General features: G+C 39.6%; 5 protein-coding genes across 7 annotated transcripts; 1 reads left to right on the top strand and 4 right to left on the bottom strand.

Annotated features, from left to right (window-relative positions):
* Window positions 1–1,773: 1,773 nt before the first annotated feature.
* LOC131254094 (ABC transporter I family member 6, chloroplastic) lies at window positions 1,774–47,688 on the bottom strand. 3 transcript variants are annotated; one of them, XR_009175499.1, is made up of 8 exons: window positions 47,304–47,687; window positions 33,988–34,038; window positions 31,842–32,063; window positions 22,645–22,767; window positions 22,338–22,514; window positions 9,473–9,574; window positions 8,410–8,510; window positions 1,774–2,045 (listed from the first exon to the last, which is right to left on the bottom strand). XR_009175499.1 is itself a non-coding variant. In XM_058255113.1 (7 exons), the coding sequence occupies exons 1-6, from the start codon at window positions 47,619–47,621 to the stop codon at window positions 9,488–9,490; spliced, it is 978 nt and encodes a 325-aa protein (XP_058111096.1). In that variant the 5' UTR covers window positions 47,622–47,686; the 3' UTR covers window positions 1,774–2,045; window positions 9,473–9,487. The 3 variants fall into 3 exon arrangements, 2 of the variants coding, with proteins under 2 accessions (XP_058111096.1, XP_058111102.1); XM_058255113.1 differs by lacking the exon at window positions 8,410–8,510 and having other exon boundaries at window positions 47,304–47,686; XM_058255119.1 differs by lacking the exons at window positions 8,410–8,510; window positions 31,842–32,063 and having other exon boundaries at window positions 47,304–47,688.
* A 14,359-nt stretch (window positions 47,689–62,047) lies between these two features.
* Window positions 62,048–77,567, top strand: LOC131254116 (uncharacterized). Its single transcript, XM_058255127.1, has 3 exons — window positions 62,048–62,447; window positions 71,540–71,661; window positions 77,254–77,567. Exons 1-3 carry the CDS (start codon window positions 62,150–62,152, stop codon window positions 77,419–77,421), a joined length of 588 nt encoding a protein of 195 aa, XP_058111110.1. The 5' UTR covers window positions 62,048–62,149; the 3' UTR covers window positions 77,422–77,567.
* An 8,123-nt stretch (window positions 77,568–85,690) lies between these two features.
* LOC131254124 (ARF guanine-nucleotide exchange factor GNL2) lies at window positions 85,691–91,017 on the bottom strand. The gene is made up of 2 exons (XM_058255133.1): window positions 89,431–91,017; window positions 85,691–89,153 (listed from the first exon to the last, which is right to left on the bottom strand). The coding sequence occupies exons 1-2, from the start codon at window positions 90,495–90,497 to the stop codon at window positions 86,045–86,047; spliced, it is 4,176 nt and encodes a 1,391-aa protein (XP_058111116.1). The 5' UTR covers window positions 90,498–91,017; the 3' UTR covers window positions 85,691–86,044.
* Window positions 91,018–94,941: 3,924 nt separating this feature from the next.
* Window positions 94,942–190,203, bottom strand: LOC131254134 (DNA mismatch repair protein MSH7). The gene is made up of 17 exons (XM_058255141.1): window positions 189,818–190,203; window positions 164,809–165,352; window positions 159,028–159,123; window positions 149,449–149,504; window positions 148,744–148,810; window positions 138,470–138,565; window positions 123,742–123,873; window positions 123,632–123,665; window positions 123,464–123,511; window positions 115,476–115,672; window positions 115,270–115,396; window positions 114,896–115,173; window positions 112,336–112,521; window positions 97,822–98,238; window positions 97,611–97,707; window positions 97,022–97,149; window positions 94,942–95,571 (listed from the first exon to the last, which is right to left on the bottom strand). Exons 1-17 carry the CDS (start codon window positions 190,156–190,158, stop codon window positions 95,089–95,091), a joined length of 3,327 nt encoding a protein of 1,108 aa, XP_058111124.1. The 5' UTR covers window positions 190,159–190,203; the 3' UTR covers window positions 94,942–95,088.
* A 32,395-nt stretch (window positions 190,204–222,598) lies between these two features.
* On the bottom strand, window positions 222,599–239,125 carry LOC131254141 (heat shock 70 kDa protein 14-like). Its single transcript, XM_058255147.1, has 10 exons — window positions 238,968–239,125; window positions 237,535–238,756; window positions 235,404–235,631; window positions 235,181–235,276; window positions 234,855–235,085; window positions 224,626–224,820; window positions 224,390–224,536; window positions 224,156–224,305; window positions 223,886–224,016; window positions 222,599–223,150 (listed from the first exon to the last, which is right to left on the bottom strand). Exons 2-10 carry the CDS (start codon window positions 238,702–238,704, stop codon window positions 222,934–222,936), a joined length of 2,565 nt encoding a protein of 854 aa, XP_058111130.1. The 5' UTR covers window positions 238,705–238,756; window positions 238,968–239,125; the 3' UTR covers window positions 222,599–222,933.
* Window positions 239,126–288,358: the final 49,233 nt, after the last annotated feature.

The raw sequence follows: 288,358 nt of genomic DNA on the forward strand, positions 1-288,358 counted from the left end.
CTTTTTTTAGGGCCTCAAGCGTCATTCGGCAAGGAGATCCACTCTCCTCGTTCCTCTTGTGGCAATGGCAGAGGCGTTGAGTAAAATGTTGGTAAGAGGGCAAGAGGTCGGCCTTGTTCGGGGGTTTAGGATGGAAAACACTGATTTCCAAATATCTCATCTTCAATTCGCTAACAACACCATTCTCTTTTACGATGCAAAAGTTAACATGGTGGATAACTTGAGGAAGATTATCAAGTGCTTTGAAATGGTCACTGGTTTGAAAGTCAACATTACGAAAAGTGAGCTTTTGGGTATTCGCATGTCCAATGATGAGGTGGGGAGATAGGTGGAGGTCTTCGAGTGCAGGGCGGCATCCTTTCCCTTGACCTATCTCTGTTTACCATTGTGTATTGGAAAACCGGCAAAGCATCTTTGGGAGAAGTAGTGGAAAGGTTTGAAAGAAAGTTGTTGGGGTTGAATGATCAATATTTATCATTGGGAGGCCAACCCAAGCTAATTAAAGTCGCATGTCAAAATTGTTGTTGTACTACACATCCCTCTCTAAATATCCTCTTTTTTTCTTTTTCTTTTTTCCTTTTTTTTGATAGATTGGAGTGGTTGAAGCCGGATTTCCTATGGCGTGGCTTGAAAGCAAAGAAAAAAGTCCATCTTTTAAAATAGGCGTGCAAGCCCTATGAAGGGAGGGCAGGTATTCAGGATTTGGGAATGATTAATTTAGTGCTTCTTGGCAAGTGGTTGTGGAAATTCGGGACAAGAGAAGGGAAGTTGTGGAGAGAGGTTATTGCAAGCATGGATGTCAGGAAGGGGGATAGGAAGTCTTCCTTATACGGGGCGTCAAGCCTGTGGAAGGATATGTCTAGACTAGAGTCCACTTTTAGAGAAGGCTTTTCTATTTGCAATGGGAAAAGAGTTCGTTTTCGGAAGGATGTGTGGCTGGGGAAAACTCCACTTCATAACAAGTTTCCAATGTTATCTTGCCTTTCTCTGGAGACATTATTGTTTGGACTCCCCTTGTCTAATGAGGAAGTCAAAAAGTTCGTAAGGCTTCAAGGAAGGCTTTAAGGTTGTGCTCCATCACTGAGGGAAAGGGATGCAATGGTCCACTTTTCTATCCGATCATTCTATAAGTTACTCTGGTCACCCACGAAAGGAGGGTAGAATTTGCACATCCAAGATTTGGTCCTAGAGTGCTCCTAGGGTTGCAGCTTTTGCATAGCTACTTGGGAAGAAAAAGGTACTTACACTTGATAATCTTCAAAAAAGGTCAATAGTGCTTCCTAATATGTGTGTTGTGTATGAATGATGCTAAGTTGATAAATAATCTTTTCATCCATTGATTATCAACACGTAAGTTTTGGGGATAGTTTCTCAAGATCCTCAACGCCTCGTGGGTGATGCTGGGTACTATTGATGACCCGTTTTTGGCTTGGCATGGAGGGGGAATGGGAAAGAACAAAGGGTGGTGTGGTGGTTGGTCTTGATGGCAATCTTGTGGGCAATTTGGGGGGAGAACTGACAGTGTTTACAAAATAAATGTGGCTTGGAGCAAGGAGTTTTTTTTTTTTTTTTTTTTTTGGGGGGGGGGGGGGGTGTGGTCTCTTGTTCTAATGCCTTTGAAGGTTCCAATTATTCTCCTTTGATCGAGTTGTCATTTTGTGTGCATGTTTTCTTGGCCTTAAAAAAAAAAAAAAAAAAAAAAAAAACATTATGAGTTGGTTACGAGACACCATAATAATTCAAAATAATAAAATGATGTAAAAATTCATAATCTTTGAACAAAGAAAAATAAATTTACTACCTCAAATAAAGTTAAACATCATATCCCAAAAACAAATAAAAAAAATGCAAAAATGTTGCGTACAACTCTTTTTTTCTTTTTTGAAAAAGAAGAGGGAATCTTTACCTCTTCTTTCCTCACCTGATTGATCAAATTCTTTTAACATTTTTATATTTACCAATGAAAAATGGGTATACGCCATACACAAAATAATTCGATAGTGGGCTCCTCAACCACCATGCTCTCCCATATTCGACACCATTATCTGCAAAAGGAAGAAGTAAACGAGATGATTATTTCCCTAAAACTTGTCTTTCGATCAAAAGGAAATGTCATGGAATATCTAGATTTCTTTCTTTCTTCCCTTGTTTTTGGCCATACAACGAAAGAATTATCATTTCCTATATAAAGGAATGTGACGTGGAAATCTGAAAGACATTTCGTTTAGGTGCATATACCCATCAAATGGTATCAGGCTCATCTTGTTTAGAGAGAACCACCATTCATGCGGTTCAAATGATTTTACCCTGGTCCAGGTGGTTCAATATTCCTTTACTATTTGAACAGTTCCACTTGAATAGACCAAGAAAGGGTAGTGCTTCTAGTCAAACCATCAGGCTAGCCACGTAGTCCAACATTACGATATTGGTTGAGTCTAAAAAATAAAATATTACACCTATTATAGTCCCCAAAATTAAGGTCCAAGCTCAACTTAATCTAAGTGTATGTTTGGGTGACAAGAAAAACCCATCCGAACTCATTTTTCACCACCAGTCGTGACTATAGCTGTTAGCGCTTGTTGGGGAAATGATTGAACGGTTCTAATTCACGATGCAACTATGACCAGCATAAAAAACGGACGGCTGATTTTGGGGGCATGGTAGTTTTATGCAATGTTTGAAGTATCGGTATCGTTACAAGTTTTGCTGGCCAAAGATATGGAAACAATATCGATATCGCTGATAACTGGAAATGCGGGGAAACATGGGGAAAACGGTGGAATTTCTAGCGAAACTTTAGGAGATGTTAAAATGTACATACTTACATATTTAGAGATTTAAATTTTTAAAAAAAAAAATTGCAAAAAAAAAAAAAATGCAAAAAAAAATGCATACATAACAAGTTTCCATTTAATGGGGCCTTAAAAGCATGTGTTGTTGTAAGAAATCAGTCCAACCATCCCATCCGACTTATTTAACCATCCAACATTTCATCCAAACATCCATCAATATTGCAAAATATCAACAACACATGATATTTCACCAAGAAATCATCAACAATTGGAAAGGAAACGGAAGATTGTGGTCTCAATATCACGCATATTGCAATATTGATAATATCAAGATATTATTAATATTATCAATGAAAAATTGAACACTACATACGACCATGGGCCCATGAAAAAAAAAATCGAAATAAATTTTTTTCTAATAAATAAAATTTTGATGACATCAATTCATTGCCGATATTATTAAAATATTGTCAATACACTTATGATACAAGCATTACCTAGAATTTACATAGTAAAAAATATTTGCGATACATTGGCGATATTGATGCATTGGTAATACAAGTGACACCTAAAATTTACATCATTGAAAATATTAGCGATTACATTAGCAATATTGATACGTTGGTGATCCTTAGCGATACATTGCTAATACTTGGAATTTATGATACTAACAATGTTATCAGTATCGCTACTAGTGCTATCGGTATTGCTGAGCTGGAGATAAAGATAATATTGGAGATATTTCGATAATATCGGAGATAATTCGAACACTAGTTTTATGTGACGGCGCACACTGTGGATGGTTTGGATCCTGGCAGGAACATCACAGTTTCACGTGACTACGCACAGTGTGGACTTTTTGGATGCTGGCTAGAGCATCGTAGTTTCATATGACGGCACGCATCATGAAAAGTTTGGGTCTTGGTAGGCAGTGAATTGCCATCTCTCAAATTCATTTCCATGAAAAATAGCACGGACCTCTTTTTAGACTGAGGATGACATAGGCATATTATTTATAATAAAAAAAAATTTTGATGATGTTGTCACCGCATTCTACAATTATTAGCTACCAAAGCATGTTCTATGTGCAATGAGAAGGGAAAAAATTGTGTGCATTCATGTGCACTGAGAGTTGTTGTGCACACTCAATGAGCACTAGGAGTTGTTTACACGTATCTAGCACCATACAACAATCGTAGGTGAGAATCTTAACACACATTTGGAATGGACATTTGTATTTTCAAATTTTGAAATGCCTATAGATTCCTGATCTAATGGAGAGACATGTAAATTGCCAATTTACGATAGCCTTACACCACTGAGCCCACATCCGTTTGCATTACACCAGGGGTCAACACTGAGCCCATATCCGTTTGCATTGGTTATGAAAAAGTTAATGAAACATTCACAGATAGAAGTCCCGTGGCATTTGTTATTTGTAGATGACATTGTTTTGATTGACGAGACAAGGGAGGAGGTAAACACAAAGCTAGAACTATGGAAGGACACTTTAGAATCTAATGGATTTAAAATTAGTCAGACTAAAACAAGTATATGGGAATGCAATTTTAGTAACAATAAAAGTGGAAAGACAGATTAGTTAATATTGTTGACCAAGAAGTACCTCAAAATGACCATTTTTTTAAATATCTTGAGCCAATAATTAGGAGTGTTGAGATTGAGAGAGATGTTACTCATAGAATTAAAGCTAGGTGGATGAAGTGGATATGCGACTCTGAAGTTTTATGTGATCACTGATCACCACATACCAATAAATTGGTGGGGAAATTTTATAGAATAGCTATAAGACCAGCATGCTTTATGGGACAATGTTGGGCAGTCAAGGAACAATATGTTCACATGATGAGTGTAGTAAAAATGATGATGTTGAGATGGATGAGTAGCAAAATAAGGATCGAATTAGAAACTAATGCTTTTGAGGGAACTTAGGAGTAGCACCAATATAAAATAAGATGAGCTATAGACTTGGATGATTTGGCCATGTGCAACAAAGACCTAGAATTGCACCAATTAGGAGTTAGTTCAAGTTGAAGGCTCTAAAAGAGCAAGGGGAAGGCCCAAAAGGACTTGGGTGGAGGTAGTAAGAAAATGACTTAAGGTTTAACTGAGGATGGTCCTTGATATAGTGGCATGGCAGAATAGGATGTGTAGCTACCCCTAGTTACTTGGGCATTGGGATAAGGAATAGATGATGATGATGATGATCATAACTATGGATTCCTTCTAGTTGTCCATAGACAATGGGAAATAATGTCTGCAATGACTCTCATGTTCAGTGGGCACATCGAAGTCTTGCTCTATGAACAGACTTGCCAATAAGAAAGGACAAAATGAGAAAGAATAAAAAAGAACAAAGAAAAAAAAAATCTTAGAAAGTAATAACATTGCGAAGAAGATAAAATAAAAAGGAAAATAGTTGCAGCTAAATAAACTATAAGTGGGAATAAACTTTTAACAAATAAACTACTTAGACCAAATATGGAGGATGATTGTTTTGGGGATGAAATATTTTATCTACTAAGATAAAGATGCAAGAGTTAAAACCATACAAGGATATATACATGAATGATAAATTCTCCAGTGATGTCGGAGCACTGTAAGTTGTAGTTCTTGTAGTTGCATTGGTTCACCAAACACCCCTAAAGAGAGACTAATGAGAAAAAAAATATGCCTCAATTTTTTTTAGTTTTCTTGGTAGTAGGCCATCAGGGCCACTCCTCAACGAATACCCATGGTAGGACTCAATCATGGGCTATGGTGTGTCAGGAGAGTAATGCACTACCAACTCAGATACCAAGCCGGGTATCTCACTTCTACTCTTCATCCTAGAACAACCCCAATATTTAAGCAACTTCACCTAAATTCCCTAGAATCTGTTAGTTTATAAAGTCATTTTCCCAATTATGCACTTCTCTTAGAAATCAAAATACCACCATGTACTTCCTTTCAACCCGCAATTGGGGTTTTGGCTACCGATGAGCTCGGAATAATAGGAAGATTAGGTGACAAAAGAGGATTATAATGATGAGGGTACTTTGGAAATAAATAGTACCAGCAGACTTCAGTTAGGTGAAGGGGATTCAGAATAGATTCCAACTATGTCCATGAGAAAGGATACTTTCAGATCGTCTTCACTGGCCACACACACAATGGGAGCATGTTCTGCATATCGGTATCAAGGGGCATATCAGCCCGGCAGAAATACAATACAACACGGCCAACACGTATTTGTATCAGACCATATCAGTCGAATTTTTGAAGCGAAAGAACTAAAGAAAATATCAGAAAAAAGAGAGAGATTTTTTTCTTTTCTTTTTTTGCATTTTGGACATTTATATAATGATGTATTACTTGTGGGCTTGATCTATTGAAAGTCAACCAAATGGATCATAACTGAACCCAAATCAAGCATGATTTGGTCAATTAGGGCCCATCACATTGAAATGCAATAAAAAGAAGATGAAAACATGAAAAGAAAAGAAAAAAAAAAAAAGGTGATGGTTTACGTTGTTTCTTATTTCCATTTTGTTTCTATTGGTAAGTCTCACTTGAATCTTTTATTTTTATCCTCAAAATAGGCTGAGATAGACTCTAGAATGACCTTATGGTTGAAATGAAAAAAGAGGAGGAAATGAGAGAGAAAAACTAAAAATTCAAATTACGGCTTTTATGAACCCTACTTCCCATGCATGGAAAGTTTTGATCATGAACCCCATATGGCATAGAGTCCACAGCATGGAAGATTCCAATCATGAACCCTTTTTCCAATGAAAGCCATGATTTTACATGTATATAATTTATATTAGTCATAACTCACATGTATGTGTAATGCATATAAGGTCAGGTTCAGGAAGCCCAACCCCACATGGGGTTGGGTTGAGGATTTTCGGCCCAAGCCCAACCCAACCTAAGTTCGGATTGGGCCAATCGGGTTCACACGTGAACATAGCCTACCTTCTCTTCTCAAAAAAGAAACAGAAAAAAATAGGTTATTGGGAGGGAACTTTCCAACTTAGAGAGAGAGAGAGAGAGACATCAATATAATGTGTGTAGAGAGAGAGACTATGCACACTCTATAACATACAAACAGCTCACCTTCTCTTTCAGCAAAGATAGACAGAACACACACAACCTACCTTCTCTTTCTCCAAAAAAATATATATATATATGAAAGAAAAGTAGGTTATTGGGTAGGGAATTTTTCAACTTAGCAAGCTTTGGGAACAAAGTTCATATTATCATTTTTTTAGCATAGAATGTAAAGTATAAAAAGCATAAATCCTCTACTAAAAAAACCTTCAGTATTCCCAAAGAAGGCATATATCCATGTAAGGAAAAAATAACATGCAATACATGTCAAGAAGGGGGTATATGTGAAAATTTTGAAGGGAACATTTAATACACAAAGTAGAATAGGAGATGTATGTAAACAATGTTTTCTGTATTGTTATTGTGTAATGTATCGCACCCTTGGGATACAGAAATATATCGGTTATCGCATGGAATATATTGGTTGTATAGCGTAATGTATCACTGTTGTTGAGAAACATGGGGAAACATTGGGAAATTGGTTGAATTTTTCAATGGAACTTTAGGGATTGTTTTTAAAAAAAAAAAGACATTAATACACACTTACGAAACAAAACATCACAAAAAACAAGTGCACGCAGTAGGTTTCCTTTGTATGAGGTCCTAATCTATGCATTGTCGGACTGAACTAATGCAAGTATATTCAAAGTCTATTCATATAATTTAGAAATGTAAGAAGACATATGAAAACACAAGCAACACATCCAAAAGCAAAAGAAGTAAAAAACTAAAAATATACATGTCAATGTTGTATGCGGTTGTGGCTCAAACCCACATAGAGTTATGCAATGGCTCAAAATCATCATCTCCATCTCAACGGGGCTAGGCATAGTACTACTACTCCAACAAACCAATAATACTATGCCCAGGTCATAGTAGAATAATAGCAATGAAGATACTCTCTAACATAACATTGGTACTCCTCTCCGATTTAAGAAATTTTGTGAAATTTTCAAATTTTCCACAAATCGGCCCATCTTCCTCAAATCCCAAAATTAGAGTGTATGTGATGATGATTTCATCAAACATTTCTGAATACTCTAAAATAAGGGCCAATTGACCGTTGATCGAAGTGGAAGTTCAAAATAATATATATTTCAACATTTTTAATTAAAAATTATTTTTTTCCAAAAAATCCTAAATTACCAAGAATCACTAAATTAGGTTACATACATGTTTGATGTTTGATTTTCTGTTTGGACACAAATTGTAGCCGATTTGTGAGAAATCAGAAATTTTTTATTTTTCTCAATTTTCCGCAACTTGGCCCATCTCTCCCAAGTCTCGAAATCGAAGGCTCCAAATCCATGATTTTCATGCAAAACATGACAAATCATGAATTTGTAATCATTTGACACTGATTTAACATGAAGAATCACGAGTTTGTAATCATTTGACGCTGATTTAACATGAAGAACTATGAATTTCTAATAATATGACACTAATTTAACATAATTTATAGCAAACAAAAAAAAAAAAAAAAGGATCAAAAATCGAAAATGCTCACCGAACTGAACAGGTGGGATGCATCGCACTACCTGTGCATTTCGCATCACACAAGCAGGATACAAAATATATTGTGGGATATACTGGCCGATATCGTCAATACTGAAAACAGTGGATGTAACATGACATGTAGGGTGAATGAGAGGAGGTGGAAATATGCAAATGCAAGAGCAAGTTGAGCAACACAACATGCATGAGCAAGACAGAGAAATGAGGAAAGAAGCATTGGATCTCGATAGCCTGCCGTTCTCAAAATGAAAGGGAAAAATAGGTTATTGGTTGGGAAATGACTCTAGCTTTGGAAACTAAACTAATCACAAGCTATTCATAATATCATGATGGAAAATTTTGAAGGCAAAGGTTTCAAAAATAATCTCCCCACACTGTCATCTTTAGTAGCATAGAATACACAACTATAAAAAGTATAAATCCCCCACTAAAAGGGAAAAAAAAAAAAAAAAAGAACTTTCATCAACTTTTTTTTCTCTTTTCAAAGGTTACTGATTTTATTCGAAGCAAGAGAAAAGAAACAACAAACAAGGGGGAGGATGAAAATGTTTTCAAAATGTCAACATACAAATGATACTAAGATTTATTTTTTTAAAAATGTAAATTCTTAGTTTTCATGCTTCTGCAGATCATTTCAACATTATGGTCAAATCACTGGTTATAACCTTACTGTCATCTGCCAATCCACCAATTAGAGAACCTTTGAATTTTTATTGACCCTATTATTACTACTGCCGTATGGGTTTCACTAACATTTTATTTCATAATTAAAAGAAGTACAAAAGTAAAAACATTGTATATTTATACATGAAAGTAATAGGAGTACACAAATGCACCCAAGAGGCCCAACTGCATCCCAGTGTTGACGGCTGACAACAATGGGCCAAGGCAGCTTGTAGACAAATAGTCAGGCACAAACCCAACCTGACATTAGGTAAGCCATAAACTTCATCTACCCAATCCAGTATTGACAAACTCTAGCACAACAGGATAAGGTACCATTTTCTACTCATGAAAGCAATGAAGAAAAACAGAGAGAAGCTAAGCGAGCTTACACATAGTCTTCATAACTATGGAGCAGAAATTGCCTTGTAGCCCTCTTTTTCAAGCTGTTTTGCTAGTGAGATATCACCTGTCTTCACAATTCTCCCATCCTCCTGAAACAAAGAAAAGGGGGGGAAATAAAAAGCCAAAAAAATAAGAATAAGTTGCAATCAAGGAATAAAAAATGACACAATGCTTTACCAGCATTGCAGGTAGAACAAAAACCAACAAGTCCCTGCCAATAATGACTAAACTCCCTTCTTCTTCTTTTCTTTTTCTTTTTTTTTTTTTTTTCTTTGAGAATTAAAACTCCCCTTAAATTTCAATGAAAAAGATACGTCTAAGATGATATTAATATAGAGAATGCTAGTGTATTGTATTGTGTATTGTGTGTGGTTAGTGGGCTCTTTTAGTGTAACTGCATGTGCACACTTCCCTATTCTCCTGCAGTGTACCTTATGCTTTATCATAATAAAATATTATGTGTTAGGGCAAGCAAGCCTAACACATCATCTCTCCCAAACTCTCCTCCTTCTTCTTTTCTCTCAATATTCTCATCTCTTCTTCACTTTATCCTCATCAAATCATTCTCTACTTGGTATCAGAGCAAAGATCCAGACATTCCGCATCCAACAGGTTGAGAGGTGACACGTATGGCTGACGTCAGCGTTGTACAGACGTATGGACTCCGTTTAAGCTAAAAGTTTAGGAGTTTGATAGATCTTGATTTTAGAAGATTTGTAATGATTTTTTCAGAATTTATTGGGCCTCATTTCATGGTATTTTGGGCGAAATAGAGAAATTCGAAAATCGGTCCCAGATTTCGTTTTTCTTCGATCTACCTCAAATCGGTAAGCTTTTCCTTAGTTTCTTTGCTCAAGATGGACCGAAATCTTCCTCCCAAGCTATCCATAGTGGATTTTTTTTTTACTTGAGATCAATGTTTGAGAGGTTTTTAACCTCAAACGGGCATGTAGCTGGGCCGTTTTTCACTCGTCAGGCCCTTTTTTTACTGCGTTTCATGGTTTTTTGTATGATTGATATTTGTTTGAGGTTTATATCTTGTTATCTTGAAGGATTGAGTTAGATAGAGTTGTTTGAATCGGTCTTTCTTGGCATAGGGGGTCTCTTGGCATAGGTTTATTTCTCTTGGACTCTACTATGGCTGACAAAGGGCCCTCATCTCTTGGCATAGGGTCTCTTGAATCCAACCCCTTGCAAATTACCTCCATTAGGTTGAATGGTGACAACTATCTTCAATGGGCACCATCTGTAAAAGTATTTTTAGGAGCCCGTGACAAGTTGTCGTATATTTTGGATGATCCCCCAAGCTCTACAGATGTTACCTACAAGTCTTGGATAAAGGAGAATTATCAAGTTATTGCATGGTTGTTGAATAGCATGAATTCCTCGATTAGCCACTCAGTGATGTTTTTATCCTTGGCTAAAGGCATTTGGGATACGCTTCATGATATGTTCTCGGAATCTCAGAATTTTTCACGGGTATTCCAGCTTATTTAAGAAATTGGTCGGTTTCAACAAAACTTCAGATCCTTAAAAGACTACTATTCGACGCTTCGGGGTATGTGGGATGAGTTGGATATGTATCAGCCTCTTCCTTCCAAATGTAAAGAGGATCATGAACATGCTCATAAGCAACAAGATGATCCACGTATCATGCAGTTCCTCGCTGGGTTGAGTTCTAATTATCTTCACGTTCGCGATCAGGTTGTTATGCAGGATCCTCTTCCCCCATTGACGACAGTCTATGTCATGTGTCAGCGTGCTATGGCCTCTACTCTTCCTTCTCAGTCATTTGTGCCACCCGAGTGTTCGGCACATCTTGCTAGCGATCAGTCCTCCCTTAGTCTTCGGGTTCCATCCTTGAGCTCAGGGCGCATTTCTTGTTTTGTTGGTCGTGGTAGAGGCCACGAGGGAGATCGCAGTCGTGGCAGCCGTAGTCTTCGTGGTCGTGGTGGACGTGGACGAGGACGTGATGGTTCCCGCATTTGTTGATATTGCGGTAGAACTAATCACACTGTTGATTATTGTTGGCAGCTTCATAGTCATCCTACGTATGCCGCTACTTCTGTTGCTTCAACCGTTGCTTCTGGGACACTGTCTTCCACCCCGACAGCTGAGCAGACTACTTCAGGGGAGTCTCTTATCATTTCTCGAGCGGTATATGATGCCCTTATGCAGCTTTACATTCGGGATATTCCTGAGCCTTCTTACGCAGCTTCAGCCCAGTCAGGTACTGCCCTTCTTACGTCATCCTCTCCTACCTCCTGGGTCATCGACTCTAGAGCTTCCTCCCATATGACTGGTAAGTTGCAATTCTTTTCTTCTTATTCTGCTTCTTCTCCCACTCAGTATGTCACAATCGCAGATGGAACCCAATCTCCCATCTCTAGGATTGGTTCCATCCTTCTCTCTTCTTCTTTGTCTTTGTCCTCCGTATTGCATGTGCCTCATTTTCCATTAAACTTATTGTCTGTTAGCTCTCTTACTAAATCACTCAATTATTCCATCACCTTCTTTCCCTCTTATTGTTTGTTTCAGGACCTACAGACGAAGAGAGTGATCGGTGGGGGGCATGAGCGAGGAGACATTTATCTTCTCGATGATACACCTATTGCTGCTTCTAGTACCCTTTCTCTAGATCGACAGTCCATGACTCGGTGGCATTGCCACTTAGGCCACCCATCCATTGCTAGATTGATACTTTTGTTTCCATCCTTATCTGTCACTAAACCATTATGCTATGATATTTGTGAATTGTCTAAACATCATCGTACTACGTTTCCTCCTAGCTCTTCTGGGAGGAAATCTCAACCTTTTCATTTGGTTCACTCGGATGTCTGGGGACCAGCTCCGGTTACCTCGACTTTTAGATTTAGATATTTTGTTACCTTTATTGATGATTATTCCCGCATGACTTGGATTTATCTTTTGAAATCTAAAAGTGAAGTGTTTGCTGCGTTTAAAGTGTTTTATTATGAAGTGTGCACTCAATTTCATTGTTCCATCAAATCCCTCCATTCTGATAATGGGGGAGAATACATGTCTACTGCCTTTCTGTCCTTCTTGCAGGAACGTGGTATTTTGTCTAAGACGTCATGTGCTCGCACTCCTCAACAAAATGGTATTGCATAACGAAAGAATCGCCATCTTCTTGACGTTGCTCGCACCCTTCTGCTTGGTATGCATCTACCCAAACATTTTTGGGGTGATGCTCTTTTAACTGCTACTTTTCTTATTAATCGTATACCATCACGTATTCTGTCTTACAAATCTTCATTTACTATATTGTATCCTCATGATAATCCATTTCCTCTACCACCTAAAGTTTTTGGTTGTACATGCTTTGTTCAAATTTTGGATGGGAGTAATGATAAACTTAGCCCTAGGGCGATTAAATGTGTCTTTATCGGGTATACTCGGAGTCAGAAAGGGTATAAATGCTTTGACCCATTGACTCGCAAGAAATATGTCTCTGCCGATGTCACCTTCTTTGAAGATCTTTCTTTTTTCTCCTCTCCAGGCCGTTCCCTTTGTGATCCTCTTGCGAGTCAGGGGGAGTATGACTCTTATCCTCTTTTCACTAGTGATCATGGGAAAACTCCTCTCCCCTCTATTCAGCATCCTGTTGGTGATATGGGTGAGCCTAAGCCTCTGCGGGTGTATCATCGTCGAGATAAATCTTCACAAGCTCAGCCATCCACCCTTCCGCTCACTTTGGATGTTGGTTCAGGTGACTCTCCTAACTCGAGTTTAGATCTTCCCATTGCCTTGCGCAAAGGGTCACGATCTTGTACTCAACACCCTATTAGTAATTTCGTTTCATATGATCATCTTTCACCGTCTTTTCAGTCGTTTGCAGCTTCCCTTTCATCACAGACTATTCCTAGATCTCTCTCACATGCTCTTCAGAGTCCTGCGTGGACAAATGCGATGATGGAAGAAATGTCTACTCTTGAGAAGAATCATACTTGGGATCTTGGGTCACTTCCTGCAGGCCATAAACCTGTTGGCTGTCGATGGGTTTATACAATCGAGTTTCTTCCAGATGGCTCAATTGATCGCTATAAAGCCCGTCTTGTTGCTAAAGGTTACACACAGACTCATGGTGTGGATTACTTCGAGACATTCTCTCCGGTGGCTAAGCTTAATTCCATTCGCGTTGTGCTCTCCTTGGCCGTTAATTTATCATGGCCCTTGTTTCAGCTTAATGTTAAGAATGCATTTCCCCATGGGGATCTTGCAGAGGAAGTTTACATGCATCAACCTCCTGGCTTTATTGCTTCTCACAACCCTGTACTGTATGTCGGTTGAAGAAGGCTCTTTGTGGTCTCAAACAATCTCCACGTGCATGGTTCGAAAAATTTAGTCAGGCTCTCTTGGAGTTTGGCTTTTTTCGTAGTCATGCCGATCATTCTCTTTATATGTCGTCGATCGACGGGCATCATGTTTCTCATTGTCTATGTGGATGATATTGTTTTGTCTGGTAGTGATGCTGCTGGAATGAGAGAGGTCAAAGATTTTTTGAAGACCAAGTTTGAGATCAAGGATCTTGGTCCTCTTCGCTACTTCCTCGGAATTGAAGTTGCTCGCTCATCATCCAAATTGGTCTTGTCACAATGAAAATATGCGCTTGATCTTCTCATGGAGACCGGCATGTTAGGGTGCAAGCCTGCTACCACTCTCATGGATACTTCACAGAAGCTTCGATCAGATGATGGTGCTCTCCTTACTGATCCCGAGATGTATCGACGACTTGAAGGCCGGCTTATTTACCTGACTATTACTCGCCCAGATCTCTCATTTGCGGTGGGGGTTGTTAGTCAATTCATGCAAGCTCCCCGTACTTCTCATCTCACGGCTGTCTACCGCATACTTCGGTATTTAAAATCAGCCCCGGGTCTTGGCCTCCGCTTTCAGTTGCATGTTCATCTTCATCTTTCTGGCTATTCCGATGCTGATTGTGCAACCGCTCTACATTCGGCTTTTGTACCTTCCTAGGTGGCAATCTTATAACCTGGAAGAGCAAAAAGCAGCCAGTTGTTGCTCGGTCCTCGGCTGAAGCAGAATATCGTGCTATGACTCATGCGACGTGTGAACTCGTGTGGCTTCGCAATCTTCTTGAAGAACTTGGCTATCCTCCTTCGGATCCTATTCCTCTTCACTGTGACAATCAAGCGGCCATCCATATTGCTCGTAACCCAGTTTTCCACAAGCGAACCAAGCATATTGAGGTCGACTGTCACTTTATTGAGGAGAAAGTCGCTTCTAAGGAAATCGTCACTCCTTTTGTTCGATCCGGGGATCAACTTGCTGATGTTCTTACAAAGTCCTTGAGTCGAGATGCTCTTCATCGTGTTCGTGACAAGTTGGGCATGATCAACATCTATGCTCCAACTCGAGGGAGAGCATAGAGAATGCTAGTGTATTGTATTGTGTATTGTGTGTGGTTAGTGAGCTCTTTTAGTGTAAGTGCATGTGCACACTTCCCTATTCTCCTGCAGTGTACCTTATGCTTTATCATAATAAAATATTATGTGTTAGGGCAAGCAAGCCTAACACATCATCTCTCCCAAACTCTCCTCCTTCTTCTTCTCTCTCAATATTCTCATCTCTTCTTCACTTTATCCTCATCAAATCATTCTCTACTTTTAAGTGCCCTTGAAGAACAGCACATAAAACAAATGGCAGAAGAGGAATGCAAATTGCACACCAACGGAGGCAAACATATGAAAGATCTGAAGCGCTCATATGCCAACCCCAACATATACGTATCATGGCCCAAACTATGGCCACTCAATTTGGTGGAAAAAAAAATGACTAACATCCATTCTGGGGCTTTTCTGTTCAAGTGATAAGAATCATCTGACTGGACTAATTTTTGGGCCATGCCCAATGTATGGTGAAGCCCGGATGAGCGGTTGGACCTTGTAATTCCTCGCCATGTGCTACCAAGGGAATTCATGTGGTAAAGCGTGCAGAAACCATTCCTCATGGTAGAAGCCTACCACCATTGTTTAGAAATTACCAAGTGCCTAAAAAACTGGTGAAGATGACTCGAGTGCACGTTGATCCCAGTCATCCCTAGAGGAGCCAATGATATAGCTGATAGCTTGGCCCAAGATGGACTATCTAAATCCTTTCCTGTGATTGATAGCTATTATCCCCTGTATTTGTGGATTTTAAGCATAAAGAATTTTGTTTCTTTTTTCTAATAAAGTCAGTATTTTATCAAAATATAAAAAAGATGATAGAAAGGGGGAGACACATTCTATGGTTCTTTTTGTTTCTGTTTTTGAGTTTGATCAGATAATGTCAATGTCTTCTACACCTGTCAAACTTGAAAGTACATGAATGAAGAAATGTTTGTAAAGCCATTATTTCTAAGGACAACATGAAGCATGCTCCTTCAACCGCAAGTACTAATAGTGTTCCTACTTGACTGCCTATTTATGATGATCCTTATTTAGAACTTGCCTCATATTTACCTCTTGCTATTTTATTTTATTTTTTAAAGAAAAAAAAAAGGAAAAAAGAAAATGTACCTCTCATCCTATTCGGAGGTTTGTTTCCTATCATTCCATATCTTCTCAGCATTAGTCCTTTGTTTCAGTTGTAGAGTGTTATTCATCCACCGTTTCTAAAAATATTAAGGAGTCTCTTATTTCTCCTCTATGGCACCAAGCTATGGAGGAAAAGATAATAACTCTTGAAAAGAATTATACCTGGGAGATAATTGAATTACCAGCAAGAAAAAATCCTAAAGGTTGTCATTGAGTGTATGCTCTCAAGTACAATCCCAATAAAAGTATAGCTCACCATAAAGCCCGCCTTGTAGCTAAACGTTTTATACAAACCTTGGCGATGATTATTCTAAAATCTTTGCTCATATTGTTAAATGAACTCTGTACTAGTGATTATTTCCTTTATTGCCAATTTGAATTGACCCTGGCATTAGTTGAATGTTAAGAATGCTTTTTTTTTAAATAGAGATTTGACCGTGAAGATCTATATGCTTCTCATCCTGGGTTTGTTCGAAAAGGGAAGGAGAGCAAGGTATGTCATCTGAAGAAGGCGATATATAGGTTGAAGCAAGCTCCTCGCACTTAGCTTGAAAAGTTTAGTGGGGCCTTGATTCGTATTGGTTTCACTCATGTCCAATATGATCATTCTGTGTTTGTCAAGGGGTGAAGGAGACCATTATTGTGAGTGTGTGTAGATGACATTCTTGTTATAGGTGATAATGTTAATGCATATCAGAGCTGAAATTATATCCGAGCAAGGTATTTAATATCAAAGGTTTGGAACCATTAAAATACTTTCTTGGAATTAAAGTCTCACAGTCTAAGAAAAAGCATAATTCTGTCTCAACAGAAATATGCTCTTGATTTGTTGACTTCAATTGGGAATCTCTGTGTTAAACCTATCGATTCTCCATGGGAAGTTAATAAGAAGATTAGGGTAGATGTGGAACTTAATGTTCCACGTATGTATCAACGCTTATATTTGATGATTACTCGACCAGATTTGTCTCATGTAGTGAATTTGGTTAGTCAATTCATGCATGCTCCCTATTCTAGTCATCTTAAAGTCGTTCGTTGCATATTACGCAACATCAAATCGTCCCTGGTAAGTATTATCTTCTTTGATCATCATCATAATCTTGCTATTGATGAATGTTCTAATGTTGATAGGGCAGGTTCTCTAGATGATCATCACTCTACGTCGAATACCATACATTTTTCAATGGCAATTTAGTCACCTGAAAGACTATAAAGCAAACCGTTATAGGATAGTTCAGTGCTGAGGCAGAGTATCGTGCTATGGCAAATACAATATGTGAACTTATGTGGTTGAAAAGCTTTGTTTCTGAGTTGGGATTTCCTATGAAGACTCTTGTGTCGATGTACTGTGACAATCAAGCTTCTATTCACATTACCTCTAATCTTGCTTTTCATGAGCGCACAAAAGATACTAAAGCTGATTGTAGCTTTATTCGTGAGAAGGTTGTTGCGGGTGTTGTTTCCACTCCATTTGTTTCGTCTTCCGAGCAATTGGCAGATATCTTCACAAAAGCTCTTACAATGGAAGTTGGACGACATATTCTTAATAAGCTGGGCATGATTGATATAAGTCCCTCAATATACATTGATATGCCATCCTCTAATGGCTCAAGCTTTTAGAGCAACTGGTTGTTTGACATGGCATCAAAGTGGAAGGTCATGTGTTCAAATCCCGAGAGCAATAAATATGCCTCCCTAATATTTTCTCTCATGGGGGTTTGTTTATGGTATGAGTTGTGAGTGTCCCTCCACCCTTGCCAAGTATGTTCCCGTACAAAGTTCCACCCCGCATGTGCAAGAGAGTGTTAAAGTCCCTTGATATACATTGATGCATCATCTTCTAATGGCCCAAGCTTTTAGAGCAAGTGCTTATTTGACATGGTATTAGAGCGGAAGGTCATGTGTTCGAATCCCGAGAGCAGCAAATATGCCTCCGTAATATATTCTCCCACATGAGGCCATTGCTTATGGTGTGAGTGAGTGTCCCTCCACCCTTGCCCAATATGTTCCCGTGCGGAGTTCCACCCCGCACATGCGGGGGAGTGTTAAAGTCCATCAATATACATTGATATGCCACCCTCTAATGGCTCGAACTTTTAAAGAAAGTGGTTGTTTGACATGGTATTAGAGCGGAAGGTCTTGTGTTAAAGTCCCTTGATATACATTGATACGCCATCTTCTAATGGCTCGAGCTTTTAGAGCAAGTGATTATTTGACAATATACATGCCTCCGCTTACGAAGGAGTATAGGTGTATCTGCGTGTGGGCATATGATCGGGCCCACAGGTATATAAACCAGACATGTAGTTCAGTTTTCGAAATAACTTTCTTTAAAGCCAACATCAATTATTTTCCTTTATTTTGGTGCGTCTCCAAGACTTGAGAAAATGTACAACATATTCTTCAAATCCAGGTAAGGTGTCTCCTTACCCTTTACACTGGTTGTGTGAACCAATGCGTAGTTGTCCCATTTCCTTATCTCTTTCTCTATCTTTATTTTCCTTTTGGTTCACATGCATACAACCTCATACAATCATTGTTCCAATTCTCATAGTTTTATGACCCCTACTTTCTAATCCTCGGCCAAAATCTGTTTATTCTTTTAATTAGTCTGCAACCCTAACTTGTGCTTCAAGTTACTCCTATGAGGGGGGCATTTTCACACTGAGCTCGAGGGGGGTGGCCTGTGGGATGCAGGGGAACACTCAGGGTGGGCGGCCCACGGAACTCATGTGATTTGGGGCCCGTGTGAGGCAGGTGGCTCGTGTGAGGCGGAACCCATGGATTTGGGGCCCACGAGAAGGGTTCGGGCGAGGACCTAACCCATGGATGTGGGGCCTGGGTTATAAGATAAACGGTTTAATTCGTCATGCTTTATCAGTTCGAGCTTCTAAAGTAAGTGGTTAATTGTCCCGCATCACACTTTCTCTCCAACCTTGACACGTGTATAAAAGAGATTAGTGCGCAACCAATCATCTTTTTCTTCTTCTTTAGGAGCTGCAAGTGTCTGTGAAATACAAAGTGATCCTTGCTCGCACACATACTCCTCCTTAATAATTTCATCACCATGCAGTGATTCTATTGGGTCATCATCTTAATCACCATTTTCTGCATAGTACTGCAATCTTTTGTTGGGGCATTCTACTGCATAATGACCCCTTTCTCCACACTTAAAAGCACTCAACATCCTTAAAGTCCCTGCAGTGCAGATAGAACTAGTTGTAGTGGACTTTCCCTTCACATCAGTTGATTGGGTAGGCTCGAAATCATTGGTTTTTTGTGGGAGATTTGTATTGGTTGCTGATTTCATGAATCGGTTTGCCTCATAAGTCCTTTGGTTCATCTCCCCAAACTGAGATCCATATCTTCTATTAGACTGCCACTTCAATTTCTGCTCCATCTTCAAGGCCATTGGAAACACTCTTCAAGTCCATCTAAACAAAAAGAGCTCATCTCATCACGGATTTCAGCCCTTTGGCCATTCTTGAACCTTGAGAGAATTTGACATCTGTCTTCGGTCACATGGCAGAAAATAGTGACCTCATTAAATTTCTACATGTATTCTTCCACCGTCATACTGCCTTGCTTCAAGGTCACCATCTGATCATAGAGCATGTCAAGATAATCAACAGCTAAGTACTTCTCTTTCATCTTTAGTTTTCTTCTCTTCCCACTACACAATAAGGAATTGTCCCGCTATACGAATTCGTTCTTCAACATGTCTCCACCACACTCTTGCATGATTTTTCAATTTCATGTTAGCAAAGCAGATTCTTCTTTCATCAACCATAATCATACCTTTCAAAGTAATCTTCTATAGCAGTCAACCAATTGAGGAAAGTACTAAGGTTAAGGTTACCTTCAAAATCAGGAACAATGACTTTACCCTCTTGGTAATATCTTTTTTTTAAATTATGAAGACACGGTGTCCCCACCCCCTTTTTAAGGCGAGACTACGCAATCACCCGTAAAGCACGTGCATCGGGTAATCCCGGGGAGGGGAATCAATCTCGTGTCTGTGGGGAGCAAACCCACGACGCTAGCCATTCGCCCAAACCCCGTACGGGTACCCTCTTGGTAATATCATCCACAGGCTCCTGGTATTCAGTTCTAGTATGAATGAAAATTCTTTGGACTTCATCCTCCATAGTATCTCCAGGTGTACGTTGGAGACTTCCACAATTTCTAGGAGGCTGGCCTTTCAGGTTCACGACCTTCCACTCAATTTTCATCATTGTGGTGACGACGTGGGACCTTATCATCTTGTTCATGAGGATTAGGACCTAAATTCCCAGGAAGTCTCACCTCGACATCAGATAAACTTTGATTGATATCCCCCATCTGTTGTCTGATTTCAGCTAACTACTGGGTTAATCTCCATAAGTACGTCTTCTAGTTGTTGATTATCCATCTGCCTTTGCTTGTAGGATCGGCCACTTCTAGGAGACAAAGTGGCAACCAAGGCTCTGATACCAAATTGATGCCGGTAGGGTAATCAAAGCTAAAATTTCAATTTTGGGTCTCAAACTTCTAAGTCTAGAGGAAGAGTTTCAATTTTCAAGGTTTACGCAATGGTTTAGAGGTTATAAGGGAATGATGAATAGGAATGACTTGAAGCACAAGTTATGGCAGAAGACAATAGATGTCGGTTTAAAGGAATGGATAGGTTTTGCCTAGGAACTAAAATTAGGGTATATAAAACTAAGAGAATTGGAACAGTTGTTGGATGAGGTTGTATCCATGTGAACCAAAAGAAGGATAAAGATAGAAAAAGAAATAAGGAAGGAAATAACTATAGGTTGATACACAATCAATGTAAAGAGCAAGGAGACACCTTACCTGGATTTAACAAAGATGTCGCACCTTTTTTCAAGTCTTTGAGACACTAAAACAAAGGAAAATAACTGACATTTACTTTTCTTTTCTTTTTTTTAATTATTTCTGAAACTAACCTACATGGCTGGCATTTAAAGGCATGAATAGCTTGCAATGCAAGTTGTAGAAAACTAAACTTCTAAGATAAGTCTATGACAGCTGTTTAATAGAAACTAACTTTCCTTTCATAAACTACTGACTAATTACTAATAACTTTGACTAGTCGAACACTAACATTGACTGGACTGTTTGACTAGACTTGATCGCATCTCAACAGCACTTCCTGACTGGTCTACAGTGTCAAAATAGTACACTGATATTGAAAACTGTAACTGTAGGATCAGCAATCAGTCATTCTTCAGGTTCTTTTTACATGTATACACTTTCCATGAAGTGTTTGGATTTGCATCACTTTATGTATCCAAACTTTTTCGGCCAAGCTTTTCAAGTAAAACCATATTATACCAGAGTGTACCTACCTCCCATTTTTTAACATTTCCAATTTTTATGGTTGAATTTTGAACCATATTTTTCATTGCATACATCAAATGATAATCTTATGTCACACTGTATGTTTGCCATATGCTGAATTGATAACAGTGGGGAGTAAAAATCATACCAAATTTCATCTCTCAAAAAAACAAAAAAAAAAAATATCATACCACATTTCTTGACAAATATACCCAAGGAAATTTATGGAAGTACCTTGAAAACTTTTTTCTTTTAAATGACCACCCTCTGCAACTCTACCCTCAAGGTGAAACAGACCAAAACTAACCCAAACTATAGATAAACAGGAGCTCAGTTTGAGCACACTGAACATATAGCAAAGGAACTTCAGAACATAGAAAGAGAAATTATGCAATCATCAGTCCAAGGATATCTACAGTATATTGCATGCTTAAGCCCTTTCCTCCTGCATGTGGGACCCATGCATAGGTGATGCAGACGGTTGCTATAATGGGCCGTACCATGTATGAACCATTCTCCAAAAATCTCCCAAATTGGAAGATCCAAAGCATCCAACCTTCAGCCTCTTTCCTGTTCAATGTCGACAATTGCTGCATTTGTTTTTTTTTTTTCCTTAATTGTCTATTTGCAAGCATCAATCAAAGGGTTGGGATAACCCCATCAAGAAGACATGGAGCATGGCAAATCCATGATGAGCCTGATCAAATCACCAGTGAGGACCTTCAAACCATGGAACCCACTTGTAGGAACTCAGAGATCGAGGACATTCATATTCTTGTGCAGAGTGTCATATAATTTCTCCACAAAAAGATCCCCATTTAAAAAGCACATATGACCGATAAAGTGTTCCTAGTTATTCAAGTGGAAAATTAGTCAGTATGTTACTACTCCGGGGAGGTTTCATCATTTGTTACAAAGAAGTTCAATGATTTTACTGATTACCTACCATTATATGGACGTATGTGGGGTTGATAAAATCCAAAAGGCGTTGATAATGAGTGATCATGAGTACAGAATTTTTGGGAGTCAAAAGACTATTGACTGCTTTCGCCACATCTTGAAGTGCATCGACATCTAACCCAGAATCAATTTCATCTAAAATGGCCAAATCTGCTTCGAGGACCTGAAAATACAGGATGAAAAGGTCAAATGTGAGAATGCATGAATGTATGTGCATGCGTGCGTGCATGTGTATGTGGCACTACAAAGGTACAACATTCCATGAAATTTGTCATGAAGTCCCATATTCATACCGCTAGTTGCAGAATTTCATTGCGCTTCTTTTCACCGCCACTAAATCCTTCGTTAACATTTCGGTCCAAAAAGTTTGGATTCATATTGACAGCAGCAAGCTTGGGTGATAGAAAGCCATAAAACTGCAAGAATGGGGAAAAAAAAAAAAATTTAAAAGTTATGATTCTGCAAACAATATTAGAATTTTTCTTTTTTCTTTTTTTCAAAGAGGTAACAAATTTTATTAGAAGCATACAAAATGCATAAAAGAAAACAACCCGACACCACACCACAAAAAAAAAAAAAAAAGGAGGATATATGATGCAGGACAGTTAACCACTTGCTCTAAAAGCTCGAACTAATAGAGCATGGTGAATCAATTTCTTTATCTCATAGCCCAAGCCCCACATTGCATGGGTTAGGACCTCAGCTGAACCCCCCTCGTGGGCCCCGCTTCACATGGGTTTCGCTTCACACAAGCCACCTGCCTCACATGGGTAGGGCCCGCCTCACACAGGCCGCCCACCCTGAATCACCCTCGGTGAGGAGTCTCGAACACAAGACCTCTAGCTCTGATACCACTTTGATGCAGGACAATTAACCACTTGCTCTAAAAGCTCGAATTGATAAAGCATGGTGAATCAATCCCTTTATCTCATAGCCCAGGCCTCACATCACATGGGTTAGGAACTCAGCCGAACCCCCCTCCTAGGCCCCAATTCACATGGGTTTCGCTTCACATGAGCCACTCGCCTCACGCAGGCCGCCCACGCCGAGTGTGCCCTTGCATCCCACAAGCCACCCCACTTGAAAATGCCCCTGCATTAATATATTAGCATATTTTACGACCTCAACATAAGAAGCCCAACCCAAGATGCCACATTTAATTTCCCTAATGACCGCTTGAAGAAAATAGCTATTATGGAAACACCGTCTATTAAGATCCCCCCCCCCCCCCCCCCTAATATGAACCAAAACATACGCCGGAATAAGCAATCTACACAACTTTCCCTACTTTCCACAACCCTCCTCCATACTAGGCCCACAAGAGATCCGCAACCGACTTCGGCATCACCCAAGCAATATGAAAAGCATCCACGAAGTGATCCCATACCTTTCGAGCAAACGTGCAGTGAATGAAGAGGTGATTAATTGACGCCACATCTCCCATACACATCAAACAGATGTTGGGAAGGACAAGGGATCTTCTTTTTAAATTATATCAGATTACAAATATAGATTACACATCAAACAATATTTGGTTACTAGCCGATTAGCCCAAAATCAGTCACGGCAAGTTCATAGTAAGAAGAAGAGACCACCACATGTACCCTAGAAAGGCGAGGATTTTCTATTATTAGTAAATAATATATTGAGAAAAAGAATTATGTTAAAAATTTAGTCTCCCAAATACAATAATGCAAATGGTCGACACCAGATTTAGAAAAAAGCATCGTTCATTGGGTCTGCTTCCCTAAAGATGTGAGATGTGTTAGCTCAAAACTTGGACTTGCACTAAAGATACATCACAGAACTGTAGAGGGATGTATAACCGCTACAAGCCTGAAGATGATGAGTGTTGCATGTTTAGCAATGCACTGAAATAAACAAAAAACGCTCCTAGCATCTGCAATTTAACATTAGTGTAGAAAAATACGCAGATAAAACCAGTGTTTTAAGTATCGATACTATCGGCCGATATTATCGTTATTGGCCCCCAGCGAGACGAAACCCGTCCGATAACCCCCGGAAGATACAAAAAAACCAAAAATACAGATCTCGCACGATATATCGTCGATATCGCACGATATACACAAAATATCGTGAGATAACGCCGATATATTGCACGATAATGCCTAATATGGCAGATTTTTGCGTAGGACTGTATCCGCGCGACATACCACGACATTTTATCCGCATCCCATCCAGAAATTCCAAAATATATAGAAAAAAATCTATTACCTGTTCAATATGCCTAAGAGCGGAGCTTTCTACTAAATTTGGTGGGCCGTGGTCGACATTTCCGGGTCATAGGAGAGAAATCTGTCAATGTCCGAAGAAATCCAAGCGAAATCCTCTCTGAAATCTCAAGAAATCATTGTGAGATCTGAAATTTTCTGGATTTGGGCGAGATTTTAGGGTTCTGAAAGGCCGGAACCCTCTCTGCGTCGAAAAAAAGGGCGTCCAAGCCCTCTTTAAGTGATTTTGAGTTGGGTGGTGTACCGCACACCACCGAACTTATGTGTTGATGTCATCAAGTTCTGTGGATCCCATCATAAGGTATGCATTATATCCAAACTGTTCGTCCATTTGGCGAGCTCATCATAAGGCTTGAGCCGAAAAATAAGAGAGATCCATAGATCAAGTGGACCACACTGCAAACAACAGACAACAGTGGGAGATTGAACGTCTACCATTGAAACCCTTTTGAGGTCAGAAGTTTTGGATAAATATGATATTTATTTTTCCTCTTCATCCAGGTCTGTGTGACCTCATGAACAGATTGGATGGAAAATAAAAGTTATGGTGGGCCCTACGAATGTTTTAATAGTGAGAATCACTATCCCACTGCTAATTGTGGTGTGGTCCACTTGAGCTTTGGATATTACTTATTTTTGGGCTCATGATCTAAAATGATCTCTCCAAACGGTTGAACGATGTGGATATAATAAATATATTATTGTGGGCCCATATAACTTTGAATCTTGTCTGAGAGGAAGCGGATTGGCTGGTGTACCACACATCAGCTATGCAGCTAGCGGACGCGGATTGCGTACCACCCCCGCCCTTCCCTAGCTCCGAACGGGCAGGTCTGTGGGCGGGCCCACCGTGATGTATCTGTACATCCAAACCGTCAATCCCTTTTCTCATATTATTTTAAGGCATGAACACGAAAATGAGGCATATCCAATGCTCAAGTGGACCACACCAAATAATAAGCTTGGTTGCATTAAAATGCACTAAACATTAAATGTCAGTTGGATTAAATGCAAGAGTCATCTGTGGTGTGGTCCATTTGATCGTTGGATCTGCCTCATTTTTGTTTTGATGCCTTAAAATAATCTGCGAAAAGGAATAGACGGTTTGGATGTAGAGATACATCACGATGGGCCCGCCTGCCCACAGACCTGCCCATTCGGAGCTAGGGATGGGCAGGGGTAGTACGCAATCCGCGTCCGTAGTTGGAGTAGGTACGTTTCGTGCGAAGACAAGCGCTAACGCTCCTCTAGCTCCAAGTTATACAAACCGTTCAAAGGAGATCAAAGGTACATGGCCCCACAATTATGTATTTATTATATCCACACTGTTTATCCATTTTTAGAGACCATTTTAGAGTACTAACCAAAAAATGAATCATATCCAAAGATCAACTGGACCACACCACTAATAGTAGTGGAGATAAAGATTTTCACCTTTAAAAATTTTGTAGGACCCACCATAACGTTTATTTTCCATCCAATCTATTCATAAGGTCATAAAGACCTGGATGAAGAGGAAAAACAAATTTTATATTGATCCAAAACTTCCATGAACCTCTAAAGGGTTTCAATGGCAAACGTTCAATCCCCCCAATACTTTTTTCATTGTGGTCCACTTGATCGTTAGATCTATCTTATTTTTCGTCTCAAGTGGACTATACTCAAGGAAACTATGGTGGTTGAACACGGTACCATTAAAAACTTTTTAGGGTGCACCTTGATTTTCCCTATATTTTATTAGACACTTAATTTATTGATAACTTCACATAAGTTTGAATGAAGAGAAAAAACAATTATCAGCTTGATCTAACCTTTTGTGGCCCACTAATGGTCAATCATCATTGTTTCCTATGGTATGGTCCACCTGATTATTGGATCTGCTTCATTTTTTTTTTGGATAATGTCCTAAAATGATATGAAAAAACAGATAGATGGGGTGGATACTGAATATAGTTGTCTTAGTTCAATCGCACAGCGCATATCTTAGTACAATATACAAAGGTAACCTATTATGTCCATTTCTTTTTTGAGATTTTATGATTTATAGGTGTGTATGAGGGTCTTTTTAAATATTCCCTGAAGTTTCATTGAAAAATTCAACAATTTTCCCAATGTTTCCCCATGTTTCCCAAAAGTGCGATAAATTATGCGATACAAACGATATATCCCATGCGATAACCGATACGTATCTGTATCCCAAGGGTGCGATACATTGGGCGATACCGATATTTTGAACATTGGATAAAACAACATTATAGAAAAAAGCATCATGTTAAGGGCTTGGAGGCTAATCTAGGGGCTTGGCCATTTTTTGTTCTACTTGGACATATAGAGAAGCTTGTACATGGTAGAAGAGTGTAAAGACTTCTAGAATAGGCAAGAGAGTTGCAGAGAATTGTAGAGAGACTTGTAGTGAATTGTAGAAATGGTTAGATCGTGGTAGAGATGTGTAGAGAACTCTGGAAGTTCTAGGGGTCTCTAGTGAGATTTGGTAGCTAGGAGATGTGCGGAAGAGTCTAGAAAGATTCTGGAGTATTCCTATCCATTGGATAAATCCCACGTGCATAATTCCAACATTGGTGTTGTTAATAGACTGTGGTAGACGGTTACAATTATATGCGACCCACCTTGTATGTAGATGATGGCTATGAATGGTCTAATATGTCTTTCCCCTCTTACTTTTGAGTATGTGTTATAACTAAGTTTAGTCCTCATGTAATAACTTAAGCAGAGATGGTAGTTTTGTAATTTCACACATATTAGGAAAGTCCCAACAAAGTACGAGAGTAAGTGCATATGTCCAAATGTCCGCACCTATTGAGCTCTCTCTTTTGTCTCCACTTCTCGTCATCTTTTCTCTCTCTACATCTCCATCAACATGGTCTGAAAGCGGTAAGGTGAAACCCAAAATCATTTGAGGATTGATTTATGCAAATCCCTTCCATTCGTTATTCAACCACCAAATGGTGGGTTGTGTATTTGTTCCTCGTGAATGTGTGCGCTTCTTTTAAACCAATCGAGATGGTTCAAAGTGAGCCATCATGTACATCTACGGCCAGATTTGAAGATCAAGTGTTTCATGTAGAGATCGAAAATGTATGTGAAGGATTAGTCATATCCAAAACTGATTGGTAGATACCAGAGCACATGTGCTGAAGATCAACAAACTGCCTCTCTTTAAAGCATTTGTCTAGAATTGCATTCTCTTTTATTGCCTCTTGCTTCCATGCTCTTCTCGTCTTTTAAATGGGCACGAAGAGGAATGCAAAAGGTAGTTTCTTGATTTCATCGAAGTCAATGAACTCCCAAATAACAACAACCAAGCTAAATGGTGCAAACTATTTACAATGACTACATTGGTAGAAGTTTTTCTCATGGGAAAAGAAATTGAAGTATTTGAAGTAGCCAAAACCTGATGAAAAGTCTGAATAAGTGGTAGAGATTCCTCAAATTAGATCTTTGATATAGAATAGTATGAAACCGACCATTAGTGCTAATGTTATGTTCTTTAAAACAACAAAAGATATTTGGGAAACCTTAACAGATATGTAATCGGGCGGGAAAACATTTAACTCGGATACATGAATTATATCATAAGATCTTTGTGCTTCAACAAGGTGATAAGAGTGATGGAGAGTACTATTCAACCTTGTGAGGTTTTTTGAGACACTAGTGAGAGGAATTGTGTAGTTAAATTTCTCTCGTCTTCAATGTGCATCCATTATAGAATTTTGCAAGCCCAGATTCTTCAAGATAGTGAAGTTCTATCCATTATGGAATCATTTGCACGTATTCAATGTGCATCCAATGTAAACGCCACAAGGTAAGTTACCTTTGATCAATCTACACTTGTTTCTTCCTCTGGGGGAGGAGATGCAGTCGTCGTGGATGTAGTCATAGTGGATGATTTAGTGGTAAAGATTCAAGGGAGGTCATTTTGGTAGACAACTAATGCCTTAAACTTTGCTCAATCACTCTTCTAACATTTCATAGTGTGAATCACAAGTTTAATCCCACGATAGTTAGTGCAGCTTTCTTCCTTTATTCTTGTAACTATGTACCATGGTACTTTTCCTCCATTTTTTTGGCATTTTCTTCAATCTTACCATCTTGTTGAACAACTTTGTCAACCAAAATAAACCAATATCTTCCTTGCACTCCCAAGCTTCTATTAGTATATCTAGTCCTGGCAAGGTGTTCCATAACGGTAACGGTGGCAGTAACGGCCACCACTGTTACTTTTACGATACAGGGCATAACAGTCGGCCGTTACGGTTTCTCTTTTTATTTTTATTTTTATTTATTGAAACCCCCCCCCCCCCCCCCCGGCGAAAAACCTGTATCTGCCACGTAATGTTGATTAAAAAGTATGAAAAACTTGTATATGTCCCGTAATAAACCATTACGGGGCTATTATGTCCTTTAAAGGGAATGTAACGTGCCCTTAACGGCAATTACAGGTCATTTTTTTCCATAACAGCTGTTACGGCCATTACAACCCCGTAACATGTAACGGTTGCCACCGTTACCTCTATGTAACGGCCTTTACGGCCTCGTAACGACCTTTACGACACACCATAAGTCTTGGGGCCTTTCTAGTCATCATCTTTTTCAAAATTTCTTTCGCTTCAGATGTCCTAACCCTATGAAAGTATCTACGGCCTCTAGCCTCATTTGAGTTCATGATTCATTTTATTCCCTAGCTCTCGAAGTAATGCAGGGGCATTTTCACATCGGGCTCGAGTGGGGTGGCCTGTGGGATGAGGGGGCACACTCGGGGTGGGCGGCCCGCGGAACTCATGTGATTTGGGGCCCGTGTGAGGCGGAACCCATGGATTTGGGGCCCACGAGGAGGGTTCGGGCGAGGACCTAACCCATGGATGTGGAGCCTGGGCTATGAGATAAAGGGATTAATTCGCTATGCTCTATCAGTTCGAGTTTTTAGAACAAGTGGTTAATTGTCTTGTATCAAATTGGTATCGGAGCAGGAGGTCTCGTATTCGAGACTCTTCATCGGGGGTGATTAATGCAGGGGCATGTTCACACCGTGCTCGAGTGGGGTAGCTTGTGGGATGCAGGGGCACACTCAGGGTGGGCGGCCCACGGAACCCATGTGATTTGGGGCCCGTGTGAGGCGGGTGGCTTGTGTGAGGCGGAACCCATGGATTTGGGGCCCACGATGAGGGTTCGACCGAGAACCTAACCCATGAATGTGGGGCTTGGGCTATGAGATAAAAGGATTAATTCACCATGCTCTATCAATTCAAGCTTTTAGAGCAAGTGGTTAATTGTCCTACATCACAGAGTGACCGTCATTTAACGAGTTATGGAAAGAGCATCACCCTTAATCCTGTCATCCTTTCCCAATATCCTTTGGTCATCGCTTAAGCATCTAACATGATGTAGGCAGTGTTTTAAATATCGACGATAACAGGTGATATATCCCACGATATACTTGTATCCCACCTATGCGATGCGAAACGCACAGGTAATGCTGATATATCCCACCTATTCAACTAGTGAGCATTTTCGGTTTTCGATCCATGTTTTTGTTGTAAATCACGTTAAACCAATGTCAAATGATTACAAATTTATGATTCTTCATGTTTTCCATGAAAAATTATGGATTTAGAACTTCGATTTTGAGATTTGGGGGAGATGGGTCAAGTTGCAAAAATTTGATAAAAATTGAAATTTCTCAATTTCTCGCAAATCAGTTGCAATCATTGTATCCAAACACAAAATTAAACATGTATGTAGCCTGATCTAGTGATTCTTCTTTTGCTTTTGAATGTATTGCTTATGTTTTCATACATGTCTTCTTATGTTTATAAATTATATGAATAGACTTTGAATAGACTTACATCAGTTCAATTGAAAAGCACATATATTAAGACCCCATACAAAGGAAACCCCTATTATGTGCAGTTTTTTGAAATGTTTTGATTTCTAAGTGTGTATATCAATGTCTTTTTCAACAATCTCTGAAGTTTCATTGAAAAAATTGACCAATTTCCCAATGTTCCCATGTTTCCCAACAACAGCAATATATTACGTGATACAACTGATATATCCCATGCGATAACTGATATGTATCCGTATCCCAGGGTTGCAATACATTATGCGATAAGGATATTTAAAACATTGGATGTAGGTCCTTACCCTTTCTCTCATTTTTGCAAGTTCGAAGACATTTCTTACATTCTCTTGTACCCAATCTATTATATAGATCACCATGTGCTTTAAGTTTAGCCTCATTACTTTCTTAGGGTTCTTTTTGGCATTTATATGTTCTTCTAAGTTTTACTTGTTTCTCATCCTTTATCTGGCCTTGAAACATGATCCTCATTAATAGCCTTTTGGACCTCATCATTCTACCACCAAGTTTCCTTATGAGCATCTTTTCCCTTTAGATACTTTGAAAACTTCTTTTGTCACTTTCTTAATGCACTTTGCCATCTCATTCCACATAACATCAACTTCTTCCTCAACATCCAACTTTCCTCTTCCCATTAATTTATTACAAAATAACATTGTTTTCTCTCATTTTAACTCCACCACCTTGCTTTTAGACAACTATTAATTTCACTCACTCTCTTCCATCTCTTAAAACATGTTGATCAAACTCTCCTAGTATAACTTTACAATATTTACATATCGATCGTTCTATCTTCCCAAGTAGAAAGAATTCTACTTGACTTGTATATGATTCACTTTTAAAGGTTATTATAACTTCTCTCGTTTCAGAATATGTGTTTTGTACGCCATAAAAAAAATCAAGGATAATGTCCCTCCTCTCATTTTTTTTTTCCCAAAATCATATCCTCCATGCACCATTTCATATCCACCACTAGCTTTTCCTACATGACCATTTAAGTCTTCTCGTGTGTGTGTGTGTGTGTGTGTGTGTGTGTGGTAGCATGGATGCTTCCAAAGCAGGTAAGGTTACAAGTTAAGACAACAAGGTTCATATAAATATGCTCTCTCCATTTGGAATTCCTTGAATTAATCTGTCCATGTCCTCCAAAAACTGTTTACTTATCCTATCCTCTAACCCTACCTACAGAAAATTCACCCCTTAAATCTTGTGTCTACCACTATCACCGTCCGATTTTTATTTTCTTTCCTATATACTAAAAGAACTAGTTTTCATGAATGTAATGAAATAACAATATTCTCCATGAAAACTAATAAACATAAGAGAGACCTTATGGGAAAGGCTGTGAAAGAATCTAAACCTCGATAGGACCGAGCTCTGGTAGGCCACGGTTTGTTCTTCGAGAATTGTATGCCATGCGCAGAAAGTCCATATTGCTTACACCTGGGATCTCAACAGGGGACTGGAAGCTCATAAAAATCCCTGCATGGGACCTTTCTTCTGGGTCCATGTCAAGCAAGTTTTCACCTTTAAAAACAACACTACCCCCTGTGACTTCATAATCTGGATGGCCGACAAGAACCTGTAATGAAGAAGGTTTCATTTAGAACAATGGCATGAAAGTGGGGACTAGTCTAAATTTGTAAGACAAGTTATGCAAATGAGGAGACCCATATTCAAATTATTTTCAAATTAAAGAGAATCTAATAGAATATGAAGCTAGAACAGCACAAGAGTTTCACAAGGTTAAGAGCAGAACTTCATTCCTAATAATAATTGTGAAACATCACATAATTAGTAACCTATTTAACAGACCAAAGCTCAAGCATTCTAACAACCCTAGACACAAAATTGAACCTAACAGAATATTCACATCCTCCAAAAAGTTAGCATAGAAATGACACCAGTTGTAAAATCATCGCCAAGTACAGGCACCTCCTGTTTGGATTGGTTGAAAGGAAAGGTCATTGCCTAAGTATCCTTGTTTGTGAAACTTCTTTTTTTGTAGGAAAGGCATTTTCCCATGGCAGGAATTTTTCTAGGAAATGATTCAGTTATTTTCTCACCTCCACCCCTACCAAACGACATTTCCCACATCCATCCCCAAATGTGAGATGCTTGAAGTCTGAAGATGAACGGTACCACACTGGTACATTGGTAAATGCAGGATGCTCAAAGTCTGAAGATGGACGGTACCACCTTCCATCTTTGCTTGCCAGCACATGCAATGTCTACCAATGTGACACATGTTCCACCATCCATCCTTAAGAGCCTCATGTGTCACTGACTCACTGTACATCTTCAAGTGCCCCTCACATGCATGTGCCAACATTCCAATCCTCCGTCTTCATGCACCCAATTGTTCCACATGTGCCACATGCCAATGTCCCACATGTGCTAGATGTACCACCATCCATCTTCAAGCGTTCCATATGTGCGTTGTGCCACATGAAACATATAGGGCTGTCAACGGGCTGGGGTTGGGAGGTTGGCTTTGTATCGGATTTTGAATTGTTCGGGCTGGGCAAATTTAAAATTTTGATTTTGTCAAGCCCAATGACAGCCCTAGGCACATAGCACCAACTACCAAGTATATGTGCCATGGAAAGTATTGTTTTGCCAAACAATATACTTCAAAATGGGCCCCAATTTTTATAGATTTTTTTTTAATTATTTTTTAAATCGAGTAGCAGAAATTTCTTTTCTTTTCCATCAGTTCCTCCCTTTACTTTCCCTTGGAAACAAGATTTCCTTTCTTTTCTTTTTCATCAATTCCTTTTCCTTTATTTTCCCTTGGAAATATTTCCTTTACTGACCTTGAATCCAAACAGCCCTAATTGAATGCAAAGAGAAAGAGAGAGAGAGAGAGAGAGAGAGAGAGAGAGAGAGAGAGAGAGAGAGGATAAATCGTGATTGTTTTGATTTTTATTTTTATTTTTAAAGGTAATATTAGTTGCAAAATTTTGACGATTTAGAAATATATATATATCGCAATAATGAAGGGTGCCAATGTAATGTTGCAAAGCATTCACATTATAGAAATACTGAAGGTGACCTCGAAATCTATTACACAACTAGAAAGCATGCTACAGGTGGGTGATATTGATGTCATTGTGTTGAAAAACACAGTATTTTAGAAACCTGTAGAGAGCATGTTTTCAACAGTGAGCAATATTGACTGAGATCCTTTCTAATCATAGTCCCAACACCATGGGGATAACATGTTCACAACAACAGAAAGTACACAATGCTCAAGCACAATATAATGCCTTTTACAATAATCATTAAGGAAAAAGAAAATCATGATGCCTCTTACAACTGATGGATTGAATAGGAACATCATCAAAGTGAAACACACCATGCAAAACCAGAAAGGAACCACATCCAAAAGAATCAAGTCAACTGGAAATCTGCTTCACCACAAATTGCTGCCAATAAAAACATGGACATCCTTTTGATTGTAACACTACAAAACTAAAATATTCAAGTAATTATAAATCACTTGCCTTTGAAAATGTGCTCTTCCCAGAACCATTCTTCCCCATGATAGCATGGACCTACTAAATATGAAAGAAAAAATAATAAATTAAATAATAAAACAAATGGGAAAGAAGAAAATATACATGGAAGTAGAACTATACCATTACAAAACCACACATACATAAACAAGTGATAAACGGAGAATAAATGAGACCAATGAGGCCAATTTATGAGCAATACAGATTGCTCATTATTAGCCACGCCGACACTCATTTCAAATTCTGGAAAAATTAAAAATTAAAAGAGAGAGAGAGAGAGAGAGAGAGAGAGAGAGAGAGAGAAGAAAAAGGAAAAAGCAAGTCACAAACACCTCACAATTGTAGTTCGTTGGTCCTCCGCTGCACATGGAGCCCCTTCCCAGTGATTTGGACTATTAATCGTTTAGGCCTCACCCTAGATGACTCACATTGCAAAATATCCAACCAATTGAGCTACCTGGTGGGCCCCACAAAGTCCTCCCCAAAACAATCAATCGTTTGCATGTAACAAGCAAAAATCCATAATTTGGATGGATATATTGTCCGGTCAGTCCAAATTTGCACGTCCATGATTGGCCTCATGCATCTTAATACCTATGATCACACCATATTAATATAACCAAAAGTAGAACATAAACCTATTTGTAAAAATGATCCTAACCATTAAAAAAAATGGACTTGAATGGAATCCTTTTACTAACCTCTGAAATTATCTGTCCATAGATCTAAGGGCTAGGATTTCCTGCGCCAACTCATTCCTTGACCATGGCCTACTCATGACGGTAAGGATCATCCATATGCATGTCCTAACTAGCAGCCTATGATTTCACTTCAGCCCGCAGACAACAAGATTAGGCCCAAAAGTAGAAAGGATGGGTGTATTTATTGATCAGAGTGGGTGCCAACGACAATTCATTTCCCTTCATCAAATCAATCAAGAATTAAATGTTACTTCAACAACAAGACGAATTCCACTCACTTACAGATGGATTAGTACTTATTGGGGCTGTTCAGATCCGAGGATAACTGGTTCAGCTAAAATTTAACTGGCTTGCTATTAATTAACCATATTTGGTAAACTAATGGGAAATGGAAAAGTTTTTTCCTTGGTTAAAATTTTACCCCCAAAAGGCTCACTTCTCTGTTAAAATATTTCTCCACAAAAGTGGTTTTTCTTTTTCGCTGGTTAAAGTTTTTATCTTCTTTCTTTCCTCAATGTTAATTTCACAACACCACCACCATTCATCAACCCCTAGCAATCAACATTGTGCCTCAACATCTGGCTGGCAACCAGAGTCCGGTATCCCTCCCCATCCAGCCAGTGATTGGGATGATGATAATGATGAGGATGAAAGTGGTGATGGTGGGGATGATGATGATGATGATGATGACGACGACGACATTAATCGTGGTGGTGGTGTGGTGGTGGTGATGAACAACCCAACCCATTTAGGGTTTCAAGGGCATTTTTGTAATAGATCATGAATGGAGTACACTTATTGAACAGCATGGATCTTGCACCAAAGTATGTAGCCAGGCCCTGGCCTGTCATCCTGCCCAGGCGAGGCCCGAGCTAGGTTTGGTTTGCACATCAAGCTTGGACATATTCTAATCCCAGCCTGGCCAATTGACAGCCTAATGCTGATAGGAATGATGATGACAAAAAGAGGATGATGGTGATGATATTTGCCAAACTATTATTATGATGTTGATGATATTCACACAAATTGATTGTTCACTCGCATTCACAAGTGGCAAAGATGTAAGCTCAAAATTAAATCATCAAAATGGTAGACCCCACTTTAGATGATGATGTAGGCACCATGTAGACCAAATTGATCTCCGTTGTTGATTGTTAGGCAACATGTGATCTTGTCACACAAAACCCACATTACCAAACCAACGAAGAACTAAGCCTTTGCTCCCGGTGGACTATTCATTCCCTCAATTGCAAGCCCCGTGGGCCCTACTTCTTAGCATGTCCTTCTGAGGGCATCCTCAGGTGGGCCACAAACACCCTACACATGCAATTGGAACATTGCACCTACACGCATAAGAGTCACATGGGTTAATAGTATGGAACGTGTTGAAACTACCCCAACATCCAATGTTACAAGAGTATCCCACACTCCCCTACATGATGGGTGTTATCTTTCCAGCCTTCAGCTGTTGTTATCTCCTATTGTTAGGCATTTCAAGTTGTTCTCTAACGTCCAAATAAAGTGCACTCGATATTCATCAAGAAGGTAGTTGTTGTTTACGTTTCAAGAGTCTTATGTGTTGTGGAGTAGAGACGTGGAGACGTTTCCTACTGGGAAACATTGTCTCTCACTAACATCTTATGTTTTGTGTTGGTGAATCCTAGTTCCTCTAGGATTTTGCCACCTACTCTCTTTCCTCTTGTGTTTTCTAAATATGGGAAACGTGTGTAGAGAGAGGTATTCCATTAATTCATCTTCTGAGGTATTCCTTGGTGTGAGATTCATTGTATGGGTGGGGGAGAGGTAAGCCTTATATTTTTGTTTCTCGTGTTTCTAATGAAGAAGAAAGCTCTGTGTTGTTATCCCATGGAGTACGCATAATATTAAACCATGTAAATTCATGTGCCTCTTGTCTCTTGTTTTGGTTTGGCCCTTTTATTGTGTGTTTTGGCCTTGCCTATATTGTTCACATGTGGGCGTTTTTTCCACAACAATTGGTATCAGAGACAAAGGCTGAGAAGCCTTTTAGTACGAGATCAGTGTTGGCATTTGTTTTACAATTGTGTTTCAGATGGTTGGATCGAGTTCTACTAAATTCAAGGTGCTGAAGTTCGACAGATCCAATTATGCGTTATGAGTGAAAGATACCTCGTTTCAACACTAAGGTCTTGGTATCTATTCCCTTGTGGGGGTGGCTAACAGTGAAGTGTGAACTGACAGTGTTGTGTACTAACAAGCTAACCCATATATGCGTTATGGAAAGTGAAGATGAACGCGATGTTGGAGAAGGAAGGATGTGTAATTGCAATTAAAACAAAAAAAAAAACAAAAAACAAAAAAAGGCCTATAGAGATGAAAGATGAAGTATTTGAGGAGAAAAAACAATTAGCCATGGCAGACCTTCTTGCATTGGATGATTAAGTTTTATTCAACATGCCCGATCAAATTGATGCAAAAGGTTTGTGGGACAAATTGTGAAACCTATATGAAGGGAAATCAATGTCAAACAAGATATTTCTCCGACGGCAACTATACAACTTGAAGATGAAGGAAGAGTCCTCTTTGCAAGAACACCTTAATGGATTTAATACCTTGATTAGCAAATTGACGGCGATCAATGTGAAGATTGACAATGAAGAAAAGGTTGCACTTCTACTTTGTTCAATACCAGATTCGTGGGGTGGTTTGATTATGAATCTCAACAACGGTCCATATCTCACTGTGTCCACATTGCTTACTGAAGAATCTCAAAAAAAAAAAAAAAGCATGGAGAATCTTCTAGTGATGCTATGATGGTCAGAGGAAGATTTACCAAAAAGGTTACTGGTGGGAGAGATCAGACAAGATCCAAGTCAAAAGGTCACAAGACAGGTAAGTGTTGGAATGGCAGAACGAAGGGTTTTGAGAGTTAGGGATTGGGATTTTTTGGGAATTAGGGATGTAGGGATTCGGTAGGGTTTGGATGGGAATCAATGAGGAAAGGTACCAAAAGGGGGCCCACACGTGGCAGCCCATACGGATGCACGCAGGCACGTGTCCACGTATGGTTGGGTAGGGGAAAAGAGAAAGGAGGATTAGGTTGGGTTTTGATGGGTTTAGAAGACATGTAAGGGAAAGGGAAGAAGAAAAGTGAAGAAATGGTGTACCTTGTTGAAGAAGAGAAAGTGGAAGAAATACACCTTGGAGGAATCCACCACCAAGCAAGGTTCTACCCTTCCACAATTCGATTGGAAGGAAGGGTTTCCACCAGACACCTTGAAGAGAACTGTAACTTAGTTCCCATCATGTGCCATAGAGTTTTCCAAAAATAACTCATAAACCGCACATCTTGATCTAACACAATGGTTTTCGGCAAACCATGCAGACGAACTACCTCCCCAAAGAATATCTTAGCCACGTTAGTGGCATCAGACATTTTAGAACATGGGAGGAAGTGAGCCATTTTCGAAAAATGAAATCATTTTTTTAATCGTCTTAAGGAGCCCAAGCATGAAACTGATGTTAATATCAACCCATGGGGCGTGGGGGACTGGTAAATGTGTATATAAACCGGTGTTCTGCTTCCCCTGCTTTGCAAGCTGACAAGTCCTACATCCCTATAAAGTTAGCAATATCTCGCTTGAGACTTGGCCAATAAAAATGCCCCTATACAAGGGCAATAATCTCGTCACACCCAAAATGACCAGCTATCCTTCCAGCATGAAGCCCCCAGACAAGAAAGTCACGGAGGGACATATAGGGTATATACTAATACAATCTATCAACTCTAAACAAAAACTCACTGACAAGGACAAACTCACTACTACCCCTAGACTAACCATCTAAAAACGATGTGTACACCTCCCTAAAATCTAGGCAACTGGGATAATCTTCCTTTAATCATTCAAACCCGATGACTTCGATGTTCATGGATTGGAGTAACGCAACCCTACAACTCAATGCATCAGTAGGTTTATTCTCAACCACAGCCTTGTGCTTCAACACAAAAGTGTACTCTTGAAGAAATTGGACCCACTTGGTATACCTCGGATTCAACTTCTTTTGCGAGTTGAGATAGTGCAAAGCCTCATGGTCAAATAATAAAACAAACTCTTGCGGCAATAAATAATGTCGACAATGGCGCAAAGACTGCACTACCACATAAAAGCTCTTATCATAGGTAGAATATTTTTGTTTCGATTCATTCAACTTCTCGCTAAAGAAAGTAACATGGTGCCCTTCTTGACTAAGCACTCCACCTATACGGCTATACCCACACTAGACACATCACAAGCAACCTCAAAAGCCTTAGAAAAATCCGAAAGTCAAATGGCAGGAGCTTGACTTTGATCTCCTTGAATGCCCTAGAGGCTGCTTTAGTCCATTGGAACTCCCTCTTTTTTATGCAATCGGTAATGAGAGCCATGATGGAACTAAACCCTCTAATGAACTGCCCATAAAAGGTGGCTAAGCCGTGAAAGCTACGCACCTCATGAATATTACGCAGCTCAGGCCAACTGACTATGGCTTTGACTTTCTCGAGATCCACAAGCATGCCCTCAGATAACACGATAAAACCAAACAATATGACACTAATAGACAAAAAAACGAATACTTCTTGAGGTTGGCATACAACTTCTCTGCCCTAAGGATCCACACATTTGCCTCAAATAGTGGAAGTGTTGTTACTTAGTCATGCTATAAGTAAGGATGTCATCATAGTACACGACTAGGAACTACCCCATGAAGGGTCTCAACACCTGAGCCATCAACCGCATAAATGTACTTGGGGCATTGGTCAACCCAAAAGGCATGACTAGCCACTCATATAACCCATCCTTCGTCTTGAAGGCAATTTTCCATTCATCACCTGGGCGAATACGGATCTGGTGATACCTACTCTTGAGGTCTATTTTGGAGAAAATTGTGGCATTGGCTATCATGTCCAATATCGTCAAGACGATGTATAGGAAACTGGTACATAACGGTAATCATGTTGATGGTTCTGTTATCCACACACATACGCCACGTGCTATCCTTCTTGGGCGTTAGAAGGGCAAGCACGACACATGGACTCATGCTCTCCTGAATAAACCCTTTCTTAAGAAGCTCATCAACTTGCTTCTTGAGTTTTGCATGCTCCGTGGGGTTCATTCTGTAACGAGTAGAGCTGGGCATCAGACCGAGCTGGATCGGATTCGGTCCAACTCGACCCAGTCTGAAATGTAACTGACCTGATCCGAACCCGATTCGATCCGGGACCGGGTCCGGGACACAGGACTCAAACCAATCCGACACATGGTTGGCCTGACCCGAACCGAGTCCGACTCGGTCAGGGAAACCGAGTCGGATCGGATTGGATACGATTCGGATTGGCTTTTTTTAATGGTGAAAATTATTATCCTCGCTACTATTTTTAGTGTGGTCCATTTGAGCTTTAGATATGATTCGGTTTTTTTCCAAATGCTCTAAAATGATCACGAAAAATGATAGACGGTATGGATATAATAAATACTTCATTGTGAGGCCCATATGATGATAATCTCATTTGAGCGGAAACCCGATTGGCAACTCCCCTGCCACACCAGCCCCGTGGCTGGTGGTCGGTGCTCTGTGGGACCCACCATGATGTGTGGTTTTAATCCATTCCATTCATCCATTTTTAAATATCATTTTAGCACTTGACCCAAAATATGAGAGGGATATAAATCTCAGGTGGACCACACCACAGGAAAACAATAGTGATTGGATCTCCACAATTAAAATCCTCCTAATGCCCAATGTACTATTTCTTTGAAATCCAATCTGTTGATTAGGTCATAAAGGTCCAGATGAATGGAAAAAATAAAAAATAGATTGATCCAAAACTTTTATGGCACCCAAAAGTTTTTTAATGGTCAACGCTCATTCAACACTGTTTCCTGTAATGTGTTCCACTTGAGATTTGGATAAACCTCATTTTTTGTCTCACACCATAAAATGACCTAGAAAAATAGATGGAAAGCATGGATGAAACACATACATCATTTTGTGGCCCAAAGACCACCAACCACTCCATTCCCAATTGAGCCGTTCGTACAACTCGGAGCTCGAGGCGCTACAGGCTTTACGTGTACAGCACGGCGTGCAGCATACCATGCACAAAAGTGCCAACATTGCTGCCTTTATGTTAGCAAGTTATGTGGATCTGATCATGGAACATTTGTTATATCCAAACCGTCCATCCATTTGGCGAGCTAGTTTTAGGGCTTGAAACAAAATATAAGGTAGATCTAACCATTAGGTGGACCACACTGAAAAAAGCAGTGGGGATTGAACATCTACCATTGAAAGCCTTTTTGGGGTCACAAGCCTCGCAAAAGTTTTGGATCAATTTGAAATTTGTTGTGCCTCTTAATTTAGGTCTTTGTGACCTTATGAACAGATTGGATGGAAAATAAACGTTATGGTGGGCCCTACAAATTGTTTATTGGTGAAAATCATTATCTCCGCTGCTATTTGTGGTGTGGTCCACGTGATCTTTGGATATGATCCAGTTTTTTGGATAATGTTCTAAAATAATCTGTAAAAATAAATGAACGGTGTAGATATGATAAATACATCACTATGGGGCCCATTTAACTTTGATCTCCTTTGAACCGTTGGTACAACTTGGAGCTCTAGGGAACGTCAGTGCTCGTCTTCGCACAACCACGCATCTCCAGCTATAAGCTATAACCTATAGCCTAGATAGCTATCTTATCCTGCAACAGCTATACAGCAGTGTATATGGTACACCAGCAAACCTCTTCTTAGTATACTAACTAGACTCTGTTGGGGCCCACTGTGAATGCATGTGGTTTATCCACGCCGTCCATTCGTTTTTCCAGATCATTTCAGTGGTTGAACCCAAAATTGATGCATATCCAAAGCTCTAATTGGACCATACCATTGGAAAAGCAGTAGAATTACTGATAAGAACCACTCCGAAACGGGTCGGATCGGGACGGTCCGGATCCATTCGGATCGGTCCGGATTGACCGTAACCCAATCTCGATCCAAAAACTGTCGGATCTGAATGGCCCTACCCGATCCGCACCGATCCAGGCCGTCGGTTCGGTTCGAAATGGGTTGGATTGGGTCTAATCAACCAGATCGGATCAGATCTGCCCAGCTCTAGTAACGAGGAAGGTTTGTGAGATTCGACTCGGGGACAAGATCAATAGCATGATGGATGTCCCTCATAGGTGGAAGTTCATCCGGGAGGTTGTCAAGAAAGACATCATTGAACTCCTCCATCACCGAAATCACCTCACTAGGCAACTCTACACCAACCTAGCAGGTAGCCTCTCTAGTCACGAGGGCATACACCTTCGAATCCTCCCTGGTCTCTCTTTCAAATTCTTTTGCATTAATGATGTGAAGAAAATTTAGTCTTGGACTTCCTCCAAGTTCAAAGATCACCCTTCTTGGTGGTCTCCTTCTTTTCCGATATGCTCTTGGGTGGAAGAGGACTCAATCTAATTTTCCTGCACTGAAACATGAATGTACAAATATTTAAGTAACCAAATATTGTAATGTCCAAGCCAAATAATCAGGGCCTACCCAAGATGATGTGGCCAACATCCATGGGAACCACATCACACCACAGTGAATCCTTATACGACCCAAACTGGATGGGGATACAACATCGCTATGAGACCAGAATGGAGGACTCATCAACCCACGGCACTCTATAGGGTTGAGGGTGAGACTCGGCTTTCAAGCTCAGTCGACTCACAGTGTTAGTAGAAACCATGTTGGCACAGCTGCCACTGTCCACGATCACTTTACAATTCTTTTCTCCACACTTGGTATAAGTGTAAAAGATCGTGTTCCTACGCTAATCATCATTTTCTTTAGCTTGGGCAAAGGCGCATCTGACCACTGTGAGAGTGTGGGTCTCCTGCTCACCAAACCCTTCATCACTGGCACCAATATCAAGCTCATGTTCCTCTACATTCTAATTGCCCTCGGCATCCTCATCTGCCTCATCTATCATAAGAGCTTTACCTCTTTCTTTGTTTGGGTATTACTTTGCGAGGTGACCATAACCATTGCAACGGAAACATTGCATATCCTCACTTCCCTTCGAACTAGTACTAACAAGACCCTTACATTTAACATCTCTATTATAGGTGAGAGCACCAGTTGGGGCTTTAGTCTGGCTCCCAGGGTTAATTTTGGCTCCTTGAGGAGCAACCCTGCCACTGGAATCACGAGACCGAAACCGCTTCATGGTCGGTTGCACTAAGTATCGTTCAAGCTCCTCTACTCTATGGTAAGCCTCCTCTAGTTTACCAACATCATGAAAGATGAGCTCACGCCTAATCTCAGGGCGCAGGCCCATCCTAAAATGAGATAAGGTCATAGCAGGGGACTCATCGACACCACATCGCATCATGTACTTCTCGAATCTCTCGATGTAATCCGATACAGGCATTGACCCTTACCTTAAGGACTACCACTAATCCAAAAGGGGATCACGGTAGGAGAGCAGAACGTATTTTTCTCTAAGAAGTTCTTTCATCTCAACCCATGATGTAATGGGTTCATCTCCACGTTGCTCTGCCTTTTACTCTGTATTGGTCCAGAATAGCTTGGCTTGACCCATTAACTTCATCTTAGTAAACCTCGCTCGACGTCCTCAGGGTTGCAACGATCCCGCAACTCTCTACAAAGCGCGTGAGCGCGCAGTGCTACATGACCTACTCCCTAAACAAAGTTCATATTACGACCCCTAATGGGTTCTACTAGGACTGGACCATGTTCAACTGGGTCCTCATCCATTGGCTCTCCTGCCTAATATTGGTGGTCTTCCCCGGTGACAGGGGTATGGTGAAATATAGCCTTTAGCCACATGATATGCTAGTTGTTGGCAATCAATTGTGCAGCAGTGGTCCTATTGTGCATCTCAATGGCCATCAGACGCCGGTTAATCTTTTCGAGAGCCTCGGAAATTGGATTCGGGTTCATGGTAGGGAACAGACCAAACTCCAACCCACCCACCCCCCTGCTTTTATATTAAAACTTTTTTAAAATTACAAATATGCCACTCATTTAAGTGACGTGGCCCATCATCTAAAAAAGCAAACTAAAACACTTACCATCAATCTTAACCATCAAATAAATCTTAAAAATAACAAAATAAAAAAACATAAATAAAACAATATCAGAGTCTAAGGGAACCAGATTTAAAAGATCTAGTGGCCCGATGGCCTAATCGACAAGATCCAACGGTCAAATCGACACGGAATAAAAACTCTATGACTAAATTCTCTCCTAAACAGCCCACATGTATCGTCCCTAAGTGGGGTCTTCCTGATGCACGTCTAATGCATGTGGGATCTTCAAAGTAGCCCGAAGGGCCCCATCTGGAGCTCGTCTCCCATCCACAAAGAGAGCTACTCTGATGTGAGTGGTCACCTCTATCTCTGGTACACCCAAGTAGGTCATCTGATGTCCCCATCAAAACTAGTCTTCAAATGGGAGAATGTTGTGGTGGTGGAGTGGAGACGTCTCCTACTAGGAAATAGTCTCTCTCTATCATCTTATGTTTCGTGTTGGTGAATCCTAGTTCCTCAATTTTGCCACATGCTCTCTTTCCTCTTGTGTTTTCTAAATAAGGGAAATCTGTGGAGAGGGAGGTACTCCATTAGTTTATCTTATGGGGTATTTCTTAGTGTGGGATTCCTTGTAAAGGTAGGAAAGAGGTAAGCCTTGTATTTTTGTTTTTCTTGTTTATAGTAAAGAAGAAAGCTCAGTGTTGCTACCTCATGAAGTAGGCATATTGTCAAACCACGTAAATCTTTATGCCTCGTCTCTCATTTTGGCTTTGCACTTCTATTTTGTGTTTTGGCCTCGCCTACATTGATCACGTGTGAGCATTTTTCCGCAACACTATGTTCATGTGATTTGCTATTTAATTTAATAAGTTGTCTTTATTTGCTGATTTATATTGGTTGATAGAACTAGGAGTATAATTTTCATTGGCTGGTTACGTAGAAGATAGTATTTGATTGGTTAATTGAGATTTAGGATAGATTAATTGGGTGAGGTGACTTGGTGCCCAAGTTGGCATTGCAAATAGGATCATAGAAGTGATTAATAAAAGCACCTTTCGTGAATGAGGAAAATAGTTTTTTTTTTTTTGGGGGGGATGATTTATTTCAATTCTTTTTTCTTTTCTTTGTTTCAATTCATGTTGAAAAGAAGGGACATTCATGCCCTCTTTCAATTATTAATTGGGTACAAAAACTTATTCACTGAGATACGAACATAGTTTACATTTTTGTTTCGTGATATTTCATTTGCATATATATATATATATATATATATATATATATATATATATATATATATATATATATATATATATATATATATATATATATATATATCGTTTGCATGCATTTGTGTCTATTCTCATGTTGTGTCATTGGATGGTTGATTGTTTGACATCATTTGAGATCGCATTACATGGATCATAAACCAAGAAATAAAGTAAAATTATTCTTAAATGATAGATTCATGGACATGTGACCGACGATGTTTTCGATATTTAATTTCAATTATAAATACCGCATTTTTTTCCAGACATAGTTCAAAAATTGTTCTAGATTAGCAAAATTTTCAACAAACTAAGATAAAGTTTGTAAGGAAATAGAAGTTTTTTACTATACTTTTTAGCTCTAGCCTTATTTTTAACCAGATTCAAAATGGCTCATGTATTCAAGCAGCCCCATAGTCACAAATATAGATTAGTGTTCATAACCTCATGAAACATGAAACATGAAACTCAAAAGAAAAGAAATAAATGATATTTTTTTTTCTGAATTCCCAGCAATTATTAGACCAACACAACATGAGAACAAATGCGCATGCATGCAAATGATGTGTGTGTGTGTGTGTGTGTGTGTGGGAAATGGTACTATGAGGTCGACCTCATGGGAACTTCCCATGAGGTCGAGCTATGTGGGCCCCACCGTGATGTGTGTCAAACATCTACCCCATCAGCCAGATGCACCATTTCATGTTTGGTTACAAACTTAAAAATCAAGTCAATCCATGACTTGGGTGGGCCACACCACATACATACAACAGTTGACAGGGGTTACCCTCCCATTAAAACATTCATAATTATTTATCGGGCGCATGGAGATGTGGTTCATAAATCCAGCCCATTCATTGTGTGTATCCCACTTGGATGAGGGGTCAGACCAAGTTTCAGCCACATCCAAAACTCATGTGGGCCCCACCAAGTGCTTTTATATGTTTTAGGAATGTCTTCACATGGTTTTAGATGGTATGGCCCACCTGAGTTCCGTATACGGCTGATTTTTGGGATATCCCATAAACTGAAGGGGACCCATCAAATGCACAGTGGTGATGTTTGACAAACATCACGGTGGGGCCCATAGGCCCCACACCCTCCCATTATATATGTGTGTGTGCGCGCTTTTCAAGAGATGCACATGAAATATCGCGAAGAAGAAATGTAAACTATGTCAGTATCCCAGTGAATAAGTCTGTGTACCCAATAAATAATTGAAACAGGGCATGAATGTCCCTTCTTTTTCCACATGAATTGAAAAAAAAAAAAAAGAATAGAAATAAATAATCCCAAAAAAGACTGTTTTCCTCATTCTTGGAAAGGTGCTTTTATTTTTTTTATTTTTTTTTTTAAAAAAAAAGACAATTTTTTTTTATTTCCTGACGATTATTAGACCAATAAAAATGGTGTTTAGGTTATTGAAAGGGAGAAACTTTGATACTCTGCCAAGGTGTGATGGTTGGTATGCAAACACTGAGAGATTGCATAAAGATAACCTAAAGGGGAGTTATTTGATACTCCAGCTGCGTATGAAACTTGATACACAGGCACTTTAGAAATTATACATGTGACATAACTCGAGTTAAACCAGCTAAAATTTGGAATTCCCTGTGCCTAAGTCAAAGTCCCAAAATGAGTTTCGTTAAACAATGCTATCTCCAATTCCTGAAAACTGGTTTGTTGAAACAGGACCATTAGATTTTATTTTATTTTTCATCGTTAACCGTCTACTAATTGTCCACCAATCCAATAGTCAATAATCAAACAAGTGTAATTTTTGGGTCATAATACATCTAAATTGGGGCCCATATTTTGGACAGTTTCATTTGAATTACATGGATCTCAAGCATGTAATTTCTAAGTGATTGTGTATCATCCATCACACTGCCAGAATATCAAAGATTTCCTCTAACTTAGATTAAACCATTCAAATAGTGTCCCAGTTTAGATGGCCCGCAAACCAAAAATTACCTTTCATTTCCAAACTGACCAATTGGTGGACACTTAATGAATGGTAAAAATGAAAAAAAAAAAAAAAAAATCTAGGGTCCTAATTCGACAAACAAATGCCCATTAATCAGAGGTTAGAATTGTTCAATCAATTTGAATTTTTGGATGATGACCTATCTACACTAGCTCTTGCACTTTGGACCATTTGATTTGAGCTATATCAACCATCATACTCTGCCAGATTATCAAATAACGCACGTTATTAAAATTCACACACGGTGCATTTTAGACGACATCAAGGAAAACGAAACCCTAATCCGTACCTCCCCTTCGAAGATGGAGAGATTTATGCCACGTAGGATCTGCTGCTTCGATTCTGCAATCACGGCCGTCAGATCTTTCACTTCCAGTAGTAGTTTTGGAGAATCTCCGCGAGGGTCGGTACAGGAATTCGTGGCTAGAGAATCAACGGCGACGCTTGCGTTTGGAGTTAGAGGCCGATGGCGGTGGCGGAGAGAGCGACGGAAAGTTGGGAGAGGGAAGGAGTTGGTTGCAGGGGTTATAAATATGGGCGAATTGGGTGTCCGATTTCTGGAAGACGAAGAAGAGAAGGAGAGGGGGAAATGGAGGAAGAGAGCCATCGGAGCGAAACGGCGGCGATGAGCTTTGCGGGTTTTTCAGTTTTTCGTTTTTTTTAAAAGAGGCGAGGGAGGCGTTTGTGGATGGGGGAGCAGATTGGTGAGACCCTCACCTCAGCCGAGGCGGTGCGGCCCTTATCGTGGGGCCCACCTTGATGTATCTATCATATATCCACGCCGTCCATCCTTTTTTCCATATCATTTAATTACATTATACTAAAAATAAATAATATCCAATTATCAGGTGGACCATACCTTAGGAAACAGTGGTGACTGAATACTCTACCATTAAAAAATTCTTAGGACGCCCCTTAATGTTTCTTAATGTTTCCGTAGCTTTTATTTGCCATCTAATCCGTATATAAAGTCACATAAGCCTGAATGAAAGGATAAAAAACAAATATCATATTGATACAAAACGTTTTTGGTCCATTAATAGTCATTTACCACTGTTTCCTATGCTACGGTTTACCTAATAATTGGATCTTTTCTTTTTTAGGGTCATATGCTTAAATGATATGGAAAAAAAGGATGGACGGAGTAGATATAGAGTAGATACATCAAAGTGGGACCCACGGTAAGGGCCGCACCGTCTTTGGTAATGGCAGGGTCTCACATAATCCGCTCCAGTGTGATGAGAACGACAGGAATCTTGTGCAGCACATGTTTTGCCCAGCGCGTAAAACGCACGATCTCTATGGGGTCCACTAATTGTATATGTAAAATCCACTCCGTCCATCAGGTTATAGCATCAATCCTAGATTTCTGGAAAAAAAAATTAGCCAGATCCCCAACTTTAGATGAGACAAACCGCAGGTAACAATGGGAATGGGATGCTAACCATAGGTTTGTGTGTGAGACCACCATGGTATGCCTACTTCATCAAACCCGTTAATCAGGTGTAAGTCACCAGGATCAATTGAATATACAAAAAGTAGGCAATTGAAAACTCAATCGGACCACATCCGTTAAACTCCGAGGTTTTAGTAGCAATTTTACATTTTCCCATTGGTGGGGCCATATGAGTTTGTATCAGGCGAATCATTTATATGTATAACTGAAATAGCGGATTAGATTACCATACTGTATAGTCCGATCCATGCTGTGTAGTTTATATGTAGACTTAGGAGAAGAGTTTCCACTCAATGGACATACACATAGAGTAATGCTCACACACAGCTAGTCAGCCATTACATTTTCGTCCAACTAGCTATGCATTTATTGAGAACTTTTTTCTTAATTAATGTAAGTAAATGCTTTTACTCCATACTCATTTCATTTTAGCATGGAATAGTGGCCACGGCTTAGGTGGGTCCCATGATGGTGTTAATGTAAAATCAACCCCAACCATTGCGTATGTCACGTTAGATCAAGGTCTCAAATTTTATCCTCACATGTGGTTCAAGAGGACCACACGATTGGAATTAGTGTACATGGAAAGGTTCACCCTCCAAACATATTCCCTTGGCATATGAATCATGTATGAACTTGATTTTTGGAATAGATTTCACAGTTTCATCATGGTGGACCCTATAAAAATCAAGGGTGAATGTCTCTCTCCTAATTATTCTCATTGGTGTGGCTCATCACAGGTTAGCTTGATTTATTGGTTGTAGGTGATTTATTGGTTGTAGGCTTATTGCTTGATTACACATCTAATAGTTAAAGTTAGAGCTAAGCAGAATCTGACCCGAACCGACAGATCCAACTTGATCCGATCCGACCCGAAGGCCTACTCAAATCTGACCGTACATCGAGTCGGGTTCGGATCAGTGGCCAATCCAAACCGATTCGATCTGATCCGCACAATATTCATTCAACATTGTTTCCTGTAATGTTGCCCACTTGAGATTAGGATATACCTCATTTTTAGTTTAATACCATAAAATGATCTAGGAAAAATAGATGGACGGCATGGATGAAATAATAACATCATGGTGGGGTCCACAACACTAACCACCAGCCATTGGATGATGGCATGGGAGTAGCCATTCTGTCCTCTTAGCTCATGGGTCAAGATGCATCGAGCCCCGAGCTCTAACACGAGATAAGAAAGAAGAAAATGGCTATATGTGGTCCAGCTCATGGAACTTCCCATGCGATCGAGATGTGTGGGCCCCACCGTGATGCGTGTCAAACATTAACATCGTGCATTTGATGGGTCCCCTTTAAATTATGGAATATCCCAAAAATCAGGCGTATACGGAACTCAGGTGGGTCATACCATCTAAAATCACATGAAGACATTCTTAAAACATATAAAAGCACTTGGTGGGGCCCACCTAAAATTTGGATGCATCTGAAACTTGGTCTGACCCCTCATCCAAGTGGGACACACATAATGGATGGTCTGGATTTGTGAACCACACCTCGATGGGCCCAAAAAATGATTATGAATGTTTTAATGGAAGGGTAACCCGTAGTACCACCCACCAGGCCAACAGGTGTATTGACGTCAGCAAGTTCTATGGATCCCACCATGAGGTATGTGTTATATCCAAACCGTCCATCCATTTTGCGGGCTCATCTTAAGGTTTAAGTCGAAAAATAAGACAGATCTAAAGATCAAGTGGACCACACTGCAAAAAGTAGTGGGGGGTTGAACGTCTACCATTGAAACTCTTTTAGGGTCACAAAAGCTTCAGATCAATGTGAAATTTGTTTTTCCTCTTCATCCATGTAGTTGTGAACTTATTAACAGATTGGATGGAAAATAAACGTTATGGTGGGCCCTACACATTTTTTAACGTGAAAATCGTATATATTTTTTTTTATTTTTAAATTATTTTTTAAAATAAAATCGATCTGAAGGGTACCTAACCCGATCCGACTCAGTTTCCCTGACCAAGGCGAACTCGGTTCGGGTCAGGCCAGCAGTATAACGGATCGGATCGAGTTCGGCTTAGTGCATTAAAAGTTTTGGACCGAGTCAAGTTGGACCCAATCTGGTCCGACTCGACTCGACTTGATGCCCGCCTCTAATCAAAGTGAATCTTAAACACATATCAAAGAAGGCCAAAAAAAAAAAAAACGATTAGGAGTGGGAGTCTATGTGATACTTGTTTCCAAAACACTTGTATCAGGCATAATTTAATGTGGTACTTAAGGGCGTGTTTGGCCAGGCGCTAGATATGGTTTTAAGACATAATAGGAGGGTTAGTGCGAGCAATCCCATCTCGTCTGTTGTTTGGGATGGCGGGTGTACTTCATCCACTGCACCCTCGTAAACACCGCCCGCCGAAGAGACGGATTTAGCAAATCCCACCAAGATTTCCCCCATCCCTCGAAATACCATGGGATTCGGGATGGGATGGAAAATCTGGTTTCAGATGGCGTGGGTAGGACAGCGGATGGGTGATGAAAGAGATGACACGATCAATCCGGTCTGCGTGCGTCTCCATATAATGTCCATGCCCTAGCAGGGTAGGGCGACGATGCTGCTTGGTGGGGATCGGTAGAAAATCAGGTTTTTAGTTGTTCATCTTCCTCACCGACGTTGATCAGGGTGGAATCTCACCATTTGAAGGTAAGTACGAAAATTGAGGATTTTCATCCTATGTTGAGTCTGTTAAGGATGTTTTGATGAAGATGTTTTAACATGGGGATTTTCGTGGGTTAACTGGTGGATGGGGATTTGCGGGTTGGATCCTTGGTAGTATGAATGTTTTCATGAAGTTGAAATTGGAATGGGGCTTTCCGTGGGTTTGGTTTCTTGACCCGCCATACGCATCGATGGGGAGTGTGACTTGTAGGGCAGAGGATCGGTGAAATTGAAATGGGAATTTTTATCGGAATGGCTTCTTGACATCCGAATCCATAAGCATCGTTTGGGTGTGTGATTTGTAGGGGAGAGGATAGGTCTTTGACTGGTGGATCCTCAATGCATACCCAAATGCCCCCATTTCGACTCAGGACTTGCTGTCAAATTCACTCTATTTGGTAAATCCGTCACCAAATAGAGCCCAAAGCCATAACCATTGATCTCATTCCAAATAAAATTTGTATGCATTACTGTGATCTCAAAATGTATCGCTATCACCTATCTCCTTATGCTTGCCTATCAAAGAATCTTTGTTTCAATCCTAAACAATGTTGCATGTGTATTTTGTGTACTCCTAATCTCTACTCATGTATGTGTACTTCTTTTATACAAGGCACACCTGGAGGTAAGCACTCGAGTGGTCTAAAAAAATTAAACCTGTACAATTATTAGGTGGGCCATGTTATATAAAACAAATGAAAACCATTCAAAAACTTTTAAATTCAAGAGGCCTGGAAGATGGATGCTCTCCGGACTTTTCTATTTTTCTTCTTATGTATCCTCTTCATAGGTTATAAATTTCCACCTTAGTGACGGGCCTATGTATTTGAGTGATGAGAGGGTCACCTTCAAGTTGGGCCTACTCCCTAATATACTACTTTGCAATGTTTTGATGGGGCAATTACAAATTTCACTTTTCAAAAGAACAAAATATTAATCATGTGGGTTCTTTATACTATGTCCATGTTGCTAAAAGAATTTATTCATGCTACATTTTTTTTTTGAATAAAAAGAGGAACCCTTTATTTGACATGCTCACCCATAAATCCTTGTTTTAACTTTGAACTCGTTTCTATGAATCGTTATAACTTACAAACCATTACTCCTAATACTGAACTTTTACCTCTCTCTTTAAAGTGTTAAAACATAGGAATTGCTACTGCAAACTCTGCATAATCTTCTTCTCGACTAGAAATGACACCTGATTAACAAAAGCAAAGTTGAACTCATAGCACAGAAAGAAAAACAATGAGAGCTTAGATAGAACAGTCACAAACTACCTCTACGACTCATGGTTAAGAAACAACAAACAAAATGGACAAAGTTCTGATTCATAGGTTTTTTCTTAATAGCCTGATTCATTGGATTAAACTCACTACATTAACTCTTCAATACCATCATCATTTCTATCCATGCACCGTATTGTCCTTGCTCAATAAATGATCAAGGTTTGTTTTTTTTTTTTTTTTAATCCACATTGCTTGCTCACGACAAAGAATACGGAATTTGAAACATCATGTGTATGGCACATACACTTAAAATGAAATGTTAGCCAAAGGTTCAATGCCCACAGATCAGAGTCTGGGTAATATAGACCTCAGCAGAACCCTGAGTACGTTAAACAGGCCAGATAGGAGACACCCTCTGAGATCCAAACAAATCTAAATTGGGCTGCATATTTCCAAGTATAATTTTACCCGAAGGTCTCTTCGTATATACTGTTATCCTTGTCCATCTATTCACAACTATTCTACCCTCTAAAATTCCATGAAATGCATATAGGATTGTGTCGGTGCAATTGACAGGACACATTCCTGCTCATGCACTAGCAGCCGACCATGCGAGCTTTTGCAACAGGAAAGGGGTACTATCTCAAAATGTACTTGCGGCCTGTTCATTTGATATAAAGATGTTGTATGTGCTGTCTGGTTAGAAAGGTTCAGCTTCTGATGTAAGGGTGTTACACAACGCGTTGACCCGAACTGATGATCCTTTAACTATCCCAAATGGTAGTTCTTGTTCATCCTAATTGTTTCCCTATAAATATCTTTACTAATGAATGTTTCGAATGAAACTTTTAACATAACATTCATTTAAATGTGTAAGAAAATACTCTGTTGTCGACGCTGATATGCTTATTCGTTAGGATTTATGGCTCCATATCGCGGTGTTCAATACCACTTGCAAGAGTATTGGACTAGGAGAGCACCCACGAACATGAAGGAGTTGTTTAATTATTGTCACGCCCAATTGCGCAATGCTATCGAACATTGTTTTAGTTTAGTAAATGGTAGATTTTCGATATTGAAGACGGCGATGCAGTATTCAATCAAAACATAGGTGAAAATTGTCATTGCTTGCTTTGTCTTATATAATTTCATACGATTGGATATTGAGTATCGTAAAGATATACAGGATGTTGGTATATCAGTAGCCAACGTGGAAAGTAACCCTACACCGCATGAGATCTCCATAAATGGCGAACAACAGTGGTTATTTCGATCTAATCAACGGAAGAAAGAAGCATGGGTTGGAGCACAATGTAATAGTAGGACTAGATAACATAGTAGATAGTCGCAACATTCTAATTTCTTCTTCGCAAGTGTTGTCATGAAGTAATGAACTATTTTTTATTTCCGTTAAATGATGCATGCATTAATGGAGGACTATTTCTATCAACTGATGAACTGTTGAATTAGAGACGTACTTCTAATTTGACCATGCATTGAAATATGGTGTTACGACCATTTGTTAAACGGCTCCATAACTGCGTGTTTTATGTGTAGGTGCAATGTCGGACTCCTGGACAAATGATACATCCACACCGATACAGTCGCCGGTTAGGTCTCCTGTGTTACCTACTAAATGTTCACCACAAGAGAAGACGGTGAAATCCCTCGTAAAGCCGCTCTCCCGGGCATCAAAGATCAAATGGAGTAAACTAATGGATCAAGTTCTATTCAACATGTTGCTTAAACAGATCGCATTGGGACAAAAAACTGACAATGGTTTCAAGAGAAGCGTATCAAGCGGTTGTTGAGAAAGTGACGAAACAAACACAGGTTTCTGTCAACTGGTAGAACGTACAGAACCGATTGCGATATCACAAGAGGGAGTATAATGACGTCAGGGACATGCTTGATGCTAGTGGATTTGAATGGGATAATGAGCGAATGGTAGTCATGGCACCTGACGAAGTATGGGAAGAGTATCTCAAGGTAAGAAAACCTAACCATTTTTTGTTTGTACAATTTAGTACACTATCATGTGCTAATGATGATTATATAACTGTGAATATTTGGAATTACTTATACCGATTCATTTACTGTAGTCACACTCACGTGCTGAGAGATTACGTGATAAAAAAATCGAGATAATGGATGACCTAGTGGTTATTGTCGGATTCGATTAGGCAATTGGACATTACGTGCAAGGAAGTAGGAGCATGGTTGCTTCCTTCTCTCAGGTTCAACGAGATCTTAACGAGGCTTGAACGGAGCTCGATTACAATTTTAACGATACTATTGACCTCTCAGAGGATACTTTAGGGGACTCGACATGGAACAATCAATTTTTCTCGGAGACACCAACCATGGAAAATCGATTCTTTCGCGGCACTCTCAATCGCACGTCGGATTCTAACCAGAATCGCAGTGGGAGTAGCACCAAGAAGCAAATGCAGCCTCCTCGTCCCTGTGATGTACTTGGTAATCTCTTAAGTCTGTTGCGGAGGCCATGCGTGATTTTAGCCTAGGAAAAGAGGTTAACCAAACTAGCAAAGTTCTGGATGTCCTCGAAGAGGTGCAAGGGCTAACCAACTCTGAGTTCAATGAAGTTGGTCACCTCTTAAGCAGGGACGAGAAGCTCGCTCATTCCTTATCAGTCTATGACCTGAGCGCCGTGTCGATTGGTTAAAGAAAACCCTCCGTGATAAGTTTGGTGATGGTGGTAGTGGTTCCATATGATGAGGATTGTCATATGTTTGATACAATTTGGTGTTTTTGGACCTGTAATAACTTTTCTTATTTTGTTTGGATTTTTTTATTTCGGTTTATATCTTAGATACAACGTACGATACTTTCATATTTGGGATGACATTAATCTCGGTATTTATAGATTAGTATGATCATTTGATATAATTAGATCATGTAGACATTCCTGATATTACCGTAGGAGAAAATCTTATGTTGCACTTGATTATGCTCTACTATAGTCAGACATATCGAAGGATACGCATTCATATTCATTTCAATACATTAGAATAGTCACAATACCCATCCTAGTAAATATATTTTATGTGAGATATATTAGTTTAATAATTAATAGTCATTTGTAGCTTTTCTATCCGATTCACTGATTTTTATTTTTTATTTTTAACTTGATTCGTATGCTCTCATTTTCATTCATTGATTGACATGTTAATGCAGATGGGGAAAGAGAAATATTATGTCGTGCTGGTTGGTCGCCGACCGGAAATCTATCTTTCTTGGGAAGAGGCCAGATTGAAAGTAGAAAACTATAGCGGGAGTGCACACCGAGCCTTCAAAAACTGGAAAGAAGCGTCTGCTTATTGGGACAGTCACTACAGTACTACAATTGCTCAGCCAACTATAGGACGAGCCAGATTTGAGAGATGTGTATCCACTTCTTGTGATGAGCTTGCCTCACGGAGGACTTTATGGTCGTTGACCCAAGAGACGACCTGAACCATGGTTTCTCGGGCTACTTCGACGGATGATGCCATCGTCTTTATTGGCGAGAGAGTAGCTACAATTGTAACGGGTCTCGTGGTTATGTTTTTCATTATGTATATCGTAATTAAACTTTAGTTTTATACTGGAAAAACATATTACTGTTTTGATTAAGCATACCATGATACTCTTTTTCATGGTATGCATTCTACATGCATTAGGTTCCTTGCTAGTTGATTGCTTATGTTTAATGAGGTATGGAGGATAAAAGTGAGTGTATGCACTTATGTGTATGCCAACACAACAGTGATCAGCCCACACCGACACCCTGTTGTATTGATGTACAGTGGGCTCCACAGTGGTGTGGTTACCCAGTAGGCAATCGGATTTCATGTTAATATCGGTAGCATGGTTTTACCGTGAACGAATTGGCTACTCCCCTTGACACCAGCCAATCAGTGCTCTGTCCACCTTGGCATGGATGTATGTGTTTCATCCATGCCGTCTATCTATATTTCCAGATCATTTTATGGTATGAGACCAGAGATGAGGTATATCCCAATCTCAAGTGGACTTTCCATATCATTTTATGGTATGAGACCAGAGATGAGGTATATCCCAATCTCAAGTGGACCACATTACATGAAAGGTGTTGAATGAACGTAGACCATTAAAAACTTATTGGCGGCCCTTAATGATCAGAGCTGTTGATAGTTACGGATCTTGTCGTGGACAATGTGGGATGCGAGTTTCCTATGCTATGTGGGGGCCCACCGAGATATCAATGAGATATCCACTCCCTCCATCATTTTCACCAGCCTACATTCAGCCCTGAACCTATTTTGAGGCAGATATAAAACGCTGAGTGGGGCACACCACAAGAAGCAGTGGAGATGCAAACGTTCACCGTATGACCTAATCAACAGATTGGATTTCTAATAATTAGTACAGTGGGCCTAAAATGGAGGATTTAGCTAGGAGGATATCTAATCACTATTGTTTTCCTGTGGTGTCGTCCACCTGTGATTTATATCACTTTCATTTTTGTATCAATATCTAATATGAACAGTAAAAATGGATGAACGGAATGGATGAAACAAATAAACCATGGTGGGGCCCACAGAGCACCTATCGCCAACCGCGTGGATGGTGTTAGGGGGAGTAGGCAATCCGTTCCCGATTTTCCACGGTTGGACAGAGTTCTGGCCAAATATGTCAAGTGTAGGAAGTGTATCAGGCAATCACATCCCAGCCAAACATGCCAACAGGTGTTGACGGTCACCGTAGCCAATCCCAGTGACCGTCCAAACATGATGCTGTATATCCCATGGGATCAACGGACAAACACTGACAGTCCATCTGATACCTTAAACCATATTCCATTCCATCTAATTAAGTGTAAGTCACCCGGCCAAACACGCCCTAATGCTAATAATACTTAGAGGTGGGCATGTTGGACCTGATCCGACCTGACTCGGTACCGTTCTGAACAGAACCGACGGCCTAGATCGGCCCTGGTCGAGTTTGTTAATGCATATCCGATTGTTTTTTGGGTCGGGTTCGGATAGAGGTGTATCCGGACAAATCTGATCCGAAAACCTGGACCGAAAGGGTCCGAACCGACCCTACCTGACCCGATCTGGGATGCATATATCTATCTAAATAAAAGTAATTGATGCTTACTTCTCCTTGAAAGATCTCCAGGAGTTGAAAGTTCAACTCCGGGAAGTAGGGAATGTTTTGGATGCAAACGACTTCGAATTCTTTTAAGAAAAAGAGGGGGTCTCCGATTCCAAATGGGCAGTTGATTTCGACGTTACCACATTTGTTGGGGCACCCAGCGATCACTGTGGAATCTATGGCTCTTCCTTCGGTAACTTTGAAGTAAGCTAATTGCATGAAGATGGAGAAGTAGAAGAGTGCAGCCATGAATGGCGTGGTTTGATTCCTTCGTCTTAGTAGCTGTAAGTTTTAGGCAGTGACATCTATACACATTGGAAAACCACCCACTTGATGGTGAAGAGGATTACTTTTAGGCAGCGACAGCCATACAGTGGGCCCGGTGTGATGGATGGATCGGATGTTCCTCACATGTGCCACGTCTGTAATGGGGACACAAGGAACTGAGTTATACACGTGTGGGATGAGCAAAACCTGAAACAATAAATATCAACTTGATCAAGAACTTTTATAGCCTCCAGAACGGTTTTAATGGTCAACGTTCATTTAACACTGTTTCCTATAATGTGGTCACTTGAGATTTCAATATACCTCATTTTTTTTCCTCATAGATAAAATAATATATAAAAATAAATGGAGGGCATGGATGAAACACATATATCATGGTGGGGCCCACAGAGCACCGACCATCAGCCAGTGGTTGGTGGCAAGGGGAGTAGCCAGTCCGTTTCCAGTACAGTACTGGAGTCCGGCGCTCCTTGAGCTTCGAGTTGTACGAACAGTTCAAAGGAGATGAAAGTTATATGGCCCCACAGTGATGTATTTATTATATCTACACCATTCATATAATTTTAGAGATAATTTTAGAGAAATATCCAAAAAATAAACAATATCCAAAGATCATTTAGACCACACCAGAAATAACAATAGAGAATGATTTTCACCATTAAACAATTTGTGTGGTCCATTTAATAATTAGATTTGTCTTGTTTTTCGTCTCAAGCCATAAGACGAGTTCACCAAATGGATGGACGGTTTGGATATAACACATACCCTGTGATTAGACCCACAAAACTCGCAAACGTAGATTAAAAAAGTCATTATGCGGACGGTTTGCTTGCGTGAAAGGCAAGCCACTGCCATTTTGTGCAGTGAACCGTGCACGCCAAAAGTCCTCCTAGTCCAGTGAAAACATATATATGGTAGATTGGAAGTCTTTCAGAGCCATGTCGGGCCCACCTTGATGTATGTATTTTATCTAAGTCGTTTATCCATTTTGACATATTATTTTAAACCATGGGTACAAAAATTTAGTATATTAAAGGCTGAATTGGACCATGCCACATGAAACAGTTGGAATAAAGTTCATACGATCCGAATCGTACCCAACCCGATCCGACTCGGTTTCTCTGACCGAGTCGGACTCGGTTCGGGTCAGGCTAACTCTGCGTCGAATCGGTCCGAGTCTGGTGACCCGGATTCGGCATCGGATCGAATCGGGTTTGGGTCAAGGCATTAGGATTTCGGATCGGCTCGGGTTGGGCGTAATCCAGTCCGACCGGACCGATGCCCAGCTCTAAATTAATACTGATGACAGTGGGTTAGCTATTGAACCAGACAGTAACTCGCTAATGAAGTGATATCACCATGTTCTATGGGTCCCACTATGATGTATGTGTTGTATCCACACCGTTCGTCCATTTGGAGAGATCATTTAGAGCATGAGCCATAGGATGAGGTAGATTCAAAGCTCAAGTGAACCCCACCATAGAAAATTGTGGGGACAATGATGCCCACCGTTGAAACCTTCATGGCGGCCACCATGATGTCTATTTGAAATCCAACCTGTTTATAAGTTAACAAAAACATGGAATAAGGGAAAACACAAATATCAGCTTGATCAAAAACTTATGTGGCCTCATGATGTTTTTAAGGGTCGACGTTCAATCCCCACTTGGGAATGTCCGACGTTTTCGGGAACCAACCGCCAAGAGGTCCACCGTTTATGTTTGCACAGGAACTATCGTGATGCGTACCAGGGCATCTACTCCGATCATTGGATGTGTAATCCTGTGCAGGGTCCAGAGCCAACAAAAATGGGGCTGATGCGTGATTCAAGTGGGCCCTGTGCAGGGTCCAGAGCCAACAAAAATGGGGCTGATGCGTGGTTCAAGTGGGCCATACTAATAGAAACAGTTAGGAGAGACATCCACCTTTGATTGTTACCAGGCTTGCCTTGATGAGCATGTGAAATCCATTCCAACCACTGGATTCCACACCAGATTCTAGGCCTGATGGCCAAAATAAAGGCTCATGAATTATTCCAGTGGGGCCATACCAAGGGAAACAGTCTCCGGTGTAAGCATTCCTTGTAGATTATTTTTAATCGTGTGGCCTATCTGAACCATTATGAGGCTGATTTAAGGGCATTGGGTGTAACATTGGGTAACTTAGCTAATGTTACACTGGGTAACTTAGCTAATGGTTGAGGTGGATTTGAATATCATGGTGGGGCCATCCCAAGCCAGTAGCTCCTTTTACTCTTCAAAGTATCTTTTGCATGGGCATCATTCATTAACATTAACATTAACTAGTTGTGTGCGAGCATTACTCATATATAGACTGTATTAAAGAATCTTATGCATTGGCATCATTCATTAACATTAACATTAACTAGTTGCATGTGAGCATTACTCATTATATATATATATATGGTAACATGAGGTTGAGCTCATGGGAACTTCCCGTGAGGTCTACCTGTGTGGGCCTTATCGAGATGTGTGTCAAACATGGACACTGTGCGTCCCTTCTAAATTATGGGATATCCAAAAAATCACCCATATATGAAACTCAGGTGGGCCATGCCATCTAAAACAATGTGAAGATACGCTTATAACTTATAAAAGCACTTGGTGGGGCCCACCTGAGTTTTATATATGGCTGAAACTTGGTCTGAACCCTCATCCAGGTGGAACACACACCATGGATAGCCCTACCGTGATGTGTGTCGAACATCAACACCGTGCATTTGATGGGTCCCTTTTAAATTATGGGATATCCTGAAAATCAGCCATATATGAAACTCAGGTGGGCCATACCATAAAAAAAAATGTGAAGATATGCCTATAACTTATAAAAGCAGTTGGTGGGGCCCACCTGAGTTTTATATGTGGCTGAAACTTGGTCTAAACCCTCATCCAGGTGGGACACACACAATGGATGACCCTATCGTGATGTGTGTTGAACATCAACACTGTGCATTTGATGGGTCCCTTTTAAATTATGGGATATCCCAAAAATCAGCCATATACGAAACTTAGGTGGGCCATACCATCCAAAACAATGTGAAGATATGCCTATAACTTATAAAAATACTTAGTGGGGCCCACCTGAGTTTTATATATGGCTGAAACTTAGTCTGAACCCTCATCTAGGTGGGACACACACAATGGATGGGCTGGATTTGTGAACCACATTTCAATGGGCCCAATAAATGATTATGAAGGCTTTAATGGGAGTGTAACCCTTTCAACTATTGTATGTGGCGTGGCCCACCCAAGTTATGGATTAACTTGATTTTTAAGGTCATGGACCATCATAGAATTTTTCATCTGAATGATGGGGTAGATATTCGATACACATCATGTTGGGGTCTACGCTGACACTGCTCAACTTCAGTTACCATGAGGTCGGCCTGTGTGTGTAGTGGGTGTTTTACAGACCGCATGAAATAAGCGTTGGTGACTATTCCGGTTGGCATGAGGGTTAAGGAAAAAAATTTCATACTCTAAGCAGAATGTGATACCAATAAATTACTTTGAAATTACGTACTTGGAACACAGATCATTTGGCTTAAACTGTCCAGTTTATGGGTTGCAATTTAGAAAACTCTTAACCAAAATTACACATTTGATTATCCGAAAGAAAATATCCAATCTGATGTTAGGATTACACACCAATTTGACTCTGGGACTAGAACTCATGGACACTAAGGGCCCATTTGGCCAACTGCATTAGGTGGGATTAAGGTGGATTGAATTATAAAAGTAACAATAAATGTATGTGCAAGGTATTGTCCTTGGATTGGGTGTATCCCATATTTGAAATGTATGCAATTAAAAATAAATCCTAGGATTTCCTTTCAAATTACACTTGGGTAATGGAAAAATTCATCATTGATTTGAAAATCCTATCTCACACTTTCCAACACTTGCTCATTTTCCAAAGCCTATAAAATTACTTTTAATCCCATCCTACACTCCTTCCAAACATGTCCTTTTCAATTTTGAGGTGGGATTAGCAATGAAATCTCATTTAATACAACTTAAAACCACGGACCAAACAGGCCCTAAGGTTCCTGGAACAGCGGTTACGGTGAGTTCGTGAAACCCAAAGCTATAATGAGATGTAGTGACTCCCAAGTCCCAAAACAATTATCAGCAGGCCTGGGGTTTGTTCGGGCCCGAATTTTGAACTAATCGGCTCGGGCCTATTTTAAAGGTTGGTTTCCCACGTCTCAGGCCCGGCCCACTGCAAGCCCTACGGGCTTCTTCCTCTTTTTACTTCCTCTCTCCTACCGCAGAAGAAGAGAAAACATTGAAAAAGAAAAAGGGAGAGAAATGGGTTTTGGAGCGCTGCGGATCATCCTACGCCCTTTATCTCAAAAGGCCCACCTTACTCGCGCGGTGCTTTCCCATTTTCCATCCGTCGGGACATCCCCTCTACCGTCCGATGCGTCATTCCGGTCTGTGCTCGGATCCCTCCAGAACAACTCAATCACGCCTCTTCCATGGACGGTGATGATGATGCGATGGAACGGTCCCAGCATGGGAATCCACAGCTTAACGGAGACCCGATTCCCCAAGCGTCGGCCAGGTGCCAAACCCAGAAGGAAAAGGGCCAGCCTCAAACCACCAGGTTCGTTTTCCTGATTTTAAATACAACCGATTGTACGATACAACCCATAACTTCAGATTAGATTTTATTTCCCGATTTTGCCCTTGAAAGTATCTTATATTTTCAAGGGCAAAATGCTTGTAGAAAAGGGTTGTTAGTTTAGTTAGCTTGCATCGGAATCTATTGTTGAAAATGATCTTGATTTGTTGCCTCAGTGTAGGGTGGTTGTACGGTTCATGAAGTACGAGGCCCACTGTAAAAAAGGAAAAAAGATACTATCGCAGTTGTCTGTTTTGTAACTCGCAAATGGACATTAGGTTAAGAAAAGGTTTGGAAAGATAACTGATGAAGGAAAATGGTTTGAAAGATATGCGTTTGAAGGTGGGAATTCTATTAATTGTATGGCCAGGATTCTCATTTGCACTTTTTTTTTTTTCATGTGTCGTCTATGGTTAGTTCATCTGTTCAATGGCCAGAATCCACACCAGCCGTACAACCATGCGTGTGTCGGTGGGGCAGTGAATCAAGACCAGTTTCTTCCACGATGAACCTGAAAAATCCTTAGTTTGCTGATAAAAGCACAGAAAAGAAGAAGTTGCGGTTGTGCTCCCGAACTAGCTGAAAAGGGAAGAGGCTTAAGATCGAAATGAAACAAACCCTAGTTTTCTTACTGAAAATAGTGTAGTAAACTTTAAGATCGAAATGAAACAAACCCTAGTTTTCTTACTGAAAATATTGTAGTAAACTTTCCACAGTCTAAGATCGAAATGAAACAAACTCTAGTTTTCTTACTGAAAATAGTGTAGTAAACTTTAAGATCGAAATGAAACAAACCCTAGTTTTCTTACTGAACATAGTGTAGTAAACTTTCCACAGTCTGCCTCTATACTGTGTGTGTGTGTGTGTGTGTGTGTGCGCGCGCGCGTGCAAAGTCTGCCTCTATACTGTCTGTGTGTGTGTGTGTGTAGTTTTCTTACTGAAAATAGTGTAGTAAACTTTCCACAGTTCTGCGATGTGAATTATGGGTCATTGGTGATCTGCATCGCTATTTTTACTGATATGGAATTGTGGGTCCATACTCCTAGTGTAGATTACCTTGTAATGCCAATCTATATTCGAACATAGAGATTAATATTTTGATTTTGCAGCAGCATTTATTTATGTAATGTTATGCATGCAAGACCTATAATAATAATATTTCAATTTTTTATATATAAGTCACAATACCAATTTGTATATAAAACTGTATAGTATATACTGATGTATAGACTGGAATGACCCACATGATCCTACACCTAGGTACCATACACTAGAGGTAGTAACATATGGTGTACCTCTTCCCACACCATGTACTAGAGTGAAATGTGATCCAGGTAAACCTTGTTCCAGATCATTGATATGATGCGGGCCACCATGGATGGACCATGCTTTAAAAACCTCTCATGATAGAAGATCCTGCGCTACAATCAGTGTCTTGCTAATAGATGGTTCATCATCATCATCGAAGCCTATCCTAACAAAATTGGGGTTGGCTACGCGAATTTTGTTTCACCCATTCCATTCTATCAAGGACTATATCCTCAGTTAAGCACTAGCCATCAACTCTTACTACATCAAGTCCATGTCTTTTTGTGCCTTTGCCTTGCCCTTTTAGAGCCTTCAACTTGAATGACTCCTAACTAGAGGTGTAACTTGGACAGGTCCGGCTAGGCTCAGATTAAACCAACTCTACCTGGCCTTAGGAGGACCCAACCTACAACCCAATCCAACCCGAATTACAACCTGAGGTGCCCAACCTGAACTGAAACCAAAGACATCTATGTTAGACCCAACCTGACCTAATTACATGTGATTATTCTCAACCCAACCTAACCCAGCTTGAATTTGCCCAACTCGAACCCAACATCAATTCAAATTGGATTTAGGGTTTTTCAACTTGAACCCAACCTGAGGACATTGACAACTTGACCCAACTAGACCTACCAGGCTGCTGCACCCTGAAATTTGAGAATCGAAAATGTTACTTTCCGACTCCAAAATCCGGCACCAATAGAGATATTATTATTATTATTGACAACTTGACACATCATCATCATCATCGTCGTCGCCATCGTCGTCATCGTCATCATTGTCATCATCATCATTATCATCATTGTCATCGTCGTCGTCGTCGTCGTCATCATCATCATCGCCCACCCCGAGTGTGTCCCCACATCCCACGGGCTATCCCACTCGAGCCCAGTGTGAAATGCTCCTGCATTAATCACCCCCGGTGAGGAGTCTTGAACACGAGACCTCCCCCGTGGGCCCCAAATCACATGGGTCACCCTCCCCGAGTGTGTCCTTGCATCCCACGGGCTACCCCACTCGAGCCCGGTATGGAAATGCCCCTGCATTAATTACCCCCGGTGAGGAGTCTCGAACACGAGACCTCCCGCTCTGATACCAATTTGATGCAGGACAATTAACCAGTTGCTCTAAAAGCTCGAACTGTTGGAGTATGACGAATTAATCCCTTTATCTCATAGTCTAGGCCCCACATTTCATTGGTTAGGACCTTGGCCGAACCCCCTCGTGGGCCCCAAATCACATGGGCACCGCCTCATACGGGTCACCTACCCCGAGTGTATGCCCGCATCCCACAGGCTACCCCACTCGAGCCCGATGTGAAATGCGCATTAATCACACCCGATGAGGAGTCTCGAACACGAGACCTCCCCCGTGGGCCCCGCCCACCCCGAGTGTGCCCTTGCATCCCACAGACACCTCGACTTGAGCCCGGTGTGAAATGCGCATTAATCACCCCCGGTGAGGAGTCTCGAACACGATCGAAAGTAGTTCAATTATTGAGCACTTCAAGTAGGTCTAGTAATACCTTCTTGAAAAGGGAAAAAAAGTGACTTGAGCTCAACGCGCTCAGTGGGCATACCATGTAGATAATTTATTTTTTAAAAGCAACGAAGGAATTCATTAAAAGAGGGAAAATTATATTTTGTCAAGAATGGGATTCGAACCCATGCCCTTTCGGACCAGTACCTGAAATTGGCGCCTTAGACCAACTCGACCATACCATATAGAAATTAGGGGTACAAACTAATAACAACTAAGCATGTTATAGTAAGTAAACAATAAATCCATCACATGGTGTGGTCGGGATGGTAGTGCGTGGTTTCACAAGCTATGGGGTTTAGCACAAGGAACTTCTATCCAAGCCAATCCCATATCTGATTTGGATAGCGAGTCTCAATGTGGTAAACTTCTAATCTCAGGTTCGATATCTATTCTCTTTACTTCTGATTCTATTTCTGAAAGTCGGTTTGTATTGTTCACTAAAATTTGAATAGATTGGCTAAAACCTATTGGAATCTGTACGTCGATTCTCTTTATCTGCTCTTCTATTTCTATAAGATGCTTTGCTATCTTTGTCTATGCCGCTAATATCCACTGGATATTGTCACTCAAGGTGTTCCCTAATGATGCTAAGCGATAGAGGTTTTCTTGATTTGTAGGGATATGATCTATATGGTTAGCTAATGCTTCTGAATCTCAACAATCGCTATCTTTGTTAGCTAGCGGAGGGAGAATCTAATAATCTTGTTTGGATCCAAATAAATAATTTTTTATTCTATAAATAGGTCTGCTCATAAATGCTTCAAGGATTTTCTTGAGATAGTCTAATCAGATATATTATCCCTTCTTGGATAGCTCTTTTACAAATAGGATAAAAGGCATCTCTACTTGCCACTGCTTCTAAATAGTTCTGAGTTGGTGTCTTACCGCATACTCTGTAGAAAGCTACGTAATGGTAAGTCAAATCGCATATGCGATTGCATGCGATCAGCATATGCCGTTCGCATATGCGATCGCACAATCGCATATGCCATGTCATATTTTTTTTTCAAAAAAAATAAAATAAAAAAATAAAAAATCTAAAAATTCTATAAAAAAAAGAGGGAAAAACTCGTCTAATTAGTACACATGATTGGATTGGGTTATTTTACTTATTTCATTATAGTTTGTGTGTTTCCTTAAGTGATATATTTAATTACTTATATTATATAAATTTTAACAAAACAATCAACAAGCTACATTAAAAGATAACTAATTATTATAAACTTCGAAGAAAGAAATTTTAATGATAAATGGATAACTTGAGAGAACTTACAAGTTATAACTTACAACTCAATTTACAAAAAGTAAGCACAACTTATAAAATACAAAAAATAAACATAATTGAAATAATTGTAGAGAGATTAGAGTAAGAAAGAAAGAGGTGTAAGAGGGAAAGAGTAAGAGATTTTAGAGCTTTGGAGTGAAGAATAGTGAAAATGGAGGGGATATGAGTGCCTAATTATAGGCAAAAGTTCTCCAATTTGAAAAAATAAAAAATAAAAATAAAAATCTTCCACTCTTGCCTTTTGGCAAATATGCGATCGCATATGCAGTATGCGATCGCATACTCGCATATACGATCGCATATTTATCGCATATAAAAGTATGCCATGGCATACTTGCCAGGATCGATTTGATCAAAAGTATGTGCATATGCGATCTCATTTGATAACAATAGTAATATCCGATGATATTTCTTCTATTGATATCTGCTAGGTGAACTTCCAAACAGAGTTGTCGATATTGCTTATATATTTGAAATAGCTCTGAATTTCTACGTACAAACAATAGCTCGAAATTGGTTAGATCATTCATTTAACAAAATTATCTTATTATTATTATTATATATGGCTCTATTAGATCGTAATGGCTTTGATACCATTCTTGCTTAGGCTCCTTAATAGTTGAGTAAACTAAAGGAGTGGTTCTACAACAGCTGCACGTCAGTCCCCATGAGTGCTGACAGCAGGTGGGCCTCCATGTGGACCCTGCCTTGTATATGCAAAAATCCACTTCATCTATCAGACGGGGCACCTCAACTTGGGACATGAGACCAAAAATCAGGCCTTTCCAAGATCAGGTGGGCCACACAAAATGGAAACAATGGTGATTTGAATAACCACTATTCAAAGGGGTCACTAGAAGACAAAATAAGGGGCTGAAAAAAATAGGAAAAAATAATAATAATAAAGGAAGCATCCATCAGTGGATGTTGTTTGCAACGACGTGCCTATGCACCTGAATGCAAACAGCGTGCATTCTGCACGTCAGCCCACTAACATGTGGGGCCACCCAGATCTCAGGTGGAATGCACCACATGTAACAGTTGTGAATTGGTGACCACCCTTGCAATGTTGGGCCCACCATAATGTTTAATTGCCATTGAATCTAGAAGTGTGGGGCCCACTGGGGTGTCCCACCATGATGTATGTGCTATGCCCAATAGAGCCCACCATTTTGGCCACTGAAAAGGCCAATGGGCCTTGGTGGGCCAGTGCAAAACTAGCTATGCCTAGTTCTGCCTTAACAGGGCAGCCCCTAGTGGGCCCCACAACACTTTGATTTCAGGCCTTTCTGGGGGTTGTGGGACTCACCATGGACTGCCGCCATGATGTGTATATGACCAAATGATCCATTTGATTCAGCCACAAGAATGGACTACGAGCATTAGTGGGCCGTTTGTAAATGTAGTGTATCCAGATTTTTGGTGGAACAACGTGCTGGACAGCTTGCTATCCAGCATATTTGTCCATGCTGTGGGCACGCTATGAGGGTCCCGCCATGATTAAATTGTTTTATCGTTGTTGTCCATACTTGTGATGGCTCAATTGGGGCCATGGGGACTGGTGTAGGTGGACCATGCCAATGGAAACAATGGTGATTGGATGCCAATCATCCAAACCTCCATTAGGCCCATCTGATTATTGTGTGTTGCCAATACTTGGGGCCCTTCTCTATGTGTGCATTGTGTTATTATCTTACGTGTGGATGCGATTTCGTGGTGATATATGCGATGTAATTTTTATGTTTAGTATTCGGCCCATTTGGCAATGCAATTGTAATATATTATTCCTTTGACGGTCCAAGGGGCCCGTCACTTGTGTTTTTGGATGACCATGGGTCCACACCTCGTGGAGCTCAATCCTTGATGCATATGAATGCTTTTAACTCACGATCTTGGACCGCACTGACTGTGTGGACCGTTTGGATGAAGTTTTGGTATGTTGTTGATGACATTGTAACATGGTATGATAGTTGGATAAATTAAGGCATGCTTCATGGATCAAAATTCACACACCTTGGGCACTTGGAGTGGGCCCTAAATTGGGCTTGGGCTTTAGGCGAGCCACTAGTGGCAAAAAGGGTAGGCAAGACAAGATGCAAACCCACCTTTGTCGAAAGCCCAGGTAGGCCCATGAATCTTGGATTTGGACACTAGAAAATTGAAAAGTTGTGTGTCATGCTTGGATACATGGACCTTGGTTTGCATTTTATTCCTTAATAAGGGCTAGTAAGGTAAGCCTAGACCCATGAGCATAATTTCATTCCTTTTCATGTGAATGGTGATATGTTAGCATAATTTTGTGATTTGGCTACATGAGCATTCATGAATGAGAATGGTAATATTTGGTGGAATGGTTTGTATGGTAGCTATGTGATGACAAGGTTCATGTTGAGGCCTTTGGATGGCCAAACTTGGATAGCATTGTAAGAAGAATGAGAAGGGTGCACCGTTGTCACCCCGGGCTTAGATCCCGTAATTGGAGACACCCATCCTCCAAGGAACCCATTTAGATTGGTACCAATCAGTGTTCTCGTTGTTGACACAATATTGATGTTATCGCCGATAATATTGGTGTCACTAGTTTAGCGACACCGGAACCCCAATTTTTCATTTCTCTTCGGATTATCGGCGAAATATTGGAGATATCATCGATAATTTTGGAATATCGCTGACTATATCGACTATAGCCACTAACCACGTTACCTATCATAGGAGAACTGTTGCCAACAACCTTTATTTTCAATAAACAGGTAAAAATTTGAAAAAATATCAGAATATCACTTTAATATCGCTATTTTTGTAAATACGTGAGGGTGATCTTGTACCCGGGTGATTGGAACTCAGAACTCGGAAGAACACCTCGCTATTTTTCCACTCCTATTGTTTGCTAAGAAAATTGTATTCCATGTACTGCGTTTTTGTCCGGCTGATTTTAAAACTTTTAGATTCTATAGCATCCTCCATAGTTCTAGCTTTGCTTCCCCCCCTCCCCCCAACCTGCAAATAGATGGTTAAGGCAAAAAAGAAAACGAAAAATCAGAAACAATCCACATTCAGTGGAAAGGGGCCAAGTATTGGATGTTGAGGATTTTCTGGTGCAGTAGATTTTTTTAGCCATCCATGGTGGGACCATCAGATTGTCCTATAGGACTACGGTGCTGCACGAACGTTGCTAACCTATGACTTAAAAATTATTTTTGAAGAAAAATTATTGTTCAACCATAAGAAAGGATATATGGGATCCATCACGGCAACTGGTAATGCAATTAATGCATAAACATGGGCAATTAACCCCTCCTTTTGCAACTGAATCAGCCAATATGTTTGTTTCTCTCGTAATGAGGTTGCATGAAGCTCCTTCTGCTGATTCTACAGATCTAGTCTTATTGATGATTGAATTGAATCTCAATGGTTCCTTCTTCCTTCAACGATAATGGGATTGCAATAAGTTTCTTTAAATTGAATTTCTTTCCAAAATAACTCACAAATTCTTTTACTCAACCACCTGTGTTTGTTATCTTCTCTAACCATTTTTCAGTTCCTTGTTACCTTTTGTAACCATTTTTTAGATCCTTGTTACCTTCTCTTTGTTGATGTAGAAGCTTTTTATTAAAATAGCAAAAAAGGAAAAGAAATGACCGACTCACATAGAAAGGCGTTGAAACACAAAGGAACAAAATAACCAAGCAATGAAACCAAGAAGAAGAAGGAAAAAAAAACAAACAGAAGGGCCTAATGACTAATCTGGACCCTTCTGTCCTCTATACAAAGACTAGATGATGAGGATATCACATCACGTACACTCGTACGTACGTATCAGAGGAGGCGGGTCGCACCGATTTCCCTGTGGTTAGGGGAGTACCCGTGATCGTGCTGAAGACCCCATGTGCATGTGCGAGCATCTGGAAGACCCCACATTGGGAAGATGCACATGGGTTGCTTTATGGAGTGATCTAGATCGTTGGATCGGAGGGACGCGACGATCGGGCCATTGGATCACATGGATCACATGATAGGCCATTGATCGTTGATTGTCCACATCAGTTTTAGACTTTATCGTATTTTAGGATTTAGTTTTTTATTATTTTATATTTGGACACATTATGAGTGTTTTAGTTGATTTTATTTAGACTAGGGCTGTTTTTGTTAGAATTCACAAGACGGGCATGCGATTTGAAAGGAAGATTTGTGCGAGGCTAATCTTCATCAACGAAGGTGCGAGGTCTCCATCCATCCCCACACCATCTTCTCTTTTCTTCCCCAACCAGGTATTTTTTCAAGTTCTTCATTCTCTCCATCACAGATCTTCGCCTTCTCCCAAACCTTACTTTCCCATACCCATAGCCATACCCATCCACAATCTAAACCCTAACTGACCTAAACCCATCCTCCCAAATCCCACCTGCCCCTTTTGGTTTCCCACCATCATTATATCAAAACTCCCTTCTTCTATTCCCGAAACTCTAACCACAAACCTAAAATTCCTAATTTTCCTACTTTCCCAAATTACCCAAATCCTAATTTTCACCCTAGGTTGTATTCGGTTTCCTATTTTGAAATAGACTATACCCTATGCTAATTGGATGTCCCTACATCCATTAGATCGTAGTTTCTTTTTATTTAATGATCTTGTGTTACGATGTTGGTAGCTTAGGTTAGGATTACGCATGATTTTCTTTTGATTTTCATGATATTTGTGATGAATACAGCGATGTTTGTGTTTTTTTTTTTTTTTTGTTAAATATCTTAATTCGGTTATTTAATCTCACATGTTGCTTAGTTCATGCATCACTAGACCTCATTGCACCATCCTTAGTCAGTGGTTAGCCACCTTATTTGCCTCTTGAAGAACTTGCACAAAGAAGATCAACTTTTCATCGCATAGCTCCCTGCTCTCTTACTGTGGTAGTAATTGTAGTGTGTTGAACGAATGCAGGCCCTTATGCTTGGGTGCAGTATGTACCTGGGGAGCCGATCCCCAGAAGTCGACCTAATGAAGGAAGTGTTCAAGGACGGAATCGGATAAAGCGGATTAAACAACATAAGGCATTTATAAAGGTTTGTATGATTCTTTCACCCTTTCTGGCTTCTTCTTTTGAGAGTGATGAAAGTTTGTGTGATTCTTTCACCTTTTATGGCATCTTCTTTTGAGAGTGATGCTTGGAGACATGTTGGGAATATTTCTTTGAGATCTATCACCCTCCAATACCATATTAATGTCAGTTTGGTTTTGTTTTTCCCTGAAATTGATGGACATTACGATTCTCAAGGTTCATAGAATTCCTTACTTTATAAGGTTGATTGCTTTCTGTTTGAATTGTTGTTGGTTTGCTTAGTTTTTCCAGAATTATTTTCTGCTGATTTTTTGATGAAATTGAAGCCATAGTTGCTTAGGTAGTGTTTATATATTTTTCTATATATATATGTGTGTGTGTGTGTGTGTGTGTGTGTGTGTATGTATATATTTGATTTTAGTTGATTTCTTTCTCACTCTTTGCAGTCAAGCCTTTTATTTCTGATATTATAAATGCCCGGGTTGATTTTCATCACCCAATGTAATAGGCTAATTCATATCACTTGTTGAATTTTTGTGTTCTTATTGCTAGTCCCAAGCTGGATAAAGGAGGGTTGCATTAGGTTGGTAGCTGGCGTGAAACTTTTGCTGTAGCTTACATCATGAATCCTAACAATGAGACATTCCAAACTCATGCTAGGGTGTTCCTTGTAAGCGACACGCTGCATTGGAGCCCAAGTGTAGGGGACTCCTTGATGTCCATGTGAAATCCACCTTGACCATTCGGTGCACCATCCCAAATTAATCATATGGCACAAAAATCATGTTGGTCCTTGATTAAGAGAGCCATACAAACAGGAAACAGTTGGGATTGAGATGCCAACCCTTGATTTTTACGTAGCTCAACATGATGATTATACAAAATCTAATCCAATCATGAGTTGGTCCACTAAAATTTATGCCTAGGGACAAAATTAGGCCCAACTGTGATTTAGGTGGGCCACATGAATGGAAACCCTTTTGAGGGTGAGCATTGCCCTATGCTCTTTTTAATCACATGGTGCACTAGAATCAGGGACGGGTAGGAAATTTGGGCCATGGGCCTAACATGGTGTGACGCATGTGGTGGTTCGAGTGGATTTCACATACACATCATGGTGGGCCACCTCATTTTTAGTGTCATGGCCCAGGACGTGGATTGCAATGGACGGGGATATCCCGCGAAAGCCTTTCGCAGGAAGTTCCTGCGCTGGGATGCTAAGTGGGGTCCACCGTGATGTTTGTGATAAATCCATCCTGTCCATTTGTTTTCCAAGATCATTTTAGGACATTCGACCGAAAATGACGTGAATTCAAAACTCAATTGGGCCGCACGAGAGGAAACAATTGTGATTTAGTCACCACCGTTGAAACATTTTTAAGGCCACAAAAGTTTCTTATCATGCTAATTTTTTCGTGTTTTCACTTCATCCCAGTGGGAATGACCTTATAAACCGTTTGGATGGCATATAAAAATCAACGTGGAGCCCAGAAAGGTTTCAACGGTAGAAAACTATTTCCCCAGTTTTCCCTCTCATATGGTCCACTTGTGTTTTGAATCCACATCATTTTTGGTCGAATGTCCTAAAATGATCTCGGAAAACGGATGGACGGGACGGATTTATCACAAACATCACGTTGGACCCCACTTAGCATCCCAGCGCAGGAACTTCCTGCGAAAGGCTTTCGCAGGAAATCCGCGTCCGATTGCAATCCTGACTGGACTAGGGTCCATCAACAAGGGACTCAGGTTGCATATGACAGTGCTATGTGGGCCCCCACCATGATGTATATGTTTTATCCACACCGTCCATCCATCTTGCTAGCTTATTTTAGGGCACGAGCCCAAAAATGAGGTAGATCCAAATCTCAGGCAGACCACACCACATGAAACATTGGTGATTGAACGCCTGCCATTAAAAGAAATCCAAAAGCCCACTGTAATGCTTATTTGCCATCCAACTTGTTGATTAGGTCGGACGGACCTAGATAAAGGGAATACACAAATATCAGCTTGATCCAAAACTTTTGTGGGCCCCAAGAAATCTGTGAACATATTAAAGGAGAAGGTTTGGGAAAGTGGGGGGTTTTCATTAGGGAATGGAAAGAAGATTCGATTCTGGGAGGACATATGGGCTGGTGATAAACAATTGAGTCTGGTATTTCCTCACCTGGCTCGTATTGCTACAGATCCAAACATCTCGGTTGAGAGGTGTTATTCCATTCATGGTGAGGAAGTTGTTTGTTGTCCTCCTTGTAGAAGAAAGTCAACCGAGTTAGAGTAGGAGTTATTAAGGTTGCCGCATTTCTTCTCGAATCGCCTCCTGTCAGTTTCAGAGGTAGATGAAATGGCGTGGATCAGTGAACAATCTGGTAACTTTTCAGTTCAAGTCATTTTACATGAAATTAGATGGGGGCTACTCTGAGCAAGTTGCATGTCATACAACGCAAGTTTGGAAATATGGTGCTCCTTCCAAGGCGGCAGCATTCGCATGGCTGGTGGGTAGAAGAAAGGTTCTTACAATTGATAACTTTTTTAGGCGTGGTATGGTAATCCCTAATGTGTGTCTCTTATGTTATAGCGAGGATTCAGTAGATCATCTTTTCATTCATTGCTTTTTTTGCATCAAAGATGTGGGTTGGCATTTTGAAACTATTCAGAGTCTCATGGATTATTCCAGGATTGATCAATCATTTTTTTCCTGGCTTGGCATGGAGGGGGCAAGAGTAAGATTGGGAATCGAATATGGCAATTATGTTTATTAGCAGGTCTTTGGAGTATTTGCATGGAAAGAAATAGTTGCTGTTTCAGAAATCAATGGAAGAGCTTTATTGAAGCTTTTAATAGGGCGAAAATATATGTTGTTGAGTGGGCTTATGCAGCTAATGTGTTCCCAGTTGCCCAATTTCCAGTTAGCTGGTTAGATTTGTAGATAGTAGCTCTTCTTGTGTCTGTTTTTTTCTTTCTTTCTTTCTGTTGTATTCTTTGGCCTTTTGCCTTTCTGAATAAAATTTTATTATCACCGTTTCGAAAAAAAGAAAAAGAAAAGAAGAAGAAGCAATAACACGAGGCAGGTCCAAATACCTCCAGATATGCCAAATTGGTTCGAGCTACCTCTACTGGTTTCCAATAGAGAGAATATCAGAAAGTGATTTAACTGAGAAATGACCTGCCCTCTCAGGATTCCAGATCCATCTGTCGATCTTCCAACTCCAAAAGACCAACAATTTCTCAATCTGATCATTGCTGAGGCTTCTTAAAAATTGGGACTCCATGCTGTTGAATCCCCCATCTGTGAGAAACATTGGGAGACTAAGACATTGTTGCAGTCATCCATGTATGCTGTATTTTGAAAAGATACAAAACTCAAAAAATGCCCCCAAGTTTTTAATCAAGTGCCAGAGATGTTGTCTAGGCTTAAAAGGTCCCAAATAACTTCCAAAAGAAAAAAAAAGGAACACAAATATCAATTTGATAGGACATGATTTAGCCCAAAACTGTGATCCTTGCTTTTTGATCGAGTTTTAAGAATTAAATCAAATCATTAGATTCAAATAATGAATGTTAAGGTTTACCAATAAATTGTAAGATTCAATTAGGTTTTTTGGAGGATGGGATTTAAACACAAGATTCAAATTGTTGCCTGTAAGATTTAAATTGAATCATAAGATTCAAATTGTAAGATTTTAACAAGAATGCATGTGGAATTTATGCAACAGCCAGGAGTCCTTTTGAAAACATTTAGACTAATCTACACTAGTCTAGATACAAGAATCTCCTAGGGAACTCTGGAACATTCTAGTGTTCTTTACACAATTAATACAGGACTCTATCCTATAAATGTCTCTACAAAATACGTACAAGCACTCCTGTGTAAAATGTGAGCCAAAAATGTCTTAGTCCAAGGATGAGCTTCCAAGCCAGTGAGATACCACTAGATTTCTCATACAAAAACCTGATCATATTAAATTCTCCTGCTGCATACCAAGGAGCACCCCATCTGTTGCTGATACCATCAAGCTCAAGTTCAAGTCTTTGATCTGGATCATTTTGGACCATGAAGAGCTGGAAATACCCACCGCATGCCGCTAATTGTATACTTGAAGAGTACCGAGACTGAAAATTAAGCAGCTCGCCAGTCTCATGGATCAGTAAGTCTTTCTAGATTACTTTTTCTCAATAAATTGAAACAAAGAAACAAAATCAGTGAAATGAAGACACAAGCTGAACTTCAAACTACTGGGCTAAATCCCAAACCTGCAAAAAGTAGTGTCAAAAGATATAAAACAAGCTCCAGCAGGGAAGCCCCTGCTAATGCAACTAGAGGGAAGTGTCAAATTTCTCAGTAGGCTGATAAAAAATCTCAGCAAGACATCTTAAGTCACAAACCTATGCTCCATCAGGCTGTTTCTCATAATTCATAGCTCATTGACAACGCAAAATATGCCACCTCTTGAGTCTTCTCCTTCTAGTTTCCAGTCTACACTCAATATTACTAGGCCACTTCTCTAAGATGTTCCCATGTTCAAAGCCAACTTGCTGATGCTGTCTACTCATGGCCCTTATATCAGCATCAGTCAGCCATGCATATTGGAAAGGCAGGATAGGGGAAGACGAATGGGCACGGTGCAAACTCTGGATGTGTATCATGATCATCTCTGTTTATATATATATATATATATATATATATATATATATATATATATATATATAAAATTTTAAAATTTAAATGTGAGTAGAGCTTTGATAAGACCACATGCATGCGCAACAAAGCTCATGTGCCAACAAAGCTTATTTTTTACCAATGCTATTTCTACTGGTCAGATATGACATTAGTATAGTCAAAAATAATCAAGGCAAAGCGAGGATCTCATGTGATGAAAGTGCTAAGCTTTGCTCATTTATGCTGTTATAAAATAAACTCCTGTCAGTGTGATGTGTGTTTTCCATTTGATGACATGTCAATGATTTACCATATACTGCTTGTTGCGTATTGCCTTGCATTATATCGTTTTTACATATTTCTATTTAAAAGTTATTTTGGGGAAGTGCATATATGTCTTATAGTGCTATGTGGGAATACCTTCGCCACATGGCACTTTACAGCAAGGAAAGGGTCAAGCCATGGTGCAACACTATTTTCGTTGCCTGTGGATTGCGCCATCACACAGCTGGGAGTTGCCTGATGAAGAGTTTTGATTTTGTATAGCTTCTTGAAGTTACAATTGGATGTGAGTTCTAGAGGTTTTAGGGTTTGTTTGGCATTGTGGATATTAAATCCTGTGGAATTGAGTGTTTGGGGCAGGAGTGCACAAAGGGCTCTTTTGGGGGATTTCGATTCATCTGCCAAACCAAAGCAAATCCCCACAAATCCCTCCCATTCCATGCTGCCAACTGAGCCCTTACAGCGAGTTGCATCTTCTTAATCTTGGATATAGTTGGGGTCTATCTTACTCTAGTCCCTTCTTTTTTCTTTTTCTTTTTTACCATTTTTTATCGGCATCTATCCTTTGTTTAACAGGCAAGAGAATGCATTATCCTGGCTTGGTAGATTTTTTTGTCCTGCTAACTAGGTTGTTGTGATTGGTATGAACAGTCGGAAGCAAAGAAGCGGAAAGCTCAAGTGCAAGAAGCCAAAAGGAAAAAGTACATGAAGAGGATAGAGCGTAAGATGGCTGCAGTGGCAAGGGAAAGAGCTTGGGCTGAAAGATTAGCAGAGCTGCAGAAACTTGAAGCTGAGGCAAAGAAGAAGACCGAGGCTTGATAGTCCTCAATGAGACTTATGGTGTGAAAACCTGTCTGTGCAATGGTAATGCCGCTGAATGATATGACACCGATTGAACATTTAAGCCAATGGGGTTGGAATGGGAAAGTGAAAATTTTATTGAGTTCAGAGAACATATGGATGAATCGTTGTCATCATATGCATGAGATTATTTCTTGATCATTATCTGTGTGTAAATGCATGGACATGCACACACAAACACACACACACACACATGCACATACATGAGAAGCAGGTCGGTTCACAATTCTGTACAATATGTCGAGGCTTCATACCAATTTCTATTTTTATTTTTATTTTTTTGTAATCCATTTATGCAGGTCGGTTCACCTCTCTCTCTCTCTCTCTCTCTCTCTCTCTCTCTCTCAGATGCTTGAAAGTTGCGGTGCCTCACAAAAATCAAACTCTCTGATTTTATTCCTAATTATTCTCTAGTCGATGACATCTTCATAACCATATTATTTCTAATGCTAGATTTGTATTTTTACCTTGTAGAGAAGATGAGAGGAGGAAGAGAGATGGGTGTGCCACAATCTTTCATTTCTATTAATCAATCGATTTAAAAAAAAAGTCATTTCTGTTCTTCCTTTTCCTTGTATCTTCGTTGCAGTTTCGTGCACTTGGTAAGAAATAACTCTGAAATTTTGACATAAAACAATCAGCAAAAAATGGTTGCAGGTCAGTGAGTTGGGCTGGGGATAGCACATTTCACAAATAGTTAAGTGCATAGAAAATGGACCGTCGAAACAATCCCATACATCCAACTGTTGACCTTTCTTCATTTGGTTTGGACAATTGCTGCATTATCTTTTCATTGGTCTATTTACAGGCCATTTATTGGATGGGATAGGATGGTGTGTTGTGGGATATCTTTGCAGCATTGTTAATCCACTGTCTATTAGCAGCCTATTTATCGGAGTTCTTTGCATGATAGCCGCTGAAAGAATGGTCACTAAAAGGTGGTCCTGACCTGCATGGACTGTTAGCTGTTGAAAATTATGTGATTTGGGCAAGCACTGGATCTAGAGTTGAGTTTGATTTGATTATCTGGTACGCCCTAAAGCTGTATGTGTTTTTGGGACAATCCAGAATGATCAACAGTGTGGGAAGCACTGGGTCCCACTTCTTCTACGAACTGGACGTGCGCTTGCATATCTGGCATGCTCTTGTTGGCCTGGTAAGTGTAGGTGCCTTTGGCCGGGGCATCTAATGCCCATAAAGCATGCTTAGCAGTTTTTGCACCACTGATTAGGGCTGCAACTTGGGTTTGGATTGACCAGAAGCAGACAGACCCAACCTAAGTTAGGTTCAGATTGGATTGGGTTTTCAGGGTCCTCAATTCATGTCAGGGTTGGAAATTTACAACTCGGATTGGAAATCAGGTTGGGACAATCACATGTATTTGGGTTGGGTTGGGTTAGTTTAGGGTTGAGTATTGAGGAATTCGGGTTGGAAACCTTGGGTTGAAATTTGGCTCAGGTCAGGTCAGGTCGCAAGTTGGGTCCTCTTTTCAGGTCAGGTTCATGTAGACCCTCAACCTGACCCAACCCTCTAATATTGATTGGTCGAGTTCAAATGGACAGTTAAAAACAATCATGTTGCTTGAGGATCCTGACCATGGTATGGAGGTAGGAGGGTAGTGGTGGCAACCCAAAAAAGTCATGCTGGTTGATGATCCTAGACTATCTGGTTGGATGCATTTGAACGGACAGTTAAAAAAACATGAACCCAGCAAAACAGTCCACATTCTACTTGAAAATGCAAGGACGAAGTTGTCCAACTTTCTATCATGGCCTGTCAGCAATGGTTATTGAAGCTTTAAGATCATCTGAAACATGCATTCATGTAAATCATCAGTGGATAATTTGGGAGACTTTACATATATCATACATCTGTTGTGTTTTTTAGAATAAAAATAAATTTCAAAAATAAAAGTTATTTTTAAAAAGTAAATAAACATATTAATTATTTAAACTTTCCATAAATAGAGTGTATAGCCAGCCGGTAAGAGAAGGGATTTTTGTTTATGCAACCAGGGTTCAAATCTCCTCGAGGACGGTGCGAAGCACTGTCCGTGCGCGCGCGGCGTGGGCTATAGGGCTGCTTGGGCGCTTTATTAGGCGCACTTAGCACTTCCCACCTATGCCACGTGTCGCTTATGTGGATACAGTTTTTCCTGTTGGATAACTGCTCCTGTTTGAATGGGTATAGAAATAACTGCCATAGGACAAAGAGTCACGTCATTTCATGGAAAGGCAATTATTTGCTGTAAATGGGTATGAATTTCTTGAAGAGGCTTTTTAACAGCTTTTCAGGAAGAAATCCATAACCTTTCAATTGATATAAATCCTGGATACTATAATCCAGAAGGAGATACTCTTAATCCTTAAGATTATATCATCTTCTGTGCAATTACTTTCGATCTGATCTCTTGCTCAGTTTTTTCTGAACGACTTACGGCATATCAGTGTCAAAACTAGAAATCCGTTCAACACTTAAATATGCAAATTTTCATGTTGAAAATCGGATTGAGAGTTCATTGTATCCTGAAGATAATTTGTAGATTTTCTTCGTTTGCACTGGCTGGAAATTCCAGAAAAAGGGCAGCAAATCTGTCTTGAGAAATTGACTATTCAAGTCAAGCCTTGAACCCGATAGATCTAATCGTTTCGTTATCGTTTTCTTCTATCCTCCATCGTATACAAGAAACACTTACATTTCTAACATTCAAGACAGATATTTTATCTTTTCACAATGGAGACAATTCATTCTATTCAAGTTATGAACCAAGACTTTGTACGACCGGATCGTTTCGACGATCAATTCTTCTTAAGATGGCAGCAGAATATGCTTTTCTTTCTGACTACTCTCAAGTTATCCTACTATCTAGATGATGATCTGTCTTCTCTACCTGAGCCAAAAGAAGACGACTCAGATTAAGTGAAGGAAGAACGGAAGAAAAGGAAGGATGATGATTTTTTTATATAAAGGTCATATCCTAAACGCCCTCTCTAATTCTATCTATAATTCGTACCGTAAAATATCATCTGCTAAAGATCTGTGGACAAAATTGGACCAAAAATATAAAACTGAAGAGATTAGTACTCAGAAATTTCTGATCGACAATTATATCCACTTCAAGTTTAAAAATGATCAGCCAATTCTCTCTCAAGTAACCGAACTACAGAACTTATTTGATGAATTGAATATTGGTGGGATAGATCTTCCTGAAGAATTCCTGGTTGGTGTAGTAATTACAAAATTACTCTTATCATGATTTGATTATAAAAAGTACCTGAAACATGATGAAAGGAAGTACACTCTTGAAGGGCTTCAACGACATCTTCGTATAAAAGAAGAGTTCAGAAACTGAGACAAGAAAGAAAGTGCTTTGGAAAATCATTCCAAAGCAAATATAGTAGAAGATGACAAGACAAAATCTCAGAACTCCAAATCTATTCCCTCAAAGAAAGATAGAGAGTTTAAGAAAAAGGGAAAGAAAAAAGGCAAGTGTCACTTCTACAATAAGCCTGGACACTACATAAAGGAATGTCGACACAGGAAAAAACAACTGAAAGCTCTAGCTAACATGGCAGAAGACCAACTCATAGCAATAGTTACTGAAGCTAATAGAGTATTATCCGATGGTGGATGGTAGCTAGATACTGGTGCAACCATTCATATATCGAAGGACCGAAACATCTTCAAGACCTATGAAAGTATAACAATTGAACAAGAAGTGAAGATGGGTAATAACATTCGTGCGAACATTGTTGAAAAAGGAATAGTAGAGCTTCAGTTTATATTAGGCAAAAGACTGATACTAACAAATGTATTGCATGCACCTGACATGTTAAAAAATCTAGTGTCAAGCGATCTTCTCAATAAGAGAGGATTCAAAATAGTGATTGAGTTTGATAAGTTGGTTATCACCAAGAATGGTATATTTGTAGGCAAAAAATATTCATGTAATAGTATGACTAAACTGAATATTAATAATAATAATGATGTTTCTGTTTATATAGTGGATTCTGTATCTTTATGACATGCTAGACTAAGTCATGTTAATTATTATTCAATGAAAAGAATGATGATCCTCGGCACTATACCAAATCATGAAATTCAACAAGAAGGGAAATGTGATGTGTGTGCCCATTTTAAAATAACCAGAAAACCATTTGAGACTGGCATGAGAAAATCACAACCCTTGGAGTTAATTCATTTTGATATCTGTGATTTAAATAATACCTTAACTTGTGGAGGAAAAATGTATTTTATCACATTTATCGATGACTTCACTAGATTTTCCTATGTATACTTGATAAAATCTAAAGATGAAGCCTTTGAGAAGTTTAAGCTTTATAAGGTCGAAGTGGAAAATCAGTTGAATGTAAAGATTAAAGCCCTTAGAAGTGATAGAGGGGGTGAGTACACTTTTAGTGAATTCAATGAATTTTATAAATTAAATGGTATAATCCATGAATTTACGACACCTTACACACGTCAGCAAAATGGCCTAGCGAAACGCAAAAATAGGACATTAGTTGAGATGATCAATTGTATGATATTAAATTCTGGATTACCACTGAATTTGTAGGGGGAAGAATTGTTAACAGCAAACCGTATTCTAAATATTATTCCACACAAAAAATTGGATATCTCCCCATATGAATTATGGAAAAATAAGAAATTATATCTTCATTATTTCAAAGTGTGGGAAGTATAGCAGAAGTTAGGATTATTGATTCCAAGAAAGTAAAGTTCTAGAGGAATCAGGTGTGCTTTTGTGAGTTATGAGATTCATAGTCCCGTATATAGATTCTTGGTTCTAGAACAAACTTCTTTTGTTGACAAAAACATGATTATAGAGTCTAGGGATGCTATTTTTTTAAAAATACAGTATACAGAGACTATATGAATAATCATACAAAAAGGTAAGTTGATGAAAATATAATAGAACCAATGAATGAAGAGCCTAACAACTTTCATGATAAATCTAATACTCATTCAGAAGAAAATGAACCAAGGAGATCGAAAAAGGCAAGAAAAGTAACATCTTTTGGCTCAGATTTCTATATGTTCATTATAGAAGAGGATAAAAATGAAATAAGAAAGGAGATTACTCTACCACTAAGTATTAAAAGTGATCCATTAACACTTAGTGAAGCTCTCTTATCTCCTAATGTACAGTTTTGGAGGGAAGCCATTGACGATGAAATGGATTCCATAGTCTCCAATAACACATGATGTTTGGTCGATCTTCCACCAGGTTCAAAGCCTATAGGATGTAAGTGAATTTTTAAAAGAAAGTTCAATCCTGATGGAACCATAAATAAGTTTAAAGCTCAATTGGTAGCCAAAGGATTTAGACAAAAGGAAGGTATCGATTTTTTTGATATATATGCTCCTGTTGCTCGAATATCTATCATTAGGACTTTAATTGCTTTTGCAGCAATTCGCCACCTAGTAATCCATAATGAATGTCAAAACGGCATTCTTAAATGGTGATTTAGATGAGGAAGTCTATATGGGACAACCTGAAAGGTTTGTTCAACCTAGGCAAGAGAAGAAAGTGTGTAAACTAGTCAAATCTCTCTATGGGCTCAAGCAAGCTCCTAAGTAATGACATGAGAAGTTTGATCAAGTAGTATAATCTAATGATTTTAGAGTAAACCAAGCAGATAAGTGCATATATATTAAAGGTCAAATCATTATGTGCTTATACGTAGATGATATGCTAATATTTGGACCCAATGAGGACTGTGTGAAAGAAATTAAAAAGTTTCTAAGTGCCAACTTCGACATGAAGGATATGGGCAATGCCGATGTAATATTAGGTATTAAGATTTATAATCTTAATGATGGAATAACCTTAACACAATCTCATTACCTAGAGAAAGTGTTAAAGAACTTTTATCATTATGATAGTAAACCGATTTCAACCCCATTTGATCCAAGTATTAAATTGGTTAAAAATATTGATAGATGTAAAACACAACAAGAATATGCGAGTGTTATTGAGAGTTTAATGTATGCAATGAATTGCACTAGACCCGATATAGCATTCACAGTAGGAATGCTAAGCAGGTGTACCAGTAATCCATGACAAGTACACTGGAATGCGATTTCGAGAGTTTTGAAGTATCTAAGAGGAACCATAGACTATGGACTGCATTATAAATCATATCCTGCTATATTTGAAGGGTACAGCGATGCAAGCTGGAATACAGATAGCATAGAATCTAAATCTACAAGTGGTTGGATATTCACTCTTGGAGGAGGAGCAATATCATGGGCATCTAAGAAACAAACGTTTATATCTCGCTCTACAATGAAAAGTGAGTTTATTACACTTGATGCTGCTTGTAAAGAAGGTAAATGGCTAAGATACCTACTGTTGGAAATCCCGTATTGGCCAAAACCTACTCCTACCATATCTATCTTTTGTGATAGTCAGGCTACTCTTTGACGTGCTATGAGTAAGACTTATAATGGTAAGTTTAGAAATAGTTTAAGGCATAAATTTGTTAAAAGATTACTCATAAATGGAGTAATCACAGTGGAACATGTTAAATCCATTTTGAACTTAGCAGATCCCTTGACAAAAGATTTATCAAGAGATCAAATAAGAAGAACTACTAAAGGAATGTGACTAAGATGCATAAAGATATAACTTTCACTCTTGATGGCAACCCTACCTATGTTTTGAAATATAGGTTAGATTCAAAGGGACAAACAAGTCAAGTATGTGATTGAAACATACACTAGAAAAAGAAAATTTTAGTCTAATTCCTAAAAGTCTAGTATTTGGTTTCTACATTTCATAAGAGGCTGAGTATTAACTCTTAATAGATTCATAAACAGACTTTGCTGAGATGAAGCAGAATCATCTTTGATAGATCTACCTATATGAGTAGAGAAGTGAGACCGCTTTTGAAGAGATTGGGTTCGTCTCTAGAATACTCATGAAATAACGATTCGCACAAGGTTAGAAATGTGCGAATTTTTAGATCTCCAATTATATATATAAATAGATGTGTGTTATGTGTCCGGTGAGTCATATAAGGTCCTTAGTTCAAGACTAATGGGTCACTAAGTACTTTGCATAACTTTGATACGTATACATTAAAGTAAAAGTTCAAATCCAAAAGATACCTTTACTTATGCACTTATTTATACTGATATGCCATTCGTTCTAGAATCTGATTTTATTTTTGAAATTGTGGGAAATTGTTGTGTTTTTTAGAATAAAAATAAATTTTAAAAAATAAAAGTTATTTTTAGAAAGTAAATAAATATTAATTATTTAAACTTTCCATAAATAGTGTGTATAGCCAGTCGGTAAGAGAAGGGATCTTTGCTTATGCAACCAGGGTTCAAATCTCCTCGAGGATGATGCGAAGCACCGTCCGCCCATGCGTGCGCGTTGTGGGGCTGCTTGGGCGCTTTTTGACCCTTTATTAGGCGCACTTAGCACTTTGCACGTGTGCATCGTCGTAAGGAGCAATCGGTTCAAACTTTTTTAGGCCATGGTTCAACTGGTATTGAACCGGGGTCTACCCTAATGTTTTATTACCTTTATATATATATATATATATATATATATATATATATATATATAATTGAGAGTAATTGTAACATGATTGTACATGTGACATCTATGTCACGTGTCACTTATGTGGATACAATTTTTTTTGTTGGATAACTGCTCCTGTCTGAATGGGTACAAAAATAACTGCCATAGGACAAAGAGTCATGTCCTTTCATGGAAAGACAACTATTTGTTGTGAATGGGTATGGATTTCTTGAAGAGGCTCTTTAGCACCTCTTTAGGAAGAAATCCATAACCTTTTAATTGATATAAATCCTGAATACTATAATCCAGAAGGAGATACTCTTAATCCTTAAGATTATATTATCTTCTGTGCAATTACTCTCGATTTGATCTCTTACTGAGTTTTTTCTGAACGTCTTAAGGCATATCGGTGTCAAAACTAGAGATCTGTTCAACACTTAAATATGCAAAATTCGTGTTGAAAATCGGATTGAGAGTTCATTGTATCCTGAAGACAATTTGCAGATTTTCTTCGTTTACACTTGTTGGAAATTCCAGAAAAAGGGCAGCAAATCTATCTTGAGAAATTGACTATTCAAGTCAAGCCTTGAACCCAATAGATCTGATCGTTTCGTTATCATTTCTTCTATCCTCCGTTGTGTACAAGAAACACTTACATTTCTAACAACATCTGATTGTTGTGAACCTTTGAGTTGACTCAGTTTGTGAGGTGGGCTCCATTCAATGGTGAGTTTCCTAACTAGAATCTACTTATTTTACTCTGGATGGATCATCCCTGAGCAGCTGCAGAGGACGCAACCAGCAGCCAAGACACTAGCTCGAGGCTTATCTGAAGAGAATCCCAATACACAAGAGACTCAGGCTCAACTAGAAACCAAGATTCATTCGAGTCCCAACTCAGGTCTTCGAAATTTTTTAGAACTTCGAAAGAAAAAAAAACAGTTGATTTCCAAATACAACACTACCTTTTCAAAAATTCCCCCCACTATCCCAACCGGAGGGAAATTACAAAAACTAGCCATTTCCTTAGAAATCTTCAGGAAAGAGCTCCTCCTTGACTGAAGGAGCTATCCACTGTATCTGAATATTAGTAATGTCCCACAGCTCATCACCATCTCTCTGCACCAGAATCTCCTTCTCCTTCATCATTGTTATCATCTTCTTCAGCAGCTTCGGCACGAGTTCTTGAAAGCCAGACTCGTAACCGCCCCCGAGATCGGCCTTCATGCATGTATCCATCCTCCTCAAAATTCCCAACCAGAACGTCCGGAATCCCGGGTTCTGCGCCAGCAGCTTCAAGAACTGCAGGAACACCTCCACCAGAAGCTCCATCGCCATCTTCAGCGTACCCTCCATGCTCCTCGTCTCACGCTCTGCATTCCCCCTCCGCGAGTACTCAACCATCTTCTCATGGAGGTCGTCCACCATCGCGAAGATCACCAGGTTGAAACAGCTTAAGCAGGATGGCGGCGTGAAACCCAAATCGTCGGCCAGCGTGAAGCTCCGCTGGAGTGCTGAAACGGCGTGGTTCCGTATCTCCTCCCGCCGGACGAGGCTGGTCTTGCGGAGCGTCTCAGCTAGCTTTGTGAAGAGGTTGACCGGCAGGTTACCCGAGTTGCCTGGCTTCGAGCCTTCTTCCAATGAGGAGCTGCTGGCGTTGCTGAAGTTGCTGGTGTTGCTACCAGGGTCGGAGTACCCAGATTGGTACCATTGCACTAACAGGGTCACGGAATCTGCCATCAGATCTATTATTTTCGCGCTCTTCTCCAGGGGGATGATCTTCAGTGCTGCGAACCCAAATGCGCAGTCAATGCAGTAGGCATAGTTCAATTTCGTGACAAGGGTGTCGTTGGACATCAGTGAGATCATTGCCTCGACTCCCTCGTCGAAGGTTTCTGGGTGGCGGGCTGTGATTGATAGGAGGTGGAGGATTGTCTTCCATCCGAGGAGGGTCTGGATGCTCGCCGCATGTTTGTTGAGAATCTGGCAGACGCTTTCCGTTATGCTCTCGCAGCAGGTGTCGAGAATCTCTTTGTCGAGCTTCCACGCAAGGTTTATGGATTTGAAGATGAGTTCCTCATAGTTTTTATCATATTGAGGAGAAGAGAGGAGTAGGAGGCAGATCTTGAAGAGTCCCATGATAGCCTTCTCAGCAAATGGGCAAGGGGAGAATAGCGGGAATTGAGCTACCACAACAAGATAGTCGTGGAAAGATGGCCAAAACGTCAGGAATCGGTGAATATTTGCGGACGTAATGGTGAATAAAAGCTCCCAACAAAACCCAACTGTCTCTTCTTCTTCAATGGGAGTGCTGAACTTCTGGCCCTTGCCTGCGGCCGCAAAGATCAAGGCCCTCCCCAGGTTCAGCAGCGCTTCATCAGGCAAGTTGGAGCTCTTGCTGAAGATGTTCCCAATCCTGCATTTCTGGATTATCTTCAGATTCTGCTCGAATTCATTTCCAGTGTTAGCCATGGAGTCCTCGATGCTGTTGTCCAGAGATAGAAACTGCGAGAACCGTCCAATCAGACCCGAAATTTGGTTGCTGCTGCTGCTGAGTCCCGGGTGGGACGAGGGGAAGATCACACATGACTCAGATTTGGTGTGTTTAGCATTCTCAGTGCCTGAGGTGGAAGCCATATCCGGTTCAATTACAGATTGGGGCAGTAGCTTGAGCCGCTTGAGCTTGAGCAAGCAATCAACCAGGTTCCTCCATCCACCCCGAATTGAGTCTCCGAACTTGTCGGCGATGGTGAAGACAGCGAGAGTTGCCATTCTCGGTTTCAAATCATTGCTGAATGCGAAAAGGGTTTCTTCGGCAGAGGCGTAAGGATTCAGCAACGTGGTGAATTTGCAGAAAGAGGCAAGGATCTCGTCAAGAATATCTTCCAGTCCATACTGAGCAATTTTAGCAATGGATAGCAGCCCTTCGATGCATTCTTGGAGGATTTCATCTTCATCTGCATATTCGAAGGTTGCAGAGAGAGCTGCGACTGATGGACCTGAGATGGACACAAACAGTTCTCGGCTCAGGCGGTTCTCAAAGTTGCAGAGGATGAAGGGCTCCATTGCTTTGGAATGTTTGATCAAATCTACCCACCTACTTGGATTCATCTCCAAAGAAGCTGCTGACTGCCCAAAAAGCGTGATCGCCTTGTTTGAAATCGACATGAAGAGTTCAGAAAGATATTCTCTTGGGAGATCTTTTCCACCATTGATCGCTCTGTTGTTCCGTATGAACTCTTCTTCTGTCATCTTCTTCTTCACCTGTGGATTGTGTTGGTCTGTATTGAGCATGATAAGAGAGTAGCATAGGATGAACACGGCATCCTTGCTTACGAAAATTTCTGAAGATTGTTGCTCGTAGAATTTCTCTGAGAACGCTTCGAGAATCCTGTGGATCTTTTGGGACTCTCCGGGCAACCGGAATGTCTCAAGGAATGTCCGAAGGGCAGTGTCGAGAATCACGCCTGAGAAATTGAACGTATCTGTGAACTCTTTCAGGACTTGGAGATGGAGCTCGTCAGGGTCGCCGAGGAAATCCCCAATCTTGTTCTTGTCTAGACCGGGTGTGTACCGGTAGAAGCAAGCATAGCACTTGGGGTCCGGTACATTCGGGACAAGATTGCATATCTTCAAGAACTCCAACCCCTTCTTCTCATCTCTATTGAAATGGTTGGCGGCAATCATTATCTTTTTCTTCTGAAACTTCCTCAGCCTCACGAACTCGACCCATGTCTCCAGATCATTGTAATTCTCACATTTCTCGACCCAGAAAGGGCGGTACTCTGAAACGTCAACAGGGTGCACTGGACCGGGGGAGTCGCTGCTATCCATGCTATCAGCAACTTGGTGGATGATGGCGACCAGGCCTTCAAAGGCCTGGACCTGTATACTGGACAGAGGGCTGCCTGTGGGGAAGGCATTCTTGCAGAGCAGCTTTCCAATGTCTTCAAACACGTTCCGGCAGATTGGATCGCAGTCGTAATTGACGTACGCTTCGATTATGAAAGTGGGTTGTCTGCAGAAGCTTATGATTCCTTCGATTGCGACTTCCTGGAGCTGAACTGAGCTCCCTCCAGCTGCTGCCTTGAATAGCACGTAGGTGAAGAATGCTTCGAGTTGGAGCCTCAGAGACCTGCAAGCACCGTGTGTTTTGTTGTGATTCTGAGAAATGTGATGTCTGGGCCATTCATCATGTGGGCGTTGCTGGGTATGTCTTGTGGTTAGAAAATCAGGCCGTTTGATTGACGAGTGGGCCACATTGTATTTAAAGGAAGACGGTTAACAAGCATTGACGAACAGATGTTTGTGAATATGTTTTCGCAACCGATGCTTGGGGGCCACACATTGTACACAGTATGGCCCACCTGACAATGGCCCAGATCTTGCTCATTGGCCTGGAGCTCGTTTACCTGCGTAGGAAGTGGTAGAGGTTGAGGACTGTGCTGCAAATCATGGAGAGAATGATCGGACTAGAACACGTCCCGTAGTGTATTAAGTGATGAAAGAGATCGTTTTGGATCATCCGCAGAAGTTTCCGATGCTTGCCAATTCCTTCTCCGCCCAATTCTATTGCGGAATTGATCAAGACGAGGGCAAAGAGCTGAAAATCTTCGTCTGAATTAGTGGGGCCTAGCCCCTCAGCATCCACTACTTCTACCACATTCAACAAAGAGCAGAGGAAATGGAAGATGTCGACCATGCAGCGTGCGCTGTAACCCAGCCTCGATCCGCTCATGATCTCATTGTCTTCTATATCGGATTCTGAGCACCCGCCATCAGAAGACTCAATCTCAGGCAAGCAGGCAAAGATCACCTGGATCAATTCATGCATCGTGTGGCGGGCATTCCTCTGGAGTAGGTCCCCTCTGCTTGCGGACTGCTGGACGATCTGGAAGCACGTGTTCACGATCGTGCAGATGGCATGATCGGTCAGTGTGACCGACGCACGGCTCTTCATGATCGTCACAAGGACCTGCAGGATCTTCATGAAGACGGCATCCTCGGATATGGCGTCCGTCTTCTCAAGGCGGCAGTTTGTGATCCCTGCCACGACTGCATGTATCGCTTCGCTGGCGCCGGGGGTCTTCCCATCGAAGATCTCGAGCTTGAGGATCTTGAGGACCGCGGAGAGGGCAACAGCCGTGGCAGCTGCAGGTATCTCATCGCTCTGGATGACATCGAGGAAAGGAGAGAGGTAGGTGGATGGGTTGATGGTATGCCATTCCTGCTGCGGGTTGAAGATGAGAGCACGAAGCGATTTGAGGGAATTGAGCAGCACCGAGTCATAATTTTCTTCAGGGGAGGGGAGGAACTGCGGATCTGGGTTTCGTCGAATGGCAGCGAGAACGGCGCCAACTTCAGTATTCAACATGCAGGCCAAGCTCAACTCCTTCCTGGGTTTGGAATTTTTCTTCCCCTTTGTTCGCCATGATGCATTATCTTCTTCTTCTTCTTCTTGGTCTCGGGCTCTCGCCATTATTTTTCCATTTTATGGGAAAAATGGGAGGATTGAGGAGAGAAAACCAGAGCAGTTAGAGAGAGAGAGAGACGGTTATGTGAAGTTTGAAAAACGGTTAGGCTAGGAAACTAGTGGAACGGAGAGTAGGGAAATTTAATAAGATTTGTGACATATGGTAGTTTGAGGTATAGGTATGGTTGTGTGGGAGTGAGGGAGAGGAGAGTCAAGGGTAATTTGGGAATATAAAAGTTTTTTTTTTAATTTTATTTATTATTTTCGTTGGTACGGAGCCCGGGTAAAAGGGTAAGTGTTTTCCGTTGTATCTCATTTCCTCATGAGATTTGACTATTTCAGCTTTGTTCGTTGGTAGTTAATTGAGTCCCTCAAATGGCACACGTGCCAAGATGGCATGCGTGTGTAAGATCTGAGCTTTCCAACAAGCGGGCCCCACCGTGTAGATTATCCCTGGCCCGAAATCCTCGCTGCAGTGAGCAAAACATTAGACGAACCAAATAGAAGACTAAAAAAATGAATTTTTAACCGTCAATTTGCTTACACCACCCACCAGAATGCGGGTTCTCTTGATCTTTCGATCAGGTGATTTAAACCAGTGAGGCCCACCTGATGGATAGCTTCGCACATGTAGGTGGAACTTCACCGTAGAGAGGCTGTGAAAGGTAGAGAGGCTGTGAAAGGAGTGCGACTACCAAAGCATCCGCCAATTCTCAGATCACTCATCAGTCAAGTGCAAAAATCTAAGCTGTTCATCAGGTCTGACCCTACGGGAATTGGCTTGACACAAAAATAAATAAATAAATAATAATTCAGTCCTTTTGTACCCACGAGGTTGGCCACATGCAAGAAACGCATTTAAAAAGACTAATCAATGGTTCCAATTCACATGTGCTAGCCCTCATGATAAGTGGATGATTGCCCATGATTTTGGAAGTTACTGATGAATGGTCAAAGATGTTGCGAGAGCCTATCTCATTGGGACATGAGGCACCTGCAAGTGTGTTAGCTTTGAAGTGTAGTCCTCATCACGTGTAAAATATTAGACGTGAGCGTGGATAAAACAGGGCGGGCCCTACAGAGCCCCTGCCTGTACCAAATCCGCCTGGGTTGGTCCAGGCAAGGGCAGGGCAGGATGCAATTCGGGTTATGACAAAGCGCTATGTGCGTGGAAGCGCATTTGAGTAGTGACCCCACCACGCTGTGGGGCCAACCGTGATGTATGTATTTTATATCCATGCCGTCCATCCATTTTTTGGGTGGTGTAAGTCCAACCATGTTGTATATGTATCTTATATCTATGCCGTCCACCTGGTTTGCTCATTTTAGGGCATGAGCCCAAAAAATGAAGCAGATCCAAAGTTCAAGCGGACCACACCACATGAAACATAGCGGGCACAGATCTGGATGTTGCACGAGCTTCCTACGCCTTGGGTTTGATGGTTACAAATGGGACTTAAAAGAATGGAGAGTTATTTGACATGCTTGCATACGCTTGATACTCAAAACCACCTTTTAGCAATTCATATACTGCCACCAATTAACAGTCCAGAAGTCATATGACCTGGGGCCTGTTTGTTAACTCTGAAAAATAGTATTTACGGCGGAATTGAGAAAATTCTGAAAAATAGTATTTAAGGCGGAATTGAGAAAATGCTCCGTATCGAGAGTTGTTTGTTAAAGCCGAAATTGGAAAGCGCCCTAGTGATTTTTCCAGCTTATTTTATTGGTTGAGTACAAAATAGAAGTATGCCCAAAGATCAAGTGGACCACACCACAGGAAACAGTGGGAATAATGACTTCCACTGTTGAAACCTTGCTAGGGCCCATAGTGATGTTTATTTGTCATCCAACTTGTTCATAAGATCACACAAACATGGATGAAGGGAAAACACAAATATCAACTTGATCGAAAACTTCTATGGGCCCCAATAAATTTTCAACGGTAGAATTTTAATTCACACTATTTCCATGGTAAGGTCCACTTGAGATTTGTATATAATTCATTTTTGGGGTAAGGCCCTCAAATTATCTGTTAAAATGGATGGACGAAGTAGATAAAATTTGTAAATCATGATGGACCCCATAGAGTTTACTCAGTACGCGATCCGCTTCCCTACTGGACGCGAGATTTATTGCTAAAGCCTCGTGTAGGAATTTCTTGCACTAGAAACGTAGGTGGGGCCCACCTTCATGTTTGTGAGAAATCTACCCCGCCCATCGGTTTTGTGAGTTTATTTTAGGACATGGACTAAAAGTGAGCTGGATCCAATACTCAAATGGGCCCAAAACGTGAGGATTGATCGTCCTGATTTGAAATATTCATGGGGCAACATAAGTTTTGAATAAGGATAATATTTGTGTTTCGAGTTCATCCCAATAGGAATGACGTTATGAACGGCATGGATGACATTTAAACATCAATATTGACCGTGAAGGTGTGTTTTGCAATTTTGAAGTGGATGACACCATATTGCTTTCCGACGCAAAGAGACATACTTATTACATGCATGACACTACACAATTACATCAGAAAAGAATCCATTTCCGATTCACTCTTCCAACAATACAATGATGAAAATGTTCTTTTGGAGATGAATATCGAATCAGAGAATGATATGCCTAAAGTAGAAGGAGTATTTGGAGACTTTAAACAAACTATCATATCCAATATGCGATAAGAAATTGCCGCCACACTTATACATGCAAATCATTAAGTTTTTTATCTGTTTTTTTATTATGAATAATAATCTTTTAATTTTCTATTAAGTACTTCAGTTTATTTAAATTAAATAGAATAATTTTATTTTCGTTTAATAAAACATAATTTCTTTATAATGTAAAACATTTCTAAGCAGGAGACCGGGGCAAATGTGTCTAATTAACATATTTAAGACGTTTCATATGTTTGTTAACAAACAGGTTGTTTCGAATTCAGTACTTGATTTTCAGACTTAGCCATAATTACCAAACAAGTTTTTGGACTTCAGATTTTAGATTCAGCCTTTAAATTTCAGATTCAGCTTTAGACTTCAGATTTAATAAACGGGGCCTTAATCAATCCTAACCTCTGATTTGTGGAGGCTTGTTTGATGAAATCTTGTAAAGAGATGGTCAAAATAACATAATTTTTTCATTCATGATACTTGTAGATTGAACATGCTCTTGCAAGTCATCACCGCATCCATTCAGCTCTTTGCTTGGGATAGCAGATCGGGTTAATTCTTCTACTTGCATTTGCAGCATTGCATCTCCTCATCTAGCAGATCAACGGCTGGATCTTCCACCCATTATACCTATGTTGCCTCTTCATTATGTCATTGACCAACAATAGAGCTAGCTCTGATACGCATTCAAGAAAACAAAATAAAGTAAATATGGTCACTAGATATCATATTAATGTTGTCTGCAGAAAACAAATAGACATAAGATTTGCTCTGCTGATCATGGTGGCCCCATCATGGATGTGGCCATATCCCCAAATCACTCAGGTCAATCTACCGAATAACCTAAACTTACTAGATTTGAGGAAACAAATGCCCTGTCTGAAGAGACGTTGACCAAGGTCTATATTCGGTGCTTAAATCCAGTGGTTAGCATTTGCCCAACCTGCCATCTCTTGATATAGTCAAATCAATAAAGAAGCCTTCCTGATGACCAAAGCTGCAAGACCCTCGCAGGATAAGCTTTTAAAACAATTTTTTTTATTTTTTATTTTTTATTTTTTATTTACCTGAGGACCTGTTTGGGTGCCACTTCAAAAGGAGCTAATCTCATTTTTACTAAATACTAATTATGCATTTGAGATCATATTTTATATGATTTATTGATTATCAAGATTATTTTTAATCTCAAAAAATCTATAATACATCATTACATTTAACTATAGTTCTAAAACTCATAAACTCGAAATGGAACTCATCCGAATCAACTCAACTCCACAAAGCTTTGAGCCAAGTCCCTTGGAAACTCGATGGTGAGTCTGACTCGGTCAAGACTCATCAAGTCAGCTCAAATCTACATGACTCCACAGGGTTCGGCTGAGTCAACTGACAATTATTACAAAAAAAAGTTGAGTTACTTAAAGAGGAACCGGAATTGGCAGAACATGTTACCAATGAACTAGGCAGTGCATTTGCATTTTATAATAGGTATTTATTTTACTTTTTATTTCCATTTTCTGAAAATCTTGAAAATTCTCCCCCAACTAGATGCTATAAAATTTATTATTAAATATCAGGCTGAGTCAATTGAAGACTTGGTTGAGTCTTTGAGTTGACCAACCGGGCTAGATATCAAGTCGAGTCGAGTTTTTGACTAGTAACTGAAGTGAGGTGAACTCATTTTTTAAGTATCACCCAATCAGGCACTGAATTCAGAAACCTCCTAAGACACTGTCCTTTAACAGAAACCAAAGGTTCGAATTCCAATTAACAGACTCCCCAACTGCTGAAGACCAAACAGCATCTATTCATTTCAAAACTATAGCTTCTTTACAGCGTAGGTAGATACTGGGCAAGGATAACAGCTTACTTCCCCCTTACCCAAAAGAAAACTATTTTTCATCATTTTACACTGCAAGTATGGATATGACGCTCTATTCCTTTCCCTTGAGTAATCTGTAACAGTTCTTCAGCTCATGCCACAAGAGAAGCAGCGTATCGGAATCATCCTCGTCCAGATCGCATCCGTTGATCCTAGAAACGGCCAATATAGTCTTCAGCCATTCCTCGTGGAGAGTTGAAAACTCCGACCTCCCTTCACTCGACTTGAAATTCTCTCCAATAGACCTTCTCATTGCTCCACTAGCTTTTGATGCAGCTTCAACCACCCACTTCGGGATCCCGGCCATGAGTGCAACTTGCAGCCCATAGCTCTCTGGACATGCTCCTGAAGTGAGCTTGTAGAGGAAAACCAGCTCCTGGTTGCCCATAGAGGAGCTTCCATTTCTCTGATTGAAAGCACAGGCCATATGTTGAAGGCTCACATGAGGGTGAGAAGCAAACTCCTTTGTGAGGGGGTGATAGTGAGTGGCGAACAGAAGACGGCATTGGACTTTTTCGATGAGATGGCGGAATACCTGGAAAATAGAATATAAAATTATTTGGAGCAAAAGCGTGCAAGAAAGATCACATACCCCAGAGACTTCTCTACAATTAGAACATTATTTGGAAAATGTTAAATCTCTGACAGGCAGTGGATCTCTGAAAATTGAGATTGTAAAATAATCCTGATCTTGCAGGCCCAGTGCCACCACATCAGCTATCTTGACAATTTGCGGAAAAGTCCCTACAAAATCAATAACTAAGGAAATTTCATCAAAAAGTGAACATTCCATCATCTCAAAATTTGAAGGACTTTCCTTTCTGATAAGCAAAAGCTGATGTGGTATTTTAAGGCCTGTAAAACCACGATTATCTGGAAAGCTTCTTTTTTTTTTTTCCACAATCTGGTGTCTGACTGAAACCTCAAACCACAATAGTGAATTTGTTATTTTCTTTGATTAATAAGGACATAGAAAGAAATGCAGCAACAAGGCAGTCTTCTGGTTGGAAAAAGATAGGAGGTCCCCTATTTAAGTATACTCCAAACTGGTCCTCTTTTCTGAATGGATGAATGGGCCTATTGTGATAATTGGCATAATTTCTTCATGTTGTTGGATTGGGATGCTTCGGCACCACCTCAGATGTTAGTACATAGTAATTAAGGGGTACGTCCATGAGATTTGCTGTCTTTACACAATCACTAGCTAAAGAAATTGGTGTACAACTGAAAAGTGGTGGGGCATGGTGTGTTTTTGTGACACTTCATTTCAGCAGCCAATGTGGGACAATAGTCTGCGGTGAATATAATTTGTGTGGACTACTAAATCCGACCTCGTGTCGGAAAATCTAGTGATTTTAATTGACTTTAAGCTCTTTGATAGCATTAAACACATGCTAAACACACCCTTAAACATGCATTCATTAGTGCATACATGCATGTACACACACATGTACCATACATACAGAACATACGCACATACATAATGCATGCATGCATATGCATCTAACTGAAGTTATGGCCCTTGATAGAATGGCATCACAGAAAAGGATTCATGAAGCTGACCCCAGTTGGTTGGAACAAGGCTTAGATGATGATGATAGATATAGATGCATAACACATGCACGCGCGAGCTTGCACACACACACACACACAAAAACATCCTATATGCTCATACTGCCAATTTAGGTTTCCCAACTTCACCATATTGGACAGTGGCATCCATATATTTAACTTCCTGAAGGTGGTCCAGTAAATATTCTTCCTTTATTTTCAACTACCTGAAAATCCTTACAAAAACGTCAATGGGCAAGACAAATCAATTTCTAGGAGTCCTAGGAAAAAGAGAAATCTAAAGTTAAAGATTGATACCGTCACATGGTAAAAAGGTTAACAACTTCCATGCTATCTAATTTACATAGCCATCTTGGAGAAAAATCACTAGAACATAGACAAAGAAGCAATGCTAGAAGAGGTAAAACACTCACTGCATAGGCAATTGCATATCCATCAAATGTGCTTGTTCCTCGGCCGAGTTCATCAAGCAGAACTAGAGAATCTTGAGTGGCATTTTGAAGAATTGATGCTGTTTCCGAGCATTCAATAAAAAAGGTACCTACAAAGGAAACTCACATTAAATGTTAGGTTGGTACTTTTGGCCTGTTGATATCTGAATAACATCATAAACGCCTCCCTCCCTAGATCGGCTGCCTTCTAAATGTCTGTGGAATTAGCAAACCTCCATAGTGTAGAAAGAGATACTTGTCTCCTACATGTGCAGGACATGTAATTAAGGTGAACATGGAGAATTACACAGATTTTGGATAAGGGTTGCACATATCACTATGAGCTGTGAATGATTGCAATTACATTGTGAATATGTGATTAGATAGTAAATAGCTATTATTAGTAAATGAATTATCTTTAAATGTGGAAACAACCAAACTGGCTGATCATACGACTCCCTTTTCTCTCTCTTATTCTCCTTTCCTAATACTATATCAAGTAGGACTAAGCTCAAAATAATCCACATGACAAATAGTTCAATAAACCATTGATCCATAAGGTAGAACTCACTCTCGCCCGTCATGATTCGATCAGTTGCACCAAGCCTTGTGAAGACAATATCCACAGGTGATAGAACACACATTTCACAAGGAACATAACAGCCCAACTACAAACAAAGATTAGAAAGAGGATCAAATCACAATCTTCAGAAACTTCACACTACTTATGGATGTTACATGTGAATAATCCAATTTGCCCAGTTATAAACATTAGCACAAACCTGGGCCATAATAACAGCCAGACATGTTGCACGCAGAAGGGTTGATTTTCCACCCATATTTGGTCCAGTCAGCAGCAACGTTCGAGGGCAGTAGCCTGCTGTACCTTCACCAAGATATATGTCATTTGGGACAGGATCGCCCCCATTCTCTCCAATAGCATATGGATGCCATAGGCCCTTGACCTTAAGTATCGATCCTCCAGTTTCTTGGATTGAAAGCACGGAAGTGGAATTAGGAGGCACGAGAACAGGCCTGCACATACACCCACGAGAAGAATTTGCAATGACTGCAAAAGATCGTAGCACATCAACACGGCTGAGGGCATGGATGATTTGAGTCCATTGAGAACTTTTTTCGACAAACAACTCAACAAGAATGGATAGTGTTTCAGCATCTGAATCTTTTATATCATGCTCCTGGAAGCAGATGTGAATCAGTGGTAAGTAATGAACTGGTATTTGTGTAGTCACCTTGTGCAAAGAAGTAAAGCAAGAGTATTATAGACTGAGAGCACATGGAACTGCAATTTTGAGAAGCTGAAGAAGGCAAAATGGAAAAAAATAGTAATAATGATAAAGAAAAAAAAGAAGACAATAGACAAAGCTTTCACAAACAAGAAAATTTGGTGTAATTATTTTACGAACAATAATCAATTTGCAGACTATACACACTATTATTAGCTAAATATCCCCTACATCACATCCACTCAACTCCACAATACAAAACCATAGCAATTTATTGCACAAATTATAAACTAGGGATTTTGACTGCATAATTCCTCAGAAATTAGGATTTTACCAAATAATGCCTCTACAAATAGACATGCAGGGAAGTGCTTTTGAGCAGTGAAATTACCATAATGCCCACCGTACTTTTTTCTTTAGAAAGTGGTAAAGTGGAGAAATGTGGGGCCCACGTGATATTGTATGACATCCAACCCATCCAAAAGCTGTAATCTAGCATGATTTTCAGAATGCATGTGCAGGCCATCAGGTGATTCAATCAAAAAGATTTTTTGGTTCGTGTCATTATCATAGTTGATTGCATATTTTTGACAGGTTAGATGTCATAAACATGACACGGGCCCCAAAAAGCACTGCCCAAGTATTTTTATTTGTGGGGGAATTCTTTGGTAAATTTGGGATTGATGAGGAATTTTCCCATAAAAATCACTATAAACTATGAGATCCTGGAAGACCATTGATGTCTTAAACTCCACGAGATATCGAAGGCCATTCATGTATCATGATTTCTGTTAGACTCTTTGAGTTTCTTGCAAGGATGGGACTGCTATAAAGAAAGATGCCAATAGGTCTTACAACTTCAGATTGAGAATATCTAGCAAGGAGTGTGGCTGTCACAAACGAATTAGGTGCTGAAGATAAATAACAAAAGGTCCTAAATGAGGTTTGGTCACTGATTCACGCAGCATTGCCTCACTTCAACTAGCAAACAAAACAATTCAAACTGAATCTGCCATAGCATTGCCTCACTTCAACTAACGAACAAAGCATTTTACTCAATTAAATGTTGTGTTATGGAAAGTTTGTGCATTCCACAATTGAGGGGACTTGTTCTTAAATAATTGTCATTTGTTTAGCCAAATATCTTAATCTAAAAACAAACAAACAAACATGCATGCACACATGCATATTTTGAAAGATACTTTCACATATATTATGAAAGCCCTAATGATAATAGAGGAGAGGCTAGGGGCTTCACAACCTCGTAAGCCTTCTCTCTCTTTTCTCTTGCTTCTTCTCATATTCTCTCTTTCTCCTTCTCAATCTGACTCTAACTCAAGGAACATTGTATTAGAACTGAAACAGATCCAATATAGTGTTTCCTTTTCTTTCACTTTCTTGTATCCCACTATCATATATTAGTGCAAATGTTATTTTTTCTGAAATGGTAAGAGAAGTTTGAGAAAATTTAAAAGAGATGTATCTGGGTGAGAAGAATTTGACTCATATAAACTAGTTACTTCAAAACATCTTTGCACTTCAATGAGGGGATAAGAGTGTAGGTGAGTATTATTCGGTGTTGCGGGGTATGTAGGAAGAACTGAATGTATACCAACCCCTGTCAACTGATTATGAGACCATAAGAAGGCAGTAAGAGGAATTTTGCATCACCAAATTTCTTTCTAGTCTTCGTCCTAAGTATGAACTTGTGCGAGCTCCAAATCTTGGTGGTAGTGAAGTTTCATCTACTACAAATGCATTTACCTGTGTTCAGCATGCAGGTTAGAGTAAATACTCCAAGTTCATCTTCATCTGATTGATCGACATTTTGTTTCTTACACACACACACACACACACACACATGAGTGTGTAATCAACCATGCACAATACACATTGCGCACACAACCAACCATTCGTCGATTGATTTATACATTAAACCCATCCAACCTTGACCATTAACCGGCATACCAAATCAGCCCAATCTCAGTCATCGAATGGTGTCAAAAACCTGCCCAAGTATGACCGGTAGCTTACATCTTAAATCAGCCCAATTCACTTTTGACTGTTGATTTGTGAACCGAATCTGTCCACTCATGGCTGTTAACTTGTGCATCAAATCTGTCCAATTCGGACCATTAGATTGGGTGTTGAACCTGTCCAACATTGACCATTCATTTGGACCTAAAACCTACCCAATTGTAACCGTTGATTAGTGAACGAAAACTATCCACCTAAGATTGTTGACCACTGCCCTAAATCTGTCCACTTGTGACCATTGAATTGCACTTCAAATCTGTACACTAGTTCACATGTGAATCCCTCAAAATAGTCCCTTGAAATAACGTGTGCACAGCCCATGTAAACCAAACCATCCATTCAACTCACCCATCTGTCCATATGTGTACTCAACTACCCATCCAACCATGTATCTATCCATCCATCCACGCATGTATAAAGGATACATGCATGCATCGATCCGTTCATTCAGCTATCCAAACATCCATGCATGTACATGTGTACACCATGAAGCATGAAAAAACCAAAGACGAGGAATGTGAGAGAGATGAGAGAAAAATGCGAGAGAGAGGGTTTGGAAAAAGAGAGAAAACGTGGGATCTCTCTATTTTCTGATTCAATATATATGTAGGGTTTCTTTTTAGTACATCATAACAATCCACTTTATACAATATTTGCAAATAAGCCCACTAATATCATATTTACAGAAATGACCCTACTAACTTAATATTCCAACACTCCCCCTCAAGTGTATGAATGTCTGTCATACCCAACTTGCCAGAGATTTCTTGTAACATGGGAGAGTTGAGAACCTTTGTAAACATGCCTGCCAGTTGTTCCGTAGATTTGACAAATGTAGTAACTAGTAATCTAGAGGATACCTTCTCTCGAATGAAATGTATATCAACCTCAATGTGTTTAGTCCGCTCAAGAAAGACTGAGTGTAGCGTCCCAATTTTAGGTAGCCAAGTAAAAGCAAGCCTAGGCACATATATCTATCTCATGAAGAATACAATAAAAACTTAAACACAATGAATCGATATAAATAGAAGTAATTAAATTTCGGGGGCAAAATTTTGTTTAAGGGGGGTAGATTGTAACACCCTAAACTTTTCAATACTCAAGTATTGAAAGTTCTCAAGTGTTACCATGAAAATTTAACTTAATATGTACTTATGTACAATATCAATTTAGCTATCCTAACCCTACATCTATTCTCCAACATAAATCTGACCGTTAAGAATGATCCTCATTCATAAATCAAGTCATCTGACCGTTGATTATGTGATTTGATATATGTACCTTCCTTTGACTAAATCAGTGAATAACTCTTTATCTATAATGATTTAGATGTAAGTTCTTTTGTAAGAATTGTTTAGAAATGAACATATAACCATTCAGAACCATTAGATTTCACAAAACTTTTATATCAATAATAATTACAAAAATGTCATTAACCTAGACCCCTGAATTCTAGATTTTATGGTTCCCATGATCTGCTTGATGAGAAATTTTAAACCATGCCTAATTATCACAAATTAACCGTACATGTCGAATTTCAACCGTTAGATCATGGTAAACTAGCTACTTGACCTCTACATCCGTCCATCCACTTATCAGATCAATATTATGATTCGTTCATCTTATTCACCCCATATGAATATGCTTAACCCACCATCAGAATTATAATCTAAAGAACTTACACATGTGAACAAATCACTCGAATCTAACGGTATACATCTCCTACCCCTAATCACTCTAGAAACCCGCTTTATGTCCATCCATTTACGAAACTAACCGTACATCCACCTACATACATGGTTGGAGTGCTAACAATCAAGTTCCCATATTTTTAGCAAGTCATCTGACCATCCGTCATGTTTAGATCCGCCAAACAAACCACACGAACATCACGGTAAACCGATCATCATGAAGATCTTAAGGTTTAGGTCCAAACTACTGGGTAACTTGTCAATTAGAAGTGTACATATGTTATTTTGAATTACAGGGTGTGTTAGCCACTAAATGAGCATCTTGGTCATCCTTGATAGATCAGGGCCCAAATTTAACCAGTTGAGAGGGCGTGTAAAATAACGTTCACCTGTCAAACTGCACTTTGTTTAGAGGGTGAAGTTGCAAGATACGGACGACAGAAGTCTGGACTAGAGAAAGGAGTAAGATTGTAATTAAAAGCCCATTCTCATGTATAGCTCTTAACCAATCTGTTTACGGAAGTTTCCTTTCAGGTGAATTACCACCAATACATGGTTACAACGTGTGGCCCACCTAGGACTTAGATGTGTCCCATATTTGAGCCCATGGCCAAACATAACCTTGTAAACGTGATGAATGGAGTGGATTTCTCACCAAACATCACATTGGACCCCACCTTTACCTAACCATTCACAAAATCAAGAAGTTAAGTGCAATCACTGCCATGCACGTAACTCCCCATAATGGCTTGGTTCAACAGTGAACCTAAAACCCACGTTGATTAATGGTGTGGCCCACTCAGAACTCGGATCCACTCCATCTTTTGGCCCATAACCTAAAACAACCCTGTGAAATTGATGGAGTGGATTGTATGAAAACTGATTGTAATGGACCCCGCCTATCCCGGACAATCCAAACTGAATAGCATTCTTCCGCATATTGTAACAGTGGCAACCAAGAATAGGGTAAAACAAGGAGTTTTACCCCAATCTCCATGATCCATATGTGGGCCACCCGATCAATGGATCCACCCCAAATTCAGGCCCATGGGTAAACACGAGGCGAGGAAACTCATGAAGGGTGTGGATTTCCCAAAGGCACACCGTATGTAGATCCCACATGATCCAGCCGGACCCAAAATCGATACCCTGTTTGCGGTAACAACGTTCAGAGAAAACATGGCTAGCGGAAATCACACCACCAAACTCCCGAATTGGATAGCTCAATGAGATCTGAGTCGTCCAAACCCCAAACCCTAGGTGCTAGAATTCCGACCACTCCCTGACAAGAAGAAGAGACGGAAAGGGGATGGAAACTCGGCATTCATCCATCTTCCACGCAGGCTTCACACAAGCCTGCCATTTCTTGCGAAAACAACTTCCGCATGTATCACGTCTCCGCATCCGGGCCATCGATCTGGTGGGCCAACCGACAACAACAAACCGATCTGAGACGTTCAAGCCATTAACCGACCGAGCCTACAACAAAATCATAAGGGAAGATGGGAAAATCAAAAACTCCCGCACCGTTTTCTAGCATGTGAATAGGGAGGTGCGTAAGGTAGTCTCCCGATTCTCCCTTGCTACGTAAACAAGTCGGCATAAAAGTTACAGTTAATCTAGTGGCTCCCACGCCCTATAAAAACACCCACTCCACCACCTTGAAAGTACAACAAAGAAGAAAGAGAGAGAGAGGGAGAGGAAGGAAATTCTAGCCGAGTAGCAGTAACAAGAAAAGAGAGAAGGAGAAAAAGAAAGGAAAAGAAAAGGGAAAGAAAGAGAAAGAGAAAGAGAAAGGAAAAGAAAGAAAAAGAAAGGGGAAAGAAAAGAAAAGAGGAAGAAAAAGAAAAGAGAGAGTTGGGTTTCGAGTCAACTCGCTGGTCCTGGACTGAGTAAGGGCTAGATTTGAGTCGAGCTTGAGGTGAGGGTTTTATCCTTTAGGCTTACATTAATTTAAGTTATTATATTTACTTTGCCCTTACATGTCATCCTGTTATTTCTACCTTGCCTTAACATGCCTTCGTGTTACTTTGAATTCTTCCTGCAATTATATGTTTACTATCAATTATTTGCCATTTGATATTATAATATAATATTGCTTATAAGTGATCTTTCTAAATTAATGTAGAGCCATGGATACAAGCCTTGCCGTTGCCCTATCAAATATATTTGAGTTCGCCCTGCCACTCGTCTCTTTATTGAGTTGGTCATTGCCACTCTCCTTATTAATGAATCGGCCCTTGCCCTATCAAATATATTTGAGTTGGCCCTGCCACTCGTCTCTTTATTGAGTTGGTCATTGCCACTCTCCTTATTAATGAATCGGCCATTGCCGTTCTTCTATTTATTGAGTTGGCCATTGCCACTCTCCTTATTAAAAAATCGGCTATTGCCGCTCTTCTATTTATTGAGTTGGCCATTATCACTCTCATTATTAAAGAATCGGCCGTTGCCGCTCTTCTATTTATTAAGTTGGCCATTGCCACTCTCCTTATTAAAGAACCGGCCATTGTCGCTCTTCAATTTGCTATGTTGGCCATTGCCACCGTTTGAGTTGACCATTGTCACTCTTGTCTATATTGGCCTGTGCTATTTATCTTTAAGGCTTAGGCATGTGTCTTGATATTCAAGAACCTCCGTGATTCAGTTTATATTCTCTATAAGTGCAAGTACTATGTTGGGAATTCCTCTTCTAGCGATCGAAAAATATTGTGGACGTAATGCGTTTTCGGTAGCGGCCCTGGGGCGACACGTAATTCCATATTTCATGGGTGATGGTGCACCAGTTGGTGTATGTAAACTGTTATATATACGTGTTACATCAATTCTTTTCTTTATGGGGGTTGGATGTCGCAATTAGTCGCTCTAATCCGGGTTGCGTGATTCACCCGGTCATGTGTTGTGTTCGTCTTGGGATAACTGCATAAATCCATGTTAAACGTGGGACACCCCGGCGACTCTCTGTAGTATGAGATGAGAGGCAAGTTGGATAACTATAATCGTATTCCACATTGTGGCAATCGCTAAGTGTGATAAACCGCATATACTTTGTTAGGCATACATCTCATGTAGATTGTTTATGCATATTGATACCTCTTGTAGTTGTAGAGTACGGGATGTATCAGAACCTTTACATTGCTTTTGTGAATCTCTTGAATTACTGTTAATCTTAAAGGATGACTATCACTATGAGTAGGGCATTGACCCTCTCCCAACCGTACAGATGATACAGGTAATGTATAGCTTGAAGACCTAGAGGACCATCTCCCTATAAAAGACTATATTGAAAGAATATGAAGATAGTTTTATTATTTAGTTTTATACTTTCGCTGCGAACTCGATTAATGTAATAAACTTCCATTGAGAAGGCATTTTATTATTTATTGAATTTCTTTACTCTGATGAAATAATCAATCCAGTCAATTTTATTCTTGTGAATGTTATCTTCATGAATGTATTTGGATGTGATCTAAATGAAAATAAAATAAAATAATAAGGTGCGATTTTTAAGGCATCCAATTTATACATTATTAACACCGGATTTTCTTGGACACGAGTATAAACTCTGGCCGTGAAAATTCGGAGCATTACACTGAGTCAGACGCAATATGAATGGGAACCTGATTGTCACAATATAGAGGAATAGTTGAGGTAATAGGGAAACCCAGTTCCATCATAATGGATCTCAGCTACAAGAATTCACAAGCCGCATGAGCCATAGCTCTATACTCTACTCCTGCACTAGATCAAGATATGACTACTTGTTTTTTACTTCTCCATGTAACCAAGTTGCCACAAACGAATGTGCAATAGCCAGAAGTAGACTTTCTGTCCATTGAGCATCCTGCCCGGTCAGGAATATTAACATGTCCATGATTCATATAAAGAATACCACGTCATGGACATGACTTCAGCTATCTTAATATGAAATGTACAACATCCAAATGAGGCACCTTTGGCGAGTGCATGAATCGACTGACAATACTTACAGCTTGAGCAATGTTCGGTCTTGTAATCGTCAAGTAGATCAATTTTCCAACTAATCTCTGATACATACCCAGATCTGTCATACTCTCACCTCCAGATGCATGCCACGAGTGCTTCTGGTCCATAGGAGATAAAGCTAGACGAGCACCTAATTTCTCAGTCTCACTCAGCAGATCAAAAGTATACTTTCTTTGGGATATGAAGATGCCTTTAGATGAACGAGCAATTTCAATCCCTAGAAAGTATTGCAATAGACCTAGATCTTTGATCTCAAATTCTTCACTCAACTTGTGCTTAACGTGATCAATAAACTCCCAAGTCATCCCCGACCACAACAATGTCTTCCATGTAGACAAGTGTAATAGTTCTGCCTTCTTCTCGAGTATGAATGGAGACTATGATCTGTCTAACATCTTCTAAAGCCAAAGAGGAGAATAGCAGCACTAAATTTAGCAAACTAAGCTCTGGGAGATTGCTTAAGGCCATAAAGAATCCTTTCAGCTTACACACCTTCCCAAACTCCCCCTTGAGCTAAAAACCCGGAGGGCAGATCCATATACACTTCTTCTACCATATCGTCATGAAGAAAGGCATTCTTAACATCCAACCAGAACAGAGGCCAATCAAGACTGGCAACCAAGGAAATAATCAAGCGAACTAAATTCAACTTTGCCACGGGTGAGAAGGTTTCATTGTAATCAGCCCCGAAATCTTGTGTGTAGCCTTTAGCCACCAGACGAGCTTTATAACGCTCAATATATCTATCGACTCAATAGTTTATGGAGAACACCCACTTGCATCCAATTGTACTCTTACTTGGAGGTAATGGAACAAGATCCTAAGTGCCATTTTATGAAGAGCAACCATTTCTGCTTCCATTGCTTGCTTCCAAGCAGGGAATGAAAGAGCCTCAAGCACTGATTTAGGAATAGTGAAAGAGGAAATGGCGGCCAAGAACCCACGATATGATGGTGTAATAGACTCATACGAGACAAAATTAGAAATAGGATGCAATGTGGGATGATGACTACGAGTGTGAGAAGCAACAGGGTGGAGATTGTTGTCTAATGTCTTAAATCCATCTGTAACAGGGTCTGTCGATGACATCGACATACCACTTGATTCCATCGAGCAAATGTTGATGCCATCGACATATGCTCGATCCCATTAAACCTGAAAAAATCCTAGTTGATTGCTGGACAATTTTGTAGTTGCTACTTGATGGCATCGAAGGTGGTTTCGATGTCATCGACAGGTCCTCGATGGCTATCGATGCCATTGCAAGTCCCATTGAAGGTGCGCGCAGAACTGCGTAAGTGCGCGATTTGTTTCATGTTCCGGTTGTGGTAGTATATATATCGAGTGTAATCAGGATTAGGGTAAGGTTAGGGTTCTCTAAGACGTGCTTAAGGGTTTAAGAGTGTTTTGGAGAGAAAAAGGGTAGGGCTTTTCCTCTTGGGGCTTTGATCGCTATGCTTTCATCTCTTGTAACTTCATTTTTCATAGTGCATTCTCGCTTTGTGCCGTAGTTTTTCCCCGCAAGGGTTTTTCCATGAAAATTCGGATTGTACTCTGGTTGGATTTGCTTGTGCGATTGTGATTAATTTGTTGATTCCTCTCTGTGTGCTTATGCGAGTCCCAATAATGGTGTCGTCGACAACGATGTGTACCAATGAGAAGCGAGGGCATGGAAATTGCCTATGCCTTCAACCCAGACGATCTACACTAAATTTGGAAACGCTTTAACATGCGTGAGCAATTACCTGTGACCATGGGCACAAAGATATCTTTGTGCCCGAGCTATGTGGGGTCCACGGGAGATATCCTTGACAAATCCACTCCGTCCATCTGTTTTGAAAGACCACAATATGACATGATTCAAAAAATCATGAAAATCCAAAGCACAGAGGGCCACACCCAAAAAAAAAAAAAAAGTGGGAACCACGATGTCCACCGTTGAAACCTTCCTAGAGCTAACCATGATGTTTATATGCCATCCAAACTGTTCATAGAATTATTATGACTCAAATTAAACTGTAGGAACAAATATCATCCCGATACAAAACTTCTGTCACTACCAAGCGTTCAATCCCCACCGTTCCATGTGGTATGGCCCACATGAGTTTTGGATCTGCCTGATTTTTAAAATCCTATCCTATTGCGGTCTATTGAAAACAGATGGATGAAGTGGATTTGTCACGGATATCTCTATGGGTCCCACACAACCCAAGCACAAAGATATGGTCACACGCGATTGCTCCCCTAACCTGCTGTGGCAGGAGAGCCTTTAACTTAAATGTTGTTTGCATAACGTTCTTTGTAGGCCCGACCAAGATGTATTTGTTTTATCTATGTCATCCATCCATTTTTCAAGATCATTTTAGGGCATGAGCCTAACATGACACAGATCCAGATCTTAGGTGGACCACATCATAAAAAAACCAGGGTGATTCAATGAACACCATTAAAAACTCCCTGGGGGGAACCATAAAAGTTTTAGATGAAGTTGTACCCGTGTTTTCCCTTCATCCAAGTCTGTGCGACTTAATCAACAAGTTGGATGGAAAATAAACATTACAGTGGGCCCGAGAAGTTTTTTTTTTTTTTTTTTTTTTTTTTTAAAATTTTATTTTTTATGGTGGGAGTTCAATCACCACTGTTTTTGGTGTGGTCTACTTGAGATTTGGATTTGCCACATTTTTGGGCTCATGCCATAAAATGATCTCGAAAAATGGATGGACGGCATGGATAAAACACATACATCATTTTGGGCCCACACAGCACTTCCCAATCCAATCGGTATATATATATATAAAAAACCCTCTGATAATTACATCTACCTACGTTTTTTTTTTTTTTTAACGCAACCTCATTAGTGGGCATTTTTATCATTATAGGAAAAATGATAACGGAAGTTAAAGGAAAACTAACAGAAGGTACCCATTTGACAATAACATGATAAATAATGTAAATAGCGTATTAATGAGGTACTAATTTGTAAAAATCCCTTCTTTTTAAGAAGCATTTAGTCATGATGGTTGGAAACAAGCTATAGAAGATATGATGGTTGCTTTCCATGACAATCAAACTTGAACTCTGACTGACTGACTTTCTGAAAAACATGTGGTTGGGAGTCGATGGGTGTATACAATTAGTTACAATCCTAACGACTCAAATGGAATGCTTAGAGATCCGGTTGGTCACTAAAGGGTATTCGTAGTCCAAGAATCGACTATTCTGAGATATTTTCACCAATGGCAAAGCTTAATTATGTGGGTAATCATTTTGGCCATCACAAATTTGACTGGCACTTAGACCAACTTGATGTGAAGAATGTATTCCTTTATAGTGATCTTACTGAAGAAGTCTATAAGGAGCAACCACCTAGCTTTGTTGCTCATGGGGAATTCTCTGAGAGCTTGGTTCGACAAATTCAGTAAAGTGGCATTTTAACATGGAATGAAACAGAGTCAGGCTAATCACTTTGTCTTTGTGAGGCGATGTGAGGTGGGTGTCATTGTGTTAGTAGTGTATGCGGATGGTATCATTGTCCCTGGCAGTGATAGTGTGGGCTTGACAAGTTGAAGCCGTTTTTGCAACAACACTTTTATATAAAGGATTTGGGCCATCCTTTACTAAAATAGCAAGATCTAAGGTGGGCATTAGTTCATCTTAATGCAAATATGTGATGGATTTACTGATCGAGCCTGATCTTTTGGGAGACAAACCAATTAAAACTCATGTGGGCCCAAATCAAATGTTGAGTGAGGATTAAGAAGAGTTGATCAATGATCTAGGAAATTATCCTTGACACATTTGAAAATTGATTTACTTAACAATCACATAACCTGATATCACTTTTATTGTAAGCGTGGTCAACCAATTTATGCAAGCTCCTCGTATTCCTCATATGGAAGCCATGTTTCGTATACTCAGATACTTAAAGAAACCTCCTCGTCGTAGTATTCTATATAAGCACAATGGTCATCTTCAAGTAGAAGGGTATTTAGATGCAGACTGGGTTGGTTCTCCATTTGATAGACAATCTACTACGGGCTATTATAACCTTGTAGGAGAAAATCTAGTTACAAAGCGTGGTGGCCCATTTAAGTGCAAAGGCATAGTATAAGGCAATGGCTCATGCTACGTGTGAGCTTATTTGGCTAAAGACATTGATGAGTGAGTTTGAGTTTATGGTTTATGTTCCCATAAAACTATATTGTGATAATCAAGCTACTTCTCATATTGCCAATAATTCAATTTATCATGAGAGAACTAAGCACATAAGAGTTTCTTGTTGCTTTATCAAAAAATTTACATGCCGTTCATTACATATCAAGATCAATTGGGCAATATTTGTTCATTAAGGCTCTTGTTTGCACTCATTGGGATCATTTCTTAATCAAGCTAGACAGTCATGATATATATGTCCCACCTTTAAGAGTGTTAATGGACTGTGAGGGATGGTAATGATCACAAGTGTGACCCACTTCGCATGGAGAGTATGGTTTATATTGTTTCATTTCATTATTCCTTTTGTTTAGTCCTTAAAGTATGTATTAACATAGAGTTTAAGCATATGGGCTTTGGTTATGGACTAAGTGGAGGTACTTGTGTACTTCACATATATTATGAAAGCCCTAATGATAATAAGGGGAGAAGCTAGAGGCATAATCACCAAAGCCTTCTCTCTTTTCTATTGCTTTTTCTCCTATTCTCTCTCCATCTCAATCTAACTCAAGGAATAATGCCCATTACAAAACTAATAGCCAGTTCTATTACTATGCAAAGATATAATCATAAGACATTCTTCATGCCTCTTGAAGAAAATCATGGTAGAGATATCTCCATGTCTATAACTCACAAAATTTTAGATTAACACTTGAATAAATGACCAACACATATTCATTCTAAAATTAGAAAAGGAGAAAGTTTACGATTGCATGGAGTGGGAGGCCCTTGATTATGTTTTATCTATAAGGCTCTGGGCCCAAGCAAAAGAATGGGTTAGAGCTTGATTTTCATTTTGAAAGATGGCATTGATGGGGCCACGAAATAGTTTAGTTTATTTAGTTGTTTATATGTTCGTTATTATTATTATTATTTTTTGTTTAGCTTATATTTTTGCTAAGTTTAGGGAGTTGGGCAAAAAAATTATTTTATTGAGTATCTTTATGTGAAACTTTTTATCTGAGAGCATCTGTTTGTAAGAAGTCTTTCTTGAGACTATACAAGGCTTGGACATACACACCATACCCCATTAAGGAGCATATGAAATAAAATTCTTCTTTCTCCTTGCTTTGAGATGAAGCATAACCTCCTGTGAATGGAGTGGTGAGTGATTCCACTAATCTTCTTCAATGTATTTCTTCTTCTCCATCTCTACATCCCATTCTTCTTTCTTTTTCTTCTTTCTTCTTCTTTAAACTTTCGTTCTTCTTCTTCTACAACCCTTCATCCATCATCATCATCATCAAGTGTTAACCCAACCCTAACCACACCCTTGTACGGACGCACTTGTTTGTCCGTATGACTATATGGACAGAGTCGTACGACTGTCGTAGAGACAACCCTCCCTCTTTATGTCTTCTTTTTTCCCTCTCTCACCTAATTTCCTTTCTTCTAACCCTCACTCTAAAAACCCCACATCTAAACCCCTAATCCTAATTTCCCCAAAATCCCCTAATTTTTCCAAAATCCCCAATTCCCAAAACCCTAGTTCTTAAACCATTTAACAAAACAAGATGTTCTTGTCACTATCTAATCATGTTTTATAAGATCTAACTAACAGGTGGTGATTTAACGTTGAACCTGAGCATGGTTAAATATTTGAATTCATTAAGCTTGTGATTGACTAGCATTATTTTTGTGCTAATTCGTTGATGATCTCATTGCATCATTCTAAGCTAGGCCATCTGTAAGGAAATTCACTTCTCATCAAAAGTCTAAAGATCAACTTGCTAATTCTTCTACCCAAAGCATCACCCCCACCCCCCCCCCTCTCTCTCTCTCTCTCTCTCTCTCTCTCCTTCAATCTTTTTTTGTTTCCTCTCTCCCATGCTCTCTAAATTGCTAATGGAAAAAGGAACTCCTTCTAAGGAATGAGTCTTGAGGGATTAGTTATTGATTGACTGTCAGGTGTGATTTGGGAGTGGGATGCACGAGGTTCTTGCCGTTTTTTCTTTTTCCTGTGGTCTTTGTTCCTTGGTGTCTGGTGTTGTGTTTTTGGCACCTCTTTTTGAATCATATCCTTCTTTTCAATAAAATTTGAGAAATTCATAAAAAAATTGGCATATCGAAACATCTGAAAGTACAATGGTTGGTAGTAGCAAACCTGGTATTGGGGGAAGCTATCATCCACAGCAGTTTCAAATTGTGTGAGAACATCATCAAGCTCACTAAGCAATGGAAGATTCAAAACTTTTGATAGTGACGAGATTCCATAATCTTCTTTCTGTAAAATTACTAGCAATTCCATACCAATCCGAAGCCCTTTAACAAGAGTGCCAAATGCTTTCACCTGAAACATAAAATTACATATTTAACTATTAGATGAAAGATTAATGTGGTGACCCTCTTCCTTTTTATTAATTAGTGTTTAACTAGAATCTAACTTCATCTTAGTAAGCCTTTCCATCTTCGTAGATATTTCAGGACTGTATGATACCACTATCATACATGGGAATTTGGATATATGTATCATTGTGGGAAATTTCATAAATAAGGACCAGCATAACAGTTCTAATGCATCACCCAAATAATTAGAGATGGGGCCTTAGGTGTTCTGATGCAACTATGACATATAAACTGATAAAACATGCATTGTTAGACAGCTTTCAGTGAGCCTACATTTGTGAAAACAGAGAAGGAATAAAAAGAACACTACCACCATTCAAGGCATTGTTCATAGAATGCTAACACAAACTTGTTTAAATTTTATACAAAAATACTTTAGAAAGTATAGATAAATTTTTTATGTAGAAGATCTAGGGGTGTGCACGAACCGAGCTAGCTCAGTTAGCTTGCTCGACTCGACTCGAAAAAGCTCAATTCGACTCAGTTCGAAGCTGAGTTCGAGCCGGGTCAAGCTGATTTTTTGAGCTCGAAAATGAGTTCGAGCTGGCCCTAGCTCGACTCAACTCGGATCGAACCAGTTCGTTGACTCGGTTACTTTGTTATTGATGTTGCTCACCAAGTGTTTGATGAAATGACTCAATGAAGTGTAGCTGGTGGCAAGGAAGGTATGTACATGAAACAAATACCCTTTTTTAACCCTTTTTTCTTGGTTTTTATGTTGCTTAGAAAGTGTTTGATAAAATACCTGTAAAACCATTGCTTCGGTTTTAAATAAAGTGGGATTTTGAAGGTGCAGTCCAGGTGTTTGTGGATATGCTGCACAGGGGAACTCGGCTCGAACTGGCCCGAGCTGCTGACCGAACCGAGCCGAGCTGGCCAGTCAGGCTCAAGGACCAAGCCGAGCCAAGTTCAAGCTGAGGTCAGCTAGTGGCCAAGCCGAGTCGAGCTGAGGCCAGCTCGACTTGGTTCGACTCGATGTACACCCCTAAGAAGATCCAAGGCCAGCAAGCAACAACTTGCACACATTACCAGGGTCCGGAGTAGGAAACTGATCACACGACTTGTATAACAAAAAATACTCAATTCTCTAACCATGCCTTGCCAAGCAACAAAAGAGCAGATCACCACAAGTAACCCCAGTACTCACAAGCAATGTTTGCAGTATTGGTATTGATGCATCACACCCTTAGGATACAGACATATCGGCATCACAAGGGATATCACATGCATTGGGAATGTATCATCATGTGTGGGGAAACATTGGGAAAATGATGAAAATTTTCAATAGAACTTCAGCAAATGTCAAAAGACGTGATTGCACCCTTAGAACTCATAGCATTACCAAAAAAGAAAACATAATAAATTTCCTTTACATAAGAGTCCTAAATTACGCACTTTCTAACAAATGTGAAGCGGTTATAGACAGAATGAGTCCATCTCATTCAAATATCACGCAACTAATTCAGATTACACAATCCAAATTACGTCTCCCAATTTAGATTGTATGATAAACCAGAAATTAGGCTTCTATATTTATCTGACTATCAGATTGGTGGGTCAACAATTTGGAAGGTCTATGTACAACTATGCCATGAGTACGATTGAAGAGTCAGCCCCATTTTTTATGTGGTGCTAAACTAACAAGGAAAGGTTCTAAATGAGAAAAGAGAAAAGATTTGATACCATGGCAGAGTTATGGATGATGAGCACACTTAGAAAATTGCACATGTGGCATACAAGTAGTCAAATTAAACCATCCAACTTACAGTTTTAATCCAAAAAACTACAGTAAAAGTGGCTGAAATCTGTAGTAGAATGATCTAGGAAAGTTTTTAGAATGAGAAAAGTGAAAAATCAAGGAGAAAAATGGATTTAAAAAAAAAAAATATGATCGTTTTCCGACCATTATAGGAATAATGGTCATTATGCCCCGTAACAGCTAATACGGTCCGAAAAAACCAACTACCCTGTTTCGCCACCGTATCGTGTAACGGTCACAGCCGTATTGTAAAGGATACAAAACATCTTGCCCACCAGCACTTAGATATGTGCCATATCATTGATATATCATGTGATACAGGGGAATTTGGTAATTCCCTCGGTGTTTCGTATCGGACCCGGATGATATCGATAATAAAAAGGCTGATATTATCGATTCCACAAACATTGTTCATAAGAATCACTCAACCCAGAATACCATATAAAGACATAAATAACTTGAAGGAATTTGAACCACACAAATTCGCAATGCCCAGAATATCAGCCAATGCCAAAACATATAAAGACAAGGACCTCAACAACAAATGAATCAAACATACCTGCTGCTTCAATACTTTTTCTCCAATTAAGGGCAATGAAAGTACAGCTGAGGACCCAACGCTGGCCTTAACTCGTCCCAGCAGTCTTTCAAGATCAGGAAGTCTCCGTAGATACTGTGCTATGATGAATGTTATTTCGGACTGCTTCATTAATCCCTCTACCACATTAAGCCTATCATTGATTTCTCCAATATTCTTCAGTGGATGGCAGATCCAGTTTCTTAAAAGCCGCTTCCCAGCCGAAGTGATACAACTATCAAGATGTCTGTATAGTGTACCTGAAAACCTAGAACTACGTAAATAGTTTATTCGAAAATAGAAAACTCAAATTTAGAAAATGTGCATAACCAAACTAAAGAGTCATTGCCATCTACCAGATGCAGCACCATCAACATTATTGCTGAAAATCTCAAGATTTACAAGAGTCTGGCCATCCATCCTTAGGCAGCTTGAATACACTTGATAAGGCAAAATTTCTCCATTACGTAATGCATCATCTAGCTGATTTTGAAGTAGACAAGTTTAATCATAATAAAATGCAAACCAGAGAGTTCCAGAGGAAAAAACATGGAAATCTTACCATCAACCTAGATAAATGATCGACAAGTCCACCGAGAGCACATATGGCAAGATCACTAACCATAACACTATCAAGTCCAGAAGCCCGAGAATCAGAAGACCCTTTAAAATATCCTTTAGACTCTATTAGTTTTCTAACTTCTGAAGCATCTGCAAAAACTGTGCCTGGTAGCACAGGACTCAATTGCAATGCAGAACCTGCAAAATAAGCAAAAAATCACTCTTGCTACTCTGTCTTCACATCTTTAAGAACAAAAGAACAAACAAAAACTAGTCCCAAAGCTTTCAGAGTGCTATTGATTCTTCATGCTGACCCTACCAAGTAACCAGAAATTTCATTTGCATTGGGCCAATGATCCATATTCCCACTCGAATAAAATATCAGAAAGTCAAAGTGTTGTTGACTTGAGAACATCATCCAATGTTTTACAAGGACATAATTTTCTTTTCATGCTGGAAATCCAAATAAATAGAAATCTTAACAGTTAGTATTGTTTCAAACCTTGGCTACAAAGGTCCAGGGAAGATATATTGCCTCAATGTATTTGGAGGTAAATGTATTTCCATTTGAAAACCAAAAAACTCAACTTGATGTCCAGTCAGCTCCACTCAAAGACTTGGTTGATTCTCTTAAGTCGTTATTGCTATGTAGCATAGCTTAGCCTTAAAGCTACGTAGCTCATGAAAATAGCTTAAGTTGTGTGTAGCCTATGCTACATGATAATTTGCATACGCTACACGCAACAGAGACTATATGCTACACGATATGTAACTTGCATAACAAGTTACTTTTCACTGAAACGTTAAAATCAATTAATGTTTTCAATGACTTCATACATTTTTCTATTTTCAATAAAAATTAGTAATGTTTTCACTTATCAGTACTCTTGGTAAAATAATATAAGTAACATTATTAAATCAGTTTCATTGCTCTTTAATCACTGTCCTTTCTTATTACTTTAGGTTGCATTTGGTTGCACCGAATATCATGCAATTTTGGTAAGGTTCATTATTAATCAGGATAATTTGGTGCAGAATATCATGAAATTGGTGTAACGAAGCTCAACCATTAATAAAAATCTAGTAGCGTGTAGCTTATGCTATGCACTATGTAGCTTACGTCTCATGCTTCAAAGGAGTGAGCACTACGCTACATGCTATTCGCTATTTAAAACACTGGTTCTCGATGATATTGGCCAATATTATCTGTAGCACAGGTCGGCAATATAGATACAGGGTGTGATATAAAAAAAATACACTGTATCAGTCGATATTATCAATAATATTGTTGATATCATCTGATATTTTCGATATTGCAAGATATCAGTCATAGCCCTCTTAAATAAATACCTGGTATCGTCGATACATGCGATAAGATCACCGATATTATCAATAATATTCTACGATATCAGCATTACTACCTGCAACACTTCATATAATAATAAATAAATAAAAATTTAAATAAAAAATTGTTTGGAGGATCTCTTCCTAGGGGTGCTTTAAATTACTGCATTAAAACCATATTTTATCGGTTAAATACTTATGCCCAACATCACATAGTTTGGGCCCCTATACGATGGAAACCTATTCTGTATAGTTCTTTTAAGTAATATTTTGAGTCCCAACTGTTTGATCATGTATTTTTAACATCTCCTAATGTTTCACTGAAAAATTCCACCTTTTTCCTAATGTTTCTCCAATGTTTCCCTCAAACAGCAATACATTCCCCAATATCTGTGACATTATTGATGATATCAATCCATGTTTTTGTATCCCAGGTCGCTGATACACACAATGATAGTGATATTTTGAACCCTTGGAAAACACCACATTCTTATGTAAGGGTAAAGGGAGTTATTTCATACTCTAGCAAAGTATGTGATCCATGCAATCTTTGTAAATTTGGCATTTGTTTTGCACATCCAAACCCTCAAAGCAAGACCCATTGCAGATCGCTCATTACTCATGAATCACAATGAACAGATGACATAAGAATAATGGATGCTTAAAATGAAAAAGAAAAAAAAAAAAAAACTGTCAAAAATTAAACAAAAAAAACAGTCCCCTAATCAAAGTTAAAATTATCCAATCAATCAAATTTTGGTAGTGTTCCATCTCCAGTGGGACCCACCATCTAGATAGTTTGGGTCATGTACATCTATGCCAAGTGTGCAGGTCACGCATGCATATGGATGGCCATACCCCTGCATTGTATCAATGGGTAAGAGAAAACACTAGCCAAGGCCATTAGCCACTTCAGTTGTTCACAACCCTTTTTAGGCTTCCAAAAGAGTTATTTGATAAGCTGGCACAGAGTATGACCATCCACATGCATGCACTTCAACACACATTAGTTTAAACCTCCCGCATCATCAGCCCTACTATAGATGGGACATTAAACCAGACTGATTAAATTACTTTAACCTGTGATAATTGGGCATTTGTTTGTTGAATTCATACCATTGACCACTTCTCATTTGACTATCCATTTTATGATCGTCGTCAATGTGAATCTATGAAGCATCTATAATGCAAAAAAGATGAATTCAACAAAATCAGTGGGCATCCAATCAGCCATTGATGGTCTGATGGAACCACATACATGCTTGAACCTACCATTGCAATCAAGCTTGCAGCTGTTGGAATCTAATTGGATTGATATCATATTTATGGATGTTAGATGTCTAAACGGATCATTGGTGGGGACATCATGCGCACGCACACGCCCCCCACCCTACGCACATACTTAAGGAGAAGGAAGGCCCCACTATCGATCTGGATCAACAACGACATCTATGGAGGACCTCTTAATTAGGGGGCCGTGCTATGGAGCATTGGAGTGGACCCGATCATCATAGGTATTCCACCATTGGATCTCATGATCGTGGCCCACTACCCTAGATGATCTAGGATTTTGAGTTTTGGTTATTATTGTTATTAGAAACATCATGAACGGTTTTGATTGCGTTGATTAGTTGTTAATTTTGTTACTTCGTCTCTAAGTAATAGTGTGCGCACATGGTGCGACTTTTGGGGTTTAGGGTTTTCTTATAAATAGGCAACCCCATGTAGGTTTTTTTTTTTTTTTTTCCATTGAAGTTTATGAATAAAATTATGTGTTTTCTCTTCTCTATTCCTCGGAGTTGAAGTAGCTAATTGGCCGCGAAACCCTCCCTTCCTCGAAGGGCTAACTACCGTGGTGCGAAGCCACAACCATCCCAAATCGCCCCCACCTCTTACACCCCACATCCATCATCTTCCACAGCCCTTCTCATCTTCAGATTTATCTTTTCTTTGCAACCAAATTCTCTTTTACATCAGATTTTCAGATTCTGGCTCACCAGGGGGCCGAAACTTTGGCGAAGCACCACGCACACACCAGACTGCGGATCGACGTGAAACTTGGCGTGAGGGTGGACCTCCCCTGGCCGACCAACCCCTAGCTATCCGTTTATAGTTTTGTGGGCCCCACACACGTGCGGACAGGAACCCACGCACGTGCATCTAGGCTGGGCTGCTGTCCATACGTGTGGACTATCTCAGGTTATTCTCTCCTCAATTTCACTCCTCTCGCCTTAAATCCCTAACCATAACCCTAAATAATTCCAAATTCCAAGTTTTTCCAACTTTTGCAAACCCTAAACTTTCCCCGAATTGAAACATGGTGAATCTCTTGAATTGGAGAACAGTCATTTGCAAGAGTGGATGAATCTTACACTCCTTTGGGCATTGTTTGATTTATAATTTTATTTGATCTAGCCCTAAACGTGTGTAGGCTTGGACCCCGTAGATTTCCCTTGTTGAATGTTTGATCGTATGTAGGACGTGGAATTTTGTGATTGTTTAAAATTGGTATGATCTAAAGCTTGAAATCTTGCATGTCATATTTAATTTCATGTCCTGCATCAATCATCCATAGTTCGAACTAACCACAGAGATGTACTCGTTGAGACCAAACTGCAATGTTGCATACTTGCTCAATGTTACAACTTTTAAAAGATGAAAGCATGAAAGCTTTAAAAATTAAAAATAATAATAATAAAAGAAGAAGAATAAGAAAGAAAGAAAGAGATTTCAAGCATGTAGTATCAATTACCATCTAGATAGTAACAAATTTACCTTAATGTTGCAAGATTTTTAGTGCAAGAAATCAATATCATTCCTCTTGAATTGAGGACTCCATAATTTATCCCCAATCAAAATATAGAACCAAATCCACCAATTCTCTATATAGGACTGTAGAGAAGATTGGATAAGATGATCCATCGACCTGGTAAGCCACCAATACACTTTCTCCCTCTTCGCTCACTCTTCTCCTAGTGTGGACATCCACGAGGGGAGAGGGAATGACATTTTTGGGCCGATACCATTCCCCATGGGAATAGGATCTATAAATAGGTGGAGGTCTGGGGTTTCATGGATAGCACTTAACTTTGGTGCGCCCACCCAATAGACTTTGATATGCCCTACAACATCAATAGTTCGTCATCCTGCCTAATCTGTACATCCAAATAGACCTATGCACATCCATTTTACCATGGTGGCAACCAATCCAGGCCTTTGGAACCCAATGCAAGGCTCAAAATTGGACACTAAAGATCTAACCATCAAATTTCCATCAAGCTAGATAAAAACAAATTCACAGTGAAAATAAAAGATTCAACAGTTAAAGACCTTCATGAACCTTTTTAAAACATTAAATGATAATGGCTAGCTATTTTAAGCTTGATGGAGCTTCTAAAGGATTAGATTTAGCCACCAAACTTAGTCCTGGATGACTAGTGGATTTAGTTATAGGCCTCAACTGAATCTTAACATGAGATCCCAATAACAATTGTTTGTCAGGTACTAATGTAGCATTGAAAGGTGTCTCACAACCCCACATAAAGACCCCTAATTTCCTTTGCAATCTCAGGTCTAAGGATAAGTCTAAGCCGGTATATGATTTAAGTCATCTTATCCAAGCATGGTGGATACTCTTACTAAGAAGACTTGATGCAATCCTTCTAATACAGATATTCAATCGAGCTTAGAACTAAATCCCTATAAACAAATGAACATCCGTACTCCCATGCATGAAGGGCATCGGTTTCCTAATGGCCAACGGTGGACATTAATGCTTCCTAACTTGTCCTCAATTCAAATCACAAATTGCCTAGAACCAGTAGGTGGTCATCGATAATTTCGAGTACTCAAGGATATAGAACACTAACTCTCCAATGGCCCACCCAATGTTTTAAATATCGACGACATCGACCGATATATCCCACGATATATCTTCTATCCCACTTGTGCAATACGAAATGCATAGACAATATCGATATATCCCACTTGTTCGATCCGGTGAGCATTTTCAATTTTCAATCCCTTTTTTGTTGAAATTATGTTAAATCAGTGTCAAATGGTTATAAATCCATTGGTTCTTCATGTTTTACACAAAAAATCATGGAGTTGGAGCTTTGATTTCAATATCCATTGGTTCGTCATGTTCTCCATGTTTTTTTAATTTAAAATTTAGTAGTATTTGATTAAAAGATCATCACATTCACTCTAATTTTGAAATTTGAGTGTAGTGTAGGTGGTCTGATTTGAGAAAATTTGGGAAAATTTCAAATTTTTCCCTATTTCTCCCAAATTGCTTACAATGTTGCACTCCAAACATGAAATCGAGCATGTATGAGGGTTGATCTACTGATTTTTTAAGTCCTTATCAATTTTCAGAAAATAAAAATAAGTTTTAATCAAAATTTATTAAAATACATTTTTTTAATTTCCCTTCAACTAGTTGTCAATTGAGACCAATTTCAAAGTATCTAGGAGTGTTTGATGAAATGATCATCACATACACTCTAAGTGTTATGCATTCAATTTGAATATACTTGTATTAGTTCAGTCAAACAACGCATAGCTTGGGACCCTATACAAATGAAACCTATTATGTGCACTTTTTATAGATGTTATGATTTAAGTGTGTATGAAGGTCTTTTCTAAACAATCTCTGAAGTTTCATTTAAAAATTCAACCATTTTCCCAATGTTTCCCAAAAAGTGCAATAAATTACCCGAAACAAATTATATATCCGGTGCAATAACCAATACATATCTGTATCCCAAGGATGTGATATGTAACGTGATACCGATATTTCGAACACTGGGCCCACCTAGGCTGTAATATCCATTGCATTTTTCCCCAAGGTGAGATTCCACGAGAAATTGCTATAACCCAATTGGTCAAAGTTTCCAAGCACAATTAATAACTAATTACATAGAAAGTGGATCACTTAGGACCCAATTCCATTAACCAATAAAGGTCAATAATGACTAAGTTTCAATCATAAAAAAATAATCAATTGAGTCAAAGTGGCTTTGTAGGGCACAAATAAAGCCAACACTCAATCAGATCATTGAAGGAAACTTATGACCATTAGTTATGACCATTGGAATATCTAATCATGCCTTGATCGGGCCTAGTAAAACATTTGCTCGACTCCATACATTCAAAGAGAACTTTAGCCATCGGAACTAAACAACATATGCTTTATCTGACCATTGAATAAAAAAATGTGGTCATTGGACATCTAATTGGGCCACTGATGATTTGGATTTGCTACATAGTTGTTCAATTCTACCATTCAAATCATGCAGCTGTTGCAATATATAAATGGATGTGATTGTACATATGCATGATCCAATCAGTGTAATCAAACTGACACCTGTTAGAACATCTAATTGGCTTGATGGTCTAATCTAACAGCATAAATGATAAATAAGGCATTCAATTCAAGTTTGTGCCATTGTAAATCACATCACGCCAACAATGCCCTTGAAATCCTAACCTTGCCTACAAACTTCCAACCTTTCAGGACTAGGCATGCAGATCTTCTACTTCGTAAGTGCTTGTTTGGATGCAACTTCTGCAAAATTCATTGTCCCGCTAAAGCAACATTTTCTGTCAATTCGCCAAAAAACAATCCGATTGGTTTCCAACGAATTGGCTTGTTAGCACATATTTCGTCAAAAGGATAAAATGGAGATTGTTGCAGAAATGCATCTAAACGCGCAACTCGAAAAGGGGTTTGTCTCAAGAGCAGTCAAAACCCCTTGTTTCAAGGGCATCCAAACAGGCCCTAATATCCCCACCAAGAGTCACGAATGACGATTGGGTCTTAGGTATTGGTAGCTGCTCTCATGTCATCAATCATGGTTCTTTGAGAATAGTAGTAGCCTCCTTGTTGCAACAACAAACATCTTCATCTTTGTCGTTGACTACAATGCACTCCCTTCAATGACTCAGCCTGCAATTAGTCATCTGAGATTTCATTTCTAGCCTGACTTTATCCGATGAATGGGCAGGGTAGACAAGCTGAAGTGGGAGTCATCCAGATGAGACCACAGCTTTGTGAAAGAACTCAATCGCTTTGGTCAACATTCTTCATTGATCCACTTTTTTCTTTCTCATTAATGATGGTATATTGCAGAAATTCTAGCAATACAGTTGTTAGCTTGCAGATGGTAAAAGGTTCACGGATTGTCTTCCAAGAGGCAGAATTAATTCCATTATGACCTTAGGATCCGAATCTTGCCCTCAGAAAATTTTAAAATACATCCTGTATAGGCGTATGAAAAACTATCACAGCCAAGACTATACTCATCTGACATTAAAAGTCCATAACCATTTTCTATGTTTCTTTATCATTTAGTAAAGAAATTATAAGACAGTAACCGCAAACCACTTTGGAATTGGAAAGAAGTATTTCAATCCAGGTAGAGATCTGCTTGTTGCCAAAATATTGACAGAAAACAGAAACAGCGTGTTATAATCCCCCTCCAAAATAAACGATAGGCATCGTCACATCTAAACAATTATATTCACAAATACTTCAAGTAGAACATAACTAAATCTACAAATACCTTCAGAAAAGACCAGTCTTCATCATACATACGTCAGTTACAAAAAAAAAAAAAAAAAACTTTGATGTAAAATTGTCACCTGCTGAAGCATACTTTTTGAGTGCCTTGTGAGCTTCACTAGAAAGCCCTGCAACAACAAATCCATTCAATGCCAACTGAGAAGGTAGAGTTCTAGTGACACTTTCAGGGGGGGGGGGGGGGGGGGATGGGGAAGGGAGAGGGGGGGATCAATGCAGATAATGCTGACCTTTGCTTTCGTACACCAATTCTTTCGGTGAAACCTGTAAAACAGAATCCAATAAGAAAATACATAGGTCCAAAAACTTGAAAGCAGAAAAAACATAAGATAGCACTTACTTGCATCAACAAAGCCCCCAAAGTGGCGCAAGAAGCATCATTACACATAGAACCAACCCAAAATTTTAAAGCAGCGTAGTCCAAAAAAGCAAACCCGTATTCAGTTGAGCGATTTTCCAGGTCACAATGCCCCTAAACATAGAATTCAATGCATCACATTAAAGTAGATAAGAAATAAATCCCAACACCAAGGTTTCCTAGAGTTATATAAACAGCTATGAGAAAGATTTCAGTAGAGCCCACATAAAATACAATTTGCAATCGGTTAGGTTTATATATATATATATATATATGTATATATATATATATATATAGAGAGAGTGAGAGAGAGAGAGAGAGAGAGAGAGACAATGTTTTGAATAGCACCCGTAGCGTAGTGTTAGCAAATAGCATAAATCCCCTGTAGCATATGTAGCATGCACACAGCGCATGTAGCGTATGCTACGCCTTCTTTTTAATAAATGGCAATTATATTTTGTATTTTTTAAAGGTAATTATATTTTGTATTTTGTACTTGATACTCTCAACTTGTGAGATTTTAATTTCTTTTTGTAATTGTGACTTGTGATTTCAATCAGACATTATTAATTATAGTTTGCTTAAAAAGATGTTGATGTGATACTAATTTGATTTGGTTTATATATGTGAAATGGCTTTTATAAATGATGATTAATAACTTGTTTGAACATACTTGAAAAAATAATAATCTTTTAGGCATTTTTATATTTTTTCTGTTTTTTTCTTACTATTTATCGTATTTTGTTATATTTATTTATTTTTTTTATATAAAAAAGAAGTATCATGTAGCTTATGTTACACGCTACAGAAGGATGAACACTATGCAACATGCTACCGCTATAACAAACATTGATATATATGTGTGTGTGTGTGTGTGTGTGTGTGTGTGTGTGTGTGGGAAATAAACAAATCTTTTGGAAAGCATGTAACATGTCTAAACTACAAGCATAAAGAAGCAGAAAAGCAACATCATAGGAACAATTTTAGCTAGCTGAAAATCGTCGGACAGCTCATCCGAATATAGGTAAATTTTACTTTCCATGTTTTAAGAATGTGTATAACTAACAACCACAAAATCTAAAATGCTCAACTTTAAAATCTTTTTAAAGTTGGAAAAAAAGAAAACGAAAAAGAAATTACCTTTGAAATACAACTAAAACCATAGCTCAAACCTTATCCGATCAACATTTCCCAATAGATTTATATTTCTTCTTCGTTATTTGGTCATTGCCTTTAAGATGACAATGTCAGTGGAGCTTTTCCAAAAGTGAAACCAAGTGATGAGGTTATCCGAGCACCATTCAAAGTATACCAAAGGAGGAGGAGATCTTTGGCCCCAACTCCAGCATATTTATGGTTGGATGATCATTATACGGGGCCCAGATCAAGTACGAAGCCACATAGGAAGACCTCACATATATGTTTATGCATCTTTGAAGACCCCACACAAGGAAGATGCATGTGTTGCATATATGAGGCATCTAAACCGTTGGATTGAGTGGACATTTTCATCAGACCATTGGATTTCGCACGATGGATCATCCAGACCGTTGGCCCATCTTGATCATTGGGCCATATTGGTCGTGGACATCATGGGACATTAGTTGTTTTACTTATTTTATGGGTTGTTTTATGTTTTAGTTGATTTGGAGGGTAATTTGGACATGTTTTAGCACTATGGGGTATTTTGAATATTTTAGAGTAATAAGGGTGTTTTTTGTAAAAACACCCTCAAAAGACTATAAAGTGATGCAGGACATGGAAAATTAAATATGATATGCTAGATTTCAGGCTTAGATCACACCAATTCAGAAACAATCACACAAATTCCATATCCCACATGAAAATCCAAACATTCAATTAAAGGGGAATCTATGCGGGTCCAAGCCGACACAGGCTAGGACTGGACCAATAAAAATTATAAACCAAACGATATCAAAGGGAAATAAAATCAACTACTCATGCATAAAAATTAGTCCCTAATCCAAGGGATTCCCTAATTTCAATTCAAGGAACCCTAAGGTGATAAAAAGAGGCAAATCAATTAGGGATCATGTAATCTAGGGTTAGGATTCATGAAAAATGGCTATGAGAGGATAAAAGAGGATAAAAACCTGAGCTAAAAGATGATCCCGCGTGTGGACAGCAACAATGGCCCAGACGGACGTGCGTGTAATCCCGGCCGCACGTGTGTGGGGCCCACTATTCAGAAAAAGGCCATCTTGGCCCTGGTCGGCCAGGGATGGACTCCAAAATTCCCAAATCTCAGCTCGATCCGATGTACGGTTTGTGCGTGATGCTCCGTCGAAGTTTCAGCTCGCCTGTGGGTCGAAATCTGGAAACCTGCTGTAATGAAGAAATCTGATGCAACAAAAGGATAAATTCGAAGTACGGATGGTGAGGGAAGATGAAAAAAAAGGTGATGGAAGATGGGGGTGAATGGGGATCGATGTGGCATCGCATCACGGTAGTTAGCCCTTCGAAAAGGGAGGGCTTCGCACCCACTTTTGAATTCTTCCACAACTCACGAAGAGAGCAGAAAAATAAAGCAGGAATTTTTTTATTAACTTCAATGAATGACAAGAACTACAAGGGGTGCCTATTTATAGGGAGAACCCTATACCCAAAAACTCGCACCATGTGCGACACCTATTACTTGGCGATTAAGTAAACTAAAATAAAAATCAAACGAGGAAATCTAAAGCGTTCACGATGTTCTAAATAATAACAATAAGCAAAACCTAAAATATAAAACCAATCCGATGAGTGGGCCACGATCATGAGATCCCATGGTGGGCTTTTCTTGAATGTCGGGCCACTTTTCTGAACCAAAACTTGTCTTCTAGCTAGGAGGCCCTTTCTGGACGTCGTCATCGAGCCAGATCGATGGTGGGGTCCTCCTTCTGCATACGTACGTGCGTAGGGGGGGCGGCGTGAGTGCACGTGTGCCTGTGATGTCCTCATCAACTCTCTCCGGCTGCGAAGATTTCACCACCGGTGAAATAAAACTCCTGAACCGCTTCAGAATGTCAGGATCAAATCTCTGAAGCTCCTCAGTGAGCCACGTGCTTAACTAGGTACTTCTGAAACCCACCGTCTGACGTTGAAACTATCTCATGGTCCAGGATATCCTCTATTTCCTCTCTGGGCGTGTGAAAGTTAGGTATGGGAGGGAGAGGTTGAGAAAAAATCTCAGGAAGAATAGGTATGGGAGGTAGAGGTTGGGAAAATGGGTCAAGACGGGTAGGTATGGAACGTAGAGGTTGGGAAAATGGATCGAGAAAGGTGGGTATAGGAGGTAGAGGCTGGAAAGAAAGGTCAGAAAGAGTGGGTATGAGAGGTAGAGGTTGAGAAAATGGGTCGGGAAGGGTAGGTATGGGACGTAGAGGCTGAAAATATGGGTTAGGAAGGATAGATATGGGAGGTAGAGGCTGAGAAAATGGGTCGGGACGGGTAGGTATGGGACGTAGAGGCTGGAAAAATGGGTTGAGAATAGGCCATGGTTCAAGGGATAAATATGAAGAATCAGGAAGGGTGGGCGAAGGGCCGAACAAAGTATCAGTGGTCCCCTGAAAAGCAACTAGATCCTCCACGTTGAATGTGGAACTAATTCCCATGGAAGGTGGAAGATCTACCTCATACGCATTGAGACCGTTTCGCTTTATAATTTTAAAGGGTCCAGCGCTACGGGCGTGTAACTTACGAACGGCCCCTGGAGGGTACCGCTCGAGCCTGATACGGACCATCACAGAGTCCCCAATATTGAACTCTTTGAAACGTCTATGTAAGTCTGCAGAAAATTTGTAATGCTCATTACTAGTAGTGATCTTTCGCCTAATTTCTTGATGCAATGAATGTATGTGATGCGCAAAAGACTCTGCAGACTCTGACGGCCTATGGGACAGTGACATAGGGACAAGATCAATAAGTTTCCTAGGTTTATAATCAGTAAGGACTTCACGAGGACTTAGACCTGTGAACCTATCAATAAAATTATTCAACGTAAACTCGGTTGTAGGTATTACGGTGTCCCATGTTCTGGTGTGCTCTATATCCCTCCTAGGGGGAGACTCATTCGGTAGATCATCAGGAAAGATATCACGTAACTCATCCATTACCGGAATGGCCTCAGTGGGTAACTCTACACTAGCTGCTGGTGCACTCTCTCCAGCCACAAGGCCACACATGTTGTACCCCTCAAAATAGTGGTCTTTATGTCTCTCATGGGGTGGGTGTCCGGGTGCACACCCATAATTGATTCCTTGACCAACTCCATTCATTAGTGTATCCTCCAGGCCACCTGCTTGAGATTGGACATCTACCCCAATGGTGGGGTTTGTCCTAGCGATGGTCTTTAGTCTGGTAATGCGTACATCAAGCTGTTCACAGCATTGGTCCATTTCCAAGCGCTTAATCATAGACTCCAACGTCTGAGATATCTTGTTTAGTGACTCTTGCAATTGTTCCATGTTTAGTGTAGGGTGCAAACCGAAACTGCAACCCGTACGTGTGGGCATATAGTGACTTGTTCAACTTAAAGATCTTCTATGACAACTATATGCGTCTAAAAACTAAATGACCCTACGAGACTCTATATGAAGGAGACTACACACTGTTACTAAAATTCAGCTATATATGATGGACTGAATGCATGACGGACTCAAACTAAACCCTAAATATGTTGTGAATTCCCCTACAAGAACCCTAGGCTCTGATACCAAATTTGATGCAGGACATGGAAAATTAAATATGATATGCTAGATTTCAGGCTTAGATCACACCAATTCAGAAACAATCACACAAATTCCATATCCCACATGAAAATCCAAACATTCAATTAAAGGGGAATCTATGCGGGTCCAAGCCGACACAGGCTAGGACTGGACCAATAAAAATTATAAACCAAACGATATCAAAGGGAAATAAAATCAACTACTCATGCATAAAAATTAGTCCCTAATCCAAGGGATTCCCTAATTTCAATTCAAGGAACCCTAAGGTGATAAAAAGAGGCAAATCAATTAGGGATCATGTAATCTAGGGTTAGGATTCATGAAAAATGGCTATGAGAGGATAAAAGAGGATAAAAACCTGAGCTAAAAGATGATCCCGCGTGTGGACAGCAACAATGGCCCAGACGGACGTGCGTGTAATCCCGGCCGCACGTGTGTGGGGCCCACTATTCAGAAAAAGGCCACCTTGGCCCTGGTCGGCCAGGATGGACTCCAAAATTCCCAAATCTTAACTCAATCCAATGTACGGCTTGTGCGTGGTGCTCCGCCGAAGTTTCAGCTCGCCTGCGGGCCGAAATCTGGAAACCTGCTGTAATGAAGAAATCTGATGCAACAAAAGGATAAATTCGAAGTACGGATGGTGAGGGAAGATGAAAAAAAAGGTGATGGAAGATGGGGGTGAATGGGGATCGATGTGGCATCGCACCACGGTAGTTAGCCCTTCGAAAAGGGAGGGCTTCGCACCCACTTTTGAATTCTTCCACAACTCACGAAGAGAGCAGAAAAATAAAGCAGGAATTTTTTTATTAACTTCAATGAATGACAAGAACTACAAGGGGTGCCTATTTATAGGGAGAACCCTATACCCAAAAACTCGCACCATGTGCGACACCTATTACTTGGCGATTAAGTAAACTAAAATAAAAATCAAACGAGGAAATCTAAAGCGTTCACGATGTTCTAAATAATAACAATAAGCAAAACCTAAAATATAAAACCAATCCGATGAGTGGGCCACGATCATGAGATCCCATGGTGGGCTTTTCTTGAATGTCGGGCCACTTTTCTGAACCAAAACTTGTCTTCTAGCTAGGAGGCCCTTTCTGGACGTCGTCATCGAGCCAGATCGATGGTGGGGTCCTCCTTCTGCATACGTACGTGCGTAGGGGGGGCGGCGTGAGTGCACGTGTGCCTGTGATGTCCCCATCATAAAGCCTTGGGCGTGTGAATGCTCTAGAGTTATTATGCATTGAATGAAATTTCTCTCTTTTTCTTTTGAGCAATAAGAAAACCTCCTGTGAATGGAGATGGATTCCACTTATCTTTCTCTATTATTCTCTTTTTCTTCAAGGTAATATCTATACTTTTCTTCTCTCTCTCTCTCTCTCTCTCTCTCTCTCTCTCTCTCTTCTTTGATTATCCTTTTGTCTTCAAAACCACACCCCAATCAAACCCAAATCCATCCAAACATTAACCCAATCAAGCCCTAACCCATCCAACCCCAACCCAACCTAAGCCCATGTCCGTACGGACGGCCCCCTTGTTCTATGGCCCTCTTGCTTCATCCCCCTCGTTCCTCTCTATTCATTGTCTTTTACCTCAATCCTAAACCCCAAAACCCTAATTCTCACAACCCTAGATTCCCAATTCATAAACCTAAATCCCCAATTCCCAAAATCTAAAACCCTAAACCTAATCCTAGTTTAGCCAAAACCCTAAAACCAAGTGAATCCATTTGAATTAGGAATAATCCCTATGCTAGAGGGAAGTTCTACCTTCCATAGTTCCTAATCAACTCATATTTTATTAAATTTGCATTGTGGGATTGTTACAACTTTGAATTGGAACATGTTTTGTTACTTGGACTCCTCAACTTTGTGATCGAGTAGTTTTATTTTGTGTTTTGAATGCTTTCATTAATCCGTTATTTAGTTTCAGCACATCATTCTAGGTTAGACCATCGGTCCTGCATCAGCCAGCTATCCAGCAATATATGCCAACTGCAAAACCCATTACTTGACATGCCATCTAAAGCATATGGAGAGAGAAGAGCATCAGGGACCGGTGGAAAAGCATCCAATAAGGGGAGTGACAACCAGTGATTTAAATATCAGTATCAATGTACATATCACACACTTTGAATAGGGAAATACATCAGTATCAGGGTGTCCCAAAACGGTTACGTATCGGCCGTAACGGCTGATACGTAATGGTAACGATGGTACCCGTTACGCGATACGGGGCCGTATCGGCCGAGTCCCGTTTTTGTACCCGTAACGGCTATCACGGGCCTTGGAAAAAAAAAAATAATAATAAATAAATAAACCTTACCTTTTTCCTTTCTTTTCCTCTTCTTCTTCTTCTTCTTCTTCCTCTTCTCGGCCTGCTGCGGCCCTGCTGCGACTGCGGCCCCGGCTACGGCCTCCTCCTCCTCTCTCTCTCTCTCTCTCTCTCTCTCTCTCTCTCTGTGCTTTCCCTCTTTTTTCTTCTCTTCTTTCCCTCTTTTTTCTTTTCGGTTTCCCTCTCCTTTTTTTTTTTTTTTTTGCAGGCGTAAGCTGCTGTAGGTACGTGTCACGCTGAGACGAGCGCTGACACTCCTCGAGCTCTGAGTTGTACGAACGGTTCAAAGGAGATCAAAGTTTTATGGGCTCCACAGTGATGTATTTATTATATCCACACCGTTCATCTATTTTTAAATATTATTTTAGAGCATTATCTAAAAAATGAATCGTATCCAAAGATCGTCTGGACCACACCAAAAATAGCAGCGGAGATGATGATTTTCACCGTTAAACAATTCGTAGGCCCACCATAACATTTATTTTCCATCCAATCCGTTCATAAGGTCAAAAGGACTTGAATGAAGAGGAAAAACAAATTTCATATTGATCTAAAAGTTCTGTGATCCCAAAAAAGTTTTCAATGGTAGACGTTCAATCCCCCACTGCTTTTTGCAGTGTGGTCCACTTGATAATTAGATCTGTATTATTTTTCGTGTCAAGCCTTAGGACGATCTCGTCAAATGAATGGACAGTTTAGATATAACACATTCATTATGGGTGGGGCCCAAAAAACTTTGACATGTGTGCTACACTTCACAATCCGAGTCCCGCCTAATTTGGGGCCTTAAAAAATTTTACCAAAGACATATTAACTTAAAATTTACCAATTAAATTATAAACTACAATTGCTAACTCACAATGCCAAAATCAAATTATTTGAATAGTTTTAATTGTTATTTGGTATACTCTTATTTTTTAAAATAGGGCCTTTTGATTTTTTTCATGATTCACTATCCAATAAATGTCCACTAATACATAAGTGGGATAATGACAATAAATTTCATGAAGTTGAGGCTAATTTGGGGCATAGATTGGTCCTCCAAGTCAGCCCGAAATTGGCAACGCCATCTACCTGAATTTAATTTCATTTTTTTAAAGAACTACTGGGAGAAAGATATTAAATTGTTCCAATTTATAAAGGAATGCATATTTGGAATGCTTAGAATATTCCGGATTTAATACATATTTTTTTTATATTTTTTTGGCAAAAAAAAATTTTACGCCGTTACAGGCCGTTACGCCCCCGTATCGCCGTTACGACCCCGTATCCGTATCGGTTTTGGAGGTCACCGTTACGCCAATCGATACCGATACGGGACACCTTGATCAATATTGCATAGGAAATATCACATATATCGAGGAATGGACTGGTGTTTGAGGGAAACATTAGGAAATAATGGAATTTTTCAATAGAACTTCAGGATGTACTTAAAGAGACACGACACACTTGAATTTTTATTTATTTATTTATTTATTTATTTTTTAAATCACAAAAAACAAACATGCACAACAACTTTCCTTGGATATGATCTTAAACTATGCATCTTCTAAGGATATGTTTTCCTGCTCTAATGTGTCGATAACATCGGTGAAATTGAATGGAAAGAATTATCTTCTATGGGCTAAATCTGTTAAGCTGTTTCTTTTAGCCCGAGAAAAGGATCACCTCCTCACCAAATCCAAACCGGAGGAATCTGATGCTATGTATAGATAGTGGATTGTGTGATGATGAAAGATTAGATATCAATTGTGGAACAGCATGGAACTTAAAGTGAGTGCCAATACAGTGTTCTTGAATACCACAAAAGATATTTGGAATTAGGTGAAAATTTACTCAAAATAAAATCTCTCTAGTGGTATCAGTTGTACAAGCAGATTTTCTTGTTCCAAAAGGGGATAAGTCCCTAGGTGAATATTTTTCAATACTAACCAGCATGAAGGAAGAATTCTCAATATATCATCCTATTATTTAAGATCGAACTCTCATAAAAAAGTTGCTGAAAGATATGACAGTTGTGAAACTATTGCCCAGCTTGCCAAAAGAATATCAATCTAATAGAGATCAGATTTTGGGTGGCATATCAATCCCTTCATTTACGTAAGTCTATGTGAGGCTTCAAAAAGTCTCTCTGGCAAATAACTCTGGCGGTGCTCATGTGAATGCTTCTAATAAGGTTGTCTTGGCCACTTCATCTTGTTACGATGATTTGTGTGGAGGTCAGACGGGCTAGTCATGATTTTTTCATGTTAGAAGAATTGGTTGCATGCCAGGGGGAAGTAGAGGTGATCGTAGTGGGTAGAGGAGATCACGTATTGATGCAGGACATGAAAATTAAATATGATATGCGAGATTTCAGGCTTAAGATCACGTTAGTTCAGAAACAATTACACAAATTCCATATCCCAAATGAAAGTCCAAACATTCAATTAAGGGGAATCTATGCGGGTCCAGGCCTACACATGATAGGGCTAGATCAATAAAATTATGAACCAAACGATACTCAAAGATAAGAAATAATCATCGACACATGCATAGTAATCAATCCCTAATCCAAGGGATTTAGAAATTCTAATTCGAGGAATCCTATGGTAAGAAAAGGGGTATAAAATTGGAGATTTGAGTAATTTAGGGTTAGGTTTAAGGATTTTGGGTGAAAGTGGAGTGAAAGAGAGGAGAGAGACGAACCAGAGAAGTACCGCACGCGTGGACAACAACAATGGCCCAGACGCACGTGTGTATGATCTCGACTGCACGTGTGTGAGGCCCACTATTCAGAAAAAGGCCACCTTAGCCCTAGTCGGCCAGAGATGGACTCCCAAACCCCCAAATCTCAGCTTGATCCGATGTTCGATTTGTGCGTGGTGCTCCGCCGAAGTTTCAGCCCTCCTGTAGGGCCAGATTCTGAAATTCTACTGTAGGGAGGAGAATTGCTGCAATAGATGATTGATTCGAAGTGTAGATCATGGGGTGAGATGAGGAGAATGGATGGTAGAAGATGGGTAGTAGAGATGGCGATGGATTGGGGGTGAATCGGGATAGATGTGGCTTCGCACCATGGTAGTTAACCCTTCGATGAAGGGAGGGCTTCGCACCCAATTAGGCTTCACAACTCAGAAAGCAAGAAAACGCAAAATTTTTATTAATCTTCAATGAATGAAAAAAAAGCTACAAGGGGTGCCTATTTATAAGAAAACCCTATACCCCAAAACTCGCGCCATGTGCGCAACCTATTACTTGGCGATGAAGTAAACTAAAATAAAAACCAAACAAAAAAATCTAAAGCATTCATGATGTTCTAAATAATAACAATAAGCAAAACCTAAAATATGAAATCAATCCGACTAGTGGGCCACGATTATGAGATCCCATGATGGGTTTTTCTTGACTAACGGGCCCACTCTTTTGAATCAAAACTTCGTCTTCTAGCTAGGAGACCCTCCCTGGACGTCGTCATCGATCCAGATCGACGGTGGGGCCCTCCTTCTAGCATATGTGCGTAGGGGGCCCGGCGTGCTGCGCAGGATGTCCCCATCACGTATGCAATCACTATGGACTTCTGTTTGGATCTTCATCGAAAGCTTATGGGGGCTAATCAAGCTAGTGGTTGATGATGTTCTGTTGATGGTAAACCTCTACTATGCCAAATGCCAATGTTGATCAGATTAACGTCACTTTATCATGGGAAAAATGTGTGGTTCCTCTCTTCTAGCGGCTTTACACCCAACAATGTACCTTCCACCTCAACAACCACTTTGGCCCAGTCAGGTAAAGTGTCTCTCGTAATCTCACTCTTCCTGGATCATCAATTTTGAGGCGTTAGATCATATTTATGGTGACCGTAGTTCTTTTTCTCCCTTCGGTCGTGTTTCCTCCAATATATTTGTTACATTTGTTGATGGTACCTCATCCAACAATGTTGGACTCAGTACTGCTTCGCCTAAAGCGATTGTGTCCTTATCATCTATCTTGTACGCCCCCAAATTTCTTTTATCGTTTATTTGTTAGTAAACTAAAAAAATCCATAAATTGTTCCATTACATTTTTTTCCTTCTTACTGTGTTTTTTAGGACCTCAAGACGGGCAAGACGATTGGTGGAGGTCATGAGAGAAATGGTTTGTATTATTTGGAGAGAGAATTATACAATATTACAGCGCTTCCTGGGAGTGCTGCAATTCAATGACATCGTCATTGCGTCATCCATCTCTCCGGAAACTACAAACTCCCGTTCCATCCCTTCCAAAAGTGTCAAGATTGGAGTGCAAAATGTGCTAGCTCAGTACACATCACATAGTCCATTTTCCTTCAAGCGTAGATGAAAAAAGTGACGTCCCATTTAAATTAGTTCGTTATGATGTGTGGGAACCAGCACGAGTCCCTAGTTTGTTAGGTTTTAAGTACTATGCTCTTTTTATTGATGATTATTCTCAAATGATGTGATTATATCTCGAGGAACATAGGTTGAAAGTCTTTCATGTATTTCAAAATTTCATCAGAGCTCTTATGCTCAAACACCTCAACAAAATGAGGTGGTTGAGCAAAAGAAAAGACATCTTATTAAAATTACTCGTGCTTTGTTATTTGAAATGAAAGTTCCAGACTCTTTCTAGGGTAATGCAGTTCTTATTGCGTGTTATTTGACGAATAGGATGCCCTTGTTAGTTTTTGGATCGAAAAACGTTACTCTTTATTGTTTCCTGATCATCAGTATTTTATGTTCCTCCCAAAGTGTTTGGTTATACTTGCTTTGTCTATCTGTTTGGAGTATGGTCAAGATAAACTTGCACCTTGTTCTATTAAATGCATTTTTTAGGATACTCTCGCGCTAAAAAAAAGGTTATCAATGCTATTGTCCTTAACTCAAAAAAGCATTTTGTGACAACCGACGTTACCTTTTTTTAAAGTGTCCCATTCTAGTTAAAACTAAACATGTTGTTAGCCACTGCTATGGAAGTTCATTTACCTAATGTGTTTCCACCAGATATTGCTGTTGAGGAACCACCACCTCAAAAGGATTTCACGTGGATATATTACTAGAAAAAGACCAAAAAAAAAAAAAACAAGTATTACGTACTATTCATTCTCAATTCACACCATCAACTATTGCTCCAAATGAGGTTCCCACTCCGTCCGAGTCTATTAAGGTTGGGCAAACATTCCTTTATTCCAAGTCCAATTTTCAATTTTATTGCCTTGGCCTCTTATCCACAAATTACCAGAAGTTTGCTCTTGCCTTGTCTGTTGTTTCTATCCCTTAATCAATCCAGGATACATTGTTGGATAGAAATTGAAAACGAGCTATGAACGAGGAGATGAACGTCATGCATTCTAATGATACATGGGAGTTGATTGATATTCCATTGAGTAAGACACTAGCTAAGATAATTGGGTTTACACTGTAAAATCCCAACCTATTGGATCAATTAATAGTTGCAATGCCAGTTGGTTGTCAAGGGGTTCACTCAAGTTTATGGAGTAGATTATTTGGTGCTTTTTCACCAGTAGCTAAGCTCAATTGGGTTCGAATTGTTATATCTATAGCTACAAATTGTGATTGGCCCCTCATTCAGCTACATGTGAAGAAAGCATTCCTGCATCGAGACTTACACGAAGAGGTCTATATGAAGCAATCTCATGGGCATGTTGCTTAGGGGGGTTCTTCTAAAGTGTGCAAATTAAATAAGTCTATGGGATGAAGTAGTCTCCAAGTGTATGGTTTGACAAATTTAGCCGAGGTTTGGTAAATTTTGGTTTTCACAGATGTCACATGGACCACTTCATGAAGCAGTCACCGAGAGCCTAGTTTGAGAAGTTCAGGTTGAAAAGGAGTAAAGTAGATCATCAAGTTTTCTCAAAACATACTTCATCAGTTTATATTGTGCTTATTGTGTTTGTAGATGACATTATAGTGATAGGTGATGGCTTGGAGGGTATTGAGAAACTTAAGTTGTATCTTCAATCTCATATCCAAATCAAAGATCTTGGTTTTCTTTGGTATTTTCTAGGCATTGACGTGGCAAGTTCTAAAGCAAGGATAAATCTATGTTAGAGGAATTATATTTGTGACTTGTTGAAAGAGACGAGTATGCTAGATGCCAAACCTACAAATACACTGACGGACCCTCATTCTAAACTTGAACTTGATGAAGGAGAGTTATTAGTAAAACATGTTATGCATAGAAGACTCGTAGGCAAACTCATATATTTTACCATCACCAGACTTGACATTGCCTTTTCCATCAGCATGGTTAGTCAATTCATGCAACGTCCCAAAGTCCCACATTTAGTTGTAGTTATGAGAACTCTAAGATACTTGAAGGTTGCACCTAAAAAAGGTATCCTGTACAGATCCCATGGTCATCTTCAAGTAGCTGGTTATATAGAAACAAATTATGCAGGGGCAAAATATGACAAGAGGTTGAGTATAGGTTACTGCATCTTCCTGGTTGGTAATGTAGTTACCTGAAAAAGCATGAAGCAAAATGTAGTTGCCACGTCATACGCTGAAGCTAAATATAGATTAATGGCAAACACAACTTTTGAACTTATCTAGTTGAAATCTCCACTTGAAGAATTGGGGTTCATGGTTCAAGTTCCAATTCCTTTAAATTGCGACAATCCAGCTGGTATACATATTGCTAACAATATAGTATTCCATGAGAATGAAGCATGTAAAGGTTAGCTACCACTTCATCTCAAACAAGATATCTTAGAGAGAAATCTACTCTCCTTATATTTCATCCGATGATTAGATTGCATATTTATTCACCAAAGCACTTGGGAAGTCCTGGTTCGAAAAGCTTCTCTCCAAGTTGGATGAGTATGATATCTATGCTCTAGCTTAAGAGGGAGTGTTAGAATGTTAAATGGACATACGGCTTAGTCTGTTTGGGTTATTTGGGCTTTATTGTACATGTTGGGTAGTGCTTAGGCCCATAGGAGAACTCTTTCTTACATTACTTAAGCAAGGAGGGTAATCTTGTAATTTTACCATTCTTTTAGTGAAAGCCCTAATAAGACAAAGGCGTGGACATGTGGAGGCTAGGCTACATAAGTTGTCCCACTCCTCTCCTCTCCTCTTCTCTATTTCCGTTGATTCCTTTATTTCACACAAGTTCACAGACTTTAAGCTAATCTTGGTGGAATCAGGGGAAGAAAGATGACAATTTTGAACTGGCAATGGCACCTTGGGAAAAATATTCTGCCACTCAAGAAGTAATTTGAAAATTGAATCCATGTCTAAAGAATGATATATATTTGAAATTGATGCAAAGATCCACATATTCCAAATGTTGACTTTATGGAATAAAGAAAGGTTGCATACAACTATAGGAAGCGTCAAAACAAAAGTAAAACATAGAAGTCTAAGTTCAGGGCCTTCAGGAAAATTGTAATAACAATAACATAAAGTTTTAAACTAAATATGAATGACATACATTACATCCCATATTGCATAACATTCAAAATGAGCCTTTCAAGAACAAAAGGCATAAGCAAATGGCATCATTGGATAATGAATTAAAAGGAAAAGCAATTAGCAAAATTTCATATTTAGGATATGGTTTAACAAGAGAGATATATCATCCGAAAAATCCAAATAAGAAAGAATTCATGAACAACAATACGAAGTATCGACCTCTTTCAAAGCAAGAAGATGAACAGCATCAGGCCCCATATTCCATTCGGTTGTAGTTGATGGCGTGAATACATGAACCAATTTCCTTTGAATCACCTGGAAATACAATGTCGAAAGTCAAGAATGTCTTGCCAATCACATCATATATGTTTAGAGACAATAATTAGTGTTTTCCATTACTCAAAACTTGTATGAAAGCATCCACTCAAACACAATTAACCAAGGCACCTAGAAATTTTAAAAAACTAATAAGAATTTGAATTCTAAGACTGGCGTCTACTGTTCATCCAATCATAATTTGCTTACCAATCTACCATTTGAAAGCCAACTGCAAATTACTGAGAGATAGTCTACGATGGTGATCATGATTTTTAGACCAAGCATAACATGATCTACAGTGGAATTTACATTCCATTTATTGCCAATTCAATTACGATGTCATGTGATCATACTACAATGCATACACAACTTATAAACTAAATGTGCTAAAAAAAGTCATGCCAATCATTGTTGTTTCCAAAAAAATCTTTAGATTTTTAAGGAAAAAATGAGAATATATGATATGAACTAAGGGGATGGAGCACAAACTTCTCATCATCGTGACTAGAGAAGGCCCAATATTTACATTCAAGTTGTTCCATCCTAGTCAATAAAAGTTCATTTTGATAGCTCTGTTGATCAGGTGCCTTCAATTTATTGCTGAAACAGGGTTTTCGATTCGATCGACAGCCTAGTTGATTTGATCGAGAAAATCCGAAAATACAAGTTTACTCCCTATACACTTTTGGACACTTTCAATTCAATCGATAGAGGGTGTCGATTCAATCGACAGTTTAATCAATAGTTCGCGCACCTTCTACATAAGCGCGTGGTTTTGTTTCTAATTCTATACAGGGGTTATAAAAACCATGTTAATACGAGATTAGGGTACCTCTAAGAGAGCAAAATGTGAGAGCGTGTGAACCAAGGGTTTTGAGAGGGAGAGAGCTAGGGTTTTCACGTCTGTAAGTTGTTCTATCTCTTGTTACTTTCTATTCATAGTGGATTGTTTGTCGCTTGGTGTCGTGGTTTTTCCCACAAAGGTTTTTCCACATAAAATTCATGTATTCTCTGTAGTTGCTTGAATTTTTCTTTCCCTTTTGCGTTGTGTGATTCTATTTAAGGTTGCTTCCACGCCGGACAAGTCGTGTTAGGGCTTGTCACATCCCCAATAAGTGGTATCAGTGCAAACATTGGGTTTTTAGATAGAATATGAGATATGACATCGAGGGAATCGAATGTGAAGTTCCAGACAGAAATTCATGGGCAAAAACAATTTCAAATTATGGAGGTTGAAGACGAAAGCCCTCCCAATTCAGCAAGGGTTGTAGCAAGCACTCATTGGCAAAGTAAAACATCTTGAATCAATAAAAGAAGAGGATTGAGATGAACTTGATCAGAGGACGATTAGCACAATTCGATCGTACTTGGCCAACTAATTCCTTTATAATGTCATTAATGAGACAACTACCACAGGCCTATGGGCGAAGTTGAAAAGTATCTACATGGCGAAGTCGCTCTCCAATCGTCTATATCTACAGAGACAAATATAAAATATGAAGATGGCAGAAGGGTCAGATCTCTCCAAGCACATCAACACATTCAACAAACTGATTTGCAAACTAACAAGCGTAGAGGTGAAGATCGATGAAGAAGACAGAGCCCTAATTTTGTTGACATCTCTTCCGGATTCCTACGAGAATCAAGTGGTTACTCCGTGCCATGGTAGGGATACCTTCAACCTTGATATCGTTATCTCATCCCTTCAGTCGAAGTAGTTGAGAAGGAATAAGGGTGGGGAAGGTTCTATGGGTGCACTGGTTGCTAGGGGAAGATCTTCTGAGCGAGAGGGGGAAATCATGATCGAGGTCCAAGTTGAAGGGCAGAGGAAAGTTGAAGTGTTAGAATTATAGCAGAACTGGACATATAAAAGATTGTACAAATCCCAAAACCCTGAAGAATGAGAAATCAGATGATTATCTTAAGGAGGCCAATTCAGCGAAATTCAATGAAGGAACGAGTAGTTGTGACGTATTATCTATGTCCAAGATTGGACACTTGTATAACAAGTGGATTTTGGATATGGGAGCATCGTACCACATGTCCTCATCGAAGTTGGTTCACCACTTACAACGAGTATGATGGTGGTGGTTTGGTTCTTATGAGCAACGATCATGCCCGTAAGATGATAGAAATTGTTCGCATCAGAATGTATGATTGGATGGAGCGTACTCTGACCAATGTGAAGCACGTTCCCGACTTAAAGAAGAATTTGATATCTCTGGGAGCTCTTGAGGCACTCAGATGCAAATCCGCAGGTTACGAAGGTGTCATGAAAGTTTAAAAGGGTCACTCACTGTTATAAAGACACAGCGAAGCGAAAACCTTTACAAGTTGATCGAGAGCACTGTATTGGGTGGAGATGCAGTGTCCGTAAGGAATCCACGCCAACACATGTATGGCATGCGCGCCTAGGCCACATAAGCGAGTGCGGTATAAAGGTACTTTTCTATCGTGTTTTGATTCCTAGCTTTAAAAGTTTTCATTTAGATATATGTAAGCATTGCATATACAGGAAACATTAAAGGTTATTTTTTAAAACTGGAAAATATGTTAATAAAGGACAACTTGATTATGTACACTTGGATGTGTGAGGGTCATCGCTCGTTGTTTCTAGATGATGGTCGTCATTCTTTGTCACAATCATTGACGACTTCTCTAGAAAGGTATGAGTTTATTTTATAAAATATAAATCCGATGTATACACAACTTTCAAAGGATTGAAGGCAATGGTAGAAAAGCAAATAGGGCAAAAGGTGAAAATTCTGAGGACCGATAATGACAGAGTGTACTTCTAAGGAATTTAATCAGTACTGCAAGAATGAGGGGATCACGAGGCATGCATCAAAGAAGAGTGTAGTTAAACGTATAAATTGGACTCTTTTGGAAAAAGCCCGAAGTATGATAAGTAATGTTGGGTTAGGCAAGGAGCTATGGCCTGAGGTTGTTAACACAGCTTGCTATTTAGTGAACCGATCTTTGTCTATGCAGTCATCGATTGATTGTAAAATTCTAAAGTAAGGAGTGGTCAGGAATACTACTTGGGGTTGCGGATATTTAGTTGTGATGCTTACTCTCATGTACTGTCAGCTGAGAGAGATAAGCTAGACCAAAGGGCTAAAAAGTCTAGTTTTATCGGCTATGGTGATGATGTCAAAGGATACAAATTGTATGACTGAATTTCACGCAAGATCATATTTAGAGAGGACGTCAAGTTCGATGAAGGTTCCTGTTCCACAAGGATGAGCAAAAAGAAATGGAAAAATCGGCGATTGACGTTAAAACAAATAAAGTTAAAACACTTGAAAAAGTTGAGCCGCAAGAAGAGGTACAAGAAAAGGTGGTGACTGACACCACCTGTCATGAGAAATCTATCAAGAAATCACAGAGTACCGTTGAGATACAAGGATAACTCAAATGTTGTGTTTGCCCTCATTACGGATGAGGGGAATCCATCTTCCTTCTGGGAAGTATTAGATGACACAAATGCTTAGAAGTGGATGGTGGTGATGCATGATGAGATGGATTCTCTGTACAATAATGAAACATAGGAGCTAGTGGAGCAATCCGTTGGGCAAAAGGCGATTGGGTGCAAGTGGATTTTCCGCAAGAAACCGAATAGGTACAAGGCGAGACTAGTTGCGAAGGGCTATACTTAGAAAGAAGGCATCGACTTCGGTGAGATATTCGCGCTTGTGGTCAAGCAAGTATCCATCAGATTCGTATTGGCGTTGGTTGCCCAATACAATCTGAAATTAGAACAATTAGATATGAAGATTGCGTTTCCACACGAGGAACTAAAAGAGCATATTTACATTAAGTTACCTTAAGGGTTCAAAGTACAGGGAGCAGAGAATAAGGTTTGTAGGTTAAAGATGTCATTATACGGCCTGAAACAGTCGCCTAGGCAATGGTACAAAAAGTTTATTCTTTCATGTTGAGCCAGCAGTTTATCAGAAGTGAGTTCAATCATTGTGTCTACTTCATATCACTTTGATGGGGAATTCATTATTACAATATTGTATGTTGATGATATGCTTATCACCAACCATAGCATATCTAAAATCAACATATTAAAGGCTCAGTTATCTATGACATTCGAAATGAAAAATCCGGGGTTACAAAAAGGATTTTCGATATTGACTTCAACAGAAACGGGGAAATAAGCAGGCTATGGCTGTCTCGAAGGTCTTGGTCAAGTTCAGACTTGATAAAACTAAACCAATTAGCACACCCCACGCCGCCCACTTTTAGCTTTCTTTGGAGCAATGCCCTACGTCAGATAAAGAAAAGCGGTATATGTATCGTGGGCCCTACTCAAGTTAAGTCGGCAATCTTATATTGCCATGGGCTATACTAGACCAGATATTTCACATGCGGTGGGTGTTGTGAGCAGATACACGTCAAACCCTGGCGAGCAACACGAGGAGGCAGTGAAATGACTACTTTGCTACATACGAGGTACGATGGACTACATCTTGACATTCCAAAAATCTAAGGAGAGACTGGTAAGCTATGTGGATTTAGATTATGCTAGTAATGTAGACAATAGAAGGTCAACTTCCGATTATTTGTTTGAATTAACAGGTGGAGCGATCAGTTGGATGTCGAAGCTTTAGTCTATTGTTGCACTTTCCACAACCGAAGCGGAATATATGGCAATGACGGAAGCACTCAAGGATGCAGTTTGGTTGAAAGGGATGATTAATGAGTTGGTGCTTCAACGAGAAGTTGTGCTTGTGCATTGTGACAGCGAACACGCAAGCAATTTGGCGAAGAACTTGGTGTACAATTCCTAGACTAAACACATTGATGTGCGTCATCATTTTATCTGGAAGATGCTAGAGGAAGGCAGTGTTACTCTTAAGAAGATTCACACCAGTGAAAATCCAAAAAACATGCTTACAAAGGTGGTTCGTACGGAGAAGTTCAAGTTTTGCTCGACTTCACTAGGCTTGGCGAAGAGCGAATGAAGAAAGAGTGTGCACAAGAAGCGATGATGATGGTTCTACTATGAAGAAATTTAGAGATAGTGATGGCAGCTTGGAACAAGGGAGATGCGAGATTGAAGCCACAGTGGATATTGTTGATCAAGTGCCTTCAATATGTTGTTGAAACAGGGTTTTCGATTCGATCGACAGTCTGATCAATTTGATCAAGAAAATTCGAAAATACTTATTTACTCTCTAGACACTTTTGGACACTTTCGATTTGATTGACAAAGGGTGTCGATTCGATCGATGGGTCATTGATTAGAGTCGATTCGATCGACTGTTTACACAACTTCCGCGTAAGTGTGCGGTTTTGCTTCTAATTTTGTACGGGGGTTACAAAAACCATGTTAATACGGGATTAGGGTATCTCTAAGAGAGCAAAACATGAGAGCTTGCGAGCCAAGAGTTTTGAGAGGGAGAAAGCTAAGGTTTTCACATCTGTATGTTGTTCCATCTCTTGTAACTTTCAGTTCATAATGGATTGTTTGTCGCTTGGTGCCATGATTTTTTTCCCACAAGGGTTATTCCACGTAAAATTCATTCGTTCTCTGTGTTTGCTTGAATTTTTCTTTCCCTATTGCATTGTTTTATTCTATTTCAGGTTGCTGCCGCGCCGGACAAGCCGTGTTAGGGCTTGTCGCGTCCTCAACAAGTTTAACAGGATTTTTTTAATACAATGTACACATCTGTATGTTGTTCCATCTCTTGTAACTTTCAGTTCATAATGGATTGTTTGTCGCTTAGTGCCGTGATTTTTTTCCCACAAGGATTTTTCCACGTAAAATTCGTCCGTTCTCTATGGTTGCTTGAATTTTTCTTTCCCTATTGCATTGTGTGATTCTGTTTGAGGTTGCTTCCGCCCCAGACAAGCCGTGTTAGGGCTTGTCGCGTCCTCAACAAGTTCAACAAGATTTTTTTAACACAATGTACACAAGAAATCAAATTGTGTTACAAAGGGACCAAGAAGATGCAAGGTTGCACCGATATTTCACATCGAAAATTAAAGAAACAAACCCACACAAGATACAATTTTAGCCATTATAGTAACACAAACGTTTGTGAAATTCATTAGAAGAATACTACGAATTTTGTATAAATTCATTAAAAGAATACTATGAGTTAAGTTTTGCATTTCAATTCATTTAAATTCATTATTTCACGCATATTATTCATGTTGCATTTTTAGTTTGATGCATGATTGTTTCTTGCAAAATGATCGACAAACAAAACAAAATTATAATATAACAGATGAACATAGTAGTTGTTGAGTACATCATACTGTTGTATGGATCATATTACTTGGATATGCTCAGTGTTCGAAATATCGATATCGTGTTACGTATCGCATCCTTGGGATACAGATACATATCGGTTATCGCACGAGATATATCATTTTGTATTGGATAATTTATCACACTTTGTGGGAAACATGGGGAAACATGGGGAAAATGGTTGAATTTTTCAATGAAACTTCATGGATTGTTAAAAAAGACCTTAATACACACTTTTAAATCATAACATCTCAGAAAAGAAGTGCACATAATAGGTTTCCTTTTTACAGGGTCCTAAGTTATGCGTTGTTTGACTGAACTAATGCAACTATATTCAAATTGAATGCATAACATTTAGAGTGTATGCGATGATCATTTCATCAAACTACTCCTAAATACTTTGAAATTAGTCTCAATTGACAGTTGGTTGAAGGGAAACTTCGGAAAAATAATAATATTTTAATAAATTTTTATTAATTTTTAATTAAAAATAATTTTTATTTCCAAAAATTGACAAGGACTTAACATATCAGTAGATCAGCACTCATACATGCTTGATTTCATGTTTGGAGTGCACCACTGCAAGCAATTCCGGAGAACTTGGGAATTTTTCGAATTTTCCTAAAATCGGACCACCTACACTCAATTTTCCAAATTAGCGTATGTGATGATCATTTCATCTAATACTTCAAAATTAGTCTCAATTAACAGCTGGTTGAAGGAAAATTTTGAAAAAAAAAAAAAACATGAAGATCATGAAGAACCAATGAATATCGAACTCAAAGCTCCAACTCCATGATTTTTCATGTAAAACATGAAGAACCAATGGATTTATATCCATTTGACACTGATTTAACATAATTTCAACAAAAAAAAAAAAAGGGAATCGAAAATTGAAAATGCTCACCAGATCGAACATTTGAGATATATCGATACTACCTATGCATTTCGTATCGCGCACGTGGGAAACAAGATATATCGTGGGATATATTGGCCGAAATCGTCGATATTTAAAACATTGGATACGGTTACTTTATGATGATATTGAATATCTGACACCAACTATTGGTATGACCATGCCTAGATAGGGCTAGTTGTTGTTTGCATGACGCAACTTCACATGTCATATAGTAATGATAAAGTATGCAAATTATTAGAAAATTTACCTTCTTTAAAATAAGTTAGAAAGTTATATTAAGAATTGATTCATAAGAACTTGTTAATTTATTTAATATAATAATACTAAGTGTGCATAACACCCATCCTCTTTGATGCCCACTGTGTGTGACATCCACTCAATCCATCAAGTTGACCTCATGTTCTTCACACAAATAAAAAATCGGCCTAATCCAAAACTCTAGTGGGCTACACCATGGGAAGCAATGTAAAATCAAGCCTAAAATTTCCAAGTTCACATGGTCTAGCTAGCATGAGTTTTGGATTAGGCTGATTTTTAGTGTCCCTTCCATCTTCCTAAGGTGCACCTAATGAACAGCTTAGATGGAATATACACACAATTGTGGCCCACACACAAACCTATGGTTGACAATTGACATACCCACCCAATTATTCATATTGTGTGGATCGTGCTGACTTTTTTCCCATGGCTTAATGTTGAAGTGTGCACCTGAAGCATGGAGTGGATGACGTCACATGCACATGACACAGCGGACCCAATAGAGCCCAACATTCTACCCATCAGGTGTTGTACCCGCTGCCTACCAACAGGAGGTAGACTTTGCCGAAAACTCATCACATACAAGCAAGGCACCACAACTTGTGGTATTGTTCCATCTTTCAAGCCAAATGCCCCTCGAGTAAGAAATCAATTCCAAGACAGCCATGGACCCCACCATGAAAATCACAGGGTACAAAAGGTCAGGGTGATAAGTTGGCCAAAATGTTGAAGTCAATGGACAACCAACAGTCTAACTCAACATAAAGCTTTGGCCCACTTATTGTTCAGATCATCTTTATATTAGATAAGGCCTAAGGGTGCTCTTCGTGGCGAGGACTTCTATATTAATGGTCCTGATGGCCCACACAAGAAGCACATTGGTAGCAAAGATGGCATGTTATTACAACCTATGGTACCATTGCATGTATACGATCAGTTATTTAAAAAACAAGAAAAGAAGCAGAACAAGAAGAAGTAGACAGCTATCAGTTGCTTTCAGGAAAGGGAGGTCATTTGATGCTCCAGCAGCATATAATGCTTGATCTCAAGCACTGAGAAATCAAACGCATGGAGTAAATTGACTTAAGTAGAACCGAATAAAGTGTGGAACTTATTGCCAGTAAGTCACAGTCCCAAATTTAGAATGGTTGAGCAATTCTAACCTCTGAACCATGTATACTTGTTTGATGAAATACGGCCATTGGATATTTTTCATGTTAACCATCAAATATATGCCCATCAATTAGATATTCGGATAATCACATAACTTTTGGGTCATTATACATCCAAAGTGGGACCTATAACTTGAAGGAGGAGAAGGAGATAGAAGGAAAAGAAGGGAAGCAGAAGAAAGAAGAGAAGAAAAAAAGAAAGTGGAGAAGAAGGAAAGAAAGGTAAGAAGAAGAAGTTGACAGCCAAGAGGCTGCATTCATTCGGCGAGTTTCCATTCTCTTGTCAAAATAGTAGTATTCCAGGTTTTTCTTGCAATCCAGCTAAGCCAACAATGTCTCATTTAACACGTGCAAAAAGGTGTGAAAATAGCCTTATTTGGATAACATTGCTACTTGCATAGTCAGCGAGCATGACAAACACAGAATAATCAATCCCAACAGTGTTATTCCTATGCAGATAGTGATACAGCATGCACCAAACGTGGCCAAAGAGAAAATGGTCAGCCGAACTATAGGTAAAAGCATAGACCCGAGAACTACATATGCAACAATTATCCCCATAAAAGGAGAATAACAGTTGCAATACAATATTTGGAAAAAAAAAAAAAACAAATAATAATAATAATAATAAGATTGTCAACCAAAGAAATAGTCAAAACCAATGGAAGACTATATACTAAAACTGGTGAAAGGCTACACATATAAAATAATTGTTAAATGCGATAAAGGTCATGGACATAATATGATAGAAGCCAGCCAAGTGAATATTTGACAAAACTCTCTCAAAGACAACCATAGGCTGATCAAAAATTCAGCACAAGGACATGTATGACCAAACAAGAGGCCTTTCACATTTTTTTCCAATAAATAATGGTAAAGAACAACATCAAAGTACCCATAATTCAATGAAGCACATTCGTAAGATCCAAAATGTCCCATGAACCAGATTTGGGAAAACAATCTCCTTCAGCTGTTGAGCCGCAGCCCCATTGTTAACCAGCATTTCAACAATAAAGTGAGAAGTCTATGGGTATCATGAACCAAGAATGGGGGTGTTACTTATGATATCAATGATCTAGTGAGGAAAAGGGGTTCCACAGATGGCTTGCCATTCCTAACCAGAAAATCAAATTCATAATTTTATTCAAAACATAATGCCACAACAAAAATTTATCCAATATAGCTTTCAGATGCCAAACGAAGTCTTATAACTAACACATATTCAACAAGGTACTAACAATTAACCAATACAAGACGGAAATTACAAAGATACCCACCAAACTCCACAATTAAAAATAGTACCCCACTTGACCTCATTTTTCTCACATGTCCCATGGGCCCCAATCATGGGTAGTGCAATCCAATTCATCTGAGTAGGCCATAGCCACATGCCCACATCAGACTGGAAGATTACTAACAGTATAGTTGAGGGTGTTCAGTATACCTTTTTACCAGTGAAGCATTAAAAATATTAGCTCCCAACAACGACCATTCTAGATAAAGGATATGGAATAACTGGGTTGAGAGTTCAGCCATTCCAGAGCCCCATGAAATTACTTACAGCAGTTGCCCCTCTAGCTTTGGCTTTATCGGATGTCTCGATCTGTTCCATCCGTCCAACTTTGTACCTTTCCAAATAAACATGAACATGTAAGAAATAAATGTAATGCATAGAACATGGGAACAAAGCAGGTTCATTTTTAGATATGTAATAAGGTAAAACATTTTATTTTAGAAGAGAAGAATCCTTTACAAGCAAGGTTTAAAGTATCGTCCGAAACTGGAATGTATCAACCAATATGTACACGTATCATCCATGAACAATATGGTTGTATCCGCCCAATACTGGGTAATACAAACCCAAAACAGAGGTGGTGACCAATATGTTACACCAGAACTGACTTGCAGTCCTAGTTCACTAGTGGTCCAAAATTGGAAGTGATTTGTGATGGTCAACATAGCAAGATGAGTTGCCATCAATCTCTTTGAGCAACCCCTAAATCACCACATATGAGACGAGAATATTTCCAACAATTTAACAGGATATGTATTTAGCAAAATTTCAAGACTTGCAAAGACACTCGATCATAAAATAGCAGCCTCATTCTTTTAAAAGGCTTCTCTTGAACAAACAACACAGATTCAGGCACATGAAATTCTGACACTCCGTGATACATCACACGTACAATACTAAACAATTTCCACAAAAGCTCATAGGGTGTCCAAAATCCAGTCGAATGAGAGAAAATCCAAAAGATGATCTTACCCACGAGCTATTAGCTTTTGAACAGCATCATCAATTCCACTCTCAGAAATACCAACCTGACAAAATAAAAGACTGATAAATACAAGCAATGCGTTACTCCTTATGATAGGTAAACAAATAAAGCTATAGAAGAAAAGACAACCAACATCGGGCATGGAGCTCGAACAACTATTCATCAAAATTTATAAAAATAACATTAATAGAGATAGGCAATTAGATTTTCAATAATTTAATAAGTTTTGATTGCATTCAAAGTTACACACAGCAACAACATGGGACATTTGGTTTTGTACTAGAAAGAAATCAGGACAGTTGCCATCATGAAAGTACAATCCTTTATTAAGCCACCCTAGGAGATAAAGTTGAGTAAAGGCAAGCATGCTCCATCCTCCCTTAAAGTTGTACGATTGTATTGACAAATTCTTTACCGAAATACAACAATAACAATAATAGGAGATTTCATAGGCTCCCTCATTCATGGCAAGACACATCAGTTCAACAAAGGATAATGATCTTCCAATCTAGAGATGTTCTGGGGTCCACCATCCACGTTGCGACTCATCATTGAAGATTAAAACATCATTTATTATCGGAAGAAAGATCCCTTCACGACCACACACATAGCAATATCGAAATCAAAAGAAAGCAAGAAAAAGAAGAAGAAGAAGAAGAAGATGCAAACCACAACACAGATTCATAGGGTTCCCTTTGGGTACGTCCACGGATGCACACTAATCCACTATGCTCAAAGGTAGAGAACAAAGAAGCAGCTCTCAATACAATAATGGCTCGACAGAATATATATTACCCCAAACGAACTAGGGTACGCCTCTGATGATCAGGCTCCATAGATTCTAACATTTATTCTTTATGGACAACATTTTCAAGCAACCAAGGCAGGTCTATCCTAGAACTAGCCCTAAACTCAGAAAACTAGGACAAGTCTCATCGTAAACTAGACAGGCCCAATTGCCCCAACCCAATCACCTAGTAATGCAATCAACTTCCCAATCTTACATTTCCTTCCTCATGTGCTACACTAGCATGCTATGGTAATGCTACAATTTCATGTTATAGCAGCACTTAAGTTGCATACTAGAGCACCACTCATTAATTCAGCATGGTATTTTTTATAATTAGGTGTTATTAGAAGTCTTGCATGTTGTATTTTAAAAAGAATATGCTAGTAGGAATCTCTTCTTTATAGTGTGCATAATACATTTAAAAAGTCCATATCAACCAATGCTATATTTTTATATTACACCCCGTATTAGTATAGTTGACTTGGGATAGAAATAATATCGCTAATAGTAACAAAAATATAGGCGATACCAGGAACAGACACTACCAATTCTTAAATTAATCCATTTTCAAAGGGAGACCATTCTAACAAATAATTGGTCTATGACTTTGTAGTGATCTTACATGGAAGGGATTATATGATCTCACCTATAGGATGTGCATCGTACCCTTAGGCATTTTCTACAAGTGCACCCATCGATTAGCGATCCAACCTATTGCTCTTATGGGCCAAACCGTAAATGTTCATTCCTCAATAATCTCCTCAACACGGCAATCCTAACCATTCAAATAGTGACCTATAAGTTATAAGTAAACAATTAAGAAAGGAAATACCATAACAAATGGCCCATTCAACAGAAAAATGGCCAAAGCTTGGATAGTTGTGATCTTCCAATGTGGATTTTTGAGTCATGGTCCATCTAGGAGGGGAGACCAACAATCTGGAATGATGTCCGGCCCACTTGGACAAAGTGAAAACCTCATCTCTAGATACTACAATTAATCATCATCATCTAAGCCTAATCCTAATTAGCTCATGTCAACTACATGAATCCGTTTCCGCTATTCCACTATCAAGGGCCATAGCTTTAGTTAGACCGTAGGTCATCAAGTCTTTTCATACTACCTCCACCCACGTCCTTTTGGACCTTCCCATTGCCCTTTCAAAGCCTTCAACTTGTGCCAACTCACTCCTAAATGAGCACTTGTTGGTCTCTGTTGCACATGAGCAAACCATCAAAGTCTACTTTTCCTCATCTTATTACCTATTGGTGCTACTCCTAAATTCCCTAAAATGCATTCATTTCTAATTTTATCCTTCCTTATCTTGCCACTCATTCATCTTAACATCCTCATTTCAGCTACACTCATCCCATGTAACATGTTGTCCCTCAACTGCCCAACGTTTTGTCCCATAAAGCATGGCTAGTCTTATAGCCATCCTCAAAAAGTTCCCCTTTTAGTTTGATTGGTATAGGATTATCACATAGAACTCCAAAGACACAACTCCATTTCTCCAACTCCGCTTGAATTCTATGGGCAACATCCTCCGCAATCTCTACACTCATGAATTATCGAGCCAAGATATTGAAAGTGGTCATTTTGGGAAACTTCTTGGTCAACAATTTTAACTAATTCCATTGGAACATGACTATCACATAAAACTCCAAAGACACATCTCCATTTCCTCCAATCCGCTTGAATTCTATGGGCAACATCCTTCTCAATCTCTCCACTATCCACTCTCATCAATTATCGACCCAAGATATCGAAAGTGAACATTTTGGGAAACTTTTTGGGTTAAAAATCTTAACTAATTCCTAGTTACCACTCCTATTGTTACAAAATTTGCACTCGATATTCTATATTTTAGTCCAACTAAATTTTAAATCATTTAGATTTATAAAGCACACCTCCATAAATCTAACTTTGTGTTTATGCCCTCCCTCATCTTGACAATCAAAACTATGCCATGTGCAAACAACATAAACCATAAACAACATAGGATCCAATCTTGCAAATGCATCGTTAACTTGTCCATAACCAATGCGAAAAGGTGTGGGCTCAATGTCGGCCCTTGGCGCAAACCTACAAGTAACTGGGAACTCACATGTCTCTTCACTGATGGTCCTCACATTTGTTACTACTCCCTCATACAGTCATACATATCTTTAATCATGTTAATATATCCTCTTAAAACTCCTTTCTTTCCCAACACCCACTAAATTAACTCTCTACGGACACTATCATAAGCTTTTTCAAAGTCAATAAAGACCATGTGGAGATAAATCCTCCTCTCCCAAGATTTCCCATCAATTGTGTAAGTAAGAAAATAACATGAACAATATACCTCCCTAGCATGAAACCAAACTAATTTCCTCATGCACTAGTCTCATGCCTTAGTCCTTAATCACTCTTACCCAAAGTTCCATAGTATGGCTCATAAGTTTAATCCCACAAAAGTGCAACTCTCTGTATCCTTTATTCTTATAAATAGGTACCACAATATTTTTCCTCCATTTGTGTTGCATCTTTTTCGATATTACAATCTTATCGAACAACTTTTTCAATCAAAATAACCCAATATTTCCCATTCACTTCCAAATCTCTATTGGTACACCATCTCGTCCAAGGGCCAAGACAGAACGGTCAATATGTAAGGACTCCAAGGTGATACATGGAGAGAGTTTGATCGCACATATAGGCTAATGTTTATGGATGTTTACATTAAGAGATGGAAAAAAGTGAATGATATTAATAGGTGTGCAAAAAACTAGGCGGTGGAATGAAAAAGGAGAGTAAATAATGTTATTCAGAAATAAATTGATGGAACAAGGAAAGTGGAATGTAGAGGAAAAAGTAATGGTTATGTGGAATGAGATGGTTGAGTACATTAGGAAAATGGTAAAAGATGTTTTATGAGTATTTAGAGGGAAAAATCAATCATATAACGAGACTTGGTGGTGGAATGAAGATGTACAAAAAGCTATTAACAAGAAACTCTCGTGTTTCAAAGCTTGACAAGAGACGGGAAACAATGAAAATCTTGAACATTATAGATATGCCAAAAAGAATGCTAAAAAAGTAGTAAGTGAGGCTAAACTTGAGGCTCATGATGATCTTTACAATAGATTATGGATGAGAGAAGGTGAGAAAGATGCCTTCAAACTTGTAAAAATGAGAACGAGGAAGAGTGGGGACCTAGATCATGTTGTATGCATTTAGAGTGATGACCAATGGGTACCTGTCAAGGACTTTTGAGATCAATTAAAGGTGGAGAAGCTAGTTTCGTAACTTGTTAAATGAGAATCACTCTAAAAGCAATAGGGATGGAACCATAAACTTAAATGATGTTGGAGTCCATAAATACTTTTGTATGATTAGGATGTTGGAAGTGAGGGAAGCTTTGAAAATGATGAATTTATTTGGCTTGCATATGATCCACTTTTGAAAGTTATTAAATGTTCATCTCTCACTAGAGCTAGATTGTATTGCATAGCAAAATCAACAATAGCTTCCTCCATCTCATTGTAATATCTCAAAATTTTAGTGGCGACCTAATCTCCAGTGGATCCATTTACGCTTTTATACACTCTAACATGCATGCACATATTCATGTGTACATACATACATGAGTAACCATCCATGCATCCATCTAACCCTCCATTCACCCGTATATTTACATTCATTTATCCGTGCATGTACATATCTAAACCATTCACTCATCTAACCAACCATCTAACCATTCATCCATGCATGCATCATCAACACTACACGTCTAAACCGTTCATTCATCTAACCATCTATGTGACCATTCATTTAGCTATCCATTCATTAGTGGCCTATCGATGTCTGTTTCTCGTTTGGATAAAAAGGTGAATCATAATTTGAAAACATTTTTTATTAGTCTTCAATGTTTTAGCATTATTTTAATATAACAAAAACTACGAGTTATTAGGATTTGAGAAAAAAAAAAAACTTGCTGTTTAAAAGCTTTTTTTTTTTAATGTCAAAAAAATCATGATTTGTTCTTGATCTAGAAAATTGGATTTTTATTTGTTGGGAATTTGATTTATTTTTTTTTCAAGTATTTTATTGAATTGAAATGGGGGGTATTTCCTTATTTACATAAAAATGACAGGGGCCAGGAGTAAATGGATGTAAATGGGGGGAATTGGGAATAAATGGAGAAAAATGGCATTTGAGGTGTGTTTCGATGGGAGTAAATGCATGGAAATAAAATGAAAAGGGAGTAAATGGGCATGTAAATGAAATTGCAAATGGGGTGAAATGCCTTTTTGAGCTCCCTTAGAGAGTCGCACGAGTAAACAAAGGTGTCGTTACGCAAATGTCCACCATACACGTGGAACGCTAACGATACTCCGAAACAATCCAATTATTGACTACATCTCTAAAATCACACCAATAGAATAATCCAAACCATCTAAAGGTTGGCCATCTAAATGGATCGTTAAAACATGTTGGCCAGTTGCTTGTTTGAGATCCTTACGTTTGTAACCCACCTGAGGCTCAAATTTTCCTCATTTTTTGCTAGAGTATACATTTCAATGGCCTTTTTACAATCATTTTATTAAATATCACATATGTACACTAATTTGGGATATTAAAGCTGACTTGGAATATCACATGTTCTTGTGAATATATTTAAAAATTCAAACAGAATATTTGGATTTTTACTCCCATCCAAACACAACTAAGCCATTTACTCCCAATTCATTTACCTCCAATTTCATTTCTCATTTACCTCCATTTACAAGCTCCCTAAACGTCAATTTTTTTTATAAACAAGTGTCACACACCACACACATGCATTGCACACACCACGAGTCATACGTGCAACAAGCTGGTTTTTTTCCTAGAAACGAAAAGGAAAGAGGGAAAGAAAGAAAGATGAAGAAAGAGAAAGAAAGAGAGAAGAAGAAAGAGAAAGTAGGAAGAGAAAGAAGGAGAGGAAAGACGAGGAAGAAAACGAAAGGAAAGAAGAGAGAGGAAGAAGGAAAAAAAGAGAGGGAATGGAAGAAGAAGAGCTTGGACTTTCTTTCTTATATCTAAGGTTTTTCTTTCTTTTCTTCAAAATTCGATGAGTGGATTTCCTCACATGTTCTTTCTTCGCAAACTATCCTTTATTTTATTTTCTTTTTCTTTTCTTTTCTTTTCTTTATGCACATGATGAAAAATCTTAGGGTTTGATCCACCTAAATTTTGATTTTCTTGTTTTATTTCTCTAAAATCTTGGAATTATAGATTAATGATCAAATTCTAGGGTTTATGATGCAAGTTTCAACTCTAATATGCATTATTATGAAATTCTAGGGTTTTGTTGTGCAGAATTCAAAATCAAGCACCTATATTCAATTTTTTACAAGTTTAAGGAGCAATTGTGTAATTTCCAAACTGTACAGTTCCAGGGGGCTTTATGTTCAATTTTTCCCAATGACTATTTTGTACACTTTTTCCCGCACTATTATGCACCTTTCATATTTTCTAGGGTTTCAAATATAATTTTCTAGAGTTACGTATTTGAACTATGCGTTGCATATTTTTCTTATGGAATTTTTGGTAAAAGGAGGATTGTTCACGATGACCTACATATTCAAAAATCATGACAAGGTTATTTACTTTGTATGCATTATAGTTTTGATTGAGGGATGCCCTTTGGGAAATATTGATTTGGAAAGAGACATCGTGTATCATGCATCACTAGACATGACGAGGTTTATTAGTGTTTAGGACACCGGAAAATAAATGGAGCGATCAAGTCCTCTAGTTTGAAGATCCCTAAAGCAAATAGGTGGGGGCAATTGAGTCGCTTGGGTTGAAAATCCCTAAAAGCATAAATAGGCGGGGGGATCAAGACCCTTTTGTTAAAAGTCCCAAAAGCCCAATTGGTACCTTTTTAGAACCTCTATTGCGAGGCCACGTGAATGAGCATGTGAGAATTGTAATTTACAAAAGGCCATGATTACGCTATATGGGGTAGTAGTATGACTAGCTAACATATGAATGGGACCCTCGCTACAAGGCTAGGAGGGTGAGCAAGTCAGGTTTACAAAAGACCACTATGAGGCTAGGTGTTGTATTTGAAAGAGTGTTGGCCAACTAGTATGAAATGGACATGGTGTTCAAAGGGATCAACCATACTTTTTTTTTGAGGATTATGAATAGATTTTATTAAAACAGCTTGGCTTAAAACCAAGACAAGAAATACAAGGAGGAGGAAACTATACAATTCCAATAAGGAACATACTACATTTACATCTACTTGAAAGCGAACTGTAGCCCATTCGATTACATCCCTTTTTGCCCTCTTGACGATATGATCTAAAGATGACCGCTTGTTGTTGAAGCACCGGGCATTATGTTCCTTCCAAAGGTTCCAAAGGCCAGCCATGAGAAGTAGCCTCCAAACATGTAATGTTTCTTGCTTGAAGCCGACTCTGTGCCACGCCCAAATTAGTTGCGGAATTGATTGTGGCATGGTCCAGCTCATCTTGAAGAGGCTTAAAATGTGGGTCCATAGATGAGATGCAATGGGACAATGCTATAGAAGATGGTCTACTAATTCTGAGGAACTCATACATAGGAGATAGATATTTGGGAGCAGCATACCTCTTTTTTGGAGGATATCTATGGTCAGGATTTGCTTCCTACCCGCTAACCATAGAAATGAAGAGACCTTTGGTGGTGCCCCATATGACCAAAACGCAAAAGGAGCAGAGGATTCAGATGGGGCAGCTTGAGGGCGAATTAAGTTATAATATGATCTTACCGAAAAGGAGCCAGATGGAGAAGCCAGCCATATCAATGAATCTCTCGCCCATATCAACCATACTACTTATTGTGGTTACTTTGTGCATAATTATTCATTCATCTATGGTGTTATAGCATATGAAATAAATTGGTTTTCACATTTATTGGATTTTAAAACATGCATGTGGATACTCTTGCATAGTTTGCATCTATTCATTCATGATTTCTCTCATACAAAATTGCATTGAAATCTTCAGTTATTTAATCTTTAAGATGCTTTATAGTGTTTTGATTAATACGTTTTATTTGAATTGAATGTATTTTCTTTTCAAACTTGTGTAGAGGTTTACTCGCTAGGCTTTGCAACCAACCCTTTCGAATTTTTAAATTTCAAGAATAGGATCTCAGCAGAGAGAATGAGAAGAGGATTGTTAGATAACTTTATTTATCTTTTATTTAGATTTAGTTTCTTTTGGAAGTTGTGGGATTGTTGTAAAAATCATGGCATAGTAGTTTTACTCATTGGATTGTGGTGGAGATGAGTCGGTATTTCGAGACATATTTCTTTTGGTTAATGTTTATTTGTTTAGTTTTGAAGAAATTCAAAAAACTTAGATATGCCCTATAACATTGGAAAAATTATGAAAAACATGTATCTGGCCTGTAATAGACCATTATGAGGTTGTTACGGCCTTTACAGGGGGCGTAACAGGCCGTTAACAGCAGTTATGGGTCATGTTTTCCATAACGGTTGTTACGACCATTACGACCCCGTAACGTGTAACAGTTGCCACCGTTACCTTTACGTAACGGCCTTTACGACAAACCATGTTTTTGATATCGATATATGTTTCATGGATGGGAATTATGTAATGGTTTGAGAGTGGAATATGGAGTGTAAGCGCAACATTTGAGTCACACCCCTGCGTGCGGGATCTGGGTCAAGCATACCTGGGTGCCAGATTTCGAGACATGACACTCATTCCTTCATGACCGTTTAAGTCTCCTCCTACAAATATCCTCTCTCCTTTCTGAATTTCTTGCATTCATCCATCCATATCTTCTGAGAATTGTCTCTTAATTCTATCCTATAATCCTTCCCGCGGCACATATGCACTAACAACATTGATTATCTCCTCTCCTAACACAAGCTTTATTAATAAAACCAATAACTTACTCTCTTAACATCTACAACTTTAACCTTGAAATATTTATCAACCAGTATTCCTACATAGTTCTATTATTCTCCTTTCCTATATACCAAAGCTTATATCCATCAATTTCTGTAGTTTTGGCCCCTTTTTACTTGATCTCTTGAACACAAGTTACGTTAACTCTCATTCGTTTCTTCGTATCTACTAACTCCATGCTCTTACTTGCCAATGTTCCTATATTCCATGGAAAGACGAATCCTATTCTCCTAGACTAGCTTCTTTACCTGCACACACCAAAAATAGCGTGGGAACCATTGCCTGCTTCTCACAGCAATCGGGCCTTGTTACTACGCATCGCTTCAGAGGGACACCCTAGCCAACCCTTGCCCATTTCTCACTGCCAAGGATCATATAATTCCTCTCATAGAGAATCATTCCCTTTCCACAACTACAAAAGAAAGAAAGAAAGAAAGAAAGGAAAAAAGGGAAAACAGAGAGAAGATCATTTCCCTTTTCCTTCAATGTTTTGTAGCATATTTTAGGGCCATGGACCACAATTATCCTTTTGTACTCCTATATGTTTAACAAACCTACAATATCATCCATGAAAGAAAACTTTGTTAAAAAGAAACCACCAAGCTATGAACAAAATAGAAAAAGACAGTGCGAAGAATCGGTGCCAAGTATATCACCAATCATGAAGCTGGACATTCAAACCAACTATGACAAAGAAAAATTATAAAACCATAAAAGCAACAAATATAAACAAGTGTATCAAGAAAAAAGCCATTCAACTACCCCCAACTAAAAGTTTTGTCATGCCTAGGAAAAATTAAATAAATCAATAGGTTACCTGTCTACATTTACCAACACCACTATTCGTCATTTTCCAATCGAGCTCTTTATGACCAATCTCAGCATCTAACTCATAGAGCTCATAGAATTTGCCCTGTTGCAAAGTGAACAGCTATAAGATTAGGTAGATAAGATTCCAAAGATATTTGACATACAAGCCAATAACAACTATGATAAATAAACTAGGTACTAAAACAATAAACTAAATAACATCATTAATGAATGAACTTGCATTTAGAGAAATGTAGAGAAAAGTACATGTCCAAATTATAATAAAGGAATATATGAACAAAAGCATGAATCAAAGTATAAGTGGAAGACTCAAACAAGAATACAAAGCAAATTAAGTAAGCAAACACGAGACCATGAAGGACAAGCACCATGCATTCTCCAAGGAGACAACTTTAAAAAAGTGAAATGGATTAGTCAAACAGAGGTGTCACTAGGTAAGATAGACATACCATACACAGAATGAATGGCCTGGTAAAAAATAGCTTTGGGTTCCCCAAAAAAAAAAAAAGGATCAAAATTTGGCACGCATAAGATAGAGCACATCCAGAAGTTGTTGTGGATCTAAATCATTGATGTCAAGAACATAGTTCAGGCATACATTTCATGAAAATAAACCTAACAGTAACAAGTCATTAAACTCAAGAAATTGGGGGTTTCAAATCCAGGGAGTTTCAAAACCCCTAGTATGTTTGACACCATAAAGCAATAGGGGGTTTCAAATCCAAGGAGTTTCAAAACCCCTCGAAGAGGGGATTTGAAATCCACGATGACAGCTTGGATTACATCTAAAATCCTTCCAAGAGTTGCATGCGTAACATGTGTCAGTAGACTATTAATATCACGGGCACATGGCCCATTGATGATATCCCAAAACAATTAGCTTATCAATTGCATCACTATAATTACTTTAACACAATGATCTGCGCCGTCCAAACATTGTCCATGTAAATCAACAGTTAAAAATCATTGGTTAGTCACTCGGATGTGATCTTGTGCTTGTGGCCCATCCGAGACTTGGAATTTGATCATTTTCGGGCAAATTATATATTTCAACGGGCTTATTACAACCATTGTGTCAAACATTACATACGTACACTAATTAGAGATATTAAAGTTGATTTAGTAACTAAATTCAAACCCCTGTAAATATACTATGCATAGCTACTTTTGGATTGCAGGGGATTCTGAATCCAGGGTGCCAAACACGACAAGAAGTTTTCAAATCCAGGGGGTTTCAAATCAGGGGGATTCTGAATCCAAAGGGTTCTAAATCCACGCTCCCAAACAGGCCCTGATGAAAAAACTTCATTATTTTTTCAAGATAAATAGATTTTTTCTTTCATTTTCTTACTTTAAAATAATACAATATACTTTTGTTTCAGAAAAATGAAAATTTGTGGCCACTTGATAAATCGGACAATACTCATAAATATATAAATTTTCCACATTAATCAATAGGGAGGAAATTATATTATACAATTAAAAAGATTTTTTATTTTTTATATTTTAAATAATTAAAAATTTTGAATAAAGGAAAAGTTATGGCCAATTGATAGATTGGCCCTTATTGAAGAACATATCAAATTTGCACACATTCATTCTCAATTTCAGGGCTAAAAATGGGTACATAGGATTTCCCCAATTTCCCTCATTTTCCACTCAAATGTTAATTTCTTCGCTACAAAGCCATGTCAACGCATGAGAATCATGCATGAACATGAATTTCCATTGCAATCCTTGCCAACATTTGAAAAAAAAAAAAAACAAAAAAAAAAAAGAACTTCTATTAATCTTTTCTCACCTTTCAGTTCAAGCTCATCTCCTCTTCGAGTTGATTCAAGCTTTGATTCAATGAAAGGAAGAGAAGTGATCAGAATCACTCAAGGAACTAAATCTCCAAAAAAAATCCCACAATTTCCTGAATTTCCATCAAATTACAGAAGTATCGATGGTATCGGTGATGAAACCACCAATACCCAGCAACTTCTATTAAGGAATCTTACTAAAATATTGCCATGTCGATATTATCATGAAATATCTGCAATAATATTGAAAATATCAGCAACATTTGCAGCATTTTGATTAAAAGTAGTATTGATATCATTGACCTAGCAATTTTGAAATTATTGGCAACATTATCCATAATATCACCAATATTTGGAACTTTGCACATGTGAAACATGTTGCACAATTGGCACATGGGGCACACCAGCACTTGAACATGAGAGTAGCACATTTTGCACACGAGGCACTTAAAAGATGGGTGGTGGCACATATGGCACTTTAGGATGGACAGTGACACACGTAGCACATGTGGCACATTGGCACATTTGGGTCGGTTGAAGATGGTCAGTGAAACATGTGGTGAACATGTAGGGTACTTAGTAGAGAGTTTCTCCAAAAATTCTTGAAAATAATGTTTCTTAAGTATGGGCAAAGAAATGAAAAGGATCATTTTCTAAGAAATGGAAGGGGAATAGAAATGGTGTTTCCCAAAAATTTACAAAAGCAAATATCAGAAACATTGTTTCCACAGAAACAACGTTCCTCAATTTGTGTTTCAACAAATCCAAACTGGCCCCAACGGGAAGGGAGGGCTTTTGACTGTGGGAGTTGTTTCTTATAAATGTTCAGGTAAGGGGGTTTAAGGGAATGAAAAGAAGTTTGGGGGCTTCCCAGTTCTAATATTGTTTTCTAGGGGCTTTTGGTAATTTCCCATACCATTTATGTCATTCACAAGATGGGAAATATTTTATCCATCATAAAATGTGCTAAGGCCCTTTGCTTGCCACTTAAAAATGCCTTCATCTCATTTTATTTAGCAATAATTATGTATTAGAGATCACAGTTTATATTAATTATGGGTTATCAAGATTATTTTAATCCTTGCCAAAAATATCATAACTGGTTAGTTAATTACTGTTAACTAATAATGAGATGAACTCATTTTTAAGTTTGAACCAAATAGGGCCTAAAGGAACAATAAACGTCCAGCAGAAACTTAGTTCATTTTTGTGCTCTACTAAGCAGCGTGAGTCCTGCATCACTTAAATGTCATCACAAATATGTATCCAGCGGGAAGAACAGAATGAGCTTTTTGTAACGGTGAGTTACAAACATTCAAACACAAAGGGGACCACGAAGATTCTTATACAAAGGGCACTCTCAAATGCCGATGGGCAATAATCATCCTTTAATGCAGGCGCAACACAAGAACACCCATAAGATTGTGCAAGCTAACTTCCAAGACATACAACTCGAGACTTCTCTACAAGTCAGCCACCAAAAGAGTCCATGGTGCTCTGAAATCATACAATAATTAGTTACAAAAACTGAAATTACTATGAGAGCATGTGAGTGGTCATGGGCCATGTAATGGCTCATTTGCTGAAATAATTCATGACAGATTCTCCCACCGGATTAAGTCAATGCCCTCATCAACATCTCGTGTTATATGCTGGACTCAATTGATAATTGCTACAACATTGCTTGTATTCCAAACCTGCTTCTGCACATGGAACTCACTCCCACTTCATCGAGTATTTTATCTAATTAGTAGTCCATGATCACACTTCACCTTCAACTTTCATTGTAGATGAAGATGCAGTTTAAGTCTGCAAAAAAATGATATAACTTCAAATCTTGCTTGAAAAAACAAGATTCTTTAATCATAATGGGAGTTAGTCTTTCAAGGACACCTTGCCATTCTTCTCAATGATGGGGAATAGTCAATCATGCTTCCAAACCCATCCATGTGAACCTTCCAAAAGACCTAAAGTTGGGTTTGTTGAGGCTTTGCAAAATCCCATCCCCTTCTTCAAAGTTCATGCACCTGCTTTTTTTTCTCAACATACTCTTTTGCTCTCTTGGTGAGTTTCTCCTGCTAGGTTCTCAGTGTTTGCATCTCAATGCCACTCCTCAGTGAAGTTTTACACTATGGTTTGCTTCCTTTAATCTAATAATGCCTGGATAGCACGTCACTCATCATCCCAATAGATAGCTAAATAGGATTTGGTTTGTTACAAAGTTCTTCTACAAGCTGGAATTGAAGAGGGACACGTCAAGTAATTGGGCAAAAACTTATAGTTGACATACATAAAAGTGACTCGGGTACTTTTCAAGAAATCTACTGATTCTTTCTGGCCATCAGTTTTGGTATGAATATTACTAGAGAAGTTTAACTTAACACCTTGAAAACCTCTGTCCAAAACCTCCTAGACCCATCACGACAGTCTCAGCACACTCCCAATACTCCTTAATGTGTCTGATAGAGTGAGTTGCCTCCTCCCTGATACTCCGCACATCTTTCCAGCTTGCAACTCTTATTTTCTTCTGAATTTGCACTAGTCTGAGGCCTTCGCACCTGGATGGGTCCAGGACTCATTCATGACTCGGGCAAGTCATCTCCGAGTCAAATGAATTCAGGTGCAAACTACACCCAACCACCCAGTTGGTGACCGGGCTGAGTTGACACATCCAAGTCCCCAGTTGACCCACTGGGTTTGATGAACTATGGTAGGTAACTAAAGTATATATCCATTATGTGGTAATAGATAGTTTGATTTTCGCATGGAGAAAATTTTCAAATTCAATGGAGAGTACCCTACTTCACACGAGACTTTAACACAGACTAGGATCTTAATGTTTTAGCCTAAAAACCAGGATAGAACCATAAATAGAAAAACTGTCATTCATATAAACCAATGATAATTGATAAAAATAAGTAGCATGATAGGTTTAAATTCAAAAGAACACAAGCAAAAGAGCAACCAATAAATTCGGCTCCAAAAAAATCAGTTGAAAAAAATGGGATAATGTGGTGTGCTTCTAGAAAATTGGAATAAAAAAATATATATCCTATGCATGTTTTTTTGTTTGTGTGTGTGTGTGTCTGTGTGCATGTATATATGTGAAAATATCCCAATCAGACAAGGTTTGGTGGTATTGTTGGAGATGAATGTGGTAACACTTGGTTTGATTTCTTGGTCTGATTGGGATTAAGGACTAACTATGCTGAAGCAGTAGTGTTGCTTCAAGCAATTAAAGCAGTGGAGTTTGAGCTGTCCAGGATTATTGTGGAAGGTGATTCAAGTAATGATATTAGTTGGGCTAGGTCCAGTCACTGTCTGCGGGGGTTGGTAAATCTGATGGAGGTGGCACTGGACATGTTTGTTAATATTCCAGACTTCCAGTGACCTTCTCCCATGCTCAACAGGAGGCAAATGCAGAAGCAGAAGGGCTAGCTAAGGAAGGGAAGGGACTATTAGAGCTCTCTTCTAGCTGTGGATATGAGAGATGGCATGTGTAGTTGGTTGGTTATGTGCAGTTGGGAGCTGAGTTTGTATTCCTTTTCTTTCTCCTTTTTGCGCTGCAGTTTTGAGCCTGATCGTTGTAGTTTCATTTCTGTTTCTTTCTTTTTCTAGCTTTGAGTTATCCATCAAGAAAAAGAAAGGTTTTCAAAACTAACTGATACATAAATCATACAACATGTCACTCCTTTCCCTAAATAGTGATGAATAGTTGAACCTTTATCCAATATATATATATATATATATATATATATATATATATATATATATATATATATACATTTATTTCCATATACTATGAAAACAAAAACATTATAATCAACAAGCAGATACTTTTGGATGATGAGTTACGTGCTATCTTTAAGCACTAGGAGAATAATACAAATCGAGACAAAAAGACATCACATACTTCAAAACATCTCAAATAAAAATTTGAATTGAGCATTGGCAAAACATACCACTTTAAAGAAGAGGACCACATCCATATACTGACATTTTACAGTCCAATACTGTTTTTGAGATGCTGACATTTTCTTTAAAGCATCAGGTGGTATGTAGAGGGTTCTCTTGTTGTAGAGGGCGTCACCCGGCCTTCTTCCAGCAGCATCTCTAATCAATGAAGGGTCGAGCCATTCAAACTTACTGCCCGTTGTTTCACATACTACACCATTGATCTTGTTTTTTGTCCCTGAATCTTGCAGTAGCTTCATTCTTTTACTCGAATCCAGAAAATAAGTATCACGCTTATCACCAAAGTTATGAGCATCCTCTTGAATCCTCTTCAAGCGGGGAACAAGAGGCCGCATAGCAGGTGTTTCTGGCTCCAACACATCAGGGATACTTTCAATATTTAAGGAACTCACTTGATCGTAACTACCATCAACTATAGAAACATTGTCCTTTGAGAGATGTTGAAAGGATGTTCTCTGTTTCTGTAATCCTTGACTATCATCTAGCTTGTTTGAGTATGAATAACTAACGAAAGCACCTTTATGTTGGTTCCTGCAAACGACTCAAAAAAGAAAATGTAATGTGTGTCCAATATAGATGCAAATCTGCATGCTAAGCAAAAGCAATCTTATAATGTAGGATCACATTGTTAGATAGAAATATATGCACATGGTCAATTTCCTGGACAGACTAGCATATCTGATCTCCAACACATAATAATTCCCACATTGTACAAAGAAATAGTAAAGCAACCTCCCATTCAATTTTCTAGCATAGCTTCCAGGAAATACAATCAAAAAGCTTATTTAAAAACTAACACGTGAAGCACTATGATATCCCATAAGAAACAAATTGATAGGCACAACCAAGTATTACATACACTTTTTGAGGAAAGGGTAACAAAATTATTGTTTATACAAACAGAAAATATAGGAAAAAGTTTACCTTTCTCTATCACTAAGGCTAAGGTCACATAAAGTATTCATAAAACTGCCCAGACCACATGAATTTCTTTTCTCTTTTGATCAATTACCACTCATGCATGCATTAGAAATAGTACCTGGACACTAGTTTCACATACTCGGTAGTTTTTAATTTAGATAATTCTCCCAGTGGGCTGTGAAGTTTATTCCATTGTTTTGGTGAGTCAATCAAATGCGTTTATCAAAATAAAAAGGTTAAGAAAGAATATATTACTTTTGTAACTAAGATTTTAGATCAAGACTAAGCCAACCTTTTGAAAGGCCCAGATAGGTGGGCCCACAAGATCTAACGGTAACTACACAATTTTGGGGACCTTCACAAAGCCGAAGATGGACGGCCCTCATCCAGTGATCCACCTACCTACTACAACAACAGAGAAGAGCTAATCACCTCTCTAATCCTACGGTTAGGATGGCCATCGAACATGATCAACGATTTAGATCATATAAAGGCAGCATAATGAATAATTGGGTATTTTCTCATTATTCCTCCTGAATTGAACATGGGGATTTTCTTAGATGTGTGCCTTTACCAAGGGAATGCCTTGTCTTATAAAGGGAGGAACCATGAGGATTAGAAGGATTTTGGACAAGATGAGGCTTATCCCTATCACATCCAAACTCCCTGCTTCATCACAATCCTCTCTCATTTAAACCTGAATTCTAATTAGGTTTGGGCGAATGGTCTTCACCATAGGTTTGCTCCCTATAGGTGAGGATTCGATTCCCCTCCTTGGCTTTACCCGATACACGTGGTTGTGGGTGATTGCGTGTATCCGCAAGAATTAGTCTCACTTCAAAAAAGAGGTAGGGACACCCTGTCTTCAAAAAAAAAAAAAAAAACTGAATTCTAATTAGAACTTAGAGAGAACCTAAAAATATTCCAAGGGGGAAACCATGTGGGATCCATCCACTAGTGGGTCGTGGGCCCATATCCAACATCTCCCCATTTATGTCGTGGGGGAGGCATAATGTAGATTGACCATTTAGCTCATCTCATAACAATCACACTAAAAGACTGTGATCAAAAGAATCACAAACATAGAACAAGCTGAAACGCTATTGTCTTTTCACAGGTGTTTGAGTGAATACATGATTAATACTCAATAACAAAGCTTTATTATGCCCATCCTAGTCTGCATGACAAGACAGAATGGGGTTGACTCTCGATTTGGAGTACTCGACCAACATACGCACTTATCCAACTTTTCAAGTTTCTTTATAAAACTCAGTTGTTTGCAAACATTGATTTTTTTTTAATAATAATAATTTTAAAAAAAAAAAAAAAAAACCTAACCTTTAAAGTAATAGCATACTAGATATACTTTTCCAAAGAATATTGTTTGCAAAAATATTTGCAAAACCTATCTAAACTTGATTCTATTGGCACATATGTCTTCAAGTGCATATTAATAGTTCCAAAAACTTAATGTAGTTGTTGCAAAGTCTATCGCACGCAGATATGTAATTAGGAATTAACCAAGCCACTTTCCTAGCATAACCAAGTTTAGCCCAATCTACAGACCTTCGTCATCGTATACTAAAGTAACAACACTCAATCTTGTCCTCCTATAAACAAGAGGAGAGTAGCTAAGAGCCCAAAAGAGTCACTTACAAGACTGGCTACTCACATGATATAATGATTGGATCGATCAAGGCATTCGTAAGTAATAAGTCTACATACATAGCTACAATCCATGCCATTAAGCATATGTCAAGTTCATAATACGCAAGTCATCGTGTGTGAGGTATAACTCATCTCATTCCCTCATGACTTGACTTCTTTATCAAGCCATAACATTAATAATGTAGAAGAGCAACGGATCAGATATGTTATTTTGACTTTGCTTAGTCTTATCTTCAGTTTTTAGGATAAAAAAACAAATGTCATCACTCATATCCCCATCCCCTATTCTTCGAAATAGAAGATGGTTCACACCTTGTATGAAGATCACCCCAATTATACCTCTTATACATGTGAGTAGGTGACCGATCTGCCAACAAGGAGATATCTCAAGCTCTCAAGACAAATGCCAATGATATACATACCTAGTCAAAAATTGTGCGCAATACAAGACAAAGTGAATGATCATTTAGTAACGAGAGATAAAAAGTACATCATAAAAGATAGAGGTACACAACTACATCACTCGAGCCACTTTAAATCCTATTTACCTTATGTGAACCTAGTATAGACCTCTAACTATAAATTTTATCATTTGATCTGCAAACATCTGGGGATGTAGCTAAGGAGAACCTTTTTATCTCTCACTTGCTTAGAACGTAATGATACTTGATATCAACATAACGGGACTTTTGATGTATTTAGGATCCTTCACCAAGTCAACAGCAGAGCTATTATCTATCCTCAACGACAACAACACAGGTTCACAAATGCCCTGTACAAGACCTAAACTTTATAAGATTCTTAGGACCCATACACCCTTAAACAGCAACACAGCATGCAATGTACTCGGCCTTCTTGAATGAAATGATTGTGAATGTTTGTTTCTTGCTTGACCATGAGATAGCACCTCCTCCGAGTAAAAATACATTACCTGAAATTGACTTCCCCTCATCAAGTCATTACATCAAGCTGCATCAAAAAATCCCTGAAGTTCGAGATTCATGCCTCCATAACACAACATCAAGCCCTTGGTTCCTTTGAGATTGTACAATATACATTTGACAGCTTGCTAATGAGACTGGCACAATTTATTCTCATAATTGCTAACTATGCCAACTCCATAACTAATATATAGTTTAGTGCATGCGTTAAGCTACCTGTTGCACTCACATAAGGTACTAAAGGCAACCAACTTCTCCGCATCAGTCTGGGGACACGACTTCATGTCTAGCTTGATAATCTTCTCCATAAGGGTTTCGACAGGTTTTGAGTTTTTGATCCCAAACTGCTCTTAAGATTTTATGTATGTGGATAGCTTAAGACAAACCCAAGAACCACTTATGATAGTCCTTGATAATCTTCACTCCGAGAATAAGTTCTCTTCACCAAGATTTTTCATCCCAAAGTTCGAGAAAAGACAATCTTTAATTGCGATCAATAATCGCATATCATTAGTAGTTGTTCACAACCCCAAGTGTGGGGTCGCAATGTAGTAATAACTCGATGAGACCGAGGTCGAATCCACAGGGACTAAACTTGTACATATTCTGAAAATAACAAGAACTAGAACTAAAAAAAGATCTAAATTGAAATCTGGAATAGTTAAAAATAATTGTGAATGAATTATCAATAATCAAAAGGGAACTATAGCACCAAGGATCCACTTGTAGCTATTAGGATACTGCCTCACTTGATTCAATAAACACAACTAGAATCAAAGCCCTATCCTATCTAGTTAGAAGATAAGCAATTAAAGCACAATCTGAACTTCTCATTAAATTAGTTCACACATGAAGAAGTATTGTGATGATTGGAAGGGAATTCATCTATCCAACATGCCCAGGAGACAAGGGTAAATTACGAATTTCACCAATCTCACAATCTCAAAATAGAAAAGAAGATATTCAAAGCTATCGCAGCATCTATTGTAATATGAGTCACAACAAACCATAGAAAACTGAAAATATTCCTTAAATTTAAACTAGAAGTGAATGAAGTTCAACATAAACAAGAATCAAAGCAAGAAAAACATCCAAACAAACTACGAGCTTCACCTCTTAGCCCTAACTAAGAGGTCTAGCCAACCAAAGACATGATTAAACTAAAAACTCTTAAACAAAGTATAAAAACTAACTAGAAGAGGAAGGTTGGGGAAGCAGGAAGGACTCCTTGAAGTTCTCCAACACCTTGCTCCACTCTTCCAACCCTAATTAGTGCTTAGAAACAAGTAAGAGACCCATATTTATAGCATTTGCTTGGACCGACTTTGAAACCGCCTCAAATTTACACAGAAAGTTACACTTCGGTCGGACCAAAGTTGGGTTCGATCAGACCGAATTGAAGCTGAAAATCTCACTCTCTCGCTAGACAATTCTACATGATTTCGGTCGGACCGAAGTTGGCTTCAGTCGAACCGAATTAATGCTGAAAATTATGCTTCTCGCTGGACTGTTTTACCCGATTTCGGTCGGACCGAAGGCTGTTTCAAGACATTTCTGTTTTAGACTCAGAATTCCAGAATATGTTTTTTCAGGACAATTTTCAGGAATATGTTTTTTTTAGGATTCTTTTTCTTCACTTCAAATCTTTGATTCTCTTCATTCCTCATTTGGGTTTGGATTTTTGGCATGTGAATTCTTCATTAATGACTTCCAAATCTCCAAATCTTCATTTAGTAATCTTTTGAACATAAATCTTCCTTTTGGCATCAATTTCACCTTAAGCTTTCAAAATCACCTCGCACATGAAAACATGCATAATTAGATCGATTAAGCACTATCATGTTTATAAAACCAAGTATAAATAGGAAAAAATTTACAATATTTCACACTCAACAATAGCTAGTAAGATATCATTTACAAAAAGAGAATATCAAAAAATAAATAAATATCTTCCAAACCACTTCACATAAACACAATGATCTTCTTCACTCATTGTGAATCCAAAGGTGGTAATGGCTAAGTGAAACCTCATGTAACACAACCTTGAAGATTACTTCAGCTCATAGATTCCAACAACTTATAGACTTTCTTTGAGTTATTTCATCTACATATCCATAGGTTGTTCCATTTATTTTTCTTCATTTAGATTACCATTTAAAAATGCAGACTTTACATCCATCCAATACAACTCTATGTCGAAACTTATGACAATGGAAGAAGACATCTAGTGACATGTTTTGTCTGTGGAAACACTAACGATTTAAGGATGGTTTCTATTCTTAATTTTTCTTTCTCGTTTCTTACGACCTTTAGGTCGTCTCTTAAAAGTCCTCCACTTGCAAGTCTTTACTACAAAGGCCTTGGGTTCACCTAACTGAATAGCATTCATTTTGACCACATACCAAGTGGTCATAAAAAGTCTCTAAACCAATGTTGTCAAATCACTTAGGCAGTCATAAGGGATCCATCATATGTGATCACTTATGCGATCGAATATGATGTTTTTTTTTTTGAAAAAAAAAAAATTTTAATGCGTAAATTTTTTCAAAAAGGCTATAACTACCGCAATTTGGTTTTGTTATCTGTTTCAATCTAATTTGTATACTACCTAAGCATAATAAGTTAATAAACATTAACCACCAGATGTAAAATAAAAAATAAAAAATTAACAAGTCAACAGCTTATTAATAAAAATTTAATTATTTTATTGATAAATGAAATCTTAGTGATGTTTACGTGAAGACTACTATAGTATATGCATAATACATTTCTTACAAATAACAATTAAAACTTAAAAGTGACACTTACAAGTTACAACTTAGAAATTACAAATTATCATTACAAGCATACAAAATGTACAAACTACTAGTCTACTATATACATTGATCCTTCTCACATTGTGGCGCATCACCACCATCATCATCGTCAGAGTCATCTACTTCTTCTACATACACTTCTTCTGTTTCTTCATCATTTGCCCACACAAGTTGCTCATGTACGTCTAATGGTCAAGCATCTTCCTCAATCTCAATACCATCTTCTTGTCCTTGACTACTACTAGACCTCGTGCTACTGCTTGCCCCTCTTCTCTGCCTTTGAGAACCTTTGCCATGTGCCGATCCATAAGCGGTGTCTTCAACTTGGGCCCATGTAAGGGTCTCACCTGCAAAGATTGAATCCACATTCTCCACAAGCTACTCATGATCAACCTCCAAATCATTTTAGGCTAAAGGATCATAAAATCCAAGCTTTTCTCCCATAGGCTGGAATCTTTCCTAAAGCTTCTAGTTATACTGGACGAAGACCAAATCATTGAGTTTCTTTTGTTCAAGATGATTTCTTTTTTTCGTGTGAATATGTATAACATTTAGAATTTTCAATTAAAAGTGAACTAGCAATTTAGCATTGAAACTGAAAGTGAATTATAGAACTTTCAAGTTTTCAACCTACCGACTTGAATGTACTTTAGTTGCACTCACAATCACTCGCAAAACACGTTAGGCCAGGAATTCACATGGCCAACTTTTGTAGTGTTGGATCCCTCCTAGTCGGGTCAACTCCATACATCAACCACTAGTTAGTTGTGCAAATAAGTCTAAGTTAGACACTCGCTTAGACTTCTTACAATGTAAGTTGTAACTTCACAGAAGTGCATACTTAGTAATTTCATACTTCTATAGCAAAGTCTCCTAAGAAAATCCCTACACTCTTCATGTAGAAGTCCAACTCTTGAGAAATTCTAACATGTTCTTGTTTATCTGGAATCATTCTTTCCAAAACATCAAAAAAATCTGATTATATGCATTGTCAATGTATAGTCTGATCAATGGCCACAAAGAATATGACCAGATTAAGAATTTAGGCAGCCAAATACAATGGGGATGGCATTTGGCTATCGCTTCGAAGATACATCTCATGGGTGGCTTTTCATCACTATTCGCCAATCGCAACACACTTACTAAGGGTTCTAATGACTTTAAGGCCTTTATCACTTAATTCCAAAACAATTGAGAAAGAATGATTTGTTGGACTTTCTTTCAGCCTTCTTTGACCAAGGCCCATTATTCCAATCACCCAACACTACAGAGGTTCTAAGTTCAACTTTGTTTGGATGTAACATTTATAGTGTTAAGAAAGTTGTTGCAACTCAGATCACGACCGGACGAAGCAAATTACACGTAAGGTGGCTTCTCATGTGACGGAGAAGAAAGGCATTCTTGTACATAAAAAGTATGATTCTCCTAGCCCTAGCAACTACGTTAAGATACACCTACCTACATCTCCTAACATTAAATAAATACAATGTGCTACGTACGGAGTCCAAAATAAGTGTTGTTCTTCTCCATAAGAAGCCGATCTACATCTACATAACTAGATACGTTGTCCGTGATAACTTGGACAACATATTCCTCTCCTACCTCTTCAACTTCACTATCTAACAATCTGAATAAATAATCGACCGTGTGGGAATGGGTCGATGCATTCACGGACTTTAAAAACACTGTCCCAATAGGACAATTAACAAGAAAAATTATCAATGTTCGGCCGAATCTATCGGTCCATCCATCGGCCACTAACGTACAACCATAGATTTTCCAACTTCTTTTGTATTCGGAGATAAAGTTTCTAGTAAACTGAACCTCCTTTTTTAGGCAACTCTCCCTCACTTCATGATAAGGGAGTTTCAAGCCAGGTCCAAATTGACCTATAGCTTCAACCATTACCTAGAAACTCTTCATCTTTACTGTGTTGAAAGCTATGCCAACTTGATATAACCACTTGCAATATACTAAATCATGGTTTTTCTATCCTTCTACTTATAGCAGTTTTCCAAACTAGTTTGGAGGGGTCCTTTGCCCTTACCCTTTGGTCAACCACATCTTCGAAATGTAGTCTACACCAACTATCCAAAGGCCCCTGCCCATGGGTTCTTTTGGTCGTCAATTTATATTGCCCCATGGATATAGGTGGTGTAGAAGCATCCAAATCTACAACATCAATGTCCTCATAAGCTTCTCTCTCCATAAATTCTTCTTGAATAACCGTTGTGTCACGTCTTTTTCGAGCATGCTTGTCCATGTACTCCATGATTTCCTTACGAATCTCTGGAGTAACATTGGGACATGCTCTTGCATTTAATCCCGATGCGTGCACATGGTGCTATTTATGCTCGGCCAATACCAAATTTACAAATCCGCACAAATCACATACTATCTAGGACTTTTCACCGGCACTTCGATAGTGCATGTACTTCTAACCCAGGTCATTTAACTTCGGTTTCAAAGAAGAAGAATGGGAAAAAGACATGATGTTGACACTTGATAAGTTGAAGTCAACTCAAGCAAGTATTAAGTAGTGTATGAGTAACTAGTTACCAACTACCTACTAATTAGTAAGTACTAAATTACTAAATAGTAAATATTGATGTAGATGTCTACTATTAGTCTATTACTATACAAGTGAGGGAGAGGGAGAGAACATCTCACTGTAGTGATGGAGTTATAACCGGGGGGGGGGGGTTGTGGCTGACTTCGAATGAAGTCTTGAACTTGAACCTCGAATCTTGGATCTTCGAAGAAATCTTCAAGTGAAGTCTTAAACCTTCGAATCTTGGATCTTCAAATGAAGTCTTGAACTTGAACCTCTCTTGAAGTCTTGATTTGAATCTTGAAATCTTGAAGTCTTCAAATCTAGTGTCTAAAGTCTTAAATCTTGATAAAAGAAATGAATAAGAATGATACAATACACTACACAATACAATTTACAAATAAATATAATAGTCAATAAGACAAAATAATGTTGGCTGACTCTTTGAGTCTTGAGTTGATTTGAGTCTCGAGTCTTAAATTTTGAGTCTCGACTCTTAAGTCTTGACTATTGGAGATTAAAAATAGAATGCTAATGAAAGAAATATTGAGATTAGAATAGAGAATGCGAATGAGAGATATAGAATTTGAGATAAAGAAAGTAAAAGCAGGAGATAGAGAGATCGGATGAGACTTGAGAGAATGAGATTGAGATAAAGAAAGTAAAGGAATAGAAGAGAGAATGAGAAATATAGATAGATAATAGATTAGAGAGGGGAAAGAGAGTGAACAAGATAATAAGAATAAGGGATTGAGGATTGTTTCTTATCTTCATGACTATTGCTTCTTGCTTCTTTGCTTCAAGCCTTCAAGTGAAACTATAAAAGAGAGAATGAGAGTGTTTAGGGCTTTAGGTTTTAGAATGCTTAAAATGAGAGAGGGTATTTGAGAGTTTTAGTGAAAGTATAATGCAAATGGAGAGGGCACGAACTGCCTTTTTATAGAGAAAAAAACCAGATTTCAAAAGAAAACAAATTTAAGTCCAACGGTCATATTTCTGACCGTTGGACACTATGTGATCACATATGCCATTATGCAATCATATGCAATAGCATAAGACGATATACTTATGTGATTGCTTTTGACAACATTGCTCTCGTTTTTTTGTCTTTTTTTTTTTAAGTTTTGGATCAAGCTGATATTTATTTTTATTTTTTTAACACACGTACACACACTCACGCCGTAGTGGGATTTCACCACCTATGGATACTCGAACCCTTGACCGAGTGTTGAAACTCCTAGGAGTCTACCACCGAAGCAAGAGTAAGGATCCAAAATAACAGGTGTTGACAACATTGCTCTAAACATTGTGATAAATTTTGTGATCATGCAAGGAGGGTGCATTGCGATGATCTTCTGATTTGCCATTCAATTTCCACATGGCATTCCTCAGATCGTGCATCATTTGCCCCATCTTTCTGATATGATCCTTGATGGTACAACCAACTGGCATTCCATATTTCTGGAACTTCAATTCCATCGCCCTAACACGTGTGCCTGACTTCTTTGCTTATGCATTAGCCAGTGCATCGCACATCTCCTTAGTGGACTCATACACGTCATATGTATGTATGAGATCCTTGTACAATGTACTCAACAAGATGTTATGGGCTAAGCGATTCTACTTACGCCACTTATTGTGACAATTTATTGCAACCCCAGTGTATTCTGTAACAGTAATGGTAGTCGTAACCGCCACCACCGTTACTTTCATGATACGGGCTGGTAGTTATAGCCCTCGTAACGGCCATTACAATCTCTTTTTTATTGAAAAGCAAAACCCCAAAAACCTACATCGGCCCTATTATGGACCGTTACAGCCATTACGAGTGGCATAACAGGCCATTACGGGGGTTATAACGGCCTTTACAAGTCATTTTCTACATAATGACGATTACAACCTTTACGACTCCGTAACTTGTGTTGGTTGTTACCGTTACCTTTACATAACAGCATTTACGGCCCCATAACAACCGTTACGGCACACCATGAGCCCTATAGTAAACTAGGTAACCATCTAAAGTAAGTTCCTCCTAAACTGCATCCAACGTGGGATATGTCCTCCTCATCTAGAAGGGTTCTCATAGCACAATACCGGTCGTCCTAGTTGTGACCATCAAACCTTTGACCATTATGTTGTTAAGCGACAAAAAACTTTGGTAGCCATCTATACATCCCAAAAGTATCACTACTTTCAAGCGTACTAACACTAAGCATCAACAATTCTACATGTTATGAAAATCTCCTTGTTACATAAGTAATTCATCCATCTCCACATACCCAAAGTAGGCGGTGCATAATAATCTTTATTTTTAAAGATGAAGATATTTTATTAAAAAACTTGCTAAAAGGCGAGAAAAGAATACAAGAGAACAAAAGGAAGAAAAACAAAAAAAACAAAAAACAAAAAACAAAACAAAACACCCAAAAGAGACACCCTAATCTGATTTGACAAGGGCAGCCCAATTCCCCAACATAAACTCAATTCTAGCGATCACCTTAGTAGCCTCGACGCAGCAATTGTCGAAACACCATTGGTTCCTAGCCCCCAAATAGACCACATCACTACCATAAGAGTGAGCCTCCACTTCGCTTTCCCTCCTTTGCCAACTTCGTCCCCATGCCAAGCCCAAAACAAATCCTCCACACATTTCGGCATTACTCAGGCCATGTTGAACCCGATAAGAAAATGACTCCACACCTTCGCCGCAAAGGAGCAATGAATGAAAAGGTGATCAATTGACTCTCCATCTTCCATACACATCAAACAAATGATAGGGAGGATAAAGGCCCTTCTCTGCAGATTATCAATGGTGAGGATCCTTTTTCCTTCCCACCAATCACACAAAGGCAGAGACACGAGGAGGTGCCCTGTACGACCAATGGTAATAAGGTGCCAACAAGCCAAGGTTATAAGCCCCTATCGAGTAGACTAGCAACTTTACCGAGAATAGGCCATTGGAGCTCTTAACCCAAATCATCAAGTCGTCCTCTTGGTCGGCTAGAATAACTTTCGAAAGGGTCGGCCGGAGTTGCACGCAATCACCCTCTTCACTTTCCAAGAGACTTTTGCGACAAGGCGGAGCCCAAACCACTGAACTCCTTGATAAGGAGAAGCAATCTGCCACCAAAATAGATCAATCAATGGCTATGCGAGTGATGCTAGGAAACTAGTTTGCTAGCAATCGGTCTCCACACCACACATCCTCCCAAAAGCAAAACCGTCGGTCATTTGCCTCTAAGAATGCAACACCCTGCCAAACCATGGATTTGGTAGACACCATAGCTTTCCAAATGGCAAAGGCCTTATATAGAGATGAATGCTTGGTGTACCACCCTTCCTCGTAGGTCCCATACCTATGTGCAATCAGCTCCCTCCACAACTTGCCCCCCTCTGTCCCAAATCTCCATATCCATTTTCCTAGCAAAGCGGAATTCACAGCTGCTAATGGTTTTATACCAACTCCTCCATCCTTATACGGCTTACAAACCTCATCATAGGCTAGGATCCTAGCCTAACCCCCCTTGTGGGCCCCATTTCACATGGGCTCCGCTTCACACGAGCCATCCACCTCACACAAGTGGGGTCCGCCTTACACAAGTCACCCGCCTCACACGGACCGCCCACTCCGAGTGTGCCCCTGCATCTCATAGGCCACCCCACTCAAGCCCAATGTGAAAATACCCCTGCATTACCTTCGCAAGCTCATTTCCAAATAAACTCCCTTCTGATCTTTTCAAGTCTGTTGAGCACTGCCTTACGAGTTAGGACACTTGAAAAGAGACATAAAATACACCGGCATATCAGCCATAGCCACCTCTAGAAAAGTCCCCCCCCCCCCCAATAGGTAATGACACTTCCATGCAGCTAACTTCCTCTCGATCACTGTCCCATAGATGCAAAGGCAACTTCCCTATGCATATAGGAAGACCGAGATAAGTAGAAGGAAAAGCACCCTTCTTGCATGCAAAGATCTTTGCTAATCTGCGAAGCTCAATATCTCCCACGTTAATCCCAAGAAGTTTGAACTTTGCAATATTAAACTAAGGGCTTGAAACTTATTCAAAGCAAACTGATAGCTTTCGAAGATTATCCACTCCCTATTCGCTAACCTCACAAAAGAGCAAAGTATCATCTGCATACTTAAGATAACATATCCAAGTCCCTTCACCTGCGACTTTGAATCCACTAAAGAAACTGCTATTTGCTCATTTACTTAGCATCCTGTTGAGGGCCTCTCCTATCACCACAAATAAGGCGACAAAAGGTCCCCCTACCTCAAGCCACAGAAGCTTTAAAATAACCTTTGGGAGATTCGTTAACCAAAACGGAAAAAGAAGGTGATTGAACATATGTTCTAATCCACCCTCTCCTTTTCGCCCCATGTCCCAGCCTACCAAGCATGTAGTCCAAGAAGTCCCAATCGATCTGGTCACGAGCCTTCTCAAAATCAAGCTTGCACGCGACACCACCATTCTTTTCTGTGTCTGTAATCAATGCATTCATGTGCCAGACACTATCCAAAATCTGGTGGCCCGCTACAAATGCTGACTAATTTTCAGAAATAATTCCGGTGAGAACCCTGCTAAATCTAACAACCAACACCTTTGCCAAACTCTGGTAAGGACCTCTAATAAGACTAATGGGTCTAAAGTCTTTAAGGCAAAGAGCCCCTTCCACTTTCGAAATAAGTATTATAAAAGTGGCCCCCATCTCAACCGATAATTTTCCACTCTCGGAAAATTCAGCCACGAAGTCCTTCACATCCTTCTTGATGACATACCAGAATTTTTGAAATAATAAAATGGGGAAGCCATCCGGGACTGGGGCCTTATCCCCACACAACGAAGAGAGGGCAGCCACCACTTCGTCTTCAGAAATTGGCCTTTCCAACACTTCCGCTTCTTCAACATATATATATATATATATATATATATATATATATATCAAAGTGAAGGTTATCCAACCTAGGCTTCTCACGGTCATCAACAAAAAGCAACCCCTTAAAGAACTAGACTATGGTATCACGGATGCGGCCTTTGGCCGAAGTTTTCTTCCCGTCTATCTCTAAGCAAGCAATTTTGTTGGCTCGAGCCCTGGCACTCACAATATTGTGAAAATAACATGTATTCTTGTCTCCCTCCTTCAATCTCTCCTCCTCCTTGGCCTTCTGCTCTAGCCTTTGAGAAAAAACTCTCTTCTCACCCTATCTTCGACGGACAATCCTTCCCCTTCTTCCAATATGTCAAGAGCACGGATTTCTTCCAAAAGCAATTCAAACTCAACCTCTCGCCACCCCCACCAACTCTTTATTCCATCTTTTCATATTGTCTTTCAACAATTTCAGCTTCTTATATAGCATGAAACCAGCATACTCTTCCACTTAAAAAGAAGCCCACAATTCCTCCGTCTTCTGAGTAAAATCGTTCACTTGCAGCCAGGTTGCTTCAAATCTGAAAGGCTTTGGGCCCCAATCTATTTCAGATACTTCAAGCACGTTCGAGAGTATTGGTGTTCCTAGGTCGCACATTCCACTAGCAATCGTGATTTCTGTCGCTCCCTCCTCACCCACCTCCTCAACATCAATATCTTCCTAACACGTGTCAATCTATAGAACATGTACTCCAATGGTTAAACGATCTCGTGCGCCTGCATCCACGTCCTGCCGACTTCCATGGCCTTCGTCGGTCGCCTTCCCTTCGCGAGCTCTCGAAGAGGCACCCCAGCAAGGGACAGGAACCCCTAGTTGCTCCCCTTGCACCCACTCAAAGAACCTCTTGTTTCTGAGCAACACTGGAACAGATAGAGGCTCTGGGACTCCCTTCTTCCGCCTTACACGCACCCGGATGACACCCATCTCTTGTCCAAACTCCGTGGCCAAGTCGATCTGTTGTACTTCCCCCAAACAGGAGGCAATCACTGGGAAAAAGGCAGGGTCCCAGAGCTCCAGCGACACTCAACAAATGAGATACCAAGCGTCCTCAACCCCGAAGACAGAGAACTCCCATCTCTAGATTCAGGTGATTGGGCCTTCCTTGTGGATCACTACGGCCATGAAGATACAGTAGAGAATGATTTGATGATAATAATGTGAAGAAAAGAGGAGAAGATTGAGAGAGGAGGAGAGTTTGGGAAAGATGTTGTGTTAGGCTTGCTTGCCCTAACACACAATATTTTATTATAATAGAGCATATAGTACATCGCAGGAGGAGGAAAATGTGCACATGCACTTACACTAGAAGGGCCATGACTAACGGGCCACTACTAACCACATACAGAATACACTAGCATTCTCTACACTCCCCTCAAGTTGGAGCATAAATGTTGATCATACCCAACTTGTCACAAACACGATGAAGAGCATCTCGACTCAAGGACTTTGTAAGAACATCAATAAGTCGATCCCCAGATCGAAATAAAGGAGTGACGATTTCCTTAAAAGCAACTTTCTCCCGAATAAAGTGACATCGACCTCAATATGCTTGGTTCACTCGTGGAAAACCGGGTTGTGAGCAATATGGATAGCCACTTGGTTGTCACAGTGAAGAGGAACAGGATCCGAAGGAGGATAGCCAAGTTCTTCAAGAAGGTTGCGAAGACACACGAGCTCACATGTCGCATGAGCCATGGCACGATATTCTGCTTCAACCGAGGACCAGGCAACAACCGATTGTTTTTTGCTCTTCCATGTTATAAGATTGCCACCTAAGAAGGTACAGAAGCCGGATGTAGAGCGGTGATCATAAGTACTACCTGCACAATCAGCATCGAAATAGCCAAAAAGATGAAGATGACCATGCAACTGAAAGCGAGGGCCAAGACCCAGGGCTAATTTTAGATACCGAAGTATGCAGAAGACAGCAGTGAGATAGAAAGTACGGGGAGCTTGCATGAATTGGCTAACAACGCCCACCGCAAATGAGGGTTCTGAGCGAGTAATAGTCAGGTAAATAAGTCAGCCTACAAATCGTCGATACGTCCCAGGATCAATAAGGAGAGCACCATTATCTGGTCGAAGCTTCTACGAAGTATCCATGGGAGTGGTAGCAGGCTTGCACCCTAACATGTCGGTCTCCATGAGAAGATCGAGCGCATATTTTCGTTGTGACAAGACCAATCTGGACAATGAGCGACCAACTTCAATTCCGATGAAGTAGCGAAGAGGACCAAGATCCTTGATCTCAAACTTGGTCTTCAAAAATTCTTTGACCTCCCTCATTCCAACAAAATCACTACTAGACAGAACAATATCATCCACATAGATAATGAGAGCCATGATGCTCGTCGATCGACTACATATAAAGAGAGAATGATCGGCATGACTCGGAACAAAGCCGAACTCCAAGAGAGCCTGACTGAAGTTTTTAAACCATGCACGTGGGGATTGTTTGAGTCCATAAAGAGCCTTCTTCAACTGACATACAAGTGTGGGGTTGTGAGAAGCAACAAAGTCAGGAGGTTGATACATGTAAACTTCTTCTGCAAGGTCCCCATGGAGAAATGCATTCTTAACATCAAGTTGAAACAAGGGCCATGATAAATTAACAGCCAAGGAGATCACAACGCGAATCGAATTAAGCTTAGCCACCAGAGAGAATGTCTCGAAGTAATCCACACCATGAATCTGTGTGTAACCTTTAGCAACAAGACGGCCTTTATAGCGATTAATGGAGCCATCTGGAAGAAACTTGATCGTATAAACCCATCGACATCCAACAGGTTTATGACCTGAAGGAAGTGGCACAAGGTCCCAAGTATGATTCTTTTCAAGAGCAGACATTTCTTCTATCATCACCTTCATCCAGTCAAGACTTTGAAGAACATGTGAGAGAGACCGAGGAATAGTCTGTGATGAAAAGGAAGTTGCAAACAACTGAAAAGACGGTAAAAGATGATCATATGAAACAAAATTACTAATGGAGTGTTAAGTACAAGATCGTGACCCTTTGCGCAAGGCAATGGGGAGATCTAAACTCGATGTAGGAGAGTCACCTGAGCTAACATCCAAAGTGAGCGGAAGGGTGGATGGCTAAGGGTGCAAAGATCTATCTCAACGATGATATACCCGCAAAGGCTTAGGCTCACTCAAATCACCAACAGGATGCTTAATGGAGGGGAGAGGAGTTTCCCCATGATCACTAGTGGAAAGAGGAAGAGGATAGAGAGTCGTACTCCACCTGACTCGTAAAAGGATCACAGAGTGATCGGCCTGGAGCTGAGAAAAAAGAAATATCCTCAAAAAAGGTTACATCGGCAGAGACGTATTTCTTACGAGTCAATGGGTCAAAACATTTATACCCTTTCTGACTCCGAGTATACCCTAGAAAGACATTTAATTGCCCTGGGGCTAAATTTATCATTACTTCCATCCAAAATTTGAACAAAGCATGCGCAACAAAAAACTTTAGGTGGTAGATGAAACGGAGTATCAGGAGGATACAATATAGTAAATGAAGATTTGTAAGACAGGATACGTGAGGGTATATATTAATAAGAAAAGTAGCAATTAGAAGAGCATCACCCCAAAAATGTTTAGGTCAATGCCTACCAAGCAAAAGGGTGTAAGTAACTTCAAGAAGATGACGATTCTTTTGTTCTACAATACCATTTTGTTGAGGCGTGCGACCACACAACGTCCTAGACAAAATACCATGTTCCTGCAAGAAAGACAGAAAGGTAGTAGACATGTATTTCCCCCCATTATCAGAATGGAGGGTTTTGATGGAACATTGAAATTGAGTGCACACTTCATGATAAAACACTTTAAACGCATCAAATACTTCACTTTTAGATTTCAAAAGATAAATTCAAGTCATGCGTGAATAATCATCAATAAAGGTAATAAAATATCTAAATCCAAAAGTGGAGGTAACCAGAGCCGGTCCCCAGACATCCGAGTGAACCAGAACAAAAGCTTGAGATTTCCTCCCATAAGAGCTAGGATGAAACGTAGCACGATGATGTTTAGATAATTTACAAATATCACAGCATAACAGTTTGGTGACAGATGAGGGAAACAAAATTCTCAATCTAGCTATTGATGGGTGGCCTAAGCGGCAGTGTCACTGAGTCATGGACTCTTGATCCAGAGAAAGGGTACTAGAAGCGGCAACGGGTGTATCATCAAGAAGATAAATGCCTCCTCACTCATGCCCCCCACCAATCACTCTCTTCGTCTATAGGTCCTGAAACAAACAATAAGAAGGAAAGAAGGTAATGGAACAATTTAATGATTTAGTAAGAGAGCTAATAGACAATAAGTTTAATGAAAAACGAGGCACATGCAAGACTGAGGACAGAGACAAGCAGGAAGAAAGAGGGATGGAACCAATCCCAGATATGGGAGTTTGGGTTCCATCTGCGACTGTGACATACTGAGTGTGAGGAGAAGGAGAATAAGAGGAAAAGAATTGAGACTTACCAGTTATATGGGAGGAAGCTACAGAGTCTATGACCTATGAGGTAGGAGAGGATGACGTAAGAAGAGCAGTACCTGATTGAGCCGAAGCTGCATGAGATGGCTCAGGAATATCACGAATGTAAAGCCACATAAGGGCATCATATGCAACCCGAGAAATGATAAGAGACTCCCCTGAAGTAGACTGCTCAGCTGTCGGGGTGAAAGCCTGTCTCAGGAGCAACTGTGGATGCAACAAAAGCAGCAGCATACGTAGGACGACCATGTATCTGCCAGCAATAATCAACGATGTGATTAGTTCCACCGCAATGTGAACAAATGCGGGAATCATCACATCCTCGTCCACGTCCACCACGACTATAAAGATTACGATCGTCACGACTGCAATCTCCCCCGTGGCCTCTACCACGACCACCAAAACCAGAAATGTGCCCTGAACTCAAGAACTGTACCCGAAGGCCAAGAGAGGACTAATCGCCAGCAAGATGTGTTGAACGCTCGAGTGGCAGAAATGAATGAGAAGGAAGAGTAGAGATAGTAGCACGCTGACACATGGCATAGGTTGTCGTCAATGGGGAAAGAGAATCCTGCATAACTACCTGATCTCGAACATGAAGATAATCGAAATTCAACCCAGCTAGGAACTGCATGATACGAGTATCATCCCGCTGCTTATGGGCATGTTCATGATCGTCTTTACATTTGGAAGGAAGAGGCTGATACATATCCAACTCATCCTACATACCTCGAAGCGTCGAATAGTAATCTTTTAATGATCTAGAGTTTTGTTGGAACCGACCAATTTCTTGAATAAGCTGGAATACCTGTGAAAAATTCTGAAATTCCGAGAACATATCATGAAGCGTATCCAAAATGCATTTAGCTAAGGATAAAAACATCACTAAGTGGCTAATCGAGAAATCCATACTTTTGAACAACCATGCAATAACTTAATAATTCTCCTTTGTCCAAGACTTATAGGTAGCATCTGTAGAGCTTGGAGGATCATCCAAAATATACAACAACTTCTCATGGGCTCCTAAGAACACCTCTACAAATTGTGCCCATTGAAGATAGTTGTCACTATTCAACTTAGTGGAGGTAATCTATAAGGGGTAGGATTCAAGAGACCCTATGCCAAGAGATGAGGGCCCTTTGCCAGCCATAGGAGAGTCCAAGAGAGATAAACCTATGCCAAGAGAGGCCCTACGCCAAGAAGGATTGATTCAAACAACTCTATCTCACTCAATCCTTCAAGATAATAAGAGATAAACCTCAAACAAATAGCAATCATCCAAAACAACATGAAACTCAGTAAAAAACGGCCCAACCGAGTGAAAAACGGCCCAACCGCACGTCCGTTTGAGGTTAAAAACCTCTCAAACATTGATCTTAAGTATAAAAATAAAAAATAAAAATAAAAACCCTCCATGGGTAGCTTGGGAGGAAGATTTTGGTCCATATTGAGCAAAAAAAACAAAGAAAAGCTTACCGATTTGAGGTAGATCGAAGAAAAACGAAAGATGGGCCCAATTTTCGAATTTCTCTATTTCGCAAAATGCCATGAAAGGAGGTCTAAAAAACTCTGAAAAAATCATAACAAATCTTCTAAAATCAAGATCTATCAAACCCCTAAACTTTTACCTCAAACAGAGTCCATGTGTCCATACAACGCTCACGTCGGCTGTACAGCTACTGACGTCAACAAGGTGACGTGTCGCCTCTCAATCTGTTGGACACGGAATGCCTGGATCTATGCTCTGATACCAAGTAGAGAATGATTTGATCATAATAATGTGAAGAAAAGAGGAGAAGATTGAGAGAGGAGAGTTTGGGAAAGATGTTATGTTAGGCTTGCTTGCCCTAACACACAATATTTTATTATAATAGAGCATATAGTACACCGCAGGAGGAGGGAAGTGTGCACATGCACTTACACTAAAAGGGCCACCACTAACGGGCCACTACTAACCACATACACAATACACTAGCATTCTCTACAGATACAATCGTTGTCCACATCAGGACCAAGAACTAGCCATACTTTGTTTAGGCCGATTGGTTTCAGGGAATACATCTCAGGATTCAGATTACAGCACCCCACCAACCACAACTTTACTGTGTTCTTACCTTGACTGCTTGACTTTCCAAGAACTACATCTTTAAACAACCCGTTATAGTCCCCAATAATCGAAGACGCAATTCGAGCTTCTGCCCTTTCTATCGATCTGATTAAATCATCCAATGGTCTTCTCAGATTAGTCGGAGCCCTACTTCCAACCTTCCCCCTGCTGCAAGTCCAATCAGGGCCGAAACACGGTCATTGAACCATCAGCTTCCTCCCTCCAAAGCTTTCACCGTGAAGCAGTGACACTACACAAGCCAATTCTTCCTTGGAGCTCATCTGAACGAAAGCAAATCCTTTGTACGAAGTTGTGAACCTATCTCGGGGAATCACTACATCCATGACTACTCCTGCTTGGCCAAAGACCCTTTCAAAATTGATGGGAAGCCATCCATAAGGAAATCCCTGAACATACAGCATAGGGAAATACGATAGTGGTTTCTCCTTGCTTTTCTTTTCCACCAGACACTTTTTTTGTCTCTTTACCGTCTCCCATCTCTCCTCTTCGTGGTTTCCCGATGCCTTTGTTACATCCCTGCTAGTCGCCTTATCAATGTCTGAAGTGCCAAAGGCAAGCCTGATTCCACTATCTTTCCCTGACATAGCCGAATCCACCCAGCCAATTCTGAAGTGCCAAAGGCAGGCCTAATTCCACTATCTTTCCCTGACAGTGCATAATTATCATCTAAAATAAGATGAACAAGATGCTTCTGCAATAACATAAGCAACCCTCTATCATGCGTGCATGCATCATTTGATAGATAGTTGAGATGAGCCCCCACTCAGGTTATTCACAACGTTTTTTTTTTTTTAAAGATAACAAGAAATATATTAAGAAAGAAAAAACAGGAAAATACAAGATTCCGCCGAGGAGGCGAAAGCAAACTAAATGCCTAAAAAAAGAAAATCAAAATCTTTTAAGACATCCACTTAAGCAGCCCATTCTATCAGCAATCGTTTAGCTTTGAAAGCAACCACAACTGCAGTATTAGATTCATTCCTGAAACATCTACCGTTCCTTTCTTCCCAAACAGACCACCAAATTGTGAGAATCGCCATGCGCCAGATTTGGGTCTTGGTTTTTCCTATCCTTATACCATGCCAGGCTTTCAGAAGGAGGCCCACTGATTTCGAAAGGCACCAATAAGTGCTGAAGCAAGAAGAAAAATCTGCCCAAATGCTTGCAATGAACGGAAAATGAACCAGAAGGTGATCGACCGACTCTTCTTTCCCCATGCAACATAAACAAATGTTAGTTAAAACCATCCCTCTTTTCCTCAGGTTGTCAATTGTCAGGATTTTCTTTTTACCTACCAGCCACCCAAAAACCACTATCTTAGGAGGGGCCAAATACTTACACGTATGATGAAGGGGGGTATCTTCTAAAGGCCTGAGGATAGAAAGGATCAGGTTATAACACGATTTAACTGTAAAGATGGATGATTTGTCCAATCTCCAAAAGATGTCGTTCGCCTTCAACTGATCTGGATTAGATTTGTAAATGAGTTCCAGCAGAATCCCGAATTCGGTGATCTCCCAATCCTCCAGGTTCCTTCTACACTGCAGATTCCAAATTGTCTTCCCATCCGTAACTAAATAGCAATTTAGGCGAAAAATGTTTGGAAATCTTACTTTAAGGGGCGTATCTCCCAGCCAAGGATCTTTCCAAAACTAAATTCTATCTCCCCTGCCAAGCACAAACCCAATCCCTTTGATAACCTTATTTTTCATCTGGAGAATACCCCTCCAGGTTATTCACAACGTTAATTTAAAAAGGGAACAATCGCATCATTAAATTTACATTTCAAAAGGAAAAAAAAAAAAAAATCATTACACTAAATTTTCCAAGTTTCGAGGAAAAAATGTACAATAATCTAAACACATCAAGCCAAAATTATGTCACTTATAACTCTCTATCATAAGAATCCATAAAAAATAATAATAATAATAATAATGTTAATCTTACTAGTGACACGAATCATCACAATTGATCATTCATGTTGACGATCGATCCAATCATCAACATTGAGGATCACCGCTGATGATGGATTAGTTCATCAGCATTGACGATGGATCCAATCACTAGAGAATCCATGATCAATGTGATGGAGTAATACACAGATATGCACATGCATGTGCACTCCTAATGCACAAATGCAAAAATAATGCATGCATGCACACGTGCGATACTAATAGTGAACCATTAGATCACATTGAGCCACACATTTTAGGCATCTTGGCAAAATCTGAGACCCACTAATGACAATAGGATATGGTCATAATATCAAAACCCATAAACCAATGCAAAGGATCTAAAATTTTATCATTCAATGCTCTTATCAACTTTCCCATACATTGATTATAATCAATAGAAGAGATCCGGACCATTGATCGCCCACTGATCACGCTATGCACAGGACATGCGGATCAAGGGTTCGGATGGCTTACCTAACTGAGACGCCATGAATACCAGAAACCTCTGCTGTAGTCTTCCTTTCCTTCACACCCTTATACAGATATCAGATGGGACTTCGAGTTCTATCGCTGTGTTGGATTAGGGACATAGCATTCTCTTATATAAAATCTGTCTCTCCCATTGCTCCACATTATTGTGTCCTAGTTCAACTCAACTGCTGTCTACGTAAGACTGCTATAGCATTCCAGCCCTAACATGCACGGCTGCGCAATCAGAGTTGCGCAGCGAATCACCTGAAGTGGGGCCCACTGGTTTACTCAACCACAGTCCAACTGATAGGACAATCCAGACCGTTGATCAGTAAGGCCCACCACATAGAGTTCTTACAGTCCAATGATCTATCTGACTATTGCGAGAGGGGAAAATAGCTAACCCACCCTCTGATCCTACTGTTAGAATGGCCACCGGACACAATCAACAGTTTAGATCATCTAGAGGCAACCTAATAGACAATCAGTTCTCTCATTATTCCTCTTGATTCTCTCCGGGGATTTTCTTGAATGTGTGCCTTTATAGATGGAATGTCTCCCCTTTCATGAAGGGAGGAACCAATAGGATTAGGAGTTCAAATACAATAGGGCTCATCCCTATCACATCCAAACTCTCTACATTAAAACAATCCTCTCTCATTTAAACTTGTATTGGAATTAGAACATCTAGAGAAAGAGGAAAATGGGACATTCGCCTGGAGATATTCAGGAAACCGTATGGGACCCACCCACTAGCAGTTGCCCAGAAGTGGACCTCACAAGCCCATATCCAACACCTTCACGTTCTAGAGGCCAGTTGATTTTGCTACCTTCAGAAACACTAAGGGCATGTTTGGATGCCTGTAAGTTGGGTAAGTGGGAAGTGGCTTACAGGGAAGTCACTTACAGGTGGTGTTTGGGGGAGAAAAATCACCTGTAAGTCACTTACAGGCAAATCTACCAAAAAACTGCAAGGGGATGGGGGTGGGAAGTCACTTCCTTGTAAGTGACTTACAGGCTCAACGGTCAGATTTTTAAAAAGAGGGGAAGAGGGAGAAACACACCAACCCACCAAATCTCTCTCCGTCTCTGCAATCTCTCGCTGCAATTACCGCCTTCCGTCTCTTCTCCTCCTAAAACGGTAGGGTTTCATCTACCATTTTTTTTCTCCTTTGAAAATACGAGTATTTTGACGTTGCTCTATAAGGCACGCTAGCGTCCAAACAGTCACTTATATGCACCTGCGCATGTGCGCATTTTTTCACACGTGTCATGGGCCTCTAATCCGAACAGACCATTTGATGCAGCATCCCATGAAACCGTCAGGGACTGTGGCCTGTGGTTGGTGATCCTGTAGATCATTTATCTGGTTGGTCTCACTGTCTGTGGCCTGTGGTTGGTGATCCTGTGATGTACTTGCAGTGTTGGTGAATCTCTTAGATTGCACAGTTGAAATGCAAGTAATTTAACGATCTACATCAGTGTTGGTGAATCTCGTAGATCCCAAGCATCAAACTCCTCGTTAGAGAATGAGAAAAACTTTGATGATAGAGTGGGATTGATGATACGCTGGCCCTTGGAAATTTCATCAAATTGCACAGTTGGAATGCAAGTAATTTACTTATTAGATTTTCTATTAATGTTTTCAAGTTTATTCTCAATGCTTAAATTGAGTTATTACTCCATATTATAGATATTTTGAATTCGTGGGCTCACTTTTATAGCCCACTTGATGATTGGTTTAGCTTAACAATTATCTCAAATATTCATCTTGATGGGCTTAACAGAATAACATATTTGATCCCATGTTTTTTTTATATGATTATAACATTTTAGAACGATTCCACAATCTAAGCTCCGCTCGATGTGAATATACAGCTTTCTACCTGTAAGTAACTTACAGGTTATCCAAACAGAAAAACCAACTTACCTGTAAGTGACTTACAACTTACATCCAAACAGGTTACCTGTAAGTAACTTTCACCTGTAAGTGACTTACAGGTAAGTCACTTACAACTTAAAAGAACTTACAGGCATCCAAACAGGCCCTAAATCTACAATCAGATCAGAGCAGAAACCCTATCACCGACTAAAGAAATGAAAAATCATACCGATCAGGAGAGCTTTCATGTTCGTCCTCCTTTGATAGTTTCTGCATTATGCTCGAGAGGGTCCGAGCTCCAGCATCGCCATCTGCTGAACATCTCGATGGGAGAACCCGACCCCGGGGCTTTTCTGGCGGAGTCTCCGTCCCCAAGACCTCCGGCGGGAGGTCGCTTGCAGTCGGAGCAACGGATTCCGCTGCAATGGAAGGGTTCTGCTTCAGCTGCTTCGGCAGAAACTGCGCCAGGCGGCGGCGTTGGAGAATCTCAGTATAGGAAGAGGAGCCGGAGCTAGGGTTTTCAGATGAGGGTTTTTGTAAGAAGGAGAGTATGGATTTCTGTCGCTGCATCGTTCTGAGGAATCTGAGAAGAGAGCGAGGGAAAATGGCGGATGATATTGGGGGAATGGAGTATTTACTGGGGAAGAGAGCTTTGATACTCTGGCAGAGTGTGATGGATGATATGCGGGCACTTAGAAATGATATACCCGGCATATAACTAAGTCAAACCAAAGTGTATATATTTTGGTTATCAGTTTAGACGTATCATGAACCAAAAATTATAATCACTTGATTAGCTGAGTATCTTATTGATGGACATTTATTGGACGGTTGAGATGAAAAAAATTTAATGATCCTGTTTCAACAAACAAGTGTCCCCGAATCACAGGTCATACGATCTGATTTTGGGACTAACTAAGTGGGCTCCACAATTTAGTCGGTTTCAGTTGAGTTAATGTATGCCACGTGAGCAGTTTCCGAGTGCCTGCGTATCAAACGTCGTGCGCTGCCTGAGTATCATATGACTCCTCTTATCGGGCGCGGGGACGTTTTTGGCGCCATTTTACTTTTGGGAGTTATATGATACGCATGCCGCGTGTAATGCATGATATGCAGGGGACGCGGATTGCGTCCTACCCCCGCCCGGACAGTAATCCGTCCAGGCAGGGCTCTGTGAGGTCCACAGTGATGTAAGTGTTTCATCCACGCCGTTAATCACTTTTATCAGACCATTTTATGATTTAATTAAAAAAACGAGGAAGGTTCACAGCTCCATTGGATCACACCAAAGGAAGCTACAGTGATACTGACAACCACCATTGAAAACTTTCTAATAAGGTCAACGTGGATGAAGTGAAAACACAAATATAATCTTGATCGGAAACTTCTCCAGCTCCCAGGAACTTTTTAATGGTGGAAGTTCAATCCCCAATTTGTGGTTCAATTAAGATTTGAACCAGCCACATTTTTTGGATTATATTTTAAAATGATCTGAAAAAAACGATGAACGGCGTGGATAAAACACTTACATCACTTTGGGCCCCACAGAGCCCTTCCCGGACGGATTGCCGTCCGGACGGGGGTAGGACGCAATCCGCGTCCATATGCAGGCACTCTGAAACGGAAGCAGATTGGCTGGTGTATCACGCACCACTGATCTGGCTGATGTGCTGACGTCACTAAGTTCTGTGGGTCCTATTATGAGGTATTTGTTATATCTCAACCGTCCTTTTATTTGGTGAGCTCGTAGTAAGCTTGAGCCAAAAAATAAAGACATATACGAAGATCAAGTGGACCACACTGAAAAAAGCAGTGGGGATTGAACATATACCATTGAAACGCTTTTCGGGAGTCACTGAAGTTTTGGATCAATATGATATTTGTTTTTCATCTTCATCCAGGTTCGTTATAGTGGGCCGTACGAATGTTTTAACGATCAAAATCATTGTCCCCACTACTATTTGTGGTGTGGTCTACTTAAGCTTTGGATGTGAATAATTTTTTGGTTCATTCTCCAAAATGATCTCTAAAAATGTATGAACGGTGTGGATGTAATAAATACATCGTTTTGTGGGCAATGTAACTTTGATTTCTTTTGCTCGTACCCACACCAGCTAGATCGCTGGTGTGCCGTACACCAGCCAATCCGCTTCCGTAGCTGTATATATGGCATATATTAACTCAAATGAAACCGACTAAATTGTGGAGCCCAATTAGTTAATCCCAAAATCAGATTGGATTACCCGTGATTCGTGGACACTTGTTTGTTGAAACAGGACCATTAGATTTTTTTTCATCTCGACCGTCCAATAAATATCCATCAATAAGATAATAGCTAATTAAGGGCCAGTTTGGTTTTCCAAATATGGTATTTGGTTGTAAAGAAGTAATAATTATTGTTTTACTTGTATTTATAATAATTACTAATATTTCAGTTGACTAAAGTCACATGTTTATTTTCTACAATCTTTTGAGTGGACTCTGGACCAAATCACCAACCTTGTGTTTGGTGTGAAGGTGTATTACATGCATCACACCGGCTGCAGTGTTATGGTGTTCATCACGTCATTTCTAATTTCACTGCCATGGCTGTTTGATTTCTTTTATTTCCATTGCATTCTCATATAGAGAAGTGGACTATCGGTCTCTGGTCAATGTATTGTGGGCCCCGCCTTCGGTGCATGTTTCCTCCATGTCTTGGTATATGGGCCCAACTTTCTGCACATGTTTCATCCACGCTATGCATCAGTGTGCCACACCTTCGCTTTTTGATTCATCCATGCCGTTCATCTTCGAGCCCCAGTTTCTGAAGGTGTTATATCCACGCTGTTCATCTGTGGGCACAACTATTTGTAGTTGTAGTATTCACGTAGTTCATTTGTGGTCCCCATTTGCTATAGTTGTTTTATCCACGCCGTTCAACTGTGGGCCCCACTTGCCATAGACGTTTGGTTCCATGCCATTCGACCTTCATGATATAGGCCGTGAAGATATTTGGAAATGCTTCAAAAAAATATACTTCACAAAGCCAAATCCACCACTGTATGTGAATACCAAAAATATCACCACTGATTCGAAAATAGCATATGGGTACCTGATTAGTCCAATATTATCTATTGAAACAAAACAGTCAGAGAGGTTGAAAGGATATACTACAATCCAAAACTACAGAAACCAAAAATTCCATGTCAAACAATGATTATCAATATACTTAACACTGTCCATCGACAAAGGTAAACACAAAGTTGTCCAAAACAACCCCAATAATGTCCATACAAACACAATTATATATCACTACTTTAGCTTTAATATAAGCTGAATGACAGTAACCATTATCAAGATTTCAAAGATGAATCTAACCAGTGCCCCCCAGTCTCACACGTCTGCAACACCTTCTCCTTGTCTATTTGTGCCAGAGTCATATGGGGCACAAGAGGTCATTGGCGAGGTCCGTCCAATAGTATGACTCATATTGATGGCACTGCAGCGCTCTCTACGCTATGACCTAACACTCTCATGGTCATCTACAATCTTGTCCCGTGGGACAGCTGGAAGCCCCATTTTCTCGGACCATTCAGACCATTCAATAAATGCCTCAACTGTCGAGTTGTATCCACGGAAACGTGCCCGTGAAAATTCCTACACTTGTACCCAACACTCCTCATAGTCATAATATAATCCAAGGCGTCGGCCGTTGAAGACAACGTAAGCCTTTTTTACCATCTGCACATTGTCAAATAAATTATCAATATCTGAGTGGAATATACTAAAAAATAGATGAACAATTTCAAATATCATTACTTGTTCAGAAACCGGAAGAAATAGCGTAACTATTTGTGTTGTAATCATTATATTAAAAGTTATTGAAGTATTTCATCTCACATACCTGAACCAGCCTTATGAATATCACTAACAGAGTAAACCAAAAATAAAAACATGTTATGCAGTGTATGAGACAATTACGTATCAACAAACCATAGTCATCAAGTCAAAAAAATGCAAACAGTGATGAAAATATCAAATAGTTGATAGGTTGTCCAACACTGCCATTCATCTAGTAGCAAGAACCTTCCAAAGCCTGTTCTATACAGGCATATCCACGACCTGTTCTATACAGGCACATTCATACACATATTGTCACATAAAGTTACCCAAAATAAGAAAAAATAATTGTCCCAAAAGAAAATGTCCAAAAAAATATCCATCCAAAATATCAAAGTCCATATACGTCCAACTACGCTCAGTCGGAGGAGTGGTCTGGTGCAAGCAGCATCAACACAAAGTCCAACCTCCTCTACTCGGGGAGTGAAAGGAATGAGGCAGACTATTGCTCATATTTCGATAGAATCGTTTTAGCACGAAGGATCTCATGTCCTGTTAGCCCTTCAATCTGCTCCAAGGCGGGAACAGTCTGCGACATGCGTACCATGTCCTTTCCTTGGTGAATGGTTATAGCTAGTGACTTCACTGCTTCGGCAACCTCACTCATTCCTCGCCCAATTACGTCACAAGGGTGACTCATTTTTGCTCTCATCCTTGATGTCGAAGTGCTGTCGGTGTTCACAGAGTTGTTTTCGTTTCCATCCGGACTTCGATGGGCCCTATGGGTGCCGTCACGACTATGATACAACCAATGGATTTCAGCCACAGTCCCCTACATCGTCACTCGATAGCACGAGCGTATCGTCATTCAGATCAACAGACGTTCTCGGAGAAATATTAATATCCCTATACCGTCTAAAAGCCATAAAATCTAGAATGTTGCCTGTACTTGAACGACGTCCAGTAGCACGGTCATTCCCAAACAGGAAGGTCAAGTTATCATACCTCCGCACCGCTTTGCCTCGTATATGTTGTGCGTAAGGATATGACTATTGATAATAAGGATGAATGTGTCAATACAAGGTTACTTTTAGATATATCATATTTACAAAATATAAACAAAATAAACAACTCTAAACGTATTAAAACTTGGATCGATGTCATTCTCACCTGTATGTAATATTCTCATACGTCATCTGGAGCAATGACTACCTTCAAGTCGTCATCCCATCCAAAACTAGAAGCACTCAATGTCTCGTGCACTTCAAAATACAGACTCTTCAGCGTACGGAGGCGATTCCCAACATGTTTCTCCTGTAGCGATATCCCTATGGCACCCTTCACAGTATTGATAACCATCTTGCATGTCTCCTTCTTAAATCCATTGGTACTCTTACGACCATTTGCGACAACTTCCATAAGAGTGTTAATATGACGTCATCCATCTCATCGGTCCATCGCATTACACTATTAGAAGACCCATTTTCAATAGTTGATTTCTGTTTAATTTTCCTCGTGGTCCTCCGTGGTGTAACACTTGGCTCCTGGCAGGATGCTTTCGTAGGCGTCGATTGTTAGTTATTCTTGTTAAGTGACATATCTCCGTTCGAATCTTCGTATATCTACATAGATTCAAATGAACATTTTAAAATAAGCAGTAAAATCCCAGGTTGTCATGCACAGTTGATTGATATTTTGTAACATACAAGCTAACACATCATATTTCTAAATATTAGTTGACATGGAGTAGAAAAAGGGTGTTTTGTTAAACCAGCAGGGAAATGTATACTATAGACAAGTGAGTGATGGAAAACGAGTACAAACATCCCATTCTCCTTCTAAAAAAAATGTGACATTTTCATAAACTACGACGCACGGGATGGTAATCATTCCACATCCTAGTAGTAATATTGTCTCCAAACTTATTCCATTCGTCTCTCTCACATTGTGTGACATTCATAACCATCTATCCATCTTCTTGAGAACTTATCTCAACTAGAGATGGATTTATACCATCCGCTATAACCGTTGATGAGTCTTCATTCGCATTAATACCATCTCCCGCAAATCCTCGGATAAAGTTGTGTAAAACACAACATGTAATAACTATCTTCAGTTATGTTAAAAGATTATATGGTGAAGCTGACTTGAGGATTTGAAATTGAGCTTTCAGTACTCCAAAAATCCGCTCCACAACATTTCGTAGTTGAGCGTGTCTGTAGTTGAATAATTTTTTCTCGTTGCAAGGCTTACGACCCACTCGGTATTCATTGAGGTGGTACTGTACGCCTCGGTACGGAACCATGAATCCTGACGAATGCGCATAACCAGCATCAACTACGTAGTACTTACCTACAATTAATTACGAGTAATTATCGATATGTAATTTAACATTCATTCAGTAAAAAAATAACTTCCATTCCATAGTTAAATACCCTATGGGATTGCAAAGCGATCGTGTGAATGTGTTAACGCACCCTGCAAGAAGCATGCGTCAGAGGCCGAACCTTCCCATTTGGCCAGCACGTATACGAACTTCATATCAAACATACAAGCGGTCGTTACGTTTTGAGAAAGAAACCCTTTTCGGTTACGATAGGTGACACTGTCCATCGTATGAAATAAGCGGGTACATGGGTTCCATCAATTGCACCAATACAATCCTAATTTGAAAATGGTTTATCAGGAAAAGAAATAATAAGAGACATAATCTTATAACAATGTTCTTAAATAGTAGTGATTAACATGATCCATACCTGAAAATACATCCTCTAATTGGGATTTGATGAAATCTTAGTAGGTATTTCTACATTAGGGAGTTTTACAAACTCAAGATATAGTCCCACAATTACGTCCAATGCTTTAAAAAAATATCGGCTTACGGTTTGTCAGACCATATAAAGCAATGCCCAATGACACGATTTCACACACTATGTCCTACTGTTGTTCCTCCATACTTACATGTTTCCCATCCGATAGTAAATTCTTATCCCTAAGAAACGAGCATAGGTGAAAGAAAATATCCTTATTTATTCGGAGTTGTGTCAGGCACTCATCATCTCCGGCTCTAATTATCTCATTAATTATCTTGCTTCTTTCATAGTCACCAACTCTCCAGGGTGTCCTAAGAAAGTGACTATTGCAAAATTCTCCAATCGCAATGACTGTAGTTGCTGTTGCAACTGAAGCTGCAAAGGTAGCCATCTTCTCTTTCGTTCATCCATGTCCTTCCATGTTATTATATGCACTTGTACAACAAACATTTAAAATTGAGTCAGCATCCACTAGTATATGTAATACCGCACCAATTCCATTTGTAACTTTGTTTGTTCATATATAACAATGAATTGATATTCAAAAAACACGTCTCATAACGTTCGTAAAAGGACAGCACAACCTACAGAGCATATAGTCAAAATCCCTCTCATACTAGCAGTTATGCCATATTCTTTATAGGAACAAACTCAGATTATTGAAACAACTGATGTAGAAGATGTGGAGAATGCACTGGTCATTACTGATGATACCATCACAATAGAGAAACAAGAACACACTCCACAACAAAATAAAGATTAAAATATTTTCTTTAAATTGCGACAACATCATGATGTAATACCACACTGTCAGTTCACAATTCACTGGTAGCCACCCCCACTAGGGATCATTACCAGTGCATATAGCTCCAGCTGCCTGTTTACCAGGTAATATGGATTCAACTTTGTTTCAGTTTTGTTTTTATTTTTTTTTAATTAATCAAACCAGTATGTGGATGGTGTTAACTACTCTAACTGGTTCAGCTTTAAGTGGTTTTACAACCTTGTCAGTTTTTTTTATAACTGAATAAGTTACATGGCTGATTACAATCCAATACAATCGAACTTCGAGCCCTATCCTTGAAAGAAACATATAATACATCGTTTGTTGGCTACAATTTAAATATTTTATGAATTTTCAGTCTTCTGCATGATTGGGATACTCAAACCAGAAATTGAAATTTACCTACGAGCATTACACATGTACCATTATAATCATGCGTATTGTTCATCTTGGCCTGCAATTATTGCATCTAGACCACTCATACAACGGGACTGACTACTGGTGAACCATTCAAAACATATCATAAAATCACAACAGATAAACAAAAATAATTCCAAAGAAAAAATATTCTATTCATTATCCGTAAAGTAATATGCATATGATACTACAAATATGAATGGACAATGTGGATATAACATATATTGAGTAAGTAGATTCAAATGAATTGAATCAGCATGGGTCATTATATGTATATCAAACTTTTAATTTATAAAGTTGTTAAAGTGGAAAAATATTGTGGTAGAGAAAATCACCACCAACATTTCCAAAACCTACTGCATGCATATAATATTGCGATTGTAATAACATCTCAGCCCTTGTGATGATTAGATTTTCAATTCTACTGATATGAAGCAATTATTAAAAATAAAATAAAGTTGAGAGAAAAGGTAAATAGTCAATAATAAACAATAAAATTACACATACCTCAATCACGGACGTGTATGCTAGGTTTATTTGGAAAACAGTCTCTGCCTATATACAATGACAAAAGAATTTTTAAATGGAAGCTGGGAACAAAACAATCTCTATAATAACAGATCATGCTACATTTTGATAGCATCACCAAGCTTATAAGAAAATAAGTAGCCATAAAACTGTATACAAGCTCCAAAAGGCCAAAGCCATAGACGACTGATTCTCATCAATATGCAATGAAAGGTAAACTAATCAGATGAGCACAAGACTGATAGTGTGCATGCAACATGTTTAGAGCTGAAGATCCTCCCAGAATGAGCAGTTTAAAAAGCAAATGGTTACCAAAATAGAAAAAAAAAAGTGATGCACCCATTATATGTTTTCATTTGGTGGGCCCCACTGTATATATGACATGGCTAAAAAATCAGACCGATCAGATGATGTGGTTGCACAGGAGTGCAATGAATGTGCATGGTTGGAATTTTTCTTTACCTGTACATAAATTAGTAAACTCCCAGTGAGTTAGGTAACCTGATTTTTATGCCAGCTCATAAAAACAAATGAAGGAACGACTGCAAATCTCTCACATATTTCCAACTTTCCATTATATAAGAAATAGCCAAACTGCTATCCAGACGCTTGATAAGTTTTGAGATTTCTGTCAATGGTAGAATGTCACGCACATTCAACCCTTGGATATATCTCCCATCATCAATGTCAACCATCCACACAATATACAGATCCCCAACTTGGCTCTACTTTGCAAGCTGAAAGTAGTAGAAAAGTTTATACTTTTACTTATTGCACACCAACCATCGGCAAGCCTCAGTTACACTTGAAACACAGCCAGTAGAAACTGATTTTCATATTATATGTTTTTCAAATGAACTCTATCAAACAACTGCCTTCAGGCGAACCCATCTACAAGCCAAACCAAGGTTTATAAAAAGTGTATTTAACTCTTTGAATTTATTAGGCTAGTTATCGCATGCACGCATGCCAACCCATCTAGAGGCCAATCCATGTGGCAATGCGGCCCAGATGTATGAGAGTCAAGCCGTTTTTCAGATGGGGCCTCGCTGTTTAGATGCGTCTGCCCAAAAAACTATTCAACCTCGTTTATACAGAAGGTAAACTGAGAATTTAGATTACTGTAAAAAAGATAACGCAAGTAAGAAGGTAAACAGAGGAGTCAATGTCCGTAAGGACATTGCAGTGTACAACTGGGGAGAGCTAACGGACTGGGGCGGGTGGATATGATATTGTATGGCCACATCTTCCCTGGGATTGGGTGAATATCGCCATGTTATGGAGTAGGACCCGTTCATTTTCAAAATCCAAAAAAACAGTCCATGCACTGCAAAACCGGACGGGATGAAGATAACAAAACCGACCACCCCATTCTGCCACATCCACCAAATGCGGGATATCCAAACAGTCTTAAAAATGTATTTTCCATTTCAAATACTTCTTTTCATGAGCTCGCACTATAATCCCCTTCCATGCAAATGCTGTTGAACCCTCATATGCGGCTCCAGGCTGATATCTTCCAACATACTCAAAGTAAACCCCTCAATAGTGACAACACAGATGCCAGTAAATACAAGGTTTATCTGAAAAAACTAAAATAAAAAAAAATCACTGGAAATCCATGGAAGATAACAGCAATTCGAGCATTACCTTTGTAGTCTATTTCAGTCAGAATACGCAGCCGTGAAGACATTATTTGATAAGGTTCCAGTAAGATCTAATCTCCCCAGCCTGAAAACGAGAGAGAGAAGAATGGTTAGCATAGACGACATCTGGGAAGGATCCATCCAAAGGGAACTCGGAAGGCCCCGATCATACCTTGCACGTGGGTCGTCTCTCGGTCCGCTCTCGCTGGGAATGGAGGGAAGGGAGACGTTCTCTGTGCGAAATAACAACATCGAGTGCATTTGTATTATGAACGACTAAGGTGGAACAGTGTCCCATGGACCACCATACCCGTTTTAGTTTGACAGACGGGCGTCAGAGGATTACATTCAAGTACCTACATCTTAGCAGGATATGGCGTCTGATTTACCGCCATTTCCCACCAACTGCAGCTTTGATTTAAATCCTTTTGAATACCATAAAAAATCAAACATATGTGAAAAGTCATAATTGCCCATTGTAGGCCGAATACTGTTATCTGGGAAAACCAAACAGGCCCTAAATGATTATAATTTTTGGTTTATGATACGTCTAAACTGATAGCCAAAATATATGAGCCTTAAACCGACCGTACTGTGTAGCCAACTTTCTCCTATTCCCAATACAAGGATAAGACGGTTGGACGGTCCTAACGTGGACACTTCTGTAACGCCCTGAAAATCGAGGGTCGACCAAAAGCTCGGCTCCCGAGTTCCAACGCATCACTTATGCAACATAGATAATGATGATTAAATGTTGTCTGTATTAGTGCATTAAACATGAATGAGATTATACTAAAACATCATATCATACTTCCAAGGCAATTGGATTACGTAAGCAGAAGACTGTGATAACTATGTAGAGCATATAAGTGGTTGTAAGTCCTCAGAGTATGAACATGTCACCAGGTTAAATAATTACGTGTATAGTTCCAAAATTTATAAAATAATACAATGTAATGACATCTAATCCATATCCCTGTGATGTCACGCCCCAAACTCGGAAAAGGGGCTCACAAAATTTCTGATCACCGAATCCGGCGCTGACAGCCTCCGTAGTACCCCATTCTCGGCTCCCGGCATTCATACGGCAGATTCCGATCCTGGGATCCTACAAGGAGGATTTTTAGTATGATTTTCTTTTGTAATGGAGCATAACCACAAGCATAACCAAGGCACAAAACAATATCACCACATATCCACTATATCAAAAACTGTAAGTACAATGCGGAAAGGAAAATACAAGATGATCAAAAAGCTCCAAAATAAACTGATGCACACTCCTGCCTCAGCGCTGCTGGGATCCAACGACACCTGCATGCAACGGTCGTTCATAAGTTTACAAAAGCTTAGAGGGTGGTGTAAGTGTGTGCGCAAGGTAAGTGCCAAGTATACAATATCAGATTAATGCAGAAATATGAGGGTAAGTCCATGAATGCTACCAACTGCACCAAAGCTATGTGATGCAAGGCATGAATGCTATTGGCCATACCAAGGCCATGCGATGCGAGGCTTATGTAGCCAAATGTCATATGTGAAATGCAAAGCAATCATGCCAGTCCTCATCAAGTACAGATATCAGTATAGTTCCTCTCTGGGATATCACCGGGGTCTGGTACACTCCACACTGACTGCCGCCTCCCTAGCCGCACAGCCTAGTGAGCGGAACAGACCTCATTATCCGCCTGACCAGTAGTCTGCCAATACCTACCCGGCTCGTCGATAGCGAATTCACTTGCGAGCTGGTCAAATTCAACCTAGCTTACAACCCTCTCACTCGAGCGGATAAGGCCACACCCATTTCCAACCGACCACGACACAATGGGAGACATGGCCTACTGGTATTCGGCACTCGGGCGCTCGTGTATCCACTCGATCTAGACGTTGGAGCACCTCCTGGTATCAAAAAGGTTCTGAAACTTTCACCCAAGGACATCCTAAGTGCCCACAGTGCTAGAACCAAGTATTTTCGGTATCTGATACGGCCATCCACGATGTGCCTGTGGAGCCACGACCCTGATGTCGCTAGGGCGTATAATGATCAAGTCACACATATGCGAGATGCATGAGTCACACCGTACAACTATGCAACAATCTCGCGCGTACCACGCAATCATGTGGGGCACTCCGTCTCATAAGGAGTCCCGTAAATGTCTCAGCCCAACAGCTTATGCTATGATCAAACATTCCTCATATCAAGCATACATATGATGCATATGACATGAATCATGGAGCTATACTAAACATGTTATAAAGTGATGAACTGTCCCTATAATGAAGATGGGCTTAGATGGCCTACACACAACAAGTACGGGCCTATCAATGGGCCCTAGGGAGAGTTATAATGCGGACATTTAACCAACATTATGCTTATAATGTGGACGTCAAACCAACATTGCTCCTAAGGCATGACCCGCCATAAAACATTATTACAAAAACCATGGGAATCACACATTACAATGGACCCTAAGGACATCCCATTGGGCCTCGACCCATGGTCCTTAGATACATCACATGGGCCACATCACATGGGCCTTATATTGATCAAGTGGGCCGCACCAATGGGCCTTATGTACATTGCAATGAGCCATAACCCATGGGCCTTGAATACATCACAATGGGCCTCATAACATGGTCCTTACATTCATATCAAGGTGGGCCTCAACAACGGCCTCATACACATCAAGGTGGCCTCAACAACGGCCTCATACACATCAAGGTGGGCCTCAACAATGGGCCATAAATATGACAAGTGGGCCACATCACATGGGCCATATGTATATCAAATGGGCCACACCAATTGGGCCCCATGCATATCAAATGGGCCATACCCAAAGAAAAGTGGTGATAATGATTTCCATCATTAAAATCCCCAAGGACTACGGTAACATTTATTTCCCATCCAATCTGATCATAAGGTCACACTGACTTGGAAAGGATTTTAATGGTGGATGGTCAAATGCACTATTTTCTATAGTGTGGTCCACCTAATCCTAGATCTGTCTTAACTTTGATCTCAAGCCTTAAAATTATCTGCTGAAATGGTTGGACGGTTTGGATGCAACACATGCATCATGGTGGGTCCCACCGTCCATTGATGTGGATGGTGTGGCATACATACATCATACGTGGGTCCCATGGACCTTGCTGATGTCAACAGTAGTGGGACCCACTGTCCCTGCAGAATGGCTGGACGACACGTATAAAACACATACACCGTGGTGGGTTCCACCGCCTGTGGACGGTGTGAGTAAAATAATACATCCTTGGGTCCCACGTGGGGCCCACCATAATGATTTATTTTTCATCCAAACCGTTGATAAGGTTACACAGACCCTCACAAAGCGAAAAAAAATAAATTTCATAAGGATCCAACACTTCTGTGACACCCAAAAGGGTTTCAATGGTAGACGTTCAATCCCACTGATTCCTGTGACGTGGGCCACCCGAGCTTCCAATATGGCTGATTTTGGAGGGGGCCCACCGCAAGAAGGGGCCCACCAGATGCATGGTGTTGATGCTCTAACACACCTCACGGTGGGGCCCACGGCTGGGACGTGGGTCCTTGCCTGTCCGTTCGCCAAAACGCAGTAGCGTTCTGCTGCTGCTTGCTTATATATATTTGAAAACGTGTTTTTCCTCAGTTTTTCATACGTGGGGCCCACATCGGAAGAATCCACCCCGTTCACTGGTTCCTATAGCTCAAGACAAGCCAAACAAGCCCAATATTCAGTATGTTTCGGTGTATAGGAACATCGGAGTGGCTTTCAACGGTAACAATATTGTTTTCTATACTATGGCCCGTCAGAAAGTCGGATTGGCCCCATTTTTCGACTCAACGCCTAAAATGGTCTGGGGAAAGGGATGGACGGCGTGGATTGAGTTCATACATCAAGGTGAGGCCTACACACGTGGCCCACCCAAATAGCTTTGAACCAAAGCTAATATTTGTGTTTTCAATTAACTTCCAGCGTCCAGGTACGCTGGACGGTTTGGGCATTCCAAGTACAGAAGGTGGGCCCTGCTCAAGTGGGCCACCAAATGATGGATGGCGTGGATATAACATATATATAAAGTGGGGTCCATCCAAGTGGGCCACACAACTACATCATCACAAAAAGGGAAAGAGAGAGAGAGAGAGAGAGAGAGAGAGAGAGAGAGAGAGAGAAATAGACACGTGTGATGGAGGGCTCCGCTACTATGAGCCCTCCCTTGCATTCAATCATACATCAAGTGGGTCTCAATACATATGGGCTCACCAAATCAAAGATCAACGGTGGAGATTCCTGCTCCACCCAAAATGGACGGTCTAGATGACCTCTTTTCATGCAAGGAAAATAAACATCATAATGGGGTCCATGGAGAATGGCCCCATCATGAAATGATCATGAGAATCAAGGTGGGCCATCGGCCACATCTAAGGTCCAAAGTGAGATCCATACCATCAATTGGTAGGCCTCACTTGGCCCATCATCAAAATATGAAAAATCTAGCCTATAAAGTACCCACCGTTTGATCTTCTTCGTCCGTTGAAAAACTGATCTCCTTGTGTCTCACTTTGATAGTGGAAGATGAGAAATGAATGGCTAGGATGAAGGTTTTTGGGAGAGGAAGTGGGCCACATAAAACACCTTTTCTCACACTTGGAAGAGCTTGGACATGTATTTTTTTTGTTGCTTGGAAATGTGTTTGTGAAATGAGAGAGAGAGGGTTGTAAGGGAGAGAGAGTGATGGGTGATGAATGTGAGGTGAGTGATGGGTGAGGTGAGAGACTTGTTGACTTTTGGGGTTTACTTGACTTGTGGAGAAAGAAAGCACAGGTTGCTCTTGTATTTGACATGAGGAGATTGATTAATTGATTTAAGTGATTGATTGATGGGACATGATGTAGAGATTCTCCTGAGATTGTAAACGCGCGGTGTTTTTCCTCGAACTAAACGTGGGCCCACATATTCTGACCTGGGTATCGGATCGGTATGCGAGTCACGGCGTTGGAACTGGGCGACGATGTGGTCACAATGGTACAAGTCTCGGATTAAGCCGACTCAAATTTACAGGATACGACTTAAGGTCGCGTGCAAACATCAATTATAGGTCGTGGATTGCCGAACTTCTACGGGAAGGATCGTGGGAGTCGACGGAATAGTACGGACTAGGATACGGGCCTTACAGCTCTCCCCACCTAATAAAAATTTCTTCCTCAAAATTTATACTACCATCGTAGCTAATCATAACTCATAAGAGAATAGGAAACATAACATCATATATAATCAAAACACAATGCAACATACAATCAAACATCGAAAAGAAGGGGATAACACTCTCGAATCTTCGCCTCGCGCTCCCAAGACTCGTCATCCACACTATCATGGCCCCACTGCACCTTCACTAAGGGAATGACCCTAGCCCGTAGGACCTGCTTCTTCCGATCGAGGATACGAACTGGCTGCTCAATGTAAGAAGCATCCTCACGAACCTCCAATGACTGCCAATCAATAACAGGAACGATGTCTGACCCACACTTCCTTAACATAGAGACGTGGAAAATGTTGTGGACGTCAGACAACTGAGATGGCAAGGTAAGCCGATAGGTCATAACGCCAACGCGCCCGGTGATCCCAAAAGGTCCTATAAATCTCGGGACAAGCTTGCCCTTCACCCCAAATCGAACCACACCCTTCATGGGTGAGACCTTGAGATACACATGCTCCCAAACGGCAAACTCTAAGGGATGACGCCGACAGTCAGCAAAACTCTTCTACCAGCTCTGAGCCGTGCGCATCCTCTACCTGATGATGTCGATAACATCTAACGTCTGCTGCACAAGCTCGGGACCTAGGAGACGCCGCTCTCTAACGTCTGTCCAACAACTTGGAGATCTGCACGGTCTGCCATATAATGCCTCAAAAGGAGCCATGCCAATGGTTGCCTGATAGTTGTTGTTGTACGCGAACTCAGCGAATCGCAGGTGCTCGTCCCAACTACCCAAGAAATCAATCGCGCAGGCCCGAAGCATATCCTCAAGGATCTGGTTAACCCTTTCAGTCTAGCCATCGGTCTACGGATGATACGCAGTCCTGAGCTACAAATCAGTGCCCATCGCTCTCTAGAAGCTCCTCCAAAACTGAGACATGAACCTCGAGTCTCGGTCAGAAACGATCGAGACAGGAACACCCTGCAGTCTCACGATCTCATTAACAAACATCTTGACTAGTCAGTTCGCATGCCAAGTCTCATGAATGGCAAGAAAATGTGCCGACTTTGTTAAACGGTCCACGACAACCCAGATGGCGTTATGACTGCGTTGTGTCCTCGGCAAACCCATGACAAAATCGATAAATATGTGCTCCCACTTCCACATCGGGACGCTCAACGGCTGTAATAGACCAGGGGATCTTTGATAATCGGCCTTGGCATGCTAGCACGTGTCATACTCGGCCACAAAACTAGTTATCTGGCGTTTCATCCCTGCCCAAAAATATCCGGTGGTGGAGCAGGAATCGCAGGTGGTAGAGCGGAGTCATATGTGGTGGAGTGGGATTCGATCAGGTCGCTCTTCTAGGCATCACGTCCTATAAGAAGGAACAAGGGCCTATCAGCCTTGAGAATTCTCAAAGGGATAGATATTCAGGGTCTATATCGAAAAATCGCTAAGTTATTCGGACTCGGAACCTATTCATTCTAAGTTCATAATAGATATGTGATGTGATCCTTAGGTATTCTCAAGTTATGCTCTGATACCAACTTCTGTCACGCCCCAAACTCGAAAAACGGGCTCACAAAATTCTCGATCGCCGAATCCGGCGCTGATAGCCTCCGTAGTGCCTCATTCTTGGCTCCCGGCATTCATAGTCGAAACGAATTAAGTAGCGTAACAAAGAGGTGATCTAGTGCGTGTAGTCGCACGAGAGAAACACCGCCTCAATCTCCCTGACTTTCACTCTTCTCCTCACACTTTTCCCTTCTTTTTTCTCTTCTCTCTCCTAAGGTTTAGAAAATTCGTATGGAATGAGAGAGGGGTAGGTTAAGGCCCTTATATAGGCTCAGAACTGATGTCAATGGCACATGCGCCATGGTATACTTAGGTTATAGCCAAAAGTCGTCTGTTTCAGGCCAACGGAGCTCATCTGGAAGTCCATACCTCGCATATGGTCTGGAGAAAGTTCTCAGACAATGGATCTATGTCAAGTTAAGATTTCGGTTCGATCAAATTTGTGGATCGACCGTGGAGGACCAGTTTCAGTTCAACAGCTATCGTCACTCGATCAGGGCCACGAGTACATTGACATGTGTAGAGAAATTTTCCTGATCCGAGAGTGTAGTTGGGTCAGAATCTGACGGTCTGAAACCTTAGATTTGGCCTGCAAGTGAACGACCCTATTCACTTCAGTTTGGGTCTATTTTCTAAAGATATTCGCGTTTCTCATACACTTCGCTCCAGGCTCAAGTTGTGCATTTCTGGATACTATTTGGACTTGATTCCCGAGATGGTTGTTGAGTCCAGTAAGGCGGTCATAATCATATTAGGTTCGCAGTAATCGAACTTTCGACGTGCAGTCCAGGTCCGATATGGAGTTTCAGTGTGCTTCCGAGAGCAACTGGGTTTTGAGATTTCTCCTAGGTTTTTAGGTGATGTAGAGTTAGCGATTCTAGTAGTTTTGGGTCTTGCAGTTCGTATAGAAAACGTTTTAAGCTAATCTACTAATTAATTCAGTTTAGTACTTAATTAATTTTTGTCAAATTTCTACATAATTTGATTTTTAACAGTTTCTGCCTAAGGTGGTACTCGGGTCTTTGTACGAATTTTTTCGAGATGTTATAACTTATTTATATGGAAAACAGGACCATTCGATTGTTTTAATTTTTAACCGTGCAAAAAATTTCCTCGAATCCAGTAGTAATACATGAATAATTTTGATTTTGGGTCATGATAAATCTAGAATTGGTATCGTGGGGACAGATTAAGTTGACTATCTGTTTCCAAGCATGCAAATTATAGGCAACTGGTTGCATATCATCCATCCTTGCCAGAGTATAAATGTCTTTTATCTTTGGGTTGGAACTTGCAGGGATGGGTGTTGGGTCCACATGGCCTATTAATGTCAGGTGTCCTGTTAACGTGACGTGGTTGTGCCAGTAGTTCCATTTGTACGAGAAAAAGGGCATGTTTGGGAGAGTGGATTTGGAACCCCTAGATTCGGGATTGTGTTTGGATAAAGGGCCTATTTGGGGGAAGCGGATTGGCTGGTGTACCACACACAAGCTATATAGCTGACGTAGATACATGTTGTGCGATGACCAGCACATACGTCCAAATGAGATCAAAGTTACATGGCTTAGGGCCCACCATAATGTTTATTTTCCATCCAATCTGTTAATAAGGTCACAAATACTTGAATAGAGAGGGAAAAAAATTTCATATTGATCTGAAACCTCTGTGAACCCCAAAAGGGTTTTAATGATAGACATTAAATCACCCAATGCTTTTAGCAGTGTGGTCCACTAGAACCTTAAGACGAGCTCGCAAAATGGATGGGCAGTTTGGATATAACACATACCTCATGATAGGACCCACAAACTGCTGACGTCAATACACCATCAGCTATATAGTTGGTATGTGATACACTAGCCAATCAACTTCCCTATTTGGGAGCGTTGATTTGGAACCCGCACTCGGGATTGTGTTTGGCACCCTGGATTGGGAATCAACTTTACTCCGAATGTAGCTATGCATGGCATATTTACGGGGGTTTGAATTTAATTACTAAATCAACTTTAATATATCTAATTAGTGACTATGTAATGTTTGACTCAATGGTTATAATAAGCCTACTCAAATATATGCTTGGCCTGAAAATGATGAAATTTCAAGTACTAGATGGGCCACAAGCACAAGATCATGATTGAGTGACTAACCAAAGATTTTTAATCGTTGATTTACATGAACAATGTTTGGATAGTGATAATCATCATATTATAGTGATGCGATTGATGATCTAATTGTTTTTGGATATCATTAGTGAGCCATGTGCCCAATAGAATAATAGTCCCATGATGCACATTTTTTTTAAACACAGGCACACACAGCGCTACACACTCACGCCTTAGTGGAATTTCACCACCTATGAGTACTCAAACCCTTGTCTAGGTGTTGAAACTCCTGAGAGTCTACCATGAGAGGAAGAGCGAGGACTTGTGACGCACATGTTACACATGCAACTATTAAAATGATTTTAGATGTAATCTAAGCTCTCACAATAGATTTCAAACTCTCTCTTTAAGGGGATTTGAAACCCCCAGTCACTTTGTGCTGCCAAACAAGAAGGGGATTTGAAATCCCCCCCAAATCTATGGTGTCAAATGACCCCTAAGGAATTCTAACATTGAATCTACTTTTTGGTTACTGTACAGTGAAAATGTTGTTATCCGTGAGCAAGCTGTTATCCATGAGCAAGCTTTAGCATTGAGAAGTGAGAGGTGCTTTTGAAATGGGATGTGTGCCCCACCCAAAACTCAAATTTGGCCTACCCCTTAGTGAACATGATATATTTACTTTAATCAAACAATTGTGTATCAATAAAATGTTTTTTATTAGTTTTTTGTTTGAAGTTTTATGCGGCTCATAACTACACTAATGTTGCGTGTTAATTATAATTTGTTTCCTTTGATGTGGTCCATTTATGATGAGTTTTGCCCTCAAACTTTAACCAATGACATGAAATTAAGACTTCTTACAAGTTGACGGGTTAGATTTGCTTCACGACAACCCGGTAGGCCCCACATAAGATATAGATGGGTTCAAAATGCGGGGCCCTTGTCGTACGAGGATCATTTGGTCTCTCTCTCTCTCTCTCTCTTTTTCCTGTTGTTTTTTTCATGGGCGGGGAGGAGGATGTGAAAGGGAAGATTGTGTTTTTTGGTTCCCTTTCTTCTTCATTTCTTAGTTTCATTTATAGTTTTTTTTTTTTTAACGAATGGTGAGAGTTTGTAAAAATGGAGAAGAGTGGAAGAATGCTATAATGGATATTTTTTATAAATGACGTTGTTGTAGTGGATGAATTTTATAAGGGAATTGTAATAAATGAATGTTAGAATGGATGAATATTGCATGGTGGATCATTGATACTCATTGTGGATCATCATTATTTTCATCGTGGATCATCGATATTTAGTGTATATCACCAATATTCACTATGGACTGCTAATATTCATTGTGACTACCAGTATTAAAAGCGGATCATTGGTATTCACTGTAGACTATTGATATAATACACTGATCGCAAGTATTCACTATGGGAATATTAGTGGTTCACTCTAAATACCTGTTGTCCAACGTGAATATCAGTGGTCCACTCTTAATATCAACGGTCCAAGACAATATCGACAATTTACACTAAATATCGGCGATCCATAGTGAAAATATTAGTGATCCATGGTGGGAAAACTAAGAAAGAAGGAAACAACTAAACAGTCCTTGTGTAGAAGGGCCCCACGTTTTGAACCCATACACATCTAACGTGGGGCCCACTGGGTTGTCTTGAAGTAAATTCAACTCATCCACGAGTAAAGGATTTTAATTTCACGTAATTAGCCTAAGACTGAAGTCGAATCTCATCACAAATGGACCACGCTGAAGGTAAGAGTTCAGTATTAATGCATGAAGTTAGTGTAGTTATAGGCGACATATATCTTAAAAAAAATATATTGAAAAGACTCTTTTAAAGGTTCGCGGTAGTCCGATTAAAATGAACATATCAGATCGGCTGTGGGGTAGGCTAAATTTCAGTTTTAGTTGGGCCCACGACCATTCTGAAAAGGACATTTCACTCCCCAAGGCGAGGGCCTGACGTACCAAGGGCAGTTGTGGCAGAGGGCCATTTATGTCATTTGAAAAATAAAAAATGGATTATGGGCTAGAATTCCTTATTCTCATCCGTACAGGTTCCTGTCACAACCACATCACCTTAAGGGGCCACGTAGACCAAAAAAATTAGACGGACCGAGGATCCTAGTTAAGAAAACAACAAAAGGCAAACAAAAAAAAGTGTAGGAAATGTTCTTACTTACAATTCATTCCTAAAAATACAAACATAAAAATTCCTACTCGGATTCGATAGTGACCTTGTTAGAAAGCTCACATACCTTGTATAACTAGTATACCTTGTATAGTTTATTTCCATAGGTAGAAGATTCTGAGTTTATTGTTTTCCTTGTATAGATGGTTATAATCTGTATATATTCAACCCCTTTGGGTTGTATCAAATATAGAAAACCTTTTGACTTCACAGTTTACATGGTATCAGAGCCCTACTGATTCAAATCTGGCCACCCCATCGTCACCAGCACCACCACCTGTCGGATCCGACCATCCCTGCGTCCGGTCATCATCTTTGCTACGTCCGGCCCCATCCCTACTGCGTCCAGCCACCCCCTGCTCGATTCTGCATCGTCCGGCCACCCCCTGCTCGATTTTACTTCATTCGGCCAGCCCCTGCTCGATTTTCCAATATTCTAGATCCAAATCCAGCGCCCCTGCTCGATTTTCCTGCTCTAGATTCAGATCAACGCCCCTGCTCAATTTTCTGCTCCAGATCCAGTGCCCCTGCTCGATTTTCCTGCTCCAGATCAAGATCCAGCGCCCCTACTCGATTTTTCAAGTTTCCAGATCCAGATCCAGCGCCCTTGCTCAATTTTTCAGATCCAGATCCAGATCGAGCGCCCCTGCTCGATTTTCTAGATCCAGATCAAGATCCAGTGCCCCTGTTGCCTCTGTTGCTGATTGCTTCCGATCTCTCTTTTCCAGATCCAGAGCTCCTATTGCTGTTGCTATTCCACCTTGGGTATCTCCTACTGTAAGGTACTTCTACGACCTTCTTCTGCTGCAACTCCTTGCTGCTTTATATTACTTCAAATCAATGAACAAGAACTCATCACGTACAGAGGCCCCACGTTGTAGTTTTGATGGTACCAACTATTTTCTATGGGCCATCCATTTTCAGAACTTCCTCAAGGGTCGTGGTTTGTGGGGACTAATTGATGGATCTGTTACTATCCTCACTTCCACAGATGCCGACAAATTAGCCGATTGGGAATACTTAGATTCTCGATTCTGTCGATCAGTCCATTGTTGTTGGCCTCACACCTCATCACACTGCTAAGGCAATGTGGGAGAACCTTCAAATAATTTATCAACAGAGTAATGCGTCTCGGTTATACCGCCTGGAACAGGATCTCATTAACCTTACTCAGGGTGACGAAAGTATTCAATCATTTTACTCCAAAATTGTCACAATTTGGACTGAGATGACTATGATGGATCCAACGTTTCCTCATGACTTTAAGATATTCCAAACTATGCGCGAGAGTCCGCAAGTTCGACAGTTTCTTATGAAGCTGCGTCCCGAATTTGAGCATTGACGGGCTGCTCTCTTGAACCGTAACCCTACTCCATTGAATTCAGTTATTAATGATTTATTGGCTAAGGAACGGTGACTGAAAGTGTTCTCTCTTCTTTCCTCAACTTCGAGATTATCTAATATGGTGCTTGCTGTGTCTACCACTATACTAACACGTGGTTCCACTCCTTTGACTTATTACGGCTGCAACAAGGTGGGTCATGTTGTCACTCAATGCAAAGAATGGTGTGCTTATTGTCAACGGACTAGTCATGGTATTAAGGACTGTCATACACGTGCCGATGCATCTTCTTTCAGCCGTGGACGTGGTGGTCGTGGTCGTGGCGGTGGTCGTGCTCTTTCTGCTACTGCTGCCACTATTTCTTCCGAGCCGTCTGTTAGTGATTTTATATCTACTGTTTCTACTGAAGTTCTTTCATCTCCGTTAACTCCTGCGATGCTCTAGCAAATCATTCAGGCCATTTATGCGGCTAGTATGTCAGGTATATCCCCATCTTCTACATGGTTCTTCGATTCTGGTGCTTCCAATCATATGACTGGTGCTATATCCCATCTTCGTGACATTCGTCCCTACACCAGCAATCGGGCTATTTCTACTGTGGATGGCACTAGACTACCTATTCAGTCCGTTGGATCATTGACTTTCTCTCCTTATGCTCATCGCCAGTTCACCCTTCGTGATGTGTTTCATGTCCCTAACCTCTCCTCCAATTTAATTTCAGTTGGTCAACTCACATCCAATAACTGCTTAGTCATATTTCTTTCCAATTGTTGTTTTGTGTAGGATCTGGCAACGGAGAAGGTACTTGGGAGGGGCGGCATGGTCGTCTGTACGTGCTGAATTTTGATCCATCTGTCACTTTGGCTCATTGTTTCTTTTCTCCATCTTCATTAGATATTTGTTCGGCAAATAAATTGTGAAAACTGTGACACTTTCCCCTGGGTCATCCACGTTCCGATCGGTTACTTTAGTTAATTTCGTCTGGCATGTTAGGGAATATTTCTCTTAATAAAAATGATTTGGATTATTCTTGTTCTTCCTGATGTCTCTCTCTAGGTTACGATACTATGTTATATTCATTGATGATTTCACACGTTATAATTGGATTTACTTTATGCAATCGAAGTCACAGGTTTTTGAAAAATTCAAGTTATTTCACTCTATGTAGAGACTCAATTTTGGGTTTCAGTTCACACTCTCTGCTCTGAGTCAGGAGAGGAATATCTCTCAACCGATTTTCGTATATTTCTTCAAGGGCATGAGATTATTCATCAGACCACCTATTTTGATACTCCACAATAGAATGTGGTAGCTGAATGAAAAAATCATCATATTGTTAAAACTGCCAATACCCTGATGACAGCTATGAGTGTCCTCGTTCTTTCTGGGCGGAGGCAATGTTACATTCTGTCTACTTGATTAACCGGATGCCAACCAAAGTTCTGAACAATAAATCTCCTTACTTTGTTCACACCGGCTTACCTCCTGCATATTCCACATTTCATGTTTTTGGTTGTATCTGTTATGTTCACCTGGCTTCACGTGAACGTAACAAACTATCTCCAAAATCGGTCAAATGTATGTACTTGGGATTTGGGAAAACTCAGAAGGGTTTTCGATGTTATGATCCAGTTTCTCATCGTATTCGGGTTTCACGACATGTTATTTTTCTTGAACACATTGCCTTTCATTCATCTTTTTCTCCTCCACACACTCCTCTCCTGGTCTAACCGCCTTTCCAGAAATTCCGTTTGCCTCAAGTACTCTCCATCATCCGTTGCAGGTTTACTCATGTCGACCACGTACAGATCTACGACCTATTACTCAATCTGAACCTACTGTATCTTTTGCAGATCTTGAACCTACCTCGATACGTCGTTCCGCTCGCGAACATCGAGCGCCTGATCGCTTGATATGCTCTATGTCTGCCATGAATGCTATTCTGGATACTGTTTCTATTCCTACTTCATACTCTCAGGTAGCCACTCATGATTGTTGGAAGAAAGCTATGGCAGAAGAGCTTATGGCATTGGATGATAATCATACGTGAGACATTGTCACTCGACCTGCTGACCAACAGCTAATTGGTAGCAAATGGATTTATTCTGTCAAGCTCAAGTCTGATGGATCATTGGATCGATACAAGGCTCGACTTGTCGCTCAGGGATACAAATAGGAATACAGAATTGATTATGATGAGACTTTCGCTCCCATGGCAAAGATGAAAACTGTTCGTACTCTTCTGGCTATATCCTCTGTTTGCTCATGGCCACTCGCTCAGATGGATGAAAAATGCCTTTCTTCATGGAGACCTCCAAGAAACCGTATATTTAAAACCTCCTCTTGGCTCTTTAATCCCTGACAATAAGGTATGTCATCTAAAGAAAGCCCTATACAGCCTCAAACAAGCACCTCGGTTATGGTTCCAACGCTTTCACAATGTTATTACGGGTGCTGGCTTTACTCAAAGTGGTCATGACCCATCCTTATTTTTGCGCACCACTGCTCACGGAATTGTCATTGTTTTGGTCTATGTTGACGACCTCCTCCTAACTGGTAGCGATGCTACTGGCATTTCAGCTTTAAAGGAAGTTCTGCAATCATTCTTCAAGATAAAGGACCTCGGCCATCTAACATACTTTCTTGGACTTGAATTTTCACGTTCCAACCGTGGGATCTTGGTCAGCCAGCGTAAATATACCAAGGATCTTCTCGCATTGGCATCATTGACGGATCAGAAGACAGTTTAGACTCCCTTAGAACTTAACGTTCACTATGACCATGACGATGGTGATCTACTTATACAGCCTGACTTATACCGCCGATTGGTTGGGAGTCTGGTTTACTTAACTATGACTCGCCCTGATATTGCCTATGCTATCCAAGTCGTTAGTCAGTTTGTTTCTGCTCCTCGGACTCTTCATATGACTGCAGTATTGCGCATCCTTTGGTACCTTCGTGGAACTCTAGATCGATCCCTGTTCTTCTCCTCCACGACGACTCTGGACCTTCGTGCTTATTCGATGCTGATTGGGCCGGTTCCGCTCTCTCACGAAGATCCACCACTAGCTATTGTGTCTTTCTCGACACTTCTCTCATCTCTAGGAAGTGTAAGAAGCAAGCCACTGTTTCCAAATCAAGCACAAAAGCCGAGTATCGAGCGATGTCCCCTACGTGTAGTGAGCTCGTTTGGTTACGTGGACTTCTTTCAGACTTAGGCATTCCTTTACAGAATCCTACTCTACTCCATGTCAATAATCTCAGTGCCATTCAAATTACCTCTAACCCGGTTTTTCATGAACAGACGAAACCTATTGAAGTTGACTGTCACTTTATCCGTGAGAAATTTCAGTCTGGGCTCATTTCTCTTCCACATGTTGCATCCCATGATCAGATTGCCGACATTCTCACCAAGTCCGTCGCTTCTGCACGTCACTCTTTTCTAGTTAGCAAACTTTACTTGTCGATGACCAGCATTAGTTTGAGGGGGGATGTTAGACAGCTCACACACCTTGTATAACTAGTATACCTTGTATAGTTATTTCCATAGGTAGAGGATTCTGAGTTTATTATTTTCCTTATATAGATGGTTGTAATCTCTATATATTCAACCCCATTGGGTTGTCTCAAATATAAAAAACCTTTTGGCTTCATAGTTTACAAACCCCTTAAGTGTGAAGCTCAGTACTGGCTGGTGTTGAAAAAGCTCAGTTGGCCCCACTATAATGTATGTATTTCATCAACGCCATCCATTCTTGTTGTAACCTCATTTTAGGTTTTGAGCCCAAAAATGAGGCAGATCCAAAGCTCAAGTGGATCACACCGAAGGAAGCAATAAGATAGTGACCCCCACCGCTAATACCTTCATAGGGTCCATCAAGATATTTATTTTCCATCCAACCTCTTGATAAAGTCACATAAACTTAGATAAAAGGGAAAAATTCAAAATGATCCAAATTGTGTGGCCTATAAGAAGTTTTCAATGGTAGGCATTCAATTATCATTGTGGTGTGGTTCACTTGAGCTTTGGATCTACCTCATTTATTAGATGATGCCCTAAAATAAGCTGGCAAAATGGATGGACAAGTTGGATGAAACACATAAGCTTTGATCAATACAAACCAGTACATGGTATCGAATGAGTCACAAGACAATTGGAGTCCAAAAAATTTATAAGAATAAAAAGTTGTTGTTTAATCTGGTTTGGACTAAAAGAAAGGAAATTTTTTTTTTAAATGGAGATTTTTCCCACAAAATTCCTCCCGAATTTAGATTTTGTCAAATGGCAAAATGAAATTGCTTAGAAAGTACACTATTGCCCTCCTTAGGTCCCTCACTCATGGCTCAATGGTAGACTCACAAGAGTTTCAACATAGACATCATGGGTTCGAGTTGAAAGTCGGCTTGGAAGAGTGGGCCTGGGGGATCCGATGCTCTACATGATATGGGACCTTCATAAAAGTCCATAACGAACGGTGTAGATCCAATGGTCTGCCTAGCCACTACATGAGCAAATGGGTCTGATCTCCCATTTGATTATACGGTATAGATAGCCCCAAATTATCATGTACAACTTAGATCGTTCAAGGAATGGGCCAAATGGACACAGACACAGACACAGACACACTGTCTTATTCTTCTCTCTTTAAGGCGTCTCAAATTATGAATTACTTGATCTAATCGAAGGGTATTTGCCTATATTTATAGAACGAGAGATCGGGAGATAAATGATGAGTTTGGATGGAATAAGGTTTATCACTATCTAATCCAACCTCTTCTGCACTCTCCCTCATCAAAAAATAAATAAATTTCAAATTCTATTTGAATTTAAAAGTCCAAAACAAAGTATTAAAAGAGAGAAGAAGCGGGAAAGATACGTGGGAATCACCCACTAGTGGTTGCATGAGCCTCACAAGCCCATGTTCAACATCTTCCACTCAATCACATTGTGGGATGGGCATAAAGAAGATTATCTATATAACTCGTCTTATGACAACCAAAACCAAATAACACAATCAAAGGAATCAAAGGCGTGCGACCAGTTGGAACATTGTTATCTTCTTATATGTGTTTAAGTACAAAGTGGCCACCTAACTAGTACTGAATAACCCAAGCCTTCCAATACTTGTCCTAATTTGCATAACCACACTGGATGGAGTTAACTCCCGATGTATGGTATTTGGCCAACATACGCACTTATCCAAATAATGGTCTCCTGTGAACCATCCCGCAAGAAATCTTGGTGCGGTCTAATTCCTAGTGGTATTGGGAACTTAGACAATGTGGATGTAATATAATAAATTAGTGAAATTAGATCGCACCAAAGTATCCTGTGGGATGGTTCACAAGAGACCATTACTCTACACACACACACACACACACACACTTTTTAAAACAATATCATTTGCAAAAAAAAATAAAAATCCCTCAAAACTTAATATTACCAGTAGATAAGTCTTCAAATACATATTTATAGTTATAGAAACTTCGTATACTTGTCACATGATCTTCTTTGTGCATATGTGTAATTTACAAAAAGTAAAGTCACTTTACTAGCATAAACAGAGTTTGGCCAATCAAGAGTCTTTTGTCGTTGTACACTAAAGTAGCGACACAATCTCATCATCTTATACATAAGAGGATGGTAGCTAGGGACGCAAAGAGTCGCCTACGAGACTGGCTATCGGCATATTGCAATGATTATGTCAAATTAAAGCAATCTATAGGTAAAATGTCTGAGCACGTTGCTACAATCCACACAGTAAAGTAGACAATACCAAGTATACATTGGGTCTACAATATGCAGGTCATATCACACGAGGTATGACTCATTCATATCCTCATGACATGGCCTTAATTAATGCCATGACATTGATTGCATAAAGAGTAGTGGAGAGGTTATGTTAGAAGACAGATACAAGTCACTTGTATCCTCGTCCTCTATTATTCGAAATAAATGACGGTTTGCACCTCAATGTATGGATAACCCGACTGTACCTCTCTTGCACATTCAAGGTTGGTTAACTCGTGTAAGTGAGTAACTATCTTGCCAACGAAAGTAGAGATCCTACATGTTCTCATGACAAATGTTGATGATTTACACACCTAAACTATATTAGTGCTCAATATTAAATAAAAAGAATGTATTGTTCATTAATGAAATATTAAATGTACACGATGCGAGCATATGTCACTCAAGCTCTCCTCAATCCCATTTGTCTGACGTGAACCTAGAATAAATCTCTAGCAATAAGCTTAGTCATGGGATCAACCATCATCTCCTCGGCGGGAATGTAGCTGAGAGCAACCATCTTATCTCTCATTTGATTATGGACGTAATGATAATTTATATCAATGTATTGGATTACAAATGTTGTTTGGGGTCCTTTGCCAAGTCAATGGCAAAGGTGTTATCTATCTTCAACGATATAGGCTCACAAATGCCCGACACAACACCCAAACCTAGTAACAATTTGTGAACCCAAACACATTCCTGGACTGCAACACAACATGCAATGTACTTGGCCTCCATAAATGAAAGGTTAGTGAATGTCTATTTCTTACGCGACCATAAGATAGCTCCCCCTCCAAGCAAGAACAGTGTCTTGAAGTAGACTTTCCTTCGCGAGCATCATTACCTCAAGCGGTATCAAAATATCCTTTTAACTTGAGACTTGTGCATTCATAGCAAAGCATTAGGTCTTTCGTTCATCCAAGATGGCGAATATGTGTTTAACGGCTTGCCAATGAGATTGTCCCAAGTTACTCTGCATAACAAATATCTGATCTAATGCAAAGCATAACACACATTAAGCTATCTATTACACTTGTGTAAGGTATCGAGGGCATAGCCAATCATCCGGCTTCATTATATCGATATGATTTTTTGTTTATCTTGGTAGATTTCACCATATGGGTTTCAACAACTTTTGAATTTTCTATCCGAAATAACTTTAAGATCATTTCGTGTAAGTGATTTGAGACAAGCCTAAGAATTTCTTAGGATGGTCCCTGATTGATTTTACCTCGAAAATAGAGTTGACTTCACTAAGATTTTCATCTCAAAGTTTGAGAAAAGCCAATCTCTAGTCATCATCAACAATTGTACGTCATTACTTGCTAATAGGATATCGTTTAGATATAGTGATGGTATCAGAAAAGATATTCCAGATCGTTTCATATATACACAATAATATTTTTGACGAATTGTGAACCTGAAAGTGGTGATGGCTAAGTGGAACCTCATACACCACCATTTTGAAGATTGCTTCAATTCATAGATAGATTTTAATAGCTTGCAAATTTTCATTTGATACTTTTTCTCCACATAACCCATGTGTTATTACATATATATCTCTTCATCTAAATCATCATTTAAGAATGTGGTCTTTACATCCATATGATATAATTCTAAATTTAAACTTGCAACAATGGACAAGGTCATGTGTACCGAGGAGGATTTTACAACAGGTGAAATAGTTTCCTTGTAATCAATACATTCTTTATGTGTGAAAACTTTTGTCAACTGACCTTGCTTTGTACTTGTCCACTATACCATTTGCTTTTCTTTCGATCTTGAGTACCCATTTGTTACCCATCGCTTTGCAATGGGAAGACAAATATACAAATTTTTGGACTTTATTCTTCTCGATAGAGGCAATCTCTTCATCCATGCCAATCATCCAATCAGCCAAATTGGGAGACAACAATGCATCTTTATAAGAATAAGGTTCTTCATCATCAACTGCAACGCAAGAGAATGACTAGTCCTCGATATCAAAGTATCTATGAGGAATCAATCCTTTTTTCGCTTCGACATAGCTCAGGAGCCTGTTGAGATGTACTCCACTTTATTGACGAACTATATGAGCATTTCCATTTTGAGAGCCATAATTCCCAGTCTCCTTAGATACATCAGAAATTTCAAAAAGTTCTTTTGTAACCTTTTGTTTCTTTCAATTGAAGTATTTATCTTCAACAAAAGTTACGTCCCAAGAGTATATCTCAGTCCATCCTCTACGGTTCTCATAAATTAGAACATATCCATTTGAGTGTATGTGGTACCTAATGAATATACATTTAATGGTTTTACTATCAAGTTTACTTTTTTGCGGAGCAGATAACAAAATATATCACAAAGATCCCCAGGAGCGTAGGTTGGCTAGAGAATGAATCATCTTAGTCCATATCTCATATAAGGTCTGAGAAACGAATTTTGACAGAACTCAATTGAGGACGTAAATAGTTGTTAGCAATGTGTCTCCCCAAAATATGGTAAAGAGATTGACACATGTCATCATTGATCTAACCATGTCCAATAGTGTCATGTTCATTCTCTTTACAACTTTATTTTACTGTGGAGTATAAGTCATAGTGTACTGTCAAATGATGCCAGCATTTTCATAAATTGATTTAAACATTTCAAATGTATGTCGCTACCTTCACTAGATCAAATGATTTTAATCTCTTTTTTTTCCAAGCTATTTTTCTACATCAACTTTATATTTAAGAAAACAATCAAAAGCTTCATCTTTGTGTGAGATGAGATACACATATCCACAACGCGAGTAATGGTCAATGAAAGTGACGAAGTATTGACATTCATTTATACCAAGTACATTCAAGGGTTCAAAGATATATGAATGGATCATCTCTAGCATGCACTTGGACCTAATTGCTTTAGGAAATTGTTTCTTGGAAGTATTTCTGAATACATAATGTTCACAAAATGACAGTTCAAATTTGAATAATGAACCAAACAGATTGAGACAAGCTAGTCTTGATAGTGTTGTATGATCTATGATTTGCTTACATTATTAAATGAAATTGTAATAAAAGACGACTGCAAATATGGGTGGCAATAGGCAGAGTTGCTTGGCCTTAATAGTGATTGTGATAATTAAACTTATATTTGGATTCATTATTAGTATTTTTAAATTCTATTGTGGCTTATAAGCATTTTGAATGCATGGTTTCGCTTTTGTAGCCCACCTGATAATTAGTTTAGCTCATTTACCTTATGTAGCCCACCTGATAATTGGTTTAGTTCAATAATCAACTCAACAATTCATCTAAATGGACTTAACCTAATAGTGTATTTTGGGTCAAATTTTCTTATATGATTATAAAATTTTAAACCGATTATATCTTTCAAGTTTTGTTTAGCATGAATGCACAATATTTTACCTGTGATTGCTTATGGTTCCTAAACACAAAAAATTATTTGCCTATGAGTAACTCACAAGTTATCTCTAAACAAACTGCATGTAAGTGGCTTTCAAGTGAAAATAACTTAACTTGAAAACTTACAGACATTCAAATATAGATCACTCAGATTTCACAGTCTGCCAGGTTGGCAGATACACCAGCATATAAATGCCTTCCGTGCAAACTAACCATTGCCCCAAATTAAGAGCTAGAAACTGCAAACATGCAAACTATGTATAGTTCCTGTAAGTGTACACTTGCAGTGTGAATACATGAGGAGAGACGATAAACGTTCGTGTCAATGCATTTAATGGTAAACGTCTCAGTGGACCTGTTTAGCACAGACGTGGATGGCCTGGTGACCGGGGATATCCCTAGTAACCTGACACGGTGGCCCACGGAGATGTAGGTGTTTTATTGATGCCGTCTATCCATTTGGCCGGTTCATTTTAGGGCATGAGACCAAAATGAAGCAGATCAGTGGTAAACAGACCATGTTTTAACAATGAGATAATGGGAATGAGTGCCCATGTAGTGTGGATGTTTGGGTGAAAAAAATGAGAGATAAACAAATCAAAAGCTAAGAAGACCACACCACAAAAAAAAAAAAAAAAAAAGAAAGAAAAAGAAAAAAAAGAAGAAGAAGTGGCAATTGAATGTCCACAACACAAAAAACAGTGGTGATTGAACATCGATCTGTCTACCTACCGTTAAAAAGTTATTAGGAGGGCCACAAATATTGCATGAAGCTGATATTTGTGATTTCCCTTTATCCAGGTCTACATAACTTTATGAACAGGTTAGATGGCAAATAAATACCATGATGGTCACTAGGAAGGTTTCAACAGTCAAGTATCATTATGGATGAACAGCTTGGATAAAACATACATCATGGTCCGCCTAGAGTCGGGTGACCGCGGTGGGTGGGTACGATACCCAGGCCAAAGAAACCGAGACATGACAATGGGTAAGATACCCAAGTGGCTGAACAGGTAGGGCCCTCCATAGACACCCCCTCTCTTAACACTGGGTCGTTTGCACACATTGGATGGAGAAAAAAAAAAAAAACCGAAAAAACAGGACCCGATGCGGACCCAAGGGCCTGATGGATACCAGACGGGTACATGCACCCAATCATCATGTCTGGAATCTCAAAAAACGTGGACCCACTCACATGTCTGGAATCTCAAAACACATGGACCCAGTCATATATCTGGGATCTCAAACATAAAACTCGGACCCAGCCTGGCCCAACCTGCACTGACAGAACTAGCCCATCTGTCAGGTAGGGGAGGCAGCCGGACCCCGACCACTTGGGCAACCCTGGTCCAAAACCAACTCACGTGTGGAGACGAACAGAAATTCTCTGCAAAGAATAATAATGCATCAATAAAGGTGCTCTCTCTCCAAAAAAAAGAAAAAAAAGGGGAGATGAGTCGGCATCATCATCTTCATCCAACAGTATCATTTTCTCTTAAAAACCCCTCCAAAACCGGATTCTAGAGACCGCTATTGATATAAGTGAAAAGGGCGACCGCAAAGAAGCAGCAGTCAGTCTCAAACTTCCAAACATATTAAAAATTTCCCACGAGTGTAACCCCCATCGGCAGTTTTAGCCCTACTCAAACGGCAGGCTAAAACAGAAATGATATTACAGGTGGGGATTAGCTTTAAATGAATCGGAAACACAACCCTAGAATCTAAATTAACACGATCACGCATGATCTGGGACACTCTCTGCCTTGTCAGTGTCCATTGGCTCCATCTCAGGCGGTGGGCCCTGAGCAGTATCATCCGATGAGTTCTCAGTGCTATTGTCACTGCCTTCAGATTGTGGCTCGGACGTTTGCGGTTGAGGCGGTGGTGTCTCACCAGATGCTTGTGGTTTGGCTGGTGGGGGCCTTGATTTCATCATTATTGGCCTGCAAAACCTGTTCAAAGCAGTTTCCTTATCAACATCATGACCAGTTTGAATACAGATACGCACAAGCATAAAAAGCAAATGACAGGTTCTAGTGAAAAATCTGCAAGCAACGTGAATCCATTGACCCAACCCAAGTTCATGTCAGGTTGTCATGGATTAGGATTGGGAAATTCCAAGGGTTCTAGTTGAACAAATTCATGTTAGATTAGGACAGGTTGGGAATAGTCACAGGTATTGGGCTCAGGTCAGGTTAGGCTGGTTTGAGGCTGAGCATAGAGGCATTTGAGTTCGGCACCTCAGGTTGGAATTCGGGTCAGGTCAGGTTGTGGGGTGAGTCCTCCCGACATCAGATTGGGCCCAGGTTGACCCTCAACCTGACCCAACCCACCCGAGTTGGGCCACTAAATCCAACCCCTTATATATTATAGGTCCTCCAAGTCTACCCAAGAAAGGTTGCCTTCAAATGTGAGAAAAATGTCAGGCACGAGGATGCCTTTCCAGCTAAATCAATATCTGTGGCATCACAAATTGGACATGAAATGTGCCCAACAACAAATTGGGCCAGGAAAAAGAAGGGAAAGCTGGAGCCATGAGGTGGAACCAAGAATTCCGGTCACGTGAAATGCACAGAAGAAATGAAGTATCAATTCTTCGCAAAGTACCTGCCCCACCAGTGCTGGTGTGCACTCTTAACAAAGGACTTGTAATTCTCTCCAAGAAAGTTCAACTAATGATATTATACCTGTCGAGTGTCTCAGCCTTCCTCTTCACATCAGCCGATAACAGAACTGGATTCGCATGCTTAGGCAAAGCATCCTGCTGCTGCCTTTTCTCCCTCAGCCATGCCTCTGCTTGCCCACACTCATTAACAACCTAACAGATATAACAGCCACATTAGCAAATAGAGAACTTTACATAATATATTTTCATTCATGTAATTACTCAATGCCCAGCTTCATTACAACAAAATGTTTTAAAGAACCAGCAGCCACAATGATATGTAACTTTGTACCTTCTGTTTTTCGGCTATGTCAATGTGATCGAACTTGGGCTCTTTGGACAAAGCTGCCTCTCTGAAGCTATTGATGCAATAGGCGAGTTGATCAATCACTGGGCCGCGCTCTGAATTCTCCTTGTAACGTACCTCAATGGGGTCACCTTGCTGCAGTTCAGTAACCAGTGTCAGGTACAGAAAAATATCCTCAAATTCAAGACTAAAACAAAGCAATTAACAAAGAGTTGATGCCTTCTTGAGTTCCTCAAGCTTTGCAATGTAAACACCCTTAGTTTCGTCCTCGCCATCTTCATACAACCAATCCTCTGTTTCCTGAAGTTTTGCAGATAAACCATCCCTCTCCACAGGAGTCACAAAGTCATGATACTTGTCATGGAGCTGTGCAATGATGGAAGATCTTGGTTTCAGATGTTAAAATTCCAATGTACAACATATTAAGCATCAGTAAGGGACATGCATACTGGTACCTTGTTTCTCATGTCATAAACATATGCTTCAACAGCATTCTTTTTGTCCTTTGTTTCTTCCATGACCCTGTCTTGGAGAGCCATCTCAAATTCCTTCTCCACTGCTTTCTGCACATCCACAGGTACCATCCCACCGTATACCAACTCTGCAACTGGGATGTTCAGTTTCTTTACCTTTTTCTTTACTGCCTCAACCTGCAAACCAAAGTGTTAGTCAAGTCACATCCCATTTGCTCTTTAACTAGTGATGAAAATAAATGCATTAGGAAGGAAATGCATTCAGCTGTGTTTCTATGCACTTACAAGAGACAGTTCTCATCCAGGTTCGTGTTTCGGCAAACCAACATCTCATGTTAGAATTTAGATACATTCATAACCATATGAAAAAATTTGAAACATTATACACCACCTTTTGGTGGCAATTTGGTCTGCTTGGAGGCAAGATATAATACAACTTTCAGGAATAAAGATGAAATAATCAGCGCAAATGTCAAGGAAAGCTGTAGGAAAGTGAGGGGGAGAGTAACTACACGGGCCTGAGCTTGCAACAAAATCATAGAATCAGAGACAATGATACCACATATGGTTGGAAGTAGTTAATGATATGAGAATAGGACCTCAGTTTATAAGTTGGGATTGTCCTTTTTTGTTTTTTGAAAGGTGGAATCTTCCAGTTGGTTACTTGAAGCACAATTATAATGCAAGTTAAATGGTTAATCACAGACCTTCAGTGGAGCATGACCACATGGGGATAGCAAATCAGGATGCCATTGGCCAGTGTGACTCAACTGAATCAGAGATGAGACATCTTTCGATAAGGCTTAAAGGAGTCACCATCAACTTCTTGTGTTTGTTTGCAATTATAGTGAAGGTGATTTGCTACTATGAATGAGCTATTGAGCTCATCCAAGAGGGCATCTGTGGCAGTGGGCTAACTGGACCAAAGAAATTTGGGAGTTAGGTGGGAACCTGGCTGTTATCTATTTTCACATCTCCTTCAGGATGCTAATTCGAGGCAGACTTCCTTATTAGGGAAGGCAAGGGTTTCTAAGATTGTCTATTCAGTTAATGGATAGCCTACCTTTGCTTCCCTCTTTCAATGTGCTTAACTGGGAAAAAATCATCACAGAAGTCAGTGCCATTTCTCAAAATTTCTCCCCTTCACTTCTTCAAATTTGTTCGATAATTTATGTTATCAAATGCTTGACCATCTGATTGGACCCTGCCTCCAAGGAGAGCAATGGTTACTCATGGACTCATAATGGTGGCCTAAATCAAGAACAGCGATGGCTACTATGGATTCATCACAATAGCGGTCTACATCAAGAATTCAGTTTGCATGACTTCTTGTTTATGAAATACATTTATTTATTTGGATTGTTCTTACCTTACTAAAGTTTGGATCCTGCTAAATCATGAGGGTCCCAGTGTACAACTTACATGGATTTTTCATTGTGTCTCACCCTCTTAATTTTCAGCCCATAGAAACTACTTCAAATCAATTCATCAAGATGATGGATTCATCCAAATTACTTCAGAAATATTCTTCTCTAAATACTAGTAAAATGCACATGCATTGCATGTGGGAACATATTTTGATCATCTTATGTTGGCCAAGTGTGAAGAGCTTTTGTAAAAACGATTGTTAATTAATAGAAACGGGCGAAAATCTAATCCGCTGTGCATGCATATAAAAATTTAGACCCTTTAATTGTTGAATTGATTTCAAATGGAGGATGACCTAAACTAACACTAATCCAATAAAATTCACTTGACGACTTTAGACCTTACCATTTTACCTTCGACAATCCATTTGATTGCCACCATTTTGGATGGTTAAGATCTCTACAATGTGATTTCTGATACTTGCTACATCCACAATGGCCGTACAAGTATGATGGTCTGAAATGATGTGAATTTATGACGTGTACTATAGAAAATACCTCAGCAAAGAGTTATTTGATACTTTGCCTGAGAGCATGACACTCATGCACTTAAAATGGAGCACATAAATATATATATATATATTAGTGAAATTCAAAGATCGCAGCATACCAGAAAAAAGAAAAGAAAAGAAAATTCTGGTTTTCAAATGATGTTTCCTAATGTTATCGTGGGAGGTTTTTTTTTTTTTTTTTTTTTCTATATGTCACCCCACATTTTATGTGATACATCCGAACTATCTTAGTTGGATGTACAGTTGATCCAAGCTGTTTAAATTATGGTCATAAGATGATGATCATATAAGACGTGTGAGAGATCTGGGTCATTCATCAAGTAGGAAGAATTGCGAGCATGCTTTTGCCACAAAATCAAAAGGTCTGCTGACCAAGAAGGCTACACTATGAATATAGACCATCTGTCAATCCTTCCATCTATTCTTCTCACACTAGCATTACCCAATTGATAAGCAGACCATTTATGCAAACTGTAAATATTATGGTACCCATTTTTGATGCCCAGACACTCAAAACGTGGAGAGAAATTTGACTGTTTGGATCCCTGAGCATGGGACCACTTCTAAAAATTCTCAGCCTGATACCCATATACAATTTTCCATTTGAAATTTCCTCCCATAAGATCCAGCTTCTCATATAGGGCCACGTGCTTGGACTGTCCATCCTGTGACCCCACCATGGAAGTTCATGGCTTGAAAATAATGGTGATCGAGGATCTAGTACTCAAAACTAACTATCAAAATCCGAATATAAATCAATTCATGAATCAGCCAGTAATGATAATTGCCCAGATCTATGTGAAGTGGCCTTGCAGATGCAACACCAAGTGAGCTCATTTAGCAGACTATCACCAACCTAGGTTTAGTCAGCCCAATACTTGACGTTAGTGCGAGAAGGATCCAGACCATCCATCTAGTGAGTTGCATCGAGGTAGCCCATGGTTGCAACTTGCAATCACTCCAATGAACAATTTTAGACATCCTTCTTTAGCTGACTACACGGTTCATTTCAATTTTCCATTTTCCCGCCACTGAAAGGGATGGCTAATATATCCTGCTACTGTTGCGTCATTCAACTATTGATAATCCATGAATAGATCTTTAAAAAAAAATAAAATTAAAAAATAAAAAATAAAAAAATCCATGAATAGGACACAATAGATGAATGGAACGAATTGACTACCATATGTGCTAACTTGTAAGGCAATTTTGAGGGAAGAGAAGCCCACATATACCAAAAAGCATAGCCATACAAACTTTGAAATGTAAGATACCAAAAATATCAGGAAAATTTTGGTTTTCAATTGACGTTACCTAATGAGGCCGGATCCAACACATGTTTCTAGGATAAGCCTAACATACAAATTGACGTGCAGGGCCCACTGTAATGTTTAATTGAAATTCACTGTCCAATCATGTGTGGTCCCTAATGTTCTCCTTGTTGCACAAATATCCAACGGATCAAAAACTCAGGTGGGCCACACCACATGGAGATGAGGATACCAACCGCTAAGGCCTGTTTGCCATGTGGTATTAGGTGGGATTAGGTAGTATGGAATTGCAATTGATCCTATGCAAAATTCATCTAGTGTTTGGAAACGATGGGAAGGATTGGATCAATCCTGGCATCATATCGTCCAGAGCCAATAGTAAATACTGCAGCAGCCATCGATTCACCATGTCCGGAGGGGTTCCTGCTCTCACCTCCACCACAGAACACCCCAGGCATTTCCGCCCAACTTGGCTAATTTACCATCCCAAAATCAGAATGGTTGAATAATCCTAACCTCCGCTTTATGGATACTTGTCTGCTGAAGTAGGACCATTAGGTGTGAGTAGAAAAATCATTCTTTTTTGCTTGAGATGCCTTTGGAAGGGAGTCGGTGCCTTTTGAAGCACCCTTTATGAAACCATAGTCGCAATTTTTAGCCATCTACGAACCTTGATGAGTTGCATACACGAAGACCCACACACAATCTAGGAAGTTTTAATGGTGTGTCCCCTAAATCCCAATCCCAATTATTCCCTCTAGTGTGACCCACACCCACCTATGCTTTGGATTAGTCTATTTCTTTTATATAGGATGAACATTAAAGGGTGGACCTTATGGACGGAGTAGGTGTGTGACCTACATGATGATGGGCCACATGCTTGTAGTTACATTAGAAACTAGTCATACTTTCGAAACGATCAAGGTGCTAATAAGGGCTGAAATTAAGGAATTACTTAAAGGCCTTTAAATAATAAGTTGATGGAGAATTTTGTATTTTGATTTAATAAGGACAGTTAACGTATTTTCATTCATAGTGGCGACAAAGAGAGAAGGCTTGGCTTTTAGTAGTATAGATTGTGATTCAACTATCTGCAGTATTACACTTGATGAAGCATATCCTGGAAACATCTTAGACTTTATTGACTGCTACTTGTCCAAAACATTCAGATGACAAATAAGTGGCTGATTTAAAGAAAGGATTGATGATAGGTATAGAAGAAATTATGAAAACCATGTGAAACTCAAGTATCTTTTTCCATGTTGAATGACCAAAAAAATTTATTAAGAAAAGCCAAATAGCCATGATGGTTTTGAGAATACAATTCACATCATGTCAAGAGAAGTAACATGAACAGAATTGCAGGCAAACTTTATGAACCAAATTAACGAAGTATTAGCTCCTTGGGCGTTTTCTAATGCCATTTATGTTTTCATTAAAATTCTAATCACCTTCAGAAAAAGTGTCGAGCAAAATAATGGATCTACAAAGATAAAGGAGATGGCACTCTCAACTTTAGCATAGATAACTTAGGACCAAAAGCACTGCATTGTGATTGACCAGAATATTCATGAACCCTAAGCTCAGGCTCTTCTTAGTGAAGAGGATGAATTTGGGTTGGGTGATAGATTACTGAGCAATATGCGAGTAAGACTTGGATATTTGAGTGCCACTGTAAATTTTTGTTGCGATTGGGAAGCTGTCTTGCAACTAGGTGAGGCTTTTTACTAGTTCAACAATTTGGCTTACTATTCCTCATTTAGATAAGATATGGATAGGCATGGAGGATACAGACAGGTGGTCATGGAAGTTTGATTCTCCAGGCATTTTTACCACCAGGTTATTCTATTGCTCTCTCCGCTGTGATGTAGTGGAGACTGGAGAGTCTAAAAACACATTCCAGTTCCTTACATTAATCCTGGCCCTCCTTGAGTGATTGCATTTGGAGTTATTCCTCAAGACAAAAAGTTAAACATCAACAGTAGATGATGGTTGTGAATATTTGCTTTATGGATCTCAAGGGTGCAGAGTCAGCAAACCATCTGTTCATTAACTGTGTCTGTGATTTTGTGGCTAGAATCTGGAGGAGTGTCTTGGCTTTGTTTGATGTGTGGGTCCATGCCGGGTTCCTTTGAACCTCTATTGCAAGCCTGGAACTGGGGAGTTCAAGATAAAAGAAAACGACAGTTGTGATGTCCTCGTTGTTCACAGTTACATGGTCTTTGTGGAAGGAACTTTTTCTTTTCTTTTCCTCTTTGACAATTAACACCAATTTTATTATAAAAAAGAGCAAGAGATTTCCTCAAAGCAAGATTATAAGCATGACCAAAAAGAATGAAAAGAAGCCACGAAGAAGCAAAAGGCTTAAGAAACAAAGCCAGGCTTATGACCACGTGGACTGGGCTTTTCTTCAGTATCTTTTGAATCGGATGGGGTTCGGCAAGAAGTGGAGAGGCTGGATGGAGGAATGCATTGGGTCCGCTCATTTTTCCGTTCTTCTTAACGGATCCCCTAAAGGTTTTTTCAAGAGCTCGAGGGGCCTCAGGCAAGGCGGTCCGTTATCCCCATTTTTGTTTCTCATTGTGATGGAGTCATCCAGAATGTTGCAACAAGGTCAGGCCGAAGACGTCCTCCTCAGGATCTCTATCCCAAGCATGCGTGACCCGATCACTCACATCCAATATGCGGACGACTCCCTAATTTTTTGAGATGCTAGTACCGATAAGGTAGAAAATCTTCGAACTACTATTCGATGCTTTGAAATTGTTTCGGGGTTGTGAGTCAATCTGGCGAAATCCAAGCTATTTGGTATCAACATGGATAGCAACGAGATCGCGGGCATGGCGGCTATCGTCGGTTGCACTGCGGCTGCTTTCCCTACTTCCTTCGTTGGTCTCCCCCTCTGCATTGGTAGGCCCCCCTTAAGGATGTGGCAGAAAGTCACTTCCAGATGCGAGAAGCTGCTGGCGAGATGGAAATGTCGATATCTTTCATTAGGTGGGCGCATTACCCTAATTAAAGCCTCCTTGTCCAACCTCCCGATCTACTTCATGTCTCTTCTCAAATGCCCGAGCGCGGTGCTGGCCTTGTTAGAAAGATTGAGGCGTGACTTCTTATGGCACGGAAGGGAGGTCAAGCAGAAATTCCATTTGCTCAAGTGGAAGGAGGTTTGTTGTCGCATGGTTGACGAGGGGGTTGCGATTAGAGTGCTCAAAGATATGAATCATGCGCTGATGGGAAAGTGGATTTGGCGTTTGGGAGCGGAATCAGGGAGCTTTTGGAACTCTATTATCAAACTCAAATATGGGGAATTTGATGGTGGTTGGTGGACCAAGGAGTCATCCTCTTACAAGGTGTCCCCCATTTGGAAGGACATCCTCAAGTTGAAAAGGGAGGTGGTTAGAGGTATTGGCTTCGATCTTGGCAACGGGGCAAACATTTGTTTCTGGGAAGATAATTGGATTGGTGACAATTCCCTTAGAGTTCGCTTTCCAACCATCTTCTCTCTCGCCTCACAAAAATCAACCTCTGTTTCTAACTGCTACGAGATTATAAGCGGAAAGCCTGTTTGGAGTATCGGTTGTAGAAGAAATCTCAACGATTGGGAAATTGCCGACTACGCTAAATTATTGGAATGCCTTTCAACCATCCTGCCTTCCTCTTCGGCTGCTGACAGTTTGAGATGGAACCCTGACAAGAAAGGATCTTTCTCTGTCAGATCTCTATACAGCTTCCTGACGGCCATCAGCCCCACATCTCAGCCCAGTCACGCCCCATTTTTGTGGAAATATGTTGTTCCTCCTAGGATAGTGGCTTTTGGCTGGCTTGCAGGAAGAAAGAAGATTCTCACTATTGACAACCTCAAGCGCAGAGGGATGATCATTCCGAATATTTGCCTTTGTTGCATGCGAGAAGCAGAAACTGTCGTTCACCTTCTTGTCAACTGTCCTTTCATTCAACCTGTTTGGGCAGGTTTACTTCGCTCTTTCCACATTAGTTGGTGTCTGCCGGAGATGACCGACACCCTGCTTTTATCGTGGCATGGTGTGCAAATAAGCAAACTAAGGTTTAAAGGATGGCGCTCCTCGCAATCTGGTGGTTCGTGTGGGAAGAGCGAAACAATCGTTGTTTTCGGGACATGACTAATTCTGCTGACGTTGTGCTGTCTAAGGCTAAAAGGGCCTTAATCGAATGGGCCGCCCATGTTGCTTCTTTTAAAGACAATGATTATCTTTTTCTAGGATTTTAGTTTCGATCTACTATCTCAGCGGATCTTCCTTGTTTCTGTTTTCTGTTTTTTCTTTTATGAAATCGTCATCTTTCAAAAAAAACAATGCCCGGGTATAAGTATAACATCCAATTTCACCCTCCTAAACACACCACATAAGGAACCCAATGATAATTGTAAAAACACCTCTTGCTAAGCTCAACACAAATCAACATCATGAGAATGCTGGCACCAAATTAATGGGACATGTATACGATGATGATGGTGATTGCTACAAATGCACCCATCATTTGATTGTTTTGTGTCTTGGTGATGATTATTTGGAGGATCACCCGGACATCGAAAAGCATTTCTAGTGGTTAATGCCCATAACACCATTGACCAAATCAGAGAAAAAAATAAAAATAAAAAATCCAAGTATAAATTGGAAAACCTCAAAATCAAGCAAGAACTGGAATATCCATGAATCCTCTAGGGTGCTAAAGTTTTTTAGGGCCTGTTTGTTTTTTCAGATACCCTGTAAATACAAAGTAAATAGGAAATAATTACTTGCCAAGGTAATTACAGCATCACTCCCAAGGCAGACGTTGACACCTGCTTTTTAGACACTACAACCGAGGACTGACGCCAAATAAACGTGGGGACCACCATGATGCATGTGGCTTATCCACACCGTCCATCTGTTATGCCATCTGATTTTAAGACATGAGCCCAAAAATGAAGTAGATTCAAAGCTCAAGTGGACCACACCATAGGAAACAGTGGGAATTGAATGCCTATCATTAGAAAATTTTTGGGGCCCTAAAAGTTTTGGATCAACCTGATATTTGTGTTTTCCTCTCATCCATGTCTGTGTGACCTTATGAACCAGTTAGATGACCGATAAACATCAATGTGAGCCCGGTAAAGGAAACAACTTTCAATGGTGGACATTTTAAGGCTACTGTTTCATTTGGTGTGGACCACTTGAGCTTTGGATCTACTTAAGTTTTTGGCTCATATCTCAAAATATTTTGGTAAAACTGATGGACGGCATGGATATGCCGCATATATCGCGGTGGGGCCAACAAATTTAAGTTAGTCTTTTTGGACCGCTTCGAGATGGAAATACAACCCGATTTTCAAACAAGCTAAAATAATAATAATTGCCTATTTACAGTGAATTTACAGAGGATTTGAAAATTCAAACAGGCCCTTATGCACCCCTTCCACCATATCCACGAGCAATCAAAACCATATCCAAATCCAAAGGTAGTGCATACAGTTACACACTGGAATATCGATAAATCCTCTAGGGTGTGAAAGTTTTTTATGCACCCTTCCACCAGAAATAGGCAATCAAAACCATATCCCAATGCAAAGGTGGTGCATACCGTTACACAGCCCATTTGGGCAAAATATTTCAGAACCATAAAAATAGGAAAAGCATCAAACATATCCAAGGAAACAAAGTCACACGGAACAGGATACTCAAAATGGGGGAAACTTTACACAAAACCATCAGATTATGATGGCTCTAGACAACAAGTGGAGAACCACTAAGTCCAAAAATATAATATATTTGATATCCGCTAACACACTAGCTATGATTGAGAGGTTATGGATGAGGCAACTGGGGAAAAAAACACAGTGCTTCATTTAGCCATGTCTCAATTTAGGTAAGCGTCTTGTGAGCCAGAAACGTAAAGAAAATAGTAGAAAATTATAAATTTTTGGAGGCAATTTCAGGAGAGAAAGGTGGAGAATGGAAAGGAAAAGAAAAGAAAGTGTATTTGTCAAATGCAGACTTCATTCTCAAATGACAGTGTCTAAAAATTATTCTTTGGAGGAAAACCTTGGAGAAGGAAATCAATTTCCACCCTTGTTTCTCAAACAAAGGTAACCATAACATCATAGGAATGTGATTTTTCCACCAATCCAAACAGAGTTGCTGCTATAGAACAAGAACAGTAAACAGCCACTTACATCATATCATGTTATACAAGAATATCCATCTGCAGCATATACAAGGAAGAGAAAAGGCTAAGCCAGTCACATGGCCTAAAGCTAATCATATAGTCAAACAGGCATGAGTATAAATAGAAAATACCCACACTCAATTACTCATAAATCAGAAGGGAGAATGACAACAAAATCGAGAAGTCATAATGTAAGCTTAAATTAAAATGTTGGCAATGAAGTTAAAAGCAGTAGTTCACTAATCCAATTGAGTGCATACACATCATTCAACCAAGATACGTGCACACATGCCAACCTGACTCTTGTAGGGAATAGGATTATCCAAGCCACACAATTGAAAATTCCACCAGCTAAATGACCAGGTACAGACATGCCTGGTCCACTTGTAAGGTAGACGGCATGTGTATATGTGACAAAACATAGCTAGCCTAACTTCTTTGATAACACAGTTTTTTGCTCAGAGTAGATGAATGGACGAGACTGATATTCAGGCAAGGTCATCTACGAGGCGGCCACAGCTGCACGGCCTGGATAATCGCCACATTTGTTGGGTTATCCATTTGCATGGGATTAGTAAATCTTGTTTAAATTAAGACAGAATGGGAAGATTAGTTCCGAATAATGCATGGCAGAAATAGCTGGAAATTAATTAGAGTCAAGGCGCCTGTTTCCCAATAAAGAGAAGAAAGTCTCGCATATGCAAGCTAGAAACACAAACAGGATGAGGATTTTTTGTTCTTGCTATTTTTTCATGAAAAATGCTAGAAGCACTAATCTAACAAAAAATTGGCTTTGAGGGGAGATATTTGCAAACCTTGGCATCCGTTTCCATCTGCACAGGCTTGTCCTCAGATTCAGGAGCACCATTTTCAACTCCAGTGCTTGAAGAATCACTGGCACCTTTAGTATCCTGCATATTTGCATCAACTTCACCTGTACCTGCAGGAGCAGCATCATTTTGAACCTCATCTGTGTCCATTTTCGTAGCCTCCGTCGTTGGCTCCTTCCCAGTTGATACAGGAACCTCAACTTCCTCTTCTAACAGCTGAAATAAATACAAGATGGAAATCGTCCAGAAAGAGAAGAAAAAAGAGAAACCTATGCACAGAGAATTTTGATGCTAACTGATCCTAAACTTACAGTCGCTGACTCAATAGAGACAATGCCATGAAGACTCAGGCGAACTTTTACTTTCAGTTTTGCACGCTCACCTTTAGCAGATTGGAAAGGACCAATCTGTCAAGAAACAAATGAAAATATAATAGGAATTGCCCTTAACACTGCATAATACAGTTTCAAAACATAAGTAGTGGATACTAAAGAAAATCAAGTTTAAGACTGAACACAATAGTTAGCTGCTTACAGTGTACGTGCTAATCTTTGATGGTGCTCGCAGTTCATTCACATCGGCATAATGAACATCAACGGTAAATGTGCCAGATCTGTAAAACGTCAAAGCCTTGACACTGGGTATTGGATTTCCCTTGGGGAACACAACAGTGTTCTGCTGGTGATCTCCAGCACCATTCTGTGAATCAGGGGCAGAGCCTTTCCAAGATAATGCAATGGGGAAGGGGAAATTCTCGTTGACCTTGACAAAAATGGAAAACAACAGTTAGATGCAATTTCTTAGAACCAGGCAGCCTCTGTGTAGGTAAGCTTTAAGAAGAGTGTCATAAATAATAAACGAAGCACATAATATTCAATGATCAAATCCAGATGGTGTATTGCTGACAGTGGATCATCAATCTGGGTCCGCCAGTAGACCCAACTACCAATTGATGAAACCAGGCCATTATTTGTGGTCCAATTTGCCTAAGGAGCCACAGATCCTAATGGATGGACCATCTAATGATGCAGTTGACCTGTGGGACCCACAAGGTCAACCTGAAGACCAATGAACCAATTGGACTGTGGATGCTACAAGTCCAATTGGCAATTTTTTAGGAGCTATGTAAAACCATACAAGAAAAAAGCCTTTGGTACAACTTTGCAGGGCTATAAACCCATATTGTTGTGCATACAGCAAGACTTGGACCCTTTGTTAGGATTTCCTTCTTTGTTGTTTTTCTTATTTTACTTCAAGCCTTTATAGGATCAGTTTGACTTAGTTAGGGAAAGGTCATGTGAACCAATAGGCTTAGGTATTGGTCCCTTTTACCTTAAGGACATGTGTCGTGACTGTAAGGAGTCATATCTATGGGACTTTGAAGAGGCTATATGATTTCCTGTATCGAATATATTTTTTTTCTTTCCTTGTCTCTAAATACTAGAAACAATTTCCAGAGATGTCGTTCTTTTAGTAGGTTGAGAGTCTTGAGACTCCTCTAGGCTCTATTGGTGGTGAGACTTCACTATTCTATCGTCTTTCTTCATTTCATTATTTATTTTCCCATTGCAATTAAAAGTTCATAAAGATTGGAGCACTGAAAGGTGGAGACTGATCTTCATATTTCGTAGATATCCCCCTCAATTTTGCCCTATCACCACACATGCATGGAATCATGCATGTCAGTGCTGATCAGCAGGACCTGCAGTGTTACAGATTAGCCAAAACGGTAGATGTAAAGCATATGGACATGACAGTTAAACGGCGGGAGCAGATCAAGCTTCTGTAACAGCATAAATACCTTGATTTTGGTACCTCTCCAAGCCTACACATAAAAAATACAGACTATGGAAAACCTTAGGCAGCTAGAAGCCTAGAAAAGTTTCCATCTACAAAACAATGGTACAGAATACATACATACATACATACATACATACAAATATATATATATATATATATATATATATATATATATATATATATATATATATATATAATGTGTGTGTAGTTAGAGAGTCTAATAAGTCGATCTGAACTGTCAATTAAGTCCAAAACACATTTCTCACACTACCGTGAAAAAAACACACTGATCGGATTTGGATGATCCAATCCTTCCATGATTTGGACTCATTTTCTATGGCCATCATCTTTCCAGGCTATGGATGGGATGGCTACGATTGCCTAACAAAAGTGATTCTTTAGAATCATAAAAATGCATTGATTGGATGATCCAATCCATCTTTGATTTGGACTTGTTTTCTATAGCCATCCTTTTCCAAGCAATTGATGGAATGGCTACGATTGCCTAACAAAAGTAATTATTTAGAATCATAAGTAATCTATGATGGTCTCTAACAAATAGATGTATCAAATTGTTGATTGGACCTATTTTTATGTAATGATCTTGAAATTAAAGACCATTGATCAAATGGTTAATATGTCAGACACAACAACATTATGCTCAAGATACAACTGCAATTATTTGAGAAAAATATGAATTCTAGACAGATTTTGCAGTTCATATAATATCTTTTTCTGGAATAATATTTCAAGTTTTACATGCTCTATACACCTATTTCAAAGTAAAGTTTTTCACTTCACATAGGAATCTAAGAAAATGCTTTTGCAATGACAAGGAACTTACTAAATGAAGAGAAAGTAGTACCTGAAACTCCCGCACTTTGAACGTGGGACTCAGAATAGCACACTGGAGCGCGCATCCACGGGCAACACACTCACTCGCATTCATGGTGCGCCTCGGCTCCTTCCCGAAGAACTCAGTCAGTATTTTGATGATTGCCGGGACCCGCGAACCCGATCCAACCACCTCAACCGCATGAATATTCTCCAGGCCAATTCCAGCCTCTGCAAGAGCCTTTTCCAAAGGCCCCTTCACCCTTTCCAGGATCGGAACACTGATCTGCTCAAACTCGTCCCTTTTTATGAACCCCCTCACATCTTTCTCATCCATCAAGCACTCAATGTTAATCGGTGCCTCGGCATTCGCACTAAGCATCTTCTTCAGCTTCTCGCATGCAGTCCGCAGCCTCTGGCAGGCCCGCACATTCTGGTAGACATCGATCTTATACTGCTCCTTAAACTTTGCGACGAAGTGATGGAACAGGACTTCATCGAAGTCCCTTCCACCGAGCGACCGGTCAAATGCATGGGCCAGGATCTTAAGCTGGCCCTTCTTGAACCCAACTATGCATACCTGCATGCTGGAATGGCCCACATCAACGAATGCGACATTCAGCTGATCGTTCTCGGGCAAATCCGTCTTGTAAATTCCATATGCAAGGGCCGTGGCGGTTGTCTCGTGGATCAACCGCAGAGGATGCAAACCCGCAATGGTCGCCGCATCCATAACCGCCCGACGTTGGAGATCGGTGAAGTACACCGGAATCCCAATGCAGCAGTCAACAACGGCAGCATTGAGATTATTCTGCGCAATGCCCTTCAAATTGGAGAGAACCATGCCCAGGAGCTGAGTCGGAGTGAACGCCCGAGATTCGCCTAGATACCGGGCATGGATGAGGGGGAACCCATCAGGGCCCTCGGCAACAGAAAAGGGGAGGGCGCGTATGTCCCGCTGCAGCTCGGGATCGGAGAAAGGACGGCCAACGAGGCGTTTGATCTGAGAGACAGTGTTCTTAGGGTTCATGAGGGAGGAGGCGGCCCCTGCCGTGCCGATGAACCGTTGCTTGTCGCCGAAGCAGACAATGGCGGGAGTCTCGCGCTTCGACTCGTCATTGAGGACGACATCGATGCCTCGCTGGCGGGCCACAGCAACGATGCAGCTCTCGTTGCCCAAATCGAAGCCAACCACGCTCATCCTGTCCTCCCTCGTCAATCGATCTCCACCGTCGGAGATGCGAAACTGGGATCTGGAAATAGACTGAGTTCGAAAAATGAGAAGACAAAGAAGAAAGAAATAAGTAGGGTTTTCTAGGTATTGTGGGGAACGCACAGGGTTAAATTTGTAATTTTCACGAAATGTGTGAACACAACTCACGTACGGTGAAAAATGTTAGGGTGTTTTTTTTAAAGGAGATGTTAGATCGGTGGATATAAAGAGATTTAGGGTTTGGAACTCACCTTGAGATTTCCTACAGTTTTCTTCTCTTGTGAGATTTTCGCTGCAGATCGAATGGTTTGGTGGGAAGACGAGAAGGTTGGTAATAAGGAGTATTCGTGGGGGGCTCGTTTCCTCTCTCTTCCTTTGTTCTAGAACACTCGATTGGGTATTTTGGAAATTCAAGCCCCGTATAGTAGTCCGCGGGTCTACGTAAGTGTCATTCTGTATTCGGATTCCATGATCGTGGTCATCTTAGCCGTTCAAGAGGACCTGCCTTGAATACGGTGTGTGGAGAGTACAGTCTGATGCACGTCTTTTCTATTCTGACAGGTGAGGACCGTTGTGGCAGGGACCGATGCTGTGTCGGTCTTGGGTGCCGATTCAGTGTAGCCTCGGTCCATTTGACGGGATAATCTCGACCTTTTAATTTGAGGCAAACGTCAAACGCGTCGGTGGTAAAGGGGTGGAATCAGTCAACTTCGAAGATTTTTTATCCACAGTCCACCGGTGATCGGACCAGGCGAACCAATTGTACGGATGACTTAAACAAGGAGGTATAGCTTCGGAGGAAGCGGATTGCCTGGTATGCTTGTGTTGACGTCACCAAATTCCGTTTATAGCACATGATGCATGTGTTATATCCACACTGCTACGTGAGATCATTTTATGGCAGCAGCTCAAAAATTAGAAAATTTAAAGCTCAAGTGGACACTACATCATAAAAAACAGTAGAGATAATCATTCCTAATGGAAAACTTAGTACGGCTTACCATGATGTTTATTTGCTATCTCACACCTAAAAACCTTCGTATGACTTACCATGTTGTTTATTCACTAGCTAGCTGATTCGAAACACTTGAGGTCTTGGCATCGATCCCTAGTGGGGGTGGCTAACATGGAGCATGTATACTAATATAGGTGTGTACTAACAAGTTAACCTAAAAAAATAGAAGAAGAAGAAAATGATGATGATGATGAAGGGAAAAAACAAATATTATATTCATGCCTACTTCTTTGGCTCTCATGAAATTTTTAATGGTAGACATTCACTTATTTAGGATATCTATGGTGTGATCCTCTTAGGATATGAATTTGTCTCATTTTTAGTCTTAAGTTTAAAACGAACTTACCATTTGGATGGGCAGTTTGGATGTAACACATATTTAATATTAGGGTGCACAAAGCTTAGTAATGACAAAACATTATTTACATTTGATAAAAGAATCCACTTCCACTTTGGCGATGCAATGGAGTGAGGAGGGGATGGAAAGGAAGTGGACTGTGTCCGTTGTGCCGGTCTCTAAGCAAGAATAATGGGGGCTCACTGTGGCTCACTGTGGTGTATTTGTTTATCCATGTAGTACATTCCTTCTTTGGAAGCATTCTAAGTTATGAGCTCAAAAATAAGGTAGACCGAGCATTCTAGCAGACCACACTAGAAATCTCCCTTACATCTAATGCAACTTGCATTTAATGGCTGGTTATTTAATACAGCTCAAGCTTATAATTTGGTGTGGTCCACCTAAGCATTGGATCTACCTCATTTTTAGGCTCATACCTTAAAATGATATTAGAGAAGGGATGTGCAGCATGGATAAACAAATACATCATGGTGCCCTTGCACATAGAGCTGCCTATTCCTTGCTAGAGATGGGTGGGGCTAGACACAGTCCACTTGGGGATAGAAAAAAGAGAGGAGAGAGAACGAAGGCTTAGAAGAAGTGGTGAGTCCTCTACAATACTTTTTTACAAGCCGTGTTCCCTATCAAAGTTTATAAGGACCAACATACTCATTTAGGAGATTGTGTTTGTAATGTATTTAATTCCATATCACAAATTAACATGACTCTGAATCCTCAAGTTTGCTTAACAACTTTGTGTCCAATATCTATTTAAAAAAATGTCATGCATTGAAGTGTTGTAATATATTTGTATGAATTTGAATTTGATTGCTAAATTAATTTTAATATTCATAATTAATGAGGGTGTTGATGCAGAAATCCGGTTAACCCCTTAATGGACCTGTTTACCTACACAAGAAATGGATAGGGAAGACCTTGACTAGAGCAGGGTACTCTCCGATGCCTAAGTCAAGGACAGGATATGGGTCTTAGTTGAATATCGAGGGTTTACGGCCAGAGATAGTGTGTGCGCCTTTCACTATTGAAGGCATTTATATTTATAGTTGAGAAGAGGCGGTAGTATGGAACGGATCTCCCTGTTGAGTAGAGGGATCCCCCGAGATCCTCGGAGAGAATCTTGGGATCATGATTGCGTCACTGGGGAATCCCGTGATCTTCCGAGAAGATTTCGAACCTACCTTCCCTAAATGAGGTCGGACCACCCGAAATGGGCATAGAGATGTAGTCGGAGACCAAGCTTAATTGGACAGACTTCCCCTTGAGCTTGGACCAAAGAAACGGTCGCGCGCTGGAGACATGTTGTATATTGTTTGGGGTTGTGAGGGTACTCATCCACGTACACCGAACAAAGTGATGGCCTTTTATTTATAAAGAAGGTATTTGCGAGGTTCGATTTCTGTAGCCTTTAATTTATTCATGTGTCTTGATAGCCTATTCCCATTGCTTGTGCATGGGTCTATGCCGATCTTTCAATCTAGAGAAAAGTAAGGAATCTCGATCGTGCCGACCTAGGTCGTATGGACCTACCTACTTAGTTGAGCGGCCGGGCTTTCTCAGGGTTTGTAATACTTTCACTATCGAACTTGATCTCATCCCTTTGACTTTTGAATCATTTGTTGAGTTGGATGCGTGAGTTTCTGACCTGACATTACTTTTGTGGGTCGGTCCATTTTCCCCATGACAGAGGGTATATAATATTTTATTGAATAATTATAATGATTTTATTTTTTTGAAATATATACTCCATTTAGACCATTTATATCATTTTATTGATGTAATTTTAATTATCGCAACTAATAATTTAATTATTTTGGATATCATCAGTGTGTTATGTGTATAGTGGATTAGTAGTCCAATTAAACTATTGTTGCACATGTGGCTCTGATATTTAAAAAAATGAGCTAAAAACCATTTAGTTTAAAGTTATAATAAGAGAGATTTTAAAACACGACAAAACTATGTATTTTACATACCTCTAAATCTATGTTGCTTATGAACTCTTAGATTTCAACAATTCATTCAAATCCACACTACAGAACAACTTTGTATGTGATTTTGTTTCCAGACCATTTCAAAAGAAATGATCCAGCACTTTCACAACACCATGAGCCATGGTGATTTTAGTTGCATGAAGGCATTTCAATTGTCCAATCTATCATTCTGGTCCATCCATTGCGTCGACATTTCATCAGGGTGATACAAATGCTAACAAGATTGAATCATTCAAACCACTTGTAGCATGCCCATTGATAGCCATCTGATTTTTAGACCACCCATGATATACTTAGAATTGCCAAGTGTGATTGTTTTGAAAGCTTAGCGATCTATGATAGATCCCAACAACCGTTTGATTCTAATTGTTTAAGGACCCAACTTTTATATAAACTATTATTAGCCCGGCCGGTTTACCTTAGGCTATAAGCTGGGTGGCTACATGTGTCCATGTCCAATTGGTTTTGTATTTACATGGTGGCTCGTAGGTTGGATTTGGGTCAGCCCAGGCCTGGTCCATTTACTTATATATATATATATATATATATATATATAATCAATCTCATGCATGACTTGACTTGCATTTAATTTCAATGTATCAACCCTCAACGAAAGTCCAGACCCAATTAGTGGATGCATAAAAAATGCACACACCATGTGTATGCATCTGTAATTGTTGTCAGTTAATTTATTTTTGAGTTTTGGATCCCGTAGGCCATCGGGGCAGGATGCAGGAAAGCTGTGTGGGGCTAACAGAGATGATCGTGACAAATCCACTCCAGCCATCAGTTTTGCAAGACCAAAATATGAAATTAAGCTAAACATCAGGTGGATCAAATACTACCATAGGCCACACCATACTAAACAGCGGGGATTGAACGCCCACCAATGGAAACTTTGTGGGGTCCACAGAAGTTTCGTATCAGGATAATATTTGGGTATTCAGTTTATCTTATTGGTGATGATACTATGAACGGCTTGGATAGCATATACACACCATGGTCGGCTCCAGGAAGGTTTCACTTGCTGACGTTTTGTTCCCACCGTTTTGTGTTGTGTGGCCCATATGAGTCTTGCACTTGCCTAAATTTTATAATCCTTTAGTATTGTGATCTTGTAAAACTAATGGACAGAGTGGATTTATCATGGGCATCTCTGTGGACCCACACAACTTCCGACCATGGGAACTTCCTATGCTCCCGCATCCCATATCGTACAGCATATTGACATCGATGCCAGCGGACCACGCTGCGCGGGGTTCAACCCAAGCCCGACCCATTTACCTGACCGGGCCACATTTTCTTACCCGAGTTTAACTTACTGCCTCTCACGCATGTACTTCCCCATTTATGGTTCTCCTCTTATGAGAAAAAACTTCAATATTCTGGTAGGGCGACCATAAAAATTATGGGGCTCACCGTAGATGGACCGATAACTAACGATCATGATTGGCCCGATATGTGGACTTCAGATGGACGGTTAAACCAAAAAAGAAAAGAAACGAAAACTGGATCGTCGGGGCTGAACTGATATGTTCATATGATGAAAGCTCAAGCCTTTAGCTTGCTTAAGAGAAGAGAATAGAAATAGTCAAAGGGCCTCTTTTATTTTTTTCTTAAAAAATTACTTTCTAATGAAAAAGTAGAGTAACAAGTGACTACCTTTTATCTCCAAAAAGTCACTTTCTAACGCGCCTGGGATTTGAGGGTATTTACGTGTCTTACAAGAGCTTAATCTAGCTTTTCAGTGGCATTTGGATATATTTGGAAACCAAAGCCTAGCTATCTTTTTGTGATGGACAGCAAAATGATTAATGAGGATTTGAATTTAAATGCATTACAAATCTTAAAAAGCTAGCATTTGATAGATGACCCGATGTATTTAAAGGAAATTTTTGCACTAATCCACCACCACCCTTTCCACATCGGACCTTCTAGGCAGTCTTGTGGAACGGATCGTCCACCTTGAGTATGGTAAAAAAGATTTGATAATTGATCTAGGCTGTCCATTGTGTGATGGCAACCTTTGATAGCCCAACCGGGTATAAAAACAAATTTATCTGATTATCTTAACCATTTTATTAATGGGTTTGAGTAAGGATCACCTATAATGTCTATATTACAGAATTTGGTCATTTATCTAGACCATCCATCACACACAACAACCTTTGATGGCTCGTCCCTTTCAAAAATCACTTGGATTAGACTATCCTAGCCATTTGATTAGTGGGTTGAAGAATGGATTGTGTTGATATACTATAAAGGGTCCAATCATTATCATGGGTCATCCATCCTGTCCAACCTCGCTTGCGACGTTGGTAATCTGGACCATTTGATTGATAACACCTAAAGTGAGTTGTATGTGTTGATTGGGTGCCTTTGATTTGCCCAAATAAAGGCAATTTTACTTGTTTCGGTTCAACCTAAAATTCTGGATTTGGGATTTCATTTCAATCTGGTTGATCAAAAATCCATTCGGTTCGATCAAATATAATGTGTAAGTGTAGGTTTTGTTTCTAATTGCATACTAAGAGTATATAAGTTTCTTATAAGTATCAATTAGGTTAATACAAGACATTTGAGAATGTGAGAGAATTTATGAGGCAATGGTTTTAAAGGAAGGAAACCAAGGTTTTCGAATTTATAAGTTGTTCCATCTATTGTAACTTTTTTAATATAGTGGATTGTTTGTCAGTTGATGTCATGAATTTTTCTCATAAGAGTATTTTTTTCACATAAAATTCGTGTGCTCACTATGATTGCTTAAATTTGTCTTTCCTTATTACGTTATGTGATTCCGTATGAGGTTGCTTCTGCCCACGAACAAATTGTGTTAGGGCTTGTTGCATTCCCAACAAGTGGTATCGAAGCAAATGTTGGGATTCATATTGAATTTGAGATATAACATCGAGGGAATCAAATGTAAAATTTGAAATAGAGAAGTTCATGGGTGATAACAATTTTTAATTGTGGAGGTTAAAGATGAAATCCCTCATAATTCAGCAAAAGTTGCAGCAAGCACTCACTGGCAGTGTGAAACATCTTAAATCAATGAAAGAAGAGGATTGGGATGAACTTGATCAGAGGGCGATTGGCGTAATCCAATTTTGCTTGGTTGACGAAGTCCTTTATAATGTCATTAATGAGATAACTATCATGAGCCTATCAGCGTAGGTGGAGAGCATCTATGTGATGAAGTTGCTCTCCAATCGTCTATATTTGAAGAGACAATTGTATAATCTGAAGATAACAGAATGGTTAGATTTCTGTGAGCACATCAACGCCTTCAACAAAATCAATTTGCAAACTGACAAGTGTGGAGGTGAAAATTAATGAAGAAGACAAAATCTTTTTTTTTTTAAACATCTCTTTGAGATTCCTATGAGTATCTAGTGGATACTTTGTACCATGGTAAGAATACCTTAGAACTTGATACCGTTATCTCATCCCTTCAGTCAAAGCTGTTGGGAATGGACAACGATGGAAAACGTACATTTACGAGTGTATTGGTTGCTCGGGGAAGATCTTTTAAGCGAAAGAAGGGCAAGTCGCGATTTAGGTCAATTCAAAGGGCAAAGGAAAGTTGAAATGTTGAAATTGTGGTTGTATGGGACATATGAAGAATGGTTGTACGAATTCCGAAGTTTAAAAGGACAAGAAATCAAATGGTTCCCTGAAATAGTCCAATTTAGCGAAATCCAGTGAAAGCATGAGTGGTTGTGATGTACTGTACGTGTCCAAGGTCGGACACTTGTGTAACGAGTATATTTTGTATACGGGGGCATCGTACCACATGTGTCCTCACCGAAGTTGGTTCTGTAAGGCCCGTATTCTAGTCCGTACTATTCCGTCGACTCACGCGATCCTTCCCGTCGAATTTCGGCAACCCGCAACCTATAATCGACGTTTGCGCGTGACCCTAAGTCGTATCTCGTAGATTTGAATCGGCTTAATCCGAGACTTATGCCATTGCGACTCCACCGTCGCCGTGGTTCAAATGCCGCATCTCGCGCACCGATCCGATACCCTGGGCAAGAGATGTGGGCCGGCGTTCAGTTCGAGGAAAACACCGCGCGTTTGCAATCCCAAGAGAATCTCTACAACATATCTCATCAATCAATCAATCAATCAATCAAAGTACACACCCATACTTTCTCTCTCCCCAAGTCAAGCAACTACCAAGTCAACTCTCTCTCACCCTCTCTCTTACACACCCATATATGTCAAGTACACCATCGCCTCACATCCATCACTCCATCACCCATCACCTCCCTTACAACCACCATTCTCTCTCTCTTTCTCAACACATTTTCCAAGCCATTCCAAGAGAGAAAAAAATGGATGTCCAAGCATCCCAAGTGAGAGAAAAGTGAGTGTTGTGTGGCCCACTTCTCACCCCAAAATCCTTCATCATATCCATTCATCTCTCATCATCTTCCATCAAAGAGAAGCATAAGGAGATCGATGTTCCATTGGACCAAGAAGATCGAACGGTGGGTGCTTTATAGGCTAAATTTTCATGTTTTAACAAAGGGTCAGGTGAGGCCTACCGATTGATGGTATGGATCTCATTTTGGACCCTAGGTGTGGCCGATGGCCCACCTTGATTCTCATGGTCATTCCATGATGGGGCCATTCTCCATGGACCCCATCATGATGTTTAGTTTATTTGTATGGATAGAGGTCATCTAGACCGTCCATTTTAGTGGAGAAGGAATCTCCACCATTGAATTTTGATTTAATGGGCCCACATGTATTGGGACCCACTTGATGTATGATTGAATGTAAGGGAAGGCTCGTAGTGGCGGAGCCCTCCATCACACGTCTCTCTTCTCTCTCTCTCTCTCCCTCTCTTTTTCATTTTTCCTATTGAATGTGATGATGTGGCCGTGTGGCCCACCCGGATGGACCCCACCATGAAGCATGTATTTAATCCAAGCCATTTGTAGGTGGGGCCCACTTTATATATGTGTTGTATCCACACCATCCACCATTTGGTGGCCCACCTAAGCAGGGCCCACCTCAAGCATGTGTTATGCCCAAACCGTCCAGCGTCCAGGGATGCTGGACGTGAATTAAAACAAAAATATCAGCTTGGTTCAAGCTTTGGGGTGGGCTGCTCGTGCAGGCCCCACCTTGACGTATGGTTGTAATCCACGCCGTCCATCCTATTCCTCAACTCATTTTAGGCGTTGAGCCAAAAAATGAAGCAAATCTGATTATTTAGAGGGTCATAGTAAAGGAAACAATGTCTTTACCGTTGGAAACCACCCTGATGTTTCCATACACCAAAGTGTACCGAATATTGGGCTCATTTAGACTGTCTTAAGTCGTAGGATCGAATGGGTGGGGTGGATTCTCCGGATGCGGGCCGTACCCTCTCTTTTCCAAAAAAAAAAACATATGTACAAGGCAGCAGGCGCTACTGACGTTGCAGCAGCGTCCTGCTGCGTTTGACGGACGTGAGCCCCACCATGATGGGTGTTGATGATCAACATTGTGCATTTGTTGGGTACCCTCTGATCAGTGGGCCACCCCAAAAATCAGCTGTAAGTGGGACTCGGGTGGCCCATGTCTTAGAAAATAGTGGGATTGAACGTCTGCCCTTGAAACCCTTTTGGGTTGTCACAGAGGCTCTGGATCATTATGAAATTTGTTTTTCCTATTCATCTGGGTCTGTGCGACCTTATCAACAGATTGGATGGAAAACAAACGTAATGGTGGGCCCCACTTGGGACCCACAATGATGTATGTGTTTTATTCACACTGTCCACAGCATGGGATGGTGGAACCCACCATAGTTTATGTGTTTTATCCACACTGTCCATCCTTATGGGACCCACCATGATGCATGTGTTGTATCCATACGTCCAACCATTTTGAAAGCTTATTTTAGGGCTTGAGACTAAAAATAAGGCAGATCTAGGATTAGGTGGACCACATTATAGAAATCACTGGGTTTGACCGTCCACCATTAAAACCCCTTTCAGGTCATTGTGACCTTATGATCGGATTGGATGAGAAATAAATGTTATCGTGGGCCTTGGAAATTTTAATGGTGGAAATCATTATCACCACTTATCTTGGGTATGGCCCATTTGATATACATGGGGCCCAATTGTTGTGGACCATTTGATATACATATGGCCCATGTGATGTGGCCCATTTGCCATATGAGGGGCCATTGTGATGTATTCAAAGGCTCATGGGATATGGCCCATTGCAATGTACATAAGGCCCATTGATGCGGCCTATTTGATATATCTGAGGCCCATGGGTCGAGGCCCAATGAGATGTATATAGGTCCATTGCAATGTGTAATTTCACCGTGGTATATATAATGATGTTTATGGCGGGTCGTGCCTTGGGAACAATGACGGTTTGACGTCCACATTGTAAGAATAATGTTGGTTAAACGTCGGCATTATAACTCTCCCTAGGGCCCATTGATAGGCTCAGACTTGTTGTGTATAAGCCATCTAGGCCCATCTTCATTATAAGGACAGTTCATCACTTTATAACGTGCTTAGTATAGCTCCTTAGTATAGCTCTATGATTCGTGCCCATACGCATCATATGTATGCTTGATATGAAGAATGTTTGATCATAGCATAAGTCGTTGGGCTGAGACATTTATGGGACTCCTTATAAGACAGATGCCCCATATGAGTGCGCGGTATGCCCGGGATTGCTGCATGATTTGACGATGTAACTCATGCATCCCGCGTATGTGTGACTTGATCATTATACGCCCTAGTGACATCAATGTCGTGGCTCCACAGGTACATCGTAGATGGCGTATCGTATATCGAAAATACTTGGTTCTAGCACTGTGGGCATTGAGAATGTACTTAGGTAAAAATTTCAGAACCTTTTTGGTACCAAGAGATGCTCCAACGTTTAGACCGAGTGGATACATGAGCGACCGAGTGTTGAATACCAGTAGGCCGCATCTCCCACTGTCTCATGGTCGGTTGGAAGGGGGTGTGACTTATCCGCCCGAGTGAGGGGGCCATAAGCTAGGCTGAGTTTGACCAGCTCGCAAATGAGTCCGCTATCGACGAGTTGGGTGGGTATTAGCAGACTACTGGTCAGCGGATAGTGAGGTTTATTCCGCTCGCTAGGCTGTGCTGCTAAAGAGGCGGCAATTAGTGTGAAGTGTACTAGACTCCGGTGATATCCCAGAGAGGAACTGTACTGATATGTGTACTTGATGAGTACTGGCATGCTTGTTTTGCATCCCGCATATGACATTTGGCTACATAGGCCTCGCATCGCAATGCCTTGGTATGGCCGATAGTATTCGTGTCTTGCATCACATAACTTTGGTATAGCTGATAGCATTCATGGACTTACCGCATATTTTCGCATTACTCTAATATTGTACACTTGACGCTTGCCTTGCGCACATACTTATACCACCCTCTAAGCTTTTGTAAGCTTATGCACGACCGTTGCATGTAGGTGGCATTGGATTGTAGCAGCGCTGAGGCAGGAGCGCACATCAGACTATTTTGGAGCTTTTTGATCACCCTGTATTTCTCTTTCCACATTGTACTTAAAGTTTTTGATATAGTAGATATGTGGTGATGTTGTTTTGTGACTTGGTTATGCTTGTGGTTATGCTTCATTACAAAAAAAATCATACTGAAAATCCTCCTTGTAGGATCCCAGGATCGAAATCTGGCATATGAATGCCGAGAGTCGAGATTGGGGCACTACGGAGGCTGTCGGCGCCGGATTTGGCGATTGAAAATTTTGTGAGCTTGTTTTTCCGAGTTTGAGGCGTGACAGGTTCACTATATACAACAAGTATGATTATGGCATGGTTCTCACAGGTAACGATCATGCATGTAAGATGATAGGAATTGGTTCGGTTTGCATCAGAATGTATGATGGGTTGGAGCACACTTTAATCGATGTGAGGCACGTTATTGACTTAAAAGAAATTTTTTATATATTTGGGAGCTCTTGAGCCATTCAGATGCAAATTTGTCATCCATGAAGGTATCCCAAAAGTTTCAAAAGAGGCACTCACTGTTATGAAGGTATAATGGAAAAGAAACCTTTACAGGTTGATCGGAAGCACTGTATCGGGTGGAGTTTCAGCCTCTGTAGCGAAATTCATGTCAACACGTGTGTGGCATGCGAGCCTACGCCATATGAGCGAGCGTAGTATGAAGGGAGTTATTGATCATTGTTTAATTCATAGTTTTAAAAAATGATTTATATATATGAGCATTGCATATACGGAAATCAATTAAGCTTGGATTTTAAAACTAGGAAACATGTTAGTAAATGATAACTTGATTATATGCACTCAGATATGTGGGAGTCGTCACCCATTGTTTGAGGAAGGTCGTCACTCTTTACCACATTCATTGACAACTTTTCTAGAAAGGTGTGAGTTTATTTTATGAAAAATAAATCCGATATTTTTGCCACTTTTAAGACATGGAAGGCACTGATAAAAAGGTATACAAGATAAAAGTTGAAAATTCTTAGGACAAATAATAGTGAAAATTTTACTTTAAATTATTTTAACCAGTATTGTAAGGATGGGGGATCATGAGACATTTCCAGAGTAGAATGGTGTGGCTGAACGTATGAATCATACTCTTTTGGAAAGAGCCCGAAATATGTTGAGTAATGTTAGGTTAGACAAGGATCTATGTATTATAGCCATAAACACGACTTATTATTTATTGAATCGATCTTCATCTATGCTAACTGATTGTAAAATTTTAGAAGAAGTATGAAGTGGTTAGAAAGTGTAACTACTCAAGACTGTAGATTTTTTGTTGTGATGCTTACTCTCATTTACCATCAATTAAGAGGGATAAGTTAGACCAAATTAATGACAACAAAGTATAATTTTCTCAGCCATAGTGATAGTATGAAAGGATACAAACTGCATAATCGAATTTCACGTAAGATCATATTTAGCCAAGATGTCAAGTTCGACGAGGGTTCCTTATTCTGTAAAGACGAGAACAAGAAAATAAAAAAATCAGTTGTTTACATTAAAACATATGAAGTTGAAACACTTAAAGAAGTTGAGCCGCAGGAATAAGTGGTAGCATTACTTGTCAGGAGAAACTGCATATTACTGTTGAGATAAAGGAATGACTCAAATGTTGAGTTTGCCCTCATTGTGAATGAGAGATATTTGTTTATCTTCTAGGAGGCATTAGATGACTTGAATGATAAGAAGTTGATAGCGATGATGCATGATAAGAAAGATTCTTTATACAAGAACGAAATATGGGAGCTGTTGGAGCTACCCGTTGGGAGGAAAGCGATTGGGTGTAAGTGAATTTTATGTAATAAAGTGGATAGGTACAAAGCCATATTGGTTATGATAGCTATGCTCAGAAAGAAGGTATTAACTTCCGTGGGATATTCGTACATGTGGCCATGCATGAATTCATCAGATTCGTATTGACGTTAGTTACCCAATACAATATGAAATTAGAACGGTTAGATATGAAGACTCCTTCTCTACATGAGGAACTAAAGGACCAGATGTAAATGAAGTAACTTGAAGGGTTCGAGGTGCGGAGAGCAAATAACATGGTTTTCAAGTTAAAGAGGTCATTGTACGTCCTAAAACAGACGCCTATGAAGTGGTGCAAAAAGTTCGATTCTTTCATGCTGAGCCAGCAATTTATTAAAACTGAGTTCGGTCATTGTATCCTCTTCATATCAGTGAGTGACAGGGAGTTCATTATTATAGTATTGTATGTTGATGATATATTTATTGTCAATCATAACATGTCTGAAATCAACATATTGAATGCTCGATTATTCAGGACATTCAAGATGAAATATCTGAGGGCTGCAAAAATGATTCTCAACGTTGATTTATGCAGAAACATGGAAAGAAGTAGAAAATGGTCGTCTCATGAAGAGTATCTTTATAAGGTATTGGTCAAGTTCGGACTTGATAAGGATAAATCGATTAACACACCCCATACTGCTCACTTTTGGGTTTATTCGAAGTAATGTCCTACATCAAATGAATAAAAGTGGTACATGTCTTGTGTGCCATACTTAGACATAATTGGTAGTCTTATATGCATAATGGTCTGTACTAGACTGGATATGTCACATACAGCGGGTGTTGTGAGCAGATAAATGTCAACCCCTTATAAGCAATATTAGGATACAGTGAAATGACTACTTCATTACATAGAAGGTATGACGGACGAAATCTTGACATTCAAAAAATATGATAAGAGACTAGTAGACTATGTGGATGCATGTTATGCTAGTAATGTAGACATATGACTTTTCTATCCCTGGGTAGTTGACTAAGTTCCCATACTTAATTATTTTGTATTGAATCAATTTTCTTGTTCATAGATGTTAACCATTCATTGGATTCTTATGAATTTATAGCTTCAATATAGTTGGATGGGTCATCGACATCATCTGTATCAATGGAGTTATCTGGTTCTTCATTTAGGTGAACATAAAATTCATTTAAATATGATAGGAGATTGCTTGATATCTTTTAACCATGTAGGATATGATGGATATTTGTCAAGTTATTTATAACTCTTTCACTAACTGGCTTATTATCCATAGCTAGTTTATCATCCTTACCTATCAACCTAATAAGCTCAGTAACATCTACTTTATCATATTCATTGAAATTTTCTATAAATTCAATGTCTTTACTTTTTATTAAACCATTTTCTTTATGATAAAACATCTATCATTTTGATTCACTAGGATAACCTATAAAGTTACACCCATTAGTATTGGGTTACAATTTATTTCCAACTTGTTGAGACACTATTATGTGTGCTATTGATTTACATTTTCTAAAGTTACTTATGTTAGGTTTTCTTCCTATCCATGACTTATAAGGAGTACATTATATAGCTTTGGTTGGAATCCTATTTAGGATATACATGATTGTATTCAATGCTTCTCCCTAAAAGGTCTTAAGCATACTAGCATGAGCCAACATGGACCTAGTCATGTATAAGAGTGTTCTATTACGTCTTTTTGCTACATTATTTTGTTAAGGTGTACAAGCTACTATAGTTTGACGTTTTATTCCATTGAGTCTACAAATTTATTAAATTCATCAAAAGCAAACTCACATTTTTTACCAATTCTTAAAGCTTTAATGGTCATTTCTAATTGGTTCTTTACCTCATTTTTATATTTATTGAAGATTTTCAAAGCTTCGGACTTATTGCTAGTAAATTACACATGCTTGTACCTAAAAAAGTCATCAGTAAAGGTCATGAAATATTTCATATTCTTATGAATTATTACACCAAGTGGACGACATATATTCGAGTGTATTGTAAGTAATAATTCAAAAGCTTCTTTTCCTTCGAGGAATGATTTTTTGGTCATTTTACAGATAAATAATATTCACAAATGTCAAACTCTTTTTTGTCTATACTGAGTATTATCCATTTATTTACTAACCTTTTTCATTTTGTCTTCCTCAGTAAGCTCTAATTTAAGGTGCTATGTATATACATCAATTATGAAACATTCATCAGAAAAGGCTATGTAAACAGAAGAATTATAAATCATTTTTATTTTCAACATTTGCAATTACATCAAACAAAAATAAAATTTCCTTTTGTCAAATGACCCCAAGTAAAGATATGCCCATGCTTTCCGATGAAGACTTTCAACGATCATAATCGTACATCAGAGCCCTTACAAATCAAAAGCAGGACTGACACAACATTGCACCTCAAAGTTGTCAGATAGTGGACATTGGTTATAACAATGTACAACTTTTTTACATTTTAGTGTATAAGTTCCCACACCCAGCACATTAGAGTATGTATTATTTCACACGTAGATAATTTTCTCCCCAGCTTTAAGTTCATAAAAAGTCTCGAACAACTCATTAGAGTTCATAGTGTGCCAATTAGTTCTGGTATTCTTCATGTCGTGTTATACAAAGAGATATTCCGAGTGAACATGGACCATTTCACACATTTCATTATTATTTTCATTTTCGCACCTACCATTCTGTTAATTTTGTGGGTAGTTGGCTTTGTGGTGGTCATGCTTATGGCATTTGAAACAAATCCATTTCAGCACATGCAGTCTGTTATGAAGCCTTTTTCTTTTATTCATAAAGTTATTGTTGAATTTTCATTGAAAGTGTTTATTCTAATTATTATTTGATATATTTTTATTTTAAAATTTTAAGTTATTATAAGATGAGTTTAGTTTATGTTGAACTTGGGTTACCAGAAGTTCATTTGCACAATCATTTCTCATGTGTTCTTGTCGTAAGTTAATTGTAATAGAAAATTAGTAAGATTCAAAACTTTTGAATTTAACTTGTGGGATATTGTAACTATCTTGTGGAAGACTATTCAAGATGGTTGACACTTGCATATTCTCAGGAATTTCATTCCCATCAACTGCTAAATTATTGGCCATAACTAACATTTTATTAATATGTTCCGTCACATTGTCATATTTTTTATCTTAAAGGTGTTATACCTTTCTAGGAGTAATTCAAGATGTATTTCATATGTGGTATCATCTTTCTTAGTAATGGTCTCCATCATTTCTTTGGTGGTTTTACACCATTCGAATACTTTAATTATATTATCTTCCATGAATGTCAGCATTGTCGTTCTTGCAATCAAATCTTTTTCTGTAAACTTTTCAAATGATTTTTTTCTGTCCTCATATGTGGGATCAACACTTCACTTAGGTGGATTATCTTTAAAAGGCAAGCTTGCCTATCTTGTATCAATAGATATTCTATTTTTTATTTTCACAGTGAGAAGTATGTACTGTTTAGCTTATCCATCTTAACTAGTTTGGTGGCAACAATACAATTGACTTTTTTTAAAGTAGAAATCTTCATAATCTTCAAATAATTTTTTTATGGAGCAACAGACTAAAATTTTATTTTTTATTGAAAGCAAGCCCCACATGGCTTGATGATCAACTGGTGATGTAGTTAACCTGTTCGATCGAATCTTGTTATACTTAATCACGCAAATGTTATGCTTCCAACGGGTTGTAATTTCGAGTCCAAATGGTCGAAATACACTATTTAGATTTATAATAGGAAATAAAAAATTTACTTAATTTAATATAGTAACAATTATTCTCCCTGGTAACGAGAAAAATAAAATTGAGTTATGGATTTCGACCACCATCCGCGGTTGCCAATTGTTGTAATTCGACCACCATTTGTGGTTGCCAACTGTTGTCTTAAATTTGTAAACAACATGGTCTGTTGATGCCATTGGCAGACCACTTAATGCTATCGAGTAGATGTCAATTCCATCAGAAAAATCTAGAAAATCCATGCTTTATCGTTGGAACGTTTTGGTGTTTTACTCAATGACATCGAATTACTCAATGACATCGAAGATGTTTGATGCCATTGATAGATCGTCGATGACATCAAAGTCTCATCGAAGGTTCCATCGAGCGTGCACAAAGAATTGTGTAGTGCGGGATTTGTTTCTTATTCTGATTGTGATATTACATTATGCTATATATAGTGGGTGTAATTGGTTGTTGAGAGATATAAGAGGAGCTCTATGGTTTTTAATTCATTCCATAGGGTTTTAAAGGCATAATTTGGGTTTGCGGAGAAGATTTTAGGCTATTTCGGATCGGTAATCTATCTCTTATAATTTCTGCTTTTATAGTGCATACTCGTCACTTTGTGTCATGGTTTTTTCCTGAAAGGATTTTTCCACGTAAAATTTGGATTGTTTGTATCTGGACTTGGTTGTATGATTGGTAGTACTTTGCTTGATTCGTCTATGTGTGCTTTCACAGTTCCCCAACAAATGGTATCAAAGCTAGCATTGTGAAGCAGATCGAATATGAAAGTATTGTATCAATGGCATCTATCTCGAAGTTTGATGTTGAAAAATATTTCGATAAAAATAATTTTGAACTATAGAAGGTCAAGATGATCGACATCCTAGTTTAGGCAAAGATTGAATAACGCTCTCCTTAAAAAGTGATTAAAATCCATAACATAAGAAGAATAGAACAAGATTGATAAGAAAGTTAGAATGTCTATCCAATTGGGTGTAACAGACGAGGTCCTCTATAGTGTCATGAGAGAGAGAGAGAACTGTAGCAACTACATAGGTGAAATTAGATAATATCTATGATAAAAAAATCTTTTAAGAATCGCTAGTACTTAAAGCTTTAATTATTCAATCTAAAGATGGTGGAGGGGGCTGATGTTGAAGCTCACATTAGTAACTTTAATAGATCGATTTGTAAATTGTTGGATATGGAAGAAACGATAAAATATGAGGATCGTGCATCATTCTTCCTAATTCTCCGATGGCTTCATACGAGTCATTCAAGGATTCGTGTACTGGTAGAATTACCATTAACATTAAGACCATTACCTTAGCCCTTCGGTCGAAGGTGATGAGAAAGAAAAATGGTGATGTTGGTGCTTCTATAGATGCATTAGTTGCGAAAGGGAGGAATTCTGAGCGAGACAGTGAAACTTCACGATCGAGGTCTAAATCCAAGAGCAAGGGTAAACACGAGTTGAAGTGTTGGAATTGTGAGATGTGCGGGTGTTTATGGGCAATGATAATGCCTGTAAAGTGGTGGGTGTTGGATCGATGCGCATCAATATGTTTGATGGTATGGAGCATATCTTGACTGAAGTGAGACACCTTCCTTATTTGAGGAAGAGTATGATATCTCTGGGAGCACTCGAGGCACTTGGGTGTATATTCACCGGGTTCGATCGTGTCTTTAAAGTTTTAAAGGGGACACACTTATAGTCATGAAGGCACAAAGGAATGAAAACCTTTACAAGTTGATAAGGAGCACTTCATCAAGTGGAGTTGTAGTGTCTGCAGAAGATTTTACTTCTACACGTATGTGGCATGCACTTAGGCCACATGAGCGAGTGGGGGCATAAAGGTACCTTCTGAGCATTGTTTAATTCCAACTTTTAAAAGTATTAATTTCAGTATACGTGAGCATTGTATACATTGTAAACAATCAATGTTATCTTTTAAGTCTAATAAACATGTTTGTAATGGTGTTCTTGACCATGTGCATTCTAATGTATGAGGGTCTGCACCCATGGTTTCTGGTAGAGGGTCATCATGGTTTCTCACATTTGTTAATTACTATTATAGCAAAGTGTGGGTTTATTACATAAAAAATAAATCTAATGTTTTTACTAACTTTAAGTAGTGAAAGATGATGATGGAAAAACAGACAGGGCGAAAGGTGAAAGGGTTGATGAAAATCGATATTGCAAACATGAAGGGATCGTGAGACAATACATTGCGCCACACACCAAAGCAGAACGGTGTGGCTAAGCGTATGAATCGGACTCCCTTGGAGAGGTTCTGATGTATGATCAATAATGCTAGGTTAGGCAAGGAATTATGGAATGTGACCTTTAACATAGCTTGTTACTTAGTGAATTATTTCCCTTGTATGACCATTAAATGTAAAATTTCAGAGGAAGTGTGGATTGGTTAGCAGACAAACTACTTGCGACTGCATGCATTTGGTTGTGATGCTTACTCTCATATATCGTCAGTTGAGATATATAAGTTAGACTAAATGTGTAGCATTCCAATTTCACGTAACCAATTATATGCACATTTAGACATATATATCTACATTATGAGTAATACATTGAAAATTTAAGCGAATTGAATTAGTGAGGATAATAGAAGTAATCTCGGGTAATGTATCAAATAATCAAAGTACGTAGTGAAAGCGTAATGGGCCATGTTAGATTTATCCTTTATGAGAATATAAAATTACGTGATTATCTCCCATGAGTCTAAAACAATTAGGATTGTAGACTGATGGAACTATGCTTACGTGAAATCTACATGATTTGACTAGAATTCTAAGTCGTAGAAAATCTCAAATGATTCCAATGCTCTGATCAAGCAAAGGATCGAGATTCAATGGGATTAAGATTTGATACCAGTAAAGCCTCTATACTGCGCAGGCGAAGGATCTGTGTATCGGACGCAAACCACTACGACCATCTATCATATTGAATACAAATAAGTAGGGAACCCTTAGAGGCTGGAAAAATGGCTTGTATAATAGAAGTACTAAATTTCGGGGGCGAAATTATGTTTAAGGAGGGTAGACTGTAACACTGCGAAATTATGTTTAAGGGGAGTAGATTATAACACCCCGAACTTTTCAATATCGAGTATTGAAAGTTCTCAAGTATTACCATGAAATTTAACGTAATATATACGTGTGTACGATATCAATCTAACTATCTTAACCTTACATTCTTTCTCTGACACAAATCTAACCGTTGGGAATAATCTCCATTCATAAATCAAGCTATCTGACCGTTAATTTTAAGATAAGACCATACATCGAGTGATTCAACGTATGTACCTTCCTTTAAATAAATCAATGAATAACTCTTTACCCATAATGATTCAAATATAAGTTCATTTGTAAGAAACATTTAGGAAACCGCATGCAGTAACGTAGAACTATTAAATTTCATAAAACTCTTAGATCAACAATAATTACGAAAATGTCATTAACCTAGATCCCTGAGGTCTAAATCACATATTTCCTACGATCCGTCTAATGTGAAATGTTACACCATGACTATGTATCATAAATTAGTCATACACGTTGAAATTCAACTATTGGATCATTGTAAAAGTGGCTCAATTGACAAATCAGCTTGTAACCGTTGATTTTGGTGACCATTTAGTAAAGAAACCTTGTAGATAGTCATAGTCGGACATTTCCCTTCATATTAACAGAGTGGATTCACTCGCAAACATCACAAGTGGACCCCACTTGTAGTGCATGTGCATGGTACACATGCACCAGCTGTGCACTGAATGGAAAGTCGGGTTAAACCTGGTTTGACCCGACGAATCTCCTCTTTTTCTTTAGATTTCCTGCCAGCAGTGGTTTTTAAAATAACCATCGTCCACTGGGATGAGTGGTGGCCCACCATGATCGTTCCTCTAGATGATTTGAACCAACCATCATGTTGGGCCGACGGGCCTGACCATACCCACATAATTTCCACCAATCAAAACCCGACAACTCTCCCTATTTTCCTGCGGCAGGAGGCTTAAACGGACAACGTCCTTTGGGAGCCACAGTGGCCCACCATTGTGATCATCTAGGATGATCTGAACCATCCAATGTGTTCACAGGATGAGTCCAACTAAAACCTAATCCCTGTCGCACCAAGCCAACTGAATAACCAAAACAGAATTACGCCACAAAAGTCATCCGCAAACGGTGTCACGAAACCAACGCGATTTCAAACTTCTCTATTTAAGAAGTCTAGAGAAGATAATCTGGACCTAATCGGAATCGTCCAAACCTCCCCAGGGGAGATTCTGATCCCTCCCAGGCTGGCCAAAAAGGAAGAAAAGAAAGAAGGTCACATTGCTTGGTTATAACGTGCGGAACCCACTATATTAGAGTCCGGGATTTTTTACGCTGATTGTCCTCGCATCTGGATATTTCTACACAATCCTATACCTCATCCTAACCATCCAATGTACGTAAGCAGAAGTTCCAACCCCCTCCAAGAAATGATCTGATTCCTCCTACGTTGATAGGAAAGACCCAAAAGGAAAGTCGTAAGCCGTTGTTCCACTGCGCAGAAACGGAGGCTGTATAAGGAAATTTATTTCGTTTTTCTTGGCTATGCAACAGAGACCACGTAAGGATTTTGCAAAAGGAGTTTAAGACTCATGCACCTATAAATTCCTCCCATCCGATGATGGGAGAAAACACAGCGAGAGAGGATTTTGAAGGGGAGAGAATGAGAGAGTCGAGTTTGACTCTCTGAATCGATCTGCTGACTCCAGAGTCCATTAACTGGACGTTGTTGAGAGGAATAAAGAACAAAGAGAAAGGGAACTCCAAGTCCAGTGGTCTGCTGTCCACAACAAAGAAAGTAAAAGAAAGAAAGAAAAGAAATGTGGGAGAAAGAGAGAAAGAAAGAAGGGAAGAAACAAGAAAGAGAAGGGTCTGACAAGTGAAGAAAGAAATAAAGAAGGAAGGAAAGAAATAAAGAAGAAGGAGGAGTGTTTAACTGTCGCCTAGCTGATTGAGGACACACCAGGTCTATCTGACGCCCCAAGGTAAAGATCTTCTGATCTTTTTTATGTAAATCGCAAGTTTTTCTAATAAACATGTAAAGGTTATCTAGATCGAGCCTAACCGAGTCAACTCGATGAGAAGACTCAACTAAAGATTGGGATCTGATCTAGTTGATCCCTCCTTCATTTTCTTTCAAATCCAATTTCTTAAGACTTACTAAACTTAATCATAAACTAACATAAATGATCCAAACCAGGTGAGTTAGAGTAAAATTTGGCCCTAAGGTACGTCTTTGAACTCTTAACTTAGTAGGAGATGATCCAACAACCTAAGGTAAGTGTTTTATCCTTTAAGCTTACGATACTTTAAGTTGATATGCTTTATCTTACCTGTTACATACTATGTTTTCATGTTGTTGTGGTTTCCTTCTTGCAATTATTTAATTTACCATCAACAATTTTCTACCATTTTAGGAATTTTGATATGATGTTTATTACAAGTGATCTTTATGAATTTATATGGAGCGATGGATACAAGCCCTGCCCTTGCCTTTATCAATTTGTTGAGTTAGCCCTTGCTACTCTTCTCTTTATTGAGTTGAGCATTACCACTCTCCTTATTATTGAGTTGGCCATTGCCACTCACTTCTTTGTTGAGCTAGCTATTGATACTCTCCTCTACACTTTCTTAGTCTTGTACTATTTACCTTTAAGGCTTCGGCATATGTCTTGATATTCCAGAACTCCCATAATTTAATGGATTTCTCTCTTTCATGCGAGTATTATGTTGGAAATCCCCCTTCTAGCGATCAAATAAATATCGTGGACGCAATGCATTTTTGGTAGCGGCCCCCGGGGTGACACTGAATTTCATGTTTCATGGGTAGTGGTGCACAAATTGATGTAAGTAATTCGCAACATGTGGCACATCATTTCCATAATTGGATGTCACAAATAATCGCTTCATGAACAAATCGTGTTACGTAATTCATCCAGTCATATGTTGTGTTCATTTTGGGATAACCGCAAAAATCCATATTAAATGTGGGACACGCCGACGAATCTCCATAGAATGAGATGGGGGGCGAGTCGAATAACTCTAATCATATTCCACATTGTGGAGATCGTTAAGTGTGATGAACCATATATACTTTACTAGGCATGCATTTCATGTAGATTGGTTGTTCATATTGATACCTCTCGTAGTTGTGGAGTACAGGACGTATCAAAACTTTTATATTGTTTTATGAATCTCTTGAATTATTGTTAATCTTAAATGATAACCATCACTATGAGTAGTGCATTGACCCTCTTCAACCGTACAGATGGTATAAGTGACGTACATATTGAAGACCTGGAGTATCATCTCCCTATGGAAGATTATGCTGAAAGAATAAGAATATAGTTTTATGACTTAAATTTATACTTCTGATGTGAACTCGATAGTGTAATAAACTCCCTTTTGAGAGAGCCTTTGATAATTTGTTTAATTCTTTACTCTGATGAAATAATAAATTTAGTCGATTTTATTCTCATGAATGTTACCTTCATAAATGTATTTGGATGTGATCTAAATAAAAAAATTAATTAATTAAGGTACGATTTTTAAAGCATCCAATTTATATATTATTAGCACCCGGTTTTCTCAAACACGAGTATAAACTCTGACCGTGAAAATTATGGATGTTACAAAATGATCAAAGGTACATCTTTTTTTTTGCTGTGGTGGTGTAAGGGTGTATGGGTCACAAGAAAAATCATCCTTAGTCGCGATGTTAAATTTGACAAAGGATCCTTGTTCCGTAAAGATGAACACAAGAAAGCGAAAAAGTTGGGTGTGGACGTTTGTACAAAGATGATACATTAATGATACCGAGACGCAGACAGAGGTACATAAGCAGGTGAAGCGGCCACCTGTGAGAAGGAATCTACCTAGGGATCACATGTTACCAACGAGATACAAGGATGACTAAAATATCGTTTTTTCTCTCGTTACAGATGAGGGAATCCATCTACTCTTCAGGAGGTCCTTGGTGAGTCTTATGTTAAAAATTGAAAAGCAACGACAGATGATAAGATGGAGTCCTTATATAAAAATGAGACATGTGAGCTAGTAGAGCTTCACGTCGGTCGTAAAGCAATCGGGTGCAAGTGAATTTTTAAGGAAAAACATGATAGGTACAAAGCAAGGTTGGTAGGAAAGGGATATGTTCATAGAGAAGGTGTCGACTTCACTGAGATATTCACACCTGTAGTGAAGTAAGTATCTATGGGATTTATATTGGCGATGGTTGCCCGATATGATCTCGAGCTCGAACAAATAGATGTGAAGACTGCCTTCTTGCATGGGGAATTAAAAGAGTGGATCTACATGAAGTAACCAAAATGTTACAAAATATAAGGGGCATAAAAAAATATTTGTAGGTTAAAGAGGTCGTTATATGTCCTAAAACAGTTGCTTAGGCAGTGGTATTGATTCTTTCACGATAAGTCAAAATTTTACTAAGAATGAACGTGATCACTGTGTCTATTATAAGACATTGAGTGATAAAAAGTTTATTATTTTGGTATTGTATATTGATGATATGTTTATCATCAGTCATAGCATGTATGAAATCGACGTACCAAAGACTCAATTATCATGGACATTCAAGATTAAAGATCTATAGGGTGTAAAGAGGGTTCTCGGCATTGATATATACAGAAACAAAAAAAAAGTAGGCTATAGTTATCCCAGGTGGAATACCTTGAGAATGTATTAATGAAGTATGAGATGGACAAGGTAAAACTAGTCAACGTTCCCCACGGGACTCACTTCAAGCAATATTCTGAACAGCGTCTTAAAACCGATGAAGAAAAGCACCATATGTCTCATGTGCCTTATTCGAGTGCGGTTGGCAGCTTGATGTATGCAATGGTTTATACAATATCATATATTTAACATGCGGTGAGTGTTGTTAGCAAATACATGTTTAACCCTGGCAAGCAGCACTGGGAATGTAATGCCCCACTTTTCGAAAGCTAAGCGCAACGTTCCTTTTAAAAAACTCGGATGTTAATCTAAAATACATATGCCCATGGTAGGCAATTTTGTAGTAATCAGAGTGCGATGGATAGAACTAAGCATGGAAAGCCATCACATGTCACATAACATCAACTCCTAGTTCGCTCAGCTGGAGACTTGGTATGAACCCGTGTTCATAAAATGTTTCAACTCGAAACTAAGAAAGAAATAGTCTGCAATCTATTGATTGAGCCTGTAGAACTTTGCCAACTCCTAACGGGGCTCCTCGTAAAACTCCTCCCCCATCCTGGTGGGGTCAGCATTCGGGTCCACTTCATAGGCACCCTTGTCCATAGCTAAACTTGTTATATATATATATATGGTTGTATATTCAAAGGATGAGTGGCCAGCTCAGTGTGAATTCCCCTCAAGATTACACACCACCGCATTAGTTAAGCATAGTTCAAACAATAAAGCATACAAATAATTCATGATTACAATCTTATTTAAATGCATGGATGCGGCAATGCACATTAACTGGGGATGCTCATCCAGTTGGACAAATGAATGAACCTTTCAAACAGTTAGTCCATTCATGCAAGGGAACGGGCCTTTCAAATAGTTGGCTTATTCATACATGAGAACAGGTCTTTCAAACAGTCGACCCATCCATGAGAAGAGAATGAACCTTTCAAATAGTTGATCCATTTAAGCAAAGGAATGAGTATTTCAAACAGTCGACTCATTCAATTTGCTAGCGAATGGATCTTTCAAACAGTTGACCGTTTATGTAAGAGAATCGACCTTTCAAACAATTAGTCAATTCATGTAAGAGAATAAGTCCTTCAAACAGTCGGTCTATTCAAAATGCAAAAATGGTCATTCGAACAGTGCACTAATCTTTCAAACAGTCAACCGGGCACCCAATAACGCCTAAGCATCACGAATGCATGATTAGCCCAACCATTATTAATCCAATTTGTAAACAGTTAATTTAAGAAAGCTCAGAGGTCATTATGAAGGGGCTCGTCACCTAGCATAGGTTGATAGCTCGGGCACAATGTCCCATATCGCCATCCCCGGGTCATAAGATTCTAACATTAGGATGTGTAATAGCCTCCTCCTCAACTTATGGCCAATCATAATTTAACAAGTAGAACTTACCATCGCATGGTTACATACAAATAATCCATTAAGTCTCTTGGGAAAAATATATAATCGAAGCCACATGGGGCAAATATCGAATCAGGCCCGTAAAGGGAAATTATCAAATCAAAGCCACAGAGGGTACACCAATCTATGGATGGTAAGCCCACATCAATATTCCATTTAATTCATTAGTCAAAGTAACTACTAGGTCGATGGTCCATTATAATCATCATCAATAAAGTTACATCCTAAGTCTGAATGTACATATAAAAGTGGGGATTTTCATTAATAGATGTAGCAATTCAAGTTCTATAAGCAATCCACAAGCATGAGAAGATATGGAAGTGCATCATATATGGGGTTTATACAAGATAAATGTTGAGCATATAATTTGAAAACCAATTCCAATAGCTAGCATAAGTAATCATGAAACAGAGATATTAAGAATTGGTGTAAATTAGGATAGGAACTATTACCTAAGCTAACATGAAGGCGAAAAGCCTAAGGGGAAGAAATCATCACCTTCTGTCTTGATTTGCTTAATAATGTTACCCAAGGTGCACACACTCCTTAAGATCGAATCCTACCCTAAATCATGCATTCACAAGGTTAGGTTCAAGTCTTACACCTTGCTTGTGGCTAAGGTCGTGCTGTAGTGTTTGGGTAGTCAAATTAGGGTTTTAGATTTTGGTTTGGGTTCCAGTACTATCATTCAATTTAAGTTTACTGAATTTGAAATTCTCATCAGGAGTGGGGAGATGATTTACCTTTCTGCCTGGGGTGGAGCGACCTGATTTGAACGGGTCCAGAGGAGATTTCGTAAGCAAGGCCTTAACCTTAAACTTAAGTTGGCCCAAATGAGGCACGTTGCTGGCCTATCGGTCAAGTCTAACCCTAAAATAGACAGGGACTCGATGAGTCATCGAGTCACACTATGTGAGTGTTGAACTTGCCCAACCTGTTTATTCACCACTGTCAGCATGGGGCTACTGGGATGGTTGGTTTCCAAGGAAGCCTGGATGGGTCGCAGATTGGGTTGTACATCAGGCCCTGGGCCATCGAGTTGACCCGACTTGAGTTGCTTCACAACTGACTTGGCGGGTTTGAGTCCAGATTATGGGGCAAAGCTCAGCCACAAAGTCCAGTCAGGGACTCGATGATCCCAAGCTAGCTCCCCATATGGGTGAGTTAACTCAATCTGACTCAGCAACCATGGGCTGGTGTGGGACTTAACTTGACAATCATGATCTGGTGTGGAACCCGATGACCCCAGCCCTTCCGATCCATGCCTTTACTTGACCGAAATCCCGAAGGTGCGTCCCAAGGTGATTATGGACTCCTGAGCAAACTCCAGCACCTATTGAGTCGACTCTGTGTCTCTTCACTTGCACCAGTTGTTGTGAACATGCTCTTAACTTCTCTCAAGCTTTCCCTTCCTCTCTCTCTCTCTATCTCTCTTCCTTTCCTTTCTCAGAGTCCCAGGGCTACTGGTTCTGCCCTGACTTAGCTCGAGTCGAATCTTCCTAGTCGACTCGGTGTAATGCAACTCCGAGTCCAGCGCCAATTTTCTCTCCCTTCCCCTCTCTTCTCAATCTCTCCCTAGACTCTCGGTGGTAATCCCGAGATTAGAGGGGCCTTTTATAGGCCCAGGGTTGGGTCTTACTAGCGCCGATAACCGTTCTTTTATGCCATAAGCGGCTTAAATGGGTGGCTACACCTATTGTTCTGGCTTGCATGGTGCTGATCCATCACATAGGATGGATTCTCACCGCCATGGCCCACCAAATGAGTGTTTTGGGGCTCATACCATCGTGGTGGGTTTCTTGGCTGGATGGGGAAGTTGAAGTCACCGCTCATAGCAGATTTTCATCAATGGCCTAAACTGGTGATCTAAACCGTCTGGATGGACCGAAAGGGACCATTGACCACTGTGGAGTCCACCACCTGCCCCTTCATCTTCACACGAGCGGTCTGGCTACGAGATTCTTAGCCGCCCTCGATATATCGCGATGCTCTCTTTTCTTCCGTGGAATGTAGGGTCGTTGCTTTAGAATAAACGTCCCTGATATGTAGTGGAGGCTCCTAGGAGCCCGTGGATGTCCAAGATTATCTTATCCCGAAGTGGTAAAGCCCCTCCCGCCTTTCGATGGGCAGGGAAAGGACGATTGTTTGCGTCGTTAACAAAAGGACGGGGATTCGCCCAGACGGAGGGCTAGGATTGAAGGTGGATCGATGTCTCGATTGTCAGGGTGGCAATCAGGAGCGCCTTTTATTTTTAGAAACACACCGCCCAATTGTCTTACTATGCCCTCCACCGTGCACACGCCTTCACCATTCATTGTACAGAAGAGGGGTGGTTTTGGTCAGATTCCACGCGCACTCCCGATGGACGGTTCAGATGGCAAAGGTGGGCCATTAATAAGGTCCATCAAACACTTCTCGTTCAAACATCGTTTAGGCGAAAAGACACTTATAACTGAATTTTCATCGAGTCAGCGTCGTTTGACCAGCCTTACTAGTCCGGTTCCACGGGTGTGTGCTCATCCGTACACATGCATCTCTTATGTGGAGTCTATTGTGATGGGGTTCCCAATCCCGCCATCGATTCTCTTGTGAGGTCCCATCCCGGGCCTCTGATAATAAATCAGGCAGATTCAAGGCCTAGGTGGACCACACCTGGTGACTTTTGTCTGCATATCGGCATTCCCATTGATTTGGAAGTCGGATCCTCCCAACCCCATGCATCAACGATTATAAGGATCCTTAGGGCCCGTCGAGTGAATCACAATGGTAATCTTTATCGCTAGAAGTCAGGGCAAGGGTGATCAAGTGGTGGTTTGTGAATTCGGGAGTTGTAGGCCTAACTAACTGTGGATTTATCAATTTGGCCCAACTTTTGAGGTGCTCTACGACCAAGATCTTTTGTAGTCATCCTCGAAGGGTCTTGATGGCTCTCAGGGTTACTTGTTTGTCGAATTCCTCGAAAATCAGTCTAAAATAAAGTTTGAGGGTGGACTCGTTCCAAGGGATCAAGCAAACTCATTGCACGATGGATTTGGGTGTCTGGGCCCTGGTATGCGGTCTTGTTTCCTTTATCAAGCTAAATGGTGGAGCCTGCTAGATCTCGGGCCATCTAAGCCTAAGCTTTTATGCACCCTTTCCCTATTATTTGAATTTTTAATCAGTGGGTATTAACAGACTTATGTAATTTCTTATAAAGAAATTTGTGGTGTCAGGTTGGGGGATCCTACACCCAAGTATTAGGGAGGCATGATGTTACAGGAAAGCAGTGAAATGACTACTTCGATACATTCGAGATACGCAAGAGTACGTCTTATCATTTGAGAAATCAGGGGCCAAGTTAGTAAGTTATGTTGATTCTGATTACGTAAGCAGTGTGTATAATAAAATGCCAACTTCTGGTTAGTCGTTTATGTTAGCAGGTGGAGCAATCAGTTGGGTATTAAAGCTTTACCATGTGGTGGCTCTTTCCATAACCAAAGCTGAGTATATGATGGTGACAGGAGCATTCAAGGAAGGTGTATGGTTAAGAGTATGATAAATCAATTAAGGCTTCAGCAGGAGGCCATGTCGGTTAATTATAGTAGCAAAAGCGCAATCAATTTGGCTAAAAATTTTGTTTGTCACTCATGTACTGAACATATTGATGTGTGTCAGAATTTTATCTGACATCTTCTTAAGGAAGGATGCGTGTCTCTAGAGAATAGTCAAACGAGCGTGAATCTAACTAACATGATCATGAAGGTGGTTCCTGAAAAGGCCGAGCTAAGAGTCCTAGAGGGGGGGTGAATAGGACAATGCTAAATTAAAAAATTAAATGTGGAATTATACAGATATAAATAAATATAGCACTTAACAATCCCACAAACAGAGATGAATAACAACCTCAAATGTACAAGTATTGAGAGGTTGATACAAATGTTGTTCTAAGGACAACCTTACACCAAAAACCAATGGCTTATGGTAGGACAACCTGATTTCTAGAATGATCTTTGTATTAAAATTCCAAACCAATACAGAGGATAATAAAAATAGCAAAGAAAATAAACTAGACTATTACAATATTCCCACACTCGCATAAAAGAGATTACAACATTCTCCACAAAGCCATAATCAATCATCCACCACAACACCTAAAATTATAGTGGTTCGCTTGTGTGTACACCAACTGTTTATAAAAACAACCACACAACTACTCCGCTCCCAATATCCTCTCCCTCGGGATATTGGCGTTCACTATGAAATAGGTTTTTCAAGGTTCACCTAAAATCTTCACAATTGTGTCTTTTAGATGGGCTTACACAATTCAAAAACCCCACATTGAGATTTTATAGATCACCTCAGACAAACTAAAAATAGATTTTTCCTAGCACAACCTTAGAAACCAAAAAGCGATTTATAAAAAATATAAATATACTTATCTGAATATTCTCCTTTAATGAAGCCCGGTAGAACCAATTCGAAGTAGATATTTAATGTAGATGTTCAATGTCTACACTCACTTATGAAAGGGTTATAAATGATTTTTAGATTAAATCACTTTGGGCTAGCTTGATTTGATTTTGATTCCAAGAAAGGGAAAAACTTAAATCCCTTCTTCAAATAAGATTGGAATATAGAACTCAAAATCAAATGCAAAAAGCTAAATGAAAGAGAATATTAAATGGGCACTAAATAGCCTAAGAATATCACAAATTTATCTTTTAGAGTGGTGTCTTGATTTTTCTTAAATGACCTATCAAACTCTGAAAATCGTGCTCTATTTATAAATGAAAAAATTGTTCACTCGACTAGTCCAAAGGTCAACTCAACTGGTCAAAGGACCAACAAGAATTCAAAATTTCGGGTACGATAAGATAAAATTATTCCACGACTGGTTGAGTAACTGGTACGACCGGTCGAGTGGCCTACACGACTGGTCGAGTGGGACTAAAAATGGTTGCTGGACTTTGAGTTGAGCCTGCTCGACTGGTTGAGCACTGTTCACTCGACTGGTCGAGCAGTCTCCAAGACTGGTCGGGGATTCAACAAAAAATCTGAAAAATCCATAACAACCCTTGGACTGGTCGAGAAAATTCTTAGACTGGTCGAGCCAGTACTTGGATTGGTCGAACATAAGCTAGGACTAGTCGAGAAAAAGTCTATAAAATTATATAATGACCCAAATTAAGTACGTAATCAATATAACCTAACCTATGGTCAATCTAGGGTCATTCATACCTTATATGTGATATTTGAACATTGAAACATCATTCGCTTTGGTTGATAGTTAATCTTGAAGTACATGAAGCTTAACATCTTGAAGTATGTTGAAGCTTGAACTTGAAGTACTTGTGACTTGTGTTTCAACTTGAGTATATAAGCTTTAAGCTTAAGAAGATTACTTGAGCTTTAAGTTCTAAAGTAAAGCACATTGTCTTGACATAGTTGAAGTTTGAAAGCTTGATCTATCACTTGATGTTGTACTTGAACTTGTATAAGAATCTCTTGTTCATACGCTTGTGTTGCTTAAATCTCGAATTGGAACATCTTGAACTTGTACATGAATTGCTTGATCTTGAATATGAAGATGAGCTACACAAGATAGTGTTTCCAAGAGGTTTTAGCACTACAAAATTTGACAATCATGGGAGCTAGATAGAATGTCATTTACAATCTCCCCCTTTGTCAAATTCATGACAAAACAAAAAAAATAAAAATATCATACATGCACAATAATGAATCAAGCACCAGCTAGATCAATAAAGAATCATGCACCAGTTACAACCTGGTCAAATCAATACTCATCAATATTCCCCCTTAATACCTTACTGCATAGAATCCAAGATGAGAAAAATTGAGAAAAAAATTGCTACCTATCACCTAACCTCATTCTCCACAGTTCCACATTCATTCTTCAGATTTATCATAATGAAATAGGCATGACAGAATAAATTCTCCCCCCTTCTGTCACAATATGACAAAGAAAAGAAACTATGAATGAAGATGGAAACACAAGAGTAATGAGAGAGGTAATGTTAAGATAACATAGAGACAAGATTACAATTAAAAATATGTCCAATCACAAGAAGAAATTTAAGCATTAAAAGTTATTACATATCAGATACTCAAAACTAATCCGAACCAGAAGAAGGTGCAGGTATGGAAGGATCAATTTGATGAAGTCCCTTGTTAATGCACCTAAGATATTTACACATATATTTAAATTGCATTTCTTGGGACATATGCATACATTCAACCTTCTCCTCAAGTGAGCGCAAACGCGCATCAAAATTAGAAGGCTGATAGTCAGGATCAGCCGCAGAGTGAGATTCAATCTCATCAAAAATGTCATCCATATTGATATCATCTGGAGGCAAAGCATCCTCCTCTTCAGTTGCTTCTGCTGCTCTACCAGCACCTACATCAACTTGGCCTGGAGCCAATCTTAAATTCAACTAGTTATGTTTAAGTTGTTGAATGGTGGATGGTTGATGGGAGTCTCTCCAATAGGCATAGCCACTAAACTATGGGTGGCTAAAATAGTCATAAGATAAGCAAAGGGTATGTCACTGTGACAAAGATGGAGATGGAACTGAATCATGATATAACAGATAAGCGAAGGAAGACACACAGAGACTCCAATAACAATAGAATGAAGAAAACGAGGCATGAATGTAGTACGCTTGGTAGAGACTCCAGTAACAATAGAATGAAAAATACGAGCTATAAATGTAGTAAGCTTGATTTTGTTACCAGATCGAGGGTAGACATTTGAAATAAAAATTCAATGGAGAACCCTGTATCTGGGTAACATAAACTTGGAAGCGAGCGCATTCCCAATACTCCATTCCGCATCTATATTACATAAAACTCGAGTGAGCATTCTCTTCTCAGATTCAGAAGGTTTTGCAACAAGTATATGAATGAGAATACCGTCATCATTGACAGGTATATTCATTAACTCATAAATAAGATGTCGGTCTGCATCAATTGAACCTTCTCTGGTTGTAATTGTAAAAGTCAGATTCTCAGAAGACTGAAAGAGAGGAACAACGTCAAATGGTGCTAAATGATCAGGATTAACAGTCTATTCAATTATCACATTGCGCAAGCAAATATCCCGCACAGACTCGGGATCTTCCTCGGGTAACCGTAGATGTTGCACTGTGATAGGAGCGGAATGAGAATAAAAAGGACCATGAGATCCTTTTTTCTTGTTTCTACCCTCTATTGCAACAAAGAAATCAAGGAATACAAAGAATGCAAAAGAGGCAAGAAAGGTTTCTAGTTGATCAGATTTTTTGATAGAAAACCCCCAAAACAATCATTAAGCATGAAATAAACCACACAAATGAAGAAAAGGAAGTGCAAAGGACTTAAATCTAGAAGAAAATCGAAAATAATGCACTAACCAAGGAGGAATCGAAGATGAGTTCGACCGGTCCAGGTAGGGCGTGTTGGAGAAGAAGACCCAGATGAAGAAAAAGAAGATTTTCTCCAAATAAATGGTCAAACCCGTGATTCACAACAGGTCAAGTACATAGAGTATGTACTTGATTGGTCGTGCACCTCACAAAATATGCAATTTTGCATAAAATTTGAATTCTAAAAATTTTAAAAATAAAAAATATATACATAATGATACAAATAGACACAAATCATCAATTCATATTGCTCATACCAAGATCCAATTTCAATCTTGCAAACCTACTTTTGTCAAGCGATTTTGTGAATATGTCAGCTAATTGAGTCTCGGTCTGAATATATTCCAAAGAAATTGTATTATCTTCCACTAATTCATGAATATAGTGATATCTAATATCAATATGCTTAGTTTATGAATGATGAATTGGATTTTTAGAAATATTAATTACGCTTGAATTGTCACAGTATAAAACCATAATTTCTTGCGCAAATTCATAGTCGCTTAGCATTCTCTTCATCTATACAAGCTGAGTACATACATTACCTGCAACAATATATTCAGCCTCAGTTGTGGAGAGCGATACAGAACTTTGTTTCTTACTTAGCCAAGAAACCAAACAGTTCTCGACATAGAAACAACCACCGCTGGTTGATTTATGATCATTAATGTTACCAGCCCAATCAGCATCCGTGTAACCAGCTAATTGCACACTAGTATCATGTGGATACCAGAAACCAATATTAGCTGAACTAGTGACATATCGCAAAATGCGCTTAATAGCTATCAGGTTCAACTGATATCTAACACAAATACCTACGCTAAAAGCAATATTAGGTCGGCTTGCAGTTAAATAAAGTAAACTACATATCATACTGAATACAACTTAGGATCCACACTCTTACCTGTTGAATTCTTAGAGAGTTTTAGAGTAGTACTCATTGGAGTATCAAAGATTTTTCTACTCTTAAATCCAAACCTTTTAACTAATTTCAGAGTATATTTGATTTGAGAGATAAAGAAACCATCAGGGAGTTGTTTGACTTGCAACCTTAAGAAATAGTTTAGTTCTCCAACCATGCTCATTTCAAATTTAGATTTCATAAGATCTGCAAATTCAACAATCATGTTAGTACAAGTGGATCTATAAATAATGTCATCAACATAGATTTGAATTATTAGTATGTGATCATTATGTTTCTTTACAAATAGAGTTTTATCAACACTTCCCATTACAAAGTTATGGCTTAGTAGAAACTTAGTCAGCTTTTCGTACCATGCCCTGAGAGCCTGTTTCAAATCGTAGAGTGCCTTTTTCAGGTGATGGACATGATTAGCATGCTTAGGGTCTTCAAAACCCTTAGGTTGTTCAACATACACTTCTTCATGGAAATCACCGTTTAAGAATGCACTCTTTACATCCATTTGATATATTTTGAATTTTTTAAAGCACACAATAGATATAAATAGTCTGATTGATTCAAGATGAGCTACTGGGGCAAAGGTCTCATCATAATCGATGCCTTCAATTTGAGTGTACCCTTGTACAACTAGCCTAGCCTTGTTTCTTATAATATTGCCAAGTTCATCAGACTTATTTTTTAAAATACATTTTGTTCCAATAATGTATTTATCTTTCGGTCTTGGAATTAAATACCAAACATCATTTATAACAAACTGATTAAGCTCTTCTTGCATTGCTATGATCCAATTTTCGTCAGTAAGGGCTTCTTTTACGTTAGTCGGTTCTATCTGGGATGTAAAGCACACGTAGTTGCACATATCTTCCAGTTGTTTACGAGTGCGCACACCAGTGAGAGGGTTTTCAAGGATTTGATTAGATGAATGGTCTTTAACTGTCTGCAGTTCAGTGTTATTTTGACTAGATGAAGAGTCTGGTTTATCAAGTAAAAGAATTTCATCATTTTCTGAACTTGAGATAGGTGTATTTAAATAATCATCTATAACCACATTGATGGACTCTTGAATTACATCAGTTCTCTTGTTAAGAACCCGATATGCTCGCCTATTTAGAGCATACCCTAAAAATATTCCTTCATCACTATTGGTGTCAAATTTAACCAGATTTTCTCGGTCATGTAAGATGTAGCACTTACTGCCAAAAACTCATCAAACCACATTTCATAAGCAGTTTTACTGTTTTGATTTTGTATTGTAAACGCGGTTAATTATATAACACGCAATATTTACCGCCTCAGCCTAAAGATTTTTAGGAAGCTTCATATTATTTAGCATTACATTTGCCATTTCTTGAAGCACTCTATTTTTTCTTTCCACCACACTATTTTGTTGTGGTGTTTTGGGCGCAGAAAATTCATGTGATATTCCCTGATCATTGTAAAATTTCTCAAAACTACTATTTTCAAATTCAGAACCATGATCACTACGAATCTTAGTGACTTGTGATTCTTTTTCAATTTGGATACGTTTAAGTACCCTTTTTACGTCATCGAGAGCTTCTGATTTCTCTATCAAGAAGACAACCCAAGTATATCTGGTAAAGTCATCTACTATCACCAGAATATACTTCTTGCCACCTCGACTCTCCGTTCTAATTGGTCCAATGAGATCCATGTGGAGAAGTTTGAGTGGTTTAGATGTGGCATTGGAGTTCACCTTTTTGTGAATACTTCTGGTTTGTTTACTAATCTAACATTTACCACATATTTTGTCTACTTTCTTTACTCTAGGGAGACCTCTTACCAACTCTCTTTTATTCAATCTATACAAGTCGTGATAGTGTACATGTCCGAGGCGTTTATGCCATAATTCGGTTTCATCAGTATGGACCATGTAGCACGATAGATTAGATGAGCTTGAATCACTAACAATGTAGCAGTTATCGAAAGTTCTATGACCAGTTAATATTACAAAACCATTTTTATTTAAAATTTCACACCCTTGGTTAGTGAATTTTACACTATGATTATTATCACATATTTGAAAGATGCTCAATAGATTATGTTTTAAACCTTCTACATATAAAACATTCTTAAATAGATGGAAGTTAAAGAGTTGAACCATGTATTGGCCAACAATTTTACAGTTGTTATCATCACTGAATGTGACTAAACCATCAATCATGTCTTTAATACTGGTGAACAGACCTTTGTCACCTGTCATATGTCTGTATCAACCACTATCTAGGTACCACTTTGAATGGCTCGAAGCTTTGAAAGTGGTGTGGGCAATCAAGCAAGTAACCTTAATTAGGGACCCATTTCATTACAGTTTTGGATTTATGAGTATAGTTGGTCTTCGTATGTTTGTAGTTGTTATAAGACTTACCCACCGAGTTAGATTTTAAGAGCTCCTTAAGTAAATCAACAATTTTTTTAGCCAAAGGGTCACGATTCTGTTTTTTATAGTTGATATGGTTACTTTTATGATTAAAAGTCTAAAACATTTTAAAATTTTTAGAATAATTTTGATTCAAACTTTTTCCTTTTGAGTTAAAAGATTTCTCTTTCACAAATTTAGGTGGAGTATTCTTTTTCTTAGGAGGAATACTTTTATCATAGCCCGATCCAGATCGATCGCCATATTTTTTGGATCCGGATAAAAGTTTTTCTAATTTAGGATCACCTTGGGCATACTTCCATGTGTCTTTTAAACTCAAAAGTGAAGAGACTTCTAGTTTTAGCTTTTCATTTTCAGATTTTAAGTTTTCAACTTGGGAGGTTTTGAAATCTAAGTCACACTTAGTTTTTTCAAAGCAATTTGAAATATGTGATTTTTCTAAGAGTAGATTATCAAAATTTTCTTATAGTTTTGAAAACTTTTCTTTATGAAGTTTTAGCTTTACAGCAATTTTGCAACTTTTCTTGTATAAGGCATCATAAGCATCTTGAAGATCTTCTTCATTTTCATGGTCACTATTCAAATTTTCTTCACTGGTTGAATCATTATTATCTGAAAAAGTGAACTTGGGTAGAGTCGTTAGGGCTATAACATCATTAGCCGACTCGGTGTCAGAATCTTCTAACTCAAAAGAAACTTCAGAGCAAGAAGAATCATCCCATGTAGCCAACATACATTTCTTTTTCGACTTGTCTTTCTTAGGACATTTGTTTGCTAGATGCCCATATTCATGGAAGTTGTAGCATTGACTGTCTTTTAACGATTTCCAATTTTTAGATCTAGATCTTTTCTTTTCAATAGGTTTTTGCAAATCAACCCTCTTTTTACTTTTGAAAATCTTGTAAAACTTTTTAGTTAAAAGAGTCATTCATCTTTAGAAGTTTCTAAATCAGAGTTATTACTATTTTCTTGAGAAATAATTTTAAAAGACTTAAAGGCAATGGATTTACCTTTACGCGCTTTAAAGTTTAACTTGTAGGTTTATAGAGATCCAACTAACTCTTTTACCCTCATATTGTCCGTATCACGAAGTTCCTGTATCGCGGTTACTTTTGAATTGAACCGTTCAGGCAATGAGCGCAATATCTTTGCACAAACTTTACTTTATGGGATTCTTGTAACATCCCGTCCAACCAGTACAATGTCCTGGGGCGTCCACGTAGGACTTCCTTAGGACCGTTCATTTAAACAATGCGTGGTGGGGTACCACAAGCAAATCAACCTAGGATTAGCCCATTAGAATAAACCAGATAGGTCATGACAGGACCCAGTGCGGGCCGTCAAGCCAGATGGCTCGTTTGCACTTAGCAACAGCCCGTATGGGCTACACCACGACACTGGAAGGTTAGAAAATTCTAAAAATCAAAGGAACCATGAATCTCACTGGGCTTGTGGACCATCACGGACCACAGACTCCGCGAACACCCAGAAGTGGGATCTGGCACTGACCAAATACACCCCACCAATGCCAGGACCGGAATCTGATACTTGCAAATGAAACCGAGATACCAGGCTATCCTACCGTCAGATCTCTTCTACATTTACGGTGGAGGCCTAATAAATTTTCTTACACCCGTCCACAAACTTTGGGACCCGATCGAGGAATGGTAACCGTCGATCACAAATCGGACCCGTATGACCAAACCCTAAATCCGATCATCCCCAAATTTTACATGGCCCTTCATCAAGCCGTGGAGTATTTATCCTATAAGTTTCATAGCTAAAGGGCCACCAGAACCGCTCCAATCACCAAAATGGACCCACAGGGCCATTTAAAAATCGGAACCGTTGACTCAAACCCCATAACCGTTCATCCGTTTGTTCCCAAATTTTATATGGCCCCTCATTGGGCTATAGGGCACCTAACCACCAAATTTGGTGGCCAAAGGAGTGTTAGGGCTGCCCCTAGACCAATAGGGAGCCCTAGAAGGCTATTGTAGGTATTTAACGAAACTTAGGGCCAAAGGGATCAAGTCTAGGAAATAAACCCTAGCTCACTCCCTCATTTTTCCTCCATTGATCTTTCCAACAATCAAACTCTCCCTCATAACTTCCTACCTTCCCTAAATCATCAAGCCCTCTCCCTCATCTCCTCCTCCCTCCTCCAACAACAAATCCTCCTCACAAACTTCCACCATCCACCAATAACCAACCTCTCTTATCTCATCACTCCCGTTACCATAAAGAGAGAGAGAGAGCAAGGGAGTAAAGAAAGGAGAAAGAGTGGGTGAAGAAGAACAAGGTGGACCCTAGATCGAGGAGGGGCCATGGAAATCAAACCCCACAACTCCCTATCTCTTCTTCAAGGAAAAACTTTCCACCACAACCACACCATTCGTTCCATGATCGTCTAGGTAAGATCATTCATCTTTTTTTCTTGAAACCCTTGAGTAGAGAAGAGATTTACATGGGGTTCTAACATACAAAAGTATGCTTTAGGGATTCCGGCCATTCAACCCCAAAGATCCACGCTCCTAGGTTGTCCCCAAGCCTTCAACGAATCCGAAGGTGCGGACTATTGTTCTTAGGTGGTCTAGCACCAATTTTAATACTAGATTAATGATTTTGATTGCTTGGATGTCATACTTGGAGAATCTAGAGAAACCCTAGGAATTGTAGGTTTGTTGAAATAATATGGAATTGTCGGTTTGACTCTTATGATGATTGTTCTTGCCTCTCACATGTTTTGGTGTATGGATGATTACATGTTCATGCCTTGTTTGATTTTTCCATGTGTTGTTGCTTCATAGGAAGTATGATTTATTACCTTTGTACATATGATTTCTCAAGATGGAGGAAGTGTTTAACTTCCTCACAAACCCACACTATCACATGCACTTTGTTCTTGATAACCTTTGCTTGCTTGCAGGAATATCCATTTTTGTATGGTTGAGATGCCTGAGAATATAATATTATTATGCTTATTGATAACTTGGATAGTTGACATGTTATGGATTCCCTCACCTCTTGGGTTGGTCAGGAACTTGAGAAGAGACAGTAGTCCCATTGGTAAGACTACGCTATGGCTGGACTCGTGGGTTTGGGCGGGTGTGTTCAGGTGGTTGTAGTTCGACTACATGGGTCCCTTGTGCCCGATGCCACTCGTCTCATGCTCGCCTGACTCGTGCGGTCTAGCCTACTGTCTGACCAACTTTGATTGTTAACCCTGGTTGCTCACACATGTATGGAACCTGGAACACCTTACAACCGTGGTAGCCCATCAACAACCCACTTGAAATTGGTTCACAGCCTCGTGAGCCGGGCATGGTGGAATGGGACATTGTGTCCGAGCTGTCGGCCTATGCTCGGGTACCGCGCCTCCCCGTAGTGACCGTGAGCGATCCCTTCCTCTCGGCACTCCTCATGTGCTTGAAGTCGGGGATGAGGAACCCGACGGGATCACAGACCGCGGGGTTTCAGCCTCACGCATTGGGGGGTCTTGGCCTCGCACCCAGTTTAGGGCATTAATACGTGAGGTGTACCAGATTTTTCAATCTGTTGGATGAATGGACCTAACTAATAACTCGGCTAACACGATCGCATTGCATCGCACTAGTTAAGGTGGCGACTTGGCAGTCGAGGTCGCACTGAGGGAGTGTTGTCATACGCGATCGTTAGATGGAGTCGCTCGAGGGAGCGTTGTGGCGAGGGCATACATCATATCATCCTGCATGCATGCACATTAATAAGATTAGTTAGATGTTTATGCTTGACTGCTTTTCATTGAGATTATATTAAAATTGATGCCTGTGATAACTTGAGATTAATAGCACCCACTGAGTTGATCACTCACTCCCACTCTGGGACGGTGTTTTAAAACACCAACCAGACCCGTTCATAGATGCAGGTGACTCAGGGCTGGAGGAGCTTGGCGAGGCGAGCTTCGACGAGGAGGATGAGTTATCTTACTTTCAGTTGATGGACGACTCTCCATCGACTTGAGGGGCAGGATTGGGATTGCTGGGCTGTGGGCTCAGCCTGGGTCATAGCATTCTTTTGATGGGAAACGCCTTGTGCGACCCATTTATATTTTTGGACTTGTATGTATGACAGACCTCTTTCATTTCAGTAGACTTGCGTGATTATGTTTCATGTTCCAGAAAATTTCAGGCTGCGCAACTTAAACAGATTAAACGCATATTAATGAAAATCTGTTAAAAGTGACTCTCGGGAACTCGGGAGTTGAGCGTATGCGCAACCCCCGATTTCCAGGGCGTTACAATTCTATCACCAAGACTCCACATAGAGTTGACAATGTCATTCAATCTTATCTAGAAGTGCATGAAAGTTTCACTTTCTTCCATACGTATTTCCTCAAATTTGGTTGTGAGGATTTAGACTTTAGATTTCTTGACAATTGTTGTTCCCTCGTGTGTCATTTCCCAAATATCCAGGCTTGCTTTGCAGTATCATAGGATATAATTCTCTTGAATTCATCCGGTGATAGTGTGCAAGTAATTACATTTAAAGCCTTTGCATTGACACTACTCTCACTTTTTTGAAGAGCGGTCCAAGAAAAGTAAGGTGTGACTTTTACAGTTTTAGATCCGTTAGTACCAGTTACTTTAGTGGTAGGAGGGGTCCAATTGGTCATCGTGGCTTGCCACATGCTCTCATCCATGGATTTTAAGAAAATCCTCATTCTGGGTTTCCAATAGACATAATTGGAGCCATTAAAAGGTGGAGGCCTAATGACCGAAAGGCTATCAAAATTTGACATATTAAAAAGCTCAGATCGATTAGCTCAGAAAATTAATAAAAAAATTAAAGCGAGCTATTAGGCTCTGATACCACTTGAAAAGGCCGAGCTAAGAGTTCCTAAAGAGGGGGGGGTGAATAGGGCAATGCCAAATTAAAAAATTAAATGCGGAATTATATAGATATAGATAAACATAGCACTTAACAATCCCACAAAATAGAAATGAATAGCAACCTTAAATGTACAAATATTGAGAGGTTGATACAAATGTTGTTCTAAGGACAACGTTACACTAAAAACCAATGACTTATGGTAGGACAGCCTAATTTCTAGAACAGTCTTTGTATCAAAATCCCAAACCAATACAGAGGAGAATAAAAATAGCAAAGAAAATAAACTAAACTATTGCAACATTCCCACACTTGCATAAAAGAGATTACAACATTCTCCACAAAGGCTTAAAAAGAAATTACAACATTCACACAAAGCTACAATCAATCATCCACCACAACACCTGAAATTATAATGGTTCGCTTGTGTGTACACCAACTATTTAGAAAAATAGCCACACAACTACTCCACTCCCAATATCCTCTCCCTCAGGATATTGGCGTTCACTATGAAATTGGTTTTTCAAGGTTCACCTAAAACCTTCAAAATTGTGTCTTTCAGATGGGCTTACACAATTCAAAAATCCCACACTCTAAGATTTTCTGGATCACCTCAAACAAACTAAAAAGAGATTTTTCCTGGCATAAACTCAAAAACTAAAAAGAGATTTACAAAAAATGTAAATATACTTATCTGGATATTCTCCTTTAATGAAACCTGGTAGAACTAATTCGAAGTAGATGTTTAATGTCCACACTCACTTATGAAAGGGTTCTAAATGATTTTTAAATTAAATCACTTTGGGTTAGCTTGATTTGATTTTGATTCCAATAAAGAGAAAAACTCAAAATCAAATGCAAAAAGCTAAATTAAAGAGAATATTAAAAGAGATTAAATAACTTAAGAATATCACAAACTTATCTCTTAGAGTGATGTCATGATTTTTCTTAAATGACTTATCAAACTCTGAAAATCGTGCTCTATTTATAAGTGAAAAAATTGTTCACTCGACTGGCCCAGAGGTCAGCTCAACTGGTCGAAGGACCAACAAGAATTCAAAATTTTGGGCGTGATAAGATAAGACCGTTCCACGACTGGTCGAGTAACTGGTATGACCAGTCGAGTGGCCTGCACGACCAGTCGAGCCGTACACTCGACTGGTCGAGTGGGACCAAAAATGGTTGCTGAACTTTGAGTTGAGCCTGCTCGACTGGTCGAGCACTGTTCACTCGACTGGTCGAGTAATCTCCAAGACTGGTCGAGGATTCAATAAAAAATCTGAAAAATTCATAACAAACCTTGTACTGGTCGAGAAAATTCTTAGACTGGTTAAGCTAGGACTAGTCGAGAAAAAGTCTATAAAATTATATAATGACCCAAATTAAGTATGCAATAAAAATGACCTAACCTATGGTCAATCTAGGGTCATTCATACCTTATATGTGATATTTGAACGTTGAAACATCATTCGCTTCGGTTGATAATTAATCTTGAAGTACATGAAGCTTGACATCTTGAAGTATGTTGAAGCTTGAACTCGAAGTACTTGTGATTTGTGTTTCAACTTAAGTATACGAGCTTTAAGCTTGAGAAAATTACTTGAGCTTTGAGTTCCAAAGTAAAGTACATTGTCTTGACATAGTTGAAGCTTGAAAGCTTGATCTATCACTTGATGTTGTAATTAAACTTGTATAAGAATCTCTTATTCATACACTTGTGCTGCTTGAATCTTGAATTGGAACATCTTGAACTTATACATGAATTGCTTGATCGGATTGCTTTCTAATGTTACTAGATGTTTTAGATGTGCTTTAGATTCAAATTTTATCATAGATGACAAAACTTATATAGTTAGAGTTCACTCTAGAGTTTGCTTTATGATTTATGGGTTACATTAACTAGTGATTTAAAAAGGAATGTGGATGGACAACTCACCTCCTTCAACGCCTAACCTCAGCTCGAAGAATGCTTCCGTGAGTTTATTTTTTGAGTCAACGCGGTTGGGTTCACTAGTTGATCAATTTACATGGTTACGACTTATGAGTTCAAAATTAAATGGAACTCAACATCTAATGAAACTAGAAGGAAAATCTTAATCATGGGACTTTCCTTTTGGTGTGGTTGGCTCGAATCGATCCAAACTTAGTTCAGTCATTGCTGGACTCAGTGGTTCAATTGAGTTAACTCAACTAGTAGAGCTGCTTTCTCCCTGCTCTTCTTCTTTTTCTTCTTCACTTTCTTTTCTTTTTCTTCTCTCCCTTCTTCTCCTTCTCTTTCTTTCTCGTTCCTGTCTTTCTTCCTTTCTTTTCTCTTTCTTCCTAGGAGGTTGGGTAGAGAGTTGGACAACCAGAACAACCAGAACCACAATCTGGCCGGACTCAACCGAGTAACCCAGTCCCGCGTGCACACTCTCTCCCCTTTCCTTTCGGACGAACGTCCTCTCTCTCTCTCTCTCTCCTTGTTTCTCGCTTCTTTCTCTCTTTCTTTCTCCCTGTTTTGCTAGATGTATTTTCCACCAGATGAGATGGAGTTTTATAACATTTGACGAGTTCTAGGAGGTTCCTGCGTAGATGTTATGTTGTTCGCGATACGCAGGGGCGAAACGACGTGGATATCATCCGAAACTTATCCTGTTTGATTCTTCTGTTGTTCCCTCTCCCTTTCTTTCCCCCGACGGTTGAGTTGGATTTGGATGGCCCATGATCAAGTCATCTCATATCTCTTCAAGATGTAGGAGCATGCATGTTTAGCGTTCTTGTTTGGACGAGGAATATAACCTTGGTTTTAATGGTGGATCGTCAGCCGTAGGATGTTCCTTCGATCTGATTAATGGAGGTGATTCGGATGGGTCTCAGGGAACTTGTGGGTCCAACAAATCAAAAGTTCCACATCTTCTGAGTGGTAGTTTGCATAGAACCGTGTTGCGGGTGACTTCCACAATTCACGTAGACGTCCGAACGATCTGGTTACCTCGAGCTAGGTGGACCGTGTAAATAGGATGAAATTTAACCAACATTTATTATTTTTCGCGCTCTTGCTAATGCCTAAGTGTAATGCCCAAGATTTTCGGGGGTCGAGTAGTCCTCGACTCCCGAATTCCTGAGTGTCATTTATGTCTTGCGGATTGTCAAATTGCGGGTATAATATAATTGATATATGAGCAATTGAGAAATTAAATGGATCTTGCAACAAAAACCACAACTAAATTACTGAATTTAAGTGTGACGAATAAAGCGTATGGTCAGCAAAATGAAATAGTGTGCATGATATATGGGATAATGTCCCAACAAAATATATGGTCCAAAAGAATGTGCAAATGTTCCATTGCCCTGAGGCCCCATCACAAGTCCTAGGATGACCTATGGTGATCCGCCCAAAAATATGAAAATAGCAGAGCTCCTCCTCGTTTACGCTTGTCCCATCTAGCGCATCGAGCTCTGTAACACTTGCATCTAAGATAGGTTTTGGTTAGTGTTTTAAAACACCATCCTAGAGTGTGAGTGAGTGATAAACTTAGTGGGTTCTATTAGCAATAAGTCACGCAAGTTATCAATTCCATAGGAGCAATTACTGAAAAGCATATAGACACAAAGTTCCAAACTACTCTTTTTAATGCATATGCATGTTATTATGATATGATGCATGCCCTCGCCATCCAACACTCCCTCAAGCGACACCATCTTATGTTCGCAATGCCCAGCACTCCCTCAATGCGACCTCGACTGCCGAGTTGCCAACCTAATTAATGCAATGTGATGTAAATATGTTAGCTAAGTATTTAGTTACGTTCATTCATCCAACAGTTTGGAGAAATTGAGACACCTTAACGGAGTCAATGCAATATCCCGATTGTGGGGCCTAGGCGGCCGCAACGGCCTTGCGCCCATGATCCTTAATCTTTTTAGGTTCGTCACTCCCAAATAACACATACGAAGGCGGATTGTAAGTTGAATCACTCGCGGTCACTACGGGGAGGCTCGTCACCCCAGCGTAGGACGACAACTCGAGCATAATGTCCCATTCCACCATGCCCGACTCACGAGGCGGGTTTATACCCTGGATTGCTTGTGGTCACCACGGAGAGGCTCGTCACCCCAGCGTGGGCCGACAGTTTGAGCATAGTGTCTCATTCCACCATACCCAGCACATGAGACTTGTGGATCGCATCATAATTGTTATTAATGGGCCCTACATGGGCATAGGGTGTCTCAGGTTCATCAGGCATGATCATACTTGGCTAACAAATATGGTTGGTCAGTTAGTGGGCTAATTTGTTCGATTCATGCGAATTACGGGAATCCGGCATTGGGTGTGAGCAATCCACGTAGTCCAACTACTGTCGACTACCCATGTTCGACCTAAATCAGTCAGATTGGTCGTTGGGCGGCCCAATTGATGGGGCTGCCTGTGTGGGTCTTAAAATTTCGCTGGCCAACCTGGAAAATGAATTAATCATCTAACATATTATGGAAAATCATAACTACTCTTAGTCATAGAAAATTTTAGGCATGCATATCCATAAGCGTAGTTATTTAACATAATCAAAGCGTATTAATGACATGCGGGCACATTTTCACCAAATCGTCGCTAATTTGGGGATCAATCAAAAATCAATTTCATATAATTAGAATTTGAAGTGAGGAAGGGCAACAATTCAATATCGTGGCCTATTCTAACATGAAATCAAGCAATTTATTATTCTGGACATGGATAGGCAGATTTAAAGAGAAATAACTATCAATGAATTTCTCACTAATCAACATGTAAAGTAAATTTCACACCCACAATCATTAACTTTAACCTAGGTTCGATAATTTGTCACCTAAGAGTAATGGCCCGCACCTAAAAATGGTTTGACAATTCAGAATGCCACTTATACGGTTCCGATCCCGCGGATTGATGTATCGAGGCCCTGCGATGACAGAATTAGCTTGTAAGGGCGCATGCATAAGGTTCTATGATGTTGAAATTTAGAGAGGGCTGAAGGGTTACCTTTCTATCGCCGGTGGGCCGCTTCTACGATGGCGAAGTTATGAGCTTTGATGCGGGATTGTGGTGAGAGAGGAAAATTCTCCAAATTTCACCTCCTACGAGCTCCCTCTCTTTATACTCTCTCTTTCTTGCAACAAAATTCGTATGAGAGTGAAGGAGAGAGATTTTGGGACTTATATAGTCTAAAAATTTGTTTAAATGGCCCTAAGAACCCTTATTTTAACATATATACCCCTAGTGGGTAGATTTCTGGTCCCTGGGGCCATCCCAGTGGCCCCCTGGCCTATCCGGGCTATGGAATAGGTGTCACATAGTCAGATGAAGGGTTGTCCCAAATTTGGTGGGAAACGGATGGGTCAATCGATCGAAGGGGCCCGATTTGTGATCAACGATCGTCGATGTTCGATGAGGGCTCTGGTTATATGGATATGAGCAGGAAAATATCCTTAACTCATGCCTCGAGTTTAGTTGTGATCTAACGGTCAGAAAGTCACAACTTCGCGAAAGAGCAGAATGTTTATTTCACTTAAGTTTTTAGATTTCAGCAAAGGGGATTCGCGCGTTTTAAGCACTTGGCTTCTGGCCCAAGTTGACCAGTTTCGAGCACTTTCTTGGTTCGCCACCCGCGATGGACGTTAGGCCCACTGAGACGAACATTATTCTATAATTTAGGAACTAGTGGGCCACTAACGAGCGGTCTGGAGCTTATTCGGGTAGTCAAGGCATTTTTTGAATGAATTGGGTAGGGAGATTTCTTGGGTGCAGTTGTTAAGGTCTGGATTAACTAAGTTCACAGTGTGGCCTATTTGAAATTATCAAAAATAGTGATTCAGTTATGATCACTCTAAATCATTGGTTCTTAGGCTAAATGAGTAAAAGGTTGAATTGGTCCATTAGTTAAGATTCGGGCCATAGCTGGCTCGGCTTTGAGTAGATCTTTAATTTAGTTACGGTTGTCTTGATTAGTCAGTGATGGGTCGGTTAGATTTGGGCCCTAGATAAACAATTCACGTGGCTAGACTTGAGGTTTAAGTGACCAGACGGATTCATTGGCTCCATACACTTGGTTAATTAAATTTGTGCGGTTCTTAACTTATATAACCTACGTATAGCCTCACCTCGAGCATCAAGGGTCAGTAAGTGACGACATGGGCTAGTTATATATATAAAAAAATAAATTTAAGGATTTTTTACAATCCAAAGTAGCAAAAATCTAGGATGTTGCACTAAATTTGGGCCTTAATCACTTACGAACGACCAAGATACCAATTTAATGGGCTATACTACTCCGAGATTTTAATATGACGTTTACATACGTCTAGTCGCAGTATTATCCGATAGTTTGGACCTGTGTTCTAAGATCTTTGAACTAAGTGGTTTCTTCAATGTTTGGATGGTCTGTTTGGCGGATCCCAATATGATGGATGGCCAGATGACATGCTAAAAATATGAAGACTTGATGGTTGGTACTCTAACGGTGTGTATAGGTATACGTATGATCAATGTTGTAAACGGAAGAAGTCAAGGTGGGTTTTTGGGGTGATTAGAGGGTAGGACATGTGAAGACGTCTAGGTATATGATGATCATATCTTAAAATTAATGGTCAAATTTTTGGATCTATGAATGGAGATTATTCCCAACGGTCAGATTCGTATTGGAGAATGGATGTAAGGTTAGGATAGTTATATTAGTATGTACACATGTAAGTAATAAGTTAGATTTCATGGTAACAATCGAGAACTTTCAATACTTGGGTATTAAAAAGTTTGGGGCATTACAGGAACGTCCAACAATGGGTCTGGACTCATACAGAGTTCAACCAGACAACGTTGGGGTAGCAACTCAGCCTAAGTCACCCCCACTTTGACGTGACAGCCACCAAAGGAAGGGACCAATATCCCTTCTCCTCTCTCTTTTATGCTCCCTCCTTCATTCCCTTCTTGTTTAGGCACTTGGGAGGGCCTACACGAAACCAAACTTGGACAGACCGAGTCCGAGACTCATTGTGGCAGCAGGTCGGGAAGAACGACACTTGCTCTCTCTCTATTCTCAGTTTTGGGGATGATTTACCCTGACAGATTGCTTTTTATAGGCTCTATGAAAACCCCGGGGAGCCGGCTGCTAACCTCCAGTTTAGATGCAAAACCTCCTCCTTGGCAAGTTAGAAAATCGTCTTCAGTTGTTGATTATATATGAACTTGGTTGCATGGAAATAATCCACCTATACTGATGTATTTTTGAGGCCCTAGCCCACCAAATGGACAGCTCAGATATACAAATGGGCCCCACTTGAAGGTGGTGGGTTTTTTGATCGCATGGAGAAAATAATACATTCGATCATGGTAGAACTCCAACGAATGGCAATCTGATGATCTGGTGCGTATGGACGATGTGGATGGGATCAAAGAACACTGTGGGACCCTCTAGATGGACGGTGATCAGTGTTTTCACTTGATGGGTTTATGTTTCAACTCGCAGCAGCAGTGGGAAAAAACTCGAGTTGTAGCTAAGGGAGCCTTAAGAGGGAGGACTAAGATTCGCCCAAGACGGGTGGCTAAGATTTAGAGGAGCTTTCATACACGGATCTCCAGGCTGGCAGCTAGACAACTTCTTTTTTCATAATGTGCTGGTGTGTAACTCCACTTGAACTTGTGCTGGTGCGCATGTGAACAAGCTACCTCGTGCTCTATGGCTAGGGTTTTGGTCGGATATTCGGCCTGAACATGATGGATGGTTCAAATCTTCGATTTGATTAAGGGTGGTGGCCGTAGTTCAAATATTCGTTGTTGGTGGGAATCCAAAAGGGATGAAGGACCTTCCTTCTTCACGTATAGTCTGGTTAAACCCGATTTGACCAGGTTCCCCGGTCCAATGCACAGCGAGTGTGCACCTTCTATGCACATGCACAACACAAAAGTGGGGTCCACCATGATGACTTCGATGAATCCACTCTGCCCATCTTTTTATTAGCTTGAATTAGGACCTAGCCTAAAGAATGAGGTAGATCCAAGGTTTAGGTGGGTCACACCTTCAAATCTTAGTCTACAATTGAGAGTTTTTACTGATATGAGGGTCTGATTCTTTCCAAATCTGATCATCAACGTATCTAATGGCTCATAATCATAATTAGGATAAATTAAATAGTCATTTATATAGTTAGTTGCCCCTGCATCTCAATTGAATGAGTGATCATGAGTTTGAACAGCTGATTTATTTCGGGGCAGTTCATCGATGCTCCAGAAGTCCCTTAGATGAATCCAATTACAAAATTTGATGATTAGGTCCATCACCGTAAGATATGAGGTATAAACCCAATGATCGTTGTTGAATCACGTAGTTGGTCTACAATCACAATGCTCGAATCTTGTGATCCATCAATGTAATTGATTCAGACTCCTTCCTCAATAATTATAGATGTCCTAAAGACAATATAAGTAG

Source organism: Magnolia sinica, chromosome 1 (assembly GCF_029962835.1).
Source record: "Magnolia sinica isolate HGM2019 chromosome 1, MsV1, whole genome shotgun sequence".
Classification (NCBI taxonomy): Eukaryota; Viridiplantae; Streptophyta; class Magnoliopsida; order Magnoliales; family Magnoliaceae; genus Magnolia; species Magnolia sinica.

Excerpts from the sequence above, each read along its gene's own strand:
- LOC131254094 (XM_058255113.1), bottom strand. The coding sequence starts at position 47,621 with ATGGCTCTCTTCCTCCATTTCCCCCTCTCCTTCTCTTCTTCGTCTTCC. Across the intron at positions 22,515-22,644 it reads ATGAAATTCTGCAACTAGCG|GTCCTCGAAGCAGATTTGGC; the intron begins GTATGAATATGG and ends CTGTATTTTCAG. Across the intron at positions 9,575-22,337 it reads CCACATACGTCCATATAATG|GAGGATGGGAGAATTGTGAA; the intron begins GTAGGTAATCAG and ends TCTTTGTTTCAG.
- LOC131254116 (XM_058255127.1), top strand. The coding sequence starts at position 62,150 with ATGGGTTTTGGAGCGCTGCGGATCATCCTACGCCCTTTATCTCAAAAG. Across the intron at positions 62,448-71,539 it reads GGCCAGCCTCAAACCACCAG|GCCCTTATGCTTGGGTGCAG; the intron begins GTTCGTTTTCCT and ends GAACGAATGCAG. Across the intron at positions 71,662-77,253 it reads AACATAAGGCATTTATAAAG|TCGGAAGCAAAGAAGCGGAA; the intron begins GTTTGTATGATT and ends TGGTATGAACAG.
- LOC131254124 (XM_058255133.1), bottom strand. The coding sequence starts at position 90,497 with ATGGCGAGAGCCCGAGACCAAGAAGAAGAAGAAGAAGATAATGCATCA. Across the intron at positions 89,154-89,430 it reads CTCTACCACTTCCTACGCAG|GTCTCTGAGGCTCCAACTCG; the intron begins GTAAACGAGCTC and ends CGGTGCTTGCAG.
- LOC131254134 (XM_058255141.1), bottom strand. The coding sequence starts at position 190,158 with ATGCAGCGACAGAAATCCATACTCTCCTTCTTACAAAAACCCTCATCT. Across the intron at positions 159,124-164,808 it reads TGGTCCTCTTCTTTAAAGTG|GGCAAATTCTATGAGCTCTA; the intron begins GTATGTTTTGCC and ends ACTTTGCAACAG. Across the intron at positions 115,397-115,475 it reads ATCATTTATCTAGGTTGATG|CTAGATGATGCATTACGTAA; the intron begins GTAAGATTTCCA and ends CTTCAAAATCAG.
- LOC131254141 (XM_058255147.1), bottom strand. The coding sequence starts at position 238,704 with ATGAGCGTGGTTGGCTTCGATTTGGGCAACGAGAGCTGCATCGTTGCT. Across the intron at positions 235,277-235,403 it reads CAAAGATTAGCACGTACACT|ATTGGTCCTTTCCAATCTGC; the intron begins GTAAGCAGCTAA and ends GTTTCTTGACAG. Across the intron at positions 224,537-224,625 it reads TTTATGACATGAGAAACAAG|CTCCATGACAAGTATCATGA; the intron begins GTACCAGTATGC and ends ATCATTGCACAG.